The following is a 282,935-nucleotide window of genomic DNA, read 5'->3' on the forward strand; positions in this document are numbered from 1 at the left end:
GGTGTGCATGTGAGTGTACAGTAAGCAGTGGGAGTGCAGGGTGAGTGTGTGCATGTGAGTGTACAGTAAGCAATGTGAGTGCAGGGTGAGTGTGTGCATGTGAGTGTACAGTGAGCAGTGTGATTGCAGAGTGAGTGTGTGCTTGTGAGTGTACAGTAAGCAGTGGGATTGCAGGGTGAGTGTGTGCTTGTGAGTGTACAGTAAGCAGTGTGAGTGCAGGGTGAGTATGTTCTTGTGAGTGTACAGTAAGCATCGTGATTGCAGGGTGAGTGGTGTGCATGTGTGTTTACAGTAAGGAGTGTGCCTGTAAGAGTGGACAGTAAGCAGTTTGCCCGTGTGAGTGCCGGGAGAGTGTGTGCTGTGACTGTACAGTAAGCAGTGTGAGTACAGGGTGAGTGCTGTGCATGTGAGTGTACAGTTAGCATTGTGCCCTTGTCAGTGCCCGGTGAATCTGTGCATGTGACTGTACAGTAAGCAGTGTGCCCTTGTCAGTGCAGGTTGAGTGTGTGCATGTGTGAGTGTACAGTAAAAAGTGTGAATGCAGGGTGAGTGTGTGCATGTGAGTGTACATTAACCAATGTGAGTGCAGGGTGAGTTGTGCATGTGAGTATACAGTAAGCAGTGTGAGTGTGTGCATGTGAGTGTACAGTAAGCATTGTGAGTGAGGGTCACTGGTGTGTATGTGAGTGTACAGTAAGCAGTGTGAGTGCAGTGTGAGTGTGTGCTTGTGAGTGTACAATAAGCAGTGTGAGAACGGGGTGAGTGGTGTGCATGGGAGTGTACAGTAAGGAGTGTGCATGTATGAGTGTATAGTAAGCAGTGTGCCCATGTGAGTGCAGGGTGAGTGTGTGCTGTGAGTGTACAATAAGCAGTGTGAGTACAGGGTGAGTGCTGTGCATGTGAGTGTACAGTAAGTAGTGTGCCCATGTGACTGCAGGGTGAGTGTGTTCATGTATGAGTGTACAGTAAGCAATGTGAGTGCAGGGTGAGTATGTTTATGTATGAGTGTATAGTAAGCAGTGTGAATGGAGGGTGAGTGGGTGCATGCAAGTGTACAGTAAGCAGTGTGAGTGCAGGATGAGTGGTATGCATGTGTGAGTGTACAGTAAGCGGTGTGAGTGCAGGGTGAGTGTGTGCATGTGAGTATACAGTAAGGAGTGTGCCTGTAAGAGTGGACAGTAAGCAGTTTGCCCGTGTGAGTGCCGGGAGAGTGTGTGCTGTGAGTGTACAGTAAGCAGTGTGAGTACAGGGTGAGTGCTGTGCATGTGAGTGTACAGTTAGCATTGTGCCCTTGTCAGTGCCTGTGCATGTGACTGTACAGTATGCAGTGTGTCCTTGTGAGTGCAGGTTGAGTGTGTGCATGTGTGAGTGTACAGTAAAAAGTGTGAATGCAGGGTGAGTGTGTGCATGTGAGTGTACATTAACCAATGTGAGTGCAGAGTGAGTTTGTGCATGTGAGTATACAGTAAGCAGTGTGAGTGTGTGCATGTGAGTATACAGTAAGCAGTGTGAGTGCACGGGGAGTGTGTGCATGTGAGTGTACAGTAAGCATTGTGAGTGAGAGTCACTGGTGTGTATGTGAGTGTACAGTAAGCAGTGTGAGTGCAGTGTGTGTGTGCTTGTGAGTGTACAATAAGCAGTGTGAGAACGGGGTGAGTGGTGAACATGGGAGTGTACAGTAAGGAGTGTGCATGTATGAGTGTATAGTAAGCAGTGTGCCCATGTGAGTGCAGGGTGAGTGTGTGCTGTGAGTGTACAGTAAGCAGTGTGAGTACAGGGTGAGTGCTGTGCATGTGAGTGTACAGTAAGTAGTGTGCGCATGTGACTGCAGGGTGAGTGTGTTCATGTATGAGTGTACAGTAAGCAGTGTGAGTGCAGGATGAGTGGTGTTCATGTGTGAGTGTACAGTAAGCGGTCTGCATGCAGGGTGAGTGTGTGCATATGTGAGTGTACATTAAGCAGTGTGCCCGTTTGAGTGCAGGGTGAGAGGTATGGATGTGTGAGTGTACAGTAAGCAGTGTGCATGCAGAGGGAGTGGTGTGCATGTGAGTGTACAGTAAGCAGTGGGAGTGCAGGGTGAGTGTGTGTATGTGAGCGTACAGTAAGGAGTGTGCATGTATGAGTGTACAGTAAGCAGTGTGCCCATGTGAGTACAGGGTGAGTGCTGTGCATGTGAGTGTACAGTAATGAGTGTTCATGTATGAGTGTACAGTAAGCAGTGTGAATGCAGGGTAAGTGTGTGCATGCAAGTGAATAGTAAGTGTGAGTGCAGGGTGAGTGGTATGCATGTGTGAGTGTACAGTAAGCAGCGTGAGTGCAGGGTGAGTGTGTGCATGTGAGTGGACAGTAAGCAGTGTGAATGCAGGGTGGGTAGTGTGCATGTGTGAGAGTACAGTAGGCAGTGAGAGTGCACGGGGAGTGTGTGCATGTGAGTGTACAGCAAACAGTGTGAGTGAGGGTCACTGGTGTGTTTGTGAGTGTACAGTAAGCAGTGTGAGTGCAGGGTGAGTGGTGTGCATGTGAGTGTACAGTAAGCAGTGGGAGTGCAGGGTGAGTGTGTGTATGTGAGTGTACAGTAAGCAGTGTGAGTGCACGGGGAGTGTGTGCATGTGAGTGTACAGTAAAAAGTGTGAGTGAGGGTCACTGGTGTGTTTGTGAGTGTACAGTAAGCAGTGTGAGTGCAGGGTGAGTCTGTGCTTGTGAGTGTTCAGTAAGGAGTGTGAGAGCAGGGTGAGTGGTGTGCATGTGAGTGTACAGTAAGGAGTGTGCATGTATGAGTGTACGGTAAGCATTGTGCCCATGTGAGTACAGGGTGAGTGCTGTGCATGTGAGTGTACAGTAATGAGTGTTCATGTATGAGTGTACAGTAAGCAGTGTGAATGCAGGGTGAGTGTGTGCATGCAAGTGAATAGTAAGCAGTGTGAGTGCAGGGTGAGTGGTGTGCATGTGTGAGTGTACAGTAAGCAGCGTGAGTGCAGGATGAGTGTGTGCATGTGAGTGGACAGTAAGCAGTATAATGCAGGGTGAGTAGTGTGCATGTGTGAGAGTACAGTAGGCAGTGAGAGTGCAGGGTGAGTTTGTGCATGTGAGTGTATAGTAAGCAGTGTGAGTACAGAGGAGTAGTGTACATGGTAAGTGTACAGTAAGTAGTGTGATTGCAGGGTGAGTGTGTGCATGTGAGTGTAGAGTAAGCAGTGTGAGTGCAGTCTGATTGTGTGCTTGTGAGTGTACAGTAAGCAGTGTGAGACCAAGGTGAGTGTGTGCATGTGCGAGTGTACAGTAAGCAGTGTGAGACCAAGGCGAGTGTGTGCATGTGCAAGTGTACAGTAAGCAGTGTGAGTGCAGGGTGAGTGTGTGCTTGTGAGTGTACAGTAAGCAGTGTGAATGCAGGATGAGTGGTGTGCATGTGTGAGAGAACAGTAAGCAGTGTGAGTGCAGGGTGAGTGTGTGCATGTGAGTGTATAGTAAGCAGTGTGAGTACAGGGGAGTGGTGTACATGGTGAGTGTACAGTAAGCAGTGTGAGAGCAGGGTGAGTGGTGTGCATATCTGAGTGTACAGTAAGCAATGTGAGTGCAGGTTGAGTGGTGTGTATGTGAGTGTACAGTAAGCATTGTGAGAGCAAGGTGAGTGTGTGCATGTGTGAGTGTACAGTGAGCAGTTTGAGTGCAGGGTGAGTGTGTGCATGTGAGTGTACAGTAAGCCATGTGAGACCAAGGTGAGTGTGTGCATGTGTGAGTGTGCAGTGAGTGCAGGGTGAGTGTGTGCATGTGAGTATACAGTAAGCAGTGTGAGTGGTGTGCATGTGAGAGTACTGTAAGCAGTGGGAGTGCAGGGTGAGTGTGTGCATGTGAGTGTACAGTAAGCAGTGTGAGTGCAGGGTGAGTGTGTGCATGTGTGAGTGTGCAGTAAGCAGTGTGACTGCAGGGTGGGTGTGTGCTTGTGAGTGTACGGTAAGCAGTGTGAGACCAAGGTGAGTGTGTGCATGTGTGAGTGTACAGTAAGCAGTGTGAGTGCAGGGTGAATGTGTGCTTGTGAGTGTACGGTAAGCAGTGTGAGACCAAGGCGAGTGTGTGCATGTGTGAGTGTACAGTAAGAAGTGTGAGTGCAGGGTGAATGTGTGCTTGTGAGTGTACGGTAAGCAGTGTGAGACCAAGGTGAGTGTGTGCATGTGTGAGTGTACAGTAAGAAGTGTGAGTGCAGGGTGAGTGTGTGCATGTGAGTGTACAGTAAGCAGTGTGCCACTGTGAGTGTAGGGTGAGTGTGTGCATGTGAGTGTACAGTAAGCAGTGTGCCAGTGTGAGTGCCTGGTGAGTGTGTGCATGTGTGATTATACAGTAAGCAGTGTGAGTGCAGGGTGATTGGTGTGCCTCTGTGAGTGCAGGGTGTGTTTGTGCATGTGTGTGCGTACAGTAGGCACTGTGAGTGTGTGCATGTGAGTGTACAGTAAGCATTGTGAGTGGAGTGTGAGTGTGTGCTTGTGAGTGTACAGTAAGTGGTGTGAGACCAAGGTGAGTGTGTGCATGTGTGAGTGTACAGTGAACAGTGTGAGTGCAGTGTGAGTGTGTGCATGTGAGTGTACAGTGAACAGTGTGAGTGCAGTGTGAGTGTGTGCATGTGAGTATAAAGTAAACAGTGTGAGTGGTGTGCATGTGAGTGTACAGTAAGCAGTGGGAGTGCAGGGTGAGTGTGTGCATGTGAGTGTACAGTAAGCAGTGTAAGTGTGTGCTTGTGAGTGTACGGTAAGCAGTGTGAGACCAAGGTGTGTGTGTGTATGTGTGAGTGTACAGTAAGCAGTGTGAGTGCAGGGTGAATGTGTGCATGTGAGTGTACGGTAAGCAGTGTGAGACCAAGGTGAGTGTGTGCATGTGTGAATGTACAGTAAACAGTGTGAGTGCAAGGTGAGTGTGTGCATGTGAGTGTACAGTAAGCAGTGTGCCACTGTGAGTGTAGGGTGGGTGGTGTGCATGTGTGTACAGTAAGCATTGTGCCAGTGTGAGTGCGTGTATGTGTGAGTGCAGGGTGAGTGTGTGCATGTGAGTGTACAGTAAGCATTGTGAGAGCAAGGTGAGTGTGTGCATGTGAGTGTACAGTAAGCAGTGTGAGTACAGGGAAGTGGTGTACATGGGTGAGTGTACAGTAAGCAGTGTGAGAGCAGGGTGAGTGGTGTGCATATCTGAGTGTAGAGTAAGCAATATGAATGCAGGGTGAGTGCGTGCCAGTTGCGGCTGTGTGTTGTGTTATGTTGTGTTAAAGGGACACAGCAGAGCAGCGGTATATGGACTAAGACAGGCCACTGTTTGTTTCTCGGTCTGCGTTGACACACTTTAGCAAGCCTTGTGCCACACACGCACCCGTAGTGCAAGAGAGTGTGTGTGTGTGTGTGCGTGTGTGTGTGTCAGTCTCGCATAGGTTGTATACCAGAAGGGTACCCTTCCAGTGCCAAATACTATACCCAAACATACTTTGAAACTTTTTGTATGTGTGCTGTACAGTGCAATAGGAACACAAAGCTGGAAAGGTTTGGAGAAAAGAAAGCATTTATCTAATGCCACACCTACCTCGAGGAGGCGTACAGTTTTCAGCAAAGCAGTGTCAACCGGTTTAGTAGATAATACTTAGGGACTGATTTAGATTTCAGGAGACAGGTTGCTCGTAACAGTGGTGCTGGATATCCCGTCTGCCGAAATATAAATCTTATAGGAAATAATGGGATATATATTTCGGAAGACAAGATATCCATCAATGGTGTGACGAGTAACCCATCCTCCAAATTCTAATCAGGCCCTTTGCATCAAAACTCATGGGTGGTTACTTGGGAATGCTTGTATACCAGTGCTTCATTTGTAAATAAAAACATGCCGGTGCCCAAAGCTCTCCTCTGAACTCCGCGGCTGCAGCATTTAAATGTGTGAGCACCAAACACTGAGGCAGAGTAATCCTGAAGCCATCTCCGGCCTCTTTAACCCATTTACAGCCACTCCCTGCCCCTTCAGCTCACTCTTGCAGCTTTCTCCCTATGTGACGCTTTTTCGTTTTTCTCTTCTCGTGTTTTGTTTGCAGTAAATGCCTGATGCAGGAAAATAAGTGTTGGCCCTCAAAAATAAGTGCTGGTGCTCTGCACCGGAAACCACCGACTCAAATTAAGCACTGCGGTACACCAGCCATGGAACGCTGTGTGAAAACGTTAAGTCTTGCCTGTATCTTTCTTTGTAATGTAGTTTTAGCAACCAGACCCCAGGCTGTATCAGAAGGTTTGTGCTGGAAGGAACACCCCATATGGAGATGTTCCACTGGTTTGCACGACTTTGTTAGTAAATCTGCTCTCAGATGTCTATAATTCTGCAGTAGAGATGCAGGGCTTGGACTTCCTTAGAGGCGGTGAGGGCAGTGGTGGGCGATGCTCGCTGCCCCGGCCCTCCCTTCTTCCTGCTCGGTGTCGCTCACTCTCAGGTGGCCCCAGGGACACTCATCCCTAGTAAGATGTCATTCATAAGGTGTCATTGATTGCCAGCCTCTTCCCGCCAGCCAATCGCATCTCTGAACCGCACCCGCCTCCCCCTGCCCCACTGGCCCCTCCACGCCACACTCCTCATCACGTGGAGGCAAAAGGCACTCAGCCTCCAGTGAAGGCGGCAGTGAACCGGAGGCTGCACTGAGGGATAGCGCCCAGAGGCAGCGGGAGCAGCACTGTGAGGTAACGAGAAATTAGTGGCAGCTCAACTGATGCTTCAGATACCTTCAGATCTCGAGGCATGAGGTCTGCGTGTGGAGGAGGTACTCAGGGGATAGCGCTGAGAGGCACAGAAGGCAGAGCTGCGAGGTACAGAAAACTTCACCGTGAGGTACTGATAAAACACCACTGCCTCCAGTGAGGGGCGAGAGCTGCACCGGAGGGAAGTACTCAGAGGATAGCGCTGAGAGGTACCGGGAGAAGCAATGTGCAGAAAAAAAAATGAAGCCTCCACTGATGTGTGAGATTTTCACATGGAGAAAGTACTGAGAGTATAGCGCTAAGAGGCAGCGAGAGCAGCTCTGTACGTACTGGCAGCTGTCCTCTGAGGTACGGGAGCCTCTCTGCCAGGCACAGGAGCAGCGCTATGGGGTACATAGAGCAGCGCATCCTCAAGTGAGAGTCTAACTGGTTCGTGGGGCGCGGGCGTCCAGCGTATAGCGCTGGAAGGCTCGGCAGCAGCACACTGTGAGGCACAGCAGGAGCAGCAGTGCTAGGTACAGTTAACAGCCCTGGGAGGTACGTACGGGGAGCAGAACTGTGAAGTACAAAAAAACCACCCCACTCTTCTGTGAGGGTCAGAGATATACACCGAGGAAGCGCCCAGAGGATAGTACTGAGAGGCGCAGCACTAGCGCAGTGTTAGGTGTGAGGTACATGCGGTACACTTCTGAGGTGCGGACAGGGAGCCTGTGACATACATGGTGCAGCGCCGAGAGGTACAGTGGGTAACCCTCAGAGGATAGCGCTGAGAAGCCCACCAGTGGCACACTGTGAGGTACATGCTATAGACATGTGAGGTGCAGACAAGGAGCCTGTGAGATACATGGTGCAACGCCGCGAGGTACCGGGGGTAACACGCTGAGAGCGCACCAGTGCCACACTGTGAGGTACAGGGCTGAGAGGTACAGTGGGGAACACTCATAGGATAGCGCTGAGAGGTGCACCAGTGGCACACTGTGAGGTACATGCAGTACACATGTGCTTTGCAAACAGGGAAGATGTGACATGCGTGTGCAGCGTACAGTGGGTAATACGTAGAGGATAGCGCTGAGAGGTGCACCAGTGGCACACTATGAGGTACATGCAATAGACCTGTGAGGTGCAGGGGCAGGGAGCCTAGAACATACATGGTACAGCGCCGAGAGGTACAGTGGGTAACACTCAGAGAATAGTACTGAGAGGCGCACCATGTCACACTGTGTGGTACATGCAATAGACCTGCGAGGTGCGTACAGGGAGCCTGTGACATACATGGTGCAGCGCCGAGAGGTACAGTGGGTAACACTCAGAGAATAGCGCTGAGAGATACACCAGTGGCATGCTGTGAGGTACAGCAGGAACATTGGTCTGAGGTACATGCACTAGACCTGTGAAGTACAGCCCTCTTAGGAGATAAAATTGAGTCCCGTGGACCCTCCAGACATCCCCTTGGAGGCGGGTGCAGTCAGCAAGAGGACCTCTAATCCCTTTTAAAAGTGCGCGCGGGTTGCCGCCTACACAGATAAATCTAGAGGCGCCTTAAACTGCTGCTCCGTGTTTTTCATGCAGGGAAGCGCCTTCTTCATAATTGGGCGCACTTTTCCTGTTTCCACCCGGCGCACCTGCTTTAAGGTTTGCTGTGGCGCAAACCAGGGTAATACGGCGCCCAGGAGGGGTATGCTCTGTTACCACCGCTCCGTAATAGAGTGCTGGTTCCACGTCTGAAGTGCGCATGTCAGTTTGGCCGCAGTTCGAGACCTGTCCATCCCCACATGAGCACTGGGCTGCAAACCTAACTTACTGGGTGAGCAGCCAGATGCCCAGTCCTAGGAAAGGAGCTATTTCTAAAATTAGGCACAGTGCTCCTCACATGGGGGAGCAATGCCCCTTTACCCCTGAAGAAGAACCGCCCTGAGTCCATTGAGAATATGTTGGTATTAAGCTTCGCTATAAGGCAAGTCAGGTATAGCACAAGAAGCAGGGCACGCTTTTCTAACACACCGAAGTGGATTGACAAATGGGAGTCTGAGTGTGATACAGTACAAATGCACGAAAGAGTGCCATAGATATAGTGAGAATGAGTGTGAGAGTGTGTGAAACTGAGCGTGTGAGAATGAGTGTGAAAGAAAGAGTGTGAGTTTGTGTGTGTGTGTGTGTTATGCTTGCAAGTATGCTGCTGGTCTGGCATATTGGAGGTTATTCTAGCCTTATGGACAAGGGCACTAACAGTGTATGGATGGGGGTGTTACCTATGGCAAACTCCAGGCCCTGGCTTGCTTCTGTTTAGACACTATCAGTAGCTGTGGGGACTCGAACTGTCTAACTGAGAGAGCCGCTAGCCCAGCCATATCCAGCTGCAGGGACACAGAACACGTGCACCACACCTGGCCGCAGGCTGTCACATGATGAACAGAAGCTTAGCATATGGTGTGGATTCGTAGCACAATACTGGAACTGGCATTTGAGTTAATTCTTGCCATAGGAGATCTTGTACTTGTTTTATAGGGTGTGTCAATGGCAAAATACTGACTCTTGTGTACAGGAGGGAATTACTAGAGGTACCCATGACTGACTGAAGTATTCATGGCAAATGTCTGGCACTGTCATTCTATGTACTCCTTGGCATAAGGGGCTCACCCATGAAAAAATGCTGACCTTGGTATAGTGGAAGTAATTTCGGACTTATGGCATTTGAAATAATGGGATCTTATCGTAGGAAAGGCCAGGCTTCCCTGATTTGTGGCAATTTAGCAACTTTGACTCCAAAAGTTTCAAAAGATTTACCCAGTGAGAAGCCCACTCTCCCTGAAACAACCTACAAGAAGTGTATTTATTTGTTTTGCTCACTGGAATTTGGGGGACGTATCGCACCCCACCACTTATATAGCTCCTTATGTTGCACCAGTGAGCAGAATTTGCAGGGCGTATAGGGGACATTTTAAAAGTGGAGAAAGGACAGGAGCAGAGATTTCACAATGAAATAACAGCATTGTCTAATCATAAATGTAATATAATAGCTTACATTTAAAAGTGTCTAAGTCTGTCATAAAAGGGGAGGACAAAAACTTGCACAGACGCCTTTGCAGCAATAATGCGGATGGCACAGCCATTTTGAACGAGGGAGCATCCTCGGAGCAGCCAATAGGATGAGCTTATCAATGAAACATAGTCCACAGTGTAGTTGATGCAGGCAGTGCGCATGTCATGACGCTTTAGAAATATTATCAGCCAATACTGTTTCTACCTGGTAAAGCAGTCTTCCAGTCGCAAACTGCCACAACATTAGATCTCGCCTCAGAAGCCGACAGGAGTGCGACAAGTCCTGGTTCTCAATGGCAGCTCACGCCCCCTGCCCAACCAAATATGGGACTCAAGGTAACCAACATGCCAAAGCCCCTCTCTTAGGTGTGCTTCTTAAAACTCTTGTTCTGTTGATCACATATGGTCAGCTGACTGCTGCGATGTGCGGCCAGACCTAAAAAGTTAAACTCTGAATCTCAGAAGTTCTGAAACGCATCCTTAACCAAGGTGCTTTAATACAAGAGAATCACAACACTATACAGGTATCTGAACTTTTCCAGAGTGACAAAGAGGTTTGTCAACGGTTGCAGGGTGTTACTCATTATCCAGTGGTTTTATAACACTCTGTTTTATTCAAAATAACATTGTTTTCAATTATTGCCAATAATTTCGTGCAGTTCCTGTCTGCACCTATTGTGCCTTTGACTCTTTGAAATCTTAGTAAGTGGATGACAGTGTCTAGGAGGAGCGAGGTGGTGCACAGTTGTCCTGACAGAATATGTATCCTTTCTGGCAGAGCATATTCATGCAACATTGTATATTTTCCTAAATAGTTATGGGCTCTTTTATTATTTGTTCACTTCATACGTGTTTAGCGGACTCCGATAAATGTGTCATTGCATGGATGCTAAACAGATGCATGTTTGTGTCTCAGTGTGTAATCAATGAACTGAATATATGTTCTTTCCAATAATCTCATGTCTGTACAGATCACACGTACAGGAATGGCCTCTGCTCAACCTCTAAGTGGTGCTGAGCATCGATGTTTAATTTTCTTTTCTTCTGAAGAACAACCCGGGAGTAGGTGCAGGGAAGCCTGCCTAGATCCAGGTACCCTGAGGCCTTCCCTGCTTCAGTGTCCTGGAAAGCTGACCCGTGGCCTCAAGAGTGGACAGTGGTCGAGACCTTAACATGAGCCACGGGATCTGGAGAGCTGCTGATGAGTCTCAAGGTCACAAAAATAAACCCTCTAGGAGAATTACCAAGACATGGGGTCCTCTGCCCACAGTTCCTGCAGTGGCAGCACCTTTGGGCATCCTGGTGCCCGGGCAGCACAGTCGGAGGCCTTGCCACTCGCGCCTGCTGTGTGCCCAGAGCACCTGCATTCCTTCCAACCCTCCAATGCTTTTAGAGCCCAGGTTTCCCTCTCCAGTGCCCAATTATTGCTCAATTCCAGCAGTCCTGCACAGTTCACTAGACACCAAATCACGAAAACAGCCAGTTACTCAACTTCAGCCACATGACCGCACAGAACCTTATTCAGACTGCCAAAGCTGGTGGGCAGCTCGATCACTGGCAGACCCTTGACCTGATCATATATACAGGAATATCCTCCTTAACAGCTCTGCAGCCTGTCCTGTCTATTTCCAAAAGAACTCCCGAAAACAAAGAGGCCTTCGAACAAAGGCTCCGTCTAACATCTGGTCAACAACCAGTTGTTTCCAGGCAAAAGCACTGAAAGATCAGCTTCAAGACAAATATCTACATTCATCAAAGAAAGTAACCTTCTCTCGGATGGCTAAAACAGGTTCTGGTCGGGCTGATGCAAAAAGCAGCACCGAGGTCCACACGGGATGATGTGAACACTGCAATGGATTCAAATGGAGAACCAGACGCCCGCCCTTGACCTCTCCCTTGCCTTTGAATCTTCTCATCTCTACAGGGAATTGGACCAATCCTCATAAACAAGTAACTGTGCATCTGTATTCTAGCGAGACCCCTACCATCGAGACTGGCACCTCTGCCCATAATACTCCCTACTTGGTAAAACATTTTTTGCCAGCTTGTCACTAAGAGCCTGGGGCATCCCTGCATGGATGTAGCCGGGGCCCAAAGTCCTGCTCAGGAGCCTGTACATGGCAAATTCAAATGTTATGAGACCAGAATGCCAAGGCTGCCAGGATGTGACTCCACAGCGTGCCACTTCCATCCACCACTGGTCACTCCCTGGGTTTTTCTCACTCTAGCAGGTTATTTTTCACCTTTGCATTCTTCCTTTGTCCCAATTTTGCCATCTGTCTCTTTCACCTTTGGGTTTTTCTCTCTCTTGTTCTGATGTCTGATGAAGAACAATACGTGTGGGACTGAAAATGAGGGGCAGTGGTCTCCACCTGCAACTACCGGCTCACATTAAGCACTGCGACTAAGCCAAAAATATTGAGACCTCTACATATGGGCCTAGGAATATTTTGCAATATCTTATTGGGTAAATTAAAACTGTATCTTCAGTTAACAATAGGTCAGGAACATTATTCTGGGCTCGCAAAGATCTGAAGCCTAGGAATAGTGTCAAATCTACATAAAATGCGTTTGTTTTATCAGGTTTCTCCAATATGTTTACATTCCACAATTTGTCACTTCTACCCCGCCCCCCCTTTCCAAGAAGTTCGGGTCTGGTTACGCCCCTGGTGTCTGTGACTGTCTGTAAACTCTCTAGTTACTTTTGTCTGTCAGTGTCTGCCAGTGCTGTGGTTCTCTGAGTGTCTGACAGCATCATTTTATTTCTGAGTGCCAGATAGTGTCACCTGGTCACTGCTAGTTACCTTTGTCTGCCAATGTCTGACCGTGATGCGGTTCTCTGGGTGTCTGGATTTTATCTCCAGGTGCCAGATAGTGTCAATTGGTCTCTGGGTGTCTGTAAACTGTCTAGTTAAGTATGTGTTTCGGTGTCTGGCCGTGCTGCGGGCCTCGGAGTGTCTGATAGCATCATTTTGTCTCTACGTGACAGTGTCAGTTGGTCTCTGGGTGTCTGTAAAGTGTCATAGTTATTTATGTGGGACGGCGTCTGGCCGTGCTGCGGGCCTCGGAGTGTCTGATAGCATCATTTAGTCTCTATGTCAGCTGGACTACGCGTGTCGGCTGGTGTCAGTATACAAAGCGCTTATCACAACACTGAACTTTCTAGGCGCGTGTTAATTCTTCGGCGGAGTTACTTCCGCCATGTCATCCTAGCACTGAAGAGGCACTTCCGCTGGAAGATTCTCCGCCTACAGATTTACCGCTTTCTTCGTGAGCCCGATGGTTGTTCCACTGTCACCTGATTCTAAAACTAGCCACCTTGTTATTGGAACTGTGTGATTGTGTGTGTTGCTCCCTGGGAGTGAGGTGGTGTCTGTTGATCTTAAGGTGTCTAATGGTGTCTGTTGCTTTCTGGGAGTGAGGTGGTGTTGATCTGTAGGTGTCTGATGGCGAGTCTTACTCTCTGGGAGTGAGATGATGCCCTTTGATCTTTGTTGTTTGCTAGTGTCTTGCTCTTTAGGGCTGCGGTGATGTCTTTTGATCTGTAGGTGTCTGATTGTGTCTGTTACTCTCTGGAAGTAATGTGATGTCTGTTGGTTTGTAGGTGCCTGATAGTATCTGTTGCTCTCTGGGTGTGAGGTGGACTCTGTTGGTCAGTAGGTGTCTAACTGTGCCCCTTGCTCTCTCGGTATGAGGTGGTGTCTGTTGATCTGTAGGTGTCTGCTAGTGTCGGAGGCTCTCTGGGTGTGAGGTAGGTTCGCTGGTGTGTAGGTGTCTGACTGGGTGTGAGGTGGTGTCTGTTGGTCAGTAAGTGTCTGACCGTATCCTTTGCTCTCTCGGTACGAGGTGGTGTCTGTTGATCTGTAGGTGTCTGCAAGTGTTGGAGGCTCTCTGGGTGTGAGGTGGGTTTGCTGGTCTGTAGGTGTCTGACTGTGTCCGTTGCTCTCTGGGTCTTAGGTGGTGTCCGCTGGTCTGTAGGTGTCTGATGGTGATTGGTACTCTCAGGGTGTGAGGTCGTGTCTGTTGGGTTGTAGGTGCCTGAGAGTGCCTGTTGCTCTCTGGGTGTGAGGTGGTGTCTGTTGGTCTGTAGGTGTCTGATAGTGTCTGTTGCTCTCTGTGTGTGAGGTGGTGTCTGTTGATCTGTAGGTGTCTGCTAGTGTATGAGGCTCTTTGAGTGTGAGGTGGTGTCCGCTGATCTGTAGGTGTCTGATGGTGATTGGTACTCTCAGGGTGTGAGGTCGTGTCTGTTGGGCTGTAGGTGCCTGAGAGTGCCTGTTGCTCTCTGGGTGTGAGGTGGTGTCTGTTGGTCTGTAGGTGTCTGATAGTGTCTGTTGCTCTCTGTGTGTGAGGTGGTGTCTGTTGATCTGTAGGTGTCTGCTAGTGTATGAGGCTCTTTGAGTGTGAGGTGGTGTCCGCTGATCTGTAGGTGTCTGATGGCGATTGTTACTTTGTGTGTGTGAGGTGATGTCTGTTGTGCTGTAGGTGTCTGACTGTGTCTGTTCCTCTCAGCTGCATAGATCAGCATCTCTTTGTAAAGCAGTCTTACTTGGCAGCCACTGGAAGGGACTCTCAGAGATATTCACCAATCACTGACAGGCTTCCATCCTCCACCCACTGAAAGAGTGAGCGGCCACTAAGGGGAATGAGTTACCCCTGAGTCCAGTCTAATCCCCAAGGACCACATCCCATGAGAGCTGCGGCCCCTGTGGGGTTTGTGGGGGCCTATGGACAACGTGTAACCACCAAAGACCAGAGCAGGGGCCCCCGGGGGTAACAGGATAGGTTTGGGCCCCCTGAACCTTGTGGAAACCTTCACCCCCTTTTTCACCCCACACCCCAGAGCTCAAGAGTGCTGGGTCACTTTGGGACGTGGGACCCTCCTGAGCACTGACTGAATGTACAAGGGGCCCCTGGTCAGTGAATGGGGCCCTTCTCTCTGCCTCTCTCCCTTCCCACCCCAGGACACCCTGCTGTCCGTGGCATTATTGCGGCCCTGGGATCAGGGAGGGCCAGCCCTGCCTGCTGAAGCAGAGCAGCCAGGAGGGGCCCAGGTCCTGGGTCCGGCTGGACCAGCTCCAGGCATCAGGTGACATAAAGGCACAGAGAGCAGCAGAGGGCCAAGATAACACTGACTGTCACAGAGGTGACGGGACGCGGTGCGCAAACTCCGCGAACTGCGGATCGCAGGCTGGGAAAGCGGTGCGCGAACCGCCGACTGCTGGCCCTTGTATGGTCGGCGGATTGTCCGCTGAGCCGGAGCCGGGTGCGGGGGCTGCTGTCTGGCCTCCTTAACCACAGGTCACACAGGGGGGTGCGTCGGATTGCAGACCACAGCCGCCTTGGCCCCCCCTCATGACCCTCTGTCCCCCTTGCAGCCCCCCAACCCACCCTGCCCTCTCGGGAGGCCTCCGAGCGAGGGGTCTTGAGAGGGGCCCTGAGAGGAGTCAGTGGGGGTCAGAGGGTCCCTCCCACCGGCGCTGGGAGTCTTGGTGTATCCTTTTGCCTTCTGGTGGTCCGTGTGTGGGTCCCCGGCCGGCAACGAGAGTGAACCACCGACCGACCGCCGCCGACCACCAATGACCGCTGCGGAGGGGCGACCACAAACCCACAGGCCTACAACTCGACAGACTCGCACGGAGGCAATGAGGAAGAACCGGCGGGCCCAGGTGAGCTTATGGTTCACCAGGGGGGCGGCTCCTTCTTAGATTCACCTATGGCCTCAGCCACAGCTTCCCCATAAGCAAGAGATTAGGAGCATTTGGGGACGTGAGAAGGGTGGAGCAAGCGTGCTCGTGCCCCCCCTTGGCCCAAGGAGGCAGCGACAAAGCAAGTTAGAGTGACAGCAAGTGGCAGGGGGTGTGGCAGCGCTCAGTAATTCCCTCCTCGTTGCGTCTGAACATCACCTTGGCAACTGTTGGACACGGCACTCTGCAACTAGCACTCAAACAAGACTCAAAGCAACCAGTATCAGCGTCTAGTACCTGGGGCTCTAATACCACATTAGACAAGGCCCAGCCATCGGGATAGGAGGTGGTGCGGCCCCAAGTACTTACCTACTACATACTTCTCAAGCATCTTCAACAGGCTCCTCAGTAGCACCAATCAGATCGTGGTCTACGCTTATCCCGCCAGGACATCAGAGGTCAAAACCGAGTCATAAACATTATAAAGGGAGCAAAGGCCGCAGATGAAGCTGGTAAAGCAGTCAAAGGAGGCCAAGTCCAAGGGCCTGAAAGAGCAGAGGGTCCACAGGATCTTCGGTGACAATTGGAAGCTGGCACGTAGAATTTCTTTCACATACAAGGAACACAGCAAACCAAGGTGGCAGAGAAGATCATCTACGGCAACAGAACACCCCAAGGTTTTGGGCCTGAGCAGTAAACCTATTATGCCTAAAAAAAGCAACTAAAAAGCTTGGTTGTTATAATATCCCCCCCTAGCCCGACTGACCTGGCATGCCCATGGAGCTTGATGTCACGGGAGAAGGAGCCCCCAGAATCGGCGAATCCTATAGAATCCACAGCTCCCACAGAGTTGGTCAGCTGTGAGGCGCACGATAACGAGCCGACCTGGGTTAAATATGCTAAGTCCCGGCAGCACCAGAAGGGCCCAAACCTGAGCCTGAAGCAAAAGGCTCGCAATATTCACCAATAATATATACATATTTCACAAGAATTAGGAACGACACAGGCATTGTGGAGGAAACAGTTGAATCCACCTCTCATAAGGGCATCCAAGGCCTATGGACCGATATTGCCTTGCACAATCAGCCACCCGATCCAGCAACTAAGTCATCGCAATCAGAACAAGCACAAAATGAGCCCTGCGGCGCTGCAGGCACAGACAGCAGTCTTGATGCCTCACTCATTGGAGAGTTGATAGAGCTGGCGGATACCACTATAGGAGGTAGTACGGTCATGCATAACAAAAATCAGCAGTATGGTACCCCTGGATATATTCTTGGCAATAATATCAGCACCCCTCAAACACACCAAGTTAAAGCAAAGAGTCTAACTTTGATGTCCGGACAGCCTTGCAGCGGGTTGGCTGTGCATAAAAGGGATAGCCGACGGCAATCATTCGTTGAGACTCACCAGACAGCAACATCCCAATAGGTGGGTCGGCAGGCTCAAGAGCCAATAGACACTTGCTGGACCGCATCCTCCCCCGAACGGGGGTACGAGTGGGTCCCGCAGGTTTCACAAAAGTCATTTGACTCAGGAAGGGTGGTGCCTGCCAGACCCAAGCCCCGAAGAACAAGTCAGTGAGGAGGCTCTTGGAAGAGATCGTTGGGAGGAAATAAAAGGAAATCACGCACCCAGTGTGGATCGGGAGGTAGGGGGCAGCACTGACTGCAACATAAATACCACCTATAACTCCTTGCTGGCGGCAGTCAAGGCGCTTACATGGCAATTCCATAAGATGGAGATTCAACTAGAGTTAATCCACACGATGGCTCAGAATGTTCTCTTATTAGACAAGAAACTGAACACACTCATGGGGAAGTTAGAAGGGTGGGACCAGGGTGGATGGGAACCATGCAGAAGCAATTTTGGATAAACTTTCAATACTGCCAGAGCTGCTTACTAGTTTAATTCAATGTTACAAACCTGCGGAGGCAACAGAAAAAATAATTTGTTGCATGTCACTTTGAGGCAAGAAGCAGGACATCTGCAAAGGGAGTCCCCCTGCATCCAAGCCTGAGGGGTTGGTTGCGAAGGAGCATGGTGTATGAAACGGGCACCCCTCCACGGTGTCCCCGCTATCCCCCATAATTATAGTGGCAAAAAAGCAGACTAGAACTGCTAAATCTGGAGACAGCTGCAGATCAGCCGCAAAAAAAGCCCCCCCCTCTCATGGAGTTCCCACTTTACCCCTCTGCCACCGTGGAAAACAATAGTTTAGAAGAGCCAACTCTGGAGACGTTCCAAATGAGTCCCAAAATGAGCCTCCCTTGACGGTGCTGCCACTATCCCCTACAATCATTGTGGGAAAAAGCAGTCTAGAAGTGCAAACTGTGAAGACAGTTTCGAACCAGTTGCGCAAGTCGAGCATGGGGCACGCTCAACAGCCATCGTTGTCAAGAAGACAGAAGAAGAGACTGAAAAAAACATGCAAAGCCACAAAACAAAACTTTAGATCGAATCACACTGGGAGAACACTTAACAAAACCAGTAACTCCCCAGATTAATTGGCACCTTATCCTATTTTTAAGCAGAGACCAGCAGCTACCTCCACACTGAGCGCTCGTCCAACGGGGTAGATCTCTCATCCAACGTTGAGCCTAAACCTCAAATCAACGACAATAAGGTGGCTTTGGCTCACAAAGAAGATCATAACCCTCCGCCTAGCAACCCTGGGATGGAGGTCTCCAACATAGCACTTAGTCATGTACCACCCACAGCAGATGTCAGGCCTGACAGAATTGCAGTTCCAAGGTAACAAAGGGGCTGTCACAAGCTGAAGGGGTGGTGCCTGCGATGGAACAAGACTTTACGGGGAGCACGGAAACAGCACAGAGGCCTAGCTACACCCCTGTGCCTTATTCATTGGGCATGAAGGGTAGAAGCAGCATCACTGAAGGTAATCAAGATAGAGAGCCAAATAATATGCCATTTGTCATCAATGGGGGCCTAGGCTTGAATAAACAAAGTAATAGTGACAATGCAATCGACCAGCACCTGCTCTCTGCAGACACCACTTCTGAACCTCATGGGGCAAAGGGGACAGCTGGGAGGGGGCCTCAATCCACAGGAAGATCAAGATTAGGCCAGTTGGGGGCTTGGAGCAGTGAGAATAGATGTCAACTTAGATTAGAATATGGCCCCTGGCCAGATCATTAATACACTAGGGTATTAAACATAAAGCCCGCAACCCATCAGGAAATCACGGATCAGCCAACCATAATCTTCACCCCATTGTATGCTTCCCAGGGGCCATGGGATATTCTCAACAGATCAAATATCCTACAATTATTACATCGTATATCAGCATTTGAAACCTTAATGTAGGAAGATCTACTAGAGGTGAATTTCAGCACTCTCACATGGATTAGTGAGAAGGAATCAACATTGACCATATGGTCTGCACAAAGCAATATCAATAGAATCTTTGAATATGAAGGCCTTTTAGAAAATTGGGGTATAAAAATTAGCAAGGAAGTCAGAGAACGGTACCCACGAGTCTTAGCTGCTGGAAACCAAGCATCACATCTGATGAGGGAAAATCCCAGTGCCCTGAGAGGAACTCCGGTCATGAAACCACTACTCTTAGGGGAAAAAATAACCCTACATCTGATAAGGGAAACTGGTGAGCCCAACCAGGACGGGCTGAGGATTATAGGAATGTTTCACCCTGATGGGCTAAATGACAGTCATGATATCGTGAGGGGGCAAGCATGGGATTGGCTCCCTGCAGCTCTGTCTACGAAAAGGAAGAGGTGTATTTAGCCCTGAATGGCCTCCCATAAAATCTGAACTGAAGGCGATTAAAATAATTAGCTGGAACGTGGCTGGCCTGGCTTCACTAATAACTGACGCTAGTACTAAGAGCTTTGTAACTGAGGCAGATATTATGTGTTTCCAGGAAACATAGTTGGCAGAGCCTCTGACCATAGAGGGCTTTATAACATTTCAGTCGCCTGCCTACAAAAAAAACTTGTTTGGAAGATGTATCGGAGGTCTTGCTACATACATTAAGTTAAATCTGGCCATTAAATTAGCAATGTGGGAGAAACCTACAAACAACATGCTACTGTTCGCAATACATGGCTTAGCCTTACGTAAGAAAAGCACCCCGGTAACAGTGATAAACATATACATTAACCACCATCAAAGAAAGAAACAGATGATGGCTAAATCTATACTGGTCCTTCTGAAGGAGTTTGTCTACGAACACCCAGGCCATGAATATGTGTTGGCAGGCGATTTTAATATTCGCCAGCTTGGCCAGGAAGGGGGGCTTTGTCGAGATCCAGTAAGATTGGACATAGAATCTTTCCTCAATGAACATGACCTAAAAACAACAGATTGTAGCAACCTAGTAGCAGGCATGTGCATCCCTACTTTCAGAAATATATCCACAATAGATTATATTTTTCTAAGGCCAGCACTCCTGAGCAGGTGCATAAGCCACAAGGTGGTTCACAGACCTGGAAGTGATCATAACCCGGTAGTAATAAAAGTCGATCTAGGGGCTACGAGACATGACCTGTATAAAGCGAGTGGCCGTCAATTCACCGAAGGCCCCTTAATAAAACGCATTAAATGGTCTGTTGCCTGCAAAATAAAATATGAGGCATGGAAGCAGGCAAACGGCCCAATAAATTTCCATCAGGGGGTCGGTCAAATAACTGATCAATGGGGCTGGTGCTCAAAAAACTCCAAGCTCATCTTTGCAGCAGAGCGAAGCCCGGTCTCACGGGGGGGCAAAAAGAATAGGGTGGATAAGCAACTAGTACCCAAGGAATGGTTACAGCATAAAAAGAGATATCGGCAGGCAGAAAGGTGCTACAAGAGGATCAAAACTCCGGCCTCAGATGCACTAAGGAAGTCAGCACGGAAAAACTATGAAAGAGCACTATGAATAATGAAGGCTAAAGAGATGGTAGCATTGCTGCCGTCTAATAAAATTACTCCATGATTCTGAAACAAGTACTAACGTGTTCTCTGCCAGTGATTGGGAAAGGCATGTTGGAAATCTTTATGTGTACCCAAAGCATGCAGAGGATCAAGCTCTCAGCGCTGGTCTCAATGAATTGGATGGGCTAGATGATAAAACTGCTCCCATTACCATTAAAAATCTGTGCAAACGATCAGTGGGAAAATTAGGCGGGATGGGGCTCCTGGTCCCAATGGTCTACCAGGGAGTATCTTCAGAGAAGATCATGCTTACTATAAGTACCCCTGACCGCTCTATTTAATGATTGCTTACACTTTTCGGTGGTTCCGGCGGCTTGGAAGGGTTCAATACTTCAACCCATTTATAAAAATGGGGGTACTTCCAGCACGGAAAATTATAGGCTGATAGTCTTATTGGACGTAGATGGCAAAGCATATGCAAGGGTTTTGCTACAAGAGTTAGAAGAATGGATCTCAGCAGACGGCATTATCCCACCTTATCAAACAGGCTTTAGACCCAGCTCCTCTACGGTAGACAATGTCCTGGCACTTTCATATCTTGGGCAATAAGCACTAAAACCAACATCTCCTCCGCTCTTTGCATGTTTTATTGATTATAGTGCGGCTTTCGGTGGGGTGGTGCGGCACATCCTTTGGAAGAAATTAGCGTCCTGGGGGATTCCAAGGACATTGCTAGCTTCAGTAATGGCCCTATACTCTGACACTTGGGTGAGAATAAAAACCACAAAAACACGCGTGACCAGGAAGATTTTTACCAACAAAGGCCTAAAACAGAGCTGCGTTATCGCCCCCACCGTCTTTACCGTATACACAGCTGATCTGGGTGCCGAGTTGCTCAGAGGAAATACGTTTCCTCCGAGGCTGGGGCAATTGGTGCTCCCCATAATACAATACACGGACGATATGGTCTTGCTTGCCCAAACCCGGACTGGGCTCAAAAGGGTTCTTGACATACTGCATGACTACAATGAAAGAAATGTCTTAAAAGCAAATACAGAAAAAACAAAAGCCCTGGTCTTCAGCCGTCAGACAAAACATCTGCATAGAATATGGAAACTTGGACCTTTAAGCATAGAGATGGAAGATAAATATCACTACTTGGGGGTTTGACTATCAAATATGGGGAGAACAACACACCAGGCAGCGGCACTGACTTCCAAAGCAGTGAAAATCTCCTTTGCATCAGCAAAACTCCATCAACGGCTTAAGGCACCTACTCTTGAGCCATTAAGGAGGGTGATAAGAGCAAAATTGCTACCCGCAATCACCTACGGCCATTTGGCATTTCCGGGCAAATTGACAGTCATTCTAGAGAATGTCCAGATGAGAGCCTACAAAAGGACTCTCAAGATCCCCAGCCCAACAAAGGCATGCAGGGATACGTCTGGAATTAGACATAATAAGTATGGACTTAACGTGCAAAATGGATATGATAAAGCTTTATCAAAGTGTCTGCAGGGCAGAGGCACGCAGCCTCATGGGGGACTTGAAAGTAATCTTCAAAAATAAAACAAGTAGTTGGGCCATCTATTTGACACAGGCTGAGGAACAGTTCAACCTGTCCCGTCCTATTCCACAGACCCTGTCATCACGAAAGCCGCACTGAAGAAAAAACTGAAAGAGCTTGGCGTGCAAGCCTCCAGAGACAAAGATATCTCAACAGTCCCGGACATCCGTGGAGCCGATGGCTTGCTCGACTCTTATGTAACCACCAAAGGCCATCCCTATCTCAAAGCACCTTTAGGAGAGCGAGTGTTCCAGAACATTCTGCAGATGCGCCTTTTAACTTTTCCTGCCTGGGAATATCAACGGAAGTGGAATATTGCACAGGGATCACGTGCACGAATGCAGGCTGTGTAAATACCATACTGAATCGATAACTGTAGGAAAGTACCATCTTGCCTGGCATGTTACCCCCATATTTCACTGTATATATGTTGTTTTAGTTGTATGTGTCACTGGGACCCTGCCAGACAGGGCCCCAGTGCTCATAAGTGTGCCCTATATGTGTTACCTGTGTTATGACTAACTGTCTCACTGAGGCTCTGCTAACCAGAACCTCAGTGGTTATGCTCTCTCATTTCTTTCCAAATTGTCACTAACAGGCTAGTGACCAATTTCACCAATTTACATTGGCATACTGGAACACCCTTATAATTCCCTAGTATATGGTACTGAGGTACCCAAGGTATTGGGGTTCCAGGAGATCCCTATGGGCTGCAGCATTTCTTTTGCCACCCATAAGGCGCTCTGACAATTCTTACACAGGCCTGCCATTGCAGCCTGAGTGAAATAACGTCCACGTTATTTCACAGCCATTTACCACTGCACTTAAGTAACTTATAAGTCACCTATATGTCTAACGTTTACCTGGTAAAGGTTGGGTGCTAAGTTACTTAGTGTGTGGGCACCCTGGCACTAGCCAAGGTGCCTCCACATTGTTCAGGGCAAATTCCCCGGACTTTGTGAGTGCGGGGACACCATTACACGCGTGCACTATACATATGTCACGACATATGTATAGCGTCACAATGGTAACTCCGAACATGGCCATGTAACATGTCTAAGATCATGGAATTGTCACCCCAAGATCCCCCGAGTCTCTAGCACAGACCCGGGTACTGCCAAACTACCTTTCCCGGGGTTTCACTGCAGCTGCTGCTGCTGCCAACCCCTCAGACAGGTTTTTGCCCTCCTGGGGTCCAGCCAGGCTTGGCCCAGGAAGGCAGAACAAAGGACTTTCTCAGAGAGAGGGTGTTACACCCTCTCCCTTTGGAAAAAGGTGTCAGGGCTGGGGATGAGTAGCCTCCTCCAGCCTCTGGAAATGCTTTGATGGGCACAGATGGTGCCCATCTCTGCATAAGCCAGTCTACACAGGTTCAGGGATCCCCCAGCCCTGCTCTGGCGCGAAACTGGACAAAGGAAAGGGGAGTGACCACTCCCCTGACCTGCACCTCCCCTGGGAGGTGCCCAGAGCTCCTCCAGTGTGCTCCAGACCTCTGCCATCTTGGAAACAGAGGTGCTGCTGGCAAACTGGACTGCTCTGAGTGGCCAGGGCCAGCAGGTGACGTCAGAAACTCCTTCTGATAGGCTCTCACCTGTGTTGCTAGCCTATCCTCCTTCCTAAGTAGCCAAACCTCCTTTTCTGGCTATTTAGGGTCTCTGCTTTGGGGAATTCTTTAGATAACGAATGCAAGAGCTCATCAGAGTTCCTCTGCATCTCTCTTTTCACCTTCTGCCAAGGAATCGACCGCTGACTGCTCTGGATGCCTGCAAAACTGCAACAAAGTAGCAAAGACGACTACTGCAACCTTGTATCGCTGATCCGGCCGCCTTCTCGACTGTTTTCCTGGTGGTGCATGCTGTGGGGGTAGTCTGCCTCCTCTCTGCACTAGAAGCTCCGAAGAAATCTCCCGTGGGTCGACGGAATCTTCCCCCTGCAGCCGCAGGCACCAAAAGACTGCATCACCGGTCCTCTGGGTCCCCCCTCAGCACGACGAGCGTGGTCCCTGGAACTCAGCAACTCTGTCCAAGTGACTCCCACAGTCCAGTGACTCTTCAGTCCAAGTTTGGTGGAGGTAAGTCCTTGCCTCCCCATGCTAGACTGCATTGCTGGGTACCGCGTGATTTGCAGCTGCACCGGCTCCTGTGCACTTTTCCAGGATTTCCTTTGTGCACAGCCAAGCCTGGGTCCCCGACACTCCAACCTGCAGTGCACAACCTCCTGAGTTGTCCTCCGGCGTCGTGGGACCTTCTTTTGTGACTTCGGGTGAGCTTTAGTTCACTCTTCTTTGTAGTGCCTGTTCTGGCACTTCTGCAGATGCTGCTTGCTTCTGAGTGGGATCTTTGTCTTGCTGGACACCCCCTCTGTCTCCTCACGCAATTGGCGACATCCTGGTCCCTCCTGGGCCACAGCAGCATCCAAAAACTCTAACCACGACCCTTGCAGCTAGCAAGGCTTGTTTGCAGTCTTTCTGCACGGAAACACCTCTGCAAGCTTCTTCACGACGTTGGATATCCATCCTCCAAAGGAGAAGTTTCTAGCCCTCTTCGTTCTTGCAGAATCCCCAGCTTCTACCATCCGGTGGCAGCTTCTTTGCACCCACAGCTGGCATTTCCTGGGCATCTGCCCACTCCCGACTTGATCGTGACTCTTGGACTTGGTCCCCTTGTTCCACAGGTACTCTTGTCTGGAAATCCATCGTTGTTGCATTGCTGGTGTTGGTCTTCCTTGCAGAATTCCCCTATCATGACTTCTGTGCTCTCTGGGGAACTTAGGTGCACTTTGCACCCACTTTTCAGGGTCTTGGGGTGGGCTATTTTTCTAACCCTCACTGTTTTCTTACAGTCCCAGCGACCCTCTACAAGCTCACTTAGGTTTGGGGTCCATTCATGGTTCGCATTCCACTTCTAGAGTATATGGTTTGTGTTCCCCCTATACCTATGTGCTCCCATTGCAATCTATTGTGACTGTACATTGCTTGCACTGTTTTCTATTGCTATTACTGCATATGTTTGGTATTGTGTACATATATCTTGTGTATATTTGCTATCCTCATACTGAGGGTACTCACTGAGATACTTTGGCATATTGTAATAAAAATAAAGTACCTCTATTTTTAGTATATTTGTGTATTGTGTTTTCTTATGATATTGTGCATATGACACCAGTGGTATAGTAGGAGCTTTACACGCCTCTGTAGAATGGGAGTGAATATCTTTGAAATGAATCTTCTGACAACTGATTTATATTAAGAAGTTGTCATCTTTAATATGGGTCCTCGACAGGCTCCAGAGACGACCGTCCACTCTGAAGATCATCCACCGAATGCCTCACCACAAGAATCTGAAACCCAACAGTAGGTTCGAGTATAACGGTATGAAACTTACAACACTTAAAAGTAAACCCCAAATAATGAAATACATAAACGAGTATGAAAGAATGATAAATGAGAATGAGATACTACTACTGTACATCATCTTCCTCCTTTACAATAAATAAAAATAGATAAATATAAATATATATATATCTATATATATATATTTAATGATAATATAATACGAACAGGAATTCAACCTAAAATGTAATCATTAAACTTTGACGGAATTCTGACCAGTCTGTGACTGCGCGTATGCCCAGGATCAACTACAGGATACAAAGAATTATTGAGTTTATGTTCATTACAAGGATTATCCATCTGGAGATGATTGTTTCCATTTTCGTGACTTGAGCTCCTGTCCTTGTTTCCATTTTCGTGACTTGAGCTCCTGTCCTCTGTCCTCATCTGTGCAGGATCCCCGATAAAAGTGCTACTTGAACTAGCATCGTCTTCTCGCCCAGCATATACACTTTTAAATATTTCTGCTTGTGACGAGGATATAGGAACAACACAGTTTCTGTTCCACCAACCTTTACCTTCCAGCAAAACAGAATATTTTGTAACTTTAATCACTTTAACTGGTAGAGAAAATTTCGATGTACCCTTGGACACCTTGTACGGTTTCTTAATTAAAACCCAGTCATTCACATTGATTTGAACATCATTCACACATTTCCGTGAGTCATAGTTATGTTTCTGCACCATCTGTTTATCGCAAACTCTCTGTCTCAACTCATCCAAATCCACATTAGTAGTTTTATTACAAAAAGAAGTCATCCATTTTGGACATAGTCGAGATCTAGATTCCCTACAAAATCTGATACTTGTTTATCAATGCCCGGCCACCAGTACTTCTCCTTAAGTCTTCTGCAGGTGGCTGATATACCTAGATGACCTTCATGTGCAGCTTTTATCAAAAGAGGTTTCAATTCATATGGTGGAATGCAAACTGAACCCCTCATGCAGACTCCGTTTACACATGACAGCTCTGAAGCCAACTGACAAAAAGTATTAAGATCACCACTATATTTCCTGTTATTAGGCCAACCATGCTTGATGTGATACATCACTTCAGACAATAAAGAATCTCTGGACATGCTCGAAATCCAATCCTGCTCGGAAAATAGACCTTCCGAAGCAGAAACTATATCCAGGACCCCAACTACACATTCTATGTCATCATCCTCAGTATCTGACCGAGATAAAGGCAGAGGCAAACGAGAAAGGCAGTCCGCCCTGACATTTTTCCCACCAGGAAGATACTTAACATCCAGGTTATATTCCTGTAGTCTTGAAAGCAACCTAACTAATCTCGAGGATGCTTTTCCTAGTCCATTTCCATCCATAAGAAATACCAGAGGCTTATGATCTGTGTATAGAATACAACTTGTGCCCCAGATATAAGTTTTGAATTTGTGAACTGCCCAAACACAAGCTAATGCTTCTCTCTCAATAGTACTATAATTGCTTTCAGCTTCTGATAGCGATCTGGAAGCAAAAGCAATGGTATGTTCTTGATTCCCGAGCCATTGGCCAAACACCGCACCAAGACCTTTAAGACTAGCATCAACAGTAATATAAGATTTAGCAGAAGGTATGAAAGATTTCAAGGCTGGAGCTGACACAACAACTCTTTTGATAGCAGTAAATGCATCAAGTGCCTGCTCACACCAATCAAATTTGCTACCTTTCTTCAACAATGATCTGAGCGGTTGTACAATCATGGCATAGCCTTCAACAAACCTAGCATAGTATTCACACAAGCCCAAGAATGAGCGAAGCTCATCTTTATTGGTAGGACAAGGCGCATTAGTAATAGCTTCCAAATTTCCTTGTTTGGGTTTGATTCCTTCTTCAGAAATAGTGTGGCCTAAGTATTCCACACTCTTTACAAGAAATTTAAATTTTTCAATTTTAATAGTCATGCCACAACCACTGAGAATAGAAAACACTTTATCCAAAAGAATTCTATGTTCTGCCATGTTCTCAGTGTGTATCAGAATGTCATCCTGGAAAGCACATACGTTAGGAATATTACCAAATAGGGAGTCCATCATTTTCTGGAAAACACTGGCTGCGGATGCTAGGCCAAAAGGTAATCTAAGATACTTAAAAGCACCATATGGGGTAACAAACGTCGTGAGATCTTGTGAACATTCGCTGAGAACAATCTGATGATAGGCAGAATGTAAATCTATAGTAGAAAAAACTTTTGAAGTACCCAAACTAGAAATCATTTCTTGAATGCGAGGAAGGGGATGACAGTCAACAAGTATGTTCTTGTTAAGAGATCTTAAATCCACACATAATCTCAGATCCCCATTCCTTTTTTTCGTGAGTACAACTGGTGAAACCCATTCCGACGAATCTGTGGGAATTATTATGCCTTCTTTAACAAGTTTCTCTAGAAGATTTTTAAGTTGTCCCCTCACAGAAATGGGAACTGGCCTTACTTTGTGAGAAATAGGAATGGCTCCATCCTTCAACTTAATGCAATGTTCAAAACCCCTGACCATGCCAACTTGATTAGTAAATACTTGAGGAAACTTAGTCACAAAAGATTCAGGAAGAATGTTTCCTGATTCTGTTACAATATCATCATTAAGATTAGTCAACGTAAGCTCTGATACTTCCACAGGTAAATCTCCTAGAGATACAGGGTTGTCACATCCAGGACGGAGCACAATTCCCAATTTCGCTAAATCTTTCCACCCCACAATGTGTCTACCATTTACAGCCACATAGCCACATAAATTTTCGTTACAGTACTTCTACCTAAAATAATTAGAGTGGCCAAAAAATAACCTAATAAGTCAATGTCATGGTCCCCGAAAGCTTTAGGGCTGATATCAGCGTTTTGTAAAATCTTTGTAGATTGCCAAAACTTGCGGAATGTTACATCTGCAAGTATTGTGATAGGTGAACCAGAATCTGCCATGACAAATATCTCTATTGAGTCAATTCTTGCCTGACAAATAGGTCCCTTGATTTTCTTAGAAGTAAAAATATCTACTGTCAAAACAACATTGGATAACTTATCCATGCAGTCCTTCATCATACAATTTTTATCTGGCTGTTCATCGGGGTTATAGACATTGTTCACTTTCATTCGTGTACTATTGCTCGAAGGCTTAAACGTACGATTCGGTTGTCTGCAAACCAGTTGAAAATGACCAACTTTATGGCATTTCAAGCATTTCTTGCCCAATGCTGGACAGACTTGACTATTACCAAAATGACTGTGTGAACCACAACGAAAACATAAAGAAAAAGTTCTATTTTGTTTCACGTTTCTATCCTTAATATAACAGACTTCAGAGTCCTCAGTCACTTGATTTACATTTGCGTTTTCAGGCTGTCCACCCATCACTTTGGATGTAACAATAGACCTCTCAACAGCCTTGGCTATATCAACTGTCTCATCCAAAGAAGGATTGCGACAAGCCAACAAGCGTTCCTGAATTTTCTTAGAATAGCAATGAAATACAAACTGGTCTCTAATGTGCATATCTACATTGCTACCAAAATCACATCTTGCAGCAAGCACACGTAGATTGGCCACATATTCATCTACAGATTCATCCACAGATTGCTTACACATTGCAAAGTTAAATCTCTCAAGTAATACATTGGACTCATCTGAAAATTGTTTCCTAATCCTTTCCTTCCCTTCTATATATACATTCCATGCTACATTATCATCACTACTCCCACTAAATGGAGCAATAGTAGGTAGGTTATCAAACACACGCTGCCCAGCTACACCAAGGTGATTGAAAAGTAGAGCTAGTTTCCTAGTAGGAGAGAAATCATTTGCATCAATAGCAACTAAGTAATTTTCAAAGATTCGTATCCACTCACTCCACTTAATATCTGGTTTACCACTCCTAGGTAAGAAAGGTGGTGGTTGAACCACTAAATGATTGGAAGCCATACTATATAATTACCAGCACCTAATATATATATATACTTATTATAGATCAGAGTACAACAAATATTATAACTAAAATTCAATTAAACTGAGGCAAATAGTGGAAGTAGTGCAATTATTAAACTGCAAACAACAACAATTGCAATAATCCAAGAGAAGCGTAATCGTGGCTTTGCTGGAAAGTAGAAAACTCCAGTAATCGTGGCTTTGCTGGAAAGTAGAAAACTCCAGGAGTCATTAGGTATCTTGCCCAAAAGTTCGAACACAATTGTTTTTCTTTTTTTTTTTTTTTTATTTCTTTTCCGAAGCGACGAACATTGACAGGTTGAAGTACTCGATTTGTGTGTGTGCAGCTTAAATCCTCGCTACTTGGAGAGCGTCACGTCTCTAAGCAACTAGAGACTCGTGACGAACGCACTACGCGCACAACCGGTAACCTGGCAACCTTTGTACACAACTTCCTGGATACCGGAAAATCCCCAAAGCGACGTCACTGAAGACCATCTGTTCACGCGATTTCCGACTCGCGCCGCATCTATAGTTAGGCACTGATATTTTACAAATTCGGACAGACAGCTCACACGCGATCAAAACGACTCGCGGGCTGCAACGCTCGACCACAAAACAACAAGCATAGCTGTAATATTAATAAAATTCGAGCGCTGCGCAAATTACGTCTCCACGAAATTGCAGCTCTGTATAAAGTTATAAACCTCTCCGGTGAGTTGGTCATTAAGTGCTGGTCGGTGGGCCCTTCACAATCGATGACTCCTGACTCCAGTCTCTCAGCATTCCTTCAACACCCCACTCCTGGTACCAAATGTAGAATGGGAGTGAATATCTTTGAAATGAATCTTCTGACAACTGATTTATATTAAGAAGTTGTCATCTTTAATATGGGTCCACAACAGGCTCCAGAGACGACCGTCCACTCTGAAGATCATCCACCGAATGCCTCACCACAAGAATCTAGAACCCAACAGTAGGTTCGAGTATAACGGTATGAAACTTACAACACTTAAAAGTAAACCCCAAATAATGAAATACATAAACGAGTATGAAAGAATGATAAATGAGAATGAGATACTACTACTGTACAGCCTCCTAGTTTAGCCGATGCTGCTCTGGTAACCTACCTTTTCTATCAGCCTAAGCTGCTAGACACCTCTTCTACACTAATAAGGGATAACTGGACCTGGTGCAGAGTGTAAGTACCCCTTGGTACCACTACAAACCAGGCCAGCCTCCTACAATAACAGATCTTGTATGCTGTTGCTCATGCTTGGTGTCTGAACAGCGCCTACTGTTAAAACCTCTGTTCTTGAAACATGGGGTGAGAACATGTAACAAAGCTTAAAGACTGATTTTCACTGCAGTGGTCCCCATGGAACTAGCCTATATTGGATTTTTTTTTTTACAAGCTGTGTTTAGCCTTACGCCAGGCAAGGAGCCAAACTAGCATGGGCACCCGGGGAGGGAGGGGGGCCTATAAAGAAACAGCTCTGACGAAATGGCTCCTGCCACCCAAGCTATCTCTCTCTGCCACTTAACGGCCCTGGATGACGAGCTGAGAGAGGTAATCTATGCATAGCAGCTCCCTGGCTGGTATGCGTTTTGTTGAGTTGGTCCCGGGGAACGTCGGATATGGTACTGGGTTAACAGGTGAATAATTAGTTGGTGCCCTTAGAAGGAGGCATAATGGGTACTTATTTTGTGTAAACAGCTGGTGTTTTGGGTACCCCAGGGTGGGACTCCCTTCTGGGTTTTAATTGTATTTTACTGTAGTTATATAGAAGGTGGTATGATCAGGCACCCTCATAGGTGCTAGTCGGGAGTATGCCGCTTAATGAGCTTTGTCATTTGAAGGGTGTTTTTTGCCATTTACTTTTATTTTTCCTTTTCATTTATGTTAATATGTTGTAACGATTTTAATTAATCATGTGATAAAGATTTATACTCACTGGCTGTAACAGGGGAGGGCACCGGGGGCAGACTGTGCCAGTCCAATATCAGGGGTGCTGTGGGCAGACTGGGCCATCCCAACAGAAGGGATTACAGCTGAACGAACAGAACCAATTGGCACTGGGGGTGGACTGTACCAATCCATTATCAGGGGCGCTGAGGGCAGACTGTGCCAATACAATATCAGGGGCGCTGGGGCGGACTGTGCCAATCAAATATCAGGGCACTGGGGTCAGAGTGTACCATCCCCACAGGAGGGATTATAGGTGAAGGCACATAACAAGTGGGCACTGTGGGCAGATTCAACCCTAGCTATTATAGATGAAGGCACAGAGGTAAGTAAGGGGCACTGGGGTGGAACCAATGCAGCATCAGGGGTACCAGGGGCAGACTGTACCAATCCAATATTAGGGGCGCTGGAGGTAGACTATTCCAATCAGCTATGAGGGGTGCTGAAGGCAGACTGTACCAATACAATTTGAGGAGCCTTGAGGGCAGTTTGTACCAATCCAATATTAGGGGCCCAGAAAGTAGACTATACCAATCCAACACTAGGTGCGCCTGAGGCAGACTGTACCTATCCAATATTAGGGTTCTGAGAACAGACTGTACCAATCCAATATTAGGGGTGCTGGGAGCAGACTGTACCAATCCAATATTAGGAGCGCGGGGACAGAGTGTACCAATCCAATATTAGGGTCTCCGGTGGCAGACTGTACCAATCCAATATTAGGGTCGCCGGTGGCAGGCTGTACCAATCCAATATTTGGAGCACTGGAGGTAGGCTGTACCAATCCAATATTAGGTCATAGGGGGCAGGTGGGGCCCATCTAACATTAGCGATTATATGTAGGTGTAAATACCCAGGGCACTTTGACCAGGCTGGGTTAACCGTGACCATTAGTGTCAGGGGATCTTAGAGGCACGAGGTGAAGGCCACAGACCTGGTTATCCTGCTGATTAGAGGGAGATTAGACCGCAAGGGGAGCAGGGAGTTAGAAGGACAGGAAGGTCCACTGTTGCACCCCACCCTGTTATCACTTCCCCAACCTCTCCCAACCCCTTGGCACTACTCCTACAGTTATGAGCATCCATAAGGAAGATGGTGCTGTTTACATGCAGGAACAAGTGCCCTCACCTCTGACAGCCAGTGTTATCTTGGTCCCCTGGAGCTCTGTCTGACTTTATGTCCCCTGATGCCTGGAGCTGGTCTGGCCGGACCTGCAACCTGGATCCCTCCTGGCTGCTCTGGTTCAACAGCCAGAACTGGTTCGCCAGCCCACAGCAATGCCACAGATATTGTCCTCTTCTTTGAGCTGTCTTTGGTGTCCTACGGCGACAGTACTCAGCTGGTGATTCCCATCTTCCCAGACGCCAGCTCCAGTCACCTCAGGCTGGGCTCTTGCCTTCAGGAGGTAGCCAGTTGGATGGCCAAATGTAAATCGAAGCTTAATGAGGATAAGACTGAGGGGTTTAGGTGGTGTCAGTTACCTCCTATTGGCCTTTGGGTGGCATCTGTTAGCACCTGTTGGCTTTTGGGTGGTGTCTGTTAGCATCAAGTGGTCTTTGGGTGGTGTCTGTTACCACTTGTTGGTCTTTGAGTGGTGTCTGTTAGCGCCTTTTCGTCTTTGGGTGGTGTCTTTTAGCATCCGTTGGTCTTTGGATGGTGTCTGTTAGCGCCTGTTGGTCTTTGGATGGTGTTTGTTAGCTTCTGTTGGTCTTCAGATGGTGTCTGTTAGCGTCCGTTGGTCTTTGGATGGTGTTTGTTAGCGCCCATTTGTCTTTGGGTAGTGTCTGTTACCGCCTGGTGGTCTTTGGGTGGTGTCTGTTAGCATCCATTGGTCTTTAGGTGGTCTCTGTTAGTGCCCATTGGTCTTTGGATGGTGTCTATTAGCACCGGTTGGCCTTTGGGTGGTGTCTGTTAGGGTCCAATGGTCTTTGGGTGGTGTCTGTTACTGCCCATTGGTGTTTGGGTGGTGTCTGCCAGTGCCTGTTCATTTGTGTGTGGTGTCTATTAGCACCCGTTGGTCTTTAGATGGTGTCTGTTAGCCCCCGTTGGTATTAGGGAGGTGTCTGTTACTGCCTGTTGGCCTTTGGGTGGTGTCTGTTAGCATCTGATTGTCTTTGGTTGGCGTCTGTTAGTTCCCGTTGGTTTTTGGGTGGTGTCTGTTACTGCCCATTGGTCTTTGGGTGGTGTTTGTTAGTGTCCATTGGTCTTTGGGTGGTGTCTGTTAGTGTTCATTGGTGTTTGGCTGGTGTCTGTTAGCGCTTATTGGTCTTTGGGTGGTGTCTGTTAGCGCCTGTTGTTTTTTGGGTGGTGTTGGTTACCGCCCATTGGTCTTTGGGTGGTGTCTGCTAGTAACCATTGGTCTTTGGGTGGTGTCTGTTAGCACTTGTTGGTCTTTGGGTGGTGTCTTTTACCACCCGTTGGTCTTTGGGTGGTGTCTGTTAGCGCCTGTCCGTCTTTGGGTGGTGTCTGTTACTGCCCGATGGTCTTTGGATGGTGTCTGTTAGTGCCCATTGGTCTTTGGTTTGTGTCTGTTAGTGTCCGTTGGTCTTTGGGTGGTGTTTGTTAGTGTCCGATGGTCTTTGGGTGGTGTCTATTACTTCCTGTCCGCCTTTGGGTGGTGTCTGTTATAGTCCAATGGTATTTGGGTGGTGTCTGTTAGCGCCCATTGGTTTTTGGGTGGTGCCTGTTACTGCCCATTGGTCTTTGGGTGGTGTCTGTCAGTGCCCATTGGTCTTTGGATGGTGTCTGTTAGCATCTGTTGATCTGTGGGTGGTGGCTGTTAGTGCCTGTTGGTCTTTGGGTGGTGTCTATTAGCGTCCATTGGTCTCTGGGTGGTGTCTGTTATCGCCCACTGGTCTTTGGCTGGTGTCTGTTAGAGCCATTGGTATTTAGGTGGTGTCTGTTAGCACCTGATGGCCTTTGGGTGGTGTCTGTTACCGTCCGTTGGTGTTTGGGTGGTGTCTGTTAGCATGTTTTCATCTTTGAATGATGCCTGTTAGCGCCAGTTGGTCTTTGGGGTGTCTGTTAGCTTCTCTTGGTCTTTAGATGGTGTCTGCTAGCGTCTTTTGGTCTTTGGATCATGTCTCTTAACGCCTGTTGGTCTTTGAGGGTATCTGTTAGCGTCTGTTGGTCTTTGGATGATGTCTGTTAGCATCTGTTGGCCTTTGGGTGGTGTCTGTTAGCACCTGTTAGCCTTTAGGTGGTGTCTGTTACCATCTGTTGGTCTTTGAGTGATGTCTGTTAGTGCCTCTGCATCTTTGGGTGGTGTTTGATAGCGTCCATTGGTCTTTGGATGGTGTCTGTTAGCGCCTGGTGGTCTTTGGGGGGTGTTTGTTAGCATCTGATAGTCTTTGGATGGTGTCTGTTAGCACCCGTTGATCTTTGTATCTGTTAGCGCCTGTTGGTCTTTTGGTGGTGTCTGTTAGTGTCCTTTGAACTTTGAGTGGTGTCTGTTAGAACCTGTTGGCCTTTGGGTTGTTTCTGTTAGCACCTGTTGGCCTTTGGGTGTCTGTTACTGACCTTAGGTCTTTGGGTGGTGTTTGTTAGCATCCAATGGTCTTTGCCTGGTGTCTGTTAGCACATGTTGGCTTTTGGGTGGTGTCTGTTAGTGCCTGTTGGTCTTTTGGTGCTGTCTGTTAGTGTCAGTTGATCTTTGAGTGGTGTCTGTTAGCACCTGTTGGCCTTTGGGTGGTGTCTGTTACTGCCCTTAGGTCTTTGGGTGGTGTTTGTTAGCTCCTGCGGGTTTTTGGGTGGTGTCTTTTACTGTCCATTGGCCTTTTGGGTGGTGTCTGTTAGTGCCCATTGGTCTTTGGGTGATGTTTGTTGGCATCCATTGGTCTTTGGGTAGTGTCTATTAGTGACTGTTAGCATTTATTGGTCTTTAGGGTGTGTCTGTTTGTGTTTATTGGTCCTTGGCTGGTGTCTGTTAGCCCCCATTGGTTTTTGGGTGGTGTCTGTTAGTGACTGTTGGTCTTTGGGTGGTGTCTGTTGGTGTCCATGGGTCTTTGGAGGTGTCTATTAGTGCCCGTTGGTCTTTGGGTGGTGTACGTTAGCGTCCATTGGTCTTTGGGTGGTGTCTGTTAGCACCTGTTGGTCTTTGATTGGTGTCTGTTAACATCCATTTGTCTTTGGGTGGTGTCTTTTAGCAGATGTTTGTCTTTGGGTGTTGTCTGTCAGTGTCCATTAGCTTATAGCTGCCTCACAGCTCTAGTTGATCTTTAAGTTCCATGTAGATTCAGTTAAAGTCCGACAGTTTGGATCTCTGGAGGTCTTTAAGTATAGGATGTGTTTGTTTTGGGGTTTCTGTGTCTGTCAGTTGTACTTTGGTATGTGACAATGTTGAGGAGTCTTTGACTGTCTGATGTTGTCTGAGGCTAGCTGGATGTCTGATATTGCCAGGTGGTCTTTGGGTGTCTGATATTCTCCAGTTGTACCTGCATACCCAATCTCTAGGAGCTGGACAGTGATTTTTTTTTCTTTGGGTGTCAGTCCTTTTGGTGTATGATAATATTAGATGATTTTAATGTGCTTGCTTATGACTGTTGAACTCAAAGGTGGTCCTGAAATTACAACGAGACATCCTCAGGCTCTGATGTGGTTGGTATTGGTTATTATGTGGTTGGTCCTGATGTGGTTGGTTGTCAATGATGCTGTGGGTTCAACATTCGTCATAGGCCCTGATGTAGTTGGTATTGGTTATTATCTGGTCCTGATTTGGTTGGTTGTGAATGACACTGTGATCCAAACATTTTTCCTAGGCCCTGATGTGGTTGGCTGTTGTTCTGTGGCAGTGCTAGTGTTACTGTGTGGGGTCCATGTGCCTTGTGGGTTCTGCTTCTGTGCACTGGGAGTTAGGGTCACATGCGTAGCATGTTCTCTGCCTCCTGGGACATTTAGTGGTGCTACGCAGTGTCCATGGGGGATGATGGAGGGGGCCGGGTGGGGTGGAGGGTTGTATTTCACATTGGTGGAATGGGGTCTAATACCACAGCCCACTTACTAACCACACGGCTCTCTTTGTTGAACTGATTTCACAAGGTCTTAGCTAGGTCAATCAGTCAAGGCTCTCTCCAGCAGATGCCAGAGGGCAGGGAAGACAGATGATGTAAGTCCCATAATAAACTTGAGGTCAAGACAAAGCTTTTCCACAAAAATTTAAAAAGCATTTATGTGCCTAGTGGGGTTCTTCTGGCAATGTTACCAGAGTGCAGGGTCATGGCGTCCTCAGGGTAAGTCCAGGAACTCTCAGAGCCCACGCCTTTCTATGAGCTATGTTGACTCATGACAGTCAATGGTGCGGAGGCACCAGTCAGAGTGCTGCTATGCGTCATGTCTGCTGTGGTCAGGGCACCGGAATTATGTGCCTGAGGATGAACAAATGATGCAGCACTGTTAACTAAATTAATGTAGCATGGTTAACTAAATTATGCAGAACCAAACACAAATTATGCGGCGTAATGTGACACATTTTATGGGAGTATTACTTCACTATTTTGACATTTTTACAATGTTAACACTTTCTGTCTGGGAAGACTGACACTGCATTAGTACAAGACTGAAGTACTGATCTTAGGCAGCAGATCACATGGAATGACACCTGGTGGCCATCAGACCTGGGACCCGCACCCACTCACTCCGACCAAGCCAGAAACCTCGGAATCAACATTGACAATAAGCTCACCAAGAAATCCCAGATCAATGCTGTCTCCTCCGTCTTCTTCTTCACTTTGCGCATGCTACATAAGATCTTCAAGTGGCTAGCCCTACACAGAAGACGCACCGTGACACAGGCCCTCATCACCAGCCGACTGGTCTACGCTAATGCCCTCTACATAGGAATCACCACAGACCTCCTATAGAGACTTCAGATCACACAGAACGCCGCAGCCAGACTCATCCTTGGCCGTCCTCGACGAACCCACATCACACCGCACCTCAGGCAACTCCACTGGCTCCCCATACAGAAGAGATGCCAGTTCAAGCTGTTGACTCACGCACAGAAGGCTCTACACAACCAATGACCCGCGTACATGAACCACCACCTGAACTTCCACCAACTGTCCAGAAGACTACACTCTGCCTCCCTTTCACTTGCCCATACTCCCCGCATCTACCGAAGCAGACGTGGAGGATGCTCCTTCTCTCACGTCACATCCAAAACCTGCAACAGCCTCCCCATGCACCTCCGGCCCATCACCTCACTTCCAGAACTCCGAATGGCCCTCCAGACCTGGCTGTTTGAATAAGCCTCTTGGACCTGCGAACGCCTGGATACCCTAGTGGGTGATTAGCCATGCTTTATATATCCCTATTAATTGATTAATTGATTATCCATGTAACTACTAAATGGGGCAACCAGCAAAAAAAAGGTGGTCTGTCACCGGGCGATAAGGGGCCTGCCACTTCATGGCAAAACATGTAGCAATGCTTTTAGTGACTTTTCAACGGCTTGGTCCAGAAACCATTTTTTGTGTTAAAATCTGCGCATTCTGCATCGGACGATGGATGGTGTGTTGTGTGCCACAGATGCATAATTATGTAGAAAGTGCAGCTGCTGCAGAATCACAGAAGTCCAGTGGCTGTGGCTGTGGGATGTCTGGCCCTCGCCCTAGTTTCCCAGTGACTATAGGTAGAAGTAGAGATACATCACTGGGTGTGAGCCCCAGTGGCTGAAATCATCAAAACCGTCAAAAAGTCTAATTAGTCCAAAGCTCACCACAGAAAATCAAGTCATTGTGCCCAGATAATGGGACTACCACAGAAATGTTAAATGTATTTGGGGGACCTTGGGCATAGCTCAGAGAGGACCAGTCACTGAATTCAGTGAAGGGAGACCACTGGTGCTGGATAAGGGCAAGCACCCAGGACATTCCCGCTGGAGCTACCATACATACCTACCACTATTTCACAAATAGCCACTCCTGGGCTCACAGGGTCCACTTGGTCACCAGTCATCGGTGTAGGGGACTGGCCCTCTATGTAGTGTGCAAAACTAGGCACAGTGTGCAGGGGGTCTAGGCAACCACACGTTGGTTTCCAGAGGCAAAAATCAGATCACCTAATGCTCCAATTTTTGAGGTAGCTGGTCGAGCAGTTAGGCCAATCTAGGAGGAGCGCTAAGCATTTGTTGTACTCTCAGTATCAATTATGCACCACACACACACTCAAGGAATAACTCAAGACCAATTTTAAAAAACTACTTCAGATTTTTATATAATTTTTAAGACCAAGATGGTCAAGATACGTTAAGCACTTTTTGAGGTAAGATTTTTCAAAGTTTTAATAAAGTTAATCTTTCTGTATGTAATTACCCACCATAAGAATCAATAGGAAATCACTTTTAAAAATGCATTAAATTAAAAATCGTACAATTGGGTTACCACTTTCTTCTTTTGCAGGATGGTCGAAGCAGACAGAGGGCACCTTGTGCCAGCTGAAGAGCCTCGGGTGGCTCCGCTTCTGCAGGGGGCAGAGCGGGAAAGTCTCTTGGCACAGACACAGAGTCATACCTGTCTTTTTCTTGCACAGGTGCCATTTTGCCAGCCTAGTGCCAATGCAGGCATCATTGCACCATGGTGCCAGGGTGTCTGTGTTGCATGCAGGAATGTTTTTGTGCAGAAAGGGGCACCTTCCTGCACAAAAAACATCCAGGGAGGCCTTTTCCGATTTCTAAGTGTGCTGCAGAATGCAGCACACATAGAAAGAATTAAAAAACAAGGATAAAGATATTTCTTCTACTTTCACCTCCCTTGGGGAGGCGTAAGGTTTTGACGTATCCCCAGGTTTACATGGTCGTCAAAATCCATGGATGTTTTGAATGAACATTGACGCTTTCGGACAGGATTGCGTTATGTGCAGGTGATGTCCTTTTCTTTCTTACTGACCCGGCAGCCTCGGGACCCCGTATCCTGCAGACTCTCCAGATATTCGGCAAGACATCAGGACTATACATAAACACAGCAAAACCTACACTGTTTCCGGTGGGAGGCGATGTAAGCAGCCTGTGATGTGCATCCGGATTGACTCTGGCTACAGAGGGATTTAAAAACTTGGAGGTATATGTCTCCCCAGATCCCGGTGTGCTGATCTCAATCTTGCTCCGGCATCAAGGAAGAGCTAAGAGCCTGGTCTTCTCTGCCGCTCTCTTTGCTAGGAAGATCGCCAATCTTTAAAATGATCTCCCTGCCCCAGTTATTATACCAACTGCAGAACTACCGTTACATTATTCCTACTTTCTGGTTTGGTCAGGTTAATGAGACACTGAGGAGCTTTCTGTGGGCGGGAGGAGCCACTCGTGTTGCCCTTCCGACTTGTTTCCAGTCCACATACTGTGGGTGCATTGCTGCTACTATGCTGCATCTCACTTACTGATCTGATTCTAAACGACTGGTGGTACAGATCCCAAATGGATCCAGCTTATGCGCTGGAGTGGTGGGTTATGGGTGATACCCCCCTTCTTGAATACCTTTACAGTGCTGAGAAAATGGGGTCGATTCCCCCATCGACTGGGGTCATTATAGGTACCTTGCTGTGAACTTTTCTGCAGTTGGGATCGTGTAAAAAGCGAATACATTGGACAATCTTAAGATGCAGCTCAGCCCGTGGCCAACTTGCTCTCCTAGATGGGTTCCGGTGTTGGGATGATATAGGCATCTTCACCTTGGGGGATGTCATACATTGAAGTCATTTCAAGAATTACAAGATGAATACCAACTACACTGTAGCCAATTTTACCGTTACTAACAATTCCACCATGCCATTTCCCCGTATATCCGAGATCTTCAAGAGGGGCCAGAGTTTAGCCTATTAGAAGGTACCCTTCTTTTGGGAGACCTCGGCACCCATAAACTCACCAAGATATATCAATCCCTGATCACATATAGCACCACCACGCTATAGACATTGCGGGAGGCCTGGGCAGCGGATATTGATCATCTGGACCATGATGATTGGATGGAGGCCCTGGGGGCTCCCAGAGGGGCTGCAATATCAGCTCGCCTCGGCTTAATACAATTTAAGTACCTCCATGGGGCCTACTTCACTCCGCATCAACTTTGACGCATGAGTGTGATCAGTTCCCCAGACTGCCTTGGTTGCGGAACCGACGAGGGCACTTTCTACCATGCAGTATGGAGCTGCATGGTGCTGACACGTCCTTTGAGGGGGTGACATCCTGCCTAGGGGAGGTCCTCTCCTGGGTCATCCCACTAACCACTAAGCTAATACTTCATCACTGCACAGATGAAATAGGAGGATAGAAACCACATTTGTTATTCCTTGGCCTTACTCCGGCAAAGAGAGATATAGCCCAATCATTGGAAGGCGGTGTCAACCCATTCCTTTGGACTCTGGAAGTCCGTGATGGACGATTGTATGGAGCTGAAGGCAGTGGTGTTTCAGGCTAGGGGAAAAAATGTCAATATATGGCAGCGGCGGGCGGACTACAGGGCCATAATCTTGGCTCCAGTCCGTTCTCGTGACTCCCTGCAGAAGTGAAACATTATTGACATATACCATAAGCGACAGGGCTGTGGATGCTATACGTTGCCTTCTTCTGGATATTTTAATACTGTATGTTATTTGGGCGGGTGATGTCAATGGAATGTGCAGGTTCTGGTGTTGTGGGTCTCTGTGGGAGCGATTTATGTAAATCTTTCTGTAACAGTGAGGCCCTACGGCCATGCTCTATTCCTAAAATCAATAAAATCTGTTTTGAAAAAAAAAAATCCATGGATGTTGCGTAGGAACACCCACTGCAACGCCCATGGAACGCCTACTCAACGCAGTGCAAGTCGCTACTCCAGATTAATGAGGCCATTCAAAGCCACACAAAGTGGCTTTGTGTGGCGTCATAAATCTGACTTAGAGTCTTGCATCATGCATGTACCACTTTGCGGGGTGCAAACATGACGCAACACTCTTGTAAATATGCCCCTAAGTTGGTCCACGGGCCCAGAGGGAATGGTGGAATGCTGAGACCTGTTCCTGGGAAGGCCTCTCTGCACTGGTGCCAGACACGTTTTAAGGTGTGGGCAGAGTAGGCAGTTGCCCAGGGTCCCCATCTTCCAAGGACCCCTCTGGGAGAGATATTTTTCTCCACCCTTCTCTGTTTCTCTACTTCCACCTCTCCATTGCACTCTGCCTCCCTCCGTCTGCCGCAGACTTTTTGTCTCTGAATATTTTACATTTAATATTGTTGGGCATCATGCAGCCTTCAACAGCAAGAAAAGGTAATAAAGTGGAAAGTTGTTCTTAACAGTGGGCCCAATCTATGACTTGCCCCATGCCCCAAAATCCTGAAGATGGCACTGGCCGGTGCAGCTAAGCTCCTCCCAGGGCCCCAGAGAACGTCCAACTAGTGGCTTAAGGTGGCTATTATTCATCCTCCGGGGCTACCAAATGTCCTTCGTAAATTGAAAACCCCTCCAATTCCAGCATGGTGCATTCCACAGGCTTCCCTCTAGAGTCTTTGTAGGAGAGAAGGGAAGAATCACTGAATGTTCCATTTGAGGATTGAGGGAGGTGCCCAGACACCCCAGGCTAGGCACCTCCGTAGCTAGGCAACACTGATGGCGGGAGAAGGGGCGTAACTATCACTGGAGAGGCAGGACCCACTGAACCCTCATAATTTCTATATTTTACTACCGATCCATAGCTCAGGGGCCCATATTTCATGCTTGTGCTAAGGAGCAGAGAACCCTTGCTGAGCCAGGAGCCAGGGGGCTCTGGTGCTGATGCCCCCTAGAAGCTCTGACTTGTCTGAATATGGATATAGATTAAACTGTCCTCTGGGCATCTATGGGGTCTCTAAGGCAGATTGTCACACCCACAAGCAAGTCAAAGGCATCTTGATGGGGAAGCCGCCATTTTGTGCAGCTTTCACTGTGTCCACCAGAGGGCACCAGTCATCTGGCACGTGGCCTCCCAGCCAAGCATTGCACAGGACATACGTTCTTCATAAATAAAACCAGGGGCTTAGCTTCAGGGGGTATTTTGGGGGTGTTACACTCCCAATAAATGTTTTTGTAGTAAATATTTGGGTTCGGGTGCTCTCAGTCGGGTATGGTGAGGTGTCTGTCGGGTTTCACCAGGGATTTTTTCAGACATAGACACTCTCTCTCTGTTCTGAAGGTCTTTAAAATGTTGGTTCATTTGGAAAGTGTGCATGCTTCTTTTTCCCAGCCCTTCCAGGCTCCTTCATGCCCTGCTAGTTGTTTAATTGTACTTGAACATAATATGTCAGAGTGATTGGTGGAAATTTTTAAGCTTGCAGCACCCCCCCCCCCCAAATGTTACTGACCAAGCTAGCCCCCCCCCAATAAAACCTTGTAGACACATTCGAGGGAAGCTGAATTTATAGGGACATGTCTGTGAGACCCTTCCTGGCCAGGGTGCAGCTGAAAGAGGGTATGTCCTACACTAGAATCAAGTCAGCAGTCCCACATAATGTGACATAAGGGAACAGTAGCCGTGATTGGCTATTGATGGGGGTACAATTCGGGTGCTCTCCCTAAACCAGCAGAGCTAGTAGAAGGTCAGCAAAAATATGGCCCCCCGGAACATTCCTAGTAGAATAAGTTATTGTCTAGTCGTGTGCTCTGATGGTGTAGGAAGCTGGCTCTTTATATGGTATATGAAAATGAGGTACACCGTGCAAAGACTCCAGGGGTTCCCTTACTAGTGGACAGGGGCTTGCTCTAGCAATCCCAAGGTGCTCTCTTAGGGGGTAGTGTGGTTGAACAGCCTTAGGCTTATCAGAGAGGAGTGTGAGACATCTGCAAATACACACAGTCAATAAATGAGACACACAAATCAGGAAGGAGATTCAAACCAATCTACAAAATTAACAAATATCTTTATAGATTTGTAGGCACCAGAATTAATACAATCAGGTAAGTACATTTTGCAGAAGAAATTCTTACAGTTTTGAAAAGTCAACAGTGCAATTTTCTGATGCTGCAGTGTTAACCTATGGAGGAAAAACATATATGGCAAACAGGGAATCAGCAATGACTTACAGGACCAATCTTCCAGACTTGAGGTGAGAATGATGCAGGATCCTAGGCAACACCAGCAGATCACCTCGGGCAGCACTGGGGCGGCAGGGTGCAGGGGTGCAGTTCAGCATCGGTTGCCCTGTTGAAGTCAATAGAGATCGGTCCGGTCAGAAAGGCACTTCAGGCAGGGACTGCAGGACCAGTCGGTGTGAACCAACAAGAGGGTTTCAATCTTCAGATGCTCAGGGACGTGGGGACACCTTTGGTCCTCCTCTCTTGGGTCTGGGGCAGCCAGCTGCAGAGTTGTCCTTAGGCGTTGGGTTCCTGTCTCTGGAGTGGTTGTGGTGGAGGTGGCCTGCAGAAAGAGGCTGCAGGTGTGGCCTAGGGTCCAGTAGGACCCAAACAACAAGTGGGCTCAGGTCTCACAAGGCTGGGGGATGTAGGGACAACCTTGGTTCTCTTCTGCTCAGTCCGGTGTGGATGGGTGCAGAGTTGCCCTAAGGCATCGGGTCTTTGTCTGCTGGTAACTTGTGGTAGAGGGGACCTGCACACAGAGGCTGCAAGTGTTGTCTGGAAGATCACAGTGGGGAGACCCAAGGTGGACTTTGTCTCTGGAGATTCTGGGGTCCACGTTGGCACTATTGGCCCACTTTGACTTGGGCTAGGGGGCACGGTGCAGTGGTGCTTTCTGGTGTTGGGTTTTGGTGGTCCAGAATCCTCTCAGTTGTTTTGGTGCCTGCAGGATGCAGAGAAGCAGCTCCGTCACTCCACAGGAGTTCCTGGTGCTGGGGTGAAGACTGGCAGTCCTCCCGGGCTTTTAGAGGCACAAGCAGTTTCAGGACGAGGTTTTTAGGGTCGAGCCTGCGTTGCATGCGCTCGCGCATGCGTATCACAGCGAGAAGCTTTAGTGTTTAGAAAAAGCCTCGGAGCCCTGTCGACATCACGTCAGTGTGTTTCATTGGTTCGTGGGCTTGCCTAGTAAAATCCACTTGATTTCATTAGTGTAAGGCAAGCATATGTCATGCCTTTTCCGGTGGCTAGCCCTCCTCGAGCGCAGCGACCTAGTACAGAAAACATGCAAGGCTCTCTGTTTTCTGTCGGATCGTGGACTACTTTTTCTCTATTTTCCTAGCGCGATTTCGCTTGGCAGAAGTCGAGCACTTTACGCAGTTAATTTCACTTTTTCAGCTTACGTACATAAAAGCACTTTTGCCGATAGGTGAAAAGTCGGGTTAGGAGTTTACAACGCGATCAGCTCTAACATGAGGAAACGCAAGACCCGTTGCATTGCAAATGCTTGTTTGTTGTTGCAGTTGTTGAAGTCAGCAGACAGGCTGGCAGGATAAGTGCAGAGTCAGTCACTGGTCTTCATTTCCTTCCTGTTGCATCTCTGGAGTGACCTTCTTCTTTCTTCTGGTCAGCAGGATCTGATTTCCTGGTACCAGGGGCTCCCCTAAATACTGAATTTAGGGGCATTGGGGGAATGTAGAGTAGAACCCAATGTGCTAATTATCCCTGGGGTCACTATGCCCCCTATATGACCACTCCTTGTGGGAAGTGGGCATAAAACTGTCCTAGAGTTCCTAGTTCTGCCAACACCAATAGACTTAGAAATGTTGCATCCACATCAGACAGCTAACATCAGGGTGGAACTGACTTAAGAGTGGGCACACCTTTATGAACTAATTATCCCACCTGTCCAGTTGCCAAATGGGCCCTGTGCCAGGGGGGTCAGCATCTCCCTTCTGAGGGAAGGCAGATCTGCATTCCAAGGGGGGTGGGCCTCTTTGAAGCCCCCTACCTTGGAATGCAGATTTGAGAGGTCATCCTGTTTGGAGGGTGCAGGCTTTGTTCCTGACCCCCAAGAGCAGAGGCTGTCACCCTTGGGGGTCGGAAACCTGTCTGTTGGTGGCAGGCTAGTTAAAACTAGTCAGCCAGCACATGGGTAGATGGTAGGTTTTTTCAGGGGGCACCTCTAAGGTGCCCTCTAGGTGCATGTATTAATAAATCCATCACTGGAATTGGTCAGTTATTAATACGAGATGTTTGATACCAAGCACTGATGTTGTCGGTCATTGGTAATGAGGTGGCACCGGACTGACAACTCTGTCTTAGGCTCAGAAGTGGTCCTAGGGATCAGCCTCAAGGCCTAATATGAACACTCATTGATGCTGTGGTGCTCAGGTGGTGTTTTTAGAGATGGGTCAATGTCTGACCCTGAAGTCGTCAGTCGTGGGTGCTGTGGTGACAGCGGGTGGAGGTTAGTCTCTGTCCATGATGTGGTCCTTCAGCTGTACTTTGGCGGTTAGGGGTGGTCTGTCTCAGTCCATGATATGGACAGTCATTGCTCTTGTGGTTTTCCATGGGGTGGTCCATAATTGTGAGGAAATACGTGTATTATATGGTGTGGTTCTGTAACCTCACTGTTTAATTCACTATCAACCCCTTTTGGACCAATCAGATTTTATTTGTTTATCCTTAGCTCAACCCTGGGTAGCTGTGGCTCTGAACAGTCAGGCTTACTCAAAGTAACACGTGTGAAGCATTTAAACAGCACCAAAACAACTGAAAGAGAAAGAGACAAAACTCTCAATAAATCAACACCAATTTATAAAAACAGATTGTATTTTTATGAATTTATGAACACCAAAATAAAAAAGGTCCTCCTGAGGGTTCAAGAGATATTGATTTTACAAGAAACACCAAATCAGGACTTTTCACTTAACCCTGAGTAAGCACAGGCAAATTCAACAAATTTGACACTTAGAAGCATTTTCAAGAAAAGCTTTAGCAAGTTGGTTTGTGGGAGCCAATCGAGGGGATCAGCAAGGTCCAAAGAAAGTTACCTCCTCGAGAAAAGCAGTCTTCAGTCTAGTTGCAGCGTTAGTAGCTCCTTGCCTTTAAGTCTATGGAGGGGTCCTGATGCAAGAGAAATCGGATGATGAAGATACTGAAATATGAAGAATATGCTGTGCATTCAACTGGGGTCTTCCTGAGGCTACTCCTCGGTCCACTGTCCTGATGAGTTAATTCTGGCCATAGGGGTTGAAGTCTTCTACGGGTCAACAGAAGTCCAGTCACCACATCGGATTTAGCAGTTTCCTTCTTTTGGCAATAACTGTGCTTGTAGGCAACAAGTCTACATTCTCATGACTTTCCCAGGTCCAGCACACTCAGTGAACTTTTGAGCATCGAGTTCTGGTCTCTTGGTCTACACAGCGAGGAACAGCGATCCACCCCATCCCCTCCAATCCAATCCACCCCCTTCAGTCAACCTCACCTCAATCCACTCCACTCCATTTCAATCCACTCCACCCAACTTCAATCCACCCCACTCTAACCCACTCCAATCCACCCCACCCCATCCCAGTTCAGTCACCGTACTCCAAATTCAGTCCATCCAGCCTACCCCACTCCAATCCAACACACTCCTATCAATCCTCCCCAATCCAATTCAATCTACCAATCACCAATCTAATCCACCCCACACCAATCCACCCCACCCCAATCCAATCCGGCCCACCCCATCCCAGTTCAATCCAACCCACTCCAATCCATCCACCCCACTTCAATCCCCCCCACATCAATGCACTGCAATCCACCCTGCTCCAATCCATTCCGCTCCAATACACAGTGCTTCAATCCATCCCAATCCAATCCACCTCACCCCATTGCAATCCAATCCACCCCATCCCAATGCAATCCAATCCATCCCACTGCAGCCCACCACATCACACCCAGCACAATCCACCCCATACCATTTCAATCACCCCACTCCAATCCAATCCACCCTCTCCAATCCACCCACTCACTCCAAAGCGCCATACTCTACTCCAGTCCACCCAACTCTATCCCAATCCAATCACACCACCCCATCCCAGTTCAGTTCACCCCACTCCAATACAATAAAATCCATCCATCCAGCCCACTCCACTCTAATTCAATCCACCCCACTCCAATCAAATCGCTCCAATCCAATCTACTCCACTCTCAATCCTTTCCACCCCACTCCAATCCAATCCACCCCACTCCAGTCCAATACACCCCAGCCCAGCCATATCCCTCCAATCCAAACCACCCACCCAATCTAATCCACCCCACTCCAATCCACCTCACCCCATTTCAATCCACCCCACTCCAATCCAATCCACCCCACATCAATCCACCCCACTCCTCTCAATCCACCCACTCTACTCCGATCCAAACCACCCCATTAACTCACCCCACTCCAACACCCTACACCCTATTCAACCCCACTCTATTCTACTACACTCTCTGCCACTGAATTCTACTCCCTTCTACTCAACTATACGGCACTCTACTCCCCCTACTCTACTCTACAATACTCAAAAAAATCCACTCTACAACACTCTACTGCTCCACTCTACTCTGACAATCGATGCCACTAACTTTTACTCATTCTGAACAGCAGCCACGCTGGTGAGCAACTTGGTGAAAACACATTGCCCAAGCCAACAGCTCTTGTATAATCGAGAGCCATTGGCTTTGCCAATGCTTGTTTCTTTTACTTTTAGCACTCCCTGAGAATGCATGTGTTCTGTTTCCAGTTCCCTGTGCTGGTTTTATATGGGGGCTCTGAAATTTAGATGTAAAAAGCATCCCAGGTGGCTTGTGAAAGCGTTTTTAAGCTTACTGAAGATTACACTGTTCTTCCTAGAGAGCAGCTTAAAAGGTTTTCTCAACTTCACTCTCCAAGTTCTGTGTTTATTTCACACTATACAGCTCCTCCCCTTCTTACCCCACACATTGAACCTCTTTCTTTTATCTCCAAAGTCTTTGTTGCCCCCAGGCAGCTGGCTGCTCCCTCTTGTACTGTTTGTAGGTGAGCTGATGTGCATGGCGTGGCGTAAGGAGGCAGCTCTGGGTCTTGCTGCTGCTCAGAGTGATATTACGCAGCCTGCAAAAAAGAAAGGCATCGTTCCCACCATAAATCAGCATGTAATCATTCTGGACTATAAGATAAAACAAACATTGGCAAAGCCAGTAGGTCTAGCTTATGCACGAGCTATTGGCTTTGGAAGTGTGTTTTAGCCATGTTGTACACCAGTGTGGCTGCTGTTCCGCATGACCACAAATTAGGGGCATGGAGTGGGGTGGGGTAGATTGAGGAAACTAGAATGGGGTAGATTGGGGTAGGGTGGGGTACAGAGGAGGGGAAGAGTGGGGTAGAACGGAGCGGGTGGACTAGGACATATTGGAGTGGGGAAGGTTAGAGTGGGGAGTTGGGTAGATTGGAGTGGTAGGTTGGAGTAGGGAAAATTGAACTGGGGTAGATTGAATTGGGATAGATTGGGTTGGAGTGGGGTAGATTGGGATAGAGTGGGGTAGATTGGTGTGGAGTAGATTGGGGTAGATTAGAGTGGGAGAGTGTGGTAGATTCAATTGGGTTACATTGGGTGGAGTGTGGTAGATTGCTGGAGTTGGGTCGATTGGAGTGGCGTGGGGTATAGTGGGGAAGAGTGGACTGCTGTGGATTGGAGTAGATTGGATTGGAGTGGGGTAGATTGGAGTGGAGATGAGGAGATTAGAGTGGAGTGGGGTAGATTTGGGTAGAGTGGATTAGGGTAGAGTGAAGAGGGGTATATTCGGTGGATTATGGTAGGGTACATTGGATTGAAATGGGTAGAATGGAGTGGAGTGGGGTAGATTGGAGTGAGATAGATAGGAGTGATGATGTTTGAACTGGAGTAGATTGGAGTAGGTTGAAGTGGAGTTTGATAGGGTGGTGTGGCCGCCACCGACGACATCAGAACCATACTGGACAGTGGTAAAACCACGGCCCTCATCCTCCTGGACCTCTCCACTGCGTTTGACACCGTCTGCCACCGCACACTCCGCTCACGCCTCAGCAATGCTGGAATCCGCGACAGAGCCCTGGACTGGGTCACCTCCTTTCTCACCGGCAGAACCCAGAGAGTCCGCCTCCCTCCATTCCGCTTGGAGGCCCCCAAAATCATCTGCGGTGTACCCCAGGGTTCATCCCTCAGCACGACCCTATTCAACGTCTACATGGCCCCGCTTGCTAACATCGCCAGACCCCACAACCTCAACATCATCTCATCAGCCGACGACACCTAGCTGATCCTCTCCCTCACCAAGGACTCCGCCAAGACCTACCTCCGTGAAGGAATGAAGGCCATCACCAAATGGATGAAGAGCAGCTGCCTCAAACTCAATTTCAACAAGACGGAAGTCCTCATCTTCGGCACCACCCCCTCTGCATGGGATGACTCCTGGTGGCCTGCCACTCTCAGAACCACTCCCACCGACCACGCACGCAGTCTAGGATTCATCTTGGACCCCTCACTATCCATGACCCAGCAAGTCAACACCATCTCCTCCTCCTGCTTCAACACCCTCTGCATGCTTCGAAAGATCTACAAATGAATAACCACCAAAACCAGAAGAGCAGTCACCCAAGCCCTTGTATGCAGCAAGCTGGACTACGGCAATGCCCTCTATGCAGGAACCATGGCCAAACTCCAGAAGAGGCTGCAAAGCATCCAGAACGCCTCAGCACGCCTCATCCTGAACATCCCCGCCACTGCCACATCACAGACCACCTGAAAAACCTGCACTGGCTCTCAGTCAACAAGAGAATAACCTTTAAACGCCTCACCCCCGCTCACAAAGCACTGCACAACACCGGACCAGAATACCTCAACAGACGACTCTCCTTCTACACCCTGACCCGGCATCTCCGCTCCACCGACCTCACCCTCGCAACCGTCCCAGGAATCCGCAGAACTACAACCAGCGGTAGATCATTCTCGCACATCGCCGACCAAAACGTGGAACACTTTTCCCACCCACCTGCGCCAGACCAAAGACCTCCTTACCTTCAGGAAACTTCTCAAGACCTGGCTGTTTGAGCAGTTGCAGCACCTCTCCTCTCACCGTTATCCCCTCTCCCATCCTCAGCGCCTTGAGACCCTCACAGGTGAGTAGCGTGCTTTACAAATCCCTGATTGACTGTGGGGTAGATTGAGAAGGGATAGATTGGAGTGGGGCTGATTGGGTTAGTGTGGGTAGATTGGAGCAGGGTAGATCGGAGTGGGCTGGATTGGATAGGGTAGATTGGAGTAGGGTAGTTTGGGGGTAGAGTGGGGTAGGGTATAATGGAGTGGGGTGGGTTAGATTGGACTGCAGTGAGGTTCAGTGACGTGGTAGTATGGAGCGAAGTAGAATGGGGTAGATTGAGTAGAGAGAATGGAGTGTGGTAGATTAGAGAGTAGGATGGATTGGGTGTATTGGAGTGGGTAGGTTGAATGGGGTAGACTGTGGTGGAGTGGAGTGGGGTCAATTGGAGTTAGATTGGAGTGGAGTCCAGATTTGAGTGGGATGAGCCAGATTGGGGAAGAGGGGAGTGGAGTTGGGTAGTTTGGAGTGGAGTTGGTAGATTGAGTGGGTTAGAGTAGGGTAGGTTGGAATGGAGTGGGGTAGGTGTGAGTGGGGTAGATTGTAGTGGGGTAGAGTGGAGTGTATTGGAGTGGGTGGGACAGCTTGCAGTGAGGTGGAGTGGAGTGGGGTGAAGTAGGGTAGAGTGGGGGAGATTGAAATGGAGTGGAGTAGATTGGAGTAGAGTAGATGAGGTAGACTAGAGTGGGGTGGAATGGGGTGTGGTAGATTGGAGAGGGATAGATTGGGGTGGAGTGTGGTGGGTAGATTAGAGTGGGTGGATAGGGGTGCAGTGAGTTAAATTGGAGTAGATTTGAGTGGAGGGAGGTAAATTGGTATGTGGTAGATTGGAGTGAAATGGCACAGGGTAGTTTGCGGTAGAGTGGAGTGTGATAGACTGAAGTGGGGTACATCGGGGAGTGGGATAAATTGGAGTGGGGGGGAGTAGGCTAGATTGGGGTAGATTGGAGTGAGGAGTGGATAGATTGGATTGGGGTAGAGTCTGGTGTAGTAGAGTAGACTGGGGTGGAGTGAAGTAGATTGGAGTGGAGTAAGGTAGGTTGCAGTGGGGTAGATTGGGTAGAGTGGAGTGGGATATATTGGGGTAAATTGGAATGGAGTGGGGTAGACTGGGGAAGAGTGGAGTGCAGTGGATTGGGGAAAATCTAACTGGAGTGAGGTATATTGGAGTGAATGGGAGTAGAGTGGAGTGGGGTAGAATGGATGGATTATGGTAGGGGAAATTGGAGTGAAGTGGGATAATTTGGAAAGGGGTGGATTGGGGTAGGTCAGTTTGGAGTTTAGTAGGGTAGATTGGAAGGAGGTTGATTGGGTAGAGTGGAGTGCTGTGGATTGGGGTAGATTGGACTGGAGTGTGGTAGACTGGAGTGAAGGGGAGTAGAGTGGAGAGGGGTAGATAAGGGGGGTGAAGTGAGTAGATTGGAGTAAGATAAAATGTGTGGATTTTGGTAGGGTATATTGGAATGAATAGGGATAGTTTGGAGTGGGGTGGATTGGGGTAGATTGAAGTGGGGTAGATTGGAGTTGAGTAGGATAGAATGGAGTGGGGTAGATTGGTGAGAGTGGAGTGCGGTTGGATTGGGGTAGAGTGGTGTGGGGCAGATAAAGTGGAGTAGGGTAGATTGTAGTGGGGTACATTGGGTAGAGTGGAGTGCAGTGGATAGGGGTAGAGTGGACTGGAGGGGGAATTGAAGGGGAGTAGAGTGGAGTGGGGTTGATTAGGTTGGAATGAGTAAATTGGAAAGGGATAGAATGGGTGGATTGTGGTAGGGTAGATTGGAGAGAAGTGGGACAGTTTGGAGTGGGGTGGATTGGGGTAGATTGAAGTGGGGGTAAATTGGAGTTGAGTAGGGTAGATTGGAGTGGGGTAGATTGGAGTGACGTAGGGAAGATTGGAGTGGGCTAGATTGGGTAGAGTGGAGTGGAGTGCAGTGGATTGTGGTAGAGTGGAGTGCAGTGCATTGGAGTAGGTTGGACTGGAGTGGAGTAGATTGAAGTGAAGGGGAATAGAGTGGAGCGGAGTCGATTAGGGTGGAGTGAGTAGATTGGAGAGGGATAGAATGGGTGAATTGTGGTAGGGTAGATTGGAGAGAAGTGGGACAGTTTGGAGTGGGGTGCATTGGGGTAGATTGAAGTGGGGGTAGATTGGAGTTGAGTAGGGTAGATTGAGTGGGGTGGATTGGAGTGGGGTAGATTGGAGTGGAGTAGAGTGGAGTGGGGTAAACTGGAGTGGAGTAGATTGAAGTGTGGTAGAATGGAGAGGGGTAGATTGAAGTGGGGGTACACTGGAGTGGAGTAGGGTGGATTGGAGTGGAGTAGATTGGATTGGGGTAGATTGGATTGGGGTAGATTGGAGTGGAGTAGATTGGAGTGGGGTAGGTTGAAGGGGGGTAGATTGGAGTGAAGTGGGATAGTTTGGAGTGGGGTGGATTGGGGTAGATTGGCGTCGAGTAGAGTAGAATAGAGTTGGGTAGATTGGTAGAGTGGAGTGCAGCTAGATTGGGGTAGAGTGGTACAGGGTAGATTGCAGTGGAGTAGGGTAGATTGTAGTGGGGTAAATTGGGTAGAGGGAAGTGCAGTGGATTGGGTAGGTTGACTGGAGTGGAGTAGATTGGAGTGAAGGGGAGTAGAGTGGAGAAGGGTAGATTAGGGTGGAGTGAGTAGATTTGCGAGGGATAGAATGGGTGGATTGTGGTAGGGTAGATTGGAGTGAAGTGGGACAGTTTGCAGTGGGGTGGATTGGGGTAGATTGAAGTGTGGGTAGAATGGAGTTGAGTAGGGTAGATTGGAGTGAGATAGATTGGGTGGAGTGGAGTGCAGTGCATCAGGGTAGAGTGTTGCGGGGTATTTTGGAGTGGAGTAGGGTAGACTGGAGTTGAGTGGAGTAAATTGGAGTGGGGTAGATTGGGTAGAGTGGAGTGTAGTGGATTAGGGTGGAGTGGAGTGCAGTGCATTGGGGTAGAATGGAGTGCAGTGCATTGGGGTAGGTTGGACTGGAATGCGGTCGATTGAAGTGAAGGGGAGTAGAATGGAGTGGGGTCAGTTAGGGTGGAGTGAGTAGATTGGAGATGGATAGAATGGGTGGATTGTGTTAGGGTAGATTCGAGAGAAGTGGGACATTTTGGAGTGGCTTGGATTGGGGTAGATTGAAGTGGGGGTAGATTGGAGTTGAGTAGGGTAGATTGGAGAGGAGTAGGTTGGAGTGGGGTCGGTTGGAGTGGAGTAGATTGGAGTGGAGTAGATTGGATTGGAGCAGATTGAAGTGGGGTAGATTGGAGTGGGGTAGATTGGAGTTGAATAGGGTAGATTGAAGTGGAGTAGATTGGAGGGGGGTAGATTGGGGTGGGGTAGATTGGGGTGGGGTCATTTGGAGTGGAGTAGATTAGAGTGGGGTAGATTGGAGTGGAATAGATTTGAGTGGGTTCGATTGCAGTGAAGTGGGTTAGTGTGGGGTGGGGTGGATTGGAGTAGAATGCAGTGGGGTAGATTGGAGTTGAGTAGGATAGAATGGAGTGGGGTAGACTGGTAGAGCGGAGTGCAGTTGGATTGGGGTAGAGTAGTGCAGAGTAGATTGGAGTGGAGTAAGGTAGATTGTATTGGGGTAGATTGGGTAGAGTGGCGTGCAGTGGATTGGGGTAGGTTGACTGGAGTGGGGTAGACTGGAGTGAAGGGAATTAGAGTGGAGAAGGGTAGATTAGGGTGGAGTGAGTAGATTGGAGAGGGATAGAATGGGTGGATTGTGGTAGGGTAGATTGGAGTGAAGTGGGACAGTTTGCAGTGGGGTGGATTGGGGTAGATTGAAGTGGGGTAAATTGGAGTTGAGTAGGGTAAATTGAGTACAGTGGAGTGCAGTGGATTGGACTAGAGTGGTGCGGGGTAGATTGGAGTGGAGTAGGGTAGATTGGAGTGGGGTAGATTGGGTAGAGTGGAGTGCAGTGGATTGGGGTAGAGTGGAGTGCAGTGCATTGGGGTAGGTTGGACTGGAGTTGAGTAGATTGAAGTGAAGGGGAGTGGAGTGGAGCAGAGTCGATTAGGGTGGAGTGAGTAGATTGGAGAGGAATAGAATGGGTGGATTGTGGTAGGGTAGATTGGAGAGAAGTAGGACAGTTGGGAGTGGGGCGGATTGCAGTAGATTTGAGTGGGGTTGATTGGAGTGGGATAGATTGGAATGAGGTAGACTGGAGTGGAGTAGATTGGACTGGGGAAGATTGCAGTGGGGTAGATGGGAGTAAAGTAGATCGGAGTGGGGTAGCTGGGAGTGCAGTGGGGTGGATTGGAGTAGGGTAGGTGGGAGTGGAGTAGATTGGAGTGAAGTAGATTGAAGTGAGGGTAGGTTGGAGTGGAGTACATCGGAGTGTGATAGATGGGAGTGGAGAAGATGGGAGTGGAGTAGACTGGACTGGAGTAGATTGGAGTGGGGTAGATGTTAGTGGAGTAGATTGGAGTGGGGTAGATTGGACTGGAGTAGATTAGAGTTGAGTGGGGGAAGATTGGAGTGGAGAAGATTGGAGTTGGGTAGATGGGAGTGGGGTAGATGGGAGTGGAGTAGATTGGAGTGTGGTAGATTGGACTGGAGTAGATTAGAGTTGAGTGGGGGTAGATTGGAGTGGGGTAGATTGGAGTGGAGTACAGTAGATTGGAGTGTGGTAGATTAGAGTGGAGTACGGTAGATTGGAGTGGGGTAGATTGGAGTGGAGTACAGTAGATTGGAGTGGGGTAGATTAGAGTGCAGTGGAATAATTTGGAGTGGGGTGGATTGGGGTAGATTGGAGTGAAGTGGGATAGTTTGGAGTGGGGTGGTTTGGGGTATATTGGAGTGGGGTGGATTGAAATGGAGTCGAGTGGGGTAGGTTGGAGTGGGGTAGATTTGAGTGGGGTAGATTTGAGTGGGGTAGATTTAGTGTGGTAGGTTGGAGTGGAGTAGATGGGATTGGAGAAGGTTGGAATGGAGTTGATTGGTGTGAGGTAGGTAGAATGGAGTGGGGTAGATTGGAGTGGGGTAAATTGAAGTGGGGTAGATTGGAGTGGGTAGACTGGAGTGGAGTGGGGTAGATTAGAGTAGGGTAGATTGGATTGGGGTAGGTTGGAGTGGAGTAGATTGGAGTGGAGTAGATTGGAGTAGGGTAGATTGTAGTGGGGTAGATTGGAGTTGAATGGGGTAGATTGGAGAGGGGTAGATGGGAGTAAGGTAGATGGGAGTGGAGTGGGGTAGATTGTAGTGGGGTAGATTGTAGTGGACTAGATTGGAGTGGGGTAGATTGGAGTTGAGTGGGGTAGATGGGCGTGGGGTAGATTGGAGTGGGGTAGGTTGGAGTGGAGTAGATTGGAGTTAGGTAGATTGGAGTGGGGCAGATTGGAGTGGGGTAGGTTGGAGTTGAGTGGGATAGATTGGAGTATGGTAGACTGGAGTGGAGTAGATTGGAGTGGGGCAGATTGGGTAGAGGGGAGCGCAGTGGATTGAGGTAGAGTTGTGCGGGGTAGATTGAAGTGGGGTAGATTGGAGTTGAGTGGTATAGATTGTAGTGGGGTAGAGTGGTGCGGGGTAGATTGGAGTGGAGTAGATTGGAGTGGGGTAGATTGGATATGAGTGGGATAGATTGGAGTGGGGTAGATTGAGTAGACTGGAGTGCAGTGGACAGGGGTAGAGTGGTGCGGGTAGATTGGAGTGGGGTAGATTGGAGTAGGGTAGATTAGAGTTGGGTAGGTTGTAGTGGAGTAGGTTGTAATGGGATGGATTTTAGGGAAGTAGATTGGAGTGGGGTAGGTTGGAGTGGAGCAGATTGTAGTGGGGTAGATTGGAGTGGAGTAGATTGGAATTAAGTGGGGTAGATTGGAGTGGGGTAGATTGGATTGGAGTGGGGTAGATTGGAGTGGAGTAGATTAGAGTGGGGCAGATTGGAATTGAATGGGATAGATTGGAGTGGGGTAGATTGGAGTGGGGTAGATTGGGTAGAATGGAGTGCAGTGGATTGGGGTACAGTGGTGCGGAGTAGATTGGAGTGGGGTAGATTGTAGTGGGGTAGATTAGAGTAGAGTAGGTTGGAGTGGGGTAGATTGGAGTTGAGTCGGGTAGATTGGAGTGGGGTAGATTGGAGTGGAGCAGATTGGAGTGGGGTAGATTGGAGTGGAGCAGATTGGAGTGGGGTACATTGGAGTGGAGTAGATTGGAGTGGGGTACATTGGGTAGAGTGGTGCGGGTAGATTGGAGTGGAGTAGTTTGGAGTGGGATACATTGGAGTGGAGCAGATTGGAGTGGGGTACATTGGAGTGGAGCTGATTGGAGTGGGGTACATTGGGTAGAGTGGAGTGCAGTGGATTGGGGTAGAGTGGTGCGGGTCGATTGGAGTGGGGTAGATTGGAGTAGGGTAGATTAGAGTTGGGTAGGTTGTAGTGGAGTAGGTTGTAATGGGATGGATTGTAGGGAAGTAGATTGGAGTGGGGTAGGTTGGAGTGGAGCAGATTGTAGTGGGGTAGATTGGAGTGGAGTAGATTGGAATTAAGTGGGGTAGATTGGAGTGGAGTAGATTGGAGTGGGGTAGATTGGATTGGAGTGGGGTAGATTGAGTAGAATGGAGTGCAGTGGATTGGGGTACAGTGGTGCGGAGTAGATTGGAGTGGGGTAGATTGTAGTGGGGTAGATTAGAGTAGAGTAGGTTGGAGTGGGGTAGATTGGAGTTGAGTCGGGTAGATTGGAGTGGGGTAGATTGGAGTGGAGCAGATTGGAGTGGGGTACATTGGAGTGGAGCAGATTGGAGTGGGGTACATTGGGTAGAGTGGTGCGGGTAGATTGGAGTGGAGTAGTTTGGAGTGGGATAGATTAGAGTGGAGTAGACCGTCATTATATAGCGGTCATAGGGCCGCCAGTACTGGCGGTCCTGCCGCGGCGGTGATCTCGGCGGTCCACTGTTTGGACCACCGAGATCATAATGAGGGCCTAAGTGCCTGATTTAGGTCTTGGCGGAGGGAATACTCCGTCACAAATGTGACGGCTATCCCTTCCGCCATATTACAATATCCATAGGACAGAAAGGGATCGTAACACGGCGGACGGGGATATCCGTCAGGTTTGTGACAGATTATTCCCTCCGCCAAGACCTAAATCAGGCCCTAAGTTTCTCCCTCAGTCTCTCTCTCTCTGTCACACACATTTCATTAGTGGGTGTGTGTGAGGTGGCGGACTTGTGTTTGTACAGGTTATTGTGTGCTCTTTGAAGTGTGTCATAGTAAACTCTTCAGGGTGTGTTGGGGTTTACAGAGATGACAGAGGTGTTGCATTCAAGTACAAAACCCCAACAGTGCTTGGAAGTCCCTGATTCGCATACATGAGCCCTCCTGTACCTCAGGCTCTTGTGTTTTCACCTCAAACGTGTGTTCCTCGTGTGCACTACAATGTCCCTCACATGTTTAATAGAGTGAGATCTGTAAATTACCAGTTGCTCTTTCAGGGCATCGCGCAGTAGATCATATCCCTGGGTGTGAGGACTTCTGAGTTATTCTTGACAGTGGATGTGAATGCAGTTCTTGTGTTCGCAGTAAAGCGCTATACCCCTCAGTTCCTATATCATCATATAGTGTAGCTCCTCGGTGGGACATGCAGACGCTACATGTGGGATAACATTCTCAAGCCAGGGTTCATGTAGAGCTGAGTGCAGGGCCCTCCATCTTCTCTGAATCACTAGATTACTCTCGTGTGTACATGCCTGATACATCAAAAGAAACATGGGAAGGATGAATGGTTGGATGCTGTAAGTACAGCGTATCAGAGTTGTGCAAATAACCTGTTCATGCTGTGTCTTTTTAAAGAGGTATTGCAGTACCTCAGAGGAAATTAAACTGAAAAATGGAGGAACCTCGCGCTTTTTGTGAATTTTTAACAAAACATCTGCAAAGTTATTGAACCTTGAACTTTTAGGACATAAATCCAGGGCTTCTGTTTACCGCTCAGGAAGAGTTTGTAAAAGACTGGTTGCTTCAGGTAGTTCCCAGATGTAATCTTTTCCTAGGCAGCGTGATCGACATTTAAACTCCTGACACTTAGGTTTCCGCACATGCATGCTCATTTTCAAATGTTTGCTGCTTCACAGCAGGGATCTGTACCTTTCGTAAAATGGTTCATGGACCTGCTAACCTATAATGATAAAATATGTCGAGACAGGGAGATCGATGAAATGATAACCTATCACACAGGACCACATTGTCTGCCTCTGATCATATAGTCACATCACCAAAGGTTCAAGACTGTACAGTAGCTGTGTTGGTGTTACAAAAAATACACTTTACATCCCATACTCACCCACACACTAGGAAACTAATTTGAACATTCATCCACCAGCTCACACTTACTCACTTATACATTTGCTCAGACACTCATTTACTCGCGTATTCTCTTACATACTGAATGACCGATACACTTAAATACTTAGGGCCTGATTTAGGTCTTGGCGGAGGGAATACTCCGTCAAACGTGACGCATATCCCATTGGATGTATTATAGGATCCATAGGATATAGTGGAAATATATATCGGCGGACGGGATATTCGTCACGTTTGTGATGGAGTTACCCATCGGCCAAACTCTAAACCAGGCCCAAAGTTACTTATACGCTCACCCTGGCACTTAAATACCAGAGTCACCAGAACAGTTAATTGCTCTCTCTCAAGTCACACTCAGACACTCACTCTCTCAGTCCTCACACAATCGCTCATACACTGACCCATCTCCCATTTCAGTAGTTAAAGTGTTGTACTATTGCAAGGGAAGTTCTTAAATAATCAGAGATTTTCACTGTAGTAATTGTGTTTTATTGGTGTGGCCCAAAAGAAAAAGCATTTCAAGATGGCCACCATCATGTATTGTTTTATCTAAACCGTTCTAAAACACATTCCAAGATGGCATCCCGTGCGTGTCAAGCACAGCAACCATCTGGTAAAACAAAAACATTGGCAAAACCATTAAGCCGAAGCACATGTGTGACAGGCGAGACCCATTGGCTATGCCAGTGCTCCTTGCCTCTTCTAGTTGCCCTGTAGGAGCCTTTTGTAGCCAACAATCGTGCTGTGTACAAGGAACCTACATAGAAAAATGTGTAAAGTCTGTAATCATCCCGACGCTCTGGTATGAATCTAAGCCTCATTGCCATGAGTTGCACAACTCCGGCCTAAAATGAGGGTTGTGTGGTCACATGAGATGTGAAATAATTCAGGCGTGGTGATAAACGTGTTAGGAAGGCCAAGCATGTGATGATGTGTGTTTTCGTGGTTAGCTATTAGTCCAAAAGGCCAGTACCCTGCGCAGGTTATGCCAACTCCCCCCACAGTAACAGGTTAAAGGTTCTCGAGGAGTCGTGGTGCTACAGCAACCTATTTTTGTGTTTTAAGATGCTGTGAGTAAATGATTACCTATCCAGACAGATCTTCTACAAATTAACACATTTTGGGAATCAACTCTGTCTTGTCCCCAATGTTTAAATTATGAGTCCATTCTTTTAATCTGGAATCCTGTGCCTACCTTGCACTAAAGCACTTTGCCGCTTTATTAACACCTTATGGACAGGCAGTCCTGCAACCCCACTCAACAAACCCTTTCCTGCTAAATTTGGAAAAGGACACTGCAAAACCTTGGTTTGAGCAGTTTGACACTTGTGAGCTAAAACAACAGAGGGAACACACTCAGTAATCTGAAAGCTGCAGACTGGTCTTACAGGCTGGAGAACTTGTGACCGCCCTTTTAGGTGACGTCAGAGAGTCTATTTGGAGCTCTACACAAAATAAATATCTTTCAGAGTATCTGCCCTCCCTCCCACACGTGGAATGGATACCCAGGGACTAAGTACAAGTAACAACCCTCCCTCCACCACGCGGAGCAGATACCCAGGGTCTGAGTACAAGAAACCCCTCCATCCCACCACGTGGAGCGGATACCCAGGGTCTGAGTACAAGAAACCCCTCCATCCCACCACGTGGAGCGGATACCCAGGGTCTGAGTACAAGAAACCCCTCCAGCCCACCACGCGGAGCGGATACCCAGGGCCTAAGTACAAGGAACAGTCCTCCACGCGGAGCGGATACCCAGGGCGTGAGTACAAGTAACAGCCCTCCCTGCCACCACGCGGAGCGGGTACCCAGGGTCTGAGTACAAGAAACCCCTCCATCCCACCACGTGGAGCGGATACCCAGGGTCTGAGTACAAGAAACCCCTCCATCCCACCACGTGGAGCGGATACCCAGGGTCTGAGTACAAGAAACCCCTCCAGCCCACCACGCAGAGCGGATACCCAGGGCCTGAGTACAAGGAACAGTCCTCCACGCGGAGCGGATACCCAGGGGGTGAGTACAAGTAACAGCCCTCCCTGCCACCACGCGGAGTGGGTACCCAGGGTCTGAGTACAAGAAACCCCTCCATCCCACCTGGAGCGGATACCCAGGGTCTGAGTACAAGTAACAGTCCTCCACGCGGAGTGGATACCCAGAGCGTGAGTACAAGTAACAGCCCTCCCTGCCACCAGGCGGAGCGGATACCCAGGGTCTGAGTACAAGAAACCCTCCATCCCACCATGCGGAGCGGATACCCGGGGCCTGAGTACAAGTAACAGTCCTTCACGCGGAGCAGATACCCAGGGCGTGAGTACAAATAACAGCCCTCCCTCCCACCACGTGGAGCAAATACCCAGGGGCTGATTACAAGTAACAGCCCTCCCTCCCACCACGCGGAGCGAATACCCAGGGCCTGAGTACAAGTAACAGCCCTCCCTCCCACCACTCTGAGTGGATACCTAGGGCCTGAGTACAAGTAACAGCCCTCCCTCAAACCACGCGGAGCGAATACCCAGGGCCTGAGTACAAGTAACAGCCCTCCCACCACGCAGAGCGAAAACCCAGGGCCTGAGTACAAGTAACAGCTCTTCCTCCCACCACGCGGAGTGGATACCCAGGGTCTGAGTACAAGAAACCCCTCCATCCCACCACGTGGAGCGGATACCCAGGGTCTGAGTACAAGAAACCCTTCCATCCCACCACGGGGAGCGGATACCAAGGGCAAGTAACAGTCCTCCAGGCGGAGCGGATACCCAGAGCGTGAGTACAAGTAACAGCCCTCCCTGCCACCACGCGGAGCGGATACCCAGGGTTTGAGTACAAGAAACCCCTCCATCTAACCTGGAGCGGATACAGGGTCTGAGTACAAGTAACAGTCCTTACACGCGGAGCGGATAACCAGGGCGTGAGTAGAAGTAACAGCCCTTCCTTCCACTACTCAGAGCGGATACCCAGGGCGTGAGTACAAGTAACAGCCCTCCCTGCCACCACGAGAAGCGGATACCCAGGGTCTGAGTACAAGAAACCTCTCCATCCCACCACGCGGAGCAAATACCCAGGGCCTGAGTACAAGTAACAGCCTTCCCTCCCACCACGCGGCGCAAATACCCAGGGCCTGAGTACAAGTAACAGCCCTCCCTCCCACCACGCAGAACAGGTATCCGGGGTCTGAATACTAGTAACAGCCCTACCACCACCATGCAGAGCAGATACCCAAGGCCTTTAAGAGCCCTCCAATCCCAGTATCAATGACACCGGTGCCAGATTCCTGCTGCTATTAGATTTACAAGACGTTTTTATTGTGCCCAACACCTCTCAGTTGCACACTTAGTTCCACTTTGTTTTGTTGTGACATCCTAGATTCTTTGTGGGTGGGCTGTAGAGCTGAGCTTGGTCCTCTAATTTGCTGTTGTTCAAGTCCTGTTTCTTGCTTCATTGCAGGTGCAGCTGATGTTCACAGGACTGCAGGTGCCTTCTGCCAGGAAGTGATTTGTGACAGCTCCAGTGAGTGAGTCCAAGCATGGCGCTGGTCGTGCACATGCTGGCTTGCCTCCTTGGCATGGGCTCCTGGGTGGCCATCAACGGGATGTGGGTGGAGCTGCCCTTAATTGTGCATCAGATCCCAGAAGGTTGGTACTTGCCCTCGTACCTCACCATCCTCATCCAGTTGGCCAACGTTGGGCCTCTCATTGTGACTTTGGTGCACCGTTTCTGGCCAGGCCGCCTCAACGAGGTTGGGGTTATCTACAGTATCATCTGCATTGGGGTCTTGGCCTGCATGCTGCTGGCCTTCTTCTGGAGGGAGACCACGGTGGTGGCGGGAGCCCCCCGCAGTACCGCCCTGCTAGTGCTCATGTTCTTCCTGTCCGTGGTGGACTGCACCTCCTCAGTGACATTCCTGCCCTTCATGATGCGGCTGAAGTCCCACTACCTGACCACATACTTCATTGGTGAGGGGCTCAGTGGCCTCGTTCCTGGTCTGGTGGCCCTAGCACAGGGGGCAGGCGTTGTCCACTGCGTCAATGCGAGTCAAGTATTAACCATCACCACGTCCAATGGAAGTGAAGGACACAAACTCCAGGCCTGGTACCAACCTGCCAGGTTTTCAGTCCAGGTCTTTTTCTTGTTCCTTGGCTGTATGATGGCCACGTGCCTTGTCGCCTTCTTTCTGCTCAACCATCTGCCAGTGGTGCGGCGGGAGCGCGCCAAGGTGAGACTCCAGGTCAACGGCAGAGAAGATTCATCCGGAGTGAAAATCGTGGAGGTTCGACCAATGATCAGCCCTGTGGAGGGCATCAAAGGGCTGGGCAAGAGTTCCTTCGGGGCTGGGACGTACACGTGGCCCCAGGTCATCTACATCTTCATCCTGCTGGCATGGGCCAACGCCCTCACCAACGCTGTCCTGCCCTCGGTGCAGTCCTACTCCTGCCTGCCATATGGGAGCTCCGCGTACCACCTCTCCGCCACCCTGGCTGCCTTGGCAAATCCTCTGGCCTGCTTTGTGGCCATGTTCCTACCAAACAGGTAAGAAGGTAAAATAGAGTGTGAAGGGAGCATCTGAGCATCAAGGAAGGGAGCTTGTGAGAAAGGCCATATAGGAGGGGGCCTGGCGAGGGTATAATTGAGTGGGCATGGTGAGGGTATAATTGAGAGGACAATGTTAGGGTCGAACTTAGAGGGCATGGTGAGGGTATAACTGAGAGGGCCTGGTGAGGGTATAGCTGAGAGGGCAATGTGAGAGTATGGCGGAGAGGACATGTTGAGGATATAACTGAGTGGGCATGGTGAGGGTGTAGCTGAGAGGGCAATGTGAGAGTATAACTGGGAGGGCATGGTGAGGGTATAACTGAGAGGGCAATGTGAGAGTATGACTGCGAGGGCATGGTGACGGTACAACTGAATGGGCATGGTGAGAGTATAATTGAGAGGGCAATGTGAGGGTGTAACTGAGCGGGCATGGTGAGGGAATATCTGAGAGGGCAATGTGAGGGTATAAGTGAGAGCGCATGGTGAGTGTATAACTGAGATGGAATTGTGAGGGTATAACTGAGAAGGCATGATGAGGGATTATCTGTGAGGGAATAGCTGAGAGGGCAATGTGAGAGTATATCTGAGAGGAACAGAGCAGGACAAGATGAGAGAACCAGATACGTGAGGGGTGAAGTGAGACCATACTAGGGAGGTGAGGCGAGAGGGAAAGATACGGGATCAGGGCACAAGTCGTAAAAAAGGAAGTGGGGCTACTAACCAAGTTAGGCTTTGTGCAAGTGACATCATGGCACATGACATCACAGTGTATGACATCATTGTGTGTGACATCACGGCATGTGACAGCGCCCGTGGTATCACAGGAAGTGACATCACAAGATGTGAAAGCAGATCCTAAGACCTCACAGATGTGTTTAGCAGGTCTATCAGAAGTACATTTGAGGCATTACAATATTTAACAAATTCGATTTTGCATTGAGGATGTGCCATAAAAGGTGACGCAAAATCTGGGCCTCTATTTATACATTCACTTTTTAAAACCTGCCACAAAGAGATTGGAAACAGGAGAAACATGGCAGGAAATCTGTTCTGCTTAATTGGTTGCAAAGTTTGCATTTTAAAATACCTTATGGGGTTAAGGCACCTGCTGCAGAGATTTTGTGTGCCAAATAAATCTTAAGGACTAATATTAATGTTAAGATAACTCTGAAGGTTAACAAATTTGCTGGAGAGATCTGTGTTTTATTTAGTCTTAGTTTTGAGTCAAAGTAGCACAGAGTGTTACTATGTCTCATACAAAGCACATCATGTAACATGCAAATGACAGTTTTTTTATTTTATGTAAACAGATGAAGTGGGTTACTGCTTTTAACAAAAAGATCCTTTTGTGACTTGCAGTTCATAAACTGTTACTTTCTTGTGTAATACATCCTGCACATTGATTTACACAATTGTCAATGTATAGTGTGTCTGTGTGTTGTAAACCACTCTGACACCCTACATTAGGATGAGTAGCACTATAAAAGAAAATAGTGGTATTTAAATTATTTGTGTAAAATACTGCGGCAGACCAACATACATGACATTCCTACAGCGCATGCATCCTTCTTATATGAAGGGACTGAACAAAGTCAAAAGAGTGTCTATCTTAAGTACCTGTGAAGTGAGAATCGTGTACCTTTTATTACCCCTCCATTGCATCTAGGTGTGAGGCTCCTGATAACTCTTAGCCAGGATACTGCAACAAAAGGAGGCCTAATAGCCCCTTAACTTCGGCCTTTGTTATGGCCCAGCTGGAATTTGATAATTCCCCCACCCCCGTCTGCATGTTGATGCGAGGAACCAAAGCAGACAATGCAGGGCTTGAAAAATCTACTCGGCCACTTGCTATGGCGAGTCTTATTTGATCAGGTCAAGCTATTTTTAGGACTTACTCACCCCTTCTGGCTAGTTGACAAAGAACAGGTGTTTTGTTCAGTTGAAAAGTGGAGGGGCAATAAAAGATGCCTTTAAATCTTGTTCTTATGTCACATTTTCTCTGTGTTCACGGACAGATATCAAAAGTCAACCAGTCTTAAAATTATTTTTCCTTCTGACTGCAGAGTGCCAGGACTTAGTAAGCTGAACTATGTGACTTGCTGTTTAGAGTGTAAAATAAAAGGATATAGGGTTTTAGGTTTTTCCTAACACACAACATTTAAATGACTAAGTCAACTTTGCAAACATTTCAAAATATATTTCAGTAGCTGTGAAAGCCCCTATTTTTATATTTCTGTTGATGAAAAAATATTTTAATAGGACGAAAACAAATCAGAATACTTTATATGGTGATATGCAAAGGATATGTTTCTGAAACCGAATTTTCACAGATTGTTAACCCTATATAGTTTTATAAGTGAAGCTGCACGTTCATGGAATGGTTTTTGGACATTTCTTGGAAATTTTGCTTGTGTAGATGACAATATGCTACCACATCATGGTTTAGTAATATATTTATTAAAAGTGAGTGTTTAAACAAACTGAGAAACACTACTGCCCTGTTGGCAATGTTGTTATTAAACTAAAAGAAGTCATGGGACATGTGTCCCCTATATGTGGGCTAGATTCTTGTGATACATGCAGCAAACTTTAGTCTACTTAAACAACAGAGGTTTTTTTGTACTGCAGAAATACTGAGCTCACATATTTGAAGGGGCAATCATATGTGAGACTCTGTAAACTATTTGCCTTGGATCACACAATTTGAGATGCGTTCACTGGTCAAGTACATTACAGTTAGGTTGAGTAGATTATTTAAATTACTCGACCTGCAGGTCCAGTACAAAAAAATAAGATTTTTCGAGGCCTGCAATGTGCAGGCGCTGCTGAATGTGTTCCGGTGCCTGGAAATTACACCTGAACAAGTTCAGCATATTTCTGTGGGGCCAATCACTTGGGAGGGTAGACGGTGGTCTACCCGTGTGTACCCTCGACTTGTGACTTGTAAGCATGGACATCATTTAGGGGTCACCAGGCACGCAACTGTGAACCCTGGCTTGGCCCTAGTGACCCATGGCACTATGTTTGTGACCCTTTACCTCAGAGGTGGCAAAATCAGTGCCAGGAACACAGGGGACAGCTCGTCCGTACAGATGTTAATTGAGGACCTGCTTTCCTTGTTTTCTGTCATTCTTTTATTACACTCAGAGTGAATAATTGAATATCATTCATTACTAGTGTAATACAAAATGGAGTGCCATTAGCTGGAATACGGCCCTCCCTGGGACCTGAGATAATCAAAAAATTATTTTAAATATATGATAATTTTGATGCAGGTGAGAGTGTGTTTATGTGAGAGGGTGTGTGTATGTGTGAATGTCTGTGTATGCATAAGTGAGTGTGCATGAGTAAGATTAAAGGTCAAGTAGCGTGTGATGTCACTTTGCTACCCCTTGGTGAATTGATGCCCATTCTTGCAAGAGAGGGATGTGTGAGAGAAGAGAAGGCGATGTGACAGAGGGCAAAATAAGGGCATGGTTAGGATGAAGAGGGAGACGAAAAATGAGGGAACGGTGTGGTGAGGGTCATAAAATAAGAGTAAAAGGGAGGGGCGTGCCAGGGAGGGGCTTTATGCCCTGACTTCGTGTAGCAATATTCCTTATACCAAGTGCTCCCAGTAACGGCTGCCACTGAACAGTGGTGGCGGGGTGGATAAAAAATTAAATAAAAGAAAAAAAAACACGTCTTTCCTATGGAGATGGGTTAATTTCCTCTGTCCTCGTCCGGGAAGCGCACAGGCTCCCAGATTCCCCTCAGCCAATCATGACGCTGCTGTGAATGGTGTGAGCAGCCTGGTTCGGCGCTCACAGAGGGAGAGGCACCCTATGCACTTTTTCTTCCCGGCTGTGCCAAAACGGCTGGGAGAAGAAATGCAAAGTGCGCATGTCTGTTTGGCCATCCCAACAAGACTGTCCAAACAGACAAGCTCACTTATGGTGCACGAACCATTCGTCCCTCTAGCGCGCTCCAGGCCTGCCTCACCCTAACCTGGCTCAGCTGAAACATAAAATTACAATAACGCTTTGTTATTTCCATATTATATTTCCTTCCCCTTCTGCTGAAAGCAGTGGGGAGACGATCCTCCTCCTTAGCAGAGGAGCCGCCCCTGAGTGCTTCTTTTACTCGTGGCAAGCACTAAATCTGGTTTAGTCTTTGCCGAGTGGCAAGCCACCATACCAGCCTTTCAAGAATTAGAAACCATTGACAAAGCCAATTTGTCTGGACTTGACACGCCGATGTTTTTAGTTATTTATTTTCAAATATATGCGATAGACATTAAAAGTGTAAAATGAAAAAACTGAAAATGTCTTTGCTTGTATGTGGTGTGCATGTGTTTGAAAAAAGAAAGAAAAGTAAGTTAACAATGACCTTTTGCAAAAATAAGTACAAATCACATGAAATTCAAGAAGAAATTAAAGTGGAGGCGGTCCCTTAATCCTGGCACTGAAGTGCACTTCCTTTTAGGTGGATGTGCACATGCGCAAGAGAAAAATGTCGTCACAGTGAAGCAAGCCTGTTGTATAAGTGGGTTAAATCACTGCACCTTGCTGCAGGCTGCTGTGGGTAAAATGAATTATGAATGACATTTGAACAGCGCAATGAATGAAGAGGGATGGCTGAAAGCGCCTCTAGGCATATATCTATGTATTTACATTATGATTTGTTTTTTTGGAAAGCATGAGACTGTTGAAACCTAAAGCTGTTTCTATGTCAGACTCAAAAACAAAACTGAATCCCCTTCAACAATTTATATTAATCTCCCTTCCCTGGGCCTCATCTCATCTGATTTTGGTTCACGGAACACTGCTGAAGTACTTAGGGTTAGGGGAGGGGTTTATCCAGGATGTGCAGGGAGGAGGGGGCGGGAAGTTTATGCAGGGTCAAGGTGTGCCAGAGGTGTGAGCCCAACACTCTGGACCAGCACACCCCTACGCCTCACAAGATTATCTCGCCTGAGGTATTCGATCAAGTTGCCCAATATTGAGCTGCGATCTGGGGTTTAGTGATAGTGAAGCTGTGACGTCATGGTCCCTATGCCCGCATGCTACTGAAATTGCGACACAGAGTCAGGATATTGTAGGTGTCTAGAGAAAGGGCACATGCCCCCAGCTCCCTCATATTAGCAGTGTCATCTGACTGGTGATGCTTGTGTTGGTTTGGTGTGGTGACTAAAGAGACAGCCCTATGGGAGGTGGCAGCACTGCCACGTGTCCTTAACCCCTTCGCTGCCAGGCCTGTTCCCACTCAGGTGCCAGGCATTGTTTTGGCTGTTTGGGGCAGTTCGCGCTTAGGCCCTCATAACTTATTGTCCACATAAGCTACCCATGCCAAATTTGTGTCCTTTCTTTCCTACAGCGTAGGGATTCTAGAGGTACCCAGACTTGTGGGTTCCCCCGAAGGAGACCAAGAAATTAGCCAAAATATAGCAAAAATGTCATTTAAAAAAAAGAAAATTGGAAATAAGGGCTGCAGAAGAAGGCTTGTGGTTTTGTCCCTGACAATTGCATCAACAAAGGGTTTGTGGTGCTAAAATCACCATCGTCCCAGCTTTCAGGAACAGGCTGACTTGAATCAGAAAACCACAGTTTTCAGCATAATTTTGGCATTTTACTTGGACATACCCCATTTTTATTATTTGTTGTGCTTTCAGCCTCCTTCCAGTTAGTGACAGAAATGGGTGTGAAACCAATGCTGGATCCCAGAAAGCGAAACATTTCTGAATAGTAGACAAAATTCTGAATTCAGCAAGGGGTAATTTGTGTAGATCCTACAAGGGTTTCCTACAGAAAATAGTAGCTGAAACCAAAAAATATTGAAATTGAGGTGAGAAAAACAGCAATTTTTCTCCTCGTTTTACTCTGTAACTTTTTCCTGCAATGTCAGATTTTTGAAAGCAATAAACTGCTACGTCTGCTGGACTCTTCTGGTTGTGGAGATATATAGGGCTTGTAGGTTCATCAAGAACCCTAGGTACCCAGAGCCAATAAATGAGCTGCACCTTGCAATGGGTTTTCATTCTATACCGGGTATACAGCAATTAATTTGCTGAAATATAAAGAGTGAAAAATAGGTATCAAGAAAACCTTTGTATTTCAAAAAACGGGTACAAGATAAGGTGTTGAGAAGCAGTGGTTATTTGCACATCTCTGAATTCCGGGGTGCCCATACTAGCATGTGTTTTACAGGGAATTTCTCAAATAGACGTCTTTTTTACACACTGTCTTACATTTGGAAGGAAAAAATGTAAAGAAATACAAGGGACAATAACACTTGTTTTGCTATTCTGTGTTCCCCTAAGTCTCCCGATAAAAATGGTATCCTACTTGCGTGGGTAGGCCTAATGCTTGTGACAGGAAACGCAACATGGACGCATCACATTTTTACTTTGAAATCTGATGTGTTTTGGCCTCTAGCTCAGCCTGCACGAAGGGAAACCTACCAAATCTGCGCATTTTTGAAAACTAGACACCTAGGGAAATCCAAGATGGGATGACATGTGGGGCTCTCACCAGGTTCTATTACCCAGAATCCTTTGCAAACCTCAAAATGTGGCCAAAAAATCACTTTTTCCTCTGATTTCGGTGACAGAAAGTTCTGGAATTTGAGGGGAGCCACACATTTCCTTCCACCCAGCATTTCCCCAAGTCTCCCGATAAAAATAGTACCTCACTTGTGTGGGTAGGCCTAGTGCCCACGAAAGGAAATGCCCCAAAACACTATCTGGACACATCAAAATTATCAAATACAAAACTACCTGTTTTTGCGGGGGCACTTGCGTTTTTGGTCCTGGGTTCAGCAGCTATCTAGGGAAACCTACCAAACGCAGACATTTCTGAAAACTAGACACCCGAGGGAGCCCAGGGAGGTGTGACTTGTGTGGATCCCCCAATGTTTTTTGACCCAGAATCCTCAGCAAACCTCAAATTTAGCTAAAACAAATCACATTTTTCCCACATTTCTGTGTTGGATCACCGCACCGGGACAAATTTCCTACCACCCAACGTTTCCCTCAGTCTCCTGGTAAAAATGATACCTCACTTGTGTAGGTGGGCCAAGTGCCTGTGACAGGGAAGAGCCAAAAACATGTCAAAATTGAGGGGGAACAGAAGCGGGTCCAAAAGGGCAGTTTGAAAAAAACATTTTTAGGCTGACAAGTGCAGCAGAATTGTTATCGGTATAGATGAGACAATGCTGGGTGGTAGGAATTTTGTGGATTTCTGCAGATTCCGGAAGGTTCCATCACAAAAATGAGGGAAAAATGTGTGATTTCCAGCAAAGTTGGAGGTTTGCAGGGCATTTTGGGTAAGAAAATGGTGCGGGTGCACGTGAAGCACACCACCCTGGAATCACCCAGATATTTAGTTTTCAGATGTGTTAAGGTCTTGTGGATTTTTGTACATGACAGCGTCCCAAAGTCCAAAAAGTGCCATTCCAAGTGAGACGATTTTGAGAGTTAGCCAAGCTCTCATGGTGCAAATGTAAAACCAAAACCCAAAATAATCAAATGTCCTCTTGCTTGCCGTGGGATAAGATGTTTTAGTGTGAGGGGGAGAGCTAAAAGACTGTTACCCTTCCAGTTGGGGTGGGGGCATAACCAGGCCCATACTGGTTGGTAGCCACCACCCCACATTTTTTTTTTTAATTCCCTGTCATCTAGTAGACTTTCTGCCCATTCGGGTGTGGATAAGGGGTAATTGTCCCATCTGCCCACTGGTGGGCAGAACAACTTTTGCCCCATTTTTTGGGGGTGAGGGTATGGCCATACCCCCACCCTCTTATTTTGAAAAAAAAATCTTCCCTGGTCTCTGGTGGGCTTTTTGCCCCCCTTTGGGGCAGACAGGGCTTCCATAAATAGGCCGATCTTCCCCCAAGGGGGGCAGATATGGCCAACAGTAATGTGCCCCCATGGGGAGTGACTCTTGCCCAAGGGGCTGCCCCCCCCACACAAAACACAAACATACACACACACCAATCCCCGGTGCCTAGTGGTTTCTGCCCCTCCCGGGGGCAGATCCGCCTAATAAAAATAGGCCGATCTGCCCCCAAGAGGGCAGAAATGGCCTAAAATAAATGTGCCCCCCAGGGGAACGACCCTTGCCTAAGGGGTCGCTCCTCTTGCGTGAAATTGACACAAAAAAATTAAAATCCCTGGTGTCTAGTGGTTTCTGATCCCCTTGGGGGCAGAAATGGCCTAAATACAATTTGCCCCCCAGGGGAGCGACCCTTGCCTAAGGGATCGCTCCCCACATATAAAAAAATTAAAACAAAAAAAAGAATTATCCCTGGTGTCTAGGGGGTTTCTGCCCCCTTTGGGGGCAGATCGGCCTAATTATATGAGGCCGATCTGCCCTCAGGGGGGGCATAAATGGCCTACAAATACTTTGGCCCCCTGGGGAGGGGCCCTTGCCCAAGGGGCCGCTCCCCTTATGAGTAAGTATCACACAAAAAATTCCCTGGTGTCTAGTGGGCATTTCTGCTGCCCATCTCATCGCGATCGGGCAGCAGAAATGCTTGCAGAGACATGAAAGGAAAGGAAAGACCTTTCATTTCCTTTCATGCCTCTGACTGCCTCCTCCTCCCGAGCGGAAGACAAATGCTGAGCATTTCTCTTCCGCATCGCGCTGGAAACATGCTTCCAACGCAATGGGAGGTGGCCTCTGATGAGGTCAGCAAGCGATCGCGTGCTGACATAATCAGAATTCACTGGGGGGGTTGAGGCGGGTCGGGATTGGAAGGGGAAGCGATTCCCCTTCCAGCCCTGCCCTGGGGGGTTGGCGGGGTCCTCGGGGGGAGCGCCAGCGCTGGCGCTTCCCCCGAGTGCCTATACCAAGACGTAGAGGTTACGTCCGTGGCGCCTCAGCGCCACGCCACCGGACGTAACCACTACGTCCTTGGCAGGGAAGGGGTTAAGGCACTAAGGAGCAGATTGAAGGCAGCTCTAAGATGGCCTTTTCCCTGTGCCATATTTACAAAGTTGCGCCACTTTGTAACCCCTTGTGCCAGGCATAATGTATACAAGAAGGGCATTCCCCTTTAGGCTGAAAAAACTAAAAGATTTCTTTGTGCCATTTTAGCAGCATTTTTAACGCCTGCACAGAGCAGGCGTTGAAAGGAGACTCCCATTGTTTTCAATGGGCCTCAATGTGCTTTGCAGGATTAGCGTCAACATTTTTGGTGCTAATTTTGCAAAGTGCCAAACTAGCATCAAACATTTTGACGCTAGTTCCTTAACTACCGCCATGGTGTGCCATATGTTAAATGCAGCGCACACATGGTGGTGTAAGGGGGGAGCTAAGGGGCACGAGAAAAGTGGCGCTGCATTGCATACAGCGACACTTTTCTTAAATCCAGCCCATAATTCCTCCCAAATCCCAAAAGGAAAGTCTAAGAGTCCAGCAGTGGAAAAGGGATGGAAACAAAAAGGATACCAATGTGAGCCAATCCACAGAACAGCAATAGACACCGGAACCAATGATGCCAGCTGCAACAGGACAGCGTGTCTTCATTTCATAATTGAATCTGATGCAAGTCAGGGCACGAACACTAATGCATGGAACTCCAGGACCTCTTGATGACTTCACAACAGGATCAAGTCTGTAGAATACAGAGATGGTCCATCATTTGGGGGCTCGGAGCAGTCCAAAGTTCAAACAGTGTATCAGGAACATGTGGGATTCCATTATGAAGCTTTCTATTGCTGTGCTGCCTGACAGAGGGACTTGGAAACTTGTCAACAGGCTTCAAAGGTTCTCCTCTGGGCCATGTCTAAATCCGGCATTTTTCAGTGGTGCAGTTTTGTTGGAGGCTGGCCCTCTAGGTAGTGTGCAAAGCTTGGTACACTGAGCAGGGGGTCCAGGCAACCACACGTTGGTTTACAGAGGTAAAAACTAAATCACCTGATGCTCTAATTTTTAAGGTAGCTTGGTCGAGCAGTTAGGCCAATCTTGGAGAAGTGCAGAGTACATTGATCCTGGTCGCAAACTTGAGATGCTGGGTCGATGCATCAGTGGATGTGTCAACGTAATTTCCACAGTCAAGGGATGCGTTGATTTTTCAATCAAGTTGATGGCAATGCATTGGTTTCTGAAGATGAGCATGGAAGCCGTCATGCATTGATTCTGAAGCTGATGCGCCAGGTTTCTTTATGCAGTCGAAGGGATGCGTCAATCTTCTTTCAGCAATGTCGGCGATGTGGTAGTTTCAGTGTTGCATCAATTGCTGATGCCCTGGGTGACACTTCTAGCAGGCAGGGGATGCATCTGTCAATGCATTGGTTCCCGGGGTACTGCTCAGGTCCCAAATGCGTTGCGTCGGTTTTTACTCCTGCAGCAGAGTTGATGCATCGATTGCCTCTTTCAGCAGGCAGGAGATGCGTCGATTTAGCTGGTGCAGGTATCTGGGTCCACTTACAGTGAAACAGGAGCAGGGGTAAAGACTTTGATATCCCTGAGTTTCTAGCAACAGGAGCCAAGCCAACAAGTCCTTTGGTATCACTTTGTGGTGCAAGGCAGAGTGCATCTCTCCCTTAGCAAGGTCAGAGAGCAGTAGGCAGCAGGGCAACACAGCAGAAAAGAGGTCCTTCTAAGTCAGCAGTCCAGCAGACAGTCCGATGCAGCAGAGCAGTTCTTCCATCAAAGTCCAGTTGTAGGCCTAAAAGTGTGTGATGTGCTGGAGTCAGAGACTCAGCACTTATACACAAATGTGAAGGGGGTGAATTCAAAGAAGTGCATAAGTATTCTTCCTTCCTCAGTCCTGGCTCCAGCCTATTAGAAGGAGGCAATTAGCCCTTTGTGTGGGACCAGACATTGCCTATTTAGATGTAAATGTCAGCCCCTCCTGACTTTCCTGCCCAGGAAGAGCCATCAAGATGCAGATAAATGCAGACAAGCACATCTAACCTTCCTGTGTTTATGGTTCTCTACAGGGAATGCACCCCAGACGTATATTGGAGAGAGGCTGCAGGCACACAGAGCTGTAACAACAGAGAAATACCCACTTACTAAAAGCCTGGCTGATGAAGGGTGATATCCTAAAACCGGCCCTAGGATGCTTGTTTCCAGTCCAGAAAGGAGCTGGCCTGGCAGTTAGGGATGGACTGTTCCCCTGGGGAACAGGGTCAAGACTGATTTGCATATGGCTTGGTCCAACCTGGGGTGGCATGGTGAGCAAAAGAATTGATGGATTAAACCCAGATCTCTGACTGGGGGGTGAATGTTTGATTGGTTTCGCATTCCGTCCATCATTTGTGTTTGTTCACTTACTAAAAGTGGCATTTCTAAAATAGTAATGTTAAATCTGACTTTACCAGTAAACAGGATTTTTCATTACCATTCCAAAGATAGGAAACATGAGACGGATACTCATTTCTAATCAGGAATTATAACATAAACATGTATTAAGGCATTCCCAATGTTAACCTATGACAGGAATAGGCCTCACAGTAGTGGAAAAATGTTCACTACCAGCACATGCAAAATTTAAAAGTACACTATCTTTTTACCTACACAGCACCCTGCCCTATGGGCTACCTAGGGCCTACCTTAGGGGTGACATATGTGTAATAAAAAGGGGAGTTTAAGGCTTTGCAAGGGGTTTTAAGTGCTAAGTCAAGGTGGCAGTAAAACTGCACAAACGGGCTCTGCAGTGAAACGCCTGACACATGTTTAAAGTGCTACTTAAGTTTAAGTGGGTGGCACAATCAGTGCTGCAGGTCCACTAGAAGCATTTAAGTTACAGGCCCTGGGTATATGGTATACCACTTTACAAAGGACTTACAAGTAAAGTAAATATGCCACTAGTGTATATACCAATGTTGCCATGTTTAGGGGAGAAGCATATGCACTTTAGCACTGGTTAGCATTGGTAAAGTGCTCAGGGTCCCAAGGCCAACAAAACGAATCAGCAAAAATATGAGGCAAGCAGGCAAAACGTTTGGGGGAAGACCACCCTAAGGCTGAGAGGTCTAACAGCTGGTTTTAGACCTCTGGGCACTTTACCCCTTTCAACTAGGAGCTCCCCCTCTAAGCATGGTTAACGTGGCTTATTTCTGATTGCTATATTTAACTGGCCTGTAGGTCCCTAGGGTGTGGTGTAGAAAGTGAAACCAGGGCCTGGAAGTTTATTGTCACTTGTGGACTATAGCAACTATTATGCCTACAGTGGCAGTGCAAACATGGCTACAGGCAGACTGTGTAGCCTGACAGCTGCAGTGCAAACCTGCAATGCGACCTGTCAAAACAGCTCATTTTGGCAGGTAGCTCCATTTAAAATATTATTAGGTCACCGCTATGTATGCCCTGTAGACAACAAGGCAAGGTGCAAGGTAATAAAATGTGTGACTTCGGTGTACAGATTAAAATACTAATACTGTATCTTGAGAATGGGACCAGCTATAAAAATATTTAAACAACTATTTTTAATTGCTATTAAAATCCATTTCAATGGTAAAGTCATATTTTTAAAATACTAAGGAAAGGTAACTCTTAAACAAATTACCTTTTCCCTACTTCACCTTATTGGGTGGTAATTTGCATTACCTCTCCAGCAACTCCCAGCCTGTGCCCAGCCCAGTAAGAGGTGTGAAATTCCTCCTACAAGCACAGAATAGGCTGACCTGAATGGGCAGAGGTGACTCCTGTGAGTTCAATGGAAAATTCATGGGCAGTCTGTTGACACCATAGTGTAAAGTCCTGCTTGACACGTCTACTAGGTCACATGTAACTCTTTGGCGCACTTGAAAAGAAAGACTTCTTTTCCGGGTTTGTTGTGGATGCATTTCCTGCTTCAAAATGGATTTTAGTGTTACGTATGGGATGACACTAATTATTACTATACATAGCCACACCACACTCCAAGTCCAAGTTTAGCGTGGCCAAAGACTTTCGCCAACTTGAAAATACCTGGACACAGGGTATATTGTGCATATTTGCAGGAAGGCAAGTAGGAAATACTTAAAAGTCATTAGGGTTTGGAACTTTTACCCCATTGGTTAAGGGATACCCCAGAGTCGTTCTACACATTAGCTGACTAATTGACTGTCATGGGCGCTTTAATTTTCTTGGTGTGACTTTATTACTCTTTAGGCATTACATAAATACTTTACACATTGTCCTAAGTGAAGTACGTCCACTCTTTGCCATCGATGCCAGGGGTAGAGCTCAGGTTAATTTAGTGACTTTAAAGGTTCACCTTGACAAGACTTGTAATTATCCCTTGAGGTGGGCACTCACCCACCCCAAATAATAATCCAATTTAATAAACTGTGCATCTGTGAGTTGCGTGTACTGAGCATCTTCTGCCTGTACAAGACGTTGATAATTCTTGGCGTGTATGCCATGGTTCGCGAGGCTGCTGATGGTTGGGTCTGAACGGTTGCTCTGGGAAGTGAAGAAGAGAGACTGTTCGCACATGCATGTTCTCTCGCTGAGCCTTTTCCAAAGTGTTGTTGCAGCGCATAGGTGGCCTGCCTGTCATAGGTTTCTGGGTGCACACACAGTCAGCGGTACAAGTTGATTATGGTAGTGGTCTTCTGGCATCATGCATCCGGATCATAGGCCCTATCAAGTTCTTCTTTTCTTTGTGCGAGGGCAGGCTTCTGGTTCACGGGTGTGAGGGTTCTTCAGCTCTTCAGCGCAAGATCGGTCATTCGGTTCACCAACTTGAACTGGCGGTTAACACCCTTTTGTTTTTGGCCAATGGAGCTTCTGGTTGTGTCAGTTTCTTTTCTTTCACCTTCTTTGTGAACAATCCAGGGTTGCTTCTCTGCTTTTGAATATCTTTGTAGTCAGACCAGTGAGACCTCTTGGTATTAGGCTCATTCTTTGTATGGCCAAGACAGGAGCTGATCCTCTCCACTTCTATGCAGAATGAGTCGTGTGGTATCAGGACATGTGTTCCCTCATCAGGGACCTTGTGGAACTCCAGTTCTGTGGACAGAAATATGCAGCAGTGCACAGCTGTGCTTAGAAATGGAAGACGAGCCACAACAGCACTAGTGCACCTGTTTCTGGGGGCCTACTTATGGCTGTGCATGTGTCTCTGCCCAAGACAGCGGAGGGGGTGCAAAGATTAGTGCCTTCTGTGTGGGTAGGGGTGGGAGTATCACCTCATGCTCTCCATTTGTTTAGTAGGAGTGAGCTGACTAATGTTACTCCACCCACTGCACCAGGGACTGTAATGTGTGCAAGAGCGTTTGGGGAGAGTTGCAATAACCTGCTCTCTGCACATGGGCCTGAGTAGCACTGTGGCTGGTAGTATACCTTTATTTGGTTCTTTTCTCTCCAGTGGGGAGAAGGTATAGCTCTTTGAGGACCGTATTCTGTCTCTCCTGCTGACACTTGCAGGAGCAGTGTCTAGAACTGCAGGCGTCTTATCTAGGTGGCAATGTTGAGGACAGGACAGATGGTCTGCGTGAGTGGGCTCCGGCAGGGCTTTGGTGCTGTATTGGGACATCAGGGCACTTGCAGCCCACTGCTTTAGCTTCGGGTGGTAAAGATCGGCTATGTGGGTGAAAGACCTGGTCCTCTTTGCTGTCAAGGCTGTTTTGTGATTCTCCATCTTAAGGCAGCTCTTGATGTGCTGTACGTCTACTCCCCCCATCAACATGGAGACGATCGCAGCAATATTTTGACAGCTGGGATCAGACCCCAAGACATAAAGGACTTGAGAGACAGGTAGGGTCCAGCCTGCCTCATCGTCAATGTGATGTCATGCACCCCCTGTATGTATATGATACTTCTACAGCAGGAACCTAGCCAAAAGGCAGAGGAGCGCTGTGCATGGTCAAAGACAAGCGTAAAGTCAGTGAATAAGAGGAGATGGAGCTGTGTTGAGAATGGTTAATTCTGTGTGATCAAGAGTTCTTTACAGAGAGGGGTCTTCAAGTCTTTCCTAGATTGGTGCATCGGTTGGGCGCTCCTGATGGATACAGGGAGATCCTGGGTGCACAGATGGAAAAGGCCTGCTGCTGTCTTGTTTTATTTTTTACACTTCTTAGTCTGCAGTCTGATAGTGTCCTGGCTACGGGTGTGCTGAGATCCACCAGGGATGGTGAGCTTGCCTGCAGGATAAGTAGGGGTGCTGCTTTAAGCGTGCATGCTAGTGAAAGGATGTCAGGGGCAGGAGTGCTGAAGGTAACTGGAGTGAGGCTCCCTTTTATTAGCAGGGTCACCTGACCTGTGGCACCTGTGTGGGATGGGTGTGGGTGAGTGTAGAGACAACCCACTGAGAGTGGCCTGCACTGTGAAGTGTCCTGAGGACACCACAGAAGCTTCTGTACCTGTTTTGGACCATTGCCCTGCATGCTCTGAAGATGGTCCACTGTGTTTAGAATAGTTTGTTTGCACCGGTATGACCGGCAGTACAGTCCTTCAGTCCCAAGGTGATCTGGTCTGGCTGCCTGGTTCACTCTACCACTGGTGCCATCATCAACATTAACTTTATACATATACATTTCCCAATCAGGGGCCAACTGTTGCTATTTCTGGAGTGGTGTGGATACCCTCTCGTTACTAACTGGTAATATGCATTACCCTTACTCCTGAAAGTCCTTGTCACAGTAATTACTGAAGATGTGACTTCACATCCTTCAGGAGAAAAAAACAGGAAGTAAACAAAGTCCCATCGACCCCTAGCGCTAAACTCTGGCTTCCCATAGGTCACTTCCTGTAAGTTATCAATCGTAGAAGCAAACTGAGGTTTGGGGTGAGTCAAACTCCGGTGGCATAATGTACAAAATAAGGATGGATTGGGATACTGCCTGAGTAGTTGCCAGTGGCTGAGGTTAATTCAAGCACTCCATCCATCACTTTTTGTATGTCATTGAGCTTGGTCCATCTGCACCTCCAGAGCACTCCAGCTTCAGATTCCATCCGTTAGTAGTTCATCCAGTCCAGTTTCTTCCCTTTGCTTTCAGGGATTTGTACGGCCTGCCAGTCCCGTTATAAAACAAACATTGGAAAAGCCAGTAGGTCTTGCCTTTTCAACTACTGCCTTTGCCAAGGCCTTTTGGCAATGGTGTGTAGCATCAGCAAAAAAGAAAGCATAATGATGTGAGCGTATCTTTTCCAGAGATCACGCCATGACACTGTCGGGAGCTGTGTCAATATTTATGTGTTTACATGTGTTATAACCTATGCACATGCATACATGACCACGCATGGACTCTCATGAACTGCTGAAAGAAAAAGCAGTTCCCTGAATGCAAGCAGTGGAAGGATATGTGTTAGACCTGACAGCCTTAGGGTGGTCACCCCTAACTTTTTGCCTGCCTCCCTCCACTTTTTGGACACTGTTTTTGCTGGCTTTTAAACTCTGCGCACTTTATCACTGCTAACCAGTGCTAAAGTGCATATGCTCTCTCCCTTTAAACATGGTAACCTTGGATCATACCTGATTGGACTATTTAATTTACTTATAAGTCCCTAGTAATTTGCACTATATGTGCCTAGGGCCTGTAGATCAAATGCTACCAGTGGGCCTGCAGCACTGGTTGTGCCACCCACTTAAGTAGCCCCTTTACCTTGTCTCAGGCCTGCCATTGCCAGGCCTGTGGGTGCAGTTTCACTGTCACTGCGACTTGGCATTTAAAAGTACTTGCCAAGCCTAAACCTACCCTTTCTCCACATATAAGTCACCCCTAATGTGTGCCCTAGGTAACCCCTAGAGCAGGGTGCTGTGTGGGTGAAAGGCAGGCATGTACCTGTGTAGTTTACATGTCCTGGTAGTGTAAAACTCCTAAATTCGTTTTTGCACTACTGTGAGGCCTGCTCCCTTCATAGGCTAACATTGCGGCTGCCCTCATACAGTATTGAAGTGGTAGCTGCTGATCTGAAAGGAGTAGGAAGGTCATATTTAGTATGGCCAGAATGGTAATACCAAATTCTGCTGACTGGTGAAGTTGGATTTAATATTACTATTCTAGAAATGCCACTTTTAGAAAGTGAGCATTTCTTTGCACTTAAATCTTTCTGTGCCTTACAATCCACGTCTGGCTGGGCTTAGTTGACAGCTCCTTGTGCATTCACTCAGACATACCCCAAACACAGGGTACTCAGCCTCACTTGCATACATCTGCATTTTGAATGGGTCTTCCTGGGCTGGGAGGGTGGAGGGCCTGCTCTCACACAAAGGATTGCCACACCCCCTACTGGGACCCTGGCAGACAGGATTGAACTGAAAGGGGACCTGGTGCACTTCTTAGCCACTCTTTGAAGTCTCCCCCACTTCAAAGGCACATTTGGGTATAAAACAGGGCCTCTGCCCTACCTCATCAGACACTTGCTGGAGAAGAAACCTGAACCAGAACCTGCATCCTGCCAAGAAGAACTGCCTGGCTGCCTAAAGGACTCACCTGACTGCTTTCTACAAAGGACTGCTGCCTTGCTGTTGCCCTGCTGACTTGCTGAACTCTTGTCTGGCTGTAAATGTGCTCTCCAAGGGCTTGGATAGAGCTTGCCTCCTGTTCCCTGAAGTCTCAGGACCAAAAAGACTTCTCTTTTTCATTTGGACTCTTTGTGCGCCGAAAATTTCGACGCACAGCTTGTTCCGCGGCGAGAAAAACGCTGCACACCGACGCTGATCGATGCGACGCCTTCAGGGCGACTGGAACTTCGACGCACGGCTTCGCAAGGACAACGCCACCCGACTTCCAGAGGATAAATCGACGCGACGCCTGCCGTGAGAGCGAAACTTCGACGCACAGCCCCGCGGAACGACGCGCAGCCAGAAAACCAGCAGGAGAATCCACGCACAGACCCGGGACATCTGGTAATCCCCGCGACCCACAGAAAAAGACTGTCCGCGCGCTGGGGAGAAATCGACGCACACACCATTTTTTCACGTCTCTCTTCTTCTGCGGCCCTTTGCGGAGATTTTCCACTCCAAACCAGGTACTTTGTGCTTGAAAGAGACTTTGTTTGCTTTTTTAAGACTTAAGACACTTTGGTGGTCATTCCGACTCTGGCGGGCGGCGGTTGCCGCCCGCCAGGCGGGAACCGCCATTTGGCCGCTACGCGGTCAGAAGACCGCTGCCGGCATTCTGACCTTCCCGCTGGGCCTGCGGGCGCTAACTATGTTAGCGTCCGCCGGCCCAGCGGGAAGGAGGGCTGCAACACCGGCGGTGTTGCGGCCGTGCGACGGGTGCAGTTGTAGTCGTAGAGTGCTAGGCAGACAGTGAAAAGCCGGCCGGGGCCAGTGGCATGGGCAGTGCAGGGGCCCCCAGGGACCCCAAGACACCCATTCCCGCCAGCCTCTTCCTGGCGGTGACAACCACCAGAAACAGGCTGGCGGGAAGGGGGTCAGAATCCCTATGGCGGATTAGCCCAGACGGGGCAAAATCGGCGGGAAACCGCCGGACCCGGTTTTCTGACCGTGGCTTTACCGCCGCGGTCAGAATGGGCTAGAAGGCACCGCCAGCCTGTTGGCGGTGCTTCCGTCATTCGTGGCCCTGGCAGTCTTAGACCGCCAGGGTAGAATGACCCCCTTTATATCACTTTTCAGTGATATCCCTACAATTTCACATTGCATCTTTATTCGTTTTTGACCTACAATTATCCTGATAAATATTATATATTTTTCTAAACACTGTGTGGCGTATTTTTGTGGTGCTATATGGTGTTATTGTATGATTTATTGCACACATACTTTACACATTGCCTTCTAAGTTAAGCCTGACTGCTCGTGCCAAGCCACCAGAGGGTGGGCACAGGATAATCTTGGATTGTGTGTGACTTACCCTGACTAGAGTGAGGGTTCTTGCTTGGACAGAGGGTAACCTGACTGCCAACCAAAAACCCAATTTCTAACAATATGTCATCCATTTAGTAGCATGGTAAAGAGGTCATGCTCCAGGGGGATGGATAAGCACAAGAAGAGGAAGGAAAACAAGTGAAGCAAGCAAATGAGAGTGGCAGAAAAAGCTACCAATGGTAAGCAGCCCACGTAAGCATTTGGAATGGTTCTGAGGGGGCAGTAGCTGTAAGGTTGCCCCTCGGGCAGTTCAATGCCCCGTTCGCAGGCTTCCACCCTCCTCCTTAGGGACCCAGGGCTATAGCCAAATGTGGGCTTGGCTTTAGGGTTACTTGCTTACTTTCCTGTTCAGTGGCCCATTTAGCTGCTACAAGGTTCCTGCATGGTTGATAGTGTGCAGTCATTGTAGGGGGGGCATGGCCATCATTGGTGCAGCATGTGCAGTGGCACCAGGGCCCAGAAGTGGTATTGGCCAACTGAAGTCAGCTTATGGCCTTTTCTTACACTTATAGTGGCCTAAAGGTGGAACCATTTCCTTGCTTACAGGTACCCTAACTACACCTTAACTAAACCAATAGGTTCTAGAGTGGGTGAAGATTTTTGGAGAGTCAGGAAATGAATGCACATTTTGGTTAGGGCCTGGCCAAGAGACAGTATAATTTTGATATATTATGGACAATCTGTCCATGAGTCCAGCAGGGATCCTTCTGTTTGGTAAAGCTCAGTTACACTGGGCAGAGGATTGTTGGCCGACCAAGCTGGGCCCATCACCTTCCCCCAGTAAAACAGCCAGGAACCTAGGTGTCTTTCTGGATGACGTATCTATGAAGGATCAGGTCATATCCAGGCGTGGCACCTGTTTTGGGATAACGCCTCTCCCCAGGAGAATTTTTCAGTGGCTACCTTTAAGCTCATGGAAGACTCCTACTCAATCACTAATTATTAGTTGCCTTGAGCCTTAGTGGCCAACACATCCATTCTCTCCAGAATGCAGGTTGTTCACAGCCTGCGACCCACCTGTCCAATGAACTGCAGCCAGGAGAAGGGCAGTGTTCAATAAAGGACCTACATACCTACAGGAGAAACTTACCTTTGACTGCCAAGTGAGAAATGTAAGATAAAAACACCAAGGGATGCTATGCCCTTGCATTATCCGCACATCTAAATACGGTGGTCGCGCCTTTTCCTATCTGGCACCCTGTCATTGGAATAAGCTCCCCTTGTACACTCGCTCATGCACTGAGTTCTCTGGTTTTTGGTTATTTTAAGCTGCCAGGTTCCCTCTGAGCCCTGCCACTGCGCCGAGATGTCCCTTCGGGGCGAGTTGCAAGCGCTATATCAAATACTTATTAATATAACAAGATGGGGAGAGCAAAGATGGTGAGAAGAAATAGCTTTGGTTGGCTTCTGTGACACTCCCTGCCTCCTACTACACTGCACGTCACAAGTTTGTTGTCAGAGCCTTTTAACTTTTCCCACCTCTGGATTTGATTTTGTGTTTGGCATGCCTCGCCCCAACGTCATGGCGGTGTCCTTCACAGTGTATCCATAGTAGACAAGTTCTCGTTTTGTCTCCCACAAGAGAAGGCCTGAGTGTGGGGTCGGGCATTACGATAGGGTGTGATGAGAGAACACAACAGGCAGCAAACATATGTGTCTGAAAAAAGTTGCCATCCTGGTCAGTACCAATTACAGACTGGAGGGGGTGGAAGAAACCACTCACGCAAAGTAGGCTGTGGTGTATTTTTTAAAAACTTGTTGATGTCTGAAGAATTAACCCCAAAATTCTCGATTTGCTTTAGAGAAAGAGAATTAAATTTTTTAAAAAGCAAACCTGGAATATCACTGCAATCGCCACCCACCTATCCTCATTTAGGTGGTATGTTGCAAATGCTATGACCTCTGACCCCGGTGCACAATGTGGCGTAAAGGCTGGTGGGAACCCCACTGCAGAGTCCCTGTCCGCCTGCAGTAGGAGGGGACCATGCCCGGGTGCGGGGGCAGCAGGATGTGCACGCGCCCCTGTCTTCTTTGGAGGGAAGGGGTGGGAACAAGTGCCTCACCTTTAAATATTGAGAAAACTATGATTTTAAAAAAACACTAGTTATAAAACTTAAGAACTTAACAAATAGGTTAGCTCAAAGCACAGCGACACTTGAAAGTCTGAATTTATAACATACTAATTAAATATCAGTATATTCTCTTCCTTATACATGTACACCCTCTCTTTGTACTTATGTATCTATGTATTTATTGCTGTACTCCTAGTGCGGAAGGAAACAAACCTTCGACTCTCTCCAATGCGCTACCCCATGTCTTACCCCATACCTCTCTCAATGTATCCTCAGCCTCCGCTCGCTGACTCACCCAAAACCTCAGTTTACTACCGCGATCACCCAAACAGCCCTCTCTAAAGTCTTCCCCCATGTAGCTCTCCTTTACTCACCCCAAGCCTCAGTTTACTACAGTGATCTCCCAAACAGCCCTCTCTAAAGTCTTCCCTCCATCTCTCCTCTACTCACCCCAAACCTCAGTTTAGTACTGTGATCTCCCAAACAACTCCCTCTAAAGTCTTCCCTCCTCCATCTCTCCTTTACTCACCCCAAGCCTCAGTTTACTACAGTGATCTCCCAAACAACCCTCTCTCCATCTCTCCTTTACTCACCCCAAACCTCAGTTCGCCCAAACAACCCTCTGTAAAGTCTTCCCTCATGTAGCTCTCCTTTACTCATCCCAAGCCTCATCCTATTACTATAAACTCCCAATTAACACTTCTGGATTCTTCCATCCTCTATTCCTCCATTATTCCATTCAATCCATCTAACAGGCTCACATGTCCTCCACTCAAATTAACTCATATTTCCCTACACTAATCCACCACTAATCCTTTAGGTTCCGTAGTAGCGTGCTACTCACTGAAAAGTGCTTTGATGCCTCATCAAGGGTAGTAAGCGCTATATAAATACAATTACTATACCTCACTCAGTGCCGATGATAGCTAGACATTTTTTCGGCATCCAGTGATATGGGGGGAGTAAATGAATTACAGTAGGTATGGATGGCATTGTTCACCAATAATGGGAGGGAACGTGGGCACAGGCCTTGTTAATGACTCTGGTGGGCGCTATCCGTTCAAACCTAGGGCCAAATTTAAGAAAAATGACTGCATGATATGCAACGCCACTTTTCCTGCGCTCCTTAGCGCCCCCCTAACACCACCAGGTGTGTGTTGTATTTAAAATACGGTGCACCATGGTGATAGTTAGGGACTAGCGTCAACATTTTTTATGCTAGTTTGGCGCTTTGCAGGATTAGCGTAAAAAATGTTGACACTAATCCTGCAAAGCACATTGAGGCCCATTGAAAACAATGGTGTGACTCTTTAACGCCTGCTCTGAGCAGGTGTTAAAAATGCGGCTAAAAATGGCGCAAATAAATCTTTTAGATTTCATTGCGCTATTTTTGCGGCCTTCCTAATGGGGGAACACCCCCCTCTTGCATACATTATGCCTGATGCAGGAATAATGTGGCACAAGGGTTACAAAGAGGTGCAATGCATGCATTGTGCCACTTTGTAAATATGGCATGCTGTTTTTGCCATAACATCGCCACATTCGGTAAAAAAATGACGCTAATGTGGCAGTAGGCTCGCTTACATTTGGGCCCTCATTTTTATTTTTACAGTTTTTATATATGGCGAACTCTAGCCGAAGGTATTAGAGCCCTTTACACGAGCACCAGTTACGTTACACAAGGACACATTCATGTTTTTGGTAGGCACAGGGAGATGAAGTGATTTGTCCAGGATCACAAGACGTTGAGCCGACGCCGAGACTCGAACCTGGATTCTCAGCTCCGAAGCCGGCACCTGGCAGCGCCGAGGTGTGTGCACTTCACTTCTGATATTTGGAGTGTGCAGAATGCCAAGGTGCACGTTTGTCTCGGGCAGCTGTGGGGCGCAGCGACTCGAGCCCGAGTTTCATTGGAAACTCTCAGCAAACAGAAGCACTCTATGGAGGGGTTTTGACATTTTCGGGGTGTGATCATCCGTCGTGGAATGTCATGACCTCCCTTCCCAGTTCTTCTTGGATGCTCGGTGGGCCTGGAGAGTTTATTGCCTCTCTCTGTCGACTTCTCTAGCAATCTTAGCAGAAGTGGCTTTCTATAGTGGGGCCTCTTTCATTTTAATTTGTGTCAGACTTTGGGGTTCATTTCAGATTTTATACACATTGCGTTAGTTTTTTCTGTGTATTTCATTATTGGTGGTTTATGTATTTATAAGCGCCTTGTTATTTAAATAAAGTTAGTCGATTTAATTACTTTTGAGTCGGTAAACATATGTTAAGAATACATGTATTGTTTATCCATAGGACCACGCCATCGTATAGTATTAGTCTATTGTTGTATTGAATTTTGTATTGAATTTAGGATGTCTCGTGGTTTCCCACATGCATGGGTATGTACACGAGACATATACACCATGTTCGTTTCATTTATGATTTAATTGTAGGCTGGCGCTCCAGGGGGTAATTACACGGAGAAACAGCTTCGGACCTGAATGGAATTGCTGACCCGTCCGTGGGCTTTTTATACGTATGCTTAACAAAACACGCTTAGACTTCAGCGACTATACCGGAAGTGAACTCCTGCTTCCTACAAACCACAAACTTGCACATTTCATAAAGGATGCAAAAGGCAGTGAAACCCAGCACTTCGGTTTGAGTTTTTTACACACATTGCGTCTGATTTTCCGTTGTTTCATGCATTAGCTCAGCAGACCTGAGTCTACAACCCAACCTTCCTCTGTCCTCACATGAACAACTTTTGTGGCCCTGGAAGCCACATAAACAGGAACCGAACAGTAAAAAGATGACATCAAGCACACCCCGGAAACAGATCAGTCTCGGATACATAGCTGTCCGAAGTCCATGCGTAGGAGGCAACTGCAGGCCAAGTTTTTATCTTTGAATTCATGGACATGTAGTTTGTATTTTATAATGGACTCAGCGAGACTACAAGTTCCAGAAGTCAAATAAAACAAACCTGGACTAGAGCAGCACATTGCACATGGACCTGGGAAACCTGGCGGGCGTGCAAACGTGAGAGGGTCGTATTATACACCCGGTCGAGGTAAAGGGAACATGTAGCATGAACAATTAAAAATACAGGAAGCCTTTCTCTCAGAATAAACCAGGCTGAGGCATTTGTGACTCGCTCCCCGCGTGATGCTGCGTCTGTACCACGCCTGCAGCGTAACCTGAGCTGAGCTGATTTTATCACGTCCCACCAGTGCAGAACACAGAGCGTGGGTCAGCAGCTGACACAGCCCCAAGCCTGCCTGCGTTCCCAGCTCAGGCCGGATGTGGCGCTCCCTCACGAACTAGGAAGTGCATTGTTAGCAGAAATAGGTGGATGGAGACTGTTCCTAAGTGTAAACAAGCCTAGGGGAGCAAATCTGAGACTGCGATAGATGTGAGGAACGGAAAAAGCACACTAGAGACAGAAGGAAAACACAGGTCTGGCCATCGAGGTCTGGAAGAAACTCTGGCAAAGCCAATAGGTTTTGCCCACGAAAGAGAGGCGTTGGCTTTGTCAATGTGCTTTTTTAGTCTTTTCTACAGCAAAGTACCTGCTGTGCAGCATGACTGAAAGTAAACAAGCACTGGCAAAGCCAACAGTTCGCGCCTATGTAAGACCTATTGGTTTTGTCAATATTTCTTAGCCATGTTGTACACCAGCGTGGATACTGATCAGCATGGAGTGCCAAGGACTGGCCTAGAGTGGGGTAGCGTAGAGTGTTGTGGAGGGAGTAGAGCAGAAGAGCATAGTGTAGACCAGAGTTGAGATGAGAGAAGAGAGCCATAGAGTGGCATAGGGTGGAGTGGCGTACAGTGGAATAAAGTAACGGAATGGCATAGAGGGAGCTGCGTAGAGTGGAGGAGAGTGAGATAGAGTAAAGTGGTGTAGAGCAAATTAGAGTGGAGGGGCACAGTGTCGTAAAGTGGAGTGGCATACAGTGGAGTAGAATTTTGTGGTGAGTCGTGGAGTGGCACAGAGTGTGGAGTGGCATAGAATGGAGTAGAATGTTGTAGCAAGTTGAGGAGTGGCATAGAGTGTTGTAGAGTGGAGGTCATAGAGTGGCATATTATGGAGAGGTATAGAGTGGAGTAAAGTAACATGGGGCCAGATGTACCAAACTTGGAAATTGCGACTTGCAATTTGCGAGTCGGAGCGACTCGCAAATTGCAAGTCGCAATTTCCAATGCAGAACGGTGTCTCAGACACCGTCTGCGAGTCGCTATGGGGTCGCAATGACCCACCTCATTAATATTAATGAGGTGGGTCGCAAATTGCGGCCCCATAGCGACTATAGGCACTCGCAAACATGGAGGCCTGCTGTAGTCAGCAGACCTCCATGTTCGTGACTGCTTTTAAATAAAGCAGTTTTTTTTTTTTAAGTGTAGCCCGTTTTCCTTAAAGGAAAACGAGCTGCACTTAAAAAAAAAACGAAACCTTTAGTTTCGGTATTTTTTCAGGGCAGGTAGTGGTCCCTTGGACCACTACCTGCCCTGAAAAAATTGTTTTGGGTCCATTCACAAAGTGGAAGGGGTCCCATGGGGACCCCTTCCAATTTGCGAGTGGGTTACCATCCACTTGAAGTGGATGGTAACTGCGACACCATTTGCGACCGCATATGCGGTCGCAAATGGTATTGCATGCCACTCCGAATCGCAAATAGGAAGGGAACACCCCTTCCTATTTGCGATTCTGAAATGCATATTGCGAGTCGGTCCTGACTCGCAATATGCATTTCTGCATAGGAAAATCGATTTGCAAATCGTTTCCTGCATCTGGCCCATGGAGTGGCGTAGAGGGAGTTGAGTACAGTGCAGCAGAGTAAGATAGAGTAAAGCGGCATAGAGTAGCGTAGAGTGGAGTGGCACGAGTGGAGTAGAATGTTGTGGCGACTCGTGGAGTGGCATAGAGTGAAGTGGTATATAGTGGAGTAGAATGATGTGGCGAGTCGTGGAGTGGCATACAGTGCCATAGAGTGCAGTGGCATAGCGAGGAGTAGAATGTTGTGACGAATCATAGAGTGGCATAGAGAGGCAGCGAGTGGAGTGGCATAGAGTGGAGTAAAGTAACATGGAGTGGCGTAGAGGGAGTTGAGTACAGTGCAGCAGAGTAAGATAGAGTAAAGTGGCATAGAGCAGCGTTGAGTGGAGTGGCACAGAGTGGAGTAGAATGTTGTGGCGAGTCGTGGAGTGGCATAGAGTGAAGTGGTATATAGTGGAGTAGAATGATGTGGTGAGTCGTGGAGTGGCATACAGTGCAGTAGAGTGGAGTGGTATAGAGTGGAGTAGAATGCGGTGGCAAGTCGTGGAGTGGCATAGAGTGAAGTGGTATACTGTTGAGTAGAATGATGTGGCGAGTCGTGGAGTGGCATACAGTGCCGTAGAGTGCAGTGGCATAGAGAGGAGTACAATGTTGTGATGAATCGTAGAGTGACATAGAGTGGCATCGAGTGGCATAGAGTGGAGTAAAGTAACATGGAGTGGCATAGAGGGAGTTGTGTATAGTGGAGTAGAGTGAGATAGAGTAAAGTGGCGTAGAGCAAAGTAGAGTGGAGTGGCATAGAGTAGAGTCGAATGTTGTGGCGAGTCGTGGAGTGGCATAGAGTGCCGTAGAGTGGAGTAGAATGTTGTGGCGATTAGTAGAGTGGCATCGAGTGTCGCAGAGTGGAGTGGCACAGAGTGGAGTAGAATGTTGTGGCAAATTGTAGAGTGGCATTGAGTGTCAAGTAGAATGTTGTGGAGAGTCGTAGAGTGGCATAGTGTGTCATAGAGTGGAGTGGCATGGAATAGTAGAGTGGCATAGAGTGACATAGAGGGAGTTGATTAGAGTATTGTAGAATGGAATAGAGTGTTGGAAATTGTACGGTGGATTAGAGTGTTGTAGGGTGGAGTGGCATGGAATAGTGGAGTAGAGTGGCATGGTGTGACATAGAGGAAGTTGCTTAGAACGTCATAGAATGGAATAGAGTATTGGAAATTGTTGTATGGTGGATTAGAGTGTTGTGGAGTGGCGTGGAATAGTGGAGTAGAGTGGCATGGGGTGACACAGAGGGAGTTGCTTAGAGCGTCATAGAATGGAATAGAGTGTTGAAAAGTGTCATATAGTGGATTAGAGTGTTGTAGAGTGGAGTGGCGTAGAGTGGAGGGGTGTACAGTGGTGTAAAGTATCATAGAGTGGAGTAAAGTTTTGGAGTAGAGTAGAGTGGAGTGGGGTGGACTAGGGTAGAGTGGAGTGGCATAGCATAGGGTGGTCTAGAGTAAAGTGTCATAGAGTGGAGTAAAGTGTTGGAGTAGAGTGGAGGGGAGGACATAGAGTGGAGTGGAGTAGAGTGTCACAGAGTGGAGTAGAGTTTAATGAGTGAAGTGTCAGAGTAGAGTCAAGTGTGGCAGAGTAGAGTAAAGTGGCATAGAGCGAAGTGATGTAGAGTGTAGTGGTGTATAGTGTTTCATAGTACAGTATAGTGGCATAGAGTGCAGTGATGCAGAGTAGATTGGCATTGAGTTCAGTGGCGCAGAGTGCATTTGTTTTAGTAAATTGGTGTAGAGTGCATTGGCATAGAGTACAGTGGTGTAGATTATTGTGGCGTAGAGTGCAGTGGTGTGTAGAGTGGTGCAGAGTAGAGTAGTGTGGAGTGCACAGCATAGATTGAAGTGGTGTGGAGTGGCGTTGAGTGTAGTGGTGTGGAGTAAAGTGGTATAGACTGCAGTGGCATAGAGTACATTGTTTCAGAGTAGAATGAAGTGGCGTGGAGTGGTGTTGGCTAAAGTGGACTGATGCGGAATAGAGTGGTGCAGGGTCAAGTGAAGTGGTGTAGAGGACAGTGGAGCATAGTAGATTAGATTGGCACAGACTGGATTGGCATGTAGTGCAGTGGTGTAGAGTGTAGTGGCGAACAGTACATTGGTGTAGAGTGCAGTAGCGTGGCATAGAGCGCAGTGGTGCAGAGCAGAGTGGTGTAAAGTTCAGTAGCGGAGATTGCAGATTTACAGAGTAGAGTGTCAGAGTGCAATGGTGAAGAGTATAGTGCATAGAGTGCATTAGCGTGGAGTGGCTAAGAGAGCGGGAGCATCGAGTATAGTGGTGCAGAGTAAAATAGAGTGGCGTAGAGTGCAGTGACATAGAATCCAATAGTATAAAGTAGAGCTGCATAGAATGCAGTGCCATAAAGTGTAGTGGGGTAAAGTAGAAGTATTAGAGTGTAGTGGTGCAGAGTAGAGTTGCATAGAGTGCAGTGGTGCAGAGTAGATTGGTTTAGAGTGCATTGGTTTTGAGTAAAGTGCTGTAGACTGCATTAACATAGAGTGGAGGGGCATAGAGAGCAGTAGCATACAGTACAGAGGTGCAGAGCAGAATAGAGTGGCATAGAGTGCAGGGACGTAGAGTGCAATGGTGTAGAGTACAGTTGCGTAGAGTGAAGTGGCAAAGAGTGTAGTGGCATAGAGTATCAGTATTTGAGTGCAGTGGTGCACAGTAGAGTTGTAGAGTGCATTGGCATAGATTGGTGCAGAGTAGAGTTGCTTAGACTGTAGTGGTGCAGTGTAGATTCAATAGTGCAGAGTGGAGTAGCACAGAGTGCAGTAGTTTAGAGTAGAGTGGTGTAGAGTGCATTGGCATAAAGTGGTGCAGAGTAGAGTGAAGTGGCACAGCATAGATTGCAGTGGCATAGAGTGGAGTGGTGCAGAATGAAGGAGGGTGGAATAGAGTGCAGTGGCATAGAGTGGAGTGGTGCACTATAGATTCCCGTGGCATAGAATGCAGTGATGTAGAGTGCAATGGTGTAGAGTACAGTTGCGTAGAGTGTAGTGGCATAGAGTAGCAGTATTTGAGTGCAGTGGTGCAGAGTAGAGTAAAGTGTTGTAGAGTGCATTGGCATAGATTGGTGCAGAGTAGAGTTGCATAGAGTGCAGTGGTGCAGAGTAGATTGGTTTAGAATGCATTGGTTTTGAGTAAAGTGCTGTAGAGTGCATTGACATAGAGTGGAGGGGCATAGAGAGCAGTAGCATACAGTACAGTGGTGCAGAGCAGAATAGAGTGGCATAGAGTGCAGTGATGTAGAGTGCAATGGTGTAGAGTACAGTTGCGTAAAGTGCAATGGCATAGAGTGTAGTGGCATAGGGTAGCAGTATTTGAGTGCAGTGGTGCAGAGTAGAGTAAAGTGTTGTAGAGTGCATTGGCATAGATTGGTGCAGAGTAGAGTTGCATAGAGTGCAGTTGTGCAGAGTAGACTGGTTTAGAGTGCATTGGTTTTGAGTAAAGTGCTGTAGAGTGCATTGACATAGAGTGGAGGGGCATAGGGTAGCAGTATTTGAGTGCAGTGGTGCAGAGTAGAGTAAAGTATTGTAGAGTGCATTGGCATAGATTGGTACAGAGTAGAGTTGCATAGAGTAGCAGTATTTGAGTGCAGTGGTGCACAGTAGAGTTGTAGAGTGCATTGGCATAGATTGGTGCAGTGTAGAGTTGCATAGACTGTAGTGGTGCAGTGTAGATTCAACAGTGCAGAGTGGAGTAGCACAGAGTGCAGTAGATTAGAGTAGAGTGGTGTAGAGTGCATTGGCATAAAGTGGTGCAGAGTAGAGTGAAGTGGCACAGCATAGATTGCAGTGGCATAGAGTGGAGTGGTGCAGAGTGAAGGAGGGCGGAATAGAGTGCAGTGGCATAGAGTGGAGTGGTGCACTGTAGATTGCAGTGGCATAGAATGCAGTGGCGTAGATTAGAGTGGCATAGAGTGGAGTGGTGGAGAGGGGAGTAGATTGACATAGAGTGCAGTAACATAGAGTAGATTGTTTCAGACTAGAGTGAAGTGGCATAGAGTAGAGTGGTGCAGGGTAGAGTACAGTGGCATAGAATGGATTGACATAGAGTGCAGTGTTGTACAGTGGAGTGGCATAGAGTGAGTGGTGCAAGTAGAGTGGAATATCCTAGAGTGAAGTGGTGTAGAGTGTAGGGGCTAAGAGTGCAGTAGTGAAGAGTGCAGTGGTGCAGAATAGGGAAGGAGGCGCACACTGCGTTGGAACAGAGTAGAGTGGTGTAAAGTAGAGTGGGCAGAGTGCACTGGCGAAGAGTGTATTAGCAAAGAGTGGAAGTGGTGCAGAGTAGAGTGCAGTGACGCAGAGTGGAGTGATGCAGAGTAGAGTGGAGTCATGTGGAGTGATGCAGAGCAGAGTGCAGAGAGTGGTGCAGAGTAGAGTGGAGTCAGGTGTAGTGATGCAGAGCAGAGTGCAGAGAGTGGTGCAGAGTAGAGTGGAGTGGTGTAAAGTGGAGTATTCATGGATTGGTAGCCCACTGCCATTACAGACAACACATTTCAATTGAAATGACCATTACATTTGCACAGACATCCAGTTTTACTGATAAGAGTATACACCACACAAATGACATTGTGTTCAAATTGTGTACAAATGTCATCAACTAGTGTATTGATTTGTTTTGATCGTATTAAAATATTAGTTTTCCACCACACTTTGAAAATACCAAAAAATTTGCTTTATTTGTGCTTTGCTTATTCGGATATATTCTGAAATATCTGCACAGTTCACTTACAAACATTTAAATTTTGTTTCGTGCTAGAAAAAAATAACGTCAGACAAGCCTTCCTCTAGCACACCCCTAGTAGTAGTAGCATGGTTGTCACATAAATCTTCTCACTTTGAAGTCAGAGAAAGAAAAGTAAATACCAAGCTCCCTCAGAAGACAGAGCCTAGAATTTGATCTCTGACTTTGAATTCACAGCAAATGTGACAAGATAGGAACAAGATTTAAAGGTCTGCTCACAGAAAGGAACACTGGTGGGAGAATACAAGAGGCCCTTGCAAACAGGCTTTGCTCCATGGAGAGGACAAAGTCAAGCTGCACAGCCTAAAACAAATAAATCCAGCAAATAGAAAGCCAGAAAATGTAAGTAACAAACCACAAATCCAATTCTAAGCAACGGATGGAATGCATTCCCAGAGAAGCTTGCTGAATGTCCTCAAGATGTCTTTAGTAAGCCAGACAGATGAGCTGTCTGGTAGGCATCGAGCTAAAAAGGGCCCAAGTACTGGAAATGTTTCAGGGTGGCACAAATGGAGAAGGCAGTCAGTCACCAAATAAGTGGGAAAATAACTGAGGGAGATGCAAACCCCTCTATGTTCTTGATAAGCCGTCTATATGTTTTGAGCAACTAGACACCTGTCTGCTGTCTATCAATATAGACCAGGGCACACCATAAGTAGTTAGGCATAGTTCGTCCAAGTGGAAAATCACCTGTCTGCTGTCTAGTAGGCTACACCTAACCAGGAATACAAGTCCCAGAACGTTAAGAAACAAAAACCTGAAACGGTATTCACACATGCACTTGGGACCTTAAGAGCTTTGCTACTGCTTGTGTTCCAGGAGCACCCCCCATCCAGTGCTTAATTTGTGCTTGTTGTTTCTGGTGCTGAGCACCAGCACATATTTTTGAGGGCCGGGGCTTCTTCTTCTGCCTCAAGCATTTGCTGCGAGCAAAAGACACATATGGGAAAGACGGAGGAAGAGAAAAATGAAAAAGCGTCACAAAGGGAGAAAGCAGAAAGCTGCAAGAGTGAGCTGAAGGGGCAGGAGTGGCTTCGTATGGATTGAAGAGGCCCAAGATGGCTTCAGGATTACGCTGCCTCAGTATTCCGTGTTCACACATTGAATTGCAGCAGCCACGTCTTTAAGAGGAGGGCTTTGGTCACCGTCACCTTTTTATTTACAAATTAACCACTGTCCCCACCCTTGTTGTAAGTGCTTTAAAAAGTGTGTCTGAAGGATACCTTGGCCTTGGACACACAAGTGTGTCTAAAGGACTCTTTGGCCTTGGCAGAGGTGCACTGCGTCTACGGGATCAAGTATCTCGTATTGAGGGGCCTATTTATCCAAAAATCACACAGCACAGCAAGTCACCTTGCGGCACAGCGCTGTGTGATAGGGAAGGGGTAGGAATGTGCCATGCTTTGCATTGTATATCGAATTTCTGGCATTTTCCTGCGCTGGCACACAATGTGCTGCTTAGCAGCAACGCAGGCACCCTTGCGCCGTGGTACAAGGGTGGCTGTGTTGTAAGCAGGATTGTGTTTATGCAGGAAAGGGCACCTTCCTACTCAAAAACACTCCTGAGAGGCATTTTTTTGCTTTCTATGTGTGCTGAAGAACGCAGCACACATAGAAAGAGCGAGTAACGAGGGTAAATGATGATAGTTCTCTTTGTTAGACCTCACCTGGGGAGGAATCGATTTGTGACCCATTCCCAGGTCTGTCAGTAATGATAAATCTGGGAATGTGCCAGAATCCATGGGTGGATGCGTGGGAACACCCGCACTCCACCCATGGAACGCCTTCCAGGGCAGAGTAACTCAAAGCAGCAATTTGCCTTGATTGCGTTACTCTAGATTAATCAAGCCAGGCACGGCCACACTACATAAATCGAACTTAAGAGTTGCACTGCTTTTGCACTCCATTGCGTGGTGGAAGCACGATGCAATTCTTTGATAAATATGCCCGAATGGTTTTAATTTTTCATGCATGCTGTTTTATGTGGAAGATAATTTAACAATTTAAGGTTTTGGATGAGAAGGGCACTTCTGGTTAAAGGAGTAGGCATGGACAAGAAAACATGCCAGGGACGGGTTACAGTGGTGAAGCTGAGCCCAAGGGCAGGACAGGCCTTCTGTTCGACCGCGCTTTTCCCCACTGGGCAGGCATCGTTGGAGGCTGATTTTAAAAGAACAGGGCTGCTGCTGGTACCTCTCTCATTATCTCCAGCAGCTAGCTGCAGCAGGAGAGAAAGTGACCAGAGGAGGAGAGAGGAGAGAAGGGAAAAGAATGAATGAATGAATGGAAGAAGTGAAATAGCACTGACATAGCTGCTAAGTTACCCAGATCCATGCATGATGTGCTGCTCCAGACCAGCTTTTTTTGCCTCTGAATCTGGGACTTTTAGTCCTGTTTTAGAATGGAATAAACACAACTACAAATTGTAGGAGGCTGGACTGGCTTGTAGTGAGTACCAAGGGGTACTTACACCTTGCACCAGGCCCAGTTATCCCTTATTAGTGTATAGGGTGTCTAGCAGCTTAGGCTGATAGATAATGGTAGCTTAGCAGAGCAGCTTAGGCTGAACTAGGAGACGAGTGAAGCTCCTACAGTACCACCTAGTGTCATATGCACAATATCATAAGAAAACACAATACACAGATATACTAAAAATAAAGGTACTTTATTTTTATGACAATATGCCAAAAGTATCTCAGTGAGTACCCTCAGTATGAGGATAGCAAATATACACAAGATATATGTACACAATACCAAAATATGCAGTAATAGTATTAGAAAACAGTGCAAACAATGTATAGTTACAATAGGAAGCAATGGAGACACATAGGGATAGGGGCAACACAAACCATATACTCCAAAAGTGGAATGCGAACCACGAATGGACCCCAAACCTATGTGACCTTGTAGAGGGTCGCTGGGACTATTAGAAAATAGTAAGGGTTAGAAAAATAGCCCACCCCAAGACCCTGAAAAGTGAGTGCAAAGTGCACTAAAGTTCCCCAAAGGACACAGAAGTCGTGATAGGGGAACTCTGCAGGAAAGACACAAACCAACAATGCAACAACAATGAATTTCCAGTCGTGGGTACCTGTGGAACAAGGGGACCAAGTCCAAAAGTCACAAGCAAGTCGGAGATGGGCAGATGCCCAGGAAATGCCAGCTGTGGGTGCAAAGAAGCTGCTACTGGACAGTAGAAGCTTAGGTTTCTGTAGGAACGAAAAGGGCTAGAGACTTCCCCTTTGGAGGACGGATCCCTCACACCGTGGAGAGTCGTGCAGAAGTGTTTTCCCACCGAAAGACCGCCAACAAGCCTTGCTAGCTGCAAATCATGCGGTTAGTGTTTTTGGATGCTGCTGTGGCCCACGAGGGACCAGGATGTCGCCAATTACGTCAGGGGACAGAGGGGGCGTCGAGCAAGACAAGAAGCCCTCTCAGCAGCAGGCAGCACCCGCAGAAGTGCCAGAAACAGGCACTACGAGGATGCATGAAACAGTGCTCACCCGAAGTCGCACAAAGGAGTCCCACGTCGCCGGAGAACAACTTAGGAGGTCGTGCAATGCAGGTTAGAGTGCCGTGGACCCAGGCTGGACTGTGCACAAAGGATTTCTGCCGGAAGTGCACGGAGGCCGGAGTAGCTGCAAAAGTCGCAGTTCCCAGCAATGCAGTCTGGCGTGGGGAGGCAAGGACTTACCTCCACCAAACTTGGACTGAAGAGTCACTGGACTGTGGGAGTCACTTGGACAGAGTTGCTGGATTCAAGGGACCTCGCTCGTCGTGCTGAGAGGAGACCCAGGGTACCGGTGATGCAGTTCTTTGGTGCCTGCGGTTGCAGGGGGGCGACTCCGTCGACCCACGGGAGATTTCTTCAGAGCTTCTAGTGCAGAGAGGAGGCAGACTACCCCCACAGCATGCACCACCAGGAAAGCAATCGAGAAGGCAGCTGGATCAGCGTTACAGAGTTGCAGTAGTCGTCTTTGCTACGAGAAGTGTACAGAAGCCAGAGCAGCTGCAAATCACGCAGTACACAGGTTTGCAGTCTAGCGTGGGGAGGAAAGGACTTACCTCCACCAAACTTGGACTGAAGGATCACTGGTCTGTGGAAGTCACTTGGATATAGCGCCTGTGTTCCAGGGACCACGCTCGTCAGGATGAGAGGGGACCCAGAGGACCGGTGATGCAGTCTTTTGGTGCCTGCGTTAGGGAGATTTCTTCTTGGCTTCCAGTGCAGGATGAAGGCAGACAGCCCCCAGAGCATGCACCACCAGGAAACAGTCGTGAAAGCTGGCAGGATGAGGCACTACAATGTTGCTGGTAGTCGTCTTGCTACTTTGTTGCGGTTTTGCAGACGTCCTGGAGCAGTCAGCGGTTGATCCTTGGCAGAAGTCGAAGAGGGAAGTGCAGAGGAACTCTGGTGAGCTCTTGCATTCGTTATCTGAGGAATACCCCAGAGGAGAGACCCTAAATAGCCAGAAAAGGAGGTTTGGCTACCAAGAAAGGAGGATTGGCTACCAAGAAAGGTAAGAGCCTATCAGAGGGGGTCTCTGACGTCACCTGCTGGCACTGGCCACTCAGAGCAGTCCAGTGTGCCCCCAACACCTCTGTTTCCAAGATGGCAGAGGTCTGGGACACATTGGAGGAGCTCTGGGCACCTCCCAGGGGAGGTACAGGTCAGGGGAGTGGTCACTCCCCTTCCCTTTGTCCAGTTTCGCGCCAGAGTAGGGCTAAGGGGTCCCTGAACCGGTGTAGACTGGCTTATGCAGAAATGGGCACCATGTGTGCCCATGAAAGCATTTCCAGAGGCTGGGGGAGGCTACTCCTCCCCTGCCTTCACACCATTTTCCAAAGGGAGAGGGTGTAACACCCTCTTTCAGAGGAAGTCCTTTGTTCTGCCATCCTGGGCCAGGCCTGGCTGGACCCCAGGAGGGCAGAAGCCTGTCTGAGGGGTTGGCAGCAGCAGTAGCTGCAGTGAAACCCCGGGAAAGGCAGTTTGGCAGTACCAGGGTCTGTGCTACAGACCACTGGGATCATGGGATTGTGCCAACTATGCCAGGATGGTATAGAGGGGGCAATTCCATGATCATAGACATGTTACATGGCCATATTCGGAGTTACCATTGTGGAGCTACATATAGGTAGTGACCTATATGTAGTGCACACGTGTAATGGTGTCCCCACACTCACAAAGTCCGGGGAATTGGCCCTGAACAATGTGGGGGCACCTTGGCTAGTGCCAGGGTGCCCACACACTAAGTAACTTTGCACCTAACCTTTACCAGGTAAAGGTTAGACATATAGGTGACTTATAAGTTACTTAAGTGCAGTGTAAAATGGCTGTGAAATAACGTGGACGTTATTTCACTCAGGCTGCAGTGGCAGGCCTGTGTAAGAATTGTCAGAGCTCCCTATTTGTGGCAAAAGAAATGCTGCAGCCCATAGGGATCTCCTGGAACCCCAATACCCTGGGTACCTCAGTACCATATACTAGGGAATTATAAGGGTGTTCCAGTAAGCCAATGTAAATTGGTAAAATTGGTCACTAGCCTGTTAGTGACAATTTGTAAAGAGAGACCATAACCACTGAGGTTCTGGTTAGCAGAGCCTCAGTGAGACAGTTAGGCATCACACAGGGAACACATACCTATAGGTCACAAACTTATGAGCACTGGGGTCCTGACTAGCAGGGTCCCAGTGACACATAACAAACATACTGAAACCATAGGGTTTTCACTATGAGCACTGGGCCCTGGCTGGCAGGATCCCAGTGAGACAGTGAAAACACCCTGACATACATTCACAAACAGGCCAAAAGTGGGGGTAACAAGGCTAGAAAGAGGCTACTTTCTCACACAAATCCCAGAATTCAAAGAGAAAACCTGAACTGGAGCAGCACATCACGCATGGACATGAGAAACTTGGCAGAGCTGAGCACAAGGAGATGAAGGGTGAGTGGCTCTTTTAGGCACTTCTGCCAAGGCTGCTTTGAGTTTTTCAGTCCTGTCCTGCAGAGATCTCAAGTTTCACAGGTCCAGACTGAGTGGCTCTGTCAAGCCAGAGTTTTACTTTGCATTCTGGGACTTGCAGTCCTTATCTAATATTGGGACAAAGACGACTAAATGACCCAGAATGCAAAGGCAAAACCGAGGACTGGCAGAGCTACGCACACATGGGCCTGGGAACCTGAGCTCTCTGATCAGTTAGTTATATAGGATAATTTGATTATTCTTACACTGATAAGCTCTCTACACTTTCCAACGAGGATGTTACAGTGAAAATGATGTTATGAACTACTCCAATTTATTAAGACATGAAGTGGTTTTCTTAAAGCATTAAATATTTTGGCAGAAGGTCCTGGTGCTTCTCACATAGAACAGCAGAACTCTCAGGTATCCCCGGTCCCGGTCCGAGCAGCTCAATCAGTACATTGTTTTGCTGTCTATTCCGGAAATAGCAGTACACAGTTTATAATAGGAAACACAGGACTGCAAATCCCAGAATGCAAAGTAAACACATTGATTGGGTGAGGTACTCACACATGGATCTGTGAAACTTGTGAGCTCTAGCAGAGAACTGGATTTGGACAACAACAGCGGTGCAAACCCAGTCCTGTTTCTTCAGCCACCAGCGCTAAGCATGTTGGGACTTGTAGGCCATGATCTAGGTTGGGAAAAGTCACAGTACAAGTCCCAGCCCTACTAGGTTTCCAAGTTCCATGCTGATGTGCTGACCCAGTTCAGTTATTGTCTTTGTATTCTGGGACTTGTAGTCTTGTTCATTACGATATAAATCAGGACTACAAGTCCCAGAATTCAAGAAAAAAACTTTACTCGAGCAGCACATCACACATGGACCTCGGAAACGCGGCAGCTATGTGTAGGAGGCTGGCCTGGCTTATAGTGGGTACCTTGTGGTACTTACACCCTGTGCCAGGTCCAGTTATCCCTTATTAGTAGAATGGAGGTGTTCCTAGCACCTTAGGCTGATAGAAGGTTGCTATGGCAAAGCAACTTAGGCTGAACTAGGAGACATGCAAAGCTCCTACTATACCTCTTATATCACATAGCACAATATCATAAGAAAACACAATCCTCAGAGTTACTAAAAATAAAGGTACTCTATTTTTATGACAATGTGCCAAAAGTATCTCAGTGAGTACCCTCAGTATGAGGATAAGAAATATACACAAGATATATGTACACAAACCAAAATTATGCAGATAATAGCAAAAGGAAGTAATGCAAGCAATGTAAAGTTACAGTAGATTGCAATAGGAGCACATAGATCTAGGGGCAACACAAACCATATACTCCAAAAGTGGAATGCGAATCACGAATGGACCCCAGACCTATGGGAGCTTGTAGAGGGTCGCTGTCACTGTAAGAAAACAGTCAGGGTGTCCAAGATACCCCACCCTAAGACCCTGAAAAGTAGGAGTAACGTACACCTACTACCCCAAAAGGACACAATAGTCGTGATAGGGGGATTCCGCAAGAACCACAAACACCAGCAAAGCACTGAAGACGGATTCCCGGACCTGAGGACCTGCAAGGCAAGGGGACCAAGTCCATGAGTCGCAATAGTGTCCAGGGGGGGGGCAGGAGCCCAGGAAACCCCGGATGAAGGTGCAAGGAAGCTGCCTCTGGATGGAAGAAGCTTAGGATTCTGCAACAATGAAGAGAGCTAGGAACTTCTCCTTTGGAAGCAAAATGTCCCACGTCGTGCTAAAGGTTGCAGAAGTGTTCCCACACAAAAATACTGCAAACAAGCCTTGCTAGCTGCAAGGGTCGCAGTAGAGGTTTTTGGGTGCTGCTCGGGACAGGAAGGACCAGGATGTCGTCCCTTGGAGGAGGAGACAGAGGGGGCGCTCAGCAACTCAGAGAGCCCCCACAGAAGCAGGCAGCACCCGCAGAAGTACCGGAGCAGGCACTTAGAAGATTTGTGAACCGGAGCTGGCTCAGAGTCACAAAGGAGGGTTCCACGACATCGGCGTCCAACTCAGAGGGTTGAGCACTGCAGGGCCGAGTGCTGGGGACCCAGGCTAGGCTGTGCATGAAGGAATCCTTGGAGAAGTGTACAGAAGCCGGAGCAGCTGCAAATCACGCAGTACACAGGTTTGCAGTCTAGCGTGGGGAGGAAAGGACTTACCTCCACCAAACTTGGACTGAAGGATCACTGGTCTGTGGAAGTCACTTGGATATAGCGCCTGTGTTACAGGGACCACGCTCGTCAGGATGAGAGGGGACCCAGAGGACCGGTGATGCAGTCTTTTGGTGCCTGCGTTAGGGAGATTTCTTCTTGGCTTCCAGTGCAGGATGAAGGCAGACAGCCCCCAGAGCATGCACCACCAGGAAACAGTCGTGAAAGCTGGCAGGATGAGGCACTACAATGTTGCTGGTAGTCGTCTTGCTACTTTGTTGCGGTTTTGCAGACGTCCTGGAGCAGTCAGCGGTTGATCCTTGGCAGAAGTCGAAGAGGGAAGTGCAGAGGAACTCTGGTGAGCTCTTGCATTCGTTATCTGAGGAATACCCCAGAGGAGAGACCCTAAATAGCCAGAAAAGGAGGTTTGGCTACCAAGAAAGGAGGATTGGCTACCAAGAAAGGTAAGAGCCTATCAGAGGGGGTCTCTGACGTCACCTGCTGGCACTGGCCACTCAGAGCAGTCCAGTGTGCCCCCAACACCTCTGTTTCCAAGATGGCAGAGGTCTGGGACACATTGGAAGAGCTCTGGGCACCTCCCCTGGAAGGTACTGGTCAGGGGAGTGGTCACTCCCCTTTCCTTTTTCCAGTTTTGCGCCAGAGCAGGGCTGAGGGATCCCTGAACCGGTGTAGACTGGCTTATGCAGAGATGGGCACCATCTGTGCCCATCAAAGCATTTCCAGAGGCTGGGGAAGGCTACTCCTCCCCAGCCCTTCAAACCTATTTCCAAAGGGAGAGGGTGTAAACCCTCTCTCAGTTGAAATCCTTTGTTCTGCCTTCCTGGGCTGGGGCTGCCCAGACCCCAGGAGGGCAGAATCCTATCTGAGGGGTTGGCAGCAGCAGCAGCAGCAGCTGCAGTGGAAACCCCGGAAAGGCAGTATGGCAGTACCCGGGTTCTGTGCTAGAGACCCGGGGGATCATGGAATTGTCCCCCCAATACCAGAATGGTATTGGGGTGACAATTCCATGATCTTAGACATGTTACATGGCCATGTTCGGAGTTACCATTGTGACGCTATACATAGGTAGTGACCTATGTATAGTGCACGTGTGTAATGATGTCCCAGCACTCACAAAGTCCGGGGAATTTGCCCTGAACGATGTGGGGGCACCTTGGCTAGTGCCAGGGTGCCCACACACTAAGTAACTTGGCACCCAACCTTCACTAAGTGAAGGTTAGACATATAGGTGACTTATAAGTTACTTATGTGCAGTGAAAAATGGCTGTGAAATAACATGGACGTTATTTCACTCAGGCTGCAGTGGCAGGCCTGTGTAAGAATTGTCTGAGCTCCCTATGGGTGGCAAAATAAATGCTGCAGCCCATAGGGATCTCCTGGAACCCCCAATACCCTGGGTACCTTAGTACCATATACAAGGGAATTATATGGGTGTACCAGTGTACCAATGAGAATTGGTAAATTTAGTCACTAGCCTGCAGTGACAAATTTAGAAAGCAGAGAGAGCATAACCACTGAGGTTCTGATTAGCAGAGACAGTTAGGCACCACACATGGAACACATACAGGGCACATACTATGAGCACTGGGGTCCTGGCTGGCAGGGTCCCAGTGACACAAGGGCTAAAACAACATACATACAGTGAAAAATGGGGGTAACATGCCAGGCAAGATGGTACTTTCCTACACTATGAAGTCCCAGCGTTCTCAGTGGAGGTGTCTGAGAGAAGCCTGCTGGAGGGGCTCCCTTGGGACACATGGGGAGGCGACAGTTGTGATGTCAGAAGTTAGGACACAGTCTGGTGGAAAAAAGGGGTGACCTAAAGGAAGAGTCCTGGAAACAATCAATATATTAGATAAAAATGCCTCTGATCGCGCAGATGATTCAGGTTCCCTAAACGCAGCCCTCTCGAGTTTTCCAGGTCCAAGCGGGTGTAGGATTTAAAGTTTAGGGTTTTCACCCTGATTTCACAGTGAGTTAAATGGAGCTAAAAGTCCCCAAATGTAAAGAAAGAAACCTGGAGTGAGAGAGTTATTGCCGCCTGCACCTGGGAAAGGTGAGAGCTCTGATATTCGTGGAGAAAGCAGCAATACTTTCTGGTGAGTCCTGACTTGGAATAGACTGTAATAAATGCGTATTTCTGTTTTATCTGGATCCGCCCGTTTTCCTTAATATGTTGCCATTCGCGTTTAATCCAGCTTAATTAAATTTTTTGGGAGAAAATGCAAGCACGTATTATTTAGCACGATAAAATAATGTAACAAAAGTCAGACCTCTCAGCCTTTCCTGTCTTTGCAAGGTTTTTGTGCGGTTGCCCGGTGACTGCGCGTCACAAACAACCCATTGCTCCAGTCCTGGCTTTTCATTTGCAAGCCACTTTTTTCAGAAGTCTTGGAACCCATGGAAGTGAATGAATGAATCTTTATTGCATTATTAATTAAAATCGCTACAACGTATTAAACTATTTAAAAAGGAAAGATAAAAGTAACAGCAAGAAACACCCTTCAAATGCCAAAGCTGATGCCTGATCATAGCACCTTCTATCTAAGTGCAGTAAAATACAATAAAACCCAGAAGGGAGTCCCACCCTGGGGTCCCCAACTGTTACACACCAGCTGTTACACAAGTAAGTACCCAGAATGCCACCTTCTGTGGGCACCAACTAAGTGTTCACCTGCTGACCCAGTCCCATATCCGATATTCCCTGGGACCAACTCAACAAGATGCGTACTAGCCAGGGAGCTGCTATGCATAGATTACCTCTCTCAGCTCATCATCCAGGGCCGTTAAGTGGGAGAGAGGGATAGCTTGGGTGGCCGTAGCCATTTCGTCAGAGCCGTTTCTTTATAGGCCCCCCTCCCTCCGCGGGTGCCCATGCTAGTTTGGCTCCTTGCCTGGCGTAAGGCTAAACACACCTTGTAAAAAAAAAAACAGGCTAGATCCATGGGGACCACTGCAGTGAAAATCAGTCTTTAAGCTTTGTTACATGTTCTCACCCCATGTTTCAGGAACAGAGATTTTAACAGTAGGCGCTGTTTAGACACCAAGCATGAGCAACAGCATACAAGATGTGTTATCGATTCAGTATGGTATTTACACAGCGTGCATTCATGCACGTGCCCTTGTGCAATATTCCACTTCCGTCAATATTCCCAGGCAGATAAAGTTAAAAGGCGCATCTGTAGAATGTTCTGGAACACTCGCTCTCCTAAAGGTGCTTTGAAATAGGGATGGCCTTTGGTGGTTACATAAGAGTCGAGCAAGCCATCGGCTCCATGGATGTCCCGGACTGTTGAGATATCTTTGTCTCTGGAGGCTTGCACGCCAAGCTTTTTCAGTTTTTTTCTTCAGTACCACTTTTGTGATGGCAGGGTCTAGGAATAGGACGGGCAGGTTGAACTGTTCTTCAGCCTGTGTCAAAAAGATTACTTTCAAGGCCACCCTGAGGCTACGTGCCTGTGCCCTGCAGCCACTTTGATAAAGCTTTATCATATCCATTTTGTAGGCTCTCATCTGGGCATTCTCTAAAGTGGCTGTCAATTTGCCCGTAAATGTCAAATGGCCGTAGGTGATTGCGGGTAGCAATTTTGCTCTTATCACCCTCCCTAATGGCTCAAGAGTAGGTGCCTTAAGCTGTTGATGGAGTTTTGCTAATGCAAAGGAGATTTTCACTGCTTTAGAAGTCAGTGCCGCTGCCTGGTGTGTTGTTCTCCCCGTATTTGATAGCCAAACCCCCAAGTAGTGATATTTATCTTCCATCTCTATGCTTAAAGGTCCAAGTTTCCATATTCTATGCAGATTTTTTGTCTGACGGCTGAAGACCAGGACTTTAGTTTTTTCTGCATTTGCTTTTAAGGCATTTCTTTCATTGTAGACATGCAGTATGTAAGACCCCTTTTGAGCCCAATCCGGGTTTGGGCGAGCAAGACCATATTGTCCGTGTATTTTATTATGGGGAGCACCAATTGCCCCAGCCTTGGAGGAAACGTATTTCCTCTTAGCAACTCGGCACCCAGATCAGCTGTGTATAAGTTAAAGAGGATGGGGGTGATAACACAGCCCTGTTTTAGGCCTTTGTTGGAAAAAATCTTCCTGCTCACACATGTTTTTATGATTTTTATTCTCACCCAAGTGTCAGAGTATAGGGCCATTACTGAAGCTAGCAATTTCCTTGGAATCCCCAAGACGCTAATTTCTTCCAAAGGATGTGCTGCACCACCCCATCGAAAGCCGCGCTACAATCAATAAAACATGCAAAGAGCGGAGGAGATGTTGGTTTTAGTGCTTATTTCCCAAGATATGAAAGTGCCAGGACCCTTGCCATCTACGTCCAATAAGACTATCAGCCTATAGTTTTCCGCGCAGGAAGTACCCCCATTTTTATAAATGGGTTGAAGTATTGAACCCTTCCAAGCCACCGGAACCACCGAAAAGTGTAAGCAATCATTAAATAGAGCAGTCAGGGGTACTTATAATAAGCTTGATCTTCTCTGAAGATACTCCCTGGTAGACCATTGGGACCAGGAGCCCCATCCCGCCTCATTTTGCCAAGGATCGTTTGCACAGAGTTTTAATGGTAATGGGAGCAGTTTTATCATCTAGCCCATCCAATTCATTGAGACCAGCGCTGAGAGCTTGATCCTCTGCATATTTTGGGTCCACATAAGGATTTCCCACATGCCTTTCCCAATTGCTGGCAGAGATCACGTTAGTGCTTGTTTCAGAATCATGGAACAATGTGCTGATGTAATCCCCAAATTCTCTGCTTTTATTAGATGGCAGCAATGTTAGCAGGTGTTTCCAGCGTTCTTCCATCTCTTTAGCCTTCATTATCCATAGTGCTCTTTTATAGTTTTTCTGCGCCGACTTCCTTAGTGCATTTGAGGCCGGAGTTTTGAGCCCCTTATAGCACCTTTCTGTCTGCCGATATCTCTTTTTATGCTGTAACCATTCCCTGGATACTAGCTGCTTATGCACCCCATTCTTTTTGCCCCCAGTTTGACCGGGCAGCGCTCTGCTGCAAAGGTGAGCTTGGAGTTTTTTGAGCACCAGCCCCATTGATCAGTTATTTGACCGACCCTCTGATAGAAATTTATTGGGCCGTTTGCCTGCTTCCATGCCTCATGTTTTATTTTGCAGGCGGCAGACCATTTAATGCGTTTTATTAAGGGGCCTTCGGTGAGTTGACGGCCACTCGCTTTATACAGGTCATGTCTCGTAGCCCCTAGATCAATTTTTGTTACCACCGGATTATGGTCACTTTCAGTTCTATGAACCACCTTGTGGCTTAAGCACCTGCTCAGGAGTGCTGGGCTTAGAAAGATATAATCTATTGTGGATATATTTCTGAAAGTAGGGAGGCATGTGCCTGCTACTAGGTTGCTACGATCCGTTGTTTTCAGGTCATGTTCATTGAGGAAAGATTCTATGTCCAATCTTACTGGATCTCGACAAAGCCCCCCTTCCTGGCCAAGCTGGCGAATATTAAAATCGCCTGCCAACACATATTCATGGCCTGGGTGTTCGTAGACGAACTCCTTCAGAAGGACCAGTATAGATTTAGCCATCATCTGTTTCTTTCCTTGATGGCGGTTAATGTATATGTTTATCACTGTTACCGGGGTGCTTTTCTTACGTAATGCTAAGCCATGTATTGTGAACAATAACATGTTGCTTGTAGATTTCTCCCACATTGCTAATGGCCAGATTTAACTTAAAGTATGTAGCAAGACCTCCGATACATCTTCCAAACAAGTTTTTTTTTGTAGGCAGGCGACTGAAATGTTATAAAGCAATCTATGGTCAGAGGCTCTGCTGAACATGTGTCTTGGAAACACATAATATCCGCCTCAGTTACAAAGCTCTTAGTACTAGCGCCAGTTATTAGTGAAGCCAGGCCAGCCACGTTCCAGCTAATTATTTTAATCGCGTTAAGTTCAGATTTTATGGGAGGCCATTCAGGGCTAAATACACTTCTTCCTTTTCGTAGACAGAGCTGCAGGGAGCCAATCCCATGCTTGCCCCCTCACGATATCATGACTGTCATTTAGACCATCAGAGTGAAACATTCCTCAGCCCGTCCTGGTTGGGCTCACCAGTTTCCCTTATCAGATGTAGGGTTATTTTTTCCCTTAAGAGTAGTGGTTTCATGACCGGAGTTCCTCTCAAGGCACTGGGATTTTCCCTCATCAGATGTGATGCTTGGTTTCCAGCAGCTAAGACTCGTTGGTACCGTTCTCTGACTTCCTTGCTAATTTTTATACCCCAATTTTCCAGGAGGCCTTGAAATTCAAAGATTCTATTGATATTACTTTGTGCAGACCATATGGTCAATGTGGATTCATTCTGACTAATCCATGTGAGAGTGCTGAAACTCACTACTAGTAGATCTTCAAATGCCGATATATGATGTAATAATCATAGGATATTTGATCTGTTGATAATATCCCATGGCCCCTGGGAAGCATATAATGGGGTGAAGATTATGGTCGGCTGATCTGTGATTTCCTGATGGGTTACAGGCTTTATATTTAATACCCTAGTGTATTAATGATCTGGCACAGGGCCATATTCTATTCTAAGTTGACATCTCTTCTCACTGCTCCAAGCCCCCACCTGGCCTGATCTTGAACTTCCTGTGGACTGAGGCCCCCTCGCAGCTGTCCCCTTTGCCCCATGAGGTTCAGAAGTGGTGTCTGCAAAGATCAGGTGCTGGTCGATTGCATTGTCACTATTACTTTGTTTATTCAAGCCTAGGGGCCCAATTGATGACAAATGGCATAATATTTGGCTCTCTAGTTAGATTTCCTTCAGTGATGCTGCTCCTACCCTTCATGCACAGTGAATAAGGCACAGGGATGTAGCTAGGCCCCTGTGCTGTTTCCGTGCTCCCCGTAAAGTCTTCTTCCATCGCAGGCACCTCCCCTCCAACTTGAGACAGCCCCTTTATTAACCCTGGAACTGCAATTCTGACAGGCCTAGCACTTATTGTGGATGGTACTTGACTAAATGCTATATTGGAGACTTCCATCCCAGGGTTGATAGGCGGAGGGTTATGATCTTTTTTGTGAGCCAAAGCCACCTTTTTGTCGTTGATTTGAGGTTTAGGCTCAACGTTGGATGAGAGATCTACCCCCGCTGGGCGACCGCTCAGTGTGGAGGTAGCTGCTGGTCTCTGCTTAAAAATAGGATAAGGCTCCAATGTATCTGGGGAGTTACTGGTTTCATTGAGTGTTCTCCCTGTGTGATTCCATCTAAAGTTTTGTTTTGTGGCTTTGCATGTTTTTTTCAGTCTCTTCTTCTTGACAATGATGGCTGTTGAGCGTGCCCCATGCTCGACTTGCGCAACTGGTTCGAAACTGTCTTCACAGTTTGCACTTCTAGACTGCTTTTTCCCACAATGATTGTGGGGGATAGTGGCAGCACCGTCAAGGGAGGCTCATTTTGGGACTCATTTGGGACTTCTCCAGAGTTGGCTGTTCTAAACTATTGTTTTCCACGGTGGCAGAGAGGGAAAGTGGGAACTCCATGAGAGGAAAGGCTTTTTGCGGCTGATCTGCAGCTGTCTCCAGATTTAGCAGTTCTAGTCTGTTTTTTTGCCACGATAATTATGGAGGATAGCGGGGGCGCCGTGGAGGGGCGCTCGTTTCTTACACCATGCTCCTTGCTAACCAACCCCTTGGGCTTGGATGCAGGGGGACTCCCTTTGCAGGTGACATTGAATTAAACTAGTTAGCAGCACTGGCAATATTGAAAGTTTATCCAAAATTGCTTCCGTATGGCTCCCATCCTCTCCCTTCCCCGTTAGTCCAACCTGGTCCCTCCCTTCTAACTACCTCATTAGCGCATGCAATTTATTATCTAACAGAAGAACATTCTGAGCCATCATGTGGATTAACTCTAGTTGAATCTCTATCTTATGGGATTGCCATGTTAGCGCCTTGACTGCCGCCAGCAAGGAGTTATTGATGGTATTTATGGTGCAGTCAGTGCTGCCCCCTACTTCCCAATCCACACAGGGTGCATGATTTCCTTTTATTTCCTCCTCACGATCTCTTCCAAGATCCTCCTCACAGACTTGTTCTCGGGGGTTGGGTCTTGCAGGCACCACCCTTCCTGAGTCAAAGGGCTTTTTGAAACCTGCGGGACCCACTCGTACCCCCGTTCGGGGGAGGATGCGGTCCAGCAAGTGTCTATTGGCTCTTGAGCCTGCCGACCCACCTATTGGGATGTTGCTGTCTGGTGAGTCTCAACGAATGATTGCCGTCGGCTATCCCTTTTATGCACAGCCAACCCGCTGCAAGGCTGTCCGGACATCAAAGTTAGACTCTTTGCTTTAACTTGGTGTGTTTGAGGGGTGTTGATATTATTGCCAAGAATATATCCAGGGGTACCATACTGCTGATATTTGTTATGCATGACCGTACTACCTCCTATAGTGGTATCCGCCAGCTCTATCAACTCTCCAATGAGTGAGGCATCAAGACTGCTGTCTGTGCCTGCAGCGCTGCAGAGCTCATTTTGTGCTTGTTCTGATTGCGATGACTTAGTTGCTGGATCGGGTGGCTGATTGTGCAAGGCAATATCGGTCCATAGGCCTTGGATGCCCTTATGAGAGGTGGATTCAACTGTTTCCCCCACAATGCCTAGATCGTTCCTAATTCTTGTGAAATATGTATGTATATATTATTGGTGAATATTGCGAGCCTTTTGCTTCAGGTTCAGGTTTGGGCCCTTCTGGTGCTGCCAGGACTTAGCATATTTAACCCAGGTCGGCTCGTTATCGTGCTCCTCACAGCTGACCAACTCTGTGGGAGCTGTGGATTCTATAGGATTCGCCGATTCTGGGGGCTCCTTCTCCCGTGACATCAAGCTCCATGGGCATGCCAGGTCAGTCGGGCTAGGGGGGCTGTTATGAAAACCAAGCTTTTTAGTTGCTTTTTTTAGGCATAATAGGTTTACTGCTCAGGCCCAAAACCTTGGGGTGTTCTGTTGCCGTAGATGATCTTCTCTGCCACCTTGGTTTGCTGTGTTCCTTGTATGTGAAAGAAATTCTACGTGCCAGCTTCCAATTGTCACCGAAGATCCTGTGGACCCTCTGCTCTTTCAGGCCCTTGGACTTGGCCTCCTTTGACTGCTTTACCAGCTTCATCTGCGGCCTTTGCTCCCTTTATAATGTTTATGACTCGGTTTTGACCTCTGATGTCCTGGCGGGATAAGCGTAGACCACGATCTGATTGGTGCTACTGAGGAGCCTGTTGAAGATGCTTGAGAAGTATGTAGTAGGTAAGTACTTGGGGCCGCACCACCTCCTATCCCGATGGCTGGGCCTTGTCTAATGTGGTATTAGAGCCCCAGGTACTAGACGCTGATACTGGTTGCTTTGAGTCTTGTTTGAGTGCTAGTTGCAGAGTGCCGTGCAGTGTCCAACAGTTGCCAAGGTGATGTTCAGACGCAACGAGGAGGGAATTACTGAGCGCTGCCACACCCCCTGCCACTTGCTGTCACTCTAACTTGCTTTGTCGCTGCTTCCTTGGGCCATGGGGGGGGCACGAGCACGCTTCCTTCTTCCTTGTCAAGTCTCCAGGTACTCTAACTCTCTCGCTTTAGGGAGTCTGTGGCTATGTCTATGTCCAGTGAAAGCAAAGCAATGTCCAAAAGTCACAAGCGGAAAAGAACTAAGCACCGCCACACCCCTCTGCCACTTGCTTTCGCTTGTAACAGCACTCGCTCTCCTCCACCTTACTTTGTCGGTACTTCCTCAGGCCAAGGGGGGGCACGAGCACACTTGCTTCACCCTTCTCACGTCCCCAAATGCTCTTAGGGCCTGATTACAACTTTGGCGGAGGGGGTTAATCCGTCCCAAATGTGACGGATATCCCGCCCACCGTATTACAAGTTCCATAGAATATAATGGACTTGTAATAAGGCGGGCGGGAAATCCGTCACATTTGGGACGGATTAACCCCCTCCGCCAAAGTTGTAATCAGGCCCTTAATCTCTTGCTTATAGGGAAGCTGTGGCTACGGCTGTGGCTGAGGCCATAGCTGAATCTAACAAGGAGTCAAGCCCACCTGGTGAACAATAAGCTCACCTGCGCCTGCGCCAGGAACAGGTTCCACCCTGTCGCTGCCGCAACTCCTACCTGGGCCTGCTGGACTTGCTTATTGTCTCCGTTGCCTTCGTGCGGATTTGTGGAGTTGTGGAATTATGGGTTATATACGCCCCCTCTGCAGTGGTCGTTGATGGTCGGCGGTGGCGGTCGGCAGTGGTTCTCTCTCGTTGGCGGCCGGAAACTCACACACAAGCCACCAGAAGGCAAAAGAATACACCAGCACTCCCGGCTCCGGAGGTGGTAAAGGTGATGGGAGTGGGAGGGCCCTCTCTGACCCCCCACTGGCCCCTCTCGATGCCCCCTCTCAAGACCCCCTCCCCTCGGGCCCTCATCATGGGAGTGAACCAGGACCACAAGTCCCAGAATGCACTAGGTCAGTAAGTGGGAACCCAAGGCTAGCGCTCACTGTCCACGTGAAGCGGACTCCGGTGCAAACAATATTTATCATGTATTCATTGTAGAATACTCCAGGCTGCTCCAGGGGTTCATGAGCACTACTCAAGTGTTAGCAGGATGAGAACAGTTGGAGGGGGCAGTGCAACAGCTTCTAGGCTCCTAGAATGCGTGCTTCACCCGCAGAGGGCAATGTCTGGATAATAAATGGCAATTTTTTGGAAAGAGCTCTTCAGATTCCCGGGCCCACGCTTGAGAATCTCTTCCAGGTCAGATGTTTACTTTTATTTCTGGGTTGTGTGGTCATAGCTACCGAATTTCCCAGGTCCATGAGTGATGTGCTGCTCCAGTCCAGGTTTTTCTTGAATTCGGAGGCTTGTATTCCTGGTTTATAATGTAATACGCAAGACTACAAGTCCCAGAATTCAAAGAAAAAACCTGGACTGGGGCAGCACATCATGAATGTGTGAGAGAGGCCCTTTTTTGACATGGTTATCCCCCCCACTTTTTGCCTCATGTTGATGTGTTCTAGAAATTGTAGTGCCCAGGGCCTCTGCTAACCAGGTTCCATGGGCCAGAGCTCTTTCCCTAAATCTGTTGTGATGCATTGGCACAATTGGATACCCCCTTAACTACCACTATAAGTCCCTAGTAAATGGGTACCTATGTGCCTAGGGCATGAGGTACTAAGGGTAGACCCCTGAGGGCAGCAGCACTGATTGTGCCAACCTCTAGGGTTATGCATCCAGATGCACCCAGCGCTGCCATTGCAGGCTGAGTGACCTGGTGCAAACCTATAATACAAAAACGACATGGCACACTGCCTGTGCGCCCTGTCCACCATACACTGCATTTACTATGGGTAAGACACCCCTCAGGCAGGCCTTATAGCCCTAAGGCAGGGTGCTCCATGTTATATGTGAGGGCAGAGCAGCATGAGCAATGTGCCCCCACTGCGTCCTTGCCAAACCTGGGACATAGTGAGTGAACAGAGCAGCCATGATAATGCATGTGCTGGACACTGGTCAACACGAGTTTCCCAGCTTCATGATGGCCACTCTGAACCCTGGGTTGTTTGGTATCAAACTCAGAATGATAAATCGAAACTGGTGCCAGTATTGGATTTATCCCCAAAAGTACCCAAGGCCACCTTAGAGGTGTCCCTAGCAAAACCTAACTATCCTGGCATGGTTGCTGACTGGTCTTATCCAGCTGCTACCTCCAGACAGCCAATATACAAACCTTGGGGGAGAGCCCTGCCTCTCCGGTTTGTAAGACAATGCCCTTCCTGGGTGGAAGAGCTAGCACACCCTCCCTCAGGAATGTGCACTGTTTTGACGATGAGCTTCAAAGGGCTTACCGCCCTTGAAACTCGACCCCCCAGCTGGCATCCCCCTTTGAAAACCCCACTTTTGGCGGTAGCAAAAAGGGGGAAACCTAACAAAGGGTAGGAGGAGTGGCTTCACCTGGCATGCACCACCCCAAAGGTGTTGCCTGCGAGGTGGACCCTCTTTTTCATTTTCCTCCATCTTGCATGGCGAGAAAATAGCCAATGAGGTTTAGGGAAGTAACCCTTCCCACAGGAAGTGGTCACTATAGTGGATGTAGCCACCCAAAGGTAAGTGTCCCATTGGACACTACCAGGTTCCCCCTTAAAACACCAACTAAATTCAGTATATAGTGCCCATCCCTAGACCAAGATTTTAGATTTGAAAGGACAAAGAAGACCAGCACCAAAGAAGATCCAAAGCAAGAGAACTGTGGACCTGCTGCATCAAGAAAAGGCGCTAAACCCTGCCTGCTGCACCGAGGACCACATAATCGCCGCTGCGGAGGAGCTGGACACCGGACTGACCTCAAGAAACCCAGAGGACCTCCAGACTTCAACAGTCACCCAAGAACTCCTTTCTGAGTGGGGGTACCACTCTGCAAACCAACAAAGACCAACAAGCCAGTGAGGGTCACTTTACTGACTGGCCGATATTTCCAGAGCCGGAAGTCGCAACTGGACCTGACGATACACCAACGACCACCAAGACAAACCCTGCAAGAGTGCCAAGTTTAGCAGCACTGCGCCTTCCAGTGGCCGAGTTGTGCCAATACCCCAGGTACTGGTTAGTGGACATCGGACACCAAGAAAAACAGCTCCCCCAGAGCTGAAAAACAACCAGGAGGAAGCCCCAGTTGAGGGACTTCAGGAACACCCCGCACCTCCTGCCAGAGTGCCCCTGTTGTCCTGTAAGCCGCCCTCCAAGAGACTCACCTCCAGCTCCAATGGACTCCTGGACCAACAACTCGCCATGCACCCGGCCGTCCTGTGCCCTGCAATGAGGAACCAGCTGTTCCCACAGGGTCCCACACCCCTTGCGACCTCGACACCCCAAGGGGACCCCAAGGCATGACCTTTAAATCTGCAAGAACCACCCTTTTCCAAGTGGTCCCACTAAGTGGCCCTGTACCTGCTCCAAGAGCCTTTCTAACGCTGCTCCTGCCAGAACCGGGAACTGTCCGACCCTCTCCAGTTGGCACAGTGTGCCCACTGACGTCCTCGACCAACCTGCAAAAGCGGAACCTGGTAACATAACTGTGTGATTTTATATGCATTTTTAAAAGTGACTGCCTATTGATTCCTATGGTGCGTAATTACACACAGAAAGACTACATTTATTAAAACTTGAGAAATTCATAACTTTAAAAGTACTTAACTAAATCTGATAAACTTAGTCTTAAAAATTGTATAAAAATCTGAAGTATTCTTATAAATCGTTCTTGAGTTATTCCTTTGAGGGTGTGAGTCGCATGATTTATACTGTGAGTACAACAAATGCTTTACACTTCTATAAGATTACCCTAACTGCTTGACCAGCTATCTAAAAAAGTAGAGGATGAGGTGGTCTAGTTTTTGCCTCTGGAAACCAACATGTGGTTGATTAACCCTCTGCACAGTGTACCTAGTTTGTACACTACATAGAGGGAACAGCCTCCCACAGCATGGAACTGGGAAACTTGGCAGGGCTGTGTGGTTCTGACTTGATAATTAACAAAACAAGACTATGAGCCCCAGAATGCAAAACAATCCTGGGATGTTGGGCTTCTTGGAGCATTGGCTTGCAAAGCGTAAGAGCGCTCGTTGGTTAAAATGTTTAAAACGCAGACACCCTTGGACCTTGGTGCAAGAGTGTCTGCTTTGGCTCTAGGCAGCACATTGTGTGCCAGCACAAGGAAAGGACAGGAATGCGCTGTATAATGTTAGATGCAGCAGTGCTGAAAGGTGGCCTACTGTACTGCGCAACTATTTAATAAATGTGCCCCTAAAGGTCTGGCTTCAGAGCACAAGGAAGTGTGATAATGTGCAGAATGTGTCTTAAAGGCCGCTGCATAGCTGCCAAGTTTCCCAATGTGTGTGCGTGACTAGTTAATTATTATTATTTTTTTTCCTAGAATCCAGGGCCTTAGTTCTGGTTTTATACTAGGTTAAATATGAATACAAGTCATAGAATTCTAAGAAAATAAACATCACTGGACTAACTTGTCACATAACTTGGAAAACTTGGCAGCGAGGCCCCTGGAACTTATTTCAGTGCAGGTCACATCTACTGTGGGATCTGTGGGACACCCTCGCCCAGAGAAGACCAAGAACTGTTTTAGTTGCCATGAAACCAGGCCCTCTGGAGTTACCCAATAAATTCCAATTTTGTTTTCCTCTTCCCAAGAAAGTGAGAATATGGACAGTTTCCCAAACTCCTCTATATTGGAGGCATCCTTTGCCTGGTTACTTACGGGTAATCTTCATTGTCCCTGCATCCTAGTCCCTGTCATTACTTTTGAGTACACCAAAGCCACACTGGCCTTCAAGTATAAAGTGGAAATAATCCTCGCACTAGTTCTGTTATGTCCTTTAAGTAGTGATAAAGAAAAGAAGTTAAATGTTTGAGGAAAAAGCTAAATTTAAAACACCATCTCCATAAAAAATGTCCTTCAGATCATATGTTCCGAATACAATAATGTTTAACAAAAGTATTAAAGAAAGTCAAAGCTGCAGCTCGGATAATTTCATTCAATGGTTCTCCCTGGACCTCTGCCCAGGAAGCAGAAGGTCCCTGGTAGATCTGCCTGAGATTCCTTCTGGAGTAGGACCTTTAGCAAATGCAGAAATATCCACCTACTTATCACCATATTAAATTCTTTGTGTCCTTTATTTGTAAGTCCAAAAGTTATAAACAAATGTTCAGACTTCCTCTACAATTTAGATTGGTCTAAACAGGTAGAGGACACGTTTAATATCCAACAGATGTAAGGTTTTTAATTCCTGCGAAACAAGAGAATTAAAGAAAGCCTGCTAAAAAGATTCCTTGTTTCTCATGCAGCGCGGACAGAACTTTAGGGACAAAGGCCGGGTTAAGACTTAAAACAGCTCCATCCTCCAGCATTCTAAGAAACAGCGGTTTACATACAAGAGCCCCAAGTTCTCCAATCCTTCTAAGAGATGTGATTGTTACTGAAAAAGATACATCCGTTGTCAAATATTTCTCATCTACCGAAGATATAGTTTCAAACAGAACCTTTTCAAGAACCTTTAAAACCAAGGGAAGGTCCCAAAGAGGAACAGATCTATTGGAAGTCTAGAGAAAGAGAAACTCCTCACTAGCCTCATCACCAAAGGTTTGTCATCCCAAAAACTCCCCAACTTTTTCTAAAAGCTTTCATAGCAGGTCGTCAAACGTTTACCACAGATAACTACAGATTTTTGTGGAGCCCATCAAGCAACGTCTGGAATATATCACAGGTAAGAGGAAAAATATAGTCATAGCATCGCTGGAATGCTTCCTATTCTTAGAGCGTGATTTCAGCATGGCAGGACTTCTAGAACCCTGTAAGATCTCAGCTTGAAGTTCAGGGAGTCTCTTATTTTGTATCCCAGCCCACTCAATTCCCAGAAAGCCTTGACAGAGGAGAACACTCTAGTGCTCTCAGAGGTCAAGGTGAGGATGGAATCTTCCATTGAGGTGACAGTGCCAGAGACTTCACCCGAGAAGACCAAGAGTTGTGTGGCCCGCAGGGAAGCAGTATTATCACCTCTGCTGCCTCTCTATGCACTTTCAGAAGCACCTTGGGGATAAGAGGACTAGGTGACACCACATAGAGAAGATGGATGTAAGGCTTCCCAAATGTTTTGCCTATTAGAGAGAATACCGTGCTGTGACAGGTGTTGCAATGGTATGTCGATTTGTATAGCACACTAATTACCCGAGAGGCAGGCAGGCACTTGGGCAGGTTTGTAGCTGTGTGGTCCCCGAGGTGCTTATAGGAAGAACCAGGTCTTCAGCTTCTTGAGGAACTCTAGAAGTGAGAAGGAGACTCTGATGCGTTGAAGGTGGTCGTTTCATGTCTTGGGTGAGATGTAGGAGCATGAGAGACCTCCTGTTTTGCTTTTGTGGATGCGGGGAGTGTGCACGACTAAGGCCAATATTTATACTTTTTTAGCGCCGCATTTGCGTCATTTTTTGATGCAAAAGCGGCACAAACTTACAAAATACAATTGTATTTTGTGAGTTTGCGCCGCTTTTGCGTCCAAAAATGACACAAATGCGGTGCAAAAAAAGAATAAATCAGGGCCTAAGAGTGAAGCAGAGCATTGGGGAAAGTGTATGCAGCTTTGTATGTGTGCATGAGAAGTTTAAATTGGCTGTATTTGTGAACGAAGAGCCAGTGAAGCTTGCTGTTTTCATGTTTTCAATGAAAAAACCTGGACTGGGGAAGCACATCACTCAAAAACCTGGGACACTTGGCAGGGCTGTGTGGTTCTGATTGATAATTATCAAAACAAGACTGTGAGCCCCAGAATGCAAAAACAATCCTGGGATGTTGGGCTTCGTGGCGCATGGGCTTGCAAAGCTTAAGAGCACTCGGTTGAGTCTAATCTGTCACTGGCACTTCAAACCCAGGATTCAGAGCGTAAGCCCCTCCTGCTCCACCTGTAGACGACAAAGGAGAGGTTACGTCTTATCCCTACATTTACAACTGAGCCACTGGCTTTGAAAATAGTGATTTCTGAAGACGGTCCTTTTTTGGGGCAGGAAACCATAGTGACAAAAACTGAGGGGCAAATGTATTAAAGGGTTTGCTCACTTAACGGGGTGCAAAAGCGGCACACCTTTTAAAATGTAATTTATCAAACCACGCAAGGTCACCCTGTGTGGCCCTGAGAGGCTTGATAAATCCAGAGGAATGCAATGCAGCGAGAATCACTGCGTTGCGTTACTCTGTCCCCACGGAGTCGTTTCATGGGTGGTGGGTGGGTGTTCACTCCCCAGGTGACCCCTAATAAGGAGACTTTTTGCAGCACACATAGAAAGAGGAAAGTACCTCAGGGGACTTTTTTTGTGCAGGAAGGTGCCCCTTCCTCCAGAAAAACAATCCTGCTTACAATGCTGGCATGCTTGCACCATGGTGCAGGAGTGCATCTGTTGGTGCCAAGCAGCACATTGTGCACCAGCTCAAGGAAAATACAGGGATGCGCTGTATAATGTTAAATACGGAGCATTCCTGCCCTTTCCCTGTCAGGCAGCGCAACACAGCGCAGCGCAGAACGGTGACTGGATGCACTGCACTACATGACTGTTTATTAAATGTGCCCTTGAAGGTCTGACTTCAGAGCACAAGGGAGTGTGGTTATGTGCAGGATGTGTCTTAGGCCCCCTGCATAGCTGCTACATTTCCCAAGCGTGTGAGTGACTAGTTCATTCAGTTATCAGAGTGTGGTATTGTATAGAACATGCCTTAAGGGCCCTTGCATAGCTGCCACATTTCCCATGCGTGTGCATGACTAGTTAATTCAGTTATCGGAGTGTAGATATGTGTAGAACATGCCTTAAAGGCTCCTGCATAGCTGCCACATTTTCCATGCGTGTGCATGACTAGTTAATTCAGTTATCGGAGTATGGATATGTGCAGAACATGTTTTAAGGGCCCCTGCATAGCTGCCACGTTTCCCATGTGTGTGTGTGACTAGTTAATTCAGTTATCGGAGTGTAGATATGTGTAGAACATGCCTTTAAGGCCCCTGCATAGCTGCCACGTTTCCCATGTGTGCGTGACTAGTTAATTCAGTTATCGGAGTGTAGATATGTGTAGAACATGCCTTAAAGGCCCCTGCATAGCTGCCACGTTTCCCATGCGTGTGCATGACTAGTTAATTCAGTTATCGAAGTATGGAAATGTGCAGAACATGTTTTAAGAGCCCCTGCATAGCTGCCACGTTTCCCATGTGTGTGCGTGACTAGTTAATTCAGTTATCGGAGTGTGGAGTGTGGATATGTGCAGAACATGTGTTAAGGGCCCCTGCATAGCTGCCATGTTCAACATGTGTGTGCATGACTAGTTAATTTAGTTGTCGGAGTGTGGATATGTGCAGAACGTGTCTTGAGGGCCCCTGCATAGCCGCCATGTTCCACGTGCGTGTGCATGACCAGTTATTTCAGTTAACAGAGTGTGAATATGTGCAGATCATGCCTTAAGTGGCCCTGCAAAGCTGCCAGGTTCCACATGCGTGTGCGTGACTGGTTAATTTAATCATCAGAGTGTGGATATGTGCAGAATGTGTCTTAAAGGCCCCTGTATAGCTACTACATTTCCCATGCATGTGCGTGACTAGTGAATTCAGTTATCGGAGTGTGGATATGTGCAGAACGTGTCTTAAAGGCCCCTGTATAGCTACTACATTTCCCATGCAGGTGCGTGACTAGTTAATTCAGTTATCAGAGTGTGGAGTATGGATATGTGCAGAACATGTCTTAAGGGCCCCTGCATAGCTGCCATGTTCAACATGTGTGTGCATGACTAGTTAATTCAGTTGTCGGAGTGTGGATATGTGCAGAACGTGTCTTAAGGGCCCCTGCATAGCTGCCATGTTCCACATACATGTGCATGACTAGTTATTTCTGTTAACAGAGTGTGAATATGTGCAGAACATTCCTTAAGTGGCCCTGCATAGCTGCCAGGTTCCACATGCGTGTGTGTGACTGGTAAATTTAATCATCGGAGTGCGGATATGTGCAGAATGTGTCTTAAAGGCCCCTGTATAGCTACTACATTTCCCATGCGTGTGAGTGACTAGTTCATTCAGTTATCGGAGTGTGGGTATGTGCAGAACATGTCTTAAGGGCCCCTGCATAGCTGGCATGTTCAACATGTGTGTGCATGACTAGTTATTTCAGTTGTCAGAGTGTGGATATGTGCAGAACGTGTCTTGAGGGACCCTGCATAGCTGCCATGTTCCACATGCGTGTGTGACTAGTTAATTCAGTTATCGGAGAGTAAATATGTGCAGAACGTGCCTTAAGTGCCCCTGCATAGCTGCCAAGTTCCCCATGCAAGTGCGTGACTAGTTAATTCTGTATGGTTATTTTTTCCTAGAATCCAGGGACTCAGTTCTGGAATTCTAAGAAAATAAACGTCACTGGACTACCTTGTCACACAACTTGGAAAACTTGGCAGCAAAAGTCACAAACAAATATTCAGACTTCCTCTACAACTAAGGCTGGCCTGAATAGGTAGAGGACACACTTAATATCCAACAGATGTAAGAATTTTTACTCCTGTGAAACAAGAGAAGAAAAGAAAGCAGGTTAAAAATATATCTTGTTCTTTATGCAACTTGGACAGAACTTTAGGAGCAAGAGCTGGGTTAGGACTTACAACAGCTCCATCCTCCAGCATTCTGAGAATCAGTGGTTTACATACAAGAGCTCCAAGCCCTCCAATAGTTCTAGGGGGTGTGATTATTACAGAAAAAGACGCATCCATTGTCAAATATTTCATATTAACTGAAGATATAGGTTTAAACTGAACCCCTTAAAAAACGTTTAAACTCAAGGGAAGGTCCCCAAGAGGAACAGATCGATTGGAAGTCTAGAGAAAGTGAAACTCCTCACTAGCCCCATCACTAAAGGTTTGTCATCCCAAAACCTCCCCAAGTTTCTCTAAAAGCTCTCATAGCAGGCCGTCAAACGTTTAACATAGATACAGATTTTTGTGGAGCTCATCAAGCAACATCTGGAGAACAGAAGAAATATCACAGGTAAGAGGAAAAATATAGTCATAGCATCACTTGAATGCATCCTATTCTTAGAGCATGATTTCAGCGTAGCAGGATTTCTAGAACCCTGTAAGATCTCAGCTTCATGTTTAGAGAGTCTCTTATTTTGTAGCCCAATACTCTCAATTTCCAGAAAGCCTTGACAGAGGAAAACAGTCTAGTGCTCTCCGAGGACAAGGTGAGGATGGAATTTCCCAATGAGGTGACAGTGCCAGAGACTTCACCCAAGGAGACCAAGAGTTGTGTGGCCCGCAGGGAAGCAGTATTATCACCTCTGTAGCTACTCCGGGAATTTTCAGAGACACCTGAGGGATACAAGGAATAGATGGGACTGCATAGAAAAGATGACAAGACCAAGGCCCACCCCCAAAGCTCCTGGTACTGGAAAGCGTGAGAAGAATCTTGGAAGTTGAGCGTCTTTTTGCGAGGCAAACAGCTGTATCTAAGGCTTCCCAAATGTTTAGCATATTAGAGAGAAGACCCGTGTTGTGACAGATAGGTGTGCAATGTTGTTATGTTGATCTGTATAGCTCACTAATCACCCCGCAGGTATCCAGGGGTTGGGCAGGTGTGTGGCCCCCAAGGTGCTTATAGGAAGAGCCAGGTATTTAGGTTCTCGTGGAACTCATGAAGTGAGGAGGAGACTCTAGTGGGTAGAGGGAGGTTGTTCCATGTCTTGGGTGCGATGTAGGACACTGAGCGACCTCCAGTTTTGCTTTTGCGGATGCAGGGACAGTGTGCGAGTAAGAGTGAGGCAGAGTGTAGGTGTCTGGTGGGTTGGTCAAGTGTATGCAGCTGTTCAGGTATTCTGGTCCTGTGTTGTGTAGGGCTTTGTGTGTGTGCCTGAGAATTTTGAATTGGCTGCGCCTGTGAATGGGGAGACAGTGAACTTTCCTGAGGTGTGGTGTGATGTGGCTGCCGTGTGGGAGGTCGAGTATGAGTCTACTGGCTGTGTTCTGGATGGTCTGGATTCTAGTAGGAGTTTTTCGGAGATTCCAGCGTAGAGTCTGCTGGTGATGAGTATGATGGTCCGTCAGGGTATTCTGAAGCAACCGTTTGAAGATAGTTTGCAGCATGCACGGGATGTGAAAGTTAGAGTTGTGCACTGCATTGACTTCAGCCATCAATTTGAACTTGTCGTCTAGGCTGATCCCTAGTTTTCTTGCATGGTTTGTGGGTGTGGATGTTGGCCCTAGCTTCGACATCCACCAGGTGGAGTCCCAAGGGGAGATCTTGTTGCCGAAGACCTCTGCTTCCATCTTGTCAGAGTTGAGCTTCAGGCAGTTGGTTGACATCCAGTCTGCTACCACGGTCATGCAGTTGGTGAAGTTGGTTCAGGTGAGGGTTGTCTTGTCCTTCAGGGAGAGGGTGAGTTGGGTGTCATTGATGTAGGAGATGAGGGTGATGTCTTGTGATCAGAAGATGTTGGTGAGCGGTGTCATGTATATGTTGAGAAGTGTGTGGTTTAGGGACAATACCTGTGGGACTCCGAATATATTTTTCTTGGTCTTTGATGTGAAGGGTGAGGAAGGAGCAGATCTATTTGAGAGCGGATCCTTGTTGCCAATCTCATGGAGTCTTCTGATGAGGGTGTTGTGGGAGACAGTGTCAAAGGCCGCAGAGAGGTCAGGCAGGATGAGGGCCGCTGTTTCTCCTGGGTCCAAGATGGTTTGAATGTTGTTGGTGGCCGCAATGAGTGCTGTTTCAGTGCTGTGGTTCTGGATCACTTTAGCTGGATAGGGGAGCAGGGAGATCAGTGGGAAGTTGCTCAGTTGATTCGGGTCATCTGTGGGCTTCTTGATGAGGTTGTGGTTTTCTGCAAGGTTTTATTCATCCAGGAAAGTAGCGGATGTGATGGAGATGCTGATGGAATGGTTCGGGGTAGTGCTGATTGGTGATGTTCCCAGGTTGTAGATGTGATGGTGGCATGGTTCAGTTGGGACCCTGAGTGGATGGTCCGCATCATTGCCCCTGTGATGTTTCTGGTGAGGATTATACATTCAGTCAGGTAGCTGGCTTGGTTGGTAGGGGGTAAATTAGCGATGAGTTCTCTAGGGTTGGGTTGGTGAGCAACGTTGCTGTAGATGTTTGTGATTTTGCTGTGGAAGAGGTTTGATAGGTTCTAGCATAGTTGTTGGAAGGCAGTGATATTGTTGACTGGCTGAGGACGAGGTGAATTCCTTGAGGAGAGAGATCTTCTTGCAACTGTTGGAGTTTCCTTCAATGCCGTCCACTAGTGTTTTTTTCTTGGAGTATCTTATTTGATGGTGATAGCGCCTGAGTGAAGACTTGCAGGTGGTTCTGTCAGTTGATGTTGTGGCTGGCTCTCCATTTCTTTTCAAGCTGTTTACAGTGTTGGAGGTCTTCAGTGTAGCAGCTGGCCTACTTGTTTGATCTACTATGCTTGTTGGGGTTGATGGGTGGGATGGAGTCCACGCAGTTCTTGATCTAGCAGTTGAAGTTGTTGATGTCCTTGTTGAGGTTGCCCATGGGCCTAGGTTGATCCGTGTTTGAGTGCGCTGAGCAGTCTGCTTCTGTACCTGTACTGAAACAAACACTCTGTTTAGGAGATGTGTGTTATACTGTCTCTGCCTTTAATACGCCCTAACTTCAAAGACAGCAGATGATTTAGAAGAGGAATAGGATGTTGAAGTAACTGCACATTCTTTAAAGACAAAAGAGCATTTGTTTTCTTTGAACAACTTTTGAAGCTTCCCTTCCAGTTCTGTGGCAAATGATTTCACACCCCAAACAGCATTCCTAACTAAGGCAGGCCCCTTCTGAGCAGAGTCTGTGCGACAGTCCCTTAGTGGCAAGTTCCTCCTTGCCCCAATAGTTTCTCCCTTGACCAGCGTGGCAGCTCATACTACATCAATTGAAATGTCTCAGAGGTATTCAATTGGCTTTTCTATTACTTCTAGGACGGAGAAGCATTCACCTCCATCCTGCAAGAGTTTATACAACACCCCACAGGGATTGTGTTGTGTTTATCCCCTCCACACCTGCTCACATAACCAGATGGGATTCTGAATACAATTTCTTAGGAGCTGACTCTATTTCTTTTATCAATTTGGTCTTTCAGAATACTCTCTTTGGCTATAGAAGTATGGCCAGGGCCCCTGGAATTATGTGGCAGGGATGAGTAAATTATACACCAAGAAAAGACAAATTATGTGGCATAACGTGGCACATTTTGTAATAGTATTACTTCATTATTTAGTCATTTCTAAACTTGGTAATACTGTATGGGCATAGGCTTCACCTTAGTAATATCAGTTTAACACCGAAATGTAGAAATAAGCAACACAAAGGTGACCACAGGCCTTCCAGAGCGTGGCAACACGTGTCGCTGCTTTTTTAGTAACTTTTGAACCGTTTGAGCTAGAAACTATATTTTTTTGCTAAAATCAGCAGATTATGCAGCAGATGATGGATTATGTGGCAAATACAACAAACCTATAACTATGCGGAAATTGCAGCAGCTGCACAATTGCATAGTCTCAGTGGCCCTGAGTGTAGCCGACAGAGTCTTTACAAGCGAATCCACAGCCGGTAACTCTGGCATAGTCTTGTCTATTGGATTCAATGTTGTCAGAACTTTCTGTATTGAGCAGTGCCGGATTACCAAATAGGCAAAGTAGGCACCGGCCTATGGACCCCTCTCCTTTTAGGGTCACAGTGACAACGGATCAAAATAATATTCATCTGATCTTGAAAGAAAAGTAGAATCAGGCTTTCTCAAATTGTTTTCAAAAGGTAGAAAACAATGAATCAAGTCAAAGAAACGAAAACTTTACATTAAAGAAGCTATGGAGAAAATACTGTATTAATGTAATGTACCCATTAACAATTTAAAGTACATAAACCATAGACATCAGATTCACATAACAGTTTTGTCTTTTAAAAGCTCATCTTCTGTTAGCTGTCAGTTTGTAAAAAGATTCAGTACAAACTACATACGTGTAATGTTTAGTTTTGTGTAATAAAATTGGTTTATTAAAATTGTTGGTTAGTAAAATTAAAAACGTATTAAGAGAGAATTTGCAAAGGGGGGCCCGAAATTTCGACTACCTAGGGACCTCCACATGGTTTAATCCAGCACTGGTATGCAGCTTTAATCAGGGTCCTTTCAGGTTCTGGAGACAAGATCAGCAACATGTTCATGTAGAGGGAGGTGCAGGGAAGGTGCCTTTTGAAACCGCCTTAAGACGGGCTCCCTAGATGTGCTCTGTAATTCTTCTGCTGGAGACACATTCACCCTGATCCTTCCCAGTATTTTAGGGAGAGGTTCTTTGTGAATATATGTCCCTCTCTGTCTGAGGGAACATTTCCCACCACTGTTCTTCTGTACTTGGGCCCAAAGGTGAAATATCCTGTAATGCATGAGTGGATTTGGAAGATGCTGGAGTCTGCATGGCCTTCATGGTCTCCATCACAATCTTCCTAGAGCTGGATCCAGTGCCAACAGCACTTCTCCCACGGAGACCTTCCAGATAATAAGTTCAGCTTTTCTATTCATCTGTGACTTGTCTTGTGTTGAGCTCTCCCACTTCCTCTTACCTGGCAAAGGAAGAGCATCGGGTACTTTTTGCCTATCAGAGCCCAGCAAGGTCACTCTCTTTATCCCTGTCTCAGTGCTGAGGCAGGAGAAGGAACCAGGAAGTCAGGTAGGTAGAGCTTGCATTAAAGAGCCCAGAAGGTGGGTGGAGCTTCACATCACTTCCTGCTCCCTCCCTTTCTCTGATGAGGGGTGGGCTCACCTCAAGAGTAATAACTGGGTCAAGGACCAAGAGACATAGGGATAATTTGTTCAAGTTAGCCCTAAATGCAGTAGCGGCTCGCTTCGGTCTCAAGGGGCGGGGAGGCTGCGGTACACAGGGGTCAGAGGGGATAAAATGTATTTTAAAATATTTCAAAAATAAATTAAAACGTACCTGCACCGCTCATCTTGCTCCCGTCGCTGCAGGCAGGCAGTGGCTCCCACCCTGCCCTACGGCCAGTCCTGATGTTGCTCAGAGCAGCGTCAGGATTGGCTCGGAGCGCCCAGCCAGGGTACTCCCAGGCAGACTGGGAGCCTGTGCAGGCTCTCTCTACCCTGGCAACACAGTTCCGGGCTGGAGAGAACCTACTGCGCATGTGTGTGCCAGCAGAGACAGCCGGCCAAACATACATGCACACTGAGGGGAGTGCACAGTGCACACCCCTCACTGCTCGTCACACCTGTGGCCCTGCCCCTTTAACAAACGAAATAATAATAAACATGGTTTGTTAAAGATTTTGCAGCTTCTGCTGGTGGCAGGGGGGGCCACGCTCCTCCACCCTAACGGAGGAGCAGCCTCTGCCTGAACGCAAGATTATGCGAGAGAAATGTGCTCTATATTCATGACAACAAGCACTGGCAAACTCAAGAGGTCTGGCTTTAATGTACTCATGCATGCAGAACAATCATTGCAAGTCCTGGATTTGCACGCAGAAACACACTGAGGCCAGACCTTCTGATAACCTTACATAGTATGTAAGACAGGCCGCAGCATGTTTAAAATCTATATCTTTGTGTTTTATTTCTGTTTTTGGGAAAATAATAAACATTATAATGAACATAAAATGCAGACCCATTGGCATTGCTAATGCTTGTTTGTGTGGCATTTGCCCTTGCAGTCTTGCCACAATGCAGGAGGTTGGTTGATGTTTGTGCTGTCTGTTTTAGGTTCAATAATTTAATTTTTTGACCGACACGTGCTCAATGTCTACCTAGAACTTTGCCACTATCGAAAGAGCGGGAGGCTGTAGGGTGAGCAGATGGCGCCATGTCTTAGGGGCACAACTTTTTTTTTTTTTTTGTGGTTTTATACAGCATGAATACGACCCGAAGGTATTGGAGCGCTTTACATGAGCACCAGTTACATTAAACAAGGATACATTCATTTTTGGTACATTCATTTTTGGTAGGCACAGGGAGATTAAATGATTTGCCCAGGATCACAGGATGTTGAGCCGAAGCCGAGACTCGAAGCTGGTTCCCCAACTCCCACAGTTTCTAGCGTTCCCTTTTGATTGAACAAATGAGGGAATTCTGGGAGTTGTAGGCCTGGTTTATTTGTATTGCGCCACTCAGGCCCGCGCAGCTGATAACAATGACGTGAAAGCAGAGTCGAGGCACATGAAATGTGTGTCCCGGTGACAAGAAGCCATCTTGTCACCCTGTGCGGAAGTGGGGTTTTCTCCACTTAGCATTTCCTTTCTGCAAGGTCATGTTCGTCCCCATTCCCTCCAGCAGGGCAGGACTGGCCTACAGGTAGGGAGACCAGGTGTCCCGGGTTTGCCGGGACAGTCCCGTATTTTCAGCAGCTGTCCCAGCAAGTTTCTGTAGTTTTTGGTTCAGGTCCCGGTTTTCAGTGAGGGTCGACTCAAAACAGTGGAAGCACCTAGTTATGTGTTACAAAGCAGTACTAGGTAGCAGCTATGGTTGGGAAACTATTTAAATAAGTTGTATGGTACTGGGTTTAAAATCTGACTTTTATCTATTTTCTTAGCGCCTCGGTTTTTATTTTTTTATTATTGATGTGCGCTGCCATCCTGTGCCCCTCGGATGTTTTCAAAATCTGGTCTACCTCTAGGGCAATTAGGCGGTGCCCGATGGGCTGATCTGTCCGTCTTTTGGCTGTTTACGTTCTGCTGGGGCGGTTTTTACAGCAGATTCCCCCATATTAAAACAAACCTTGCCTGCAGCAAACTCAAATCCGTGCAGCTCTCCGTGCCTTGCAAAACACTTCTACAGCGAGTCTTTAGAAGTTCAAAACTGCCCCAATTTGCAAGCACGAGCCATGTTTTTAGCATCTAATTCACCAAAGTAGGCCACTCACGATGGTACAAGGGCATATTTCCTGCCTCGAGGCCCATATCCCTGTTCCGCTCACGTCTGACGTCTGTAGTGATGCAGAGATCAGCCAGACCTGGTCCTGTGACTCCTCACAACAAAGGGGGTGCTGTGCTCCAGACACAGGGGCTCTGAGAGGGCATGCCAGCCTGACCTCGTGCTGCCAGACTGGATTACACCTCAGCCAGGCGGAAGTGAGAGAAGCCAGGCACTGGCGAGGAGTCTGTCTGTCTGTCAGAGGAGCCTCACCCTGCCTGCCTGGGGTGGGAGAGGCCGAGAAGACTTGTGAGAGAGTCCCTGGTATAGGACGCACTTCCTGGCCTCAGGCCAAGCTTCCACAGCACCACAGGTCAATGTGCTGAGCCTGACACCGGCTGCTAAAAGGCCAAAGTGGGCCAAGCTTCAACAAATTAATAACAGCTCTTAAAAGGCCAAAGTAGGTTAAACTTCAAAACCAACCCTAGCTGCTAAAAGGCCAAAGTGGGCCAAGCTTAAAAAACAACACTGGCTGGTAAAAGGCCAGAGTGGACCAAGCGTCAACAAATTAATAACAGCGCTTAAAAGGCCAAAGTGGGCCAAGCTTCAACAAATTAATAACAGCTCTTAAAAGGCCACAGTGGGCCAAGCTTCAACAAATTAATACCAGCTGTTAAAATGCCAAAGTGTGCCAAACTTCTACAAATTAATAACAGCTCTTGAAAAGGCCAAAGTGTGCCAAGCTTCAACAAATTAATAACAGCTCTTAAAATGCCAAAATGGGTCAAGCTTCAAAACCAACACTAGCTGCTAAAAGGCCAAAGTGGATCAAGCTTCGACAAATTAATAACAGCTGTTAAAAGGCCAAAGTGGGCCAAGGTTCAAAATCAACACTAGCTGGTTAAAGGCCAAACTGGGCCAAGCTTCAACAAATTAATAGCAGCTCTTAAAAGGCCAAAGTGGGCCAAGCTTCAAAACCAACACCAGCTGGTAAAAGGCCAAAGTGGGCCAAGCTTCAACAAATTAATAACAGCTGTTAAAAGGCCAAAGTGGTTCAAGCTTCAAAACCAACACTAGCTGATAAAAGGCCAAAGTGGGCCAAACTTCAACAAATTAATAACAGCTGTTAAAATGCCAAAGTGTGCCAAGCTTCAACAACTTTATCTGGCTGTCAAAATGCCAAAGGGCTTCTGGGAGCCCACGATTTAATGGCCGGCGCCCGGGGGATGGGGACACCAGGGCTAATATTGGCCCAAGGAGGGGGGCTGCATGCATCCCTCCCCATTAATAAGACGGTCAGGCCCCAGGAGATGGGGTCTCGGGGCGAAATTAGCCCAGGGAGGGGGGCTGCCTGCCCTCCTACCCCTTCTTAATATGGTTGAGCCCTGAGAGACAGGGTCCCGAGGGCCAGAAATCAGTCATGGGAGAGGGGCTGTGTTCACCCCTCTCAATTTACATGGGGTTGGTTGCATGCAGGGTGTTGACCGCAGGCCAGGCCATGTTGCCAACCCCACTACCGTGTTAAAATAACATAGAAATTCATTGCAAAAAACAGAGATTACAGGGACGTTACAATTAGGAAATAGAACTTAAAAAACCTTAGAAATTCACTCAACAAAACTTCAGGGTAGAGGAATGTTATAGCTATGCTCAGAATGTACAGACACAAAACCATAGAAATTCACCAGTCATAGTTATCTAAAGTAACTATAACTCGTGCCCACGGCAGGCACTGGTAATCACCCCACATATTAAATCACTCATGACATCTTCCATGACATCTTAGATACTATCACTGCAACATTTGCAACACAATTATTGATGAGAGAACTGTGCATGGAGGAGGCGTGAGTTACAGTTACCTTAGGAGTTTTGCTTTTGCAGAATGTTTAGGAGGAAGTGACAACATCATGCAGGGCAACCCCAGCCAGAGGCTTAGAGATGCCTTTTTGGATAGGGAAAGGAGCAGTCGCGGCTCGCGCTGCATGGAAGGGGCGGCATGGAAGGGGGGTGGGGTGTTACTGGGGTAAAAATTAAATTAAACAAATATGTATTAAAAAAACAGTTACCTCGCTCCGCTCTCTCTCGTCGCTCCAGGCAGGTACAGGCTCCCAGCCTGCCCTGCGCCAATCCTGACGCCATTCAGAGCAGCATCAGGAATTGGCTGGGAGTGCCGAGCCAAGGTGCTCCCAGGCACACTGGGAGCCTGTGGAGGCTCTCTCCTGCCCAGCAACACAGTGCTGGGCTGGGGAAAGCCCTGTGCGCATGTGTGTTTGACCGTCACAAGATGGCCGACCAAACACACATGCGCTCTGGGGGGGAGTGCACACTCCACCTCAGTGCATGTCAACCCCGTGGCCCTGGCCCTTTCAAAGAAAAGGAGAATAAGCATAGTTTATTATCCTTTTCTTTGAAAGGTTTTGCCACTGCTGGCGGGGGGACGACGATCCTCCGCCCTAATGGAGGCGCCGACCCTGAAAGGAGCAATGCTGTAAGATGTCCAGCACAGGGCTGGAGATGTCACAGGAAGAAGCAAACATCTCTGGGCCCTGACATCCACACCCCCATGCAAACAGGAAGAAGTGTAACCCCATTAGCAGCGCCTCCTGAGACAACAGCAGCACGAGGCGCACTGTCCATGAGTCACGTGGGACGTCAGGGCAGGGCTCACTTCTGTTTACACCGCTGCTAAATTTGGTGCGTAAACAGCCACCGTCCACTCACAGCACCTGGCGAGGGGGGTGGGACTGGGCAGAGGTCTGTACTGTGCATCACGTGACTGTGGCCTCAGAACTGATGCAGTGACAAGTGCAGGCCTTGCAAAGAGTTTAACCACACATGCCAACATTTTAGAAGAGGAAAGTGGGAGATTAAAAAATAAGTAAATAGAGGTAAAACTCATTTCTATTGAAATAGAGGCAATTTCAGGCGGGAGACAGCCAATATAAGGCCGGTTTTTGCTTCAGAAATCGGGAATCTCCCGCCTAAATCGGGTCTATTTGCATGTTTATGGGTTAACCCCTCAAACCATTTCAGTCCATCTTTGTTTGTTCCAGAAGAGGGTCGCTGAGAAGAAACTACCCAACCTCACTTTTTATTCTCCTTGAGGAAGGGGTCCCCCATCCTTAAAACAGCCTGACAAAAATGCCCCCTCCCAACAGGTCATCAAAGTAGAGATGCATGTGCACAGGTTTCTAGAGGTGTGCAGGCCTTAAAGCGTTTATGAGGTGGAGATATGGGCGTTAGTAAACCTTTTTTAAACTGTATTTTATTGATTTTAAACGTACAATATAGCATGCAATGCAGGTTGAGGTTTTTCCTCTTCAGAATTTCACATTATTAACAGCTTCACATATCAGTACTTTCATAGTGATGTGGAAATTGACCTCAGTTTAAAGTATATAATAGGCAGGAGTGAGTCAGTAAAGCAACTGAGACGACGAGCAGCATAGCAATGAGAGAACATCACATTATCTCACATAGCAATGAGAGAACGTCACATTATCTCACATAGCAATAAGAGAACGTCACATTATCTCACGTAGAAATGAGAGAACATCACATTATCTCACGTAGCAATGAGAGAACATCACATTATCTCACGTAGCAATGAGAGAACGTCACATTATCTCACCTGCATAGCAATGAGAGAACATCACATTATCTCCTGCATAGCAATGAGAGAACATCACATTATCTCCTGCATAGCAATGATAGAACATCACATTATCTCACGTAGCAATGAGAGAACATCACATTATCTCACCTGCATAGCAATGAGAGAACGTCACATTATCTCACATAGCAATGAGAGAACGTCACATTATCTCACATAGCAATGAGAGAACGTCACATTATCTCACGTAGAAATGAGAGAACATCACATTATCTCACATAGCAATGAGAGAACGTCACATTATCTCACGTAGAAATGAGAGAACATCACATTATCTCACCTGCATAGCAATGAGAGAACATCACATTATCTCCTGCATAGCAATGAGAGAACATCACATTATCTCCTGCATAGCAATGATAGAACATTACATTATCTCACCTTCATAGCAATGGGAGAACATCACATCATCTCACATAGCAGTGAGAGAACATCACATTATCTCACGTAGCAATGAGAGAACATCACATTATCTCACGTAGCAATGAGAGAACATCACATTATCTCACCTGCATAGCAATGAGAGAACATCACATTATCTCACATAGCAATGAGAGAACGTCACATTATCTCACATAGCAATGAGAGAACGTCACATTATCTCACATAGCAATGAGAGAACGTCACATTATCTCACGTAGCAATGAGAGAACATCACATTATCTCACCTGCATAGCAATGAGAGAACATCACATTATCTCCTGCATAGCAATGAGAGAACATTACATTATCTCACCTGCATAGCAATGAGAGAACATCACATTATCTCCTGCATAGCAATGATAGAACATTACATTATCTCACCTGCATAGCAATGAGAGAACATCACATTATCTCCTGCATAGCAATGAGAGAACGTCACATTATCTCACATAGCAATGAGAGAACATCACATTATCTCACGTAGCAATGAGAGAACATCACATTATCTCACCTGCATAGCAATGAGAGAACATCACATTATCTCACATAGCAATGAGAGAACGTCACATTATCTCACATAGCAATGAGAGAACGTCACATTATCTCACGTAGCAATGAGAGAACATCACATTATCTCACCTGCATAGCAATGAGAGAACATCACATTATCTCACGTAGCAATGAGAGAACATCACATTATCTCACCTGCATAGCAATGAGAGAACATCACATTATCTCCTGCATAGCAATGAGAGAACATCACATTATCTCCTGCATAGCAATGAGAGAACATTACATTATCTCACCTGCATAGCAATGAGAGAACATCACATTATCTCCTGCATAGCAATGATAGAACATTACATTATCTCACCTTCATAGCAATGGGAGAACATCACATCATCTCACATAGCAGTGAGAGAACATCACATCATCTCACATAGCAGTGAGAGAACATCACATTATCTCACCTGCATAGCAATGAGAGAACATCACATTATCTCACCTGCATAGCAATGAGAGAACATCACATTATCTCACCTGCATAGCAATGAGAGAACATCACATTATCTCCTGCATAGCAGTGAGAGAACATCACATTATCTCACGTAGCAATGAGAGAACATCACATTATCTCACCTGCATAGCAATGAGAGAACATCACATTAACTCACATAGCAATGAGAGAACATCACATTATCTCACATAACAATAAGAGAACATCACATTATCTCACCTTGTCGTCAGATGTCTACTTGTAGCGTCATCGCAGAAGTTAGTCACTCTGCTACATCCTCAGAATCCAAATCCCCATCCTTGGAATAATTAGCGGACAACTGTGCCCAGAGCTCGATCTCCTCTGCAGCCTTATCCTCAGTTCGGGTCATTCTTAGATGCTGCTCTTCTGCTGCTCCCCACTCTAAGTGCCCAGCCATCGAGGAACCTGTTGAGAACCCGTTCCCCATCTGATGAATGGCCTCCCGGCATTTCGCCAAGACAAGGGCTAGTTGGGTGAGCTTATATGGGATTTTCTGGCCTTTGGGCTTGTTCACGGCTCCCAAAAAATGGAAAGGGGTGTAATGGAAACACCAGTCCAATAGCTCCCTCAATATGCAGAACCACTTGGCTCCAAAAGGACTGAACTCCAACACAATCCAGTGCAGGAATGTGGCACCTATTACCCCACAATGTGCACATTTAGCGGTTTTGGCAGGATCTATCCTGTTTAACTTGTAGAGTGTAATAGATGTAGAAAGTGAAAATACAGCAGTTTAAATCTATGGTTGCACGACACTGTGCACACTAGGGCGGATGCACATGTCCAATCAGTGTCAGCCATTGGTCCCCCATGTCCTGTTCCCAGGCCATGAGGCCACCAATGGAGCTCTACTCATGCCGCCCCTGAGGGCCCTATAAAATAAGGTGATCAGATGACAGCCTCCCACCCATCCAATGACTCCTCCCAATAACTCTGAAAGGAGTGGAGGCGCAGGGAATTTAGTCCGTAGCCCACTTGCCACACTCCGGGCGTTAGTAAACTTATGAAAATACAACTTTAATATCTTTCTCAGGGCATCACCGGCAGTTTCTGGATGGAGACAAAAGACCAGTGATTGCAATGGGGCAGAGGGGTGCAAATTATAGCCTGGTCTTCGTGTTCTGGTGGTATAGCGCTTTCTACACCTAACCAGGCACCAGAGGATACGTGTGTGTAGGAAGCTGGCTCTGTTTATACTATATCAAAGTGAGATATAGTGTGCACAGAGTCCATGGATTCCCCACAATCAGTGCTTGTAAAGCGCAGCTACTCACCCGTTAGGGTCTCAAGGCGCTGTGGGGGGGGGAAAGTGTAGCACATACCAGTTTAAAAAAGCCATGTCTTCAGTTCCTTCATGAAGCTGGGGAGGGTGGTGGTTTGTCTGATGTGGATGGGTAGGGCGTTCCAGGAGGTGGCTGCGAGGTAGGAGAAGGAGCATACCCCTATTCTTGTTTTCCTGATGAGGGGTACTTCTGTGAGAGAGTGCTGGGCTGAGCGTTGGGCGCTGTGGGGTACATGGAAGTTTAGTCGCTGGTTCAGGTAGGCTGGTCCATTGTTGTGGAGGGCTTTGTGTGCGTGGGTGAGGATCTTGAAAGTGATTCTTTTCTCTATGGGGAGCCAGTGCAGTGTACATAGGTGTTGCGAGATGTGGCAGTGTCGGGGTAGGTAGAGGACAAGTCTGGCAGCGGCGTTCTGGATGTTTTGCAATTTGCGTGTGAGTTTTTTGTTGATTCCGGCATAGAGTGCGTTGCCGTAGTCTAGTCTGCTGGTGATGAGGGCGTGTGTGATGGTCTTTCTATGTTCTAGGGGGATCCATTTGGAGGTCTTGCGTAGGAGGCGGAGGGTGCGGAAGCAGGTGGAGGTGACTGAGTTGATTTGATGGTTGATGCTGAGGTCGGGGTCCAGGATGATTCCGAGATTGCGGGCTTAGCTGGCGGGGTGGGTGGGTTTCCGAGGGTGGGTGGCCACCAGGAGTCGCTCCATGCGTTGGGTTGAGGGCCCATGATGAGTACTTCTGTCTTGTTTGTGTTGAGTTGAATGCAGCTGTTTCTCATCCAGTTTGTGACTGCTTTCATGCCTTCATGGAAGTTGTGCCTGGCCTTATCGGTTTCGTTGGAGAGGGAGAGGACGAGTTGGGTGTCGTCGGCGTAGGAGATGATGTTTATTCTGTAGCTTCTGACGAGGGTGGCTAGTGGGGTCATGTAGATGTTGAACAGTGTGGGGCTGAGGGAGGATCCCTGGGGCACTCCGCAGGTGGTGGGTGTGGGGTCTGTGAGGAAGGGGGCGAGTCTCACTTGTTGCGTTCAATTGGAGGACGGACTGGATCCAGTCAAGGGCCTTGTCTCTGATGCCGGCTTCATGGAGTCTTCTTATCCGGTAGTGATGGGAGACTGTGTTGAAACAATAATACAAATGCTCTCTTTTGTGGTAGTGTGGTCGAGCAGTTAGGCTTATCAGAGGGTAGTGCAAAGCATTTGTTGTACGCACACAGATAATAGAAGAAGCACACACTCAATGACTTAACTCCAGACCAATAGGTTTTTATAAAGAAAAATATATTTTGTTAATTTATTACTAGAACCACAAGACTCAGTTCAGAAGTAAATACTGTTGCAGGTAAGTACGCAACATTGACACCAATGCAACTTTGATTCACTTTAGCAAAGTAAACAGTTTTTATGAAACCAGAGAATATCTATTTTAAAAATGAGCACTTCGTGCAATTTCAGAACAGTTCCTGGGAAGAAAGGGAAGTACAGTTTGTAGAGGTAAGTACTCAATTTACAGTTCCAGTCTCCAGGGATTAGGAATTCTACCGCTGGGGGTTCAAGTTAACCCCAAATACCCAACACCCAACACCAGCAACATAGGGCCAGCCGGGTGCAGAGGTCAAACCTGAAGCAAATTTAACATGGGCTCCTATGGAGACTGGGGGCACTCGGAATCAGATCTGCAAGCAGGTAAGTACCTGAGTCCTCGGAGGGAAGACCTGGGGTGTTTAGAGGAGCACTGGGGGGGGCCACAAGAAGGCACCAAAGACACCCCCTCAGCGGCACTGATGCGGTCGGGTGCAGTGTGCAAACAATGCGTTGGGTTTTCAATGTGAGGGGACCCCTGGGGTCACTCAGATGCTGCAAGCGAGGTCCAGGAGGTCGTCTCGGGCAAACCACAGGCTGGAAAGGGAGGATGACCGCCTGCTGTCCGTAGCTGCACCAGAGGTCGGGTTCTTGGAGGCCTGGGGGCTGCGGGTGCAGTTTGCCTCCAGGAGTCAGATATCTTCATCCGGAGCTTTCATGGTCAGGGGGTCCTCGGGATTCCCTCTGCAGGCGTCGTCGTGGAGGGGTGGAGAGGTCAATCCAGGGTGGCCACTTGCTCACAATCATCTAGGGACTCTCTCTGGTCAGTTGGGCCACCTGGACATGGGCCATGGGCGTCGGGTGTAGAGTGGTCGGAACTCACGCATTCGGAGTGAGGCTAGAGTCATTAGTTATTGTTTCTTCTTTGACAGATACGCTGTCCACTGGAGTTATTGGTCCTTTTGGGTGCAGGGCAGTGCTTTGGAGCTTGGCACAGGTCGATGGTCCCGCCGGATGCATCTCTTTGCTTTTGCAGATTCTTTGAAGCAGGAAACAGGTGGGTAGGGCTGGGGCCAAATCAGTTGTCGTCTTCCTTCTTCTCTGCTGGGGTTTTCAGCTATACAGTCCTTCTTCTTGTCAGGTAGCCACAAATCTGGTGAGCTGGGTTCAGGGAGGCCCTTGGATCCTGGATTAGAGGTCAGAAGGCAGTAGCCAATGGGTACTGTCCCTGAGGGTGCTACACCCTTCTTGTGTCCACTCCCTTTGGGGAGGGAGACACAGACCTAACCTCATTGGTCCCTGTCCACCAAACTAAGATGGAGGACTGTACATGGAGGGATACTTTTCCACACACTCGTCTGGTCTCTCCACCTCTGCTGGCTACTTACGACAGCACCTCTTTCACAGTGGCTACACAATGGGCAGCTGAGGTTCTTGTTGATCTCCAGATCCTCACTATGGAGGTGAAAACCAATGTTCTCACTTAAGTTTTCCAACCCAGACAAACAACTACTGAGCCCCTGCTGCCTTTTAATGAGGCTCTCACAGACACCCTGTTTGGGAGATGGGCAAAGCCACTGGTCACTAGGTAAATAGTGCGGCGCCCCCACCCATAATCTGATGGACCTGACTTTCCTAGCACAGCATCTGATTCTAGAAAGCCTGGTGGTGGAAGAATCCATGAGCAGGGTCAACCCAAATGACTTTCCTACCACCCAACCTGAAAGAGAGTCCAAGTGTCTTTGAACCTTTTGACAAATACATGTTTTCCTCCATGTAATAATATTTGTGTTTTGGCCACTGACTCCACTTTGCACTTAGCTTAGCAGCAAACCGTCACATTAGTGACCACAAACTTCATTTTTCCTATTGACTTTATTTTAGCATTAGCCACCGTCACGTTAAAAGCTGCAAGTATTTTTCCATGTTATACAATGTGCTCATGTTTTTATTCTGCGTGTTTGTGGGTTCTTTCCCACCAAGGGCTTAGGCTGATAAGAATGTACTAGGACGGCAGGGAACGGTTAGGGCATCTTGGGATTTTGGCCAATTCCCGACGTGTTCTTTTCAAAGCTGACCTAAAGTAACCAGCATTTTTTTAATAATAAACTTACGTAGTGAGAGGGAGTTTCTAGAATTCTCCTCTCTTGTTTGTTCAAAGTATAAGAGGCCGAGACCAGATAGACTGGGGAGTGACTCAGATCTCGGACATGCTCCAGACGCTGAGGTGTGTCATCCTTCCCATGAGGATAATTGATCTCTCTCTCTCCACAATCGATTCTGGGATCTGGTGATCTGATGCTGAGTAGGAGGAAGATGAAGCAGATTTGCCCTTGCCTCACGGTGATGCATTTTTTAATTAATTATTTGCTTTGCATTGTAATATAGATGCATATATTTGCTGTGTATATTGCAGTGGAGAATCGTTTGTACATGTTTTCATTTCATTGCTGTGACCATTTTTAAATGTGCACTTTCAGCATGCTATTCTTCCTTTACGAACCTTGTGAAGTGAATTAATAAATGTCTTCTTTAGACTAAGAAGCGCATTCCAGAGATTTTTGTCAGTGCATGAGTGTTTCAGCTCGGTCATTAGTGAAGCGAAACACTCCACTAGCACCGAGAATTATGGTCCATTAGTGCCAGTTGCCTATGGGCCGCTATATTCATGCCCTTTGGGATTCTGTCACTCAGGTACTCCCTGGTGTGCCAGAGGACATTCGTCCTGCACTTACACAAGCCATTCAGTATGGTGGTGACGTGGCAAAATTGACGATTTGCCCTTGGTTTGACACTTCTGATTGCCTAGGTCTGGCAATAGGCACTAATCTGACACTTAGAAGCCATGCCTGAATGAGGTCTACACAGCCTATGCAATCAGCCTAGTAGACCCTACAGCCTTTTCATGGGTGATGGTGTGGCAAACAGACAATGTGTAGATCAGAGTAAGTGAGCAGCCCAATCCCTCAGCTGCCACAGTCACAACACCTCTTTAGTGTGCCCTTCCAGATGCATGCCCACCCTCTCAGAGCAGGATTCAACATTTTCTCCCAGAGTGACAAGCCATCACATCAGACAAATGGGTCCTGCAAGTTGTGCAGTGGGGTTATGCCCTTCTCTTTCTTTTCTTCCTGCCTCATCTCCCACCACGCTCACAGCTGCAGTCGGAGGACCATCTGTCCCTCTTGCAGCAGCCTGTGCAGGCCCTGTTAGCCAAAGGGGCCACAAAGAGTGTTCCACCTGAAAAGTAGGTACTGGGTGTTGCTACTGCTACTTGCTTGTGCTGAAGAAGGCTGGAGGCCTTCGTCCTTTTACACCGTCCTACAGAAGGACAAATGCAGGATGCTCATTCTAGCCCAGGCCCTGTCTGCCCTCGACCTCGGAGACTGGATGGTAGCATTGCAGCTGCAGGACACTTGTTTCTACACCTCCATCCTGCAGGCCCACAGGCACTATCTGCTGTTAACAGTGGGGCGGTGCACTTTCAATCTGCAGTGCTCCCCTTTGGTCTCACCAGTGTCCCTCAGGTGTTCATGAAAGTGATGGGATGGTTGCAATGTATCTTCGGAGGTCATGGGTTCCAGTCTTCCCCTATCTTGATGACTGGCTGATGAAGATCGGCTCCCCCAGGCAGTTGTTGCCCATCTTCAGACTACAGTGAACCTTTTAACATATTTTGGGTTCCCTATCAATGTGCCGAAGTCTCCCTCGCAGATGCTGCATTTCATCTGAGCTATTTTGGACACAGTGCACTTTTCTGCCTTCTCCCTGGAGCGGTATCACAACCCACATTTGGGCTGTGATCCCAATGTTTCAGCCTGTTCCTGGATCTCAGTGAGGTTGACTCTGAGGCTGCTGGGACTCATGGCTTCCTGCATCCTGCTGGTGAAGCATACCAGGTGACATATGTGAGCTCTGCAGTGGGATCCGAAGTCCCAGAGGGACAGCATCAAGACGATCTCTCTAACCATATTCAGCTTTCAGAGAAGACTGCAAATGACCTGCACTGGTGGTTGCTGGATCATGACTGGGTCAATGGCAGACCCTTCTCCTTACGCCACCCAGAGCTAAAAGTGGCCACTGATGCATCACTTCTGGGTTGGAAAGGCCACCTGGAAGAGGTGGAGATCGGAAACATCCACTCTCCGGTGGAGGCCGGGCTCCAAATCAGCTTCCCGGAGTTGGGTGCCATCCTTCTGTCATTGAAAGCCTTCCTGCCATCCATCAACAGAATGCTGGTACAAGTGCTCATGGACATGTGTGACTCCATGTCGTGCTGCAACATGCAGGGTGGGGCGGGATCATGTACCCTGTGTCAGGAGGCACTACTCCCCTGTGAGCGGCTGGAACACCAAGGGATTTTCCTAGTGGTAGACCACCGCCAAGGCTTCGCTTCAGAGGTGGCACAAGGTATTCACAAATGGTAAGAACCTTGAATCGATCTTTCACTACCACAGAGAATGCACAATGTCAGCAATTTTGTGCTCTGGAATTTCCAAGACAGCTATGTGTTGGAGATGCTTTCCACCTATAGTGGAGTTTAGGCCTCCTCTATGCCTTACCTCTGTAACCTCTCTTGCCCAGAGTTCCAAAGAAGATCAGGAATGACCAGCTCCAAGTCATCCTAGTGGCACAAGATTGGGGCAGAAGAGCGTGGTGCCCAGAAATCATGGGCATAAGCATCTGTCCTCCAATCAGGCTGCCACTTCAGAAGGGTCTTCTGCAGAAATAGCAGGGGAATGGTTCTGCACCTGGGCGCGTGAAATCTGAACCTCCATTTTTGTAGATTGAGCAGCACGAGTTGACTGATTTCGACCTCCCTCTACAGGTTGTGGATGATATCTTGGCAGCCAGACATCCCTCCACGAAATCAGTATGTACCTATCGCGGGGACAGATTTGTGGCTTAGTGTGGTACTCAGCAGGTCGACCCACCGCAGGCCAAACCTTCCAAATTGTTGCTTTTCGTGTTGTCTTTAGTCCAGTAAAAACCTCCATTGGGCACAGTGAAGGGTTACTTTCAGCTCTTTCAGCCTGCTTGCAGTTGCTGATCAGCCCTCTTTGTTTAAATCACCCATGTTGCTCATTCCGATGAGTTTTTTGAAAGGTTTATGACATACGTTTCCCCATAATCCCTTTAGTATGCCTCAGTGGGGCCAGAAGTTGGTGCTCAGATTCCTCGAGTACGTCCTTTGAACCTTTACACAACTGTCTATTGTGGCTTCTCATGCTCAAGCCAGAGTTCCTCTTCACCATAACATTGGCGCGATGTGTGAGTGAGCTCTGAGTCCTTTCTCTGCACGACCTTCTTTCCAGATACGTTGGTCTTGAGGACCCAAGACTCCATCCTCCTGAAGGTGACGACTCCTCTTCATGTTGGGCAAAGCACCTCCTTTATGACACGTTTCGCTCCGCCTCATCCCTCTAAGGAGGACTAAAGGCTCTATCCGTTAGACCCTAAAAGAGCTCTTCGCAGCCATGGCTCCTCCATTAGGGCAGAGGAGTATCGCCACACTAATTAAAATGCTGCAAAGTCAAAAAATAAAATGGCAAAGTTAATCTATTACCATTTTGTTTTTCACTGCTCCCAAGCTGAGCGTCAGGGCAATCATTGCTGCTGATTGGCAGCAGCAGGGAGGAGTGGTGGGCACTTTAGCTTAAAGTGTGCATGTCACTTTGGCCAGCTGTGTTGCCAGACTGACATGCGCACTTTACACCTCTCCAACCCTAGCTGTCTTAGACAGATGGGTGGAGCAGGCACAGGCCCCCACTGCCTGAAGGAGCGTCAAGCCTGCCCACTCCAGCCAGTCCTGGCACTTCTCTCATGCTACTTAACATTATCAGCAGCATGAGAGCAACATCTGAAGTGCTTAAGGTGTTGGTTCTGAAACCACATGCTCTCCAACGGATTGAGTAACACCGAGGAGAGGAGGGCCAGAGGAGGCAAGCCAGTGGGTAAGTACATATTTCATTTTTTAATGTTACGATCCACCGACAGGCACTGTGAGACGTTCTCACTGCTTCAGTCTCAACTCCATAGCAATCGTGGTGCGTTATAAATACTGGGGCATATTTACGAGAGGCTTGCACCCCCGGAGCATCACTTTTTGTGGCACTCCAGCGGCGCAAGTCTCTCACCCATATCACTTTGCATGGGTCTTCATGGCTTCATAGATCTGGAGTAAGGCAAAGTAGTGCAAGTCGCTGCGTTGTCTTACTCTGCGCCAGGGGGCGTTCCATGGACGTTGCAGTGTGTTTTCCCATGCAACACCCATGGATTTTGACGCTACCCCAGATTTACTAAAGGACGTAACGTGGGGCAGTGCCAAAACCTTACGCCTCCCCAGGGGAGGCATAACGAGGAGAAATGTTTATTTTTATTTTATATTTCCCCTAGTTTTTTCCCTCTTTCTATGTGTGCTGCATTCTGCATTCTGCAGCACACATAGAAAGGGGAAAACGTCTCTTGGGATTGTTTTGTGCAGGAAGGTTCACCTTCCTGCACAAAAACAATCCTGCATGCAATGCAGACCCCTTTGCACGTGATGCAAGGGTGCCTGCATTGGCGATAGTCACCAAATTGTGTGCCTGCGCAGGGGGAAAGGACAGGAATGCACCGTATTTGAGAAATACAGTGCATCGCTTCCCTTTCACATTGGCGTAGGGCAGCGGAGCAAAAAGACTTGCAACGCTGCCCTATGCCAACTGCCCATAAATATGGGCCTCTGTTCATAACGAGCCATGTTCGAGAGCTGTGGCGCTGACCCTAAAGGCATTCTCAATGCCTGCAAGCCTGTTAGTGCATCAAAAATGACTGATTTGTTTGCATGACCATTTATGCGTTCCACCTGCCACCACTGGTTCTCAGTTATTACACCAATCGTACCACACCCTATGGGGTCAACAATCAGGTGTTTGCTGGATGCACTGGAGTGAAAAAAGGCAAGGCAGTGCAGAAGAGAACCATCTCTCTTTGGATCATGCTCTGTACCAAATTTGCTACACATTGGCCAAGAAGCTCTATTCAAAAGAGTTACAGGCTCATCCCACCACAGGCCTTGCTACTAGCTGGTACACGGAGTGCCTGCTCTGAATATTTTAATAAAGCACTGCTGCCTGGATAGCCAGGGCCATCGAGAAGGGCACTTTGCCTGCTGGGTCTTGCAGGACTTTTAGGTCTGTGCCAATTCACAAACCCATTAGCAGGAGCGCACTGCCTCATTATCTATTCAAAGGTGAGGAATCTGCGGTTAGGAGTATCCATCAGAAGAAGAAGCTATTTACCTTCGTTAACGCTCTATGTAACCCAGATGTCTCACCTGAGTGTGGGGGGATACCTTGGATCTCTTGTAATAAGCTCCATGGACCACTTTCAGACACTTAGGGATAGATGGGAACAAGATGCGGGAACCTTGGAAGATGAAGAATCGAGAGAGGCCAGACAGGTTACCATATGGGCAAGGCTGCACTTCAACCAATTGAAATACTTTAATAAAGTCTAGTACTGAATCTTCGCATGTTGCAGCTGGGATGGAAACAGGAAAGGAGGGTGTTACTGCTGGCAGGTTATGGGCTACTGGTAGCAAAGAAGATATTTCCAGGCACTGGAGGTCCCCCACAGCACCACCAATTGCTGGCTGGAATACAAAGTTTTTTGTTAATGTATGAATCTACTTCTTTTTGGTCTCTCAGGAGGGTGGGTGGTTAATTCAGGACGTGCTGCACTTTTTGGTTGTATCTGTGTTGTTCAGTCTGTTCTGATTTTGCTGTAACAGACTTGCACTCTTAAGAAATGTTAATAAAAAGATTTATTTTTTTAATAAAAGGAAAGACTAAAAAGAGTTATGCACATTTTCTGCCTGTCTCACGGTTGGGACATCCCTCAAGCTGTAAGTATTGTGACCGGGGAAGATGGGACTTGGGGTAAAGTATAAACACCAGAGAGAACAGGTCAAAATCAGAGAGAAGCAATCCCACCTCACTGTTTCCAATTTGTTGTGTTTAAGGTTCATGCATTAACTCTGCCCATCATAATACAGCCCCAGAGCAGAGTCATTCTTACTTCAAAAGGAAAGTCTGAAAAGGACCAGCAGCAGCTCCAACCTAGTCCCACACAGGGCAAGCTCTCCCCTTCAATAACTGAGCCCTTCTCTGGCGGAAGCTGTGCAGTGGGCTGAGGCGGGTATGCCATCCACCCTCAGGGCATATTTATGAGTGCGATGGTGCAGGGCAGTGCGGCAACTCACCTTGCTGTGCTGCCCTGCATCACAGGGAAAGCACAGGAATGTGGTGCTTGTATCCAATACAGCCCATTCCTGTACTTTCACCCTGCACTTGTGCCCTCTTGGCAGCCCAGCACCAATGCAGGCACCTTGCACCATGGTGCCAAGGTGTCTGTGTTGCATGCAGGATTGTTTTTGTGCAGAAAGAGGCACCTTACTGCACACAACCAATCCTGAAAGGCTGTTTCTCCTCGTTACTCCTTTCCTGGGTAGGAGTAAGAGTTTGGCACATTCCCAGGTTTACAAGTCCTTGTAAATCTGGGAACGCATCAAAATCCATGGGAGTTGCGTGGGAGTGCCCACTGCAATGCCTATGGAATGCCTTCCCAGGGCAGAGTAGACAACGCAGCGATTTGTGCTGCCTTGCCTTACTCCATATTTGTTAAGCCATTCAAAGCCACGCAAAGTGGATTTGCGTCACTTCAAAAACATGACCTATTGGTTTGTGCCACGCATATACTATGTCGTGTGGTGCAAGCATGGCACAAGCCACTCATAAATATGCCCCTCGGTGTGGCCGTGTGAGTGACCGCAGCAAGTGATTCTGGCCGGTCCACTCCTTACCGATACTGCCAATAAGGATCTCTGCCTTCTTTTCTCTGTAAATGAAGCTGGGTGCATAACAGGACTGTAACTTTTACAAGAAAATGTTGTTTAAATCACTTTCATGTTTAGGATCAGGAGAGGTGTGGTACTCCTTCTTGGAGCTCAACCCCTGCTCCGAGGCTTGTATCCCGATATGTACTGGAGTGGGGGGTAGAGCTGGAAGTTTGTGGATTGTGGGTTTTGGCTTCTACATATACTTCTTTTTCTTTTCTTGCCCTTTCCTCTCACCACCCTTCTCTCCACCTCCAGAAGGCCCTGGCAGATTATGACCTTTGCCACGCGTTGCTAGGTTCTAAATTCCCAACATGAAGCAAGGTCAGCCCTGCCTCACCCGAAGACAGACCAAGGGCCTGATTTAGAGTTTGGCGGATGGCGTTACTCTATCACAAACGTGACGGATATCCCATCCACTGTATTACAATCCCATTATATCCTATGGGAATTATGATAGTGAGGACGGGATATACGTCACGTCTGTGACGGAGTAACCCGTCCGCAAACTCTAAATCAGCCCCTTAGAAAGACCAGATCAGGAAGCGGGGGTTGGACACACTTCATTGAGAGCTTGAACACTCGTAAGGCCCTTCAGCCCTGGGACCCCCTCATTCTTACCTCATCACTTCATATCCTAAGCCTGACAGAGCTCTTCAGTGAAACACCAAAGACCTTAACCACCCTGTTAAAAAGAAAAACATCACAGACTACTGTAAGAAATAAAAGGTGAAGTAGTCTTCCTACAAGAAACTAAGATTGTCTACTGAGATGCACTAAATTTGAGATCAGATGGATAAAGGATTTAACCTCCTCCGATGCTATGGGGGGGGAGAGTGATCACTTTAATCTCTAAGTGCTCAGGCCTTGCAAACATTATAACAGAACATGACAGTGAAGGGAGATAGCTCTTCACTAAACTTAGTGTCGGTCATACAGAATTCTATGGCATAACCATATATACACCTGACACTGATTGTCCACAATCTTGGCACTTCCTGATCATAAAAAATGTATGGAAAAATGCCCTACAATGCCACCATCATTTGAAGAGGCGACTTTAACCTCCCTAGGGAAGAAATAATTGAGAGACAATCTCTAAATAATCTCCGTCCATCCATGGCACACAAACAGATCCACAATTTATGTTCCACCCACTTATTAGAAGACGCTTGGAGACTACACCTCCCGGATGGCAGGGATTTTACTTTCTATTCCTTTTTCCCTATAGTTATGCATTCATTGATTATCTCTTTGTAGACTCTGCACATTTAAATGCTGTTGCAGTCACCCCAATGAACCAATTATGGTCTTTGACCATGTGTGCATTTCACTGACATTCCAAAATTGTGTCCTCTTCCCGTAAAAAATAATTAATGGTGTATGAACACTGAAATATTAGAGAAGGAGGCCCTTGTAGGCAATTTAGAAAAAATGTGGCTATTTATCGAAGAGACATCAAACTCATGTCCCTCCCCAATCACTATCAGGGACACCCTAAAATGTTACACAAGGGATCTAGTATTTAAGAAAAGTGGCGCTGCACACAGTGCAGCGCCACTTTCCTTGCACCCTTTACCACCCCCCCACCACCACCATGCGTGCGCTGTATTTAAAATACGGCGCACCATGGAGCAGGGTAGGGGGCAGTAGCATCATTTATTATGTCGCTGTTGATGTACTGGTGAGGATTAGCGCTAACATTTTGGCGCTACTCCTGCAGAGTACATAGGGGCCCATTGTATTCTATGGTGTTCCCCTGTTTAACGCCTGCTCTGAGCAGGCGTTCAAAGTGCCGAAAAAAATGACGCAAGGAAATCTGTTAGATTTGCTTTCGCCATTTTTTCACACCCCTCCCCTAATGGAGGTACACTCCCTTTACACACATTATGGCAGGTGCAAGCATAATGTGGAGCCAGGGGTTACAAAGTGGCATTGCACCACTTTGTAAATATAGCGCGGGGATTTTGGCCATGTAACAAAACATTACCATGAAAAAAATACACTAATGTGACAGTAGATGGCGCTAGGGGCTCTTAAATATGCCTCTATATTTTCTAAATAAAGCAAGGAAAACCCTGGCCTCCTACCTAAAATATGAAAAAGAAAAACTGTAATTTCTAGAGCTTTTGCCAAAGATTTCAGAACTTTTTTTCCTCACTCTATAAATCTAACAAACCCATCTCAATCTAAAAATGGTCTAAGGTACTAGGGAATATCAAGTTAAATAAAGTTCTGAGTCAAACAAACTCACACTAAGCAAACCACTTGAGAGAAAGGAGGTGATGGGTGGTAGCCAAGCCATACCAAGTGGTAAGGATCCAGGGCCAGGTGTGTTTCCTATCTGTTTCTATGAAACGTTTGCAAAAATAAGAATCCACCACTAGAAGTATCCAATAAGCACTTCGCTTGCTCATGCAAAGTTACAGACACAGCAGGTGAGGTTATAATATTTTTTATACCTAAGGGAAGGCAAAACCCCTTTATACCCGAACAATTACAGGCTTGCTTCTCACATCAATATGGATGCAAAATATACAAAAAAATCTTAGCATCTCGCCTAGAAAAAATCATTTAAATGTTAATTCACCAATTGCAGGCAGGTTATGTTAAGGGCAGATTGGCAAGTGCCAACGTGCACAAGTTCTGCCATAGTATTTAGCATGCCCACCTGCCTCAGCAAAAATTACCCTTCAGTTTGGAAAAGGCCTTTGATAAGGACACTTGGCTCTATCTTCTTGCCGTACTTTATCATTATGACCGAGGTGACCTATATATCCCGATGGCGATGGCTCTATCGAGCGTCCAACAGTGAGGAGGAGGGACCCTATCAGACCCCCTCATTCTACAACAGGACCCTCGCCAGCGCTGCCCACTTCCACCTCACTCTTTCTGCTAGCAATCAACCCCCTCTTAAGGCTCACAAATGTCTGTCCCCATATCACAGGCTTTGATTTCAAATCCCCTACCCTTAAAGCAGCAGCGTACAGTGATGACATCCTGGTCTTCAGCGAACAGGCACAAACCGATCCAGGTACTGCTGGCTGTCGTTCTTACTTTCTCCAACATACAAGATTATAGTTTAAATGTGGAAAAAAATCTGAAGTGTCCCCACTTGAATCCCCCAACGTGCATCAGTGATACAACACTACTCTGGAGACCAAAGTACTTTAGATACTGAGGTATATGATTCTCCAATGAGCTTCTGCAATTGATCATACTTAATGAACAAAAAGCTCTGACAGAACTGGAAGACCTCCTTGATGCTTGGTCGCCCATATTTATTTCATGGTGCCGCAGACTTGAAACATTAAAAATAATGATCACCCCAATTGTTAACTTTTTATCATCCTTGGTCCCGGATGGACTGTCTAAAAATGTTTTTGACTCAGTCGACAAACTTACATTAGAATTCCTCTGGGGTGATAAAAGATTCAGGACCTCATATGAACAACTCCTCTTAGATTGCCATCATGGTGGCTGTTGTTTCCCAAACTGGCTCGATTACCAATCAGCATTCCTCATCAGTCAAGGAAAGTGATGGTTCTTGGACCATCCAGGGAACCAACCATAGTAGCATTCAATTGAGAAAGAACTCACCTACCACTTTCACATGCTTACGACCCAGCCAATGAAACCAGTTATTGTCCAACACTTCAAACAAACATAATTCAAGAGCTATTATGACTCTCGAAGGGAACATGTCTAATAAATTAACAAAATCCAGAATAATAAATCTCTGGAACTACAAAAAAATGCAAGATGACTTCTCTAAAATTGAATATCTATTGGCAAAAAAGGGAATCTCTCTTATCGAAGATCCTTGGAAAACCATAGACCACTATCTTTCGCGGAACTCCAACATTCCCACTGCCTCTCCAACCTGAACTTCTACAGCTTTCTCATGATCAAAGTCGAAATAGTCAAATGAGATGCATTTACAGGCCTAGATCTTCTGTCACATCAATCCTCTCAACCTCTAAAATATATAAAATGATCACTGCATATCAGTGCTTAATTTGAGCCAGTGGTTTCCCGTGCTCGACACATGCACGTATTTGTCAACACCAGCACTTCTGACAATCTTCCACAAGGTGGCGCTGCCTGTCTAATTTAGAGATGACCACAACAACAGTGAATTATTAATTTACTATACATTAAAAATGACTATTACCTGCCACCCATGCCATTCGTGTAGCTTTGGGGGCCTGAAATAGTCCGAATTGGCACACTTTTAAGAGTGTGATGGTTAGGAGTTGTGTTGGTTCTATCTTTGGCAGCGCTGGCGGGGGCATTGAGTGGTGCACGCTGCAGTGGCCTCCTGGCAAGGGCCCTGGCACTTATATTTTTTGCAAATTCAGCACTGCTGCACACACAACTAAGCATTCTAGCCCACTTCAATGTGACTGCAAGTGGACAAAGAACCGGTGTCGGAGGCGGTCTGGGCCGTGATCCCTAGAAATATCCTAAAAGATACACTCATCCAAGACCTCTGCCAGTGTGAACTGGTCACACATCACAAGGTTCATTGGAACCTGGATAATCTACCTGAACTGAATCTGATTGAATCCAATAAATGATAGAATTGTAAAGAGTCAAAAAGAGACCCTGAAGATTTTTTTGGGGCAGTAAATAAATTATCCCTTATTTTCCTTATTGGGATAAATTGGCTACCTAGTTCAGCAAGGTAGCAATGATGTTGTAGTCTTTCCAGCAGTAACCTGGTCTTTCTGGTGGCCCCTAACACCTCCCAGATCACACCACCCAATAGGAAGATATTATATCTGTTGCTGGTAATTGCAACAAAACTCATTCTGGCTGAGTGGAAGCAGGCTAATCCAATCGCTTTTCATAGCTGGTGGGTTGAGTTTCCTGTATCCATGGAGTACACACTTCACTTCAACCAGCTAGAACACTTGAAAACTCCCTGGCCTCATGGAGCACATAAGACAGCATTCTACAAACCACAAATTCACCTCTGTAGCGTTGCACCTGATAGCCGGGGTCACTGGAATTATGTGGCAGAGGAGCACCAAGTATGCCGCAGGGCTGACTAAATTATTTGGCAAGAAAAGCCAAATTATGTAGTATAATACGACTCATTTTTTTATAGTATTACTTCTTTATTTTGTAACTTTTACACATTTTAGTACTGTCTGGACAAAGATTTTAGCTCTTTAGTACCGGTTTATGGACCAAATAAATTAATAGGAAACTTTAAAAGGACCAGTTAACCTCTGCGAAGGGCCTTCCACTGTGCGCGAACACCACCTAACATTTTCAGTAACTTTTGCTACGTTTGAGCTACAAAAAATACTGCTTCGTTATAATTTGCAGATTATGCGGCAAACAAATTATGTGGCAAATATGGCAAATCCATAATTATGCAACAAAAAAAAGCTGTGGCCGAGACCGCCAATCTTTATTCTGACACTGCCCCTTATTTTGCTACCTGGTGCAATGATATAACTTTAAACAGGGGCATATTTAAGAAAATTGGCAGTGCACACAGTGCAGTGCCACTTTTCCTGCGCCCTTTAGCGCACCCACCAAAGCCACCATGTGTGCGCCATATTTAAAATACGCACACCCTGGTGGTAGTTAGGGGACTGACGTCAGAACGCTAGTCAGGAGTTTTGCAGGATTAGCGTAAAATCTTTTGCCGCTAATCCTGCAAAGGTCATTGAGGCCCATTGTAATCAATGGTGTGCCTCCTTTTAACGCCTGCTCTGAGCAGGCATTAAAGTGGCGAAAAAAATTATGCAAAGTAATCTGCTAGATTTCTTTGCGCCATTTTTTCACCCCCCTAACGGAGGAACGTTTCCTTTACATACATTATGCCTGGCACAGGCAAAATGTAGCACAAATTGCGCCACTTTGTAAATATGGTGCGTGGATTTTGGCCTCGTTGGGCCACATTAGTGTCAGAAAATTGACACTATTTTGGCGTTAGGATCTCTTAAATATGCCCCACAGTGTACAAACATAGCTCCCTATCTGTGTGTTCATAGTGCGTAACTTCCCCTTGCAGTAGGGTTGTAACTCCCCGCACTACTACCTCTAGCCACTGGAGGGCACCAGAGACCAGCGCAGCGTTCAAGGAGCACAAACCAGTGTCAACGACACCGCGGCCGGCCTGGTGATCTTTCAAAGTAATTTTTGCCCCGAATTCCAGCCAGAGATCGAAGGGACCAACTTCCTTCAGTGGGGTTTGGGTGGGAATTCACCCCCGAGATCAGTTTGAAAAAACAAAAATGAGGCGAGAAAGCGTATTTTAAATCACAATATTTACACAAATGTGCTAAAAAGTCCTAGCCTCTGAAACTGAAGTAATTAAGCATTCAAATACTTATATGCAGTGTCATGGCAATGAAGCCTGGTGCTGCAGCACCTGGCCCCAAGTTTTTCAAAATGTGCAGCGATGCCCCCCATATGCCAATAATTCTTTACACACTGCCAGGGTCAGCATTTTGTCATGCCCCCCTCCGCCCCCATATGCCAAGAATTACATGTGTTAATTTATTTTATAATAAAGATTAATTTATTTTTATATTTATTTATTCATTTATCCATTTGTGATCTTCTGTAGCGCGACCATGGCCAGATAGCATCAAAACGCTGTCCAGGAGTAGAAGATTAACATTTTCAACAAGCATTGAAAGGAAACATTTGGATTGAAACCAATAAGCGAGAAAATCAGAGCTGGTTAACCCCAAGAGTGATCTGGGGGAGTATGGGAGAGTAGTCTGAGACAAAGGCCCAGATTTACTAAGCCCCTGCGTTGCCTTTACATCACGCATGGCGATACTAGGCAACGCAAGCCCTTCAGTCAGATATACTAAACCCCTGCGTTGCCCTTGTGTCACGCATGGCGATGTTCCGCAACGCAAGCCCTTCAGTCAGATTTACTAAACCCCTGCGTTGCCTTTACATCACGCATGGCGATACTAGGCAACGCAAGCCCTTCAGTCAGATTTACTAAACCCCTGCGTTGCCTTTACATCACGCATGGCGATACTAGGCAACGCAAGCCCTTCAGTCAGATATACTAAGCCCCTGCGTTGCCTTTACATCACGCATGGAGATACTAGGCAACACAAGCTCTTCAGTCAGATTTACTAAACCCCTGCGTTGCCTTTACATCACGCATGGTGATACTAGGCAACGCAAGCCCTTCAGTCAGATATACTAAGCTCCTGCGTTGCCCTTGTGTCACGCATGGCGATGTTCCGCAACGCAAGCCCTTCAGTCAGATTTACTAAGCCCCTGCATTGCCTTTACATCACGCATGGAGATACTAGGCAACGCAAGCCCTTCAGTCAGATTTACTAAGCCCCTGCGTTGCCTTTACATCACGCATGGAGATACTAGGCAACACAAGCTCTTCAGTCAGATTTACTAAGCCCCTGCGTTCCCCTTGTGTCACGCATGGCGATACTAGGCAACGCAAGCCCTTCAGTAAGATTTACTAAGCCCCTGCGTTGCCCTTGTGTCACGCATGGCCATGTTCCGCAACGCAAGCCCTTCAGTCAGATTTACTAAGCCCCTGCGTTGCCTTTACATCACGCATGGAGATACTAGGCAACGCAAGCTCTTCAGTCAGATTTACTAAGCCCCTGCGTTCCCCTTGTGTCACGCATGGTGATACTAGGCAATGCAAGCCCTTCAGTAAGATTTACTAAGCCCCTGCGTTGCCCTTGTGTCACGCATGGCCATGTTCCGCAACGCAAGCCCTTCAGTCAGATTTACTAAGACACGCAAAGTCACCTGCGTGGCTTATCGTGGTGTATTACATGTAAAGTAACTTAACGCAGCTCAAGACACTGCCTCGCAGTACTCTGCGTCAGGAAGCCGTTCTATCAGTGAAGCGTGGGTGTTCCCACTCATCTACTCCCGATTTTTGGCACATTCCCAGATTTACTAAGAATAGTAAACCTGGTAATGCGTAAAAATGGTGCACAATCACAATAGACGTATAATAAAGGGAAATGTTAATCTCTCCTAGTTATTTCCTCTTTCTACATGTGCTGCATCTGCAGCGCACATAGAAAGAGCAAAATGTCTCTGAGGATTGTTTCTGTGCAGGAAGGAGCTTCTTCCTGTACAAAAACAATCCTGCCTACAATACAGGCACCCTTGCACAATGGATCAAGGGCGGCAGCAGAGACTGAGAGTAGGAAAGGGACATAAATTACTAAATATGGCGCATTCCAACTCTCTCCGTTTTACGCAGTGGAAGAAGTTGTCTTGCTGTGTTGCGTTGCGCCAAATCTTAGTAAATCTGGGCCAAAGTGCCTTTGAAAAAGAAGGATCTTGAATCTTTATTAAAGGTAGCATGACAGGCAGAGGTGTAACAAAGGCCACCGCAGCCACCTGCGGTAGGGGGTTGGGGGTCCCGAGCTCCAGCCACCCCCCCCTCAGCTCAGTACCCTGGTCTGAGAGCTCCTGGGTAAGTCCAGAGAGTGGGAGAGGGTGGCTCAGTGTACTTTTCAGGGGGGCCTTCTCAAGTTTCATTACTCCACTGATGACACGGGGTTGTACGAAATTTCACAGCAAGTTCCAGATTCTTGTTGCGCTTACAGAGGACGATTGGTTCATGTAACCTTCATGTTTGAAGGCAGGGGGTCCAGGAGGGGGACTTTTTTCTCATGTTTTGTCGCATGCCTGAAATGTTTAATTTGTTGTTAGGTAAGGGGTGTGAGGGCTTTGTTTGTGGTGTAAGCTGCTTTAAGGAGCGTCCTTGGCACCGTCGCTCACTAGGTTTATAGTACTTGCTGTGGGCTCCTTGGTACCATCGCTCACTGGCCCCATAGCCATCTTGGTACCACTGCTCACTGGGCCTGTGTCTCGTCTCTTCCAGATCACTAAAAATGATGGGTGTCCTGACTGCAGCTGGATCAGGCATCGGGTGCTACATCATGGCCATGGCAGCGCTGAGCCCCTGCCCACCTCTGCTCCATCACCACGGAGGCGTTGTGCTCATTGTAAGTATGGAACTAGTCTGTCCACCTCTGGCACCACAGGTGACCCAAGAGCACACAGCTAACCAAGAGAGCATCCCCTCTGCAGAGATCAGCAGGCATACATCTCCACTCTTCCAACAGACACTAATTTATGGTGCTGGGGACACACTGGACACTCCTAAATCCATAGAGGACATCTGAGCACACATCTAAACCAGGAGACCCTGTTCTTCACAGAAGCCACCTAGCACACCTTCAATCCCACAGTGGACCCACAGCATGCCTCCTACCCCTCAAAGGATTCATGGCACACCTCCAACCCACAATGGACCCATATCACACCTCCAACCACACAATGGACCCATAGCACACCTCCAACCACACAGTAGACACACATCCAACCTACAATGGACCCATAGCACACCTAGATCTACAACACACATCCAATCACACAGTGGACCTACAGCACACATCCAACCCCACAATGGACCCACGGCACAACTCCAACCCCACAATAGACCCACAGCACATCTCCAACCCCACAATAGACCCACAGCACATCTCCAACCCCACATTGGTCCCACAGCACATATCCAACCCCACAATGAACCCACAGCACGCCTCCTACCCCTCAATTGACCCACAGCACACCTCCAACCCCACAATGGACCCACAGCACACCTCCGACCCACAACGGACCCATATCACACCTCCAACCCCACAATGGACCCACAGCACACCTCGAACCCCACAGTGGACCCACAGCACACATCCAAAACTGCAATGGACCCACAGCACACTTTCAACCCCATAATGGACCCAAAGCTCAGCTCCAACCCCACAATGGACCCCACAGCATACATCCAACCCCACAATGGACCCACAGCACACGTCCAATCCCACAATGGACCCACAGCACGCCTCCAACCCCACAATGGACTCACAGCACAACTCCAACCCCACAATAGACCCACAGCACATCTTCAACCCCACAATGGACCCACAGCACACCCCCAACCCCACAATGAACCCACAGCACAAATCCAACCCCACAATAGACCCACAGCACATCTCCAACCCCACAATGGACCCACAACACACCTCCAACCTCAAAATTGACCCACAGCACACGTCCAACCCATCAATGGACCCAACACCTCCAACTCCACAATGGACCCACAGCACAACTACACAGCACACATCACCTCCAATCCCAGAGTGCTCCTCTAATGAATCTACATAGGACACATCTGATTCAGAAGACACTCAAGAGCACACACCTAATGCCTCCCGATAGGAGCCTCTGGTGCACCTCTGACCCCAAAAGTGAACCCAGAGAGTTCACTCTCTACAGGAGCCACTGCCACAGCTGGAACCCCAAAGGACTCCCACAGTAACGTCTGACCCACCAGAGCATCCTCTCCAGAACCCCACCTGGCGTGCCTCAGAGCCTCTGTTCTAGAATATTAATAACAAAAATATCGCTTGACATAAATATCATGGCCTAAATATAATTTACACAAATATAGCTCCATTAGGTGCAGATTTTCTATTAACAACTCCAATAGGGAGATATTTCTGTAGGCGACATCCTGACAACATGGGACAGATTTACTCATGACTTGCCTTGCCCTTGCAAGTCCTTAGATGGGATTTTCAAAGCCACACAAGGCCACACAAGGGTCTAGATGCTCTGCCCTGCACCAAAATGGTGCCGTACCACAAAAAGGCATATTTTATTTCTCCTCATTATTTCCTCTTTCTATGTGAGACGCATTTCTCCATCATGTATAGAAAGAGGAATTTGCCTCATAGGTTTGTTTTTGTTCAGGAAGGTGTCCCACACCTTCCTGAACCATAAAACCCTGACTGTAATGCGTGCCCCTTGCAGCATGGTGCAATGGTACCCTCATTAGCACCTGGCAGCACACAGCGTGCCAGCGCTTGGAGGGGCAGAAGTGCGCCATATCTCAGTAGATATGCACATTTCTGCTCTCTCCCATTCACACAACACAGCAAGTTGCCTTTCTGAGTTTCCTTGCGTTAAATATTAATAACGCTGCCCCTAAATTTGGGGCATCGTATTGTGACACTACAGGCGACTACACAGCACACATCTTACCACACAGAGCATCCTCACTGTAAGGGCCACCTACCATTCCTCTCACACTACAGGGAATTATGCGATAACACTCTAAACCCACAAAGCACCGTGGCCAAGCACATATATAACCCCATAGGGCACCATCTGGTGCGGCTTTCATATCTCAGGTGACCCCAGAGCACACATCTAACCCCGGTGAGTGTCCTATCTGCTTAGGCCGTACATTTTTTGAGATACCGGGCCTCATTCAGAAAGGTAAACTTATACCAAAAGTCTAACTTTAGACCTCAAGTCTAACTTTAGGTCTAAGCTTAGAGTTCAAGTGTAAAGTCTAACTTTACAACTTTTTGGTATCCACAAAAGCAAGTTACTACTAGTAATAATAGTACTACTTTACTACTAGTAGTAAAGTTACTAGCAGTAAATTACCTTTGTGAATACCAAAAAGTAGTAAAGTAGTTACTAGTAGTAAAGTTTCTAGTAGTAACTTACGTTTGTGAGTACCAAAAAGTATTAAAGTTAGACTTTTGGTCTAAGTTAGACTTCAGGTGTAAAGTTAGACTTTAGGTCTAAACTGTGACTTTAGGTCTCAAGTTAGAGTTTTGGTATACGTTTACCTTTCTGAATCGGGCCTATAGTGCTGTAGTGATGAGATGAAGCTTACTGGGACCGCTCACACCCGAGGGACAGGGAGCTGACAACATTGTAATTGGTCTATAGTTTTAGCTTTTGCCTACAAAGGGAACATTCTGCTTAGTTTTCCAGCTCCCAACATCCACTCTAGGCACTGATATAGGTTAAAGGGTCTTGAATGCTCAGTGCGGGCATTTCAGCCCCTCATGCCCCACCAGTTATCTTCTATTGAGCTTTTCAAGCTGAACAGATTGATGAGGGACAAAGCTAATTCAGCGCTAAGGACTTCTGGAAGCACACATAAATCAAACATCTCTTCATAAAGGTAGATTTCAGCACTTCCAATCAATGTATTGTAGTAACAGCACTTGCAATTCATACAGGATATTAACAGCATTTCTAATACATGAGGGTATTAACAGAGCAACCAACTAATGGAATGCATTACCAGAACTTCAAGTCATGGAGTCATGGAGAGCATGATCAGCTCTTCCAGAACATGGCGGGTATTAACAGCATTTTCAGTCCATGTAGGGCGTTGACAGCACTCCTGTCCTACAAGGGCATGAAAAACATTTCCGCTCAAGGAAGGATTGTAACAATACTTTCATCAAGGAAAAACAGTAACAGCGCCCCCAGTCCGTAGTGGGCCTTAATAGCTGTTGGTATGGGTAAGTGCCCTGCATGGTGTACCCCTCCTGTGAGTTCCCTAACTGCATACATCTGTCATCCTAGCTTTTGAATTTTGGTCATGCTCCCCACTGATCCTCAGGGGGGTAGCTTGGTCAGTAAAATTGGGGTTGGTAGGGAATGAGCTTCAGATTTTCCAACAATCAGGCTGCCATATAATGTTAAAGTACATTATTCAACAAGCGTAGCGCACGCAAAGCGCTTAAGAGGATGTGGAAAGGGAGAGGTGTGTGGATTGGTAGGAGTACTAATTGAGAGAAACCCAATATTTTGTAAAATAATTAAAACATTTTAGTGCTTTCAAAACAGAAATGAGAGAGGGTGTGTGTGTCTTTTTGTCAGTGTGTGCTTGCGAAAATCCCAGGTGAATTCCGACCGACTCCTTACCATACCCAACTGAAAGCATGTGCATCCAACTATTTATGAGAAAATCAATTTATTAGGAGGTGAAACACCCCAAACACTCCCCTTGAAGCTAGGACCAGCTGATCCCGTGTGCGCATGTTGACCTAGGCCTGGTCTGTGACCATCATTGGTTGTGGACCAGTTTCTGAAGTGCGAGGGGTGCACCAAGAGCACCCTCATAGTGACTGAGGACTACCTTCTCTGTGGGGTATTTCAAGCATGGAGCACGGTGGCGGCAGCACTCTGTGCTAAGTGAAGTATAGTAACTGACCTTTGACCTGCGAGACATGAGTGCATGCCTAGAGGCCCGCCTATCACAAATGTATCACCGCTCACGATGAACCAGGAATCCTGTAAGCCGACATCTTTAAGGCTGTATAAATGTGTACGTCCTAGGATTAATAGTGCCCAGGCACAAGTGATGCAGGTCTGCCAGTTCCATTTTGGAAGCCCAAAACCAGGACCAGAGTACAAGATGGAGGAGAGGTTGCTTTCCCTTGACTGCATAAGTTTTTTGCTGACATCTCCTAGAAGGGAGGAAGGAACACCAGACACCATAGTGAGGCAGGAGGAGACAGGTTTTCTTTAGCAGTGCCAGGGCCCTTTCTGACATATAGGGTTGTAAATGCCTTTGTCTGCAGCTGCCGTTAGATGGGTGGCAGGTGATGCAGGGTGAGGCCTGCAGTCTCCGTTGTACGGGAAAGGGATCCTTTGAAGATTCTTGTCTCCCTTCCTTATCTTTGTGAAGGGGGGTTGTAAATAGATGGGTTCAGCCTGCTCAAACCTCTTTGTACTTCTGAGGTAGGCACTCCACTGGGAGATTGTTATCTTGGACACAGCAGTGTAGTCAAAGACCAGCTGTGGACTGGTGGGGAGACATGGAGGGGGAACCGGTCTAAACTGGTTCTAAGAAAGCAGAAGTGGAATCCACATCCTTCATCTGTGAAATCGGTGTGAAGATGGCTGCCCAAGAGCCATCATTGTTCATTGTAGTGGTCTCTTCTACAGAAGAGGAGGTAATCCACAGACTACTCAAGGACTACTCCACATCCAAGGGTTGGTATTGCACTGACAGTCAACTCCCCAGAGGGAAGGGAAGGGAACATCTGAAAGAAGAATTCCTGGACTGACCTGGGAGCCAAGACATCCTGCCTGTGAGCGAGCAAAGGAAGTGCCAACCCTGCAGAGAGGGCTGATCATCGAAAGGACTGCTGAAATTAAACTTGGCATAGGGTCTGTCCAACAGACACTCACCAAGCAGGTGCATTAAAAAAATCACCACCCTGGCAGAGCAATCTTAATCAGTTATTCAAGTCGTAGCTACCAAGGCACCTTGATCTGTGTGCCTAAGTGGTAGGCCTGGTTAAAACCAGGATAGATGCCTGCTGGTGGCATGTGTGCCCCACAAGTGGACTGCGTGACCACAGTACTGTCCAAGTGTGCCTTTGGATGGGGACCAGTCCAGAGGACCAGGTGACCTGAGAGGTACCCTGGGTGCACTGCACGAGGAATCAAAGGCATCGACTTGAGGCACTACATTCAAAGGTAGCGCATGGTGACTCCCACACTCAAGAACCAGCATCTGTGGGAGTGTTGCCATCGCACTCAAGAAGCTCCATGTACTCACCAGCATGCCAGAGTGAATCGCACCATTAGTAAGGTATCCACCAAAGTACCGGGGTGGGCCACATCATATGCTGAAGACCAACAGCCATCTGCCGGGAAGACAGCCACAAGGGACAGATGAAAGGGGGACTAGTAGCAGCAGAGGCCCCTGAAACAGAGGCTTGCACCCATAAACCAGATATTCGGGCATTTGTGTATGTGGAGGTGATTTCTGGGATTTCTGTGTAATAAAGTACTTGTCTTTTGTACAAAGAGAATCACCGGGCTGGACATTGATCTCATTGCATTGCTGCTGCTGGTGGAGGGGCTGGTGTTGATAGGGCACATTGTTGCCGGTCCACTCTCTTTAAGAAATGCACTTTTGCACAAATAAAAATGCAGTCTTTTGTTTACAGCTCAAAATGGTGTCTGCCACTTTCAATCAATAAGTAAAATGCCCCAATATCATTCAGTTGGCACATGTATACATGAGTGGTGATGCATGCATGTGCATGTCATCATGCATAGAGCCGCCTTCTAAGTGGCCAGCTGCATGATATCAAGACATGTACAAGTGCCATTGCATTTGTTTTCACTAATGCTGTACAGCATTGACAAATACGTTTTTTCTTTTTGCCCATGCTGCATAACATGGGTGAAAAACATTGCCACAGACAATAGGTCCCAAAGGTGAGACCTATTGTCTTTGCAAATTCTTGTTCTAAGGCGAAAGCTACTAAATGTAGCCCATCTAAGGGGGATGTTTATTTGAATAAGAGGAGCTGCAAGGGATCGACACTAATACACATTTAATGCATTTTTGTATCCTAAATTATTGTAAATTAGCCCACTCGAGGGAGTTTCTGTCAGGTCTGCTGCCATCGCTTAGTCCCAGTTTGGATTTAATACTCATTATGGTGGATTTAGCTTTGCTGCTTTATCATCAGCTGTTATTGCAAAGGTGCTGCCACAGAGGGTGATGGGGCTGGGGCCTGGGAGTGGTTGGTGCCAAGGAATGTCTGCGGCCCTGTGCTTCGATTCAGGGAGGGCTGGTTTGACTAAAAGAAGGCTGCTCATTGGTTACACCATGGAGACTGACTGTGTCTACTAGGGAGGGCCCATTATCACATGATGGCAAGCGGGAAATAGAGGGGAACTGAAGTCTGGGAAGTGTTGAGGTTCCTCTTGGGACATTCTTCCAAACGTCTTACCTGGTTTGTACCCGAAAAATTGTTTTTAACCAAGCAAATTTACTTCAAAGGTTGTGAGGCTGATGTGTCGTACCAATGAAGTAAGCTACACCTACATATTAAATACCTTGGAAATGGTAGACATCAAAATTATTTGGCCACTGACATTGTGTCTAATTTATGAGATATTGGTCTTTATATCTGCCACTTCTTGGGGACTCTTGGTAGAACAGCCCCTAGAACGTCCGAAGCAGCCGCTTTTGCGCTACATTCGCAGATTCCTCGTTTTATATGCTGTTTCTTAGGAGAGTTTAGAGTGTTTTTTCAAGGCCTCTGTTTTTGCCTATGATCAAGCACTTCAGGTTTGCTCTTCTCCCCCTCTAATGATATCAACTACTCTGTCTTTTTATGGGCTGGCTTCACAGTGCAACAGCCGCCAGACAATTATGTGAGAATCACCAGGAGAGGGGCTTTGGCTCCGCCCTCATGTTGGGAGTGAGGAGCACATGTTTTGATTGGCAGAAGTTGTGCGCTTCCACAAAAAAGTGCATGCCCTCCACACAGCCGTGATCATTTTGATTATTTATCCAGCTGCCTGAGCTTGACCTTTTAGGGGCAAACACACAACATTGCAAAGCTGTAAAATGTCTTAAATGACTAGAAAATGTATTTTTCTTTTACCCCTGGCAACAACACAGATGGGAATTGGGCAGTCATTAACCTACATGGATGTTTAGGTCTGGCTTGAAAGTTCAGCTGTCACTTGACCGTTTCACCTTTAACCAATATTATTCTAAATTTCTTTGGTTCCACACAAATACATATCAATTCCCATGCTATTTACTTGTAATGCTTCACGTCAACATACAACATTCCTTTAAAGCTAGACCTATTGGCATTACCAACTCATGATTAAATTACTTTATTGCTCCCTGTTATGCAATTTCTCCACCTAGTATTTATGTTATTATGATTTGTTTTGAACAACTTTCATATATATTTTTTTATTGTGTCAGTTGTTTTGAAGGATTTGTGTAAATTATATATATTAAAAACTTGATAACTTTGAAAATTAATGTTTTTTTATTTTCTGTATCTTTGTTACCCTCTCTCCAATGTACATTTCTGCGTTGCTCTGTCTCAGGATATTTGTGACTTCTTCTTTCTGTATTTGAGGTCCCTTTGCCTTTGTGCCTTCCCCTCTCTATTGTGTAGCTTTGTTTTGCTTTGTCTTTGTCTCTTGGCAGGCACAGTCTAGATTTGTTCTTTGTGTCTCTTCTGTAGTTCTCTGTGTAGCTTTTTCTCTCCTCTTTTCTTGTGTGTGAGGCTATCAGTATACATTTCTGTTCTTCTCTGAATTCTTCATTCTAGTGAGTTCCTTGTAAACTAAACCTCCTCTCCTGACTCTCCCACAGGTCCTGGCGTGGGTCCTGTTTGTCGGCACCCTGTCCTACGTAAAGGTGATGATTGGCCTCATCCTGAGGGACGAGGGGCACAGCGCCCTCGTCTGGTGTGGAGCGGTAGTGCAGTTGGGCTCCATGGTTGGTGCCCTCATCATGTTCCCGTTGGTCAGTGTTTACAGCCTCTTTCAGTCGGGAGACCCCTGTGACATTAGCTGCCCACCTTGAAGGCAGATCGAAGACCGCCAAGACACTGGGAGAAGAACCAGTGGGTACATTGCTGCCTTAAGGGAGATCTAGGACTAACATGGCAGGATTGGTGAGACAATGGAGCACCAGCAACCTACCATGAACGCAGCTCTAAGGCAGATATGTCAAGGCGGTGGGTGCACAATGAATGTACTACCAACTTACTTCCACAAATGTAGGTCTAACGAAGGCATGTTGCTGGGAGGGGACAATTAATGTAACAATCACTTCTGACCATAAAAGTGCATCCAGATATGCCATGATGTGGGTCTTTGCACCACCAGTTTCCTAGAATGAACGTAGGTCTGAGGATGACCGATCTCATTGTTCCTAGTTGCCCATGGGGTTCCATGTCAAAGGATGACCACCACTGTGTATCGACAGCCGTCAATCAAGACTTAAAGTTCAGGGAGCACACAGGACAATGCTACACCAGCTGCAGCACAGGAACTGAAATTCAAGATGGATGAATGAGACCAGGAGGACACAAAGCGGCGTTACACCAACTGATCAGCAGGAAGACAGGTCCAAGGAAAACCCGACACAACGCAACACTAGCTGTACAGCTGGGGTAGAGGCAGAAAGAGGAGGGTGTGGTGACTTATAGCTTAGAAGAATTAACCTGTATGGTGGGACGTGTGTTGCACTCAACTTATTACATACAAGTTGCTCTTTATGATTTGATGCAGGGGGTGGTATGATAATACACAGATAGGAAATGGATGGAAAAGCAGACCTCCTTTACCAGATGCTAGCTAGAACCTGACCCAGCAAAGACTTCAGAGCTCTGTCAAATATATTTTATGAAGCTTTTACAGGAGCAATAAAGACTGTCAATATGATTTACAAATATTCCCAATAATAAACTTAAGAGTTTGCCTTCATCTCCCTCCACTGAAAATTAACCCTCTGTTAACTTTTTGTTTGCTCCCCCAAGTCAAATCCTCCACACTTGCTTTCAGCCAGGAATATGTGTAGTTACAGTGCCTGGCTAATACCACCTTTCCCCCCCCCCACACCCCCACCGACTCTGTGTTGTCCACACAAGCTTTTTCTAATGATGAGACCACTCTTCTGTGAAAGACGCATTAGCCTGAACCTCAGTGGCTGTTTTTGCGACGCAGTGCATTGCAAACCTGGTCCCCACTGATTTTCAAAATGAAGGCGTCACTGCTGTAGGCCTTGGCTTCTCCATAGCGAGTATCGACAATGACCTGTGTGACCACTGAGAAACTGATGGGGGTCTGGTCTCTTCCTCTGCATGCTATTGATACTTTTGCAGCCGCCAATCCAGAGTGATGTACCATCCTGCGATAGAGATATGTTCACAATGGTCTGGGGCCCCAGGACACATATTCTTAGGTCGGAAGCAGCAGGTAACCCAGGGTTCGTTGTGTTTTGCTACTTCTGAAGCATTCCCAAAGCCCCTCCAGCAACACTGCCAAGCTGCAGGGGGCACGCTGTGTGGCTTCACTAGGGCGTAATGCCAGTCGTACACTACTTTATAATGAACTTTTCTGTTGTTGAAGGTAATAGAGCTTTTGTGAAAATCCTCCCTCTGAAACAAGTCCCATTCCAGCGAGGAAACTGGTGACCCAACATTTGCTTCCGTTTGTTTAATTTAAGCCCAGTCTTTGATTGGGAGAGCATTTACTAAAGAGTGACAAGCTTGTACACCACAACTTTGTACCTGTTAGTTTCCCAATTACCTTCTCAAATGTGGTCATATCTCTAACGACAGCTGCTTTTAAGTGTCAGTGAAGGACCCATTGACGAGTCTGTGCATAGTGGAGACTCTCAAACTCTTTCAGACTGAACTTCCTCTTACAATGATCAAGGGATTTATGATGGAGTTCTGAAATAGGTCCAAAACCATCCTGCATCTCCTACTTCACCATTGGTCGAACAGGCCAGACTCTGGACCCTAAGCATAGTGCAAACTGCTGTAGATAGGTATACATTTTGCGGCCCCTCAATTTTATGTAGCCTTCGATCTAACTATTGCGTGATCTATGGCGGCCAATCGCTTGTCTGATTCCTGTTGGGACCATTCGGATCTGATCCTTAACTGTGCTGCCACATAAAATGTGACAGCATCTCAGAGGGCTAGGCCTCTTCCAGCTTTGGAGTGATGCAATAGACGAAGGGAGACGGACCTGGCTTTCCCCCATTAAATTTTAGCATAGCCCGATGAATACATTTGAAAACATCTTGATGCAGTGAGAACTGAAGAGCTTGGGATAAATACAAGAGTCTAAGGAGGAGATTGGTCTTGATTTTATTTATTTGCCTTTCTAGGAGGCTGTAAGCTGCTCCAACCACTGAGGTTCTTTTTGACCTCCTCAATAAATGGTTGGGTTATGGATCTGCTCGACTGGTGCAAGTGGCTGGTTATTTGGACTCCAAAGTATATGAAAGAGGTGTTGGACCAGGAAACTCTCAGAGGTTAAAGGGTCAGGTTGAGGATTTCAATTTTTTCCATGCTTATCTTATATAATAATATATATAATGACTTAAACATTTTAAAGCTGTGCTTTTATTTCCGGTAGAAATGTATTGGGGTCACCTACAGTAAACAGAACACCCTCCACATACAGAAAGTTTGGATGCCTGTTGACCAAATGGGATCCCCTTTCTGCAGCCAACGATTCGGCTGCCAGGAATTCTATGCAGAGAGCCAACATCTTGGCAACCTTGGGTAGCTCTGTTGGGTGATCCTTGTAATCTAGAATAATTTGGATCCTTGGTCATCCAGTGAGATAATAGCTGTAAGCATGCAGTAAGCGACCATCACCACATTTATGTAGTGAGCGTGAAAACCCATTGCCTCATTGTTTCTGTTCAAAAGGACCAATCTACCTAGTCAAAGTCTTACTCTGCATCTAAACAGACCAGAATTGCAGCAATTGTCTTTCTATGCGCTTTTTCACCTAGGTTGACTGTGCACTTTATATTAGAGTGGATTTGTTTGGTGAGCATGAATCTGCCTGATAAGTATGGATTAGGTGGGGCACAATCTTGTCCAATCTCTCAGTCAGCACCTTAGAATAGATTTTAGTGTTGGTGTAAAGGGGCACCTGTAGGAGGCAGGCCTGGCTTATAGTGGGTACCTGATGGTACTTACACCTTGTGCCAGGTCCAGTTATCCCTTATTAGTAGATTAGTAGTGTTCTAGCAGCTTAGGCTGATAGAGGTAGCTATAGCAGAGCAGCTTAGGCTGAACTAGGAGACATGCAAAGCTCCTACTATACCACTTATATCATATAGGTACTATATCATAAGAATCACAATACTCAGAGTTACTAAAAAATAAAGGTACTTTATTTTAGTGACAATGTGCCAAAAATATCACAGAGGATATACTCCCTTAGGAGGTAAGCAAAATACACAAAATATACACACAAACCAAAATCAGGTAAGTAAACAGTTAGAAAAGTAGTGCAAACACTGTAGAATACAATAGGATGCAATAGGCCTAGGGGCAACACAAACCATATACTAAGAAAGTGGAATGCGAACCACTTAGGGACCCCAGGCCTGGTGTAGTATGTAGAGGGTCGCTGGGGGTGTAAGAAAACACTAAGGGTGTCCAAGATACCCCACCCCAAGACCCTGAAAAGTAGGAGTAAAGTTATCCTACTTCCTCAGAAACAAACTAAAGTCGTGATAGGAGATTCTGCAAAGATCACAACAGACTGCAAAGCACAGAAGACGGGTTCCTGGACCTGAGGACCTGCAAAGGAAGAGGACCAAGTCCAACAGTCACAAAAGTGTCCAGGGGGGCAGGAGCCCACTAAACCCGGGATGCAGGTGCAAAATAGCTGCCTCCTGGTGGAAGAAGCTAAAGATTCTGCAAAAACTGAAGAAGCCAGGAACTTCTCCTTTGCACAGAAGATCTCCCACAGCGTGCTGGAGGATGCAGAGTTGTTTCCATGCAGAAAGACCACAAACAAGCCTTGCTAGCTGCAAAGATCACGGTTGAAGGAAATGGCTGCTGCCCGGGCCCAGGAAGGACTAGGAGGTCGCCCCCCTTGGAGGAGGAGACAGAGGGGGCACTCAGCAATACAGAGAGCCCATGCAGAAGAAGGCAGCACCTGCAGAAGGACTTGAACACGGGTTCAAGAAAACTGAGCACGGCGGTCATCTCAACACTACAAAGGAGGGTCCCACGAAGTCGGTGGTCATCTCAGCTAGTTGAGCAATGCAGAACAGAGTGCTGGGGTCCTGGGCTATGCTGTGCACAAAGGATTCCTTGCAAAAGGGCACAGAAGCCCTAGCAGCTGCAGTTCACGCAGTACACAGGATTACTGTCTGGCGTAGGGAGGCAAAGACTTACCTCCACCAAATTTGGACAGATGGACCTCTGGACTGTCGGGGTCACTTGGATCCAGCTCCTGTGTTCCAGGGACCAGGCTCGTCAGGATGAGAGGGGACCCAGAGGACCGGTGAAGCAGAAGTTTGGTGCCTGCATTAGCAGGGGGAAGATTCCGTCGACCCACAGGAGATTTCCTCTTGGTTTCCAGTGCAGGGTGAAGGCAGACAGCCCCCAGATCATGCACCACCAGGAAACAGTTGAGAAAGCCGGCAGGATTAGGCGCTACAATGTCGCTGGAAGTCTTCTTGCTACTTTGTTGCAGTTTTGCAGGCATCCTGGAGCAGTCAGCGGTCGATCCTTGGCAGAAGTTGAAGAGGGAGATGCAGAGGAACTCTGGTGAGCTCTTGCATTCGTTATCTGAAGAGAAGCCCACAGGAGAGACCCTAAATAACCCTCAGAGGAGGATTGGCCACCTAGTCAGGTAAGCACCTATCAGGAGGGGTCTCTGACGTCACCTGCCAGCACTGGCCACTCAGAGGCCTCCATTGTGCCCTCATACCTCTGCATTCAAGATGGCAGAGGTCTGGGACACACTGGAGGAGCTCTGGGCACCACCCCTGAGGTGGTGATGGACAGGGGAGTGGTCACTCCCCTTTCCTTTGTCCAGTTTCGCACCAGAGCAGGGGCTGAGGGATCCCTGAACTGGTGTAGACTGGTTTATGCAAGGAGGGCACCATCTGTGCCCTTCAAAGCATTCCCAGAGGCCAGGAGAGGCTACTCCTCTCAGGCCCTTAACACCTATTTCAAAAGGGAGAGGGTGTAATATCCTCTCTCAGAGGAAATCCTTTGTTCTGCCTTCCTGAGACTGTGCTGCCCAGACCCAAGGAGGGCAGAAGCCTGTCTGTGGGTTGGCAGCAGCGGTAGCTGCAGTGAAAACCCCAGAGAGCTGGTTTGGCAGTACCCGGGGTCCATGCTTGAGCCCCAGGGATGCATGGGATTGGCACTCCAATACCAGATTTGGCATGGGGGGACAATTCCAATGATCTTAGACATGTTACATGGCCATATTCGGAGTTACCATTGTGAAGCTACATATAGGTATTGACCTATATGTAGTGCACGCGTGTCCCCGTACTCACAAAGTCCTGGGAAATTACCCTGAACTCTGTGGGGGTACCTTGGCTAGTGCCAGTGGGCCCTCACACTTAGTAACTTTGCACCTAACCTTCACTAAGTGAGGGTTAGTCATATAGGTGACTTATAAGTTACTTCAGTGCAGTGTAAAATGGCTGTGTAATAACGTGGAAGTTATTTCACTCAGGCTGCAGTGGCAGTCCTGTGTAAGAATGGTCTGAGCTCCCTATGGGTGGCAAAAGAAATGCTGCAGCCGATAGGGATCTCCATATACTAGGGAATTATAAGGGTGTTCCAGTGTGCCAATCAGAATTAGTAAAAATGGTCAATAGCCTGCAGTGACAATTTTTAAAGACAGAGAGAGCATAAGCACTGAGGTTCTGATTAGCAGAGCCTCAGTGACACAGTTAGGCACCACACAAGGAACACATTCAGGCCACAACTATGAGCTCTGGGGTCCTGGCTAGCAGAATCCCAGTGAGACACGCAAAAACAAACTGACACACAAGTAAAAATGGGGGCAACATGCCAGACAAGATGGCACTTTCCTACAGCACCCTATATGAAGCTCTTAAACTGGGATTACAGCCTTGTTTTGGAATAACCGTGAACATGGCTTCTCCCATAGGGAGTGTACATTTACGATGTTCTGCTACATAACTGAAAAGAAATTCAATTTTAGGTACTACTATGTTTGAATATGTTTTGTAAAAGCATTTTATAATAACATCTGGTCCCAGAACTTTGTTCCTTTTTATCAACTTATTAGTGAGTTGGGCCTCTTCTCTAATAACAAGAGTTAAGATATTTTTATAGTCCCTGGCATCGTAGGTAGCTTGATTTCTTAAAGATATCTGGTCCACTGGGCTCAGAGACACTCTGCCCTTGTATAAAGTAATTTACAGAATTTCCTAACTTCTTCAGGTTCATCATTTTCCTTTGAGAGAGTTTCACCAGTGTGAGACCAGTAAAGAAGGAAAAGTTCAGCATTATTGACATGACTGTCCTCAGTTGTCTTCTAGTGTGTGCCAGTTTGCACATTTCAGAAATATCAAGAGGGTCACTGAATTCTCTTTCGGTATCACTGAGTTCCTGTTCTAATGTTTGAATTTCAAGAGTTCTAAGTGTCTGCATGTGTTCCGTAAGTGAAGTGCATTTCTCCCTGATCACTACCCTAAAGGCATCCCATTTTGCAAGATGTGATGTCTACCCAAGTTATTCTATTTGGTAGGCAACTTCCTCTCTGAGTACTGGTTCCCTGAGTAGCAGTGGATGCAACCTTCAGTGTCGTGCCTGTCGCTCTTTCAGGCCCAGGTCTATTTTGGAGTGCGACTGGAGACAGCAATCTGTTGTATGTCTTCCATACCGTCAAGAGATACTAGAGAGTTGCTTACTAATGTTAAATCCATCTGTGAGTATGTGTGATGAGCATGTGTGAAATATGTGTATTCTCTGCCTTGGAAGTGCTGCTCTTGTTACGATGGCCACCTGGGACGAAGGCACATTCCATGCAGTGACTGTAAAATTTCAGGACAAAGGGTCAACATTCAGAACAACATTTCGAGACAAAGGGTCAATTTTACAGACACCTCTGAGTTTACAGCTGACAGAAGAGCAAGTCAAAATACCTTTATGTCCTTTGATTTATACAAAACATAGGGGTATTAAGGAAACATTCACGTAGAGCTAGTACTATTGAAAAATTAAAAAGCCAGCAAATATATACAGTCGAAGGACAATTTGACAGCTGACATCGAGGAAAGTCGTCACAATTCAACACCCGTGCCTTGAATGATAGTGCCGGAAGCAGCACCCTATTACTGAATGTGGACTTCAAATTCATAGGCAGTATCACGACTAGTTTACATTTTTCTTTCTGAAGGTCCACTTTTCATCACCGTTGGCAGACTTAGCAAGTTCTTTGTCCCCAAGAGAAGGTCCTTGCCAGAGAGTTCAGTTGTTGATAGAGTGATCGGTGCCAGAGAGCGACAGGGGTGTGAAAGTGTTGATTGTGCAGTTGTTGTGAGCATGCTGAGAGTGAGAAAGTACAGGAGTTGGAGAATGATGGTGTGGCGAGAGTGAGGTGACTTTGGGCCTGATTTAGATCTTGGCAGACCCTTGAAACACAAATCCCATAGGATATAACAGGATTTATATTTCGGCGGCCGGGATATCCATCACCATTGTGATGGTGTAACTCGTCCGCCAAGGTCTCAATCAGGCTCAGAGTGTTCTAATGTTGTGAAACCACTGGATACACGAAAATGCTTTTACTGTAAGAGGGGTCGCAGCGAGACTGCAATGGGTGCGACAACATTTCGACGTCACAATGCTCCCCACGCAATAGAACATGTACATCTCTCACACCCAGAATGTCTATCAACACCACTTTTTGTGAGTGTGTGTTGGGTGTGAGATTGCAAGTGTGAGTGTGTGCTCATGAGTGTACTGGAAGAATTAGACCTCTTGCCCCTCCCCACTCACATAATTATGCAGAGCCTGCTCAGGTAGAGCCCATGCTTAATTTGAGCCGGTGGTTGCCAATGAGGACCATCAACACTCATTTTTTGGGACCAGCATTTATTTTTCTGTATGAGACATTTCAATCAATCAGGAATTCAATCAATCAGGAATTTGTAAAGTGCACTACTCACCCGTGAGGGTCTCACGGAGCTGAGGAGGGGAGGAGGGAGAAGAGGGGGGGGGGTCCTGCTACTGCTCGAACAGCCAGGTCTTGAGAAGTTTCCTGAAGGTAAGGAGGTCTTTGGTCTGGCGCAGGTGGGTGGGAAGAGTGTTCCACGTTTTGGCGGCGAGGTGCTAGAATGATCTACCGCCGGTTGTAGTTCTGCGGAAGCGTGGGATGTTGCAAGGTCGGCGGAGCGGAGATGCCAGTTGGGGTGTAGAAGGAGAGTCGTCTGTTGAGGTATTCTGGTCCGGTGTTGTGCAGTGCTTTGTGAGCATGGGTGAGGCATTTGAAGGTGATTCTCTTGTTGACTGGGAGCCAGTGCAGGTTTTTCAGGTGGTCTGTGATGTGGCAGTGGCGGGGGATGTCCAGGATTAGTCGTGCGGAGGTGTTCTGGATGCGTTGCAGCCTCTTCTGGAATTTGGCCATGGTTCCTGCGTAGAGGGCATTGCCGTAGTCCAGTTTGCTTCTTATGAGGGATTGGGTGACTGTTCTTCTGGTTTCGGTGGGTATCCATTTGTAGATCTTTCAGAGCATGTGAAGGGTGCTGAAGCAGGAGGAGGAGATGGCTTTGAGTCGCTGGGTCATGGATAGTGAAGCTTCCAAGATGAATCCTAGGTTATGTGGGTGGTTGGTGGGAGTCAGAGCGGTTCCAAGAGTGGCAGGCCACCAGGAGTCATTCCATGCGGAGGGGGTAGGGCCAAAGATAAGGACTTCCATCTTGTCGGAATTGAGTTGAGGCAGCTGCTCTTCATCTATTCGGCGATGGCCTTTATTCCTTCGTGGAGGTTGGTCTTGGCGGAATCCTTGGTAAGGGAGAGGATCAGCTGGGTGTCGTCGGTGTATGAGATGATGTTAAGGTTGTGGGTTCGGGCGATGTTAGCGAGCGGGCCATGTAGGCGTTGAAGAGGGTCAGGCTGAGGGACGAACCCTGGGGTATGCCGCAGATGATTTTGGTGGCCTCCAAGCAGGATGGGGGAGGCGGACTCTCTGGGTTCTGCCGGTGGGAAAGGAAGTGACAAAGTCCGGGTCTCTGTCTCAGATTCCAGCATTGCTGAGGCGTGAGCGTTGGGTGTGGTGGTAGACGGTGTCGAACGCAGCCGAGAGGTCCAGGAGGATGAGAACTGCTGTCCAGTATGGTTCTGATGTCGGCTGTGGTGGCGATGAGGGCGGTTTCGGTGCTTTGGTTGCTGCGGAATCCGGATTGGGAAGTGTCCAGGGTGTGGTTCTCCTCGAGGAAGCGGGTTAGTTGTCTGTTGACAGCCTTCTCGATGACTTTTGCTGGGAAGGGGAGAAGGGAGATAGGCCGGAAGTTCTTGAGGTCCTTTGGGTCCGACTTGGGTTTTTTGAGGAGGGCGTTGATCTCAGCGTGTTTCCAGCTCTCCGGCAAGGTGGCAGACTCGAAGGAGCTGTTAATGATATTCTGTAGTTGGGGTGCGATGACGGAGCTTGCTTTGTTGAGAATGTGGTAAGGGCAGGTGTCAGATGGAGAGCCGGAGTGGATGGCGTTCATGGTTTCGATGGTGTCGTTGTTGTTGACAGGGGTCCAGGAGAGCAGGAGGTTGGTCCCTAGTGCAAGAGAGGGAAAAACACACAAAGTGGAAAGACTGGGGAAACGTAACAGGGGAAAATCATCACAAATGGAGAAAGCAGGAACCTGCAGGAGTGAGATAAAGGGGCAGGGTTTCTGGCAGTGGATTAAAGAGGCCTGACGTATTTAGGACTGTGCAGCTTCAGTATTCAGCACGCTGATGTTTAATTTAATCAGCTGCGGCCTGTGATTAGAGCTTTGGGCACAAACATTCATTCTTTTACAAATTAAGCACTGGGTAGAGCATTTACTGCAAAGAGCACCTCGTTTTTCTTGCTGACATCTTGGCATGTTCAAAATAGATGTGTGCAGAGGACAGTGAAAGGTGAGGGGCTGATGGTTCCCTGCCTTTTGACTTCTGTGTACCCGGACTTTATCATTACTGGAAATCTGGAACCATTATTGGAATCCAGGGACCCCCTACTGAGTCATTACTGGAAGCTGGAGACCCCGGCCTAACTTTTGCAAACAAATAAAATAAAAAATCATTACAATTTTAATTTTAATGGGAAAGTTGGAGCTTTTTCAAGTTCCATTGAAGCCACACAACGTGCATACTATATTCTGTTTGATGCACCTGGACTGCTCCCACGAATCAACCTCAGGATACTAATTTAATTTTTAGCCTCCAATTTCAAAGTCCTTGACATTTACAGTACATTTTAAAAATGTAAATTGTATATTTATTTATATACACTTTTTAAATCTGTTAATATTAGTTAATTTACTAAGCAGCCACGGACCCCCTGAGGAGGCTTTGCAGATCCCCAGGGGTGCCCAGACCACAGGTTGGGAACCATTGAATTAGGGGGGTCCTAAGGGCAATTTAGCATCACCAGTGGCCAAGCGCACTAATTCTACTGTCTGGAAGCAGAGGGCAGTGTGCATCCCAGGGCAGAGTAACTGTATAAAATATGGAAACAGAGGGCAGGGTTCATCCTAGGGCAGGGTAACCATATAAAATATGGGAACAGAGGGCAGTGTGGAGCCTAGGGCAGAGTAAGCGGATAAAATATGGGAACAGAAGGCAGGGTTCATCCTAGGGCAGAGCAACTGTATAAAATATGGGAATGGTACAGAAAGAGAGTCTTTGAACAGAGGAGGGAGAAAGGGAGCGAGGGAGGGTAGCATACTTTCCCAAGGGAGCTGAAGGGGATAATGCACATGTTGCTGATATTTCTGCAGAACTCTTCCTGAGCATCGTGCACAGAGGTCGAAGTGGACAGCATCTAATAGGAAAGACATATCCTAGGCTTTTGTAATTTTATCAAACCATTTCCCATACTTTTTGTTAACAAAACACCTGCCCCTGAACAGGAAATGCTGACACTGAGTTGTCTCTGACAGAAGGGCAGCTTGGATGAGACACAATGGCGGTCATTACGAACATGGTAGTAATGACCTCACCGTCGGTGATGGTGGTAATTACCGCTGACGGCATGGCAGTGCAGACCACCATATAATGATGACAGTAGTGAACTGGCTGCAAAAGCAGCCACCCATCGACAGGCCTGAATCGACCGCCGGGCCGTCGCTAGCCACTTTCGACCCAGCAGTTGAGCCTAGACCGCCGGTGGGATGATGATCCCATTTCCACCAGAGATTTCCTGGAGGGATACCCCACCAAGTAATCCCTGGCGGAAAGCATACTGGTGACAGGAATGCTCATTCCTGTCACCTGTATGTGACACGCTAGCCCATCCCCCACTGCCAAAACCCGCAATACCCCCAAAGCCCCTGGACACTCCCCCCACCCTAAACCCTGAAAACCTCCTCCCCCTGATCTCCATGTAGGCCCTCCCCAACCCCCACTCACCATCCCCCACTCCCCCACCGCCGTTTAGGCCCCCCAACCCCCACCCCCCAAATACACATGCATGCATACATAGACATACACACATGCATTCATGCATGCAGACACACATCCCCCCTTCACAAACACACATGCACACCCCCATGCACGCACTCAATCAACACACACCCCCCTCCCCATTCCCTCTCGGGCAGCACTTACCTGTTCCGTGGTGCTGCTCCAGGAGGGAACGGGCTTCTAGGATGCTGCTCCGCCGGCATCGCCGCGCCTCCATACACCGCCATGCCTATGACTGCATCATTATAGGTGTGGCAGTGTCTGGACTGACATGGCGGTGAGGGTGGAGCAGCATCCACCCCCGCCACCGACCGCAAGCCTGGCGCATGGTGGGCCTCACCGACATCAATGGTGGTGAGGCTACAGGCATCATTATATGGCGGGGTGCCTGCCGCGGCCACAGGCGGTCTTCAGTTAACCATCACCACGGTTGTCGGCAGGGCATCCCGCCATGTTCATAATGACTGCCTAAATCTCGAAACTAAACTCCGACAAGGTGGAGTTTTTGATACTTGACTCCCAGTTCTCTGGCTCATCATCCAGTGGGTGGCCTTCTGAGTTAGGTCCAATCGCCACCCCAACTCAATGTATGAGGAATTTGAGTGTGTTATTTGATTCCAGCCTATCTGTTGCCCCTCAGATCTCGACGGTGGCATCAAAGTGCTTTGGTCTGTGATGACTGGCTAGCAAAGTCTTCCTCTCTGTTTCTGTGTCAGCTCAGAATTCATTCATTCATTCATTCACTCACTCAAGGAAATGAGAGGGTCTCCTGTAACTGTGAAGCGAAAGGAGCTACAGACAGCTAAAAAAAAGAAATAAGCCTTCTTGCCAGTGTGCCTGCTACCTGAAGAAGTGTAAATGTGTACAATTAGTTAATCGAATATTGTAAAGCCTGCTGAGAAGCCTATCTGATACCTGTATAATACATGTTTTAAACTGCAGCTGACTATCTTATAACCTGTGTAATTATCATTATTTCAATTACTGAATTGCATATTCACAGTGCTTTCTGCCAGAGGTTGGGACATCATAGCTGTTGCACCTGGCCCTTTTCGCAGTCACCCCAAATCTTTTTGCCTCCTTCCTCCTAATTTTTCTGACCTGTTTGTGTTGGCTTTTGGACTCTGGACACTTTACCACTACTAACCAGGGCTAACGTGCATATGCTCTCTGTGTAAATTGTATTGATGATTGGGTTTTCCATTATTGGCATATTTCATTTACTAGTAAGTCCCTAGTAAACGTAAACTAGAGGTGCCAGGGTCTATAAATCAAATGCTACTAGTGGGCCTGCAGCACTGGTTGTGCCACCCACATTAGTAGTCCTGTAACCACGTCTCAGACATGCCACTGCAGTGTCTGTGTGTGCAGTTTTAAACTGCCAATTCGACTTGGCAAGTGTACCCACTTGCTAGGCCTAAACCCTCCCTTTTCATACATGTAAGGCACCCCTAAGGTAGGCCCTAGGTAGCCCCGGGGGCAAGGTGCAGTGTATGTTTAATGTAGGACATATACTACTGTGTTTTATATGTCCTAACAGTGAAATACTGTCAAATTTGGTTTTCACTGTGCAAGGCCTGTCTCTCTCATAGGTTAGCATGGAGGCTGCCTTTAAATATTATTAAAAGGCAGATTCCCTTTAGGAGCAGACAAATAGAAATGTGGAGTTTAGGGTCTTTGAACTCACAATTTAAAAATACATCTTTTAGTGAAGTTGTTTTTTAAATTGTCAGTTTGAAGATGCCACTTTTAGAAAGTAGGCTTTCTCTTGCTTAAACCATTATGTGACTCTGCCTGTTTGTGGATTCCCTGTCTGGGTCAGTTTGACAGTTGGGCTCTTTGCACCTCTCCCCTAGACAGTGACACAAAAGGAGCTGGGGTGTAGCCTCCATATCCTGATGAGCCATCTAAGCTAGTGTGGAGGGAGGAGTGGTCACTCACACCTCAAAAGACTGTGCCTCCCCTCACTCAATGCAGTCTCCAACCCCCTGATGTGTGTCTGGGTCCTGGCCTGGACAAGGAAGGATCTTACAAACACTTGAGACTGTGCCAATTTGCCAATTTCAAAGGCAGAAAGGGGTATAAGTATTGGACCCAAAACCCCAGACTTTTAGAATCTTTCTGGAATCAAGAGGAACCTCTGCCCAGGAGAAGAGCTGAAGAGCTGAAGGAGGAGTACTGTCCCTTTGCTGTGTTGCTTTGCTGGGCTGGCCTGCAGTTGCTGCTTCTGATTGAAAAGAGTGCAAAGGGTGAACTTTGCTGTGTATCCTACTTGAGAAAGTTCTCCAAGGGCTTGGAGTAGAGCTTGTTTCCAGTTGGAAGACTCAGGGACACCAAAGACTTCAGTTTCCTCGACCTGCAGCACTGGGAACTGTGTGTTCTGTGCTGTACAAGAAGAGAAAGCACTGTGATGCCGCCAACAAAACCGCTGGCCTGCACCGTGTAGGTGGTTAGCAGAGCCTCAGTGAGACAGTTAGTCATCACACAGGGAACACATACAGGGCACACTTATGAGCACTGGGGCCCTGGCTGGCAGGGTCCCAGTGACACATACAACTAAAACAACATATATACAGTGAAATATGGGGGTAACATGCCAGGCAAGATGGTACTTTCCTACACAACCCCCCCCCCCAAACGAAGGACAATAAGACTAGCCATGACCTGATGAGTCTTCATTGTCTAAGTGGAAATATCTGGAGAGTCCATCTGCATTGGAGTGGGTACTCCTAGGTCTATGTTCCACTGTATAGTCCATTCCCTGTAGGGATATGGACCACCTCAACATTTTAGGGTTTTCACCTTTCATTTGTTTTAGCCAAAGTAGAGGTTTGTGGTCTGTCTGAACAATGAAGTGAGTGCCAAACAGGTATGGCCTCAACTTCTTCAGTGCCCAGACCACAGCAAAGGCCTCCCTCTCTATGGCAGACCAACGCTTTTCTCTAGGGGTCAACCTCCTGCTGATAAAAGCAACAGGTTGATCCTGGCCCTCAGAATTAAGTTGTGATAAGACTGCCCCTACCCCTAATTCAGATGCATCAGTTTGGACAATGAATTTTTTGGAGTAACAGGGGCTTTTCAGGACAGGTGCAGAGCACATGGCCTGCTTCAGCTCCTCAAAAGCTTTCTGACAGTTTGCTGTCCATAATACCTTTTTAGGCATTTTCTTAGATGTGAGGTCATTAAGAGGGGCTGCTATGGAGCCATAGTTCTTTATGAACCTCCTGTAATACCCAGTGAGGCCTAAGAAGGCTCTCACCTGAGTCTGAGTTGTAGGGGGAACCCAATCTATAATAGTTTGGATTTTCCCCTGAAGTGGTGCAATCTGTTCTCCACCTACCATGTGTCCCAGATAAACCACTTTCCCCTGCCCTATCTGGCACTATGAAGCCTTGATAGTGAGGCCTGCCTTTTGCAGGGCCTCCAAAACTTTCCATAGGTGGACCAGGTGATCATCCCAGCTGGAGCTAAAGACAACTATATCATCTAGATATGCTGCACTAAAAGCTTCCAGCCCTTGCAGGACTGTGTTCACCAACCTTTGAAAAGTGGCAGGTGCATTTTTCAAACCAAAGGGCATTACTGTGAATTGGTAGTGCCCTCCAATGGTGGAAAATGCAGTTTTTGCTTTTGCATCCTCTGATAACTTGATCTGCCAATACCCTGCAGTCAAATCAAAGGTGCTTAGATACTTGGCAGATGCCAGTGTATCTATTAGCTCATCTGCCCTGGGTATAGGGTGAGCATCAGTTTTAGTTACCTGGTTGAGACCTCTGTAGTCAACACAAAATCGCATTTCCCTTTCCCCATCTTTAGAATGATGTTTTGGTACAAGTACCACAGGAGAGGCCCATGGACTTTCAGAGTGCTCAACCACTCCCAGTTCAAGCATTTTCTGAACCTCTTGTTTTATGCAGTCTCTGACATGGTCAGGCTGCCTATAGATCTTACTTTTGACAGGCAAGCTGTCTCCAGTATCTATAGTGTGCTCACACCAAGAAGTGGTGCCTGGCACAGTAGAAAAGAGTTCAGAAAACTGACCCAGGAGATTTATTCAGTGGTCTTTCTGCTCAGCAGTAAGACAATCTGCCAGTACTACACATTCCACTAGAGCATCTTGTTCTGTGGAAGAGAATAGATCAGGGAGAGGGTCACTCTCTTCTTCCTGTCCTTCATCTGTTGCCATGAGCACGGTGAGATCAGCCCTGTCATAGTAGGGTTTTAGGCGATTGACATGGAGCACCCTAAGGGAACTCCTGGCAGTGCCTAAGTCAACCAAGTAGGTGTCTTCTCCCTTTTTCTCAACAATAATGTGGGGTCCACTCCATTTGTCTTGGAGTGCTCTTGGGGCCACAGGCTCCAAGACCCACACTTTCTGCCCTGGTTGGTACTGAATCAGAACAGCCTTCTGGTCATGCCATTGCTTTTGGAGCTCTTGGCTGGCCTGAAGGTTTTTACTGGCCTTTTTCATGTACTCAGCCATCCTAGATCTTAGGCTAAGTACATAGTCCACTATGTCTTGCTTTGGAGCTTTTAAAGGTTGTTCCCAACCCTCCTTCACAAGTGTTAGAGGACCTCTTACAGGGTGTCCAAATAGGAGTTCAAAGGGGCTGAAGCCCACTCCTTTTTGAGGTACCTCCCTGTAAGCAAAAAGGAGGCAAGGTAATAGGACATCCCATCTCCTCTGGAATTTTTCAGGGAGTCCCATTATCATTCCTTTGAGAGTTTTATTAAACCTCTCAACCAGTCCATTTGTTTGTGGATGATAGGGTGTGGTGAACTTGTATGTCACACCACATTCCTTCCACATGGCCTTTAAGTAGGCAGACATGAAATTGCTTCCTCTGTCTGATACCACCTCTTTTGGGAAGCCCACCCTGGAAAAGATTCCCAGGAGGGCCTTTGCTACTGCAGGAGCTGTAGTGGTCCTTAGAGGAATTGCTTCAGGATATCTGGTGGCATGGTCCACTACCACCAAGATAAACCTATTGCCTGAAGCAGTAGGAGGGTCAAGGGGGCCAACTATGTCAACCCCTACCCTTTCAAAGGGAACCCCAACCACTGGCAGTGGAATAAGGGGTGCCTTTGGAGTGCCACCTGTCTTGCCACTGGCTTGACAGGTTTCACAGGACTTACAAAATTCCTTTGTGTCCTCTGACATTCTAGGCCAATGAAACAAGGGGACAAGCCTGTTCCAATTTTAATTTGCCCTAAATGTCCAGCTAAGGGAATGTCGTGGGCTAGAGTTAGGAGGAACTCTCTGTATTGCTGAGGAATCACCAATCTCCTGGCAGCTCCAGGTTTTGGATCCCTTGCTTCAGTATACAAGAGGTTGTCCTCCCAGTAAACTCTGTGAGAGTCACTGACATCCCCATTTGCTTGTTTGACAGCTTGCTGTCTTAGACCCTCTAGTGTGGGACAGGTCTGCTGTGCCACACTCAGCTCCTCCCTGGCAGGCCCCCCTCCACCCAAAAGCTCAGCAGTGTCTGCTTCCAGCTCCTCTGGTGTAGGTTCTGCACAGGGTGGAAATTCTTCTTCCTCAGAAGTTGAATCCACTGTAGAGGGAGGGATAGTAGGTAGTGTTTTACCTTTACTAACCCTAGCTTTAGGGAGCACTTGGTCCATTCTTCCAGGATCCAAGTCACCCTGTCCTTTTTGCTTTTTGGCCTGAGCCCTGGTTAAAGCAAAAATATGCCCTGGAATGCCCAGCATTGCTGCATGAGCCTCCGACTCCACTTCTGCCCAAGCTGATGTCTCTAAATCGTTCCCTAGTAGACAGTCTACAGGTAAATCTGAGGCAACCACAACTTTCTTTGGACCAGTAACCCCCCCAGTTGAGATTCACAACAGCCATGGGGTGGCTAAGAGTGTTGTTATGAGCATCAGTCACTTGATACTGGTGACCAAGTAGGTGTTGTTCAGGGTGGACCAGTTTCTCTATTACCATTGTAACACTGGCACCTGTGTCCCTGTAGGCCTGAACCTCAACACCATTTATTAGGGGAAGTTGCTTGTACTTGTCCATATTAAGGGGACAAGCAACCAAGGTGGCCAAATCAATGGCCCCTTCAGAGACTAACACAGCCTCTGTGGTCTCCCTAACAAGACCAACCCCAACTAAATTACCAAAAGTGAGCCCAGCTACTCCCTTGGATTGGCTATTAGTAGGTTTGCTCCCACCACCACTGCTATTACTAGGGGCACTAGGTGTAGCAGCAGGGGTTGTAGTGGTAGGAGGCTTGGTGCTTTTCTTTGGGCAACTGGGATCAGTTTTCCAATGGCCTTTTATTTTACATAAATAGCACCATGGTTTCTTTTCTTTGTTTTGATTTGAAGAGGATTTGGGCCTACCACCCCCACCAGAGTGTTTTTGTGGGCCTGATGAAGACTCATTTTTAGATTTGTCCCCACCCTTGTCAGAAGACTTACCATCCTTCTTCTTACCATCCTTGTCACCCCCTGTATGAACTTGTCTGTTCACCCTTTTTCTGACCCATTTGTCTGCCTTCTTTCCCAATTCTTGGGGAGAGGTCAGATCAGAGTCTACCAGGTACTGATGTAACAAATCTGACACACAATTATTAAGAATATGCTCTCTCATGATTAAGTTATACAGGCTTTCATAGTCAGAAACTTTACTGCCATGTAACCACCCCTCCAAGGCCTTCACTGAATGGTCAACAAAGTCTACCCAGTCTTGTGAAGACTCCTTTTTGGTTTCTCTGAACTTGATCCTGTACTGTTCAGTGGTTAAGCCATAACCATCTAGGAGTGCATTCTTAAGAACTGTAAAATTATTGGCATCACTTTCCTTAACAGTAAGGATCCTATCCCTACCCTTTCCACTGAAAGATAGCCATAGGATAGCAGCCCACTGCCTTTGAGGGACCTCCTGTACAACACAGGCCCTCTCAAGTGCAGCAAACCACTTGTTAATGTCATCCCCCTCCTTGTAAGGGGGAACTATCTTGTGCAGATTCCTAGAATCATGCTCTTTTGCAGGATGACTATTTGGAATACTGCTGCTGCCACCATGGGGTCCAAACCCCAACCTCTGTCTTTCTTTTTCTAAGTCAAATGCTTGGTGTGAATGAACAGAGGGAGACCTGTTCCTAACAGATGGCACTCTAACAACCTGGCTTACAGAAGGAACACTCCTATTGTGATGAGAACTCACATTAGTACCAGCCATGCTAGGTGGCCTGCTAGGGGGCAGGTTGGGAAGGTTCCCATCTAACACTTTTATTGGGGCTACCCCAGAGTCAGAGTGTGAACCATCAGCTAATTTCTCACCAGATGTGCCACCTTAGGACTTATCATGTTCAATGAGCATATTAACCAACAGTCCTCTAGAAGGATTCTTCCCTACCCCTAAACCTCTATCAATGCAGAGACTCCTTGCTTCTTTCCAGCTAAGGTTGTCATAAGCTATGCTGGCCAGATCAAGAGTTTGGCCTGTACCAGACATGATAGACAAGAGTTTAAGGGACAGAAAAAGAAAGAAAAAGTTTCAGAACTTTTTAAAGAACAGAAAAAAAAACTTTTAAAACTTTTTAAGAACTTTTTGAAAGTTTTAGAGGTACTTTTCAGCACTTAGCAAAAGAGTAAGAGAAGAAAAGCAAAACTTTTTGGTTAGGTGTACATACACTGAACTTGTTTTGTATATTTTTCTCTTATGAAAATTACAAAATGACAAAGTGGTAAGTAGTTGCAAGTACTTATCCCACCGCTGCCACCAATGTAGGAGGCTGGCCTGGCTTGTAGTGGGTACCAAGAGGTACTTACACCTTGCACCAGGTCCAGGTATCCCTTATTAGTGTAGAGGGGTGTCTAGCAGCTTAGGCTGATAGAAAAGGTAGCTTAGCAGAGCAGCTTAGGCTGAACTAGGAGACGAGTGAAGCTCCTACAGTACCACTAGTGTCATATGCACAATATCATAAGAAAACACAATACACAGATATACTAAAAATAAAGGTACTTTATTTTTATGACAATATGCCAAAGTATCTCAAATCAAATCAAATCAAATCATTAGCATTTGTAAAGCGCGCTACTCACCCGTGCGGGTCTCAAGGCGCTAGGGGGGAAAGCGGGGGTTATCGCTGCTCGAACAGCCAAGTCTTTAGGAGTCTCCGGAAAGCGGAGTGGTCCTGGGTGGTCCTGAGGCTGGTGGGGAGGGAGTTCCAGGTCTTGGCCGCCAGGAAGGAGAAAGATCTCCCACCCGCCGTGGAGCGGCGGGTGCGAGGGACGGCAGCAAGTGCGAGGCCAGCGGAGCGGAGGGGGCGGGTGGGGACGTAGAAGCTGAGGCGTCTGTTGAGGTATTCCGGTCCCTTGTTGTGGAGGGCTTTGTGTGCGTGGGTGAGAAGACGGAAGGTGATCCTTTTGCTGACTGGGAGCCAATGCAGGTGTCTCAGGTGTGCGGAGATGTGGCAGTTGCGGGGTACGTCGAGGATGAGGCGGGCCGAGGCGTTTTGGATGCGTTGCAGGCGGTTTTGGAGTTTGGCGGTGGTCCCAGCGTAGAGGGTGTTGCCGTAGTCCAGGCGACTCGTGACAAGGGCGTGGGTCACGGTTTTTCTGGTGTCGGCGGGGATCCAGCGGAAGATCTTGCGGAGCATGCGGAGAGTGAGGAAGCAGGCGGAGGACACGGCGTTGACTTGCTTGGTCATGGTGAGAAGAGGGTCCAAGATGAAGCCGAGGTTGCGGGCGTGGTCTGCGGGGGTCGGTGCGGTGCCGAGGGCCGTGGGCCACCAGGAGTCGTCCCAGGCGGACGGGGTGTTGCCGAGGATGAGGACTTCCGTTTTTTCAGAGTTCAGCTTTAGGCGGCTGAGCCTCATCCAATCTGCGACGTCCTTCATACCCTCTTGTAGGTTGGTCTTGGCGCTGGCGGGGTCCTTGGTGAGGGAGAGTACAAGTTGGGTGTCGTCGGCGTAGGAGGTGATGATGATGTCGTGCTTGCGTACGATGTCGGCGAGGGGGCTCATGTAGACATTGAAGAGTGTCGGGCTGAGCGATGAGCCTTGAGGTACGCCGCAGATGATCTTGGTGGGTTCTGAGCGAAACGGAGGGAGGTAAACTCTTTGGGAGCGGTCAGTGAGTACCCTCAGTATGAGGATAGCAAATATACACAAGATATATGTACACAATACCAAAATATGCAGTAATAGCAATAGAAAACAGTGCAAACAATGTATAGTCACAGTAGAATGCAATGGGGGCACATAGGGATAGGGGCAACACAAACCATATACTCTAGAAGTGGAATGCGAACCACGAATGGACCCCAAACCTATGTGACCTTGTAGAGGGTCGCTGGGACTGTAAGAAAACAGTGAGGGTTAGAAAAATAGCCCACCCCAAGACCCTGAAAAGTGGGTGCAAAGTGCACCTAAGTTCCCCAAAGAGCACAGAAGTCGTGATAGGGGAATTTTGCAAGGAAGACCAACACCAGCAATGCAACAACAATGGATTTCCTGACGAGAGTACCTGTGGAACAAGGGGACCAAGTCCAAGAGTCACGATCAAGTCGGGAGTGGGCAGATGCCCAGGAAATGCCAGCTGTGGGTGCAAAGAAGCTGCCACAGGATGGTAGAAGCTGTGGATTCTGCAAGAACGACAAGGGCTAGGAACTTTCCCTTTGGAGGATGGATGTCCCACGTCGTGAAGAGTCGTGCAGAGGTGTTTCCGTGCAAAAAGATCGCAAACAAGCCTTGCTAGCTGCAAAGGTCGCGGTTAGGGTTTTTGGATGCTGCTGTGGCCCACGAGGGACCAGGATGTCACCAATTGTGTGAGGAGACAGAGGGGGCATCCAGCAAGACAAAGAGCCCACTCAGAAGCAAGCAGCACCCGTAGAAGTGCCGGAACAGGCACTATGAAGTGGAGTGAACCGGAGCTCACCCGAAGTCACAAAAGAGGGTCCCACGACGCCGGAGGGCAACTCAGGAGGTCGTGCACTGCAGGTTAGAGTGCCGTGGACCCAGGCTTGGCTGTGCACAAAGGAAATCCTGGAAGAGTGCACAGGAGCCGGAGTAGCTGCAAAACACGCGGTTCCCAGCAATGCAGTCTACCGTGGGGAGGCAAGGACTTACCTCCACCAAACTTGGACTGAGGAGTCACTGGACTGTGGGAGTCACTTGGACAGAGTTGCTGAGTTCAAGGGACCTCGCTCGTCGTGCTGAGAGGAGACACAGAGGACTGGTGATGCAGTTCTTTGGTGCCTGCGGTTGCAGGGGGAAGATTCCGTCGACCCACGGGAGATTTCTTCGGAGCTTCTAGTGCAGAGAGGAGGCAGACTACCCCTACAGCATGTACCACCAGGAAAACAGTTGAGAAGGCGGCTGGATCAGCGTTACAAGGTCGCAGTAGTCGTCTTTGCTACTTTGTGGCAGTTTTGCAGGCTTCCAGAGCAGTCAGAGGTCGATTCCTTGGCAGAAGGTGAAGAGAGAGATGCAGAGGAACTCTGATGAGCTCTTGCATTCGTTATGTAAAGAATTCCCCAAAGCAGAGACCCTAAATAGCCAGAAAAGGAGGTTTGGCTACCTAGGAGAGAGGATAGGCTAGCAACACCTGGAGGAGCCTATCAGATTGAGTCTCTGACATCACCTGCTGGCACTGGCCACTCAGAGCAGTCCAGTGTGCCAGCAGAACCTCTGTTTCCAACATGGCAGAGGTCTGGAGCACACTGGAGGAGCTCTGGGCACCTCCCAGGGGAGGTGCAGGTCAGGGGAGTGGTCACTCCCCTTTTCTTTGTCCAGTTTCACGCCAGAGCAGGGCTGGGGGATCCCTGAACCAGTGTAGACTGGCTTATGCAAAATTGGGCACCATCTGTGCCCATGAAAGCATTTCCAGAGGCTGGGGGAGGCTACTCCTCCCCAGCCCTGACACCTTTTTCCAAAGGGAGAGGGTGTAACACCCTCTCTCTGACGAAATCCTTTGTTCTGCCTTCCTGGGCCAAGCCTGTCTGGACCCCAGGAGGGCAGAAACCTGTCTGAGGGGTTGGCAGCAGCAGCAGCTGCAGTGAAACCCCGGGAAAGGTAGTTTGGCAGTACCCGGGTCTTTGCTAGAGACTCAGGGGATCATGGAATTGTCTCCCCAATGCCAGAATGGCATTGGGGTGACAATTCCATGATCTTAGACATGTTACATGGCCATGTTCGGAGTTACCATTGTGACGCTATACATATGTCGTGACCTATGTATAGTGCACGCGTATAATGGTGTCCCCACACTCACAAAGTCTGGGGAATTTGCCCTGAACAATTTGGGGGCACCTTGGCTAGTGCCAGGGTGCCCACACACTAAGTAACTTAGCACCCAACCTTTACCAGGTAAAGGTTAGACATATAGGTGACTTATAAGTTACTTAAGTGCAGTGGTAAATGGCTGTGAAATAACGTGGACGTTATTTCACTCAGGCTGCAAGGGCAGGCCTGTGTAAGAATTGTCAGAGCTCCCTATGGGTGGCAAAAGAAATGCTGCAGCCCATAGGGATCTCCTGGAGCCCCAATACCCTGGGTACCTTAGTACCATATACTAGGGAATTATAAGGGTGTTCCAGTATGCCAAGGTAAATTGGTGAAATTGGTCACTAGCCTGTTAGTGACAATTTGGAAAGAAATGAGAGAGCATAACCACTGAGGTTCTGGATAGCAGTGCCTCAGTGAGACAGTTAGTCATAACACAGGTAACACATACAGGGCACACTTATGAGCACTGGGGCCCTGGCTGGCAGGGTCCCAGTGACACATACAACTAAAACAACATATATACAGTGAAATATGGGGGTAACATGCCAGGCAAGATGGTACTTTCCTACACACTGTGACCTGCCAACGCAATCATAGGATGACTTTACCGAGCCGCTGCTCGCACCATGACCTATGGGCCCTGCAATCCAGCATCGCCTGCTCACACCGCAGCCTGGGCATCCTAACGACGATGCTCCAGATGACACCGGCACCGCTACCTGCACTGCGGCCTGTGGACACCGCTCATGAGGAGCACAAAGCACCGTCCCATCCTGCACCGCTGTACCATTCCTCCGACACCAGCACCATCAACTTCAGTGTTGTCAGCAGGCGTCCCGGTCTGCACCGTGACCAGTAGACGCTGCCCAGCGCCTTCCTGCACCACACCACCAACTTGGGCCTACCAATGACAGCACCACGACGACGCTGCCTGCACCGTGACCTGGTGACACCACACATTGCACCGTCCCGCTTGGCACCACAGCCCCGACGCCATCCACAACAGCGCTCCTGACTTCATCTGCCAGGAGTTCAATCTGCAACGCATGTGAGTTCAAGGGTCCGACGACTCCCACACTGAATTCAGAACCGGCACCACAACACCAATGATGCCGCTCTCCAGAGCTCACCACGAGGATCACGACGCCCTGCAATTCCAAATGTACTGTTTGCGGGTCTTCCTGACACAGTAGCTGGCCCGCGGCTTGAACTGTTGGTTTTGTTGATCACGATGCGTGATAGTTCCAGGTGGAGCTATCGACTTCAAGGAACTGTATTTTTAAGTTAAATCTTGCAAAATTCATTATTTTATTACTGTATGTTGGATTTTTATCGGTTTGGTCTTGTTTTACACAGATAAATATTAGCTATGTTTCTAAAGCTGGTGTGGTGTCCTTTTGTAGTGTTTTCACTGTCTTACTGTGTTTTATGTGCAAATTCTTTACACATTGCTTCTGAGATAAGCCTGACTGCTCCTGCCAAGCTACCAAGGGGGTGTGCGGGGGTCATCTTAGCTGGTATCTCCTTTATCCTGACTAGAATAAGGGTCCCTACTTGAACAGGGTGCAAACGGACTGCCAACGAGAGACCCCATTTCTAACAATAGCACTGTATTCATGTCACTAGTCTCAATCCACCAAACAGGATTTAGATCAACGTCCTTCTGGTTAGACACACAAACATCTGATGTGACTGCATTAACCCACTAAGCTTTCCTTCTAAAACAATGCATCTCCCACAGATTATTTTAACTTGTGTTTACTTGTCATTTGAGGTGTATGCATCATATTTAGGAGAAAGGTCAGCCTGCTAGTTACATAATATCTTGTTCTTTGTAGCCGAGTCTCTGACCCCACAGCCCCCACATTGCACTCAGAATCCCAGTTCCCATACTTTTCTAAGCTGATCCTGCAGCACCCAGTTGAATTTGCCTCATAATACAATATTGCCTGTTGCTGTGATAGAAAGGCATGTTAATCACAGGAGACTGAGGCGGAAAATACAAAAGCCGCACCTACCATTGTCACCAAGAATTATCCAATAAACATTTAAGTTACAGAGGAAACGCAGGTGCACAATTATGAGGAAATGATCACCACAAACCCTCTATCAAGAAAATCAAATCTCAGATTGTAAATCAAATAGTGTTACTCAGTACTTTGTATTTGTTAATGATCACAATGTCCAATATTTTGAGTCTCCGTGTGTAGAATGGTTCCTAGTTGTACAACTCGCATTGTTCCTTCATGTGAGAAGGTAGCCTCTTTCTAGCCTTGTTATCCCCACTTTTGGCCTGTTTGTGAGTGTATGTCAGGGTGTTTGTCACTGTTTTCACTGTCTTACTGGGATCCTGATAACCAGGCCTCAGTGCTCATAGTGAAAACACTATGTTTTCAGTATGGTTGTTATGTGTCACTGGGATCCTGCTGGTCAGGACCCCAGTGCTCATAGGTTTGTGGCCTATATGTATGTGTCACTGGGACCCTGTCACACAGGGCCCCAGTGCTCATAAGTGTGCATGTATATGTTCCCTGTGTGGTGCCTAACTGTCTCACTGAGGCTCTGCTAACCAGAACCTCAGTGGTTATGCTCTCTCATTACTTTCAAATTGTCACTAACAGGCTAGTGACCACTTTTACCAATTTACATTGGCTTACTGGAACACCCTTATAATTCCCTAGTATATGGTACTGAGGTACCCAGGGTATTGGGGTTCCAGGAGATCCCTGTGGGCTGCAGCATTTCTTTTGCCACCCATAGGGAGCTCTGACAATTCTTACACAGGCCTGCCACTGCAGCCTGAGTGAAATAACGTCCACGTTATTTCACAGCCATTTTACACTGCACTTAAGTAACTTATAAGTCACCTATATGTCTAACCTTTACCTGGTAAAGGTTAGGTGCAAAGTTACTTAGTGTGAGGGCACCCTGGCACTAGCCAAGGTGCCCCCACATTGTTCAGAGCCAATTCCCTGAACTTTGTGAGTGCGGGGACACCATTACACGCGTGCACTACATATAGGTCACTACCTATATGTAGCTTCACCATGGTAACTCCGAATATGGCCATGTAACATGTCTATGATCATGGAATTGCCCCCTCTATGCCATCCTGGCATTGTTGGTACAATTCCATGATCCCAGTGGTCTGTAGCACAGACCCTGGTACTGCCAAACTGCCCTTCCTGGGGTTTCACTGCAGCTGCTGCTGCTGCCAACCCCTCAGACAGGCATCTGCCCTCCTGGGGTCCAGCCAGGCCTGGCCCAGGATGGCAGAACAAAGAACTTCCTCTGAGAGAGGGTGTGACACCCTCTCCCTTTGGAAAATGGTGTGAAGGCAGGGGAGGAGTAGCCTCCCCCAGCCTCTGGAAATGCTTTGTTGGGCACAGAGGTGCCCAATTCTGCATAAGCCAGTCTACACCGGTTCAGGGACCCCTTAGCCCCTGCTCTGGCGCGAAACTGGACAAAGGAAAGGGGAGTGACCACTCCCCTGACCTGCACCTCCCCTGGGAGGTGTCCAGAGCTCCTCCAGTGTGCTCCAGACCTCTGCCATCTTGGAAACAGAGGTGCTGCTGACACACTGGACTGCTCTGAGTGGCCAGTGCCACCAGGTGACGTCAGAGACTCCTGCTGATAGGCTCCTTCAGGTGTTAGTAGCCTATCCTCTCTCCTAGGTAGCCAAACCCTCTTTTCTGGCTATTTAGGGTCTCTGTCTCTGGGGAAACTTTAGATAACGAATGCATGAGCTCAGCCGAGTTCCTCTGCATCTCCCTCTTCACCTTCTGATAAGGAATCGACCGCTGACCGCGCTGGAAGCCTGCAAACCTGCAACATAGTAGCAAAGACGACTACTGCAACTCTGTAACGCTGATCCTGCCGCCTTCTCGACTGTTTTCCTGCTTGTGCATGCTGTGGGGGTAGTCTGCCTCCTCTCTGCACCAGAAGCTGCGAAGAAATCTCCCGTGGGTCGACGGAATCTTCCCCCTGCAACCGCAGGCACCAAAAAGCTGCATTACCGGTCCCTTGGGTCTCCTCTCAGCACGACGAGCGAGGTCCCTCGAATCCAGCGACACCGTCCAAGTGACCCCCACAGTCCAGTGACTCTTCAGCCCAAGTTTGGTGGAGGTAAGTCCTTGCCTCACCTCGCTGGGCTGCATTGCTGGGAACCGCGACTTTGCAAGCTTCTCCGGCCCCTGTGCACTTCCGGCGGAAATCCTGTGTGCACAGCCAAGCCTGGGTCCACGGCACTCTAACCTGCATTGCACGACTTTCTAAGTTGGTCTCCGGCGACGTGGGACACCTTTGTGCAACTTCGGCGAGCACCGTTTCACGCATCCTCGTAGTGCCTGTTTCTGGCACTTCTCCGGGTGCTACCTGCTTCGGTGAGGGCTCTTTGTCTTGCTCGACGTCCCTTCTCTCTGCAGGTCCAATTTGCGACCTTCTGGTCCCTCCTGGGCCCCAGTAGCGTCCAAAAACGCCAAACGCACGATTTGCGTGTAGCAAGGCTTGTTGGCGTCCATCCGGCGGGAAAACACTTCTGCACAACTCTCCAAGGCGTGGGGGATCTATCCTCCAAAGGGGAAGTCTCTAGCCCTTGTCGTTCCTGCAGTATTCACAGTTCTTCAGCCTAGTAAGAGCTTCTTTGCACCAACCGCTGGCATTTCTTGGGCATCTGCCCATCTCCGAGCTGCTTGTGACTTTTGGACTTGGTCCCCTTGTTCCACAGGTACCCTCAGTCAGGAATCCATCGTTGTTGCATTGCTGATTTGTGTTTTCCTTGCATTTTCCCTCTAACACGACTATTTTGTCCTTAGGGGAACTTTGGTGCACTTTGCACTCACTTTTCAGGGTCTTGGGGAGGGTTATTTTGCTAACTCTCACTATTTTCTAATAGTCCCAGCGACCCTCTACAAGGTCACATAGGTTTGGGGTCCATTCGTGGTTCGCATTCCACTTCTGGAGTATATGGTTTGTGTTGCCCCTATCCCTATGTTTCCCCATTGCATCCTATTGTAACTATACATTGTTTGCACTGTTTTCTAAGACTATACTGCATATTTTTGCTATTGTGTATATATATCTTGTGTATATTTCCTATCCTCTCACTGAGGGTACACTCTAAGATACTTTGGCATATTGTCATAAAAATAAAGTACCTTTATTTTTAGTATAACTGTGTATTGTGTTTTCTTATGATATTGTGCATATGACACTAAGTGGTACTGTAGTAGCTTCACACGTCTCCTAGTTCAGCCTGAGCTGCTTTGCTAAGCTACCATTATCTATCAGCCTAAGCTGCTAGACACCCTGTACACTAATAAGGGATAACTGGGCCTGGTGCAAGGTGCAAGTACCCCTTGGTACTCACTACAAGCCAGTCCAGCCTCCTACATTGGTTGTGCAGCGGTGGGATAAGTGCTTTGAGACTACTTACCACTCTTGTCATTGTACTTTTCATAAGAGAAAAATATACAAAACAAGGTCAGTGTATATACACATAGCCAAAAAGTTTTGCATTTCCTCTTTTCACTCTTTTCTAAGTGCTGAAAAGTACTTCTAAACTTTCAAAAAGTTCTTAAAAGTTTAAAAAGTTTTTTTTCTGTCTTTCCAAAAAGTTCTGAAAACTTTTTTATCTTTTGCTATCACTTTAACTCTCTCTAAAAAATGTCTGGCACAGGCCAAAAAGATGAACTGTCCAAACTTGCATATGATCACCTTAGCTGGAAAGGAGCAAGGAGTCTCTGCATAGAGAGAGGTTTGAGTGTAGGGAAGAATCCTTCCTTAGAACTGTTAATTAATATGCTTAGAGTACAGGATAAGGCCATAAGTGCCCAATCTGGTGAAAAAGTAGCTAATGGTTCTCAATCTGATCCAGGGACTCCCCCAGGAAAAGGTTCAGGAAAGAAACTTCTCAGCCTGCCCATTACTAGACAGTCTAGCATAGTTGGTACAGAAATTGAATCACACCATACTGATGGTGTGCTCTCACATTATGCTGGTAGCCAAGCTGTTAGGGTGCCCTCTGTAAGGGACAGGTCTCCTTCTGTTCATTCCCATCATACCTCTGTATCTAGAAATGTCCCTCCCACCCACCCTGATGACAGATTGTTAGAAAGGGAGCTCAATAGATTGAGAGTGGAACAAACCAGACTGAAGCTCAAGAAGCAACAGCTGGATTTGGATAGACAGTCTTTAGAATTAGAGAAGGAAAGACAGAAGTTGGGTTTAGATACCCATGGTGGCAGCAGCAGTATTCCCCATAGTCATCCTGCAAAAGAGCATGATTCCAGGAATCTGCACAAGATAGTTCCCCCTTATAAGGAGGGGGATGACATTAACAAGTGGTTTGCTGCACTTGAGAGGGCCTGTGTTGTACAGGATGTCCCTCAAAGGCAGTGGGCTGCTATCCTATGGCTATCATTTAGTGGAAAAGGTAGGGATAGGCTCCTTACTGTGAAAGAAAATGATGCCAATAATTTTACAGTTCTTAAGAATGCACTCCTGGATGGTTATGGCTTAACCACTGAACAGTACAGGATAAAGTTCAGAGAGACCAAAAAGGAGTCTTCACAAGACTGGGTTGATTTCATTGACCATTCAGTGAAGGCCTTGGAGGGGTGGTTACATGGCAGTAAAGTTACTGATTATGAAAGCCTGTATAACACAATCCTGAGAGAGCATATACTTAATAATTGTGTGTCTGATTTGTTGCACCAGTACCTGGTAGACTCTGATCTGACCTCTCCCCAAGAATTGGGAAAGAAGGCAGACAAATGGGTCAGAACAAGGGTGAACAGAAAAGTTCATACAGGGGGTGACAAAGATGGCAATAAGAAGAAAGATGGTGAAAAATCTCAAGATAAGCATGGGGATAAGGGTAAAACCAAAGATCCCACTTCAAATCTTAAACACTCTTCAGAGGGTGGGGATAAAACAAATTCTTCCTCTTCTTCCCAACCTGCACACATTAAAAAGCCTTGGTGCTTTGTGTGTAAAAATAGAGGCCATAGGCCAGGGGATAAGTCCTGTCCAGGTAAACCCCCTGAGCCTACCACCACTAATACATCAAGCTCTAGTGCCCCTAGCAGTAGTGGTACTAGTGGTGGGACTGCTGGCAACAGTCAAGCAAAGGGTGTAGTTGGGTTCACTTATGGGTCCATAGTGGAAACTGATGTCATCAGTCCCAAGACAGTTTCTGTCACACCTAGTGGCATTGGCCTTGCCACACTGGCTGCTTGTCCCCTTACAATGGATAAGTACAGGCAGACAGTTTCAATAAATGGTGTTGAGGCCTTGGCCTACAGGGACACAGGTGCCAGTTTCACTTTGGTGACTGAAAACCTAGTGCCTCCTGAACAACACATCATTGGACAACAGTATAAGATTATTGATGTCCATAACTCCACTAAGTTTCTTCCCTTAGCTATAATTCAGTTTAGTTGGGGTGGAGTTACTGGCCCTAAGCAGGTGGTGGTATCACCTAGCTTACCTGTAGACTGTCTCTTAGGTAATGACCTAGAGGCCTCAGGTTGGGCTGATGTAGAGTTTTATGCCCATGCAGCCATGCTGGGCATCCCTGAGGAATTGTTCCCTCTCATTTCAAGTGAAATGAAAAAGCAAAGGAGAGAAGGCCTGAAAACTCAGGATCCCTCTCCATCAACAGGTAAAAAGGGTATCACAGTATCCCCTAACCACCCTACCATTCAGGATACTATTCCTGTGGTGGGAGAAACCTCTCCTGGGGTGGCACCTGTTCCAAGGGAATCATCAGCTGGCAAAGCTGGACTCCCTGAGGTGGAAGTACCTCTCTGTGGGATAACTAACATTGGTGAGAAAAACAGCACCATTTTAGTTAACATGGAGCATCCCTCCAACCCTCCCAGAGAAACTTTAGTGCAGAAACCCTGCACTACCTCACAACACTTAGGACAGCATCCCTGCCCTAGTGTGGAGCTCATAGGACAGCATCCCTGCCCTGCTCCAACTCAAGAGAAACAGCATCCCTGTTCTCTCTTCCAGCCAGATGGACAAAGTTTTTGCCCAGCTATGGCTTTTCTGAGACAGCATCCCTGTCTGGCATTTCCATCACTACAAATAGGTTCAGTGGACAATTCCCACTGCTCTAAACTAAAACTTACTGATAGAAACTCTGAAAATACATCTTCACATTGTTGCTTAGCTAAAAAACTTCAAACAGGGTGGTTTACATCCCCAAAGGGAAGTAACCATATAGTGGATGATAAAGGGAGTAACCAGTCTATTGCAGAGCTACTCTCTACTTATCACCACTTAGACAATAAAGTCTCAACTGGCCAAGGTTAGCCTTATTGTCCTTCGTTTGGGGGGGGGTTGTGTGAGAAGGTAGCCTCTTTCTAGCCTTGTTATCCCCACTTTTGGCCTGTTTGTGAGTGTATGTCAGGGTGTTTGTCACTGTTTTCACTGTCTCACTGGGATCCTGATAACCAGGCCTCAGTGCTCATAGTGAAAACACTATGTTTTCAGTATGGTTGTTATGTGTCACTGGGATCCTGCTGGTCAGGACCCCAGTGCTCATAGGTTTGTGGCCTATATGTATGTGTCACTGGGACCCTGTCACACAGGGCCCCAGTGCTCATAGGTGTGCATGTATATGTTCCCTGTGTGGTGCCTAACTGTCTCACTGAGGCTCTGCTAACCAGAACCTCAGTGGTTATGCTCTCTCATTACTTTCAAATTGTCACTAACAGGCTAGTGACCACTTTTACCAATTTACATTGGCTTACTGGAACACCCTTATAATTCCCTAGTATATGGTACTGAGGTACCCAGGGTATTGGGGTTCCAGGAGATCCCTGTGGGCTGCAGCATTTCTTTTGCCACCCATAGGGAGCTCTGACAATTCTTACACAGGCCTGCCACTGCAGCCTGAGTGAAATAACGTCCACGTTATTTCACAGCCATTTTACACTGCACTTAAGTAACTTATAAGTCACCTATATGTCTAACCTTTACCTGGTAAAGGTTAGGTGCAAAGTTACTTAGTGTGAGGGCACCCTGGCACTAGCCAAGGTGCCCCCACATTGTTCAGAGCCAATTCCCTGAACTTTGTGAGTGCGGGGACACCATTACACGCGTGCACTACATATAGGTCACTACCTATATGTAGCTTCACCATGGTAACTCCGAATATGGCCATGTAACATGTCTATGATCATGGAATTGCCCCCTCTATGCCATCCTGGCATTGTTGGTACAATTCCATGATCCCAGTGGTCTGTAGCACAGACCCTGGTACTGCCAAACTGCCCTTCCTGGGGTTTCACTGCAGCTGCTGCTGCTGCCAACCCCTCAGACAGGCATCTGCCCTCCTGGGGTCCAGCCAGGCCTGGCCCAGGATGGCAGAACAAAGAACTTCCTCTGAGAGAGGGTGTGACACCCTCTCCCTTTGGAAAATGGTGTGAAGGCAGGGGAGGAGTAGCCTCCCCCAGCCTCTGGAAATGCTTTGTTGGGCACAGAGGTGCCCAATTCTGCATAAGCCAGTCTACACCGGTTCAGGGACCCCTTAGCCCCTGCTCTGGCGCGAAACTGGACAAAGGAAAGGGGAGTGACCACTCCCCTGACCTGCACCTCCCCTGGGAGGTGTCCAGAGCTCCTCCAGTGTGCTCCAGACCTCTGCCATCTTGGAAACAGAGGTGCTGCTGACACACTGGACTGCTCTGAGTGGCCAGTGCCACCAGGTGACGTCAGAGACTCCTGCTGATAGGCTCCTTCAGGTGTTAGTAGCCTATCCTCTCTCCTAGGTAGCCAAACCCTCTTTTCTGGCTATTTAGGGTCTCTGTCTCTGGGGAAACTTTAGATAACGAATGCATGAGCTCAGCCGAGTTCCTCTGCATCTCCCTCTTCACCTTCTGATAAGGAATCGACCGCTGACCGCGCTGGAAGCCTGCAAACCTGCAACATAGTAGCAAAAACGACTACAGCAACTCTGTAACGCTGATCCTGCCGCCTTCTCGACTGTTTTCCTGCTTGTGCATGCTGTGGGGGTAGTCTGCCTCCTCTCTGCACCAGAAGCTGCGAAGAAATCTCCCGTGGGTCGACGGAATCTTCCCCCTGCAACCGCAGGCACCAAAAAGCTGCATTACCGGTCCCTTGGGTCTCCTCTCAGCACGACGAGCGAGGTCCCTCGAATCCAGCGACACCGTCCAAGTGACCCCCACAGTCCAGTGACTCTTCAGCCCAAGTTTGGTGGAGGTAAGTCCTTGCCTCACCTCGCTGGGCTGCATTGCTGGGAACCGCGACTTTGCAAGCTTCTCCGGCCCCTGTGCACTTCCGGCGGAAATCCTGTGTGCACAGCCAAGCCTGGGTCCACGGCACTCTAACCTGCATTGCACGACTTTCTAAGTTGGTCTCCGGCAACGTGGGACTCCTTTGTGCAACTTCGGCGAGCACCGTTTCACGCATCCTCGTAGTGCCTGTTTCTGGCACTTCTCTGGGTGCTACCTGCTTCAGTGAGGGCTCTTTGTCTTGCTCGACGTCCCCTCTCTCTGCAGGTCCAATTTGCGACCTTCTGGTCCCTCCTGGGCCCCAGCAGCGTCCAAAAACGCCAAACGCACGATTTGCGTGTAGCAAGGCTTGTTGGCGTCCATCCGGCGGGAAAACACTTCTGCACAACTCTCCAAGGCGTGGGGGATCTATCCTCCAAAGGGGAAGTCTCTAGCCCTTGTCGTTCCTGCAGTATTCACAGTTCTTCAGCCTAGTAAGAGCTTCTTTGCACCAACCGCTGGCATTTCTTGGGCATCTGCCCATCTCCGAGCTGCTTGTGACTTTTGGACTTGGTCCCCTTGTTCCACAGGTACCCTCAGTCAGGAATCCATCGTTGTTGCATTGCTGATTTGTGTTTTCCTTGCATTTTCCCTCTAACACGACTATTTTGTCCTTAGGGGAACTTTGGTGCACTTTGCACTCACTTTTCAGGGTCTTGGGGAGGGTTATTTTGCTAACTCTCACTATTTTCTAATAGTCCCAGCGACCCTCTACAAGGTCACATAGGTTTGGGGTCCATTCGTGGTTCGCATTCCACTTCTGGAGTATATGGTTTGTGTTGCCCCTATCCCTATGTTTCCCCATTGCATCCTATTGTAACTATACATTGTTTGCACTGTTTTCTAAGACTATACTGCATATTTTTGCTATTGTGTATATATATCTTGTGTATATTTCCTATCCTCTCACTGAGGGTACACTCTAAGATTCTTTGGCATATTGTCATAAAAATAAAGTACCTTTATTTTTAGTATAACTGTGTATTGTGTTTTCTTATGATATTGTGCATATGACACTAAGTGGTACTGTAGTAGCTTCACACGTCTCCTAGTTCAGCCTGAGCTGCTTTGCTAAGCTACCATTATCTATCAGCCTAAGCTGCTAGACACCCTATACACTAATAAGGGATAACTGGGCCTGGTGCAAGGTGCAAGTACCCCTTGGTACTCACTACAAGCCAGTCCAGCCTCCTACACTTCACATTCGATGTATTTAAGGATGGCCCAGGACATGATTTGTTTCCAATCCATTTTTGAGTCTTTGTTTAAAAACAATTTGATTGTAGGCAAAGACAGCCAACCTGTTTCGTTCTTTAGGAACTTCTTCAGGGCTACAAGACACACAAAGATATATTCAAAAATGTGCTCAAATAAATATTCTTATTTGTGTATCCACCACCAAAGAAACACCACGTGAAAATCTAAATTGGTGAAAATGAAGATAAAGTGACTGGGATCCAATTATCAGCCATCCGACCCCCAATTACCTGTAAAGAAAACTATATAGAATACACTAATTACAATCCATAACATACAGTACAGTCTAAAACCTCATATACAAAAAAAGGTATATAACAGACATATTAGCTGCAGATGTAAAATAATATACATAACACGCTATAACCTTATAAATATTAAATAACATCTTGTCATTTAATCCTCATACAGGTGAGTAATCAATTCCTCACCAGAGTACAATCCTCTAGGCATCTTAGTTTCCAAGTCCAAAATATATCTAGATTCCTTCTTATGTAATAGATGTTCCCTATTACCCCCTATATGATATATTGGCACATGTTCAATAGCAAAATAGGACAACAATGAGCAGTCAGAATTATGTTTTTGTTCAAAATGTCTAGCTACAGGGTAATGTGCGTCCTTAGATGTAATGGCTCGCATGTGTTCCAAGACCCGCTTCTTAACACTGTGTTTTGTGCTGCCCACATACCACTTAACACATGGACATTCCAACATGTAAATAGAAAAAGGAGTACTGCAGGTCAATAATTGGGTAATCTGCTGCATATTTTGTGACAAAGCAAAGCATGACTCCCAGCCCGACATTGCGGGCTGGCAGAGAAAATTTACACTGCTAACTCAACTTTGCCAATTAAACCAATGGCAAAACCAAGACTTCCTTCATAACATTTAGATCACACCTCTAAGGCAAGCCTCCTGAGCCCTAAAGGTGGGGTGTATATTAAAAAGTTGGATATGTGTTTCATTAACTTTACATGTCCTGCCAGTAAAAATTCTGCACTGCCGTTTTTACTGTGCAAAGGCTAGTAGCGCCATTAGTGAGTATGGAGTGGCACGCTGACAACTCGGCAGTGCTAACTTCAGACTGAGACTACTAAATATGGTACTTCAAGGTGTCAAAAGAATCATTGCATGAAACCTAACTTGTTGGTCAACTCAAATTTAATGTAACTTTCACCTATTTAGCAGCTTTAAAAAGTTTCCACTTTGTTTCCCAAAGTTCCAATAGCCATTTACAGTTATACACATGCTATTATCATTGAGGCAGCCTTCTGCTATCCTGGAGAGAGGTGTGAATACCTCTCAGAAAAGAAACAAAGGATCTGCAGAGAGCAGAGGAGTGGCCTCCTCCTGGCAGAATGGCCAGTTTGGGTGTGAGCCCAAAAGGCGAGCTTCAAAAGGCGAAGCCACCTTTGAAAGGCAAATGGTAGTCACACATGAGAAGGGCTGATCTTTTGTTCTAGCAGAGAGGCTGGCATCTTGGACAGAGAGGGAGAATCTATTGCCAAACCGTTTTCCCCCTGGGTGTGTAGCTTCCAAGTAGCCACACCTCTGAGAAGGGGCAGGAACTGCACACACCAAGAGAACTGTTCTGCCATGTTGGGTGTTGGCACAATGATTCATTCTGGGCTAGCCAGATTCCACACTTTGCAGGGAGTCTTCAATAGGTTGGGGAGGACATGGTCGCCTATTGGCTAATAGTCACCACGTCCACCAAGGGCAAAAAAAAGGCATGAATGTGCAATCAGATCACATCTGGACTGGGCAGTGGACCAAAGAGGTACTGCCCTGCTGTACCTTGGACCCAACAAAAAGAGGCTGTACCATGGCCTGGACTACATCTGCTATATCTTGGGCTCTAGAAGAGGCGGCACCATGGCCTGGACTACAGGTGCTGCATCTTGGGCTCTAGGAAAAGTTGTCCTGAGCCCCAGACAAAGAAGATAACTCAGTTGACAATCTCCCTGTTACAGCCAGAGAAACATAAATGCTGAGATGCCTGCTCCTCTGAGGGCCCCTCGCCAAGAAGCATGGCCGTTGCTGGATGCTGAGGTGCAGCCAGAGAAAACAAGTCACAACTCTCAAATGTTGCTCCAGAGTCTGCTGGACCTGGGAGAGCTGTCAGAGTGCAGTTTGGTCACTCATCACAGAAGTTACTGCAAGTTAAAGGGAACAACTGGTTTGGCTGTTACAAAAGAGCAGTGGCAATTGATTTTGTGCTGGACTCCACCTGGGCTTCGTGGGACATCAACCCCCTCAGTCTAGTGCTTAATTTGTGCTAATTGCTTCCAGTGCGGAGCACTGGCACTTATTTTTGAGGCCCGGTGCTTATTTTTCTGCCTCGAGCATTTACTGCGATCAAAAGACACATATGGGAAAGACGGAGGATGAGAAAAACTAAAAAGCGCCACAATGGGAGGAAGCAGAAAGCTGCAAGAGTGAGCTGAAGGGGCAGGGAGTGGCTTTAAATGGATTGAAGAGGCCCAAGATGGCTTCAGGATTACGTTAAAGCCAGTATTCCGTGTTAATACATTTAATTGCAGCAGCTGCGTGTTTAAGAGGAGAGCTTTGGGCACCGGCACATTTTTATTTACAAATTAAGCACTGCCTCAGTCGCCTCTCCATGTTAGTGGACCAAGGAGAGGCCACAGGAAGACCTCTGACACCGGCTCAGCATCATCAGTATCCTGTATCCCTTGCATCAGAACCACTCTATTGATTCCAGTGGTGGTTCTCCCACAGGCTCTGGAACAGGACCAGAGAGCTTTAACTGCAAAGTAAGGGGCATATTTAAGAAACCCTAGCACCATCGGAGCATCACTTTTTGTGACGCTCCGGTGGTGCTATGCCCTACACCATATTTACAAGGTGGCGTTAAGCCACTTTTTGTGGCTAACGTCACCTTGTAAATACGGTCCCTTCACACGCAGCATTTGCGTGGAAGGGGGGTACAATGAGTGTTGCTGTGGCCGTGCCAAGCAACGCCCATTGCATTTTGACTCTGCCCCAGATTTACAAGTTTTCGTAAACCTGAGGCAGTGGCAACATCTAACTCCACCCCATGGGTGGCGTTAGCATGAATGACCCAAAGAGGAGAAATACTTTTATTTTTCCCAGTCTTTTTGCACTTTTTATGTGTGCTGCATTCTGCACCACACATAGAAAGAGCAAATCGGCATTTAAGATTGTTTTTGTGTTACGATTGTTGTTGTGTTTTTGTGTTTTGTGTGCACAAAAACGATCTCCCCCTCAACGCAGCCATCCTTGCACCATGGTGCAAGGGTGGCTTTGTTGGCGCATGGCTGCAAATTTAGCGCCGGCGCAGGGGGAAACACAGGGGTGCACCGTATTCAATTAAATACGGCGCATACCTGCATTGTAAAAATGACAGAGCGCGGCGCTGCCAATTTTGGCGCAGTGTTACACTCCATCATTTTCCGCTAAATATGGGCCTAAATGTTTAACTGGACCTTATTGGTCGCTGTGATTGGCTCCCTGTCTGAGGTGGCCCCATCGAGAGTGTCCTTAAAGCCTTTTTCAAGTTACTTGTTGTGGCTAACCCAGGTCACGGTAGATTACAAAGACTTATTGCGCTAAGCGAAAAGCTGTGATGTATTGTTACTTTAAAACTTCACATCTTCTGAAACCCCAGTGGATATTTCCTCATTGAGGTGTCTTTTTAAAGAAAAAAACACGACATATTTTAATAATATATATATATATATATATATATATATATATATATATATACACACCCCATTATATATATACACCCCATTATTACCCGGTGGGATGGCACAAGCACACGGTGTCATGGGTATTAATTAAAACTGCTTTAAGAAATGTAATTCCTCTGCAGCAGTCTTATTTTACTCTGCGTACCTAGCCCTTTAACGTTACATATTAGAATGCACAAGTCAGTCATTAATCATAGTATTATGTTTGGGGCACACACTGTCTGACTCTTGGGTTGTTCGCTTGTGAAACTCTTACCCCTTCTCTAAAAGTGGTTTACCTCCAGGGCTCCTGGCAGCAATATCTGAATCACCATGTTTGAGCCTCTGAACGTGTCTGCAAGGTGCTCTACCGCCCCCTACCGTCCGACTCTATAATAGTTTATTACATGACGTGTGCTCTCCCTGCTTGGTTAAGGGTTTGCCCCAGGTCCCCTTCAGGGGGTCTACTTCCTACCTTTCGTCGATGCCCCCGGATGCTTGACGGAACTTACCCTCGGCAGTGGTGCTGCCGTATTCCACTGCTTCAGGCCTCTGCTTCTACAATGCTGAAGCCTAGGGGTTTGGTGGCACCCAAATTCACCAAACTAGTCAGGATCAAGATCGAGGCCTCCATGTCTGAGCATATCCAGGGTGTGGGTCATCCTGAAGGGGGTCATCTGCACAAATCACTCACAGCACATTTTGGCATTTCCCAAAAAACTTAAAAAGGGACTGGGAGGCCCACATATTTGACTCCCAATCCATTCCTCCCCCACTAGTGCTTCTGGTGTGGCCGCTAATTTGGCATCTATTGCTGACCTGGTTGAGAGTCTCTTGGGACTGGTGAAACAGATATGGCTCCCTCATTATTGGTGAAACAGAAAGGAGTCTCTCTGCAACTGATGAAATAGACATGGGTCTCTTGCGAATGGTGAAAAAGATATGGGTCTCTTGTGGCTTGTGAAACAGAAATTATGGTTGTTGCATACTGGTAACTCAGTATTTCACCCAAAATTGGCATACTGGTGCCCCCTTATAGGCCCCTAGTATATGGTACCTAGGTACCCAGGGCACTGGGGTTCCAGGGGATCCCTATGGGCTGCAGCATTTCTTTTGCCACCCATAGGAGCCCATGCAAAAGCTTCTGCTGGACTGCCATTGCAGCCTGTGTGAAAAGGTGCATGGACCATTTCACTGTTATTTACACTGCACCAGGTCACTTACAAGTCACCCCTATAGCAGGTCCTCCAGCCCTGACGGCAGGGTGCAGAGTACCTGTGTGTGAGGGCACCACTGCACTAGCAGAGGTGCCCCCATGACCTCCAGGACCATTTTCCCAGACTTCGTGAGTGCGGGGATGCCATTTTACGTGTGTACTGGACATAGGTCACCATCTATGTCCAGCTACATAATGGTAACTCCGAAAATAGGCATGTTTGGTATCAAACATGTTGGAATCAGACCCCAATGCTTTTGCAACCATTGGATGTATGATTCCATGCACTCTGGGGGCTCCTTAGAGGACCCCCAGTACTGCCATTCCAGCCTTCTGAGGTTTTCCAGGCAGCCCCAGCTGCTGCCACCTCTCAGACAGGTTTCTGTCCTCCTGTTGCTTGAGCAGCTCAAGCCTAGGAAGGCAGAACAAAGTATTTCCTTTGGGAGAGGGGGCTTACACCCTCTCCCTTTGGAAATAGGTGTTACAGGCCTGGGAGGGGTAGCCTCCCAGAGCCTCTGGAAATGCTTTGAAGGGCACATTTGGTGCCCAACTTGCATAATCCAGTCTACAATGGTTCAGGGACCCCCAGTCCCTGTTCTGGCATGAAACTGGACAAAGGAAAGGGGAGTGACCACTCCCCTGTCCATCACCACCCGATGGGTGGTGCTCAGAGCTCCTACAGAGGGTCCCTGGGTTTTGCCATCTTGGATTCCAAGCTGGCAGGGCACTCTGGGAACATCTGAGTGGCCAGTGCCAGCAGGTGACGTCAGAACCTCCCCTGATAGGTGCTTACCTGTTTAGCTGACCAATCCCCCTTTCATGGCTATTTATTGTCTCTCACTTGGGTGGTTCTTAAGATTCGGATTGCAACACCAGCAGGAATCCTCTGCATCCTTTAGTTCACCTTCTTACCGAAGAAACTGCATCTGGACCCTCCAGGAACTCTACAACTGCAACAAAGAAGCAAAGACAACTTCTACAACATTGTATCTTCAGCTCCTGCCAGCAACTGCAACTGTTTCCCGGTTGTGCATCCTCAGAGGACAGCCTGTCTTCAGCCTGCAATAGAAGAATGAAGGAATCTCCCTTGGAGTGAAGGAGTAACTCCTCTGCTTCAGCAGGCACCTCTCTGCAATCACGACTGGTTGTGTGGGACTCCTCTCCTGACAAGCTGCCTGGATCCTACATCACAGGTGGTGGACTGAAGTGGTCCTGACGGTCCTGAAGTCCAACTGTCCAACTTTGGTGGAGGTAAGAGTTTGCCTCCCTACGAAAGACAGTACCCCCATGCACTGCGTGTTTTGCAGTTGCCACGGCTTGTTGGCATCCTTCCACAAAGTTCTTCGTGCACCGTGCAGCTCCGGCCCCCGGAACTCCTTCCTGCGATGCACAGCTTCCTGTGTGGTTCTCCGATAGTGTGGGACCCCTTTGTTGTAGTGTTGCGTTGGCTTCCTTTTGCACCTTCTTTGTCCCCGTGCTGTGGGACACCTGTGCGCGCTGCTTGGTCTTCTGAGGGCTCTCTCAGTGGCTGAGAGCACCTCTGACTCCCTCTCCTGGGTAGAGTCCACCAGGTCCCTCCTGGTCCCAGGCAGCGTCATTTTCAGCTAACCGCGAGCTTTGCTTGTGCCAAGGCTTGTTGGTAGAATCCAGCGACGCAAACTAGACTGCAATCATCCAACCGGTGTCGGACATCATCTGCACCAACCAGGAACCTTCATCCATCTTCTTTGGTGCAGTACTGATTCACTGGTGGTTCTTCTTTTGCACCTTCTTCCAGGTTAGCAGGGGCTCCTGTTCTCCCTGGACTCTTCTGTACTTCTTGGACTTGGTCCCCTTCTTCCACAGGTCTTCAGGTCCAGGAATCCATTGTTGGTGTCTTGCAGTCTCTTCTGGTTCTTGCATAATCTTCTTTCTCGTGTTCTTGTGTGTTTTAGGAAAGTTACTGTGATTTACTCCTGCTTTCCTGGGCTCTGGGGTGGGTTCTATTACTAACTTTTGGTGTTTTCTAACACTCTCAGCGCCCCTCTACACACTACACTTGCCTAGGTGGGAAACCGACATTCGCATTCCACTTTCTTAGTATATGGTTTGAGTTCCCCCTAGGCCCATTTCTAACTATTGTGATTGTCACTATTTTGCACTGTTTTCTAACTGTTTTTACAGCTATCTCTGCATACTAGTGTACATAATTTGTGTATTACGTACATCCTAAGGGAGTATAGTCTCTATGGTATTTTTGGCATTTGTGTCACCAAAATAAAGTACCTTTATTTTTGTAACACTGAGTATTTTCTTTCATGTGTGTGAGTACTGTGTGACTACAGTGAAACTGCATGAGGTTTGCATGTCTCCTAGATTAGCCTTGGCTGCTCAGCTACAGCTACTCCTAGAGAGCCTGGCTTCTAGACACTGCCTACATTGCACTAATAAGGGATAACTGGACCTGGTACAAGGTGTAAGTACCATAGGTACCCACTACAAACCAGGCCAGCCTCCTACAGTGGCCAAATCTTTTCTGCCAATAATATGTCATCGTTTAGTGTTATTCGTCTCTAGAAGATCACTTTAATGGTGCACTCAATGTCTCCTTCAATCTGAATCCTCAATTTATAGACCCTGTCTGGAGGGGAGACGCGCCTTTCTGCGCATCTCCCCTCCAGATACTTGAATGCAATAAAATGTGTGCGTGCCTTAAAGGGACAGCCTACAGGCCTAAATGCTGAAATATGGGTGCCCAACCTAGGCGCTAAACGGTGAACCAACGACACACAATAACACAAAAACCATAATATACTGCAGTCAGCCACAAATTGTAATTTATACCTCTCAAATTCACATAAGACGTATCTGCTTTGAGGGTTGTCTATCACCAGCACTATACAGCAAAACAAAAAACAGTCATCACCCAAAGAACAAGCATGGAACAAGTGAAGAGATCTGTCAGCTATAGCTGGAAAAGTTGGAGGATTTTAATACAGTCCACCACTACAGATCCCAAATATATATACAATCTGACAGCTTCTTTACCTTTTACGAAGACACTAAGATATGCAATGATAATTATTAAAATGCTGATTCCAACAGATCTTCCTCAGTTCTGTCTCCCTCCAACCATGTCAACTCAGGACCACAACAATACTCAAGATCTCAGATTGGACATATCCCAGTGCAGTAACCAGCTAAGCAGACGAGGGGGGGGGGGGGGGGGGGGTTAGGCGTCTGACTCTTGCCAAAAGAAGCATTATGCTGATAACAGGGCTTTGTTTTAAGTTGAAAAAAATGATCAGCACCAAACCGCTCTGTAACAGACCATCACTTACATGTTTTGTCATTTATATCAAAGTTGGGAATATGTGTTAAAAGGGAAGGGACTCCAAATAGTCTTCAACCCCCCACCCACAAGAATCACACTTTGCATACTTTTACAAGTTAGTCAGTCCTGCCTGACAAGAGTAATATGTTTGGCATCATGGATTTGATTGCATTTTTAAAATAGTAACAGAACTTAACTGCAATGTTTAAATAAGTCTAGACCTATGTAAACATTGCCGATTGCATAGAATAATAGGGAAACATTTGCATGGGGCCAGATATATATTTTTTCCACTGGAGGGGTGCAGCATTAAAAGTATGAAGACTACTGCCGTAAAGGGACCTGCAGAGCTGCCCAACATCTGCTATCATACGGAAACCATAAAACTGCTTGTCTGTCGCTCACACTTCTTCAACCAAAACACTGCTACATGCTGCATCCTATAACACGATAACCGCACCTCGGTAGCCATGACACACGATAGGGACACTCTTCTCACATAGGATCAAAACAAAGACAACATCTTTGCCACCACATACCCTACACGGTGTAGTGTCCTCACATAGAGGTAGTAAGCGCTAGCTAAATGCTGCAATACAATACAGTTTATTGCTCTAGAGTGGTAATGCCCCCAGAAACTGCTAATAAAACAAAGTTCCTTAACAAAAATAAACCTTTATTAAATTTGGCATTCGTGTGCCCCATTGAGGTGAAAACTTTGCATCTTAAAATACTACTTATTTGAAGTCAAAATGTGTATATTGAAATGATTTAGTTGCTCCCTGCTGTGGGTCCTCAGAGCTCACATGCATCTGCCCCTGTCCCCATAAAACTGTCCCTGCCACTGTCCGTGTGCAGTGAGGGGTGCAACAGGCGCCCAGTAGCAGACCCTGGGGTGCAGAGGACACTGGGGCCCGTGGGAGGAGGCAGGGGCCCGTGGGAGGCGGTGCTGCTGCTGGATGTGGAAGGGGAGCTCTGAGCAGGCAGCAGAGGTACAGGCACCGCGCTGTTTGTTTATCTGCAGGGATCACCGTCTTTCGCTGTCAGTGTGACTTGTCCCGTTCCAAGATGGCGCCGGGGAAGCTTTCAGTGGCTCAGCATCTTTCACTGTAAGGGGCACCTGTCCCGTTCAAACATGGTGCTTAAGGACTTAGCATCGGATTCCTGGAGGCTTGTGCAGCGGCCATCTTTAAACAGGATAATGCGTGCAACATCTCTAAGTCCGCTTTCTGTGTCTATTTCTTCTGTCTCGAGATAAATGACAGATGGAAGTTCAGATGAATAACGGACCGGTCTGGGTTCAGCGCGTCTGGTCAGTGTTTACGTTTTAAATCACCTTGTCTGTAGTTCTTCCAGTCAGTTCTCTGCTGTTGATGCTGCAGCCCCTCTGCTCTTGCTGTTCTTGTCACCCCGCATGCAGACTCACCTGCTCCATGCACACGGCTTCTAGGCGCCTGTGTAGCCTCACTGCACCGCTGACCAGTCTGCTGTACCTGAGCCCCCTGCAGCCTCAGCATACATGCCCATAGACGTGAATCACACGGGAGACTCTAGATTTTATAAACCCATAATGGTTTTATTTTGGGTGTCTTCTGCCTGCAATTGTCCCTCCTTTAATAGAAGTCAGTGGGAGAAATGCATTCTCCCGATTATATTTTTTTAGAACGTCCCACTTTCCTCCTCTAAAGTATTTTTGTAGGACCTCCCACTTTCGCCCTCTAAAATGTTGGCATGTATGCATAGCTGTCAAGGTTTCAGATTGCTGTGTGTGCCATTTTCATAATTTCAGTGTAATTATGAGTGACATTTCAATGACTAGGAGTGACACTTTCTCCCAAGGAAAATCAAGCGATGAAGACGGAGGAACCATATAAATATAGTGTTATAAGCATAAGAATAGTCAAGAGAAAAGAAAAACAGGATAACAGGAAAAACTACCAGCACAATGGTTCTGCTCAATGACTTGTAAATAGTGTATTATAAATTATGTTGTAATAAGTATTGAGATAAGTTAATTTGTTTATCTATATATTACGATCGTTATAATGGTATGCTCCTGCCTACCTTAGAATGTTGGCATTGGGCCGGCTTGGAGTTTGCCATAGAATGTTGGATGCTGGCGCTGCATTGTTGTGTGAGGAGTCTTTGAATAAACTGGTTTTCCACTTGCTCTGCGTAGTTCCCGCAGATTATTTAGTACAGGAAATCTTTGGCGACGAGGGTGGGATCCAATTAGAAGAGGCTGTGCAGGGGCAGCTGGACTCCTCACCCCTGGGCTGGTGTGAACTATTGCTGTCTGCGCTGGCCTGCCGACCTAATATGCGGTGCTGTGCGGAGTGAGCGCTCTGGTGAAGATGACAAGCACTCCCCTGGCCTTTGTGGTTGGCACAGCGTGCTGACTATATTGGCCTTTTCCTTCGTCAATCCATTGTAGGTGCGGCACGTAAGTGTCAACCAGTTCCTCCTGGCTCCTGTCAGTGCGGCACAGTGCGTGTACCTGCGCTCCATATGCCAGGAAACATATCTGCAGGAAGGCGGCACAGCAGAGAGCGTGGGGGTTTCCTGGATGGCGGCTCCTTCAACCACCGTTGTTCCTGTGCGGCGGCGACAGCAGCGGTGACGCGTGAGGGAGAAGCAGTCCCTGGCAGAGTTCCCCGGGACGGCAGCTCCTTCGACAGCCTGGTTCCTGTGTGGGCTACAGCAGCGGTGACGCCGTGAGTAGGAGGCGGTCCCTGGGTGGAGTTGGATTGGGAACGCGCCCCCAGGGAATTTTGGCTGCCCTTGTTCCTGGTAGGACGACGGCAGAGGTGACGCTGTGAGGAGGCAGCGGCCCCTGGGCGGATTGAAGTTGGCAACACGCCCCCAGGGATTCCAGGCAGCAAGGAAGCATGTTTTTATGTCGGTGGTCAGTTGAAGACCACACGAGTATACACGAGTGTTGGACAAGTCTTCATCTTACTCATGTTGGACATTTGACTTATACCGGCTGTATTGACGGCTGTGCAGAGTATTTGGACCCAAATATTAGAGTGATATATAGTATGAAGGCACTAGTGTGTGATGATTTATTTGAGATTGAAATTCAGCGTAAGTACTATTGTATGACAAATTGCTCACCAATTTTGATGGATGAGTGCTGCAAGGTAATATATTATTTGTGCAATTGTCCATATAGTATAAATATTATTTGTTTTGTGAAAATTAGTGAACGCAAGTTGTCCTTTAGATTATCCATTATAATTCATATTATCATGGCTTCAGCCAGCATGTCACATCTCCTCCATTCCTGAATGAAGTTGGGGAACCCAGCTTGCTCTGGAAGGACTGGAGGAGATTGTTTGAATCATATTTAATTGCAATTGGCGGGGAGAAATTCTCTCCACTAAGGAAGCAACACATCTTATTGCACAATTTGGGCATACATGGAAGAAAGGTCTATGATAGTTTAACAGAGCTAGGAGAAGAGGAAGAAGAGGAGGAAGTGGAAGAGTTAGACATATATGAAATAACTCTTAAAAAGTTAGAGGGTTACTTTGGAGTAAGAGTAAATGTGGTCATTGAGAGGCACAAATTCTTTAGTAGGGTACAGGGTAGAGATGAGAAGGTGTCCAGTTACATAGCTAGTCTCAAAGGTCTTGCCGTGACATGCGATTTTGGGGGTCTAGAGGACTCTCTAATCAGAGATCAATTAGTAAGGTGCACCAACAACAGTAAAGTGCAGGAGAAATTGTTAATTTTAAGTCCCTCATTGAAGGAGGCTGTTGAGATAGCCAAGGGCATTGAACACACGGCAGAGTGTATCAGATTAATGAAGAGTACCACTATAACTGATGAAGTAAAAGCGGTCAGAGCTGTTCCTAATCAAGAGTGCAAGGAACCCAATGAGGAGGAGGAAGTTAAAACCCAAGAAATCTCAGTAAAGACGAATGCTGTAGGAAACACCAAAAGTAGATGCTACAGATGTGGGAATGTTAGGCATTTGGCCAACAGCCCCGAATGCCTTGCTCGCAATTGTATGTGTAGGAAATGCGGAGCTAAAGGGCACTATGCGAGGGAATGTAGGGGAGAGAAGAATGAATATAAGGGCAGGAAAGGAGTGCACAAAGTGGAGGATTTCCAAGAACCCCACAGCAAATTTATATTGCAGGTCAAAGGAAGAATGGAGAGTACATGTAAAAATACCATGTATCCAACTTGTGATATAACTCTAAATGGTGAACAAGTAAGAGTATATGCCGATTCATTTTCCCCCTTCACCTTCATAAATTACAGTATTTATGAGAGTAAGTTCAAAGGTAAAGGATACAGTTTACAGTCTGCAGACATATCCACTGGGGTGTACAATAGTGATCCCATACCATTGAAAGGGATGATGATCATGCACATAACTTTTAAAGGCAGATCGACCACCGGAAAAGTTTACTTCACCAACAAGGGTTCTAATCTGTTGGGATGGGAACATCAACGCGAGTTAGGCATACGCCTGGACCCTAACAGAGAAGAACCAGTGTTATTGGTAGGAAGTCCAGAGAGTGAGTATGCTATATGCAAAGAGTTCCCTTGTCTCTTCGAAGATAAGTTGGGCCGTTTGGTTAATTATCAGCATAAGATAATAGAGAAAGAGAGTGCAGTTCCCGTTTCGCACAAGGCCAGGCCTGTACCGCTTTTAATGCAGGAACCCCTTAAACAAGAGTTACATCGCTTAGAACAGTTGGGGGTCATTGAGCCGATTGAAAGTGCTCTTTGGTTAGCACCTATTGTTGTTACCAGTAAGTCTGGAGGAAGGGGCATACATGTCTGCGTGGATTTGAGGGATCTTAATGCTAACATTTGGGTGGAAAGATTTCCATTACCCAGAATCAACAAAATGTTGAGTACCTTGGGTCCTGCCAAATTTTTCAGTGTCATAGACCTATCTTCAGCATACCATCAAGTGGAGCTACACCCCTCCTCACGTTCCCTCACTTCATTCATTACGCCGTTTGGTGCCTTTCGGTACCGCCGGATGGCGTTTGGTCTAGCATCTGCGGCAGCCGTGTTCCAACGGATTATGCAAAACATTCTGAAGGGGGTGGAACATAGTCTATGCTTCCAAGACGATGTCTTGATTTACGGAAACAGCAGAGCTGAGCATGATGACACCTTAAGAGAAGTGTTCAATGTCTTGAGCAAAGCAGGAATGACAATTAAGAAGGAGAAATTTCAAATTGGTATGGCTTCGGTAGAGTTCCTTGGGCACAAGATCACCCGGGAGGGTATAAAACCTAAGCATGACCTGGTTAAGGCTGTGGGAGAAGCAATGGCCCCTACTAGTAAACCAGAACTCAGATCCTTCTTGGGATTGGCCGAATACATGGCAAAATTTGTACAAAATTTTGCCATGGTCACAGCCCCTATGAGGGCACTCTTAAAGAAGGACGCTCCGTTTATATGGAGTAGTGATTGCCAACAAGCATTCAATGATATCAAGGAAGCCATCATTCATTCTCCGCATTTGGGAAAATTTTACCCAAAATTGAAAACTTTTGTGACCACTGATGCGAGTGGCCAAGGTTTAGGGACAATGTTGTCTCAGCAAGTTGATGGGCCGGAGAAAACTGTGGCCTTTGCTTCGAGAGCGTTGAGTGGAGCAGAAGGTAATTACTCGACTGTTGAAAGGGAAACGCTAGCCTGTTATTGGGCCATAACACACTTTACGTTTTTCCTATGGGGCCTACCTTTCACGATTAAGACGGATCATAAACCTTCAGTCAACATTTTTATGACACTAGGCAGAGAGCGTGCTACCGCACGCATAGCCAAGTGGATGTTAGGTCTAGAAGGTTACAACTTTAATGTTGTGAATGTTCCTGGTAACAAAAACACTATTGCCGACTATCTGTCCAGATCTATGAGACCTAATTTGGTAAGAGAGGGCAGTCAAGAAGAAGAATCACAGATATGTGAACCCATATTGTGGATAGATTTAGCCAGTCTTACGAAAGAGGAATGGGTGGAAGAAACAGAAAAGGATCAGACGCTACGATTACTTAAGGAGAGAATTGTCAGAGGGTGGCCAAATAAAATAAAGGATGTGGAGGAAGATCTTAAGGGCTATTGGAATGTCAGACTAGAATTACGTATCTCCAACAATCTAGTAATGAGGGGCGAAAGAATCATTCCTCCCTGCAAACTATGGGGCAAATTGGTGGAACTGGCTCATGAGGGACACCTTGGACGCAGTCTCACCAAAAATAAGCTACGTGCTACATATTGGTTTCCACAGATGGATAGTGAAGTGGAGAAGGTCAGGCGAGAATGCTTGGCGTGTGCCATGAGTGATAAAACCCACCTAACACGTAAGGCCCCATTGTCGCCTGTGAGCATACCTGCGAAGCCTTGGGACAAACTTGGGCTTGACATTTTAGGACCCAATGACTATCTAGGGAGCAAGGGGCATTACATCTTTGTGTTGATAGACTATCATTCACATTGGACAATGTTTAAGATTGTGAATCAAATATCTACTGTAGATGCTGTTAACTTCCTAACAGAGGCATTTATGAAGGAAGGAATTCCCAGCACCTTAGTAACTGATAATGGTGTGCAGTTTACTTCCGACAAGATGAGAGAGTTCCTTAAGAAGTGGGGTGTCCAACATTTCAGAAATGCTTTATACAGTCCTAAGGCTAATGGGTTGGTGGAGAGAATGAATAGAATGTTCAAGGAGTGTATTCAAAGAGCTAGAGTCTCAGGGTTGTCATGTGAAACAGCGTTAAATCAGATGTTGTGGTCGTACCACACCACTCCAAACACAGACACAGGATTTTCACCTTTCCAGTCTCTGAAAGGAAGGCAACCGGGTACCAAATTAAACCCAATTGGTTACTGGGGGGTGAGCATGTGTGTGTACAAAAGGAAGTGACTGCAGATTGTTTCCGACGCAAACAAGAAAAATACGTGAACTGGTATAATAACAAATTTGGAACCAAAAATAAGACATGGCAGGTGGGGCAATGGGTCAAGGTCAGGCTCCCTGATCGTACACAAAAAGGTTGTAGTACATTTTCAGAACCCATTAAGATTAAAAATGTATATCGTAACGTGGTTGAGTTAGAGGATGGAAGAATTTGGAGCATGGACCATATTGTGCACCATCAGGGGACTGTTGACAGGCAAGAAGGCGATCCAGTCCCCAAGGACAGCGCCGAACATACTGCAAGTGCACAGCGGGGAAGATGGAGTTCCCGAACCAGGAAAGTACCGAAGTGGCACAAGGACTTTGTGGTCGATTCGTAAGGGGAGAAGATATGTTATAAGCATAAGAATAGTCAAGAGAAAAGAAAAACAATATAACAGGAAAAACTACCAGCACAATGGTTCTACTCAATGACTTGTAAATAGTGTATTATAAATTATGTTGTAATAAGTATTGGGATAAGTTAATTTGTTTATCTATATATTACGATCGTTATAATGGTATGCTTCTGCCTACTTTAGAATGTTGGCATTGGGCTGGCTTGGAGTTTGCCATAGAATGTTGGATGCTGGTGCTGCATTGTTGTGTGAGGAGTCTTTGAATAAACTGGTTTTCCACTTGCTCTGCGTAGTTCCTGCAGATTATTTACTACATATAGTAATATAGCAAGAATCGTATACTACCCTTGTACACCAGCGCCACCATGTGTCCTTCGATAAACACTACTCAGAGCTTACCTAGCAAAGTAAGAAACTAGAAGGATTTACAGCACTTCAGGACACAGTTATTTTGAGTGACAATCTCAGGCATTGCAGTTTTGCAGGAAAATTACAGAAAATGCGTTATTCTAACACGGGATGCGTGATACTTGGTAGGGCTATGTATGCCTCACTGCCCTTCTGAGCTCCCTGCAGCCTCCTTGCTCCTCTGAGCTCCCTGCAGCGGCAGTGCTCCTCTGAGCTCCCTGCAGCCTCAGTGCTTCTCTGAGCTCTCTGCAGCGTCAGCGCTCCTCTGAGCTCCCCCTGCAGCCTCAGTGCTCCTCTGAGCCCCCTGCAGCTTCAGTGCTCCTCTGAGCTCCCTGCAGCCTCAGTGCTTCTCTGAGCTCTCTGCAGCGTCAGCGCTCCTCTGAGCTCCCCCTGCAGCCTCAGTGCTCCTGTGAGCCACCTGCAGCTTCAGTGCTCCCTGAGCTCCCTGCAGCTTCAGTGCTCTCTGAGCCCCCTGCAGCCTTAGTGCTCCTCTGAGCTCCCTGCAGCCCCAGTGCTCCTCTGAGCTTCCTGCAGCCTCAGTGCTCCTCCGAGTTCCCTCAGTCTCAGTGCTCCTCTGAGTTCCCTACAGCCTCAGTTCTCCTCTGAGCCCCTACAACCTCAGTGCTCCTCTGAGCCCCCTGCAGCCTCAGAGCTCCTCTGAACCCCCCCGCCCACAGCATCAGTGCTCCTCTAAGGCCCCTGCAGCCTCAGTGCTCCCCTGACCCGTCCCCCTACAGCCTTACTGATTCTCTGAGCCCCTTGCAGCCCCATTGCTCCTCTGACCCCCCCCCCCAGCAGCTTCAATGTTCCTCTGAGCTCCTGCAGCCTCAGTGCTCTTCTGAGCTCCCTGCATCCTCAGTGCCCCTCTGAGCCCCCTGTAGCCTCAGTGCTCCTCTGAGCTCCCTGCATTCTCAGTGCTCCTCTGAGCTCCCCTTGCAGCCTCAGTACTCCTCTAAGCCCCTTGCAGCCTCAGTGCTCCTCTGAGCTTCCTGCAGCCTCGGTGCTCCTCTGAGCTCCCCTGGAGCTTCAGTGCTCCTCTGAGTTCCTGCAGTCTCCGTGCTTCTCTGAGTTCCCTACAGCCTCAGTTCTCCTCTGAGCCCCTACAACCTCAGTGCTCCTCTGAGCCCCCTGCAGCCTCAGAGCTCCTCTGAACCCCCCCGCCCACAGCATCAGTGCTCCTCTAAGGCCCCTGCAGCCTCAGTGCTCCCCTGACCCGTCCCCCTACAGCCTTACTGATTCTCTGAGCCCCTTGCAGCCCCATTGCTCCTCTGACCCCCCCCCCCCAGCAGCTTCAATGTTCCTCTGAGCTCCTGCAGCCTCAGTGCTCTTCTGAGCTCCCTGCATCCTCAGTGCCCCTCTGAGCCCCCTGTAGCCTCAGTGCTCCTCTGAGCTCCCTGCATTCTCAGTGCTCCTCTGAGCTCCCCTTGCAGCCTCAGTACTCCTCTAAGCCCCTTGCAGCCTCAGTGCTCCTCTGAGCTTCCTGCAGCCTCGGTGCTCCTCTGAGCTCCCCTGGAGCTTCAGTGCTCCTCTGAGTTCCTGCAGTCTCCGTGCTTCTCTGAGTTCCCTACAGCCTCAGTTCTCCTCTGAGCCCCTACAACCTCAGTGCTCCTCTGAGCCCCCTGCAGCCTCAGAGCTCCTCTGAACACCCCCGCCCACAGCATCAGTGCTCCTCTAAGGCCCCTGCAGCCTCAGTGCTCCCCTGACCCGTCCCCCTACAGCCTTACTGATTCTCTGAGCCCCTTGCAGCCCCATTGCTCCTCTGACCCCCCCCCCCAGCAGCTTCAATGTTCCTCTGAGCTCCTGCAGCCTCAGTGCTCTTCTGAGCTCCCTGCATCCTCAGTGCCCCTCTGAGCCCCCTGTAGCCTCAGTGCTCCTCTGAGCTCCCTGCATTCTCAGTGCTCCTCTGAGCTCCCCTTGCAGCCTCAGTACTCCTCTAAGCCCCTTGCAGCCTCAGTGCTCCTCTGAGCTTCCTGCAGCCTCGGTGCTCCTCTGAGCTCCCCTGGAGCTTCAGTGCTCCTCTGAGTTCCTGCAGTCTCCGTGCTTCTCTGAGTTCCCTAAAGCCTCAGTTCTCCTCTGAGCCCCTACAACCTCAGTGCTCCTCTGAGCCCCCTGCAGCCTCAGAGCTCCTCTGAACCCCCCCACCCACAGCCTCAGTCCTCCCCTTACCCTTCCCCCTACAGCCTTACTGATTCTCTGAGCCCCTTGCAGCCTCAGTGCTCCTCTGACCCCCTCCCCCCCAGCAGCCTCAATGTTCCTCTGAGCTCCTGCAGCCTCAGTGCTCCTCTGAGCCCCCTGCAGCCTAAATGCTCCTCTGTGCTCCTTGCACCCTCAGTGCTCCTCTGAGCCCCCTGTAGCCTAAATGCTCCTATGCCCCTCTGCAGCCTCAGTGTTCCTCTGAGCCTCCTGCAGCCCCAGAGCACTTCTGAAACACCCCAACAGCCTCATTGCTCCTGTGAGCCCCTTGCGGTCTCAGTGCTCCTCTGAGCCCCTTGCAGCCTCAGTGCTCCTTTAAGCCCCCCTGTAGTGACATGGCCCTTGATCCACACATTCATCTGGCACTACAGCCTCAATTCAGAAATCTGAATGGATGGACATTTTACAGGATCTGTGTTGCCAGGCTTCTTAATTTGATATTTTTTCAGACACATTTCTTGAGGTACTGCTTTGGTATTGATTCAAGAGCAGAGAAATAGAGACATCCTGAGCAATTTCCAGACTTGGGGATCCGCTGGGAAATAGAGAGCTTCAGATACCTGGGCATTATGGTTACACACACACTGATGCTGCCCACCGGCATTTAAACTGGACAGGGTCCTTGAGGGGTTTGTGGGATCGAAAGGGTTCTGGAATAACCTGAGCTTGTTGGTGATGGATAGGGTGGCAATAGCCAAGGTGGTGTTTCTTACATGCTACCTCTGCTTAGTGCAGAATTCACAGTTCCCACTTGGGCCACAAATCTTCCAAAAATCGAATAGTCTACTGATCTTGTTGGTCTAGCCTTGAAGGGTAGCCCTGATAGTCCTTAAAAAAACATGGAGGACGGAGGCCTAGCTCTCCCAGACATGCAACTATATTTGCAGCTCACCTGCAGCATGCCGCACCTTGGTTGGTTTTTAATAACTGTGTCAATAATCATTAATCATTTTGCTTTTCTATTTTTAACAGAAAATACTTGCGTGACCCAGGAAATGCCCAGTGGAATCTGGAGTTGCTGCTTTCTGTCACGGAGATTAGGTAAGACTTTGTTTTTATGTATTCTCTCCTTTGAGTTAATATTTTCCTTAAAACGTTCTGCAAATCTTTTGTTGTAATCCGACTTCTCAGATTCAGTATTGATGATGCGTCTGAAACCAAGAGGTTCTGAATGAACACTACTCCAGATAAGGTGAGTTAATAGGACATGCTTGCAGCTCACAGAGACACTGCTCTGGAATGGTGGGAACTTATGTGCAGTGGAAGGCCGCTACGGCGACACTGCACCAGAAAGGTTGACCTTAGGATATCATGCGTATTGGAAGGCCGCTAACGGTTCATGGAGACAGTGCATCAGAAAAGCATACCTTAGGATATCATGTGTATTGGAAGGCCGCTAATGGTTCATGGAGACAGTGCTCCAGAAAGGCACATCTTAGGATATCATGCGTATTGGAAGGCCGCTAACGGTTCATGGAGACAGTGCATCAGAAAGGCATACCTTAGGATATCATGCGTATTGGAAGACCGCTAACGGTTCATGGAGACAGTGCATCAGAAAGCCAGACCTTAGGATATCATGCGTATTGGAAGGCCGCTAACGGTTCATGGAGACAGTGCACCAGAAAGGGAGACCTTAGGATATCATGCGTATTGGAAGGCCACTAACGGTTCATGGAGACAGTGCTCCAGAAAGGGAGACCTTAGGATATCATGCGTATTGGAAGGCCGCTAACGGTTCATGGAGACAGTGCACCAGAAAGGGAGACCTTAGGATATCATGCGTATTGGAAGGCCACTAACGGTTCATGGAGACAGTGCACCAGAAAGGCAGACCTTAGAATATCATGCATATTGGAAGGTTGTTATTCTTTGAAGAAGGGACAGGAGGGAAGAAGTTACACTCGGATATCTACAGATAACAAAAGCATGCACAACTCATAAAACAAACTATCCAATGAGATACGGACGCGCTAACTGCTGCGAAGACAGCGAATATCTGACTAAAACTGAGGTAACTAGGAGCCGAACACCAGTACATGTAGACGATTCAAGGAACTTAGTGAATTGAGCGTTGTAGAACGCTACGCGCACTTAAGATTATTTTTCTCTCAGCATGGTGAACATTCTAAATGAATAACAGTAACAACTAGAACGCTCACAGAGAGTGACTAGCGGCTGCCATCTTGACATTTCTCTGGTGAGATGCAGATGCCCAGTTTAGGGCAGCAATACTGGCTACTTGATGTGTTTTCTTGATTTCAATATTGGAGGTTCTGACACTGCGCTCTGCTATCTGACCATGCTATAAAGTCATTGTACTGTTAAAATCCAAGCAACTTTAGCCCCCATTTAGTAGAGCAGCCGTGGTATTGATCCAGTTCAACATGAAAAGGGTCAGTTTCCCCACAACAGATCCTGAAAATCAGGTGCTGAATGTGGTATGCAAGACTCTTGGGAAGCTATTGATCCAGAGGGTGTAGAAAACTGATGACATGAGGAACTGAACTACATCTAGAAAAGTCACTTTGAGGCCAGAGGTAGGATCCTGTAGTATTCACAAAAGTGAGGATGTCAAACTGTGGAGATCCCCATGGGAGGACCAGTGGGGGCACTGTAGCCCTGATGCAGTGAGACTTGTGGGCACCAAACCAGGTGGCGGGAAGGAGAGTGGCTCACCACTGGACAGAGGAGAGTTGCGGAGTTGAGTTGTGTGACACACTATACCAGGGCAGAGTGGACAGAGATTTCTTCCCATTGACAAGAGGATGACATTTAACGAAGGCAAGGTTACTCACGCCGGGCGAACTGATAAAGTCAGGGGTACAGGTCTGTAGCCATGGGGGGCATTTGAGGGACGGGCCAGCTCATAATAATCTTTGCCCAACCCCCCCCCAAATAACCGAGACAACTAACCCAGTTTAAAAGTCCAGACGTTCAAAGGGTGAATGAACTATAAAAATGCCTTTAAATTTTGTTTTTATCTTGTTGCATTTGCTCTATGTTTCAAGGCAGGTTAAATGTCAGGCTATGTCTTCTGATAAATTGCTGCTTGTAATTTTAACATGTCCTTTGACTGCAAAGGGGCAGGATTTTGTAACGTGAACTATGTGACAATCTCTCTTGGGTAGAGACAGGGCCACTGGAATTATGGGACAGGGGAGGCCTACATTATGCAGCAAAGTGGATTAAATTATGTGGCAAGAAAACACAAGTTATGCCTCTTAAAGCAGCACTTTTGGTGACAGTATCACTTCATTACTTTCTAATTTTTACACAGCACTGTCTGGGCAACAGTTTCACTTTATTAGCACAGGTTCCACATACAGCTGTAAGTAACTGAAAGGTAACCAGTCAACCTGTGCGAAGGACCTTCCAGTGTGCAGCAGCACATGTTACAGCATTTGAGCTGAAACAAAATCATTTTTTGTCAAAAGTTGCAGATTATGCTGCAGATGATGCATCATGTGGCAAACGTGGCAAATTCCGAATTATGTGTAAAACACCAAAATTGCATAATTCCAGTGGCTTTGTTTACAGAGAATGCATAAAATACTGTAGGATTTCAATTTGTTTCTAATTCACAAAAATGTAAATACCTGTAAATATCCTATACAAATATTTTAACATAGACCATGGGTTATGAAAGCACAAATGAAGCACATTTTGTTTTATAATTCTGAAGTGTGATGGGAACAAAGATAAAAACAAATCTTGGTGATGTACAGATGTACAGATAATATATATTGTATTGTATGCTTATGCGTGGCACTGATGCACTTACCTACATGGAAGTAAGTTACGAAATACAGGGTGATGTGTCCTTGGAAGGGTTTTGTCTTTGTTTGTGATCGTATGTGGGCAGTGTTCTTGTTGTGTATGATGACCATCAAGGTGTGGTTATTGTGTTATGAAACGCAACGCGCACCAGGGTGGTGGATGATGAGGTGTGAGAGACACAGATGGTTTTTAAGTACACTGACAGCTTAGAACAGCTCTGCAGGTCCCTTTAGGGTATTTCTTATGATTTTAGTTTGCTTAGCTGGTTACTGCACTGGGCTGTCCAGTCAGAAAGTTTGGGGCAGATTTACTTACATTTCACACAACAAAACGCAGTAAGGCAATTAGCTGTGCTCCATTGCGTGAAAGGCAGACAGCAGAAATGCACCACATTTACACAGATATGGCACATTTCTGCTGTCTCCTAGTGCTGGCACACTGTGTTCTGCCTAGCGCCAATGCTGACACCCCTGCGTTATGGGTATTATTGTTTTTAGGCAGGAATGGACATCTTCCTTGCACAAAACAATCCTTAGGGGCACATTCCTCTTTCCATGTGTGCTGCAGAATGCTGAAGACAGTGTGGAATCAACAAGGAGAAATACATTTGTTTCCCCGTTACCCCTCACTGGGGAAGGCCTAGAATTGTGATGCATTCCCAGGTATACTAGCTGTAGTAAATCTGGGAATGTGCCAAAGTCCATGGATGGATGCATGGGAACACCCATACGCCACCAATGGAACATCTTGGTAATGCAAGGCAGCAATATGCGCTGCCTTCCTTTACTCTGTAGTTACTAAACTACGTAAAGCCATGCAAAATGGCTTTGAATATCTTAGTAAATACCAAAAATTATTTTATGTCAGGCTGTGCCACAAAAGTAATACAACCTCATAGAAAATCTTAGTAAATCTGCTCCCTATTGTATAGTTTTGGGCTGGAGCTGGCATTTCCGTAGGGAGAGAAAAGTGGAGAGATCTGCTGGGGTGTGCATTGTTATCATCATCTCGTATCTGAAAGCCACTGTGAGATGTGAAGATGCGGCCAGTCTATAGATATTTGGGACATGCAGTCATGGGCTAGAATAAAGTCATCTAATTCACCTGCAGTGTCTGACAGATACCTTCAGTTATTCCATATCCTTTCTTTAGTGATGGCTGGTTTATTGGCTGCGTAGTACTGCGGATGGACAACTCTAATAGCATAAATGGTTTAATTGAATGTAAGAGGTGTAAGCTGCTGTTGGCTGCCAGCCATTAAGTGTTTTGGTATTAGAATTAGTGTGGGCCAGAAATGTTATGTATGTAACTTTATAATAACCTGGTGAACACACTAAAGATTCATCTCCTTCAAACAAATATTGTGTAAACCACAATCACAGGTATCTTAGGCTGAAAGCATTTGTATTATATTTGGCCTCTCTAGACATTTCTGAAGAACATCGACTAAGATGTCCTGATTTTTGTATAATGTACTTTAAGAACTATGCTGTATGAATCTGCTTTTTAAAATGCATTGACTCCTTTGAAATTCTGCTTTATCTAATCAATGGTCATAACACATAAATTGCTATTATGAGGCACCATGTAATTAATGTACTAAATGCATAATATTTGGTAACAGTAAACATTTAGGGTAGCATTTTTATTGGGAGGAGTGTGGGAATGCTGGACGATAGGAACTGTATGGTTCCACACAGATTCCAGAATTTTCCTTCACTGAAATATGAGGAAAATCTGTGATTTAGCCAAACTTTGGTGTTTGCTAGGCATTCTGGGTAAAAAGAGGTATTCACATAAGCTACCCCACCCCAGACTACCGTAGGCAGCTTGTTTTCAGGAATACCTGGGCTTGGCAGGTTTCCCTGGGTGCCAACAGAGCTCTGGCCTAAATACTGCAGCTACCCACATAGCCAGAATTGGACGATTTGCAAGGCAAAATCTTGATCTTTCTTTGGGCCTTAAGGGCCTTACAGAGTCTTTCCCTTCATGGGCTCTTTCTCAGTCACAAAAATGGGGTACTATTGTTATAAAGAGAAGCATAGGAATGCTGTGAGGTAGGACATTTGTGAATCCAGATAGAATCCATGAGAGCGGTCTGCGTCCAGTCTGTTTTGCTGTGTAGCATCAGTGTGCTGAGTTGTATAGCAAAAGAAAAAATCTAACTTCGGACTTGTGGGAAGCATTTCCCTCCCATGCAGACTTTTATTTTCGAAAAGAAAATGTTTTTGGTGGTTTTATCAGTAACATTTTCTTTTCCAGTACTGTCGATGACCTGTTGAAGTACACTATACTTTGAAAGAAATGTGATGGATGTCAATAGGTCCTCGTCTGCCCTAACACAGTTAAATTCCACTAAAACCATGCAGCCTCATGCCCTGTCCAACAGGAACTGACAACAAGCTGGAGGGGTGTGATGGCCACATTGCATTAACTTCTCTGTTCCATGATCACCGGGGACATCTCCAGCTCCAGGAGGCCCCCTAGATGGTTTGCTTCTGGGATTGGGGGGGGCGGGGGCAGAGAAAAGAACAGTGGTCAAAGAAAAGTGGCAGGTGCTGTTAATGGACAGACAAAGCAGAGAGAATGTTTCAGTTGTCCTACATTGCCTATGTAGAAGAGGGCTAGAGAGAGAATAGAAAATATTGAGAAGTACAAAGAAGATAGAAGGGAAGAGGTTCTAGAAAAGGAGAGAAGACTGAAAGAGCAAAGGGAGAGCAAATAGAAAATAGACAAAAGAGCAGGAGAGATAAGAATGGGAAGATAGATGCAACAGAAAGGGACAGTAGGGAAACGGTTAAGGCATTGGGGGCAGAGATTTGAGGCTTGAGTAGGGAAAATAAGAGTGAGCCTAAAGGAGTAATTTGAGAGTTAGGTACACAGAGAAATAGCGATTGGATATTTGAAGTGGAATTTATAGATTACCATGTTTTCGACAATACACCTGGCCAAAGGGATGTCAAAGCAGAATGTTGCACTCCTTTTTTCTAAAAGGGATTTTAGTGTAAGATCCAAAAATCTCCTTGCAGGATCTTCAAAATCCTCATAAGGTCTAACCATTATTAATTAATTAACATTTCTTTTTGCAAATTGCTTTCAAATGGTGCCCCCTAGTTATTTGTTACTGTATGCTCTTGGTGATAAATGCTGACGCCTTCTCTTTTAGTGCATATTAGCCATGTCTATGCTGGTATAGTATCTAGAAATTACAACCTGCTTGCTGAGAACTCCAAGTTCTATTGAGGGGTGATTTGACATTCTAGTGTATATTTAAATATGGCAGTCTCTTAACTGTTTCAAACCATGAAAGTTGACTTTTATCTGCACCTGTTGTAATGCCAAATAATCCCTCTGCAAGTAAATATTTTCCATTTCTACTACACATGGTAGGCTTCCAGGCCTTCTACATTCACCACTCAGAAAAGTGCACACTTATCCATAGAGGGTACCACCTTCAGGGTCCTATGCAAGGACTCTACTGCATGTGAAAGAGTAGAGAACATCCATAATTCCGGAATTGGAGGACTCTGTAGCATCCAAATGGGATCTACCATGCAAGCAGCATCAAACAGAGATGTTATCACGGAGCAGAATCCTAGATGCAACCTTAAAACTCCCACTCCGAGCATTACAGGCATCTGGTGCCTGTCCATCTACGACTCCCCTAACTGGAGATAGAACTAGTGTCCTCAGCCAGGCCACAGGCCTCAAAAATACTCATTTTGGGCTCATATGGTAACCTATACGTTACCGCCCGTATCCTTCTTGCTGGTTGATGTCTAGCAATGGTCTCCTTTTGTACCTTTTGCACAACCTGCTTGTAACTGTGAGGGGTGTGTGCCAATGTCAAAGCTCACTTCAAGTCTGTGCAGTTTTGACTGGTGTTTTTGATGAAATGTAATTGAACTATCCATCTTTTTTTACAACCTTATACTGAAATTCTTCTTGCGACCTTCCCAGCTTCCTCTGTAAAATGACATTTAAATTCTATTAAATTTTTTCTCATTGTTTCATCCCAACAATGTTTAGAACACACTGTTTGCCACTAATTTCCCAAATGTTCTTGATGGATATACTCAGCACTCTCTCTAAAGTTATTGTAAATTAGTAACAAGTTAAATTAAACATTCAGTTACAAAGTTGGATAGAATTAGCAAACTCCACACTTTATGAAGCAGATGAAATGTCCTTAATTTACTTCAGGTAAGGTTTATCCTTTCAGGTCTTCCAAGTGTGATGATTTCCTAATGCAGAATGTACCAGTTAGGACATACTTCAGCAAACACATTGTGAGTGTGGAAACTGTAAATTCACGACATGAGGTAAGAGGTGTGGGAGGGAGGACTCCTAGCTGAGGTCAGCTATTTTTGTTTTTTAGAGAACTTTTAAGCTTGGCATTGCACAAAGCTTGAACATTTTTCAAAATACACAAAGTTGGAAGTCAGCTTACTTTACAACTTTACACCCTTCTACTTTACACCATTCTACTTTCAGTCCTGTCTAATTGATAGGATTTAAAGTTGGATTCTGAAAAGTTGTATGAATGTGCTTTAAAATGTACCTTAAAAAATCCCCATATTCCTTCACATGGAATCACATGGTGCGCACCTGAATATCGACATCAGAATATTGATGACACAGAATATCGAGTACAGAATATTGAATCCATAATATTAACAGGTAAATGAGTATAATGTTTCTATACCTTATCCCTCATATAAGTACCTACACACTATATATCTACAAGGTATGTAGATGTGGAGTTAGGAAAAGTAAATCTACACTTCGCTATATACATGTACCTTTCAGCATTCTGTCCTCAGTATCCTTATGACACAATACTCTCTGGGTTAGGAGAGCAGATTTAATGTTTGGTCATTGTGAGAAAAGGCCTCTTTTGTCATGGTTAGCCCCAACTTTATGCCAGGTATTGATAGGGTCTTAAAGTTATTACTGTCCTGGGCCCCTGCTAACCAGGTTCCCTGGGCCCGACCTCTTTCCCAAAAGTGTTGTGATGCATTGGGACAAATGGCAACACCTTTAGCTGCCACTGTAAGTCCCTAGTAAATGGTACCTAGGTAACCAGGGCATGGGGTATGAAGGGTAGGCCCCTGAGGGCAGCAGTACAGATTGTGCCAATCCCAAGGGCCATGTCTCCAGATGCACCCAGCACTGCCATTGCAGGCTGAGTGTCCTGGTGCAATCCCAAAATACAAACTCGACATGGCATGCTGCCTGTGTGTCTTGTCCACTATACACTACATACAATATGGGTAAGCCAACCCTCTGGCCGGCCTTCTAGCTCTAAGGCTGGGCTCACTATACTGCATGTGAGGGCATAGTTGCATGAGCAATTTGCCCCTACTGTGTCCTTGCCAAACCTGGGACATAGTAAGTGAACAGAGCAGCCATTTTAAATGCATTTGCACACAGAAGAGTCTATGTTTTTTTTCTGAGGTCATTGTAATTAGAGTGCAACCTTATTGAGCCATTTTATGGTGGAATGAGCAAACCGGTTATTAACTGCGATAATTTACATTGTTCTCTACTCGTTTACAGGAAGTAGTAGAACAAAAAATAACTCAAATTGTTTCAGAACGAGGAATGTGACTGATGTTCCAGTAAGTTGTTATCTGATAACACACAGAAGTATAGTAGGTTATAAGTTTACACTAGTGAAAAATATGACCCCAGCATAAATGATTCACCCTTCTTGGAGTAGGTGACTTCAAAATGGTTGGAGGTCTGAGAGTCAGAATTAATTTTTGCTGGGGAGTTTATCACATTACCGACATAAATCGTGATCGATGTATTACAAATGCTGTTGATATCACACTCTGCTAAGGCGCGCCTGTGTTATACTCTTTCTGGGATGTCTGATGCCTGGGGGTATTTGCTCCTTGAAAATTATTGAATTTACTTTTTCGCCCACGTCAAGCGTCAAGCATTTAAAGCAGATCTTATTGACACCAGACTTAGGGGCTGATTCCGAATTTATTTGTGAATAAAGACTGGTATTCGAGGTACGATACTGTTCCTCTGGTGAATATTTTCTCTGACTACAATACAAATGGACTAGATTAATATGGGTTGGAGGGAACCAAGGCTTGATTGGGATACCATTGTGTGAACCTTTATACCATGGATAGCCTTACAGGCCCGTCTTTCAAATATATTTCTTGTGCTACAGGCCCACTATGCATCCTACTGATTTATTGATGCAGCGATTCGTTCATGTACCCAGATAGAATAAGTACTGGCTCATCCAGCTGAAGTTGCCGGTAGTACAATAAGTAAAGTCTTGTTGGCGAGAAAAGACATAAATAGATGGGGCATGGCATGTTGTGTTGTGTATGGACTTTCCTGGGATGTCAATCACCTTAGAACAAATATACCTCTCTCTACTTCAGAAACTGGAAATTACAATTATAGTTTTTTGTGATTGAGGACAGGTTTTTGTTGCCAGAGCAGTTCAAGAACAGAGGGTGACAAGAGATCTTGCATATTTTTCTATATTACAAGATCAAACATGGACTTGCTTCTGTTTTACCAGCTTTCCCCATACAACCCACAATGTTTGAGGCCTTGGATAATGCCACTACAATGAAAGGTATACAAAACAATAATGAATTCAATGCTTGAATTAATCTCAGCCACTGGTAATTACTTGGGGTCACATCCCACTCCATCATTATTTTGCCACACCATGTCATCTGATTTTGGACCCATCTATATGCAAATCAGTCTCAACCCTGCTCCAATAGGAACAGTCCAGCCAGAGTTGCTAGGCCTTCCCTGGTCCAGAACGCAAGCAACCTAGGACTGGTTTCACCGTAGACAGGGCTCATCAGCCAGGTACAGCTTGGTCCCAGTGGCACAGTGTGCACTGGACCCACATCTGGGCACCTCGAAGAACATCGTTTGAGAGAAGTGCTGAACAATGATATGAACTCTACAGAAGGTGACTGATTCTTACATCTATAAATATTGTCCACAAATATGATCATATAGGTATGTTTGAGGATATCAGAGAAAGTGTATCGTATGTCGAACTCCATTCTTTCAGTGGTACTGACTATGTTAATGAGAAAGTTTTTTAAAGAAAATAAGATCCCAAGTTGGTTCTTGTTCTGTCAGTTTTTATTGGTCTCATTTTTGCCCCTGGGGTGTGAAAAAAGGACAGAAACTGATGTCAACTCACCAGGGCAGAACCAAACCACTCTGTATCATCCTGTCCAGGAAGATACCCAGGACGATTCAGAGCTGTGGTGCTATCTCTTGACACAGGAAAGCGATTTCAGCTTTTCTGGATCCACTCTACCAATGGTACGTACTTTTTCCTTAAATACCATGTTTTCAACTATGCACTTAAAAAATGCCACTAATAACAATTAGGAAAATGGTTGATGCCACTAAATGACTTTGAATTGTAAAACGGACTTCTTGTTTTTGATAAGCAATGTTGTTTGTTTTAAGTAACTTGCATTTCAAGTGTATTTAGGCACTGTAGTCAGTTTGCTGGCAATAAAATTCCACTCAATTTTTGTGATATTAAATACATTAGAAAAAGTGTATGGAAAGACTAGGTTTTAATCACATACCATGCTGCGTAACATTTACAGTAGCCTTAGTCCACATGGAAACTCACAGTACACTGTGGTGTAAGGGGTCACAATCTATTGGGTATTCAGTGACATGGTGCTGGAGACAAGTTCTTGCAAAGGAAAAGAAGGTTTGAATCTGATGCCTCTGAGGGAAAAGTCCTCCCCTGAGGAACCAGGTTGCTCACTCAACAGAAAGGGGGCATCAGTAATTCGAATAAGGAGATTCTAAGTTGATGTCCTGTCCTTACATTTAGAAGTCTTATGTGGTCCCTCGGGAACCAGGCTCGCCCAATTTGTAAAGAAGAACCACACTTGGAAAGAACACAAGAAGGTCTTTCTTTCAGTGAATCTCTGTAAATGTTCTAGGGCCAGTTTCTTTGACATTTCAGACAGTTGTGAGATCAGAGATTCAGATTATCTACTGTTAGTGAAAGTGAAGGTTTTTTTTTTAAAGGTAGATTTCCATGCTAGCAACTATTCAGTAGTTGAAGCTGCTCTTGAGGGAACAAGTGTTTGCTTTTTAATTTGTGGATTGCAGGAAGAAGTCATGTGGGAGTCAGAAGGCCAAATACCTCTACACGCTGCCTTTAGCTGCACTTCTCCCACTGGTTCACATTTTAACAGTGTATTTGTCGGTGAGGCGTGGGTTTGCATTAACATCCACCAGGAGAAAGGTTTTCTTCCAAAATCTCTTCATACAGATTTTTTAAATTTTGTCTTTAAAATGGCATAAAATATCCTTAGAAAGTTCCTTTGATGGCATGGGAGGCGATAGACTTACCTTACAATATTGTAAATCAGAAATGGTATGACCTAGCTCCTTTGATCGATTTGAGGCATTGCTAATTTTCCAAGAAAAGTAATCCAATATTCATTGATTTAAAGAAAGTCCAAACCAAAGATTCTTACACCTTTCCAATGACACATCTATGGATCAGGTAGTTGGGATCTCAACCAATTGAGGGATCATACAAAGGCTCAACTAGTCCTAATAGTCAGTGGTCAGGGTAAGGGGATTACTGGAGTTGGGCTGGCAACCAACTGTCGCAGCCAAAGGTCACCAAATTTCAGGAAACTTTTACTTGATCCTGGGTTGCTGTGATCTGGATTTATGATTGGTGGTGGCGCCCACTGGACCGAGTAGTTCACCAGCTAAATCAGGAAAATGTACTGTACATTTATGCTGTAAATGTGACTTCAGACCTTAATACCTCTAGTGCATCTATTGATGCATTCCTCCTTCTGTGCCTGTGTATGTCCAAATCACTGTTTCTTATCCTTCTGCTCTGTCTTGTAGCCACTTGGCTGAAAACAGCTACCTGATTTCATTTGCACTATTACATACATGTGTTTCTCATTCACAGAATCAAAGGACCTGATAAACAGACCTGCAGCACCCGAAAAGTCCTGCACACCATCACCAAATGAATCGTTGTAAAATTGTGCAGAATCTGAGTAAACCTCCACCTGAAGGTTGACCCTGTAAACACACTGTGCGATTCGTTTTGAGGAGAAAAACTGGCCTAGTGTGAGCAAAAAGCTTCATATAGAGCTCATCTTTATAAATACTTTGAAGATCCGAACCAGGGATAACCTGTATCATTACATAAAGTGAAAACAGCTTTGCTCCTTTTTTCTGTATGTACTTTGGATGTTTTATTCTGGCACAAAACCATAGTACAGAGTCTGAAAAAAGTTTCACTCAGAGGTCACATCTGTATTTGCATCAGATAATGTGTAATGGGACAAACCTGCACAAGGGTACAGAGTGTGATCCCATTTTCATTCTGATGTAACTTTAGTGCAGCATCAGAATATACTTAGGAGAAAACATTCCAGTGTAAGACATATGTGAAAAGCGTGACTCACAGAACACATCTGTTGAATTATAGGATGCTTTCGGGAGACAAATTCTACCAATATGCGGAATGTGAGAAAAACTGCAGTGAGGGTTGTTCGCTGGACAGGCATGAAATAGTTAAATCTGAGGATAGTTCATACCAGTGCACAGAATGTGGGAAAAGCTTCGCTGAGCCACGGAAGCTGTTACGACACCAGAGAGTCCATGCTTGTGAGAAACCCTATAATTGCACAGAATGTGGGAAAAGCTTCATAGAAAGAAACAATTTATTGAGACACCAGAGAGTCCATACTGGTGAGAAACCCTATCATTGTACAGAGTGTGGAAAAAGCTTCTCTCAGAAAATAAACCTTTTGGTACATCAGAAGGTCCATACTGGTGAGAATCAGTGTACAGACTGCGGAAAAAGCTTCACTCAGAAGAGCACACTGCTAAAGCATCAGTTAATTGTTCCTAGTGAGAAACCCTACCACTGTACAGAATGTGGAAAAGGCTTCACTGACACATCCACACTGGTGAAGCATCATAGAATCCACACAGGTGAGAAACCCTTTCAGTGTGCAGAATGTGGGAAAAGCTTCACTGCAAAAAGTACACTTTTGTTACACCAGAGTATCCATAGTGGAGAGAAGCCCTATCAGTGTACAGAATGTGGTAAAAGTTTCACTCTTAAGAAATGTATGTTAAGGCACCAAAGAATCCACACAGCCGAGAAACCCTACCACTGCGCAGAATGTGGAAAAAACTTCAGTGAGAAGCATGGCCTGGTGGGGCATCAAAGGATTCACACTGGTGAGAGACCCTTTCAGTGTGCTGAATGTGGAAAAAGCTTCACTGCAAAGAGCAATCTGTTGGTACATCAGAGAATCCACGCTGCTGAGAAACCGTACCAATGTGCAGAATGTGGAAAAAGCTTCAGTGAGAAGCGCAGCATGGTGGAGCATCAGAGAATCCACACTGGTGAGAAACCCTTTAACTGTAATGAATGTGGGAAAAGTTTCACCCTAAAGACCACACTGTTTAGACATCAGAGAATACATACTGATGAGAAACCGTACTGCTGCACAGAATGTGGAAAACGCTTCACTCAGCCAAGCACACTCTTCATTCACAAGAGAATCCACACTGGTGAGAAACCCTACCACTGCACAGAATGTGGGAAACGCTTCAGTCTGAACAGTACACTGTTCAGACATCAAATTACTCATACAGGGGAGAAACCATACAATTGTACAGAATGTGGGAAATGCTTCACGCAGAACAACACACTGTTGAGGCATCAAATAATGCATTCAAGAGAGAAACCATATAAACAGACTCAGTGTGTGAAAAGCCTCACTTGAAGGACAGGTCTGTTAAAAAATCGGAGGATCCATCCTCAGTAAATGCAGATTTAGTGTGGCAAATGTGAGAACAATCCATACTGATGAGAAACTCTGTTGGCACACAGAATGTGGTGAAAGCGTCACTCTGACAAACACACTGTTCATACATCAGAAAACCCTCTGGTGAGAACTCCACTGCTGTGAAGAATGTGGAAGAAGCTTCAGAGAGAAGTGCAAACTGGTAATTTAAAGAAAAAAATAATTCCAAACTGAAGTTACAGTGAGGAATTGTGTAAAACTGATCAGGAATAATGGAATTTAAAATACTTGGAAATTTTGAGAGCAAAGGATCTACCTGAAAAAATAACAAGTAATACATGTAATAAAGGTTTCAAGTTGCCATGGGCTGGAAGCTCAGGTGGGATCCCGATTTGACCAAACATTCACCATGATTCAAGACACCTTGATAAGTCGGCTTTTTAGAAGGGAGAGGGTACCCTGCTGCAGGCCAGGAAAGAAGTGTTTCGGTCTTGGTGCATAAAAAGGGACCACTAATTTGCTCTTTTTGATTCTGCTGGGAAATTCTTTAGTAAACAATTCTTTATTTTCCTTCTCAGGGCTGAGGAGCAAAAACAATTCAAGCAGTCTTGGTTTTATCCATAGTTTCCTGGTAGTGGTAATCTAAAAATGCTGTCATTCAGAAATATGTGGATAATAGAAGGATGCTGGAGTATGAGTCCATCTTTGAATGGTTGACAGACCACCCTTACATTACAAAATGGTGAAACTGAGAACTGCATGTCCTTTTACAGTTGATCATATCTCTTGAATTTGACACATGGATGTTGGTGTGACAAGACCCTTCTCACGGAGGAGTGTCTAAAAATGTTATACCTCTGAATTGCCATTGCCTGGGATGCCCAGCGGGTTCCTTTCCATTTTCAAGTTAAATGTTTGTGTTGCTAGCCCTGTTAAAACTGTTGAGGATGATTCTCCCATCATTGATAGCTGGAATAATTTGAATCCTAATCTACATGGATTACATAATAGTTCTGGATTTAATCCAGTAGGTCTCCAGCGTGGTTTAAATGAGTTGGATCTATTTTCATTGAGAAGTCTTGTGCAAATGAACACAGTCAAATCAAATGTGATGCTGATATATAGGTTTACAAAGGCGTGTACATCAGAGCTTGTAGAGGTACTTGTAAAGATACCTTTGAATCAGGTGATTGCTTGTATATATTTGGGTATGTACAGCTCCAAATTTACAGATTGCTTGTGTGTGACATTTTCATGGTTTAATTGTACATATGAGGGACATTTTATTGCCAAATGTGTGACACTTAGTGAAACTTTCTCACATGTAAAACCAAACAATGAAGTCAAGAAAGTCACAAACATATTAATAAAGCATGGCGTAGTAGCACACTATCAGTTAAAGACTGCACATTTTCCATTGGAATGGCCAATAAATTAGCACAAACAGTTTTAGTGATAAATCAGGTTTAACTGAATATTTTATTTGTGCTTCAAGAAGTGTATTGATTTGGTTTCATCCTATTAAAATGTTTGTTTCCATCACACATCAGACTTACATAAAAATGTGCTTTATTTGTGCTTTTGTAATTGTTGATATATATATATATTTTTTTTAAGTCTTCAGTTTGTTTACATGTATTTAATTTTTGTTGTGTGTTAGGGAAATACAAATTTTTTTATTTTCCACTCACTGTATCCAGCACAATTACTTCACAAGTTAACTTTAGAATATCCTCTAACTTTTCAGTTAGAGAAAAAAAAGTAAACACCAAACTGTCTTTCTGATGGGTACATCTACCTGTGGATTCCTCACGTTTTGAATACTCCTAATGCGCCAGAATTCAACAGATTTATTTTTCTTTCTAGCTCTTTAAGTCAACAAGGAAGTCACAATGGAACGGCTCTGCACGCGATTACGTCTGAAGTCATCGGAGCCATAAGAAGTCCACGCGGGCATGCTGACGTCAGTTCCCTTCTTTCCACTCCTTCGATGCTAATGGTTTTTCTACCTCTCCAGGCCTTGCACTGTGTCGAGAGAGCTTCTTCATAACGAGTTTTCTTCGTGTAACAATGTCTCAGCTGAAAAAGTCAGGCTTTATGCCTTGTAGAGAGTGTGGAGGCTATATGTCAGTTACTGACCTGCATGAAAACTGCCTCTGGTGCCTGAGTTTCGACCACGACGTCGGGGGATGCTCTTCTTGCCAGAGTATGAACCAGAAGGCACTGAAGAAAAGGGAGGCAAAACTGTGCCTGGCAAAGGCTAAAAAAAGAGAAGCGGGATGTCCAAGATCCAGGCCTCGAGAGGAGTCGTTGTCCCACAGGCCATCAAGGTCGCACAGGAGGCAAGGTCGCCACAGCTCTCGCCATTGCTCTTCCCGAGATGCTAGCCTGAGGTCTTTGTTGCTGGCTTCCAAGTCTCTGCGCCGTTCGACCTGAGAGGTGAGTCCCACCCTATCTCTCCCACAACCAAAGTCACCTGAGATGTCACCGGGGCCATCTTTGGTTGATATCTCAACGTCGCCTGCAAGTCCTGCGGCACAGTTCTCTCCTGTTACTCCACCAGACCAGGAGATTGAAGAGCAGGAATCAAGTCAGGCCCAGCCTCAACAGGAATATCCGATTTTTCCAGTTCCTGGGATGGATCCATCTGTTTTATTAAATGCTATGCTTAGCATTTTCAACAGGGTGATGGCCCCCCGCGGTGCGCCTGTGGGCACCACGGGTCCTTTGGCCTCTAATCTTGGAGGCATTTTCTGTCCACTGCTCCATCACGGTCGGGGATGACGTTACAGCCAGAGCCGGTACCGAGGGTGGATAAATCTCGTCCAGCGTCGAGTCATTCTACTCCTGCGCGGAGTAATATACACCAGCTCTGGATTCACCAGTGCCGCAAAAGACATACTCGACATCCGCATACTCGCTATCAATGCCGTGGCTGGAGTCTAGATTGAGATCTAGAAGGGAAGCCTTGAGGCTCTTGGAGGAGCAGCAGTACTTGGAGGAGCACCACAAGACCTTGAGGAAGGAGAGATTCCTTTACCTTCTTATGGTCTTGAAGGTATTGAGGTGGCTAGTGGACTGGACACTTTTCCGAGTGGGAGTTGTTATCACCTGGGGGTATTCCACTTCTGGAAGTTACTTCTTATCATGGAGTATTCAGGAAAGCAGCTGAACTTTCAGGCTTGCCATTTCCTACATCGGAGTTGAAATCTAACATCCTGACTGAGGTTCTTCACTCCTCCTCTGCTACATCTGAACCTCTGCTGCCATTTAATGAGGCTTTGTCGGAGCCATTCCTGGATCTCTGGCGGAAACCTGGGACTACTCCAGCTGTTTCGAAAGGAATTGCAGGAGGTATAGGGATGCGCCAGGTGGCCCACAGTTTCTTAGTCAGCATTTGACACCTGGAAGTCTGGTGGTCCAGGCTTCTTGTTCTTCGAAGGCTGCTCCTGGTTCCTTCTCTACGACTCTGTCAGATAGGGAATCAAAGCGTATGGAACAATCTGCTAAGAAGATCATTTCCTCATGTAGCATGGCATTGAAATTGGTAAATGCTTCGTGTGTGTTGGGCAGATATATCCATACACTCATGGACTCAGCCAAGGCGGTTGTTCCAAAACTGCCACAGGATGTGCAGGGACATTTTAAGGAGTTGCTGCAGGATAGTCAAGCGGCGGCTAAGAAGGTCATTCAGTCAGGCTTGGATACAACAGATTCAGTTGCCAGAGCCATGAGCACATTGGTGGCAACCAGAAGGCATGCATGGTTTCGGGGGTTGGTGTTCTCCCCTGAAGTACAGTACACCTTAATGAACCTTCCTTTTGACGGGTCCAGGTTGTTTGGAGACAAGGCTGACTCAGCGTTAGAAAGGTTCAAGGAGAGTAAGGCCACTGCTGAGCCATTAGGTCTTCAGACACTATCCTCGACCGATAGACCTTTCCGTAGGTTTAAGGGGTTTGGCCACTCACGCACATTGGCACATCATGAGGGCTCTCCAGTGGTGCCTCCGCAAGCAGTGGTTTCAACACAATGGAAATCTCAAGGAGTCAATAACAGTCTCCAGAGACACTGCAGTGGATCTTCGATTGTGGAGTGTGGATGGCAACCTATCACAAGGGAGACCGTTTTGTCTACCACCTCCGGTGACCACAGTCATTACGGATGCTTCCATTCTTGGGTGTGGAGCACATCTGGAGGATCTGGAGATCAAAGGAGTTTGGTCTCCGAAGGAACAGATGTTTCACATCAATTTGTTGGACTTACGAGCAATACATCTGGTTCTCAAGACCTTCCTTCCTTCCATTCGCGGTCAGTCAGTGAAAGTCTTGACGGACAACACTACTGCAATGTGGTACATCAACAAATGGAGGAATAGGGCCGTAGCTTCTCTGCAGGGAGGCTCTGCGACTCTTGTCTTGGGCTGAGGACTATCAGATTTGCATAGTAGTAGACCATTTGGCTGTTGTTCTCAACATACGTGCGGTCAGTCACTGCCGTTACTTTTCAGCTGACCGCGAGTGGTGACTCCATCTGGAGGTGGTTCTTCACCTCTTCCAGTTATGAGGGATGCCTCAGATAGACCTGTTTGCCACGCGCACTGCCCGTCTTTCTTCAGCCTCCAGTTTCCGATGCAGGGAGCATTGGGGACACGTTTCAGTTGAGCTGGAACAACCAACTGTTTTACGTGTTTCCTCCCATGCCCTTGATTCCTCGGGTTCTGAGGAAGATTCGCCAAGACCGGGCCCAAGTCATATTAATAGTCCCGGATTGGCCAAGAAGGGTGTGGTACACAGACCTATTTCACCTCCCACTGTGCCCTCCGCTCCTCCTCCCTCACAGGGCAGATCTCTCGCAGTCGCAGGTGCAGATTCTACACCCCTACCTCCAGAGCCTGCACCTACATGCCTGGAGATCGAATGGGGCAATCTGAATTCCTTTTCTCTTCCCCCAGAAGTGTTGGATGTTATATTATCAGCCAGGTGACACTCCACCAAAACTGTCTATGCTGGCAGATGGGCCAGGTTTGTTAAATGGTGTGAGGGGAGGCATGTTGATCCTATAAAGGCCCATTTTTCCGATGTTTTACAATTTGCCCTTTCTTTGGCACATCAAGGTTGCGCAGTTGCGACAGTGAAGGACTATCTCTCTGCACTGTTGCCATTTATTTGTTTACCTGACCAACCCTCTTTATTTAAGTCCCCTATAGTTTTAAGATTTCTTAGGGATTTGACTAATAGGTTTCCTCCCACTTCGTTTATAATGCCTCAGTGGGATTTAAATTTAGTTTTAACGTACCTGATGGGTACACCGCTTGAACCATTACATAGTTGCCCGTTGAGGTTCCTTACGTTTAAAACAGCTTTTCTCATAGCGATCACATGGGCTAGGTGTGTTAGTGAGCTGCAAGCTCTGAGTGTAAATACCCCGTTAACCATTTTCCATGCCAACAAGGTGGTTTTGAGAACCATGGCAGCTTTCCTGCCAAAGCTGGCATCTTCTTTTTCATTTGGGGCAGTCCATCACCCTTCTGTCCTTTCACCCTCCTCCCCATCCCTCTAAGGAGGAGGAAAGGCTGCATTGTTGGATCCAAAGAGAGCGTTGAGCTTCTACGTGGACAGGACAGGAGAGTTTAAGACGGGTGATTAGCTCTTTGTTGGCTACGAGGCCCAAGCCATCCACAAAAGAATGCTAACAAGGTGGATCATTCTTTGCATTAAAATTTGCAAACTAGGAAAGAAGACTCCTCCTGAGGGTATTAGGATGCATTCGACCAGACCTAAGTCTACCACTTCTGCTTTGGCTACCAGTGTACCTGTTGTTGACATCTGCGACGCAGCAACTTGGACTTCCTCTAACCTTTCGCCAAGCATTACTGCTTGGACTCAGATGTGAGGAGGGACGGCCAATTTGCCAGTTCTGTGCTGCAGGACTTCTTGGTATAGCCAGGCAGGCGCCCACCTCTGAGTGCGGGACTGCTTTGAGATTCTATTCCAAAGGTGAGGAATCCACAGGTAGGTGTCTCCATCAGAAGAACAAGGTTACTTACCTTCGGTAATGCTTTTTCTGGTGGATACAGAGTCTACCTGTGGATTCCTCACTGTCCCACCCGCCTCCTCGTTGCCTGTCTGGGTATGCCAAGAAGTCAATTGTTTGTATATATAATATATATGTATTTCTGGCAAAATGTATATACAGAATGTATGTTTATAAATGGATGTATATATAAATTATTGTATTAAGTTTGCACATGTTTCGCTTGTGATGTTGGTGTTCACCTGTTTGCCTCGAAGGCACGGTAGTAAAGTCAGCATGCCGGCGAGGACTTCTTATGGCTCCGATGACGTCAGACGGAGTCGGGTGCGGAGCCATTCCATTGTGACATCCTTGTCGATGTGGAGAGCTAGAAAGAAAGACATTTCTGCCGAAAGCTGGTGCATTGGGAGTATTTGTAAAGGTGATGAATCCACAGGTAGACATTGTATCCACCAGAAAAAGTGTTACCGAAGGTAAGTAACTTGTTCTTTTAGCGAATAGGCAGCAATATGTCATAAGACACCACCAAAGTGGAAAATGCTGCAGCTGCCACAAGCCTTGCAGTGCATTAACACGCAACCACTCTGCTAAATCACCTCGGTCATTATGCTGCTGCTGCAGCCGTGCTGGTAGGCAGGCTCTCTTACCTCACAAGGGCTTTCTGTTCTTTTAAGTTCTGTTGACGGCATCCAGGATTTCTCTAAGATAGCTGACTTGCAGCCGGAAAACAGGGAATGCATGCCATGGGTAGGGGCTACAAATATACCTCATGTTTATGTGCTCGTAGAGGGCCAGCTCTTGTGGATTTACTGATATGGCACAGCTTATTTCATGACACTTCAGCGCCTGCTCACCATGGGTACACAAGCAGTATAGCAGCCATGCCTTACTCGTTGCCTGGGCTGGCAGGATTTCCAAATTAAAAACATGCCACCCGGTGCCTGTCACACGCGTGACTCTCAGTCTAGGATGGCTAATAGTGCACTGCCAGTGAGGCCAGGGTCGTGCCCCGTTGACCAGAGGTGCCAGCTCTGGTCACTGGCTGTGGGTGCCGGAACAAGGGAAAAACAAAGTTTTATCTAATTCTGCCATTTAAAGAGCCAAATTACAGTGACATTGACCCATGGGGGGCCCCAGTTGCTGGGAAAAGAACAGACAATGAGCCGCAACCCAGACTGATGTTAGGACTCTGCCATGGGTGATAATCACTCCATATTGGATGATCATGTCTTGTTTGCGGTGATATGCCGCTGTGACAGGCAGTGTATGTAAATTGCTATAACTGAGCTCAATCATAGTTCCAAGTCGCACAGAAGAAGCATTGGTGAAAACCTGCAAATAATTAAAGCACTTCATCCAATTTTTCCCACAATTTCTTGACATTTCTTTCTTTCATTTTAATCAATCTTCATGCTTCATAAAATTTTCTTCCACATGTATCAGTAGAAGAAATCAGCTGTAACACTATGATTTCCAATGCATTTCTGACAATCTGTCCTGCATCAGGAGAATATTCTTTAACATCTAAAAAGTAAATTATGAATGTTTTACCAAAGTGAAAACTACATAAATGTTTCATGGAAAAAACACCACCTGCATATTTTACAAAAAGTGTAATGACTCATGATGTAAACCAGAGAATCCTTGGTTTGGATACAGTCCCCTGCCATAAACAAAGAGTGAGTGGCTGAGAAATCTACTAAATGCATGGAAAGGCTTTTGTAAACATAGCATTGCTATGAAATCAAAAACACCATTGAATGCTCAAAAGTGGTGAGAAACATACATCTCTGATTAACTAAACAAAAACCGATGAGTTACACGATATAGAAATAAGAGAAGTAATTCACAACTGATGGCGATCAAACATGAAAAGTATGGTAAAAATCATTAATATCGTCACCAAAAGCTGAAAGTAAAACAACAGTATAAACATGGCCCAATACGTGCCACGCAGATAATACCCCATATTATGGAGTGGTGACTGAGTGCTACAAAGTACATGAATTCTTATTGGTTCAGAACCATATGGACTGAGTGAACCAGTTGGCATTTTCTCAGCATACTTCAGTGAGAATGTGAAGAATTCATAGACTAAGGAGGCCATATTTAACAACAGCAATTAAGCGGCCATGTTGAAGCGATGAAATGAAAGGAAGAAAAACATGTTGGTCCAAAAAAACTAAAAGTGTCAAAATGAAACCAGTGGAAATAAAAAAACAAATTAAACATTGTGAAATTTCAAAGTGAGTGATCCTGTTAAACCACATGTGTTATGGAAATGTCAGCAGTAATTAAACAGCCATGTTGCAGTAACGAGAATGAAAGATAGAACCAGGAACATTTGAAAAGATTGAAAAACAGGGAATTAACGTGAATTGGAATATTACAGTGCATATAATCATGTTACATAAAATGCTTTATGGGAAAGTTAATTATAAATATTGAAATCAAACTGTCTAAAGAAAAAAAGCTCATCAAACAATAAACAACCTTGTGACAAACTCTGAAGGGGATGTATTTCGAGAGTCTGGCATTGTCACGGTCTGCACGATGCTTCTCACCTTTGAAGAATTTGAAAGAGCAGCCGGTCTTCTGCTGGTTCTGGACTGACCAAGATAAGGGCAACCCTTTCTAGTAGCCAGGGTGCTGCTTGACAGAAAACGCCTAAGCAGACCGTACCCTCCAGAAGGAGTCTCAGAGGAAAAAACCCAAAACATGCGGGAAAAACCTCAGAACAGGAACTCCTGAAAAAGAGGGGAAAAAAAAGAGAAAAAATTTGGAAAAGTCTCAATCAGAGTAACAGGAACTGGAGACCAACAACAAACAGGAGCGAGGATCACCACCAAGAGGAAGTGTTTGCAACACAAAGAAGACCAGAACTGAAAGGCGTATATACTAGGAGACAGGAAGTGACAAACAGGAAGAAAGAGTGACACCATCTTGGATTGGGAAAGCCACATAGGAAAGAATAGGAAAAAAGTAGCAGTATAAAAGGAAAAGGAAAGAAGGCATGCTGGGAAAAAGGAACTCCAAGAAGAAGACAACATGGACACCAGCACAAGAAAAGAAGTAAAGATGGAAAACAAGAAGAAGGAAAAAGGAAGAAAGAATAGAGTCCCACCAGGTAAGAAGGGGAAAGAGTATCAGGTAGGCAGGCTGAAAGAGCGGCGCGACCGGGAGCACGAAATGTGCTTTCCCGACCGCGCCGTGAAAAAAGGCAGGCAAAAACACAGCATCACAGGCATATGTTTATAAAGCTTTGGCTGCAAGCCTAAAAAATAAAAACATAACGAGCAACCCTCTAGTTGTGTCAAAATTCTCAGCATAAAATAACACAAAACCTTTTAACTAGTGCCATAAAAATGAACACATGCCCATTTGACAAATGTACAATGGAAACAAAAACAGAACAAACTGTCAGGCGAGAAATAATATTATTACACAGTTCAAGTGTGCTCCAATATTGTTACTTGTCATCTAGAAAACAGGACATCTCTATCCGATTATTAAGACCTTTAAGTTGAAGGGTATCTGAGTTTTTGATCCAAAATAATTCTTTCTCGAGAAGTCTTTTTTTGTATCAAATTCTAAATTGTGTTAAAGTTCCACAATATTTTGAAATTTAAGCTGTTATATATTATATTTGAATGCCTTAAAGCGTGTGGCTATTAAAGATTTTTCTGAATGGTGGTGTATATTACTTTTGTGGTCACTGAGTCACAATTTGATTTTCCTCTGTCATCCCAATGTACAGGCCACATGGGCATTTTAAAGAGTAAATACAATTTATGTTGTTACATGTCACTGGTGTGTCTTAGTTAAATTGTCATTCCTTAATGAGGGTGGAAAAAAGCATCACCGGTGATCACATTGTTACACCGTACACAATTACGACATGGCAGAGTTCCTGGTTTTGAAACAGGTTGTTTAGTGTAAGTTCGGTACAATTTTCTGTCCCTTTTTATGCAAACAAGGGTAATACATTGTACAGAGATCCAAAGTCTGCTTCAGTTTGTAGAACATTCTATCTGTTTCTTATATGTCTTATGGCCGCTATCTTATTCGAATATGTTAATACAAAATGCATTCTATTCATTGCTAATGTGAATTGTTTTTGTAAACGTTGTTCTCTAGATATATGGTCAACTTTGAATAAGGATTCTTGCAAAATTGCTTGAAAGTAACCTCTCTGTGAGAATCTTATAGTCTGGCCATCCATGGCTGACTGTAACGCTTGAGGATCAGAACTATTCTTTTTAACCAGGTGAGTTCAGAGAAAGGTAAATGGCATTTAAGTGGTTCCAGGTGGTAACTGGCATAGGTTAAAAGATTATTCCTGTCTGTTGGTTTTCTGAGTACATTAGCGTGAATTCTCGGATCCTTTAAACATATAAGAACATCCAGATATGCCGTTTGTTCGTTGTTGATATTGTGTTTTTGTTGATATTGTGGCTGAATGTTATCTGATCACATTTTCAGTTAAGTGTTGTAGTAGCGATTTCATCCTTCGCAGGATTTAACGCAAATGAGGCATATGGATCTTTTGACCTAGTAAGTAAGACCAAAACCATCAAGGAATTCATACAGTTATTTAACATTACAATGTCATTTTAAATTTAGTGGTCACACAAGAATGACTCCAAGGGATCAGTTTGAATATTTATTTTTATAACCACAAGGTTAATGTCACGAAGACAACTCTCATCAGTAGATTATACATATAGAAAATGATCAAGATTTGACCGAAACATCTGAACACATTTAGGCCCTCATTATGACTTCGGTGGACAGGCTTTTCACACGTGGTGGTTGCTGCCATTGTGGCCGCCTCCCCGCCGGGGCCATTACGAGTTTCCTGCTGGGTCAGCGGGCTGAAACTCAGTTTCTGTCCGCTGGCCCAGCGGGAAACAGCTGACAGCATTGTCTCTTGCTCGTAACTGAGCCAGCGGCAATGCTGTAGTGTGCAGGGTGCACCCGCACCCATCGCAATGTTCACCTCTGCTACGCAGACAATGAACATTACGATGGGGCTGGCCAGAGGGATCCCTGCACTGCCCATGCCAAGTGCACCCCGCCTCTGCCAGCCTTTTCATGGCGGTGTTGCAGCCATGAAAGCCCTGGAGGAGAAGGGGGTCGTAATCCCCAGGGCGGTGCAGCTTGCTAGCACTGCCAGACTGTCATGGAGACGAAAACTGGCAGTGCTGTCAGTCCGACCGCGGCGCTACCGCCGCAGTCATAATGTGGTGTTTGGACCGCCGCATTGGTGGCGGTCTAACCACCACCACGACCCTGGTGGGCATTAGCCCGCCAGGGCCATAATGAGGCCCTTAGTCTTTTTAGTAATAACACAATTAGATACTCAACAAGTATCATACATAATAATAATGTAATGATTTGATAAACAGAAACATTTCTCAAGTCCGAATTCATGTATAACCAATGAAGGTAATCGATAACACTATAATTTTAACCAGTACATGGTCATGGTTTACCCTATTACTAACCTAAATTAGATAAGCATGTTTGGGGATGGGCTAACACATGCTGAGAAGAACAAAAACAAGACAAAAATAAATTTGGCTAAAAAGTCTATCTCGGGCAAAGCATATTAACTAAATAGAAGGGTCAGCATCTATCTCTAAGCTAGAAAAACCAACATTGGGTAACTAATAGATGAAAAGGAATAAGAGATATATCCCCCAAGCTTCAGGATTCAAGATTCTTCGTCATCAGAGTAGAAACAGCATCAGGAATAAATGTCTCCAGCATAACCGCAGTGACAGGTACAGAAGAGATGAAACACCAGCATCAAGCTCAGGAACAGGACACCCTAACAGCAGGTATCTTTTACAGAAGACTCCCAACATTCTTCCCAGGACAAGGCCTTTTTGCTAGTTTTTACTAATATGAACTTAATAATTCTAATTAGTCGGCTCAGTCAGGTTCCGGACACTCCATTGATTCTTCATCCAATCAGGATCACTCAAATTATGAAATCGCAACATCCTTCTCGGGTCTCATGAATTTTCACATCCTTTCAATTTGTCCCAGAGTGTATCAACTTCTATTTGAAACATTGACTTTTAACCTTCTAAACTATTACAGTCTCTGCTTGACTTTACAATACACACATTTGGTTCCTTTGGGAAACTATTTCCCAGGAACTGTTCCTAAAAAGAATAGATTAAAAGAGCATTAAATTTAAAATACAAATGTTTGTAATCTGGCAACTTTTACCACTAACTCGTTCTACATAGCCATTTCTCATAAGAAAATCATTTACAGTTTTGTTGAATTAATAACATGTCCTATGAAGTGTAACATTAATCTAACTTTTTCACTTTCTCAGAAACGTTCAACAATGGCACATTCAATTTGAATTTATGATAACGATGAGATTTTAATAAACACTGTGTTAACATCATTATTATAGCTTCTGAGCTGAACTTTGGCAAAAATCCATGTTCCAGTGGTTCTGCAAAAGAGCACATTTCATTTCCTTCACATATTAGAACATAACATTTTTAATGAATTTACAAATTTTATGTATTATTATAATAATTGAAAATCATTTCAAAATACATTTGTATTATCACTGAATATGCATAATTATAACATAGAGGTGCAATCTAATTTATTTTCTGCACCATTTCTAACCTTAACAATCAAAACAATATTATTATTCAATATTCATTTGATTCTACAAATTAGTATAATATCTAAACTCAAAATTATAACATAAACACATCACTTGGAGCACCGTCCATGACGGGCGACACAATTGTGACCAACTCACAAAATATTAACCTATTAGTGCACATTTTACACATGTTAAATAGCATCTAGCCATGAATCGTTTGACAATAAATCTCTGTTTATCTGACGTCTGGACCTTACATTTTTAAATACCAATTTTCACTTCTACAATTCCTCCTCTGACGGCGAATTTTGCAGTCACAGCAGGAACGTCTTCAGTTCAATGAAAACAAGTCAAAGAGTTTTCATTTTCTTTTATCTCGTCCAATTTTCTGTTTTCCTCAGCTTATTATAGTGTTCACTTCTCACAGTTTCCATTTCTATTTCCTTCCTCCTCTGTTTCCTTTTAGCCTTTTTCTCTTTCCACATCTGATAAGGTTTGTAAGACCCAAGTGCAATTAATACACATAATATCACAATCAGTATTGGTCTCAGAATAATTCCCCCTTTACCTTTCCCTACACTGCCAAACCACTTTCCAATGACAGAAAATAAATTTCCGATAGATTCCCAGGCAGTCGGGGCAGTTAAACTTTTCAGGTCAGATCTCAGGTCAGTCATGTTTGAGATTAACTTTCTTATCTCCTTAACATTATCCGGTATCCATGTGAAACATTGTTGCGCATGTAAAACTTTACTGACTCCGCCTTCTTCTGCTAAAAGAATGTCTAACGCAAGGTGATTTGATAGCACCATAGCTCTCATAGCAAGCATCTCTGTGTCCATTAACATAATGGCACTTGCAGTGTCGGCAGATAATTTATTCACCACAGTTGACCATCTCCTGATCTTAATATCATTTAGGATCACTTCTACAGCTGTAATGATGGCACCAAATATGTCTCCGGGTATCTCTGCTGCTCTGCTTCCTCTCTTTACTCTGGAAGATTGTTTCCTTTCCAGACTGGATTGTCAAAACGTTCCACATGATACATCTTTGGGAAAAGTATTCCCAAATAACATGTTCCATGCCAGCCTTTCAACAGTTTGAAGTAGACATTTCTTCCACATCTGAAATAAACACCTGGTATGGCAGGATCTTCTCTATTCAGCCCAAAAGTCCAAACTTTTTAAGATCAAATCTGTTTATTGTTTTATAGAAATATAAACATACAAAACACCACTCATCGCCGGACATAGGATGAAATATATCAGCACAGAAGCAATGTTGTTTCTTCATACAAGCGTCCCTCTCATAAATCCCAAAACCATGCTCAGGGGAACCACCCAGCCAGGCCTCTCCTTGCTGAGCCATGTGCCCACTGGCAGTGTCCAATAGTCATCCAAGGTGTCAGACCCGCGGATGAGAACCACATAAACAAAAACACATCAACAATGCTTCCCTCCAAGAGTCCATGTCATCCTTCTGCCTCTCTACTCCTCTACCCCTTGCATTGTCCAAGCTCACTCCCCCTCCAGCGACCTCCCCCACAGCCCTCCAACCAAGAATTCAAATCAGCCTCAAAACTCTCAGGTAGGTCGGGCATGTCAGCTCAGTAAATTCTGCGGAAAGAAGCCGAAGAAACGGCTTCCACAATGCGTCCAGATCTCCTATCCGCTGCTGGGAGGCTAATGTAAGTTTCTCCATAGCAAGGATAAACCACAGCTTCTGGAGCCATGAAACACGCGTCGGGACCCTATCTGTACCCCAGAGAGCTAGAATCAGCTGCAGCGCTGCATTAAGTGCTAGGGCCATCTGCCTCCCTTTTAGAGATCGTAAAGGAAAAGTGAGAGAATTGGGCAGCCCCAATAACATGTACGATGGGAATCTCGGGATCTTAACCTGGAACGCTGCATCAATATCATATATAATGTTTTCCCAGTAACAATGTAACTTGGGGCAGTGCCAAAGCAGATGTACCAGTGTGCCTGAAGCTCCGCACCCTCTCCAGCAAAGGTCCGACTTATCATGATCCCATGCATGCAACAGCACTGGAGTGTAGTACCAGTAAGAGGCGACTTTATATGATGTCTCTGTCCCTGCTGCATTATATGCTGTGTGGTGTATTCTATAGAATATGCTGTCCCATTCCTCATCTGAGAGTTCTCTCTCCAGCTCCCTCTCCCATCTCAACTGACCCTTTGACTTAGGCGGTCGGCTTTCCCCTTGCAGAAGGCGATAGAGTTCTGAGATAATTCTCCTATCATCCTTCCTTAGGAACAGCCATTTCTCAAATGGCGTAAGAGGCCTATCTATTAGAGCTCTGTTCGCCGGCAATAGAGCCCAGTGCCGAACCTGATAATACATCAGCCTATCCGCCTCCGCTAGGCCATAGGCCTCTCTCATCTGGTCAAAGGAGAACCCCCGTTGTTCATCGAAAAGGCTTCCTACCCTCTTACAACCCCCCTCGTACCAACGTCTCAGGCCTTCCAAACGGAGTCCAGGCTCGAAGTCAGGGTTCGCACCTATGGGGGTCATCGGGGACGGGAAAGAAGTCAGCCCTAAACGGCAAGCCACTGTATCCATACGCATAGCGTTGTTCCGGTAATCTGGGATGTATAAAGACCCCCAGCCCTATGCCTGCGCCAGAGCCAAGGCTCCTTCCATACATGAGAGCCCGCCACCGCCTGATCCATAAAACACCAATGCTTCTCCGTGAGTGGGTGACTCCACTCCACAAGAAAGTGCAGCTGTGCTACCTGGAAATATCTCAGAAGACACGGAATCGCCAGTCCCCCACTGCTCTTTTGGTGGTATTGGGCGGTAGACGCGCCGGTCGACCCTCCCATTTAAATCTCAGGACCGCCGATTGTAGGGTGGCAATCGTCCGGGGAGGTGGGGCCAATTGGAGCACCTGAAATATATACAGTATTCGCTGCAAAACTGTCATCTTGACCACAGCCACCCTACCCCGCCAAGACAGCTTATGTCTCCCCCACAACTCCAGATCCCGCTGTATATCGCGTACCAGCTTCGTGTAGTTCAGGCTCGCCGTTTTTGCGACAGACGTCCCTAACTCAACCCCAAGGTAGGAAAGACGCAAGGATGACCAAATAAAGGAATATTGAGCTCTTAAGTCCTCATGATCAGAGCTCAAAAACAGACTAAGGCCCTGAGACTTCTGCATGTTCACTTTAAATACCGAAACCTGGCTAAACTCAACTAGTAGCTCCATAAGTGCAGGCAAAAAGGTAGCGAGCTCCGCAAGTGTAAGAATCACATCATCTGCATATAGGGTAATAAGATGGTGGTCTCCGCCAAATTTCACACCAGAAACCCAGGGGCTGTCTTGTAAGCGCTGCGTGAGGGGCTCCATATATAGCGCAGACAAAAGGGGGGAGAGCGGGCATCCCTGTCTGGTCCCACGCCCTACCGGAAACGGTGTAGAGAGCACACCATTAACTCGAACCGCCGCTCTAGGGGACCGATAAGCACATTGGATCCAAGATCTAAAGCCCGGGCCCAGACCGAAGCGCTTCAGGACCCGGAAGAGGTATGGCCAATGAACCCTATCAAACGCCTTTTCAGCGTCAATTGAGAGGAAAAGCGTCTCCCTACGAGATCTATCAATTTTATCAAGCAAATGCAAAAGTCGCTTCATGTTATCGCCACATTGTCGATTTGGAATAAAACCTGACTGATCGGGATCAATAAGACCCGGCATATAAGAATTAAGGCGGTAAGCAAGTATCCCCGTGAATAATTTGGCAACTATGTTCAGAAGCGAGATCGGCCTATACGAAGCACACACCTCTGGGTCCTTGCCCGATTTATGTATAACAGCAATGGTAGCGTCCTGCATACTCGGCGTCAGGGTCCCCGTCGTCTGAAAAGAATTAAAAAGCCGTGCAAGAAGCGGGGCGAGCTCCACACAAAAGGTCTTATAAAACAACGCCGTGAACCCATCAGGGCCGGGGGACTTCCCACTCTTTAGGCGGGAAATCGCCGATATAACTTCTTCTGGCCTTATCTGCTGGTCTAGTAACGCCGCCTCCCTCCCACCAAGAGGAGTGATTGCTATGCCCTCTAAATAAGAGTCCAGGGCCTCATCGTTCCTCTCATCCTCCGCGTATAAACCCCGGTAAAACCCCGCAAAAGCCCCAGCAATCTGATCACTCTTGCAGGCCTCTTCACCGGAAGGGTAATGAATCAGTTTGACCGCTGATGCCGCACGCTGCGCTCGCAACCTGTGCGCCAATAACTTTCCGCATCTATTGCTCCCAATATAGTATTTGTGCTTAAGTCGTACTACTGCGACCTCCGCCCTATCCTAGTCCAGTCGCTTCAGCTGCTGCCTTGCCTTCTCTAACTCTCGCCAAATTCTAGGCGCGCCAGTAGATTTATGAGAACGCTCCAGGACAGCTACTCTCTGCTCTAACTTCTCCCTCACCTCTATCCTCGCTCTATTATCCCTCGCAGACAATGCCATCACCTCGCCCCGCACTAGTGCCTTCAACGCCTCCCAGACAGTCTCCATGGAAGTGCTGCTGTCGTCATTAAGGACAATATAATCCGCAATTGCACGCCAAAGCGACTCCACCACTATCTCACTCTGAAGCAAGGAGTCCTTAAAGCGCCAGCTCGGGGTACCAACGTGCCCTACCTCCATGGCCAATTCAACAGTAATAGGGGCATGATCAGTCAAGGCCCTGGGCTCAATCGTAGCCTCTCTGACCTGGGACATAAACTCGTGTGAGGCCAAGAAAAGATCGAGCCGTGCGTAAGTCTTGGTTGCCGCTGAGTAGAAGGAATAATCTCGGAGTGTGGGATGCGACTTCCTCCATACATCCTCCAACCCACACTCAGCTAACCATTGACGCCCCATCTCCGACAATGCCCCAGTCTGCCCAAAGCGTTGGCCCTAGCGGTCAAGCTCGTTGTCCATCACCAGATTAAAGTCTCCCCCTATCAGAATGGTGCTATCTGGCGAACTAAGTATAGGGGAAATTGACTGTCTCAGGAAAGTCTCCTGCTGGGAATTCGGAGCATAAAGGGAAGCAATGGTGAAAGAGAAGGCCCCAAGCCTTATTCTAATAGCCAGGAACCTACCTGGGACTTCATGTACCTTCCCAACTACCTCCCCAGCAAAAGTCCTCGAGAGCAATATTGCCACCCCGGCATGTTTCGTAGTTGCTGAGGACCAAAGCTGCCTAGGGAACCATCTTGAGCGCATGTGGAACGTGTCTTTGTGTAACAAATGGGTCTCTTGTAAAAAGCAGATGTGGCTCCCAGATTTCTCTAGACCTGACAGAATTGCTAACCGCTTGGTTGGGTTGTTAAGCCCACGAACATTCAAACTTAAACACTTAACTATCATATCATCGCAGGGAGAGACCAAACTTTTTAAAGAAAAAGACGTGTCTACATTCACTAGTCCCTACAATATATGTGTCAGTCTATGATTTCGAACAATATAAACAAAACTTCCCTACATGTTGCCAGTCTAGTGCTTTGCTTTTCCTGCTGCATGAGCTGAATCTTTTTACCATTCATACACAACCACTCCTTTTTCTAATTTTTCTTTCATCTCTCTCCTTCGATCATCCACTTGTGCAATGAATTCTTTCTCAACTGGTGTAAGAATGCATGTGAGGTTATTTTTATGGGCGTAAGCAGTCCCAAAAGTTGGGTTCGGTTCAAAGAAATCTCCTACAATGTCTATCTTTTTCAACCTTGCAATACTGCTCGAGTGCCGATTTATACGTACAGAAGAAAACACTCGATCGAAATTTGAATAAAAGTATTGAAAATACTTTTATGCGTAAAATAGGATTAGTAACAAGCAGCAAGAGATTCCATAAGTTAGTGGCAAGCTGTGATGTGTGATTCCCTCCTGAACTAATCAAGGAATTTGAGTGCACACATAACAATTTCATACTTCATAGTCTCAATGTATTCATACAACAACTTATAATACACATTTGATATTTGTCCTCCTTTTGATCTGTCAGTGTGTAAAAGCCTTTCGTCCTCAAATAATGGATCTTTCTCTGAACAAGACTCTTTCAATTGGGGTGTAACTGTACTCCTAGTTTTGTTTTTGACAGGCGGACTCAATCGAATTATTAACAACACACTCACAATCGCTAATCCTACACACACATACTTACATTTATTCTGTTTACTGGTTTCGGTTTTCATGGCTTTGTCTGAACTCAAACAAGTTTTACCCAAAAACAATATGATAATAAAAAAATCTCTCTTCAAATGCAGCTTAAATATACAGCGTTAGCAGTCATTTCTTGCTGAGCGAAGCTTTAAATCAGTTCTAAAGGTAAATCAAAATTAGCAAAGTTCTTTTCAGTCTTTAATCATTGCACTTATCTTTGCAGTTCTTGAGCTCAAAAGTAAGAGTTCCTCAAGAGTTTTAATAAATGTTCAAAGGCTTTTATGTAAAGCACAGTTCATGATCACTTATGATTATTTCAAGCATATAATGTCTTTCTACTTCAGTTGGCAATGTCAGTTCGAAACTCAGCTCAAAGGCAACTTCAATCTCCAAAATTCTCTGCTGAATGCGGACTGTCACAACAAAAGACAAATAACTCCTTCTCCCAGCCATTAGCTTCAGGAGCTGAATATTTTCAGCTTAGCACACCTTTTCTTTTTGATCTCACGCCACTGTTTTCAGCTCCACTGTTACTTTGCTCTGACTCTTCAGCCACTTAAATTATAGTTGGAGCCACATTTATCACTGGGGTTGGACTTTTATCAGGCCACTGATCTTCTCTCACCACTCTTTTCAGGCACGACTGTGACTTTAGCTTTCTCTGATGTACTAGGAGTTAACTGACTCTCACTTCACCCTCCGGTACCCACATCTGCTACTGACCCACTCAGAGCATCACTAGAACATGCAGTTTCTGCAACTGTCACCTGCGCCGTTCCCACAGTTTGGCTTTCTTGAACCTCCTTTCTCACGTTACCCAACCGAGGCTCAGTTACTGTCGGGTCATGGGGTGCTGAGACTTTACGTGTGTGACTTGCATGAATCCACTTTGAAAGACCGGCACATTTAACAGAAGTGGTGGTCACCAGATTCATCTGGTAAGGGCATTTCCACTGTGGCTCCAAACACAACTTTCGTACATGTTTTTTCACCAACACCCACGTTCCTGGCCTCAAATTATGACACTATTCTTTTGTTGGTTTGATGGTTGCTTCTCCAACTTGATGAGATAAAGAACAAACCACATCAGCTAGTCCTTTGCAATAATCCAGCACCAAATCATCTGTAATGTTCACCAGTGCTTTTGTTAGCACAATGGCACATTGCCCTCTCCATTAGAATCTTGTGGGAGGACAAACCCTTTTTTCTGTCTGGTGTACGGCGCATGCTCATCAGCATCTGGCCATTTCAAAGCTGTAGATGCACATACTTTTGCCAATCGATTTTTCAGTGTTCTATTTATGTGCTCCACCAATCTTGAAGCCTCTGGTTGATAACTGCAGTGCAACTTTTGCTCAATCTGTAATGGCGCACACATAGCTTTATAATTTTGGGTTCCTCTATTGGATTCCAGAGAAGTTGGAAATCTGAACCATGGCACTAACTCACGTAAGAGTAATTTTGAGACATTCAAATTGTCATTCCTTTGCATTGGGTTGGCTTCCACCCAATGTGAAAACACGCAATCACCAACACATATCTCAATCCGTTACACACAGGCATCTCAGTGAAATCAAGTTACGTTTTGTTGAAAGCTCCTGACCTACCTATGTATGTATGTATGTATCATAGTTTTTATAAAGCGCATTCCGGCTAGAAAGCATTGAAGCGCTAACAGAGGTGAGAGACACAAGACACTACACAGAGAGAAGAAAACAGGAAGGCATAGGCCTATAACTATCGTGGGAAAAGCCAGGTTTTGACTAATTTCCTGAAACTTAAATAACTAGGTTCCTTCCTGATATTCAGGGAAAGCGAGTTCCAACATTTTGCCGCGGCCAACGTGAAGGCTTTGTCATCCCAATTAGCTTTATGGGTGCGAGGGGCCTGAATTTTGTAAGCTCCAGATGACCGAAGAGGTCGCATAGGTCTATACCAGTAAAGTTTGGAAACAAGATAGTGGGAGCCAATGCCGTGAACAGCTTTATGAGTCGTATAGAGTGTTTTAAAAATAATGCGCTGGGCCACCGGGAGCCAATGTAGTTGTTTGAGACTGTCTTTGGCAGAGGCTGAACGGGGAAGATTAAGGATAGTTCTAGCAGCCGTATTCTGGATCAGCTGTAGCTTGTTCAGAGAATCTTTATCCAGATTAAGTAATAGGGCATTGCAATAGTCCATTTTGGACCAAAGTTACTGTGATTTCCCATTCCCTTTGAAGATAGGGAAAAACTTTCTTTAACATTTTTAAAGTCCTCAGGCACGATTTTACAGTATCGTCCACTTGACTTTTAAAAGATAGGCGATCATCAAAGATGATCCCTAAATTCCTAGTGGCGGTAACTGGAACTGGAAGGGTGCCACAATCAGTCGGCCACCACCGTGAGTTCCACCGCTCATTGCCAAGTCCAAAGCAAAAATTGCAATTTTGGCGCCATTTAATTCAAGCCATTTAGTCCGCATCCAGCTATTTACTGCCTGCATGCAATTACTGAACCGATCCTCCACTTCCTCCCAGTTCTTATTAACTGGGATAATCAACTGAGTGTCATCTGCATAGGAAGTGGGAATAAATCTGAAAAATCGAATCAAGTTGGCCAGCGGGGCAACATACACATTGAACAATGTGGGGCTGAGTGCAGAACCCTGAGGACTCAGATTCACTACTGTGCGCTTTCCCTATGTTCATTTGCTGACATGTTACACATCTGTGCCACACTGTTTTTGCAACTAATCCGAATCTGGGGTTGTACCATGTCTGCCTGAAAGTTCTGATCATTGCATCCCTTCCTATATGTGAGGCTCCATGATAATGCCTCGCTATCTGTGTCAGTAAACAATTTGGTAACACTGCCTTTCCTTCATTTGAAATCCACACATCATCATCTTCACTTTGGATACAAGCTGCTCTACGCCATCCTCTCTACTCCGCCTCCGGAGACTCTTAATCTGTAATCTTTGGACTTCCTCCTATGTATCAATCGCTGAGGCAAAGAAATTTTGATTTCTTTCATTGGTATTACTTTTGTAGCTCCAGTCCTCATTAAAGGATGTACCATGAAAAGCACAATGTCTGGCCACTTGGTCAGCATAAACATTGCCTAGTGTAACATAATTATCTGACTTTTGATGTGTAGCACATTTCACAACAGCTAGCTTTGCGGGCATTTTTATGACTCTCAATAATTCATGTATTTTGTCACCATTTTGAATAGGTGATCCAGAAGAGGTCATGAAGCCTCTCTTAGACCATAACTGCCCAAAGTTGCGGACCACACCAAAACCGTACTGGCTATCTGTGAAAATGGTTACTTTAAGCTGATCTGAAAAACAGCAACACAGCATGCTCTGGTAAGAGCCACTAGTTTGGCTACTTGGGCTGAATATATATCTTGAAGCCATTAAGCTTCAACAACTTCCTTCACAGTGCAAACTGCATAGCTGGATTTCAATTGTCCTTCACTGTTTTTTTAGGCAGGAACCATCAACGAATAGGACATAATAATTTTCTTCAAGTGGAACATCTTGGTTTGGTGCACAATCTGTTTACATCAAGACAATCATGCTAAATTTCTTCATCTTGTCCATGAACATTTTCAGTTGGATTAGGCATCAGGGTCGAAGGATTCAAAACTGTGCACTTTTTTATATTTACATCCAGAGCACCAAGTACGGTTTGCTCATAACAGGTAACTCGGGCATTGGTCAGGTATTGGGTTTTGGTTCGAGTAAGAAGCAACTCGGCCGAGTGTGGGACAAAAATATTCAGGGGGTAGCCCATCACAATGGTTTTGCACTGCTGAATGTTGACAGTGGCTGCTACCAAAGATTTTAAACATCTGTGCAATGCAGCGGCAGCTGGATCAAGAGTAGCGGAAAAATAAGCTATTGGTTGGTTTGTACCACCTCGCAATTGGATCAAAACAGAAAACGCACATCAATCTCTTTCACAACAAAATAAGGAAAATCCTGTATTATAATAATGAGGCATTCCTAGAGTTGGGGCACGGCACAAGCTTGCTTTCAGCTCTGTGAAAGCATGCAAGCATTCATCACCCAGAGCCACCGGATTCGCAATGTCTTTATGAGTCAGCCTCATTAAAGGCTTACCCAATGAAAGAATTTGGAATCACTGGTGGCAGTAGCCTACCATTCTTAAAAACATTTGGACATCTCTTTGACTCATCATAAGATTAATTTGCACAATTACTGAAATTCTCTCTTGGGGAACCTTCTTGCACCCTTCTCAATGGGGTGACCTAGGTACTTCACCTCTTTCTGCCAATACTGTAGTTTTGTGGGCGAAACCTTTTGACCATTTTCACCAAGGTGATTCAATAGGGCAATGGTATCTCTCCTACAGGCTTCTTGTGTATTCGACGCTTCCATAAGGTTGTGAATACACTGCACTAGGACTGAATGAAATGGTATTTTCAAGTATTCCAAATTATTTTTCAAAATCTGATTAAAAATCCAAGACAATGTGGTAAATCCGTGCGGAATTCTACACCACGAATACACATGTTCTCTGAACCAGAAGCTGAATTAAAACTGGCTCTTCTCGTGCAATGGCACTGAGAAGAAGGCCTGACAGAGATCAAAGACTGTGAACCATTGGGCTTCACATGGGATTTGAAGCAAGATCACTGCTGGATTCTGTACCACTGGAAAACAAGGAACAACTGTTACATTCACTTTTCTCAGGTCTTGGACTGTGCAGTATTTTCCACTGAGCTTCACAATCCTAGAATTGGAGAGTTACAAGGGCTGGACTTTACCTCCCTTAAAACTACTTGCTCAATATTCCGGCAATTACTTCAGGGGTCATGTTATATGGGAACATTCTTGGGTACACTGCATTTGGTGTCACTACTACTTTGACTGGCTCAACTCCTCTTATTAAACCTATGTCATTTCCTGACAAATTCCAAACCACAGGTGTAACTGACTCCTGCAATTCATCGGGCAAATCATTCACTATAATTATCGGCAACAATGTAACTAAGGAGTACTCATCTACTGCTCTGCAAGGTAATTCTTCCTCTTCACTAGTTTGAATTCCTATTCCCTGTGGGGTGCAACTGATCAAGCAGTTCAGTTTGCAAAGAAGGTCTCAACCAAGTATATTCATGGGGCTTGTATCACAGACCACAAATGAACGTAGATCTTCAAATGTTCCAGTTCTTAATGGAATTGGTTCTGTAACCGGGTTTGTCAATTGCTGGTTTGTTACTCCTACAACCTGAACTCTTTTACCTGATAAGGGCAAATCTAGGACATCTTTGGTTCGAACAGTGGAGCGCGTAGACCAGTGTCGACCAAGAATGAAACTTCATGACCCATAACAGTACCTTCTACATATGGACCACGCTGATCTACATCTAGGGATGCTGCTACCACACAGCCCTCATCTTCTGAGCTATTGCTTTGGTATGTATCTGAGTATTCTTCATCACTCAGATTAATTAAAGAGTATTGTGACACCATATGATTCATGCCGGCATTCAATGTCTGATTCCTGCTCTGCTGAGGAACAATCACCTGCTGCCGTTGCAACAGGGCTGGTAGAACCTGCATTTGCTGTGTACCTTCAGAAACATTCACATTCTGATTTCGGGGTCTTTGTTTTTTTTTAATTTGGACCTTATCAGTATTAACATTTTGAACAGCACCGCCATTTTGCATCATGTTCTTCACATTCAAGGGATATTCCCTCCTCCAATGTCCAAATCCAGCACAAGCTTGACATGGATGAGTTTTCATTAACAACTGAAAATCAACCACATTTTCACCCTGCTCCCTTCTGCACAAATCTGAACACAAAATGACTCATGTCTTTCAGCTCAATTGTCTTTGTACCACCATGCTGTTTGAAAGCTTGCAGTAATCTCTCATAATAAGCATGAATTGACTCTTTTGTCTCTTGAGTAGTTCTGTCAATTTTCAACCAATCCACATCTTTTGGGGAAACTCTTGTTTTCAGAAATTCAGTCACCTGATAATATTTTTTCATCATCTCTTCATTCGGCGCACCTGTTGTTGGATCTCTTGCTGGTTCAAGATTAGGCCAATCAATACTCCGTTTGCACTCTACCCACAAATCAACTGGAACCACAATGTCAAATAATGTATTTCTATTTTCCCACAAACATTTTGATAATTTCACAAATCTCTCTGACTGCTTGTACCACTCCACAGGTTTTTCTCTTAGTCTGGGGTAATAATTTGTAAATGACAGAATGTCGCTCCTGGTCCATGGGTCATAAACATAACCTCTGCCTGTAATTTCTATCATCGGCATCATTCTTACACTGTCCTTAGCTTGACTCGAATGCTGCTTCTCTTTCTCCTGATCCTTCTTTTTAGCCCATCTATCTTCCCATTTGTCTAATGCATTCCTAGTTCGAACAGAAGTAATTAATTCTTTAATGTGTAATCTCATTCCGGGAGTTCTCATGTTTGCACTAGCCTTACTACTAAACTCTTAGCGATAACTCCTCCTCAATGGCTTTGATTTTTCTAAATCAACCTCATATTTTTCTGCCAGCTTATCATAAGATTGTCCTGCTCACTGTGTAACATCTTTGCACATGAATTGCAATTCCTCTTCAGTCTAAGTCTCAAGTAGATCCATTTCTAAAGTTCCCTATATTAATTCATTCAACTCTAGTTTTAATCTGGACACATTCACAGATTTGTCTTTTTCTGGCATTTCTTCCAATCTCAAGCTACCATTTAGTGTACCCTGCGCTCCTTTAGGGCTCAAGCTATTCAGCCAATTCATTAACTACTGCAAATTCATACATTGCAGGCTAGTGCTGTTACTCTGGGGCACATTTGACTGTGTGTAACCTGTATGAAAATTCCCGATCTGATCAGATGTGGGCATGCATGGAACGTGTGTTAACTGCAGAATTCTCATTTCATGGACTGAACCTGCTTGATTCAGCATCTGAGTTGAATCAACAATTGGTATAGTGGTCATAGGCTGAATAAGAGATGCCATTCTTCACTTGATCCACGTGATCCTGCAGACATTGTCATGTTCAAAGGTGATATACCTAATGGTGTAACTGGAATTTCTGTAACAACTGGTGCATTCATCAAATTCGCTATCGGAGCATCACTTCCTGAATTTGCAGAAGCATACAATGGGGCAACTGGACTAATGTTCACGGGAACAGTCAAAGCTTCTGGGCTTAAGGAACTTGTTTGACTGCATGTTTGTTAAAACAGCACTCTTTTCAGTTAATACACTATTACTACTCTGTCCTGTTTGACTCAGCATTCCCATTTGTGCTTGTCTAAACTGGGGTAAACACAGGCATTTGTTGTGATAGAACATAATTCTGAATCGATTGATTTGAACCAGGAGTAGACATGATCTGACTACTAGCTGGGCTGGACATGGCTTGACTCAGTACAGGACTTGGAATCATATGATTCACAACCGGACTCATCTCAGATTGTACTGTGTTCACATTAGTAACAGAATGATAAATTACAAGCACTTGCATCGCAGGACTTACAGGTGCACCTGGAACTGTTTTAACTGGACTCTGTACAGATGGTGCAGTTAATGCGCTCTGTATTACACTCTTCTCACTATCACTTCTCACCTCAGGTCCTACTGCATGATAGGGTGGGGGACGATTCATTAATAACTGATCTATAAACTCATCAGAATCGCTTTCAGGTTCATCATTCTATTTGTTCGCTGTCAGCTGTCTGATCGGTTTCTAATGTCTGCTTCTTTTTAGCTCTAGGTTTTGTACTGGTCTCTGCTTCTCCTGAAATTTCTGGAAACATTCTCACTCCATCTAACACTTCTGCTTTCCAATTTTTCTGCTGTGCATCCCATATAGCACCTGAAAGTCTTCTAACTGCCTTTTGCATTCTTTGCTCGTACCTTTCAGCCATCTTCTGTTCTCAGGCTACCAATTCCCATACACTAAGGGCTTCAAATTGGACAGGTTTTGCAAGTGGTTTCATCTCACTCAAAATCGTTCCCAGGTTTTCTAAAATTCAATGATCTGTGTCTGGGAAATGCTAATGAACCCTCTTTCTCTGTAATTTTACACCAATGCGCTAACAAAATACAATACTGACATCCTGTACGTTGTGCAACCACATATCCTGGAGTACCTTTAGGTGAAACCTCAATACCTTCTCTAACGGGAATAAACACATCTCCTCTTAATATGCTCCTTATCGCTTTGAAAAATGTCATTTTTGAACCAAATTCCAAACTTGATGACTTTTCCAGCAAATCAGGAAGTATGTCAGGAATAAAGCTGTGCGCGGTCCAGGTCCCGCCCAAAACTCCGCTGCGCGTATTTGCGGCGCTTCATGCGCACCACTTGTCATCCCCTCTTGTTCTAAAAGTGGTCATCAGCTTCGCCTGCCCTGTGGTAAAGCTCATGTAGCTGCAGGGTCAGGACATTGGTGGACAAGATTCACTTATCAGTGTTATTATAGGAATGGACTACAATTCCCAGGTTTCTAGAGTCAGCGGCCATCTTGGGGTGTGGCAGGCCTATAAAGCCCAGCCACACCCAAGCACATTGCTCACTATTTTAAAGAGTTCGATGCAGTCAGACCTCGTGGGGTTTCTCTGAAGAAGAGCAGATTTCCTGCATGGCAGATTGACAGTAAATCAGAGTATCCTTGTTTCCATGGTGAATTCAGATGCGAGGAGGTCGTACTCGTAGCGGTAAGGTCTTGATGAGCCCAATCTTGAAGGGGGTTGTTACTTCCAAAAGTAAAGCGCCCCTTAGCACAACGAGCAAAGCGTTTTCAGTTCAAAGAGCGAAGCGGCCTTGGCGCGACGATCAAAGCGTTTCGGATCACATGAGTAAAGCGCCCCTTAGCACAACGAGCAAAGTGCTTCAGGCCACACTTGTAAAGCGTCCTTGGCACACCAATCAAAGCGCTTCAGTTCACATGAGTAAAGCGACCTTGGCACGGCAATCAAAGCGCCTCAGTCCACATGAGTAAAGCGCCCTTGGCACGGCAATCAAAGCGCTTCAGTCCACATGAGTAAAGTGCCCTTGGCACGGCAATCAAAGCGCTTCAGTCCACATGAGTAAAGCGCCCTTGGCACGGCAATCAAAGCTCTTCAGGCCACATGAGTAAAGCGCCCCTTAGCATAACGAGCGTAGCGCTTCAGACAAAGCAAGTAAAAGCACTCTCTGGCATATTGAACAAAGCGATTCATGTATAACAAGCAAGGCGCTTCTGCCCAACGAACAAAGGGCTTCAAGTTCAATGAGTAAAACTTTCAGGCCTAGGTAGTAAATGTGAAAACGTTTTGGAGATAAGCAAATTATAGTTTCATTGTTTATTTTTGGGAAGCATAATATGTGAGATACATATTTAAGTCTTTGAGAATATGTGAGATACATATTTAAATCTTTGAGAATTTCTAGGCTGAGATCATACGTTTATGTTTATGAATGTATAGTGGTTATATGATTGATATTCAGAGTATGTCCATAGTCCAAGGCCCTTGCCATCTCTAGGTTCAGAGGTTGCAGTTTGTTCTTCTTCCATGATTCAAAGAAGGGGCTACGCACAATTCACAAAGGGTCTCAATCTGATATCACGGAGACGCCTTTATTCAAGAGTCCATTGGTGAGTTATACTGTTATGAATGAGTATATGCATATTTGTTCTAACCTTTTCTTTTCAGAGCTCTCTCCCTGCTGTTCCGTACCCTAATTCCCTTCCCCCGCTTGGCTTCATCATAACTCTGTGCTATAATAGCTTTGTGAGTTGGTGACGCCGGGAGGTGGGCCTTTTGTTCAGCAGCGTGCAGATCCCGAGGAAAGGGCACTGTGACAGAATAGTGAGACCACAAGTTTATACTTTCCTCTTGGTCTGTACGTGAGCTGCGCAAAATGGCCACTTTAGACACCCTTAGGCAAACAGTCATTCAAATGCAAAGGGATTTGACAGACTCAAAAAATGTTACAGCTGATTTAGTTAATAAAGTAACTCAGTTACAGAGTAAGGTGGATGGTTCTGAATCTGAGTCTCGTCCTACGTCTCCCGCACCTACTAACATAGCTGTGAACGTGCCGACACAGATTCCTTTAGCTGCACCAGAGAGGTTTTCTGGGGACCCCAATAAGGTTCAAATTTTTCTCACACAGGTGGAACTACATTTTACGTGTCGTCCCAGTGCCTTACCAGACGCGCAATCTAGAATTGCATTCCTTACATCATATCTGAATGGTGATGCAGCTACTTGGGCAGTGCCATTAGTCCGATTAAACAGTCCCCTTTTGTATAATTGGTGTCGTTTTGTAGAAGAATTTGTAAAGGTATTTGACAGGCGAGCAATAACTATGTCTGCAGACAAAGAGTTACTAGAATTAGGCCAAGCAAACAAAGACTTAATAACGTATTTGTCACACTTCAACCAGTTAGTAGTGGAAACCGCTTGGCCAGAGGAAAAAAGGTCAGCAGTATTTTATCAAGGGCTAAAAGACGAACTGAAAGACGTATTGGCCCAAGTTGAACTGCAGCGGGAAACTTGTACTGATCCAATTAATCTAACCCTGAGGATAGATCATAGACTCTCAGAGAGAAAAGGAGTTAGGAAAAAATGGGGAAAAACCAACTGGCGAATGGAAAGGTCCAGACACGTTCAGTTGTTCTCAGATCCTATTATAGAACCGATGGATATCAGAACTGTTCACCCATCATTGACCAAAGAGGAGAAAGACATGCCACAAAGAAATGGACAGTGTCTGTATTGTGGAAAAAAGGGTAATTTCGTAAAAGAATGTCAAAAGAAACCCAAAGGTAAAATTGATCCAACATTTGTGACAAAGAAAAAGATAGCGATTGCTTTGGAAAATTCACAGGAAAACTAAAGTGCCCAAGAAAAAACAAAGGGGACCTCTTGGGCAAATTGACAATCCCTTCAGTGTGTTCTTGCACAAATCGTTACGTCAAACATTTTTGAATTTTAGTACAACTGACTGTACAGGGAAAAATACATAATGTACAAGTTCTAATTGATTCAGGGGCAATAGGAAATTTTGTGGACCAACAAACTGCACTAGACTTGCATATACCCAATGTCAAGAAAAAGGTTCCTGAAGTTGTTTATGCAGTTGATGGTAGTGAATTGGCAGGAGGCCCCGTTACTAAACAATCCTCACAAATACAAATGATTTGCAAAGATGATGAGAATCAGAACCACTGTGAGATAATTCACTAGGATATAATCCAAGCACCCCAATATGGTTTTATCTTAGGAATGCTGTGGTTAATGTTTAACAATCCATGCATAGACTGGCGCAACCAGGTTGTGTGTTTTTCTTCTTCCTCTTGTGTAAAAAAATGTCTTCAACCAAGACGAGAAAAAGAAGGAAATCTTCAGCACTCTATTGCTACTGCAGTCGAGAAAGAAATTGATCTGCCACCACAGTATTCAGAATATACTGACGTTTTCTGTGAAAAGAAAGCGAGTTCCTTACCACCTCACAGGCCGTACGACTGTCAAATCGACCATGTACCCAACACCAATATACCAAATTGTAGAATCTATGCATTATCAGAGAAAGAAAATCAAGTCCTACGAGAATACCTTGATCAATGCTTAGCCAACGAGCTAATTCGGCCATCACGATCTCCAGCGGCTTCTCTGCTGTTTTTCGTACCCAAAGCTAATAGCGAATTGAGACCTTGTATTGACTTTAGAGCGATAAACCAGATCACTGTTAAAAATAAATATCCACTACCTCTCATACCAGTCTTGTTAGACCGTGTGAAATCCGCCGCTATTTACACCAAACTTGACTTACGAGATGCTTATCAGGTAGTTCGAATTCAAGAGGGAGATGAGTGGAAAACGGCTTTTAAGACTCATTATGGTCTTTTTGAGTATCTAGTGATGCCGTTTGGTCTCTAATGCCCAGCAGCTTTCCAATATTTCCTAAACGATGTTCTGTGAGAATACCTAGACATCTTTGTCATCGTTTATATTGATGACATATTGATCTATTCAAACTCTGAAGAAATACATGAAGAACATGTAAAAAAGGTATTACAAACTTTACAAAACCATAATTTGTTTTGCAAATTAAGTAAATGCGAATTCCATACCAAAGAAGTTGAATTTATGGGAGACATTTTAACACCTGACGGCATGCAAATGACTGAAACAAAAAATTCAAGCTGTATCTGAATGGCCCTCACCAAAATCAGTATGTGACATCCTTTGTTTTTTTGGTTTTGCAAATTTTAATCAACACTTGATCCACCACTTCTCCCAAAAGGTAGCACCAATTACCAGATTGCTAAGGAAAAAGGCTGTCTTCAACTGGTCCCAAAAGACAGAGGAAGCATTTCAAGACTTAAAAAAGGCCTTTACTTCAGCACCCATTCTAGCTCATCCCAATGTGTAGGAACCATTCACTGTGGAAGCCGATGCATCCGATGTCACTGTTGGGGCCATCTTATCCCAACGTCACTGAGAAACTGGAAAGTTGCAGCCCATAGCATATGTGTCAAGAAAACTGAATGAAGCAGAACAAAATTACACCATAGCAGAAAAAGAATTATTAGCAATTCGCAATGCTTTCAAAGAATGGAAACATTATCTATTGGGAGCAAAACACACCATAAGTGTATACTCTGACCATAGAAACTTACAATTTATGAGCTCTGCCAGAATATTAACTCCCAGGCAACTGAGATGGATGATATTCTTTGCAGAATTTGATTTCATAGTGACTTTTAGACCAGGAGTAGATAATCGTAAGGCCGACGCATTGTCTATACACGATTCTTCGATTACACATACTGAACAAAAACCCATGCCTATTATAACGCCTTCAAAAGTGTTGTGTTTAATAGCAGCTGAGAAGTTCTTTGATCTCATTCATAATCATTTTCACATCACCAAGAGGCAAGAGTGGTTACAACAAGACACCAAAAGGTCCATTCAACAAGGCCTACCTCTACACGAATCTCGAGTATTCCTACCTACTGAGGAGTTAAGAGAAACAGCTTTTCATTGGTTGCATAGTCATCCTCTGGCAGGTCATCCAGGTCCTCAAAAAACACTAGAACTCATGAAAAGGTATTTTTGGTGGCCTACATTTGTTCATGACTTAAAGAAAATGCTACAATCATGTGAAGTATGTGCAGGATGCAAAAGCGAACATAGCAAGCCTAAAGGACTATTGATACCTCTACCCGTTCCCAGTCATCCATGGGAACATATCTCTATGGATTTTATTACTGGTCTTCCTCAAGCAATTTACAACTATTTTAGTGGTGCTGGATAGTCTTACCAAATATGCTCATTTCATTGCATGTAAAGGTCTCCCGACATCCGACACCTTAGCAACTATCATCTTAGAAAACATTGTTCGCCTTCATGGACTTCCAAGAGTCATCCTCTCTGATAGAGGAACACAATTTTCTGCACGTTTTTGGCAGCAATGGTGCAAGGCTTTACAGATTGATTTGACTTTATCCACTAGTTATCATCCACAAATGGATGGTCAAACAGAGAGACTAAAGCAAACTCTAAAACAATACTTACGATGTTATGCAACAAAGTCTCCTAAAACCTGGCTGGATCTCTTGTAGCTTGCAGAACTGGCTTATAACAATTCTCACCACTCTTCAATAAACTCAACTCCTTTCCATGGTTTATATGGGCGTCATCCGCACATTTTGCCAGTTACGCTACCTGCTTCTACTCAAACCACTCCAGCAGTCATGGACATGTTAACACACATGAAAAAGGTACATTCACAATTGCAAACAAATCTGCACCAAGCAAAGACAAAATATAAAATGCAATATGACAAGAAACACCAGCCTGGTCCTCAGTATACAGACAAAGATAGAGTTAGGTTATCCACGAAAAACTTTGTATTAAAAAATAAAAATATGTTTCATCCAAAATTCATAGGGCCCTATGAAGTTCTGCGAAAAGTGAACCTTGTAACATATAAACTAAAATTGCCATCGTCCTTGAAAATTCATCCGGTATTTCACACTTCACTTCTTAAAACTGCTTCGACCTCAAGTGTCACACAACCTGCTCCTGTATTAGTCCAAGGTCATTGGGAGTATGACATGCGATCTATCTTAGACTCCAGATATCGTGGATCTTCCCTTTGGTAGTTAGTGTCCTGGAAGGGATACAGACCGGAAAACGACTCATGGGAACCTGCAAGACATGTCCATGCACCACGTTTGGTGCAACGCTTTCATATTCTCCATCCTGATAAGCCGGGCACTGGACCGCTCTTGGGAGAGGGTTGTAATGTCAGGAATAAAGCTGTGCGCGATCCAGGTCCCATCCGAAACTCCGCTGCACGTATTTGCGGCGCTTCATGTGCACCACTTGTCATCCCCTCTTGTTCTAAAAGTGGTCATCAGCGTCGCCTGCCCTGTGGTAAAGCTCATGTAGCTGCAGGGTCAGGACATAGGTTGACAAGATGCACTTATCAGTGCTATTTTAGGAATGGACTACAATTCCCAGGTTTCTAGAGGCAGCAGCCATCTTGGGGTGTGGCAGGCCTATAAAGCCCAGCCACACCCAAGCACATTGCTCACTATTTTGAAGCCTTCGATGCAGTCAGACCTCGTTGGGGTTTCTCTGAAGAAGAGCAGATTTCCTGCATGGCAAATTGACAGTAACTCGGAGTATCCTTGTTTTCATGGTGAATTCAGATACGAGTAGGTCGTACTCGTAGCGGTAAGGTCTTGATGAGCCCAATCTTGAAGGGGGTTGTTACTTCCAAAAGTAAAGCGCCCCATAGCACAACGAACAAAGCATTTTCATTTCAAAGAGCAAAGCGGCCTTGGTGCGACGATCAAAGCGTTTAAGATCACATGAGTAAAGCGCCCCTTAGCACAACGAACAAAGTGCTTCAGGCCACACTTGTAAAGCGCCCTTGGCACAGCAATCAAAGCGATTCAGTTCACATGAGTAAGGCACCCTTGGCATGGCAATCAAAGCGCTTCAGTTCACATAAGTAAAGCGACCTTGGCACGGCAATCAAAGCGCTTCAGTCCACATGAGTAAAGCGCTCTTGGCACGACAATCAAAGCGCTTCAGTCCACATGAGTAAAGCACCCTTGGCACGGCAATAAAAGCTCTTCAGGCCACATGAGTAAAGCGCCCCTTAGCATAACAATGTTAACCTATTAGTGCACATCTTACACGTGTAAAATAGCATCTAGGCATTAATCTTTTGACAACAAATGTCTGTTTAGCTGACGTCTGGACCTTACATTTTTAAATAATAATTTTCACTCCAACATTGTTTGTATATTGTTTTCAAGACACAAACTGTAAAGGGAAAACTTTATTGGCCTTTATATCTTCAGAATTAAGTAATAGCCATTTAACTGTTTCCAAACCCATACTCTGAGGGATCAAGATGTATAATGAAATTATATATATGGTGCATAAGTGCAGTTCTGTATCAGAAGGTAAATACAAACTGTTCAATTTGTTTAGAAAACCTGTGGTGTCTCTAATGTACAAAGTAGTACATTGTATTAATGGCTGTAAGATAGTATCAATATATTTACCAATATAGGTCATGAATAGAACCACAAACAGACACTATCTGGTGGGAATGGGGGACCTGCAAACTCTTGTGGATCTTTGGTAGCATGTACGTTCTTGGTCAGCATGGAATAGTGGTAGTCAGGAATTTGTTTAGTGTTATTGTTGCTCCACGAAAATTCCTCTGGTCGAAATAGAATATCATCCAAAACTTTTTGAAATTCATTGGTTGGATTGTAACAAAGTTCCAGGTATAGAGACCTGTCACTGTTATGTTCATCAACTTTTTGTTTATGATATGAGGTTTCTAAGACTGCCAAAGCACCTCCTTTATCTGCTGCTTGCTAGTCAATTTGCGTTTGTTTCCTAGATCCAAAATTGTGGCTGTTTCTTTTGTGCTTACAATGCACTTTTTAGTATTAGTGTTTCAAAAGTATCCAAAATATTATGTGACATGGGTGCCAATAAAGTTCCTTTCTTTTTTAATTCGTTGTACATACTTGGAGTAGGTTGAATGGTATGTTCTGAGAGTAAATGAAAGTGTATCTTCCAGAGTAGTATTCTTATAATTTTGAATAAATAAATTATATTTTACTATAATGAACTTCGATACGTTGGAACAAATGAAGAACCCTTAGCTAAAGGTGATGTATAGATATTATGGTAGAAAACAAGTTCATCAAGAGATTTTTGCTTCACTTCTTAAGTTCTGCTGAGGTATTTCTAGGTATCTTTCCTTGTCCTCTCCTAGTTTTTCCAATGTAGTCTGAAGGTTTGTTATTGGCAGCAGGGTTACTGGACAAAGAAGCTGGATGTGAAGAGGTGGATGGCATTGTGCTTTGATCCTTAGGGACGTGGTTGAAGCCCTGGTTGAGGGTATCAATTGTGTCTTTGTGTGGTCATCTTCAGATGCACTACTTTTATCAATTGTAGTGTCATTAGTTTTCTTGAATGCACATTTTTTACATACAGTTGTAGTGTCAGTGGTTTTCTTGAATGCACATTTTTTGCATAGACTTCAGCCCATGTGTAAACTTCCTGTAGTTTATAGTATCTCATCAACATTAACAAACCTTCATGTCATTAATCTCTTTCATGTATATGGTACTTTTGCTGTTGATGTCTTGTACTGTTTTTGACCAGGTATCGTTTTCCATATGATGTGTTCAGATTTGAGTGTGTGACTCTCCTCCAATTTTGTCAAAAGTTTAGCTAGTTATTTAATGATTAACAAAATTTAATCAACACGTATTCCAAATGGAGTGCCGCCTTTCCATGATGAACTGTTCTTTTCGCCTGTTGATATTGTACTAATGCTGTGGCATGTAGTCTATGGTTAATCTCTTTTTTCATCAGGTATTCCGGTTGTTTAAGGTGCTGTAGTGTCAAACCCCCTGCTGCAGTAAGGTTTGTCTCACTGTGAGAAATTGGGTTGTTGGTTGACTGGCATGTGAGCCCTGGTCAAACAATAGCCACAATTGCGTGCAGGCTAAACCACAGAAAGGCACTAATTTAACCTGTGGTTAACCCTGGGTAGCTTGGAACAAAAGGCAGTCAGGCTAAACTTTAGATTTAACTGTGTACTGTGTTAAGTATTTATGCAGCACACAAACAGCAATACAGTAAAAACACAACACAATAAAAATCCCACTTTAGAAAAATAGAGAAAATGTTATTCAATTATTTGACACCAAAATCATCAAAATCCACATAGTTGAACCGGAGGTATGAATGTTTAAAGTTTAAGGTTCAAAGTAGCAAGTCCTCAGTTTTGGAAAATGGCTCCCTGGGCACCTTTAGCACCACAACCAAGGACCCAGGAGTGGATGGAGACCTCTTGGGGGTGCAGGACTCACTTTCGCTGGGTCCAGGTGAGGGTTCAAATTGGTGGGAGCCTGCTATGTCCCTGTGGCTCTGAACAGAAGGCCAGCTATAACTAGCCCTTGGAGTTACTTCTGAGTTCCTGGGTGCAGGTGAAGATGCAGGGCTCCACAGCAGGGCTGGCGTCTGAAGGTTCAAGGCAAGCTCCAGGCAGCAAACCAGTCCTTCCATGTATAGCAGCAGTCTGGTAGAAAGCATGACAGGTCACAGCAGCAGGCAGTGCTCTGAAAGTCCTTGCACAGGTCCAGTAGTGAACTGAAGGGTGGGTCTGAGAGGCCTATTTTTATACCCTGGTGCCCTACTCCTAGAAATTGGGAGAAGTTTCCAGAAGGGTTCTTTGACATTCCAGTAGCTTTCTGCCTCCCTTGCCCTAGCTGCACTGACAATACAGGGTTGTTAAGTCTATTGGGTGGTGGCAGAGCCTAGCCTATTCAGGTGCAAGTGGGGCTGTGTCTAGCTCTGCTGCCTCCCTCTACCTCCCCATCAAGCCAGGCAATGGCCCATTTAGGCTCTGCTAAACTCACTACTGTGTGAATGGGTTGAATTCACAAAGTCTTAACTATCAGTTACACCCAGTCATGTGACATAAGGCAGGCTGCCGGCACAGAGGGTTATGGGCCAGAAAATGCCAACTTTCTAAAAATAGCATTTTCAAACTTGTAATGATAAATCCGACTTTACCATTAAAGAGGGTTTATCATTACAAGATCATAGATACCAAACATGTCATATCTACCACCTCTGTTTTAGGAGTTACAGCTTATTAAATAAAATAAGGAATCCAAAATGTTACCCTATGAGACGGTAGGCTTCATAGTACTGACAAACGAATTTGGGAGCTTTTCCCACTACGACATGTAAAACTTAAACATACATGCCCTGCCTTTTAATTACACAGCACCCTGCCCTATGGATTCCTAGGGCCTACCTTAGGGGTGAGTTATATGTAATAAATGGGGAGTTTAAGTCTTGGCAGGGAGTTTTTAATGCCAAGTCAACATGGCAGTGGGACAGTGCCTTCAGGCTGCGATGGTAGGCCTGGGACAAGTTTTAAGGTGCTACTTAAGTGGGTGGCACAATAAGTACTGCAGGTCTACTGGTAACATTTAATTTACAGGCCCTGGGTATATAGTATACCACTCTGCTGGGGACATAATCAAATATGCCATTCAGGTGTATGCCAGTCAAACTATGTTTTAGGGCTGGCAAGCACAACCACTTAAGCACTGGTTAGCAGTAAAGTGCACATAGTCCTTAGTCCAACAAGCAAAAATCTAGCAAAAAGTAGGATGAGGAATGCAAAAGGTTTGGGGGTGAGCCTGTAGAGAGGGTCATTTCCAACACTCACAAATGCATGCGTAAATATTATATGCTTCCTCATTAATATAAGTGAGTGTCTGAACTCTATTCTCAGTAAGATGTGCAATACAATCAAAAGACGTTTGAAGAAATGGGTGTGCGATGAACTATGGGCAAACAAATTTAACCAGAATGATGAGTCACTCAAGCACTTCAAACAGTTTATTCCAAAATGTTTTCAAATCCAACTGTCAGACGTGCTGGTCTGGAAGGTTAGTGTATTACTTGGAGTAATAATCTCCTGAAGGTTATTTTGTCCTTTTATATGCAGTTGAGGGTAATTCATTGAACAGAGATCCAAAGCCTTCCTTAATTTGTAGAATGTCCCATCTGGTTCTTATATGTCTTGTGCCATGCTTGTAGTCGAATATAGTGACACAAAAGTCATTCTATTCATTGCTATTTTTAATTGTTTTTGTAAAAGTCGCTCTCCAGATAAATGGCTAGGCAGGCCACGTGTTCATGCGGGGTCCCAGTTTGACTGAATAATGCAGTCGGCCCCCAGGCCCCCTGAGGTGCCAATGTGAGTTGCTTTTCCTGTCGAATTTTGTGCATTAATAAACTCTGTAAGCCGGAGGCCAGTATGCGGTGGTCAGGCTGCACTCTGCCCTCAGGGAGCAGCGAGAGAAGCTATTAAAGCTCCTCTTGGTCTCAGCTTGAGCCTCACAGCATTGATGATGTCAGGAGGCACTAATCGCTTATGAATAATGCATTGTAGTGCAGTAATGTGGACCACCACATCAAAATGTTAGTCTAACCCATGGGGCATGGTACTTGGCAGGTCTTGCTATGGTTGGGACTCCAATAATGACACCAAAGGTATCCTACTAGCTTACCATAACCTGACCTGGGTGGTTGGGTTGGAGATTGTGCTTGGGACTTCCTACTTGTGATTCTAGTTGTATTATTGATAACCCTCACCCACTCTAGTAGTAGCATGCTTCATAATTGGTCCCTAAAAACCAGGATTGGCTCAACCGCGTACTAGGGAGCACTTTTGAGATTGTCTAACCCGGGTCTAGAATAAAAATACCTTAAAACACCCAGGTATCCCGGTTAATAAATGGTGGTTTAGGTGTAGAATAGCTCACTGGCAAAAAATAATCAGATTGTGTCCTGTTTGCAGTACACCAATTTCATGTCAAATATAGTTCTACTTAGAGTTTTTAAATGTTCATTAAATGCACATTTTTAAAATATGATATGAGATGGTCTTCTGCTTCAATTAAATATTGGAAACTTTAATAAATTACCTTATTTAGCGAAAGAATGTACTTTGTGTGGTAACTTTGATCCGACATATAAATGTTGTTCTCTTTATTTGTCCCATGTGGATTTTGTTGAGGAAAATGTATTTAACCGAGTCCTTACTAGTGTGAATGCTCAGTCAGTGAAGTTGATTTATGAACCATCAACTACGTCTTGCATTAGACTATTTCTTAATTTCTAATGTGTTCTGGATATTAAATAATAACATAAAACTGCAATATTGTTTTTTTTTTTGTTTTTTTAAAGGCCCAACCCAAAACTGAAATAAAGGTTTGAATTCGGTTTGACAACTGGAGTATAATCCATTGATCTTTGCAGGGACACGTATTATTCCACAATATAATTTAAATAAATAGAAAAGATTTCATTGGACTGAGAACTTTCATTGGGAATGTAATGTGTCTTTGAGTAGTGCAGTCACGCCCACTGCTTCTGTATACAAGTGCAGAATTCATGTGACAACTCTTGTATGGATGTAAAAGAAGAAACGTAAAGTTGCTTTTAGTAGTCTTGACTCCTGACCAGTGTGTTTCAAACAACAGTGAGAAAACTACAAGTTTTTAAACAAACTTCATGTAAATCCCATTCTACAATGTCCGGCATGTATCTGTATTACTGCAGCGAGCTCACATCTTCAGGATGTGCTCAGGACAGAGGGGGCAGAGCGGGATGTGGCCTGTCACTGGGGCAGAGAGGTGACCTGTCGTTGGGGCAGTGAGAGGTGCGCTGTCACTGAGACAGATAGGTGATCTGTCTCTGGGGCAGTCAGAGGTGACCTGTCGCTTGTGGAGAGCAGGATGTGGCCTGTCACTGGGGCAGGCAGAGAGGTGCCCTGTCAATGGGGCAGTGAGAGGTGGCCTGTCGCTAGTGGACAGCGAGATGTGGTCAGTCACTGAGACAGGTAGGTGACATGTTTTTGGGGCAGTGAGAGTGGCCTGTCATTGGGGTAGTGAGATGTGGCCTGTCACTGGGGCAGAGAGGTGACCTGTCATTGGGGCAGTGAGAGGTGACCTGTCGTTGGGGCAGTGAGAGATGGTCTGTCACTGTGGTAGGTGACCTGTCATTGGGGCAGTGAGAGATGGTCTGTCACTGTGGTAGGTGACCTGTCATTGGGGCAGTGAGAGGTGGCCAGTCACTGGTGAAGGCAGAGAGGTGCCCTGTCAATGGGGCAGTGAGAGGTGGCCTGTCATTGGGGCAGTGAGAGGTGGCCTGTCATTGGGGCAGTGAGAGGTTGCCTTTCATTGGGGCAGTGAGAGGTGGCCTGTCGCTTGTGGAGAGCGGGATGTGGCCTGTCACTGGGGCAGAGAGACATGTTCTGTCACTTGTAGAGAGTGAGAGGTGGTCTGTCACTGGCACAGACCGAGGTGGCCTGTCCAGTGCAGAGAGAGAAATGGACTGTCCCTGGGACAGAGAGACATGTCCTGTCACTGGTAGAGAGTCAGAGGTTGCCCGTCATTGAGGCAGTAAGAGGTGGCCTGTCACTTGTGGAGAGTAAGATGTGGACTGTCACTAGGACAGTTAGATGGCATGTCACTGGGCAGAGAGACATGTTCTGTCACTTGTGGCGAGTGACGGGTGGCCCGTCACAGGGACAGGGAGCTGGCATGTCACTGATAAAGAGAGGAGGCCTGGCCCTGTGCCAGAGGGAGATACGTATCCTCTCTTTAGGGCAGAGAGATAAAAGGCCTGTCACTGGCGCAGAGGCAGAGGTGGACTAGCACCGGTACACTCCAGTGCCTTGAAGCACATAGCGTACCCTCATTTAGCCAGAGGGGAGTGCCCTTTCTGGTGCTCGTGCTCCGTGGTGGAGTTCTTTTCTCCCATACCTACCCATGTGCATGCGCTTTAGAATGCCACAATAAAGACGACAGCATTATGATAGGGTACTCTCTGGGGTTCGTGGGGTCACGTCTGCGTGCGGGGAGCCGGTGGTTGCTGGTACAGGGGTCACAGCTGCGTGTGGGGAGCAGGTATGTGCTGGTACAGGGGTCACATCAGCGTGCATGGAGCGGGTGGGTGCTGGTAAAGGGGTCACAGCTGCGTGTGGGGAGCAGGTATCTGCTGGTACAGGGGTCACATCTGTGTGTGGGGAGAGGGTAGGTGCTGGTACAGGGGTCACATCTGCATCCTGGGAGTGGGTGGGTGCTGGTATAGGGGTCAGGTCTCCTTGTGGGGAGCGGGTGGGTGCTAGGATGGAGGACACATCTGCGTGCGGAGAGCGGGTAGGTGCTGGTACAGGGGTCACATCTGCGTGTGGGGAGCGGGTAGGTGCTGGTACAGGGGTCACATCTGTGTGCGGGGAGCAGATAGGTGCTGAGATAGAGGTCACATCAGCGTGCATGGAGCGGGTGGGCGCTGGTACAGGGGTCACAGCTGCGTGTGGGGAGCAGGTATGTGCTGGTACAGGGGTCACATCTGCGTGTGGGGAGCAGGTATGTGCTGGTACAGGGGTCACATATGCGTGCGAGGAGCGGGTAGGTGCTGGTACAGGGGTCACATCTGTGTGCGGGGAGCAGATAGGTGCTGGGATAGAGGTCACATCAGCGTGCATGGAGCGGGTGGGTGCTGGTACAGGGGTCACAGCTGCGTGTGGGGAGCAGGTATGTGCTGGTACAGGGGTCACATCTGCGTGTGGGGAGCGGGTGGGTGCTGGTACAGGGGTCACGTCTGTGAGCGGGGAGCCGGTGGTTGCTGGTACAGGGGTCACGTCTGCATCCTGGGAGTGGGTGGGTTCTGGTATAGGGGTCAGCTCTCAGTGTGGGGAGCGGGTGGGTGCTAGGATGGAGGTCATGTTTGAGTGCGTGGGGCTGCTGGTACCGGGTTCATGTCTGCATTCGGGGAGTGGGTGGGTGCTGGTACAGGGGTCACGTCTCCATGCGGGGAGCAGGTGGGTGCTGGTACAGGGGTCCCGTTTGCATGCGGGGAGCAGGTGGGTGCTGGTACAGGGGTCACGTTTGTGTGCCGGTAGTGGATGGGTGCTGGTACAGGGATGAGGTCTGCATGCAGTGAGTGGGTGGGTGGGTGCTAGTACAGGGGTCACGTCTGTGTGCGGGGAGCAGGTGGGTGCTGCTATATACGTCTACATGTGGTGGGTGGGTGCTGGTACAGGGGTTACGTCTGCCTGCAGGAAGCGGGTGGGTGCTAGTACAGGGGTCACCTCTGCGTGCGGGGATCGGGTAGGTGCTAGTACAGGTGTCACATCTGCGTATGGAGAGCGGGTAGGTGCTTGTACAGGGGTCACAGCTGCGTGTGGGGAGCAGGTATGTGCTGGTACAGGGGTCACATCAGTGTGCATGGAGCGGGTGGGTGCTGGTTCAGGGGTCACAGCTGCTTGTGGGGAGCAGGTATGTGCTGGTACAGGGGTCACATCTGCGTGCGGGGAGTGGGTGGGTGCTGGTACAGGGGTCACGTCTGCGTGCGTGGAGCACGTGGGAGATAGTACAGGGGTCACATCTGCGAGCGGGTGGGTGCTGGGACTAGGTCACGTCTGCGTGCAGGGAGCAGGTGGGTGCTGGTACAGGGGTCACATCTGTGTGCATGGAGCGGGTGGATGCTGGTACTGGGGTCACGTCTGCATGCGTGGAGTGGGTGGGTGCTGGTACAGGGAGTGGGTGGGTGCTGGTACAGCGGTCACATCTGCGTCCATGGAGCATGTGGGTGCTGGTATAGAGATAGGTGCTGGGATAGAGGTCACATCAGCGTGCATGGAGCGGGTGGGTGCTGGTACAGAGGTCACAGCTGCGTGTGAGGAGCAGGTATGTGCTGGTACAGGGGTCACATCTGCGTATGGGGAGCAGGTGGGGCTGGTACAGGGGTCACATCTGTGTGCGGGGAGCAGATAGGTGCTGGGATAGAGGTCACATCAGCATGCATGGAGCGGGTGGGTGCTGGTACAGGGGTCACGTCTGCATCTTAGGAGTGGGTGGGAGCTGGTACAGGGGTCACATCTGCATGCGGGGAGCAGGTGGGTGCTGGTACAGGGGTCACACCTGCATCCTGGGAGTGGGTGGGAGCTGGTACAGGGGTCAGGTCTCCGTGTGGAGAGCGGGTGGCTGCTAGGATGGAGGTCATGTTTGAGTGCGTGGAGCGGGTGGGTGCAGGTACAGGGGTCATGTCTGCATTCGGGGAGCGGGTGGGTGCTGGTACAGGGGTCATGTCTGCATTCGGGGAGCGGGTGGGTGCTGGTACAGGGGTCACATGTGCGTGTGGGGAGCGGGTGGGTGCTGGTACAGGGGTCACGTCTGCGAGCGGGGAGCCGGTGTTTGCTAGTACAGGGGTCACGTCTGCATCCTGGGAGTGGGTGGGTGCTGGTATAGGGGTCAGCTCTCAGTGTGGGGAGCGGGTGGGTGCTGGTACAGGGGTCACGTTTGTGTGCGGGTAGTGGATGGGTGCTGGTACAGGGATCAGGTCTGCATGCAGTGAGTGGGTGGGTGCTGGTACAGGGGTCACGTCTGTGTGCGGGGAGCAGGTCGGTGCTGCTATAGACATCTACGTGTAGTGGGTGGGTGCTGGTACAGGGGTTACGTCTGCCTGCAGGAAGCGGGTGGGTGCTAGTACAGGGGTCACCTCTGCGTGCGGGGAGCGGGTAGGTGCTAGTACAGGAGTCACATTGCATGCGGCGATTGGGTGGGTGCTGGTACAGGGGTTACGTCTGTGTGCAGGGAGCAGATAGGTGCTCGGATAGAGGTCACATCAGCGTGCATGGAGGGGGTGGGTACTGGTACAGGGGTCACAGCTGTGTGTGGGGAGCAGGTATGTGCTGGTACATGGGTCACATCTGCGTGCGGGGAGTGGGTGGTGCTGGTACGGGGTCACAGCTGCGTGTGGGGAGCAGTTATGTGCTGGTACAGGGATCACATCTGTGTGCGGGGAGTGGGTGGGTGCTGGTACGGGGGTCACGTCTGTGTGTGGGGAGCAGGTATGTGCTGGTACAGGGGTCACGTCTGCGCACGGGGAGCCGGTGGTTGCTGGTACAGGGGTCACGTCTGCATCCTGGGAGTGGGTGGGTGCTGATATAGGAGTCCGGTCTCTGTGTGGGGAGTGGGTGGGTGCTAGGATGGAGGTCATGTTTGAGTGCGTGGAGCGGGGGGCTTCTGGTACAGGGGTCACGTCTGCATTCGGGGAGCGGATGGGTGCTGGTACAGGGGTCATGGCTGCACGCGGGGAGCAGGTGGGTGCTGGTACAGGGGTCACGTTTGTGTGCAGGTAGTGGATGGGTGCTGATACAGGGATCAGGTCTGCATGCAGTGAGTGGGTGGGTTGGTGCTAGTACAGGGGTCACGTCTGTGCGGGGAGCAGGTGGGTGCTGATATAGACGTCTACATGTGGTGGGTGGGTGCTGGTACAGGGGTTACGTCTGCCTGCAGGAAGCGGGTGGGTGCTAGTACAGGGGTCACCTCTGCGTGCGGGGAGCGGGTAGGTGCTAGTACAGGAGTCATATCTGCGTGTGGAGAGCGGGTAGGTGCTGGTACAGGGGTCACGTCTGTGTGCGGGGAGCAGATAGGTGCTGGGATAGAGGTCACATCAGCGTGCATGGAGCGGGTGGGTACTGGTACAGGGGTCACAGCTGCGTGTGGGGAGCAGGTGTGTGCTGGTACACAGATCACATCTGCGTCCGTGGAGCATGTGGGTGCTGGTACAGGGGTCACATCTGCGTGCGTGAAGCATGTGGATGCTGGTACAGGGGTCACATCTGCGGGTGGGTGTGGGTACAGGGGTCACATCTGCGTGCGTGGAGCGGGTGGGTGCTGGTACAGAGGTCACAGCTGTGTGTTGGGAGCGGGTGGGTGCTGGGACTGAGGTCACGCCTGCGTGTGGGGAGCAGGTAGGTGCAGGGACATGGTAAGCAGTGACCTGGTATAGCCTGGTATAGCCTGGTGAGAACACACATCACGAACAAGCAGAGGTGGAGAACCCTGTGTGACACCGCTCACTGCTGCTGCACTGCACCCCTGCCTTGTGTCACTGTGGACGTCAGTGCAGTGCACGCTTCTGCACAGCACTGTTATTGTTAACTGACCAATACAGTGCACAGCTGGCAACTAGTCGTTTATATTATCTGCAGTGGTTTCTTTACCTGCGGCGCACTGCACTCTGGAATAATGAGACCCATACATATTTGTTGGAAATTAAGCATTGCTCCACAGACTAAAAAGATAAGAAAGTCTGAAGATGCCACTATCTTGGCAGTGAGTCTGTGCATAGGCAGCACAGCCACTGTGCAGTGCAATGAATATGCTGTGTGTGTGCACAACACTATGTGTGTTGACACAGCACAGCTACCTGAAGTAAGACAAAAGAAAGGGCCACTTACACGTATAATCTCTCAAATTGCTCTGGAACATGATCAGTGGTTGAAGTGCATTAAAAGAAAAGGTATGGGGACTGTGGTGCTGCATGCGGTGTGGGCAGGGTCAGTGAACGTGGGGGAGGGGTAAAGGTGTGGCCTTTAAAAATATATATATATTCTGTACATTTCTTTTGGTCTTTCACTGTCAGGTGGCTACATATAAAATAATGCACAGCTTAAATGAAGAATAAATAAAGAAGTTGTTACTCTGTGGGAAATGCACTATATATAGTACATTATGAAAACTCTGTTAGTCCATGCACTACAGCGATCTGTGTGTAACCAGAAAGCCTCGGGATGAAATCTTGGTTAGTGCAGTGTGTATTTTTAGTGTTACGAGGTCACAGAGTATGATAGAAAGCACTGTGAATTTATGTCAGTATTTGAAATTTGCATTACACACAGTATAAGACAGACTGCTACAAAATGTGCAAAAATGTTTGAGAAAAAATGATGCTTCCATAATATAGATTTCACTAATACCCAAACTGTAACGTAATGCAATTTCTTTTTACATTACTGTCACTTTAGCACCTCCAGGGGTAAAAAGCACAATATAAATACATATTTAATTAAAGGCACGCATTTCACAGGTCAGTTGTTACATCTTTGCACTACCACTGAAAAAGAATACATCTTTGCATTCACAAAGCTTCTAGTGATTCAATCAATTAAAGCCTGTACCAGGGCTTCGAAGCATCCTTTACATTTGCAGATTAACTCATAGCGCACATTTGCATTTCTTTCATGCAAGCATGCATCCAGGCACCAAGGCTTGTTTATCTGTCTGCCCGGCTTCAGTCTCACATCACAGGGGAATAACTGAATGATACTTCAGCAGAAGCATTTAAACTATCGGAATTATCCGTCCTGGGTGGTTGTCTTTTTCAAAAGGTAGGGGAACGGTTTTTAATAAAAAAAGGATGGGCATTATGTGCCCCTCCAATCCCGCCCACTTCGACCTCTGGTCATGATGGCGACTGTCAGACAATATCGTTTTAATTTTTTAGGCCAGTAGTGTACACAACGGCCACCACTGCCTCATGTAACGTAACTATTGTTTTAGTGTTTTGAGTGTCTACCATTGATTGCAACTTTTTTACCTCTATTCGTACTTTATTTGCTCTTGTAACCTGCACACGTCACTTTTTCCTCTCATAACGTATCGTTTGCTACCTCGTTTATTTTTTGCTCTTGATACGTGCACAATTATCACGATTGCCTCTTGTAATGTAACGCTTGTTTTTGTAACAGGCTCACTTGTAATTCTTCTCCTCTTGTATCTTTACTTTGCCTATTGTGAAGCGCTCTGACACCTTCGGGTAAAGTCCGCGCTATATAAAAACGCATTAAATAAATAAATAAATAGTGTAGCAGCTGCTGAGGGTTGTAGTTTCAGCAGGAGTACAATAGCTGGTGGGGGTTGTTGATTCATCAGTAGTGCAATGGCTGCCATTGGTTGTAGTTTTACCAATAGTGCAATAGCTGCTGCGGTTGCAGTTTCACGGGTTTTTTATTGGCTGCTAGGGGTCGTAGTTTCATCAGTATTGTAACAGCTGCTGGGGAATGTAGTTTCACATAGCTGCTGTGTAGTTTCACCATTACTACAAAGGCTGCTGGGGGATGTAGTTTTACAAGTGGTGCAGCAGCTGCTGGAGGCTGTATTTTCACCTGTACTGCAATGGCTGCTGTGGGTTGTAGTTTCACTTTTCACAATAACATTATATTAGTGGCAGCAATGCACGATCACAACACGTTGCCGACTTTCAGCACAGTACACAGCTCACTGCCAGACAAGCACACACCTCACCACCTACAGGTCACTTGGTGCTGCACCACTGGTTCCCACAGCATCACAGCACAACCACGAGACAGCACTCACCGCAGAACGTGCCTCACAGCGCCTTCTACAAGTGATTGCCGGTCACTTCATTGCACCCTGCAACGGCCCCATTCTCTGCAGCCTCAGTGCGCCTGTGCTGCTCTCCAGTGAGTTACACCAGCAATACCTGTCACTAAACAACACTGTTTCCCCACTGCACCCGCTCCTGCCAGGGCATAGTTGCTGCCAGCCCTGCACCCCATTGCTCTGTAGATTTACCTGTCACTCTGATCCTTACACAGGATTCAGAATTCACAGTGAAAAAACAGTGTCGAAGATCAATGATCAGGAGAAAGGCGATAGCCTCCAGGGGTCAGAGTGCATGACGTATACTCTAAGGTTAGTTACTATAACTCAGGGAGTCGTGCATCGGTGGAAGATGTGGGTTGCAGCGAGTGATGCCCACTGGCACAGTCGGGTTAGCAGGTAACAACTGTAATGCTCTGAGCCACTAGTTAGCATTTGTAATGCTGCATGCTGGGAAGAGTTAGGGCTCTGTAATGGTAAGTGCTGGGATCAGCAGTAAGTGATGTACAATGGTACGTGCCGGAGACAGCAGTGACCAATATAAAATGGTATATGCAGGGGCCAGCAGTGAGCGATATGTAATGGTACGTGCCGGGGCCAGCAGTGAGCGACACACAGTAGTAGGTGCCCGGGCCAGCAGTGAGTGATACACAGTGGTAGGTGCCCGGGCCAGCAGTGAGTGATACACAGTGGTAGGTGCCCGGGCCAGCAGTGAGTGATACACAGTGGTAGGTGCCCGGGCCAGCAGTGAGTGATACACAGTGGTAGGTGCCCGGGCCAGCAGTGAGCGACACACAGTGGTAGGTGCCCGGGCCAGCAGTGAGTGATACACAGTGGTAGGTGCCCGGGCCAGCAGTGAGTGACACACAGTGGTAGGTGCCCGGGCCAGCAGTGAGTGATACACAGTGGTAGGTGCCCGGGCCAGCAGTGAGTGATACACAGTGGTAGGTGCCCGGGCCAGCAGTGAGTGATACACAGTGGTACGTGCCGGGGACAGCAGTGACCAATATAAAATGGTATATGCAGGGGCCAGCAGTGAGCGATATGTAATGGTATGTGCTGGACCGAGCAGTGAGCAATGTGTAATGGTATGCACCGGGGCCAGCAGTGAGTGATACACAGTGGTAGGTGCCCGGGCCAGCAGTGAGTGATACACAGTGGTACGTGCCTGAGCCAGCAGTTAGCAATACACAATGGTACGTGCCAGAACCATCAGTGAGCAATACACAATGGTACGTGCCGGGGCCAGCAGTAAGCGATACATAAAGGTCCATGCCGGGGCCAACAGTGAGCCATGCACAGTGGTACATGCCAAAGCCAGCAGTGAGCAATACACAGTGGTACGTGACGGAGCCAACAGTGAGCGATATATAATGGTATCTGACTGGGCCAGCAGTGAGCGATACACAATGGAACGTGCCAGCAGTGAGCGATACACAGTGGTACGCGACGGAGTCAGCAGTGGGCGATATACATTGGTGTATGCCAGGGCCAGCAGTGAGCAATACACAATGGTATGGGCCGGAGCCACCAGTGAGCGATACATAGTGGTACATGCCGGGGCCAGCAGTGAGCGATAATCATAAATATGAACACCATTGATTCAACAACTGGTGAATTTCTCACTAGGACTTTAACCTCCTCATTCTACCATTTGTTCTTCTTGTGTGTCCTGTCTCCCTATTATCCTGTATGTGCTGTCTGCGGTAATCTGATTCCACTATATTTATTCTGTATATTGATAAGTATAGTAGCTCTCATATTACAGATACCAGCAGATATCACTGGTCACTAGCATGCTTCTGTATACCTAAGAAAGTGGATTATTCTTTGGTTGGTGGGAGGCCGCCCACTTCAAGTAATAATAACACTAACTTGTCAGAGTGAATCCTAAAGAGCAGGGAGGCATAACCTAGGGCAAGGTGTAGAGTATTTGTGCACAGCAGTACATTTTTAATGAAGAAACATATGCCAAAACAACAAAAATAATCAATGGGTGGGACCAGAGATATACATCTTTAAACTTTTATGTAAAAATGGCACCAAAAAGCACTGAAGATAGGCTGTGGAATTGATAGACCGGGATCTACGTATGATTTTAGGCTGACCACAAAGGAAGGCAGGTCAGATAAGCCAGGCCGGTTTGTCTCAGTCACAGATTTTACCTTCTAACTTTTTTATAGAGGTCAAAATCCTCCAGTGGGGCAAGCCTGAAGCTGTATCCAATGAAGTTGCCTCAAATTGGACACCTTTGCTGCAAGGCCCCCTGGCAGCTCTGGAGGTCTTGGAAGTCCAAAAATCTCCTTCCTTTCAGGGTTTCTGGTGCACCTCCTCTGGGCCACTTCTAATGCTCCCAGGAAATCAGTGACAACATGTAGGCAAAGGGCTCCAGCAAGGTCCAGCCCAGATGTGCTTGTCAACTGATCACTTCAGGAAAAAGACATCGTCCTGCTTGCTGTGTCCTTGTAGCCACCCTTACCCTTGGAGTCCTCTTCTTTGTCCTAGGTACGAGAAGGAGATGGTCCAGTCCTTTTGGGTGCCTCTCAAGTAGCAAGCAGCAGGTCCTGTCCTCTTCTGATCATCCCCAGGTCTAGAAAGTGTTCCAAAGAAATTGTCTTGGGGTGCCACATTTATAGCTGGCATTAGCTAGTGGGTGGATGTGACTGCTCGCTGCTCCATAGAAATGGGTTAAAAGTTCCTGGTGCATCACGCTACACAAAGACTGAATCCGGAAGATAGCCTGGAAAGGACATGCGAAGTTAGAACTTCTGAAAGTTTGAAAAGAGAAAACACATCCCTTCTGCTATTTCTGTATAAAAATTAGGGCTGTTGACACGGTATAAGGAAACGAGTGCTCCACAAAATACCTAGACATGGGATTCGGGCTCACTATGCCACTGGATTCAAGCTAGTCTGGCTGATGAGGGGCGATACCCTGAAACCAGTCCCAGGATGCTTGTTTCTGGTCCAGGGAAGGCCTGGCCTAGCAGTTTGGGGGTGGACTATTCCCATGGGGAACAGGGACAAGACTGATTTGCATATGGCTAGGTCCAAACTGTGGTGGCGTGGTGAGCAAAGAATTGATAGATTAAACCCAGATCTATGACTGGGGGTGAATGTTTGATTTGTTCCACATTATGTCCATCATTTGTGTTTGTTTGCTTTTGTCGCTGTAAGTGCACCGGGTATACCCAGGCGTGGGTCCCAGGCTCACTATGCCACTGGGTTCAAGCCAGCCTGGCTGATGAGGGGTGATACCCTGAAACCAGTCCCAGGTTGCTTGTTTCCAGTCCAGGGAGGACCTGGCCTGGCAGTTCGGGCTGGACTGTTCCCATGGGGAACATGGACAAAATTGATTTGCATATGGCTGGGTCCAAACTTTGGTGTCGTGGTGAGCAATTAATTAATAGATTAAACCCAAATCTATGACTGGGGTGAATGTTAATTTGTTCCTCTTTCAGTCCATCATTTGTGTTTGTGTGCTTCACAAAATACCCAGAGAACTTCTGTACAGCCAGAGCTGGTGTCTTCCTGAAAGACAGCTTTCCAGAGACGAGCGACATCTCCTGCACTCTGACTTAAAAGGAAGTACAGTTTCCCTGTCCTGAAGTGTCTAGAAGCTAACCTGCTTAAAAAGAAGAGGGAAGGAGGTGATGATGACTACCAGGGCAAAGTATATGGCTGAGATTAAGCCAAACATTCCACCCATCACTTTTTAAGACATCCTTAGTGCAATGGGTATGCCCAGATGTGGGAGCTGTACTCATTGCGTCACTGGATCTCCATCTCTGCCTTCCTGACCACCAGCTCCTTCAGGGACAGGCCTTGTGAAGACACACTCTCCACTCTAGCAGGGAGTTCCAATTCAGGAAACAGGTCATCCCCCTGCGTGCTGCATCTGAGGACCTTCATCCAGGTCCTCTCCTTGCCCATCAATATCGTCTTCCTCATCCTGGTTATCTGATGCTGTCAACAACTAGTGAGTCTCCGACCGGGCCCTCAGAGCTTTCTGAAGATCCAACCTATTTGGTTGTAAGGCTCCTTTCCTTGCTGAGCTCCTTGAGCTCAGACACTGTGTAGCCCTCTAGGTCAATGAGATTGAATTCCGTTTTTGCAGGTATGGTCACAGAGTGTCACGTAGAATGAGAATTAATTTGTTAAAAAGCAAAAAGGCCAATCAATGAGAATTTTAAAAAAACTTGAAATGGTTTCAAATTATTTATCTGAGATTTTAGTGCAAAAAAATGTCTGTATGGCACTCCAAAAACACAAGTACTTATCGCGCCACTGAACAGCAATGTAGAAAACTGGCTTACTGGTTGAGGGGGTGGGGTGAAAGCCTACTCAAGCAGCAACCACAATGCTTGGGAGGGTGAAACACAAACATACTCCAAATTAACATTCGCTCAACCCTGTGCTAACCTGGCACAAAAGCAATCAGGCTTAACTTGGACGCAATGTGTAAAGTATTAATGCAGCACTTCAAACAGTAATAAAGTGAAAACACAATACAATTAAAAATCAGACACCAATTTAGAAACATGGAGTAAAATGCAATAAATGATATGAGAGTAAAACGACAAAAGTCCATATAGTAGAACTGGAGATATATATATATATAAATATATACATATACACACACACACTAAAGTGTCCCTGCAGCAGGCAAAGTGGGTGCAGGCGCATGTTGCGCCCCAGGGCACTTTATGCAATATGGTCCCTGGTGTTGCAGCACAGACCTTCCTATCAGCAGCTTCTTTATATAAAAGTACAAGCCAGGAGCCCTCAACCTCCGTCTGACACAGCAGGCTACAGCTCAAGTAATACCAAGGGTCACAGAAAAGCTATTAATATATCATTAAGCATGTGGACTGTATGCACCCAGAGTGTATTCACAACCATCCAGTCATTCATCTATCCATCCAGGCACTTACCAAGGACCACCCATCCACTTATATCCATCCATCCATGCACCCACCCATCCATGCTTCTCTATATCCATTCAAGCACCCACCCAGCCATGCTTCTGTATATTCATCCATGCACCCACCCATCCATGCCTTTGTATATGCATTAGTGCATCCACTGATCCATGCTTTTGTATATCCATCTGTGCACCCACCCATCCGTGCTCCTTTATATCTATCTAAGCACCCACCCATCCGTGCTTCTGTATATCCATCCGTGCTTCTGTATGTCCACCCGTGCACCCACCCACGCTTCTGTGTATCCATCCGTGCACTCACACATCCGTCCTTCTCTATATCATCCAAGCACCCACTAAGATCCATCTATTCACCCATGTCTGTCCATCCATTTACACAGATTCATCCATACATCAATCCATCCCAGTCAAATCGTCCATTATCAATCCATCCATCCACTCACCAAGATCAATCCACCTGCCCTGATTTAATCATCATACATCCATGCACCACAAGATGCATTCATCCAACTATTGGTCCATCCATCCATCGACGCACCCATGTCCATCAATTCATCGATCTATACAGCAAATTCCATAAATCCAATGCCAAGAGATCCATCCACTCACCTAGCTCTATCCATCCATCCAAGCACCCATTCATCAAACCTTTCTTATATCCATTCATGCACCTAGCAAAATCCATCCATTCATCCATTTGTCCATCCAGCTATCAATCCACCAAGGCACATTCATTTACACACTCATTCATCCAAGCACCTATCCAACCGTACAGCCATCATTCCATTCAAGCACCTATTGTGCATCCATCTATCCATGCAACCAGCAGGATCCATTCATCCTTCCTGATCTATCACCCAAGCACCAATCTATCCATTTTGCCATTTATCCATCTTTTCAGTTAAGAGCCACCCGTCTGTCCACCCATCCACCCACAAAGATTCTTTCACTTAGCATATTCATTCGTATCACTTGTTCCATCCATCCGTCCATCTCTCCATCCGTCAATTCATCCATACAGGCAACCATGCCCATCCCTTCATCTATCAATCCATCCACTCATCAAGATACATCCATTGATCAATCCATCCTACCGACGAATGCAACCATCTGTTCACACATTCATGGCCAAATTCTCCATCCATTCGTCAATCCATTCATCTAGTCATCAATCCACCTGCCTACCCGTTTGTCTGTCCCTCTGTTCATCCATCTAATCATCAATCCATCTGCTTACCCGTCCGTCTGTCCCTCTGTTCATCCATCCAATCATCAATCCATCCGCCTACCCGTCTGTCCCTCTGTTCATCCGTCTACTCATATCTATTCTTCAATCCAACATCTGTCTACCTCAAAAAATAATAATTGAAACATGAAGTTGCTCAATTTAAATGGACTGTATGTAAGTAAAATCGTAGTGTCATTTGATTGAGAGAAATAGTACGAAAAATAATGGCAAAACCATAATAAAAGCCAAACAAAAAAGCAGCAGCACAAGCAACAAGCTAGAGGGTTTCATGTGTGCCACGATGTTACTGTTACAATATCTATCTGTCGCAGTCAGTGCTTGATAACCCGTGGCGCTGCACCGAGGGCGGTTCTGATGGCTGCACATAGAGCCCGAAGGCTGTGAGAGAAGTAAGAGTGCGGAAATTATAGCAGTCAGTTGAATGCCGGGCATCAGGCTGAGGTTACCCACAGTCACTGTAATTTAGGGACAGGTGGAGACTGAAAAACTATTAGGCAAGTCAGCAATTATTTCACCCTGCGCTGTTCTAGTGGTGCCCCCTCCGCTCCAAGTATAGAACTACATGTCCCAGAATGCAGTGCTCATCCTGGATTGTTTATGCTGTGGGTGAATCCAAGTATAAAACTACATGTCCCAGAATGCAATCATCCCCTGGATTTATATGGTT

At 46.7% G+C, this 282,935-nt stretch overlaps 2 protein-coding genes across 2 annotated transcripts; both read left to right on the forward strand.

Annotated features, from left to right (window-relative positions):
* The first annotated feature begins 6,614 nt into the window (after positions 1-6,614).
* Positions 6,615-162,654, forward strand: LOC138283005 (riboflavin transporter 2-like). The gene is made up of 4 exons (XM_069221116.1): positions 6,615-6,695; positions 61,865-62,947; positions 153,392-153,515; positions 161,537-162,654. The coding sequence occupies exons 2-4, from the start codon at positions 61,944-61,946 to the stop codon at positions 161,747-161,749; spliced, it is 1,341 nt and encodes a 446-aa protein (XP_069077217.1). The 5' UTR covers positions 6,615-6,695; positions 61,865-61,943; the 3' UTR covers positions 161,750-162,654.
* A 43,006-nt stretch (positions 162,655-205,660) lies between these two features.
* LOC138283010 (zinc finger protein 484-like) lies at positions 205,661-230,476 on the forward strand. Its single transcript, XM_069221126.1, has 3 exons — positions 205,661-205,724; positions 215,282-215,350; positions 227,058-230,476. Exon 3 carries the CDS (start codon positions 227,587-227,589, stop codon positions 228,895-228,897), a length of 1,311 nt encoding a protein of 436 aa, XP_069077227.1. The 5' UTR covers positions 205,661-205,724; positions 215,282-215,350; positions 227,058-227,586; the 3' UTR covers positions 228,898-230,476.
* Positions 230,477-282,935: the final 52,459 nt, after the last annotated feature.

This window comes from Pleurodeles waltl, chromosome 2_2 (assembly GCF_031143425.1).
Source record: "Pleurodeles waltl isolate 20211129_DDA chromosome 2_2, aPleWal1.hap1.20221129, whole genome shotgun sequence".
NCBI lineage: Eukaryota > Metazoa > Chordata > Amphibia > Caudata > Salamandridae > Pleurodeles > Pleurodeles waltl.

Bases quoted from the DNA above. Each gene is read 5' to 3' on its own strand.
- LOC138283005 (XM_069221116.1), top strand. From the start codon at position 61,944: ATGGCGCTGGTCGTGCACATGCTGGCTTGCCTCCTTGGCATGGGCTCC. The intron at 62,948-153,391 runs GTAAGAAGGTAA...CGTCTCTTCCAG, and splicing joins GCCATGTTCCTACCAAACAG to ATCACTAAAAATGATGGGTG. The intron at 153,516-161,536 runs GTAAGTATGGAA...ACTCTCCCACAG, and splicing joins ACGGAGGCGTTGTGCTCATT to GTCCTGGCGTGGGTCCTGTT.
- LOC138283010 (XM_069221126.1), top strand. From the start codon at position 227,587: ATGCTTTCGGGAGACAAATTCTACCAATATGCGGAATGTGAGAAAAAC.